Below are 235,514 nucleotides of genomic sequence, written 5' to 3'. Positions count from 1 at the left end.
TCTACTTCTGATCCAACTCTGCTATTGCACCTGGGAAGGCAGTGGAAAATGTCTCAAGTGCTTTGGCCTTATGCTAGCCAATACCCTGCCACTCATACTGGAGACCTGAATGGACTACCTGGCGCCTGATTTCAGCATGGTCCAGCTCTCACAGTTGTGACTATTTGAAAAGTAAACCAATGAAAGGAGGAACTGTCTGCATCTCCTCTCTCTCTTTCTCTCTCTCTCTCTCTCTGTGTGTGTGTGTGTGTGTGTGTGTGTGTGTGTGTGTGTGTGTGTCTGTAAGTTGCATTACAAGCAATTAAGCCTTAAAAAAGAAAAAAAGAAAAAGAACCAGATGGAAATATTCCAAAATGTTAGCAGTTTTTCCTGGAGAAAATGATTATGAGTGACATATGCAATATGTTCCATAGACCTAAGCAAGAGGTATTTTAGAGAGCCCCACATACCACAACCACACACACTTATTAAAGATTCCTGCTGAACAAGGATCTTTTTACTTGTTGAGCTTTAAACCTTTATTTAGTGGAGCATTAAGCCTTTGACTATCATGTAAATGAAAAATGTGTTGCTTTAAAAAAATGTAAAAAGGAAGAAAAAGGGAAGGAAGGGAAGAGGAGGGAAGGATGATTATATTCTTGGAATTATATTTGAGTTAGATAAAATCAATTCTTTTTATATTTAAAAACAAACCAAGTTCAGTGGACATGTGGGAACCTCTTCCACTGAGCCTGCAGGGCTTGGGGCTGGCCAGCACAGTCCCGGACACATGATACCCGAACTCAGGGCCCACAGTTCAAGCCCAGAGACAGGCACCTCCAGGTCTCCGTCACGCCCAGATTCCCTGTCTTTGGAGGACCGTGGGTTGTGAGAACTTGACTTTGGGAGGCCCAGACGCTGTGAAGGGAAGAGGGCCTGGTCACTCCTCCCCGTGCTGGGAAGCTTTTCTCCTGCTTCTCCTCTTGCTCTATTTCCTGATTTCACACCACCAAGCATCACATTCAGAAAAGTCACTTACGGTGAATTAGGAGCATTTTACAATATTAGTATTTCTGTTTACTCTTAAATTTTGCAAATCTGCCTCACAGCCATGTCATATCCCCAGTGCTTCGCGTTGATAACTGGGAGGGACACAGCCCACTTACCATGTGAATAGTGTTATCATAAAAATAAGTAAGATTAAAGTATCATTTAATAATAAGTAAAATATTGACATTGTTATCATTTCCATTTTAACTTTTAAAGTTAATGGACAATTTTGAACATTTATAAAGAAAAATTGGGGAAGTATAAAATCACTTTTTATTTGCTCTATTTCTTTTATATTCAACTACTTTTGGCATCAAAATTATATTTATTCAGCCTAATCAAGAAAGATAATTTTACTGGGTGCACAGTTCTTTTCTTCTTGAATGATAATTTTGACTTTGAAAGATAATTTTACTGGATCTGATGTTGTTTTCTTTGATAAACTTGTAGGGAATATTCTACTTCCCTGTGGCTTCACTGTTGCTTATGAAAAGCCCTCAGTAAGAGGAGACAGCAATCACCAGGGCATAGAACATAGAATGTGCGGTGTTTCTCCATGTCAGGGACTTTTTGGGGCTACAGTTATGTCAGTTCATCTTGATGTCTACACTGCGAAGTTGTTACTATCACGATTATTCATTTTATAGGCATGGAAACTGAGGCCGTCAACCAGAAAGCCTAGAAGTCGGGCAGACTAACTCCAGGGTCTGTACGCTTAACCATTTGACTCTCCCTTCATAGCTTTCTGATTTACTCTCTCCTTCTAATTTGTTTCCTTTGACTTTAGTTTTTCTGTTAGTTCATAATGTTTTGAGGAATAGAACTTTCTGTTTACACTACCTGAGATTTGTGTGAAATCCCACACTTCATGTAAGCTGCTATTCCACAGTTCTGGAAGGTTCTCTGATGCTATCCCTTTGGACGCAGGCTTTTCTCCTGCCTCTCTCACTAGGATCCAGCAGATGTGCCAGAGAGCACCTGACTCATCCCTCCTTCTTTCCGTATTTCTCATCACCTGATATGCATGACGACAGGCTTCTTGAGGGCTTCCTGCTTAAGAGTCTCCTTCATTTCTTCCAACCCCTTTGTGTATCTAATTTAAATCTTTTCAGTTTTGTGTGGTTATTTTACAAGTTGGCTTGGTACTTTTTATAGTCTATTTTTTTTTATTGATTTATTATTTGAAAGGGAACAGGAGGCCCAGAAAGAAATCCTTAATCTGCTGGATTATCCCCACCCCCAAAACTTGGCTGGAACAGCTGGGGCTCAGCCAGCCCAAAACCAGGAGCCTAGAACACCCTTAAGGTCTCTCATGTAGCTCTGGGGGCATAAATACATGGGTCATTATCCCCTGATTTCCCAAGTGCTTTAGAAAGGAGCTGGATCGTAAGTGGAGTAGCTAGTATTTGAATCAGCACTCGTATGAGATGCCCATAGCACCTTGGCCCACTGCACCACAGCACCAGGCCCATGCTTCTCCTAGCATTCTGACAGTCCTTATTTCTCTAAATATTTTTCAAGCTTGCATGTGAGCGTGGCATTTCATGGAACAGCAACCTTTTAAGACCTACGATTGAGGTACATTTGTTCCCGATACACACTGAACTCATGTGGCCTCTGAGGTTCCTTCACATGTTGTTTTTTTCTTTCCATGTGTTATTTATTTATTTATTTATTTTTAATTAATTTATTTGAAAGGTAGATAAAGGGAAGAGGGAAACAGAAAGGAGCAAATCTTCCATCTGCTGGTTTAATTCCTAAGTGGCTGCCATGATAAGGTCTTGGCCATACCAAAGCCAGGAGCCCCGAGCTTCATGTGAGACCTCATGTGGGTGAAGGGCCCGAGGACTTGGCCTGCCTTGTGCCACCTCCCCGGGCGCCTCAGCAGGTCACAGGATCAGTTGGCCTGCCTTGTGCCACCTCCCTGGGTGCCTCAGCAGGTCACAGGATCAGTAGCAGAGCAGCTGGCATTTTGATTTTGGATATTGTGGCAGCACAAATGGCAGCTTATCCCATCAAGCCCAGTGATCTATTTGTCTTACAATTAAAAAGTCTTCCAGAAAGATCTGAAATAGGCAAATGAGCATCTCTATGAAGAATCATCAGATATTGTTATTCATACCATATCTATAGGAAAAATAGCAACACACAAAAGTTCCAACTTGATCTAAGACTACAGAACAAGACAGAGTCAAGGGTTCTCATAGAGATTAAGGAGAAATAATTTGGGCTTGGCACAATAGCTCAATAGGCTAATCCTCAACCTCCAAATACCAGCATTCCCTATGGGTGCCAGTTCATGTCCCAGCTGCTCCACTTACGAACCAGCTCCCTTCTTGTGACCTGGGAAAGCAGAGGAGAATGGCCCAATTCCTTGGGATAATGCACCCATGCGGGAGGCCCAAAAGAAGCTTTTGGCTCCTGGCTTTGGATCAGTTCAGCTGTGGCCATTGTGGCCATGTGGGAAGTGACCCAGTGGATGGAAGAGCTTTCCCCCTCTCTCTTCTTCTCACCATAAATCTGCTTTTCCAGCAAAAATAAATTAATATTTTTTAAAAAGAAATAACCTTATAATTTGCTCACATTTGTTGTTTCTGCTGGTAGTACTCTGTATTTCAGAGGCCCAGGGACAATACCTTTTGAAAGTGAGACTCTTTGAACTAGTCAGAGATTTTTCTGCAGAAGCTGTATCATATCACTGCAGTGAGTACAGTAGGATTAAGTATGTGGGTGCACGCACTTGCATGTGTGTCTGGAAGCTTTGGTGTCTATCTATTTTAAGGATCCCAGACATGTCTCCTTTTCTCCTTAGCACTTATAGCGCTGGCCAGAAGTTGACAGATGGGTAAACATGAATTTTCAGTTGCAAATATAGCATTCATTTAGCAAAAATGTTGTAAGCATTTGGACTACGAAGCAACTAAAACATGTTTCCCTTGAGAAATAGGCAATGTACTGATAGAGCCTATGTTAACAATTATGTTACAATTGATGATAGCTACGGAAATATGATGAGTAGAGGGAAGAACTGGAGTAGAGTGATAAGGGGACAGGTGAAGATGTCATGTCATGTCATGTCCAAAAGCAAATTGGTCCAAATTGGGGACAGGAAGAGTAACTTGGATCGAATGATTGAAAGAACATACCATGCATATTCTAAAAATGTAGATTGTTCCATGTGACTGAGGCGCAGAGGAAAATGGAAGGCAATCAAATAAAGAGCGCTTCTTATGGAAAGCAGTAGAGACAAAAAATGTTTAATTTTTGATGGGAGATGATGAGAGAACCAGTTCTGAGAAGAGGGTTTAGGGAAGGAAGCAGATGCAGATGTCAGAAAAGTCAACCAACACCATGGCATGTGACTCTTACCAACAGAGCAATGCTGCAGAATCTCCTGTGCTGTGGATGTTAATTAGACCAACCCTTCCACACGTTACCACGTTATCCTGTGTTGCTGATGCTGTTTGGAATGTGTCAAAATTTGTCCCAGGTTCTTTGTATGAGTCTAAAAGATGGCCAAATACCATCAGAGAACCCATTTTAAAGTTGCCTTCAGCATCTCCCATAAACACCCCATGAGAACCCTAGAGTCAGTAGAGAGGGGAGCTCCTGGCCCCACTCTCCTTAAAGGATGCCAATGCCTATTATGTCTTCACCAAACACATCATCTCCCCCAAAGGAACAGCTTTGTCCTCTCATTTCATGAGCATACTATGCCTCTACCACATAGTCACTCTAACACAGAGGTTCAATAACTAAGCAGGCTATAAAGTGCTTGGAATCTATAATTGGATTTCCAAAAATCTTATTATGTCCCATAATACCTCACCTAGGACCTTCTAACAGTGGTCATTTCTATCTGTCAATAAAATAACCAACACACACTAACTTGTTTCTAAAGAATTTTGCAAGTTCATGAAATTGATTGTACACATAATCATTTTTCCTCATGTGCATGGAAATTTTGCATTTCAAAATCCTGGACTTTTTTTTTTCGCTTGCAGTAGGAGTCTCACGCACAGTCTATAAATCTTGCTGTTAAGACATTTTCCTTCATTATCCTAAATTTATCTTAATTTCAATCCAATTAAAAACTGTTTACTAGAGTTTTCCCCTCATATAATTGAGCACAGTATAGTTGATTTTTGACTGTAAACTTACATCTGTGAATAATTCCTACATGCCACAGTATATGGGAGATCCTGCAGCAGAATGGAAATCATTTATTTCCAAATTGCTCCCATTTCTCTTATGACTTGCTTGCAAAGGTTTATTAAAATCAAGTCCAGCAGGTATGACAAGAGGCTGACCTTGTTGCCCAAGTGCGTTTTGCATGCTGCTTGTGAAAAAGACTCCTAAGGCATTCACATAGCTCACATGTTCATGTGTCTCTGAAGTTATGTCCCCCCTTGGTTGTCAAGCAAAAGGTATTGGCATTAGAGTGTTGCATCTAAAAGTACGAGGCCCACAGGTCAGCTGCTGGGAGCCACACTCCACCTCTACATCTCCTTAGTTGGGAATTTAAAAACTATTTTTTAAACTTCAGTGAAAAGTTGGGATGGGTGGGCATGAGTAAGGAAGATGGATTGGTTTCCCATCCACTCTGGGGGTTCACTCCCAAAAAGCCACCAATAGCCAGGGCTTGGCTAGGCTGAAGCCAGAAGCCTGGAAAACAACCACCGGACCTATCAAGGGCTACTTTCCAAGATCTACTAAAGCAAGAACTGGGAATCAGAAGCAAAACTGGGATTCAAATCCAACCACTCTTTTGGAGATCTTAAATAGTAAGCCAAATACCCTCCCCTAACTCTAGACTCTGAGCAAATTATTTAATTCTCTATTTCGTTCATCTCATCAGTAAAGTAGAATAATAACAGTGTCTACTTTATCATATTAACAGGGCATTAAATGAGGCGATGCTCATAAGGAACATAATAACTATTAATAATTATTAATGCAATCAGTATTTTGGCTATTTTTAATTCTTGACCCTAAGAGCAGCCAATTTCCAGGCAATAGCTAAAGTTTGCACATCATTGGTAAAAGCTAAACAGTGCCATCTGCAAAAGTTATAACAGCAAGCATGATACTATCTGTTTACTCTGGTCCTTTTAGTGGCCAAGTGCCCCTGGCCAGCTAGTCAAATTCATTGCTCATACAGTTACCTTTTAGCAGTTTTTAAATCAGTTAATTGTGTTAGTTCATCTCCATAGTTATGGGTTTTCTATAAATAATGTGTCAGTTGGATCCAATGCATCCATCTGGTATTGAATGTCCACTTTTTGGAAAGTTCTGGGTCAAAATGTGTAGAAGATACAAAATGAGTATTGATATTAAATAGCTATGAAGTGCCTTTCATGTAGTAATGAAGCTATAAGGGAAAACACAGTTTCTGCTCTCAAGGACCAATTGATACAAAGGAAAAAAAAGAAGAAAATTAGCAGGTATTGGGGTGAAGCAGCTTAAGCTACCCCAGGGCCAGACTCCTGTGTTCCAGAGAGAAGGCTCAAGTCCGGCTACTGCATGGTTCTCATCTGAGTTCTTAACAATGCACCTGGCAGGAAGTGGAAGATGGTCCATGTATGTGGTCCTGTGCCACCTGTGTGGGAGATCTAGGGAAAATGCCTGGCTCCTGGCTACAGCCTGACCCAGCCCTGGCTCCTGTAGGCATTTGGGGTGTGAGCTGGTGAATGGAAGCCCTTTTCCCTTCCCCTGAGTCACTCTGCCTTTCAAGTAAATAAGTAACACTTTAAAATACAGAAGAGCACATTCCCCCCAAAAGTGCTATGATTGGGAAAAACAAAATGCCAAGGAACAGCAGAGCACATTGAGGTGCTCAAGGAAAATGTGAAGTACAAAATGAGTAAGAACCCTACAGAAAAGTGGATGGGGCAGTAGCAAAGAACAGCCTAGGGAGAAAGTAGCTGGTGTTAGAGGAGTCTAGAGTGCAGAGTTTAGTGCCAAAGGGAATGTAAAGGAGAGGTGCTGATAGAACCATGCATGCCAATGGTGAAGAATTTAGATTTGCGTTTTAAATCAGTGGTAAGACACCAAAGACTCACAGCAGAGGAATGGATGGATTATCGGAAACAGGCATCAGAGAGGGATCTGGCTGGCAGGGAGGGGAAGGAGTGAACACGCAAGGGCAGGTCTTTGGCAAGACTTGAATCTGGAAGACCAGTGAGGTGTTTTGTCTTGGCAGAAGGCGGCGCTTAAGAGGCTCTGGACTCAGAAAGGGTTGTGGAAATAACTAGAAGTGAGTTAGGGTTGAGATGTTGAGAAAATAGAATCAGGGAGAACCTGTGATGATGAGATGTCGCAGGTCAGGGAGAAGACTCGGAGTTCCTCTGAAACAACATAGAGGACCCAAAGATACGCAGCAAGGCCCCCGATTCCTGGTGAGTGGAAGGGAAGGAGGAGATTCTGATCTCTGCCATAACAGAAAGGCAGAATTCCAGGAGAAACTTAGGCGAACAACCCCCCAAGCAAGGAGGGGTTCCAGAATGTTGTCAGCTGCATTTGGATTCGCAAGGACGGCCAGTCTAAAGAACTGAAGGATAGTTCCAGCCCAGTGACCGCGTGCCTCGGGCCAGAAAAGAATCACGGGAAATCTCACCTCGCTGTGTTCATCAGGACCTGGAATTCCTGGCTGGAGGCGTCTGTAGCTCCGTGTAACATTTCTGGAGCTACAAATATTTAAGGTCACGTCCAGGCCTTCGTCAGTTTGGGAATCGCAGCTCTGAAAGTGTTTCTTAGCAAAGGCCTTGTCAAAGTTATCAAAACCAAATCACTCTCACTACCCAGCCCCCTTCGAATTTCTTTCTTCAAAAAAAGGAGAAGAATTGAGATTCTGATATAATTCTTCAGGGATGTGCATACCTAGTTTTGCTCCGGAGAGGATTTGGATGTGACTTTAGACCTCGGAGGAGCAAGCCCTGTCTCCAGCTGCACTCTGAGTGCTGGCTCCGTCAGGCCTACTAACCTTGGCCCTGCAGTCAGAACTTTCAGCCACACAGCGAAGGCTCGGAGAGGAATTAGCCTGCCTTTTAAATTGCCAGCCCAGCACATGTGGGATACATCTTTAACCACAAAATATGTTTTCTTTCGGGCTTTTCCTCAGTTGTAACAACTCAAATTTAATAAGGACTGAGGAAGCCTATAAATCAAACATAATAAAATATTAAATTATGCACCTTACTCTAAGTGGGATACATGTATGTTATCATTGAAAAGCGTGGATCTGGGTATTCTGTAAATTCTGATTTCTTAGGCAGTCTGGGAGTAGAAAAAAGCAAAGCTGCTGCATTAGTTTTCAATTTACAGAACATGATGTTAGTGATTACATGAACTTAATCTAATATTACTTCCCATATTTAAAAACAGAATGGGAACCTTGTGTTTGGATTGTTGTTGGCTTTAAAAATATAAATGTGAACATATATGTGTGTGTGTGTGTGTGTGTACACATAAAGAAATAAGGGCCCGGCTGGCTGTAATCGGCCACGTTATTGGTACAGCTGCACATTCTGTGTCTCGAGGGATTAGAAGCCCAGCCTGAAATCTCATTTAATTACAGAGCACTGACTACCATGGACCTCTCGCATCTGGACCCAGGAATAATAGAGAGCATTTTCTCTGAATGGTTTGTAGTTTTCAGGATAGAAACACATGGAGTTCAATTTCCAACATTTGGTTAAAAACACAAAGCAAAAGTTTGCAGATGGTTAGCTCAGCCTATTAAATAATCTGACTGAAGTTCCCTAACTCTCTTTGGAGGCTTAAAAACTGCAGTTCCTTTGCCTTTGGATGTAGAGGCGCAGGAGCACAGAATTGCTTAGTTCATTTGTAAATGAATACAACAATAATCTCTACCTAGCAGGTTATCCTGGGGATGTAACCAGATCATGTAAATGAAGGGATATCACCAAATGTCAGAGACTGTCACACACTCTGTGGAAAAGGAAACGCAATGGCCCCTAACTGGGCCTGAGAATGAAAGGGCTACAGTATTTGAAAGGTAGTGAATCAGCTGAGAGGTATGGGGGTGGGGAGGACCCCACCAGCCCTGCAGGCTGAGCCATGGCACAGTTTGAACTTCCGCCTAAAAGTTGTAGGAAGCCACTGGGGGATATTAAGCAGGGAAGGGATGAGTTTTGAATTGGATTTCTAAAAACAATATCACGTTGGCTTCTATGTAGAATATGGATGGTGGGGAAGGGGATGGTGCGGTGAAGAGTGGCCAGAGCTGTAGAGACACTGTTTCTGAGGCCACCTCAATGGCTGAGATGACAAGATGACGGCTGTACTTTGGTGATTGTCTGAAAGCTGAAAAGCATCCAAATCACGGCTGTAGAAGAGACCTGTTGTTAAAGGGAGACCTGCCAGATAGAACTGTAAATAGGGGGCTAAAAGCAAGGCAACACTAGGAAAGAGCTTGGACCCAAATGGTCACCTAGAGGTTATAAACAGAACAGAGGCCATAACTGAGCTCTGGAACATCTCAACTTATGAGATGCAAAGGAGAACCCAGTGAGTGGCAGAGGGATGTCCGGTAAGTGCGCTCTGACCACCAAGAGTCAGGGAGCAACAGTTAAGAAGGAAACACAGAGAGGCCAGGGAGTCCGGCACAGAATGAACGTGATGATAGCTACCCAGAAGAGCTGCTTAGATACAGCAAAGGGGAAATCTACACCATGCCAAGGGGACTAAAGCCTGATCAGAGTGGCCTGGGAAAGAATGTAGGGAACACTTCTAAACAACTCTTCTTCAAAGTTTGACTAAGAAAGATCAGACAAATGAAACAGGAGTCAGCAGCTATTAGCTGCCACTTTTTGTCCCCTTCCTGTGTCCTAGGCACTATCCCTCAAGATAAAGATGAGTCAAACCAAAGGAATTCTTCACCATTAGAACTGTTTTCAAAAGCAGCAAAAGGGCAGCCTCTAGCTGAAATGAATATTCAATGTTAAATTCCTTTACATGTAATATAGTTTTCATTCTTTGATTTTATGACATAATAATTAATTAATCATATAAGCAAATTTTGATTCATGACATCAACAAATTAAACATATCTTGGAATAGTACTAGATCCTATTTCACACTGTAATTTTGCTTCTATATGCATAGGTAATTAGTATCTGATTTTCTTCACTGGTTTAGGGTTTTAAGTTGTAGCTAATATTTTATAATAACTTGAGAAGTTTTCCGTCTTTGTCAGTACCCTGTAATCGTGGCCGTCAAATGACTTACCCGTTAGAACTCTCAGGGCGTGAGTACTGGCTCTAGGAAAATACTATCGTTCAGGCCTCACTCCTAGAGATTCTGATTCTGAAGGGCTGGGACTCATCACACAGCCATTTGGAGAACTGAGTTAAATTTAAAAGATAGCTCCACAAGTAATTCTGATGAATTTCTAAATTTGAGAGACACTGTTCTAGAGTCAATTAAATAACCCAAAAGATTTAGAGTGAAAGCTAACCAGCATCTTGTCAATATTCTCTAGTGGGCAGCTGCCCCACTTCTCACATGCCAATCTGTCCAACAAATCTTCCTAATTTGAATGTTGAGCTTTGCCACCTGCTGCCACTGTACCTGTTGAGATGGCCTCCCTCAGGCCATCAGTGTGCTGAAGGACATGTTCATGCTGAGCCAACCTCCCGTCCCCGGGGACCCCCTCCTGGTGTCCTTTTCGGGATGCCTGGTCCTCAGAACCTCTTCCCGTTCATCCCCGAAGGTTCACTGTGGTTTACTTTTCAGATTCTTCAGTTTGAGCACCTCTAATTTCAAAGTCCTAAACCCCAAACATTCCAAAATGTGAAAAATGCTGAGTGTGACAAGATAGTCAAAAAGTTTCAAATTTCAGAGCTGCAGTAAGTCCCATGCAAGTCCTCCAACAATCCGAAAATCTCTGACAAATGAAAAGCATTTCGAAGAAGGGATACTCAACCGTAGCTGCCTTTGTTGCTCCTGATGTGTGAGCAGGCCCTCTATGACAACCAGTGGAGAGGTGGGCGGTGGGGGCTTCCTCCAGCCCCTCGGGCACCGGAAGTCATTACCGCACATCTTATGTCCTGGTCTGCTTTTAAATGACAGAATTCAGGGTATAACGTAAATCTCGTGTTCTTGATTTTATTTGTTTCATCTTTATGCATTTTTTTATTGTACTGTTTTGTTTCTATTGGCTAGTTGTTCCCTCAGACCCTCTTAATTTAGGAATACTGTTGTAATTTTCCAATTTAAAAGTATTAATTTTTCCTTTCTTTAAGGCCACAAGCAAGTGTTTTCTATTAAACTCTTACCTAAAAAAGGGATAGCCTGGCTTCCTCCAGGGCAGGGCATTAGTCTTTTCCATTTCTTCTTTCTCCAATAAGAGAAGCTCTTTGGAGCTTGTGTTCAATCCTGGTTTCCTCACCGACACTGGGGAGTTTTACTGTGCTTTTACTCCTCTCCCTTGCCTTTGGCGGTCTGCGTAGGTTCCACACAGACTAGCAATCCTTTGTTTAGGTCCAGACCACAGCACACATGTGGCCCTGTAGGCTACCCTCCCATAGTACCGGGCCAAGTTCTCCTAGTTCTTCTTTTAAATTTGAGATCTGCATTCTGATTAATTCTATCTTAGTTGGAGTCTCTTCACCAATACTTTCCTCAGACTTAACAGAAGGATAACATCAGTCATTCTTCGTAAATTTGCAGAAAACTAATGAGCAAAGAGAATCACACCTATGTGAGCGCATGCTGCAAGGTCTAGCTGAAGTTCAAGGACAAACAAAATGCATGATGTGTTAGAGATTAGATCGGTGGCCCCTTTGGGGAAAAGCGTGAGTGCCACTCGGGTGCTGGAAATTTCTGTAGCTTGGCATAGGTGGTGGTTGCAGGTGTTTATTTACATGCAAAACTCATCTAGTCACAAGGCCGAGTATTTACAGTGTACAGATGTGAAAGGCTGTCTCAGTAAAAAGAAAACTGGCTAAGAAAGGGTTGAAAGGTTTAGAAAAGAAGAAAAAGTGAAAGAGCATCAGTGCAAAACAACTGTGAAAGGTAAGTTGAGTGAAATGACCAGGGACAAATGTATTTAACGCCATTGACAATTTTCTAATACTTCACAACACAGACATAAAAAAGTTCTCAAGTCATTCCACAATATGGAGAAGTGCCTTTATGTTTCCGGCCAGCAACTGGCTAAAAAAAGAAGCCCTAAGTACCCATGCTCTAAATACAACTACAGAGAGAGATAGCAGGACCCGCTCAGAGCAGCTGAAGTAGCCCTCTTCAGCCACACCTGCCTTCTACTTTGGGTGCCAGAAGGAAAGAAAAGCTAAAAAGGTAGCTGAGCCTTCCCTGTACCTTCCCAGGGGCCTTTCCGCTGCAGGTTAAGCTTAATCTGAGAGGAGGGACACATTCAGAATACACATAGTTGACATCTACCCTGTAATGAATCCAGTTATTAGGATCCATAACACCTAATTATAATTTCTACCAGGGTCAGGCAGTTAGTCTTGGTGCTTTAAATGCCTGTGTCTCATTTCAGAGTGCCTAAGTCCAATTCCCAGCTCTGCTACCAATTCCAGCTTCCTGGTTCAAATACTTGGATCCCTGCCATTTACACGAAAGGCCTGGATTGAGGCTTCAGCTCTTTGCTTCAGCACCAGCCCAACCCTCTTCTTAGCAGGTGTTGGGGCGAGGTGGCCTGGGTTCAGCGTTCTTTCTCTCTTTCTCTCTCCCGTTCAAATAATTAAGTAATTTTTTAAAATGTTTGTATTAAATAGTGATTAGCATGCAAACAAGTAAAAAATCGTGAATGCTGTTTAAAAAATAATAATCTATTATAAAAAAGTTAGAAATCAACTGGAAAGCGTGACATAACCAGGTGCCTTCTGCTACCTTAGCATGTGTGCACGTGGATTTTAAGAAAGAGATTTGTGATTACTCCGCTGGTTGATTTTGCTGCAATTTCATTACAAGAAAAGCATGTGCAGCAACTCGTTTACATTTCTTTACTGAGAGTCCACTTCCAATTTTTCTGACCTTTGGACAAATGAAATGTGTGAAGCTTTCACTGCACCTGTGAGAGCAGGGAGTCTGTTTGCATTTCCAGTCACCTCCGCCTTGCTGGGGCTCTACACTAAGCGGCATGGGGAGGAGAGCTAGTGAAGCCGCAGCAGGCCTGGGTGTGAAATCAGCCCATGTAGGAACAGATCTCTTTGTAAAGCTGAACAGGACTGATAAGGATAATAGACTGCCCTACCGAATGGAAGCTGTAAGAGCGCAGCTACTGGGCCTCACATAGATCCGGGGACCCACCTAACAGTTGCACCATCCTAGCAGTTAGGGAAGAAGCAAGAACTAAGTAATGTGCTACAGACAAACTGATCCCATACATAAATGAATGTGTGTGTGTGTCTGTGTGTGTCTGTGTCTGTGTCTGTATGTTGATGTGTATGCTGGAAGGAAAAAGGAACCAATAACAACCCAAACACTTATGTTATGGGTCTAGTTTCTGTGATATGTTCTAGAACTGCCTAGCAGTCCTTCTGGAAACGTGTCGTATATTTCACCTGTATACTTACAGTGAGAACAGTGGGACACCAGAGACATGTGAATGTGTTTTCCATTAATGCCAAATAGCAAGTTTTGCTAAAATTGTATAAATACTTCCATGTAATGATCAACACCAATGTAATTTCCTAAACAAGTTTACTCAGATAAAACATAAAATGTTCAAGGCAAGTCTCCTAACCTTGACTTGGGATTTTCAGCCCATCCAGCATCTTCAGAACCCGGCAGCATATTCTGCTTCTGGGTCACACCTGGGCAATGCCAGCCTCTCCATCGTGTACCTTTTGGTTCTAATCTCCGTGCCCTGGTGGGCAAAAAGAGCGTGCAAGGAATGTCTTGCTTGTATTCATGAAGTGAATACGATGGTGAGAAAAGCTGATAGCCATGCTCTGAGTAACTCATCAAAAGAATTGTGTGTGTGTATGTGTGTGCATATGAGACACAGAGAGAGAGAGAAGAGACTTGCTCTGGGACAAAAAGAGTAAGTGGCCTTGCTAAGGAATAACTGATATGGGGCAGGCCTGTGGCCCAGCAAGTTAAGCTACATCCTGCAATGCCTTTCTCCCATAGCTGAGCGCCTGGTCCAGCACCTTGGCCTCTGATCCAGCCTCCTGCTAACACACACAGGAAAGCAGCAGGTGATGGCTCAGTACTCGGGCTGTGCCATCCGTGCAGAAAACCTGAATGAAGTTCCTGGCTACAGGCTTTGGCATTTGGAGGATAACCAATAGATGGAAGGTTTCTCTCTCTCTTTCTCTCTCTCTTTCCCTCTCTTTCCCTTTATCCCTGCCTCATCCCTCTCTCCCTTTCCTTTCCTTTCAAGTAGATGAAAATAAAGGAACACTAAAAAAAAGAATAGATGAAAAACTGTGACTTCACAGTAAAGCCAGACCTGCATGCGCTTTAACATCTTGATTTTCACAAAGCACAGTGTCTTCGGTTACACAGGGAAAGCAAGCTGTCATTCTGGGAGAGGGATTCTAGTGCTGCCTGAGCTAACATGGGAGCAGGTGGATCCTACAGCGTGGCTTTCCCTATCCTCGTGGCCTGCAGACACGGGCTGCTGGCATGAGGCGCCAGCTTCTAAGTGAATCATCTTCCTTGGTCCTGGTGGGGAATTACGAGAGGCACAGCATACGATCAACTTTCCATTTAGTTTTGAGAATGGATGCCGTGTTACTGAAAATTATAATATTATAAATGAGAAACACGGTCTTGCAGATACAGTTGTTTTCTCATCGTTTATTTTTAAGACCACTTTCCTCTTTAGTTCTCTTTTCTGGATTGAATCTGAGGAAAGCAAAGGGCAGATCTGTCAGCAATGCACGATCCCAAAGGCTGTCCCAGCCATGGGTGGGCTCCATGTGAAACACAGCCACCCAACGCTCTGGGGAAAGAGCAAAGAAATAGGTAGAGCAGTTAGCTGGTAAATGACATGCAATAAAGATTTTCTGCTCTTCCAGGGAGAATTACTGCATGCTCCCCCATTGCATTTGAACGTGAATTTCGTCTTTTACAGCTTGATTTGCAGGAAACTTTGTGTCACCGGGGTATACCTGAAACAAGAGTGTCTCCAACACTAGTTTTAGAACTGAACCACACAGACCCCTTAACTGACAGATTTGCATTTCAAGGCCTTTTGGAAAATACCGATCCCACGCTGAAAAACCTGTATGCGCAGCAATTAGGAAAAAATCAAACCTATGGACATCATCTGCTAATTATAATGAGGAGGCCTGAGGGAGAATCTTCCAGGCACCCACTAATCCAGACAGATTTATCTGCATTTGAATGAGTGATGTCAGACCCCTCTACAGCTGTGACCCGTTGGGGTCGTCGGCCAATCAAAGCTACAGTGTGCAGCTGGACAGGCTCGCTTGTTCTCCGAGATCTTATCAGGCTTGACTCTCTTCCCATTAGAACTCTCCTTTCTCACTTTCAGTCTCAATTTTCCTCTATTCACAAATACCTAGAATAGAAAGGAGCTTAAAGGTCTTCTAATCCACTGATTTTTCAAAGTTGTTTTGTTTTAATCAAGCAATCCTTCCTTCCAATTAAGGCTTACCCAGGAACCTGAGATGCAAAACAGAGCCCCTTGGCCATGCTGTGGTTGTGGAGGGAAGGGCAGCCAGCGGGCCAGCCACCTGTCATGCTGGGCTCTGCGTTGGAATCCCATTCCCTCTGTGTACACACGAGGAATTTGGAACCCGAGTTCAGTTTCCCCGGAGGGACATCTTATCAGCATGTGGTGTAGCGGTGGTCACTACCTGTTCTGGTAATGAGTTGGCACCCCTGCCCTCTCCCCTCAAATGCCTCACAAGGCTATCTCCTATTGGTGCTGGCCAAATTCAGCCACAAGACAAAAGAACAAGCTCTGGTCCTACCCAGGCCAAGAATGATGTAGTGCTCACGTCGCTGGCCCACCATGAGTCAAAGGGCAGGCCATGAACCCAGGTTTCCTGGCTCCCAGCCTGCTGCTCTTTCTCCTGCAGCACGGGGACCTTCCTGTCAACTGTGGTTTTTCTCCCGTCTCTTCCCCTATTGAGCTTTGTCTGGATACTCAGGCCCCTCTCTAATGCACTTCAGCTCTGGGAGGCTGCTCTCCCTAAACCATCATCACTGCTCCCAGTGGGGAAGCCATGGGCGCCACTCAAGAACAAAGGTTAATGTAGACAAAGGCAAGATCTCTCCCAGCACTTTGCCCTGCTTCCCGTGAGCACAACTTTGTCTCTGCACCTGATGGCCAACGAGGCTTCTCAATGTGTTGGGATTTTCTGTTCACTAACCCAGATGAAATGATGTGTGTTCCTCACTCCACATTGAATTGCTGAACTTTGGACCACATGTATGCTGCAGAAATGTCTACAGAGCCACAATTCCAGTAGGTCATTGCTTGGCTGCCCACTTAGGTATGGAGCCAGAACCCTGAACCTGCTGCTTTCTCCTTTGTTAGTGAGGTTGTAACTTCCTAAAGGAGACCTGGCTGTTTGAAGCCCTGGTTTCCTCATCCATAGGCAGGGAAGAAAAGTTCATTTGTAGGAACCCTTGTGTGGGTAAAAGATAAGGATGACTGTTGAGTCCTCAACACCCCCGGCTGATAAAGGGATTGCAGACACTGTTGTTACCATCAGCACCACTTCCTCGCCTTTCTAGAATTTGTTGCAGTTAATTTCCCAAAGGTAAGTGTCCTAAAATTGTCACATGGTGGTGGCTGGCCACCCTCCCAGTTCTAGATCCCTTGCTCATTGTGTCCCGTTAGCTGCCAAGCTGACCCAGCGATGCCAGCCCTTTTGGGAGAACGCTGGACTCCCTTGTTTCCTGGCTAAGAGGGTGAGTAGCTGTCCCCATAGCTGTGTGAAGGAGCTTATTTCCAGCTGATAGAGGAGTCTGCAAGTACCCAGACCTCTCCAAACAGGTTTTTTACTAGCAGCCTATCAACCCTCCAGAGGGAACTAGCATTTCTGAGAGAGCCAGCATCGTGTCTTTACTGACAGTTTGAGATGTGTGGTTGAAATCATTTTTGACAAGAAAAAAACAGGCTTAAGTACATCGGAATCATGGGCCGTCCACAGTGACCAATTTTCAAACTTCAATATCCAGCCTAGCGCTTAATTATGACATGCAGAAAAGAATCTTTGCCGAAGTTTGATGTAAATTTTTGTCTTTTGCACTCGGTACTAAAAAACCAGTTGAACAATTTAAAAAAAAAAAACACAGCTATTAAGTCAAATTAAAGCAAACACATTGTTCTGTGATATTTCCAAGTTTCTTCAGAGTACAGTTTGCTTTGCCGAATCAATTAGTTTTTGCAGCAATATATCTGTGGGGCATCTGTCAGATGCTTGTTCAATGTCTATCCTTCTGGTTACTTTTCAATGATACATAGTTAAGTGTATATATGCAAAAGGAATGCTTTCTTGAGAATAGATAAAATCCAGTAAATCATAATAAATTCAATATTAAATTCCACATTGGGATTCTTTAAGTAGACCAATTCAACAGCCCCTCCTGGTAGGAATCTTTTGCTTGTTTCACAGGAACTTTTGCCCAAAGATGGAGAAGTGCAGATACCCTAACAACGTTTTGTTGCTCTTTTTATTTGCAATGAAACAATAATTATTCAATTAATCTTGTCAGCAAGTGGAGGCTGGTTTCATTTCAGTTGTTTACTAATTACCATTGGGTAGATCTTTAGATCCTTGAAAATATTGTCCAATTGCAACAAACTACTAATGAATCAAGGCTTGCTTAATTGCGGAATAAGAGCAATTAACGTGTCAGCAGCTAATTCCCACAGTCCCTTGGGAAATACTGCATTTAGGGATTCCTAGTACAGGAGCTATTGACCCCTAAACCTTCTCCTTTTCTGTCACTGCTGTGTAATGGACAGTCACTTATTTTGTCAGGCTAATGAGGGAGGTAATGAAGTAGCCTATGGCTTTAGCCTGGCACTCTGTCTCCTGCTAATTTTAGAAAGTTTAAAAATAGATGAATGAGTCTATTTTGGACATCATGAAAAGAGGAAGCCCAAGGTGGGACTTCACAGACCCCCCTGGAGGGCTTGCTCCCCACCCCCCAATGCTGTCTGGAGTTCATTAGCTCCTAGGGCCTTCTCTGCCAAGGAATAGCTGGTTGTGAGTGTTTCAAGTTATAAACCTGTTCTGCCAGAGAATATGATTTAATGGATCAAGGGAGGATGGCTCTAAAATATGTTCTTTTGTTTCTGTCTTTATAATGGAAATTGTCTTAGAAAGCAGTGTAATTGGTTAGTGGATGTGCATCTGTGTCGGGGGAAAGGAATGAGTGAGATAGGTGGGAGTTATTTATCGTAAAGATCTTGGAAAAAGCGCTTGGCAAGCTTGCCCAAGAGGACTAATTCAAGCGAGAATCAGCTGATTGCGCTCATCTTGGACCTGCCGTTTTCGGTGTAAATTCAGCTCAGAACATCCTCTTCACATCCAGACCTTGACTTAATCTGAAAACACTGAGTTACTTCACTGCACCAACTTGCTGTTTGCTGTCTCCCCAGTGCTACGGGTGTCTGGGGCAGGAAAGCACGAGCCTTGCATCTTGGAGCCAGACCATCTACCACAAGGCATAGCTCCCAGGCTCACTTCTCTCACCTTCCCCTTTCTCCTTGGAAGCGCCCTGACTGCTCCCTGAAACCTAAGCCGTGAGAGCAACTGCATGGGTGGCTGATATCAGAGAATGTGACTTCTCTCACAGACAGGAGAGCCTCCTAAAGGACCAAGACCCAGGCTTAGAAAGTTCTTTCTGGTTAAATAGTTGTATCCCTCGATTGCATCCTGTGGAAATACGCCTGGAGAAAGCAAAAGGCTGAGAGAGAGTGTGCTTCTGCTGGAGGCTTCCCGCTCGCTCTGCATGCCCAGTTTCTCCTTCCAAACAGCACAAGGATTCTGATTAAGTTGCGTTAAAGGGGTGACAAGGCTTAGGCAGAAATACAGGAGTGTCCACAAGAATTCCCTCCATCGGAGCACCAAACAGTTCTTAATTGATGTTACAAAGTAGTTTGATGACTCATAAAGAAGTTAAGAATACAATAAGAAACTAATTAAACTTCATTAATTAAAAGCAATATAATGAATCATTGCATTGTTAACAAAAAATGTTTTAGACTATGTTTATTTATTTATTTGAAAGGCAGAGTTGTAAAGAAAGAGACAGAATGATAGAGATTGTCTATTCACTGGTTTACTCCCCAAATGGCTGCAATGATAGGGCTGGATGAGGCTTGCAGCTCTGTGTCATGTGTGCCATACATGTGGCAGGGGCCCCATTACTTGCGACATCTTCCACTGCCTTCAAGGTGTATCAGCTTGGAGCTGGATTGGGAGTGGAGCAGCCAGGACTTGAACTAGCACTAATATGGGGGAAACTGGTGTTACAGTCAGAAGCTAAACCCAATGTACCACACTACCAACCTGCAACAACAAATCCACAAAGGAAATTCAGCATGTTGACTGAAATTTTTGAGACTAACTGGATTTCTGAAAACATACAAATTTGAAAACATTTTAAAGTACCAGATCAAATTTTACAGGGACCATGCGAATTCTAGGACATGTGCAGCCACTGGAGTGTCTCACACACACGTATGTATTTCATTCTTCAAATTGTGTAGTTGTTTTTATTTTCTGTCTCAATAGGCACATGTTCTTCCAACATGCTCTAGTCTCAGCTTATTGATGAACAAGGAAAGCAGAAGGAACACAGACAGCAGGTTCCCCCAGGTTTGCCTTTCCTGGTATGTCATCGTTTAAGCACACCAGGGAAGTGATGCACCAGGAGAGATGGGTTTCTGGTCATTTGCATTTCTTTGAATGCAGTGCCTTGCTTTCTCTGCTTGAAGCAGTCTTTGGTTTGAATAGAAAGTGTGATCTTTTGGGGCTGTTAGTGTGCCCCCCATGACTTCTCTCGAGCCTGGGGTGTAACTTAGCTACCTGGTGCTGATTTTGAATCTTGCTGAACTCCCACACATCATGGATCCATCAGGTGCCCCAGGAGCATTGGGAATGCTGTTCCGGAGGGGCTGCTGGAAGAGTCTCCATGTCCCCTCTGCTCAAAAGCAGCTTTGTAGCTACATGTCCGTCTAAGATAAAATGAGTAAATGTGTCCGAACACACAGTGGAGCAACCAGTGTGGGCTCACTTTTGAGCTGGGGCAAAGATCGCATCCACACGAAGCCAGCCTTGGATTTGAGAGCGAGAGCTGAGGGGTTAGCAGCACGAAGGAGAGGACCAGGTGATGGGACACCCCGACCCTATCTGGAGTTGTTGCTTTTCCTGTTGCCAGGAGGTGAGAGTAGGAGGCACAAATGGACCTTGTACAGACAGAACACCACACTGTATGTGACTGCTGAGAAGAGCATCACGGGTTATTGATTCTCCAGCTAATACAAAATAATAATTCTTAAGTTGCTACTTAAAGTTTTATAGATCCAGTTTGGCCTTTGTGCTAAATTAACTTCTAATGAGCACAGAAAGTAAGTGTTTTTATATAATTTTTGTGGCCATCTGGCAATAGCTATTCTGGTTACATGGAAGTTTATTATAATTCTTCAACTGATTTTAGTCCAAGTGGTATATGTAGGGTTCGTATCATAAACAGCTCTAAAACTCTTTAAACTCATTGCATTTATGCCCATTGTAGAATGTGGCAGTTCTTTGACGTAGGCTAGATAGAGTGTCTGCAGGGGTGTGTGGCGCAGGCCTGATCTTGCAGGGATCTCTATGGTAGTGTGTGCACCCGCTTGCCAGCACCACCTCATCACTTCAGCTTCTTAGAAAAGTCGAAACATTCCATCCAAGTGAAATCAGAACATACACACAAACCCAGCATGACCAGGAGCTCCACTAGACCAGTGGTTATCTCTGTCCACAAAGGAACTGTGGTTTGTCTTGTATCGACCTCTCTGCAGCTCACGCTGAGTTTTAACATCTCTAAACTACAACTGTGGAGTCATTTTTCCCCAAGCTGCTCCTTTCTTGTTCTCCAGTCTAGAAACCCACACTTGCTGAATCCTCCAGCACCCCTTCACCTGTCCCTTGGAAGCTTGGCTGGTTCTCACAGTCTGAGTCTCTCTCATCTTGCCGCTTAACCACCTCTGGCCAGGCTATTGCTGTCCCTTGCCTGACTCTGCTGTGGCCTCAAAGCTGGTCTCCCTTATTCGATCTTGCCCCTTCTGATAGCCCATCTACTACAAAACAGTCATTGTGAGCTTCATATTATGTAGGTGTGTCAAACCATGCCACTGACAGACTGAAACATCCTCAGAGCTTCTTGTAGCTTGCGAGTTCATTGACCCAATATGTAAGGCTCTACTCAGCGTAGAAGGAATAAACCTCCTCAATCTGACTCAGAAAATTAGGAAATCTTGGCTTATGGCTGGTTTAGGCATGACTGGAGCCAGTAGCTCAAGGTACATCATTTGATCTCTATGTATCTATTTGTGTGTGATATTGCATGCTTTATATGCCTATAATGTAGGACATGTGTCTATATGTGTATCATATGTGTATGGATATATAAATCCATTCATATTTCTTTAGCTTATTTCCCTCAGTGCTATGTATGCACTTCTCAACTCTGGCAGGAAACATAACCATGGTCACACCCAAACTCCAACTCTTTATCCAAAGGAAAAGATAGCCCCCTCTCCTTATGTCTTTCAGTCAATCTACTTCATTCACTTCTGTCCACTAGGCTACATTATCATGAAGCACATTCCAGATGACCTATTCTAACCTGTGGTCAGCAAGACTGGCACGGTAATGGAGAAATCATAAAAAATGTGGAATGGGTGAGATACGGACTGCCTGAGAGATGTTGGCAGACAAAAATGTCTCCGTATCTTTTACAAATGCATTTCAGGTTCCCCTAACATAGCGCCCTCACCTGGATGACCTGGGTTTTGCACTTATCCCTTGCTGTGTGTGCCCATTTCTCTCAGCTGCCTGGTAAACTGTAGACCAGAGGGTCACGTTCAAAGTCCTCCTGGTATCCTCCCACCCTCACTAACTTTGTGAAATTCTCAATTGAGAGAACAGTGAACAGGTGTTCTAGCACAAGAGGTGCCTCACAAAGAAATGGATGCATGATTATTTCATTTTCCAAAATCACACAGCTACTGCATTCCAGACCAAAATTAGAGCTATGTCTTGCCCTTGATCGATTCTTCAAAAACTGTATGGTTTTCTCGTCATGCAAGATGTTCATAAAGAAAAGTTGCGACGCTCTGAGCAAAAGTCATCGTCTGGGAATTATCGTTGAACAAAACCAGACAATTATCTGCTGAATAAGTAATAAAGAGGCCCTCTGAACACTCTGCTCAAGTCGGTTGTTGCCACTGGAGTCGTGATAACTCAGGGAGGGTTTCTATTTTTAAGTTCTTTCCACAATCCTTCTAATAGTTTGTGCTTCCAGGAAACATTTACTCAACATAAATATACTTAAATAGAGACTGAGGAGATGTTGTTTTCTTCCTTCGGTGGCTGCAGAAGGAAAGTAAACAGGACACAGCTTCGACCCTTAAGGAGGTGCGATCTGTAACGCCACACACGACCCGTCAACAGTAGGCCGATCAGCTCGCTCCTCTGCTAAAAAGTCTCCTCGTGCTCCCTTCTCCTTCGCGGTGATCTCCACCGTCCGAGGCGCTTGCCCAGCGGCCTCTGCGGCTTTGACTTCTCCCTCTGCTCCAGCAATCCCAGATTTCTGGTGCAAGTCCTCGAAAATCTGTCTCTCTTCTAAAATGTCTTTCCCTCGAATGCTCACAGTTCAGTTGCTCCCTTTGTTCAGCTCTGCTTAAGTGCCTTCCTGTGCGGAAATCCACAAGGGCACCGCTGCCCGGGCTCCGCAGCACACTGCACCTGCTGTCGCTTTCAGACCCATGCACCTACCTTCATTTCTCTTGAGTATTTTCTACAGATTACACTCTTGGTTTTTGATTGTTTGTTTTTTCTTTGTTTTATTTCTTTTCCCCATCAAACACGCAAACAGGAGTTTATTCTCATCCTCATATTCAATAAGTAAATTGCTTAATGAATGAACGAGTTCATCTCATAAATACTTTGTGCTTCGGCCCCTGCCACCCATGTGGGAGACCTGGGTGGAGTCGCAGGCTCCAGACCATAACCCGGCCCACTGCTGGCTGCCATGGGCATTTGGGGAAGTGAACTGGCAAAGAAGAATCTCAATTTCTATCTCCATCTCTATGTCTTCCTTTCAAGAAAAAGAAAACAAACTTGTTGAAGGCTTGACCGCTCTCACCCATTTTTAGATAGTGTCTACTGCTGTGTTCTTTCTGAAGTCACAGACTCTCCACAGAGACCACGCGTGTAGTGTATAAAGTGTACTTCTCACATGTCGCCTGCACTGGCTGATAACAGGTCTCCAAGCAGAAAGACTCCCAGCACCGACCTGGGGGTTTGCACTTCCGGAGAGCTGATAAATGTCTCCTGCATTAGCATCATTGTAAAAGTTTTAGAATTCAAATGTGTGCCACAGGATTCCTACTTCTATATGCTAATAAAATTGAAAGCACTAATTTCTTTATATTTTTCCAAAGTTTGACACATACCTAGTTTGATATTTAGCATATGAATTCTGCAAAAGATTTTTTAAAGAGCAACTCCACGCTGCAATGAGAATTTATCAAACCCAAAAAGAAGAGTAATTTTGCAGTCTCTTTTTAAAAATATAAAGTAGATGTTCATGTTGAGATCTTGAAAATTACACTAATGTACCGTTCAAACTTTAAATGTCAGTACATAAAACTCAGTTTTCTAGCACAAAAGTAAATTAAAGATTAAAAAGTTTTGCTCTCTGGCATTGGCTTTCTTGAGGATAAATTTAGAACTAGAAGAACATTAGTCTGTAGAAACTTCTGAACTAATAAGACTAATAAGACTCTATCATCTGCTTTGCGAAGCGAGACACTGCCCATGTCCATGAGAATATAAGTAAACACATAAAACATGTGTAGATGTGGGGGGGGCTGGAGGAGAAATAAATAAATTCATGAGGAAATACTAGATTATTGCCCTTTGAGTATAAGTGATAGGTGAGGGAGTCTTTGTGAGATTTACAATAGTAGAAAAAATGTTTCTCAGCCATTTTCCTTCCCTTTGTGACTTTTCATAGCCTCCAGCATCACACCTCTGTGTTTTGCCCTGGAGATCACCTGGGTTGCACGTGGCTAGCAGCATAACCAGGCAGGCAATCAATGCAGTGGAGTTGAGGTCATCTGAGGAGCACCCAGCTAGGAAGGTGGAGCTCCGAGAGCAAAGCCAGGGACTGACCTCGAGTCCGTTCTTTCATCTTTCACCACTCATGACTCTTAAAGTCTTTCTGGTCCAACATTCTGGAGAGCCAAGTAACATTTATTTCCAACCGTTGTTACTGTTCAATACTTTTAAATAAATCACAGTTTAAATACATATATATGTAAATATATATATTTCAGAGTTTTGAAAGGTTGAAGATAAGTGTATGTTATTAAAAGGACCACACAATGTGAGCATTCAGGGTAGAGGGTCCTGTAGATGGCCTTGTGTGGCCTCATTTCACAGATAAGAAAACTCTGTGGATCTAGGGATCTAGGCTCAAGATGTGACTGCATTCACAGATTTGCAGGCCAGGAATGGGTATTTATGGTGGCAAATAGGGTGCCAGCTAACATGGCTGCATCCTAAACTGCAGTACCAGGAATCGAGTCCCACTTTCACTCTATTCCGCTTTTCTGATAAGGCGTGCCCAGATGGGCAATTGGTCAAGCAGTCCCCATGACAACCACACAACATTGAGCTGACTCTGGACTCAGCCCGGCCACACCCTAGCTCTGTAGCAGGCATTTGGGGAGTGAACCAGCAGGTGGAAGATCTTCTCTGTTTATTTCTTTCAAATACATTAAATGGATAATTTTTAAAAAGAAATAAGAATGCCATTCTAAATCATTGTTATCCTGCTGACATTGGCTGGTGCTTGCATTCTCCACTATGGTTCTTAAGTTTTAGTCTATTTTCTCACAGTTTTGCTTTTATATTCCCATGGCTTGAGTTCAAGCTAGTTTAAATTTCTGCAAAACATTGCATTCACTGGTTAAGTTTATCAAACAGTGCTATCTAAGTAGTATATTTGTATTTCATCCAAGCATAAAAAGTATATAGCTCATTAGAATTCAAGTCTGATAGCATAAAATGAAGGAAAAGAAACTAAGATGAGATTACGGGAAAATTGTTGCTTATCTGAACAATTTTGATGTCAAATTCTTCTTCAAGGCTATGCTTTATAAAGGAACATAAATTAATCTCTTAAATTATATCCTATTAACAAGAAAATCTGCAATAGTAGTCATTCAGAAAATATTTATCAAGCCCTATTAATAGCAAAATGTTGCAGGAAACCCCAAGAAAAGGCACAGGTCAATGAATGCCTTTCACGGAAGGAGTTTAAGGAGTATTGGTAGTAACCCAGGCCCTGCGCTCAGTCTCCTATATGAATCTCTCCTTGTATCTTATTGACAATACGGGTTACACACTATCATACGGATGTGAATTATAATTGAAATTCTGCATTACAGTTCATGGCATAGTGCCTAGTGCATGCTAGGTTCTCATAGAGCATTCATCTTCTCTCTGTCTACTTTTTATTTCCCAATAAACACCATCAATTCCCCTTCTAGACAATAGATAGCAGATAACAAGGGATTCCAGAATTGAATGAATGATGCAAATAAAAAATCTGCTGATTGAACATGAGATATGCACCCCAGATCCAAGGTTAGACACAGAGGATGGTCTAAAGCTCCCCTCAAGTTAGAATGGACAAAGTGCCCGTCTGGGACAGATGGAGACTGGCCACACAGAGGAGCTGCATGGAAGTCAGCAGAGAGCCTCTATCATGAAGGACTGGACCAGAAGGGCTCTTCTAAGCTCCGTGAAGGCGCATGTTGTAAGAAGAGGCCTGGGTCCAAGGAACATGCTAAAGGGCGCATGGGCAGAGGCACAAATGAAAACTCACAGCCTGTCTTATGATGCCCCAGCCTCAGACCTTCAGATCACAGTTCCTGGAACCACAGAAGCCTCTAACAGACTTCCCAATGAGGTGGGAAGGAAGTTGCTAGAACAGGCACCATCCCAAAACTTGCCCCAAAGCTGAATCTAATCAAACCCCAATGTTTTGTTGGAGTTTGAAAAATCCTGGCTTAGCATTTTAGAAACAATATTGATTGCCCTTTTATCTTCCTTTTTCAGCCAGAGATAGAAGTTCTGAAAGCTCATTACAAACTCTGGATATGTTTTTATTATTATTATTATTATTTATTTTTTCACTATATCCTTTGCCTGGCCAAAACCAGAAAGTGCTGGAACAGCACGAGCTCATTCTCTTGAGATACTCAGATCAAAGTCACTTAGGACTACCCTGGCGAAGCTTCTGAATGTTTCCATTCTTATCCAAACCCAACCTTCAATCCCTTACAATTTATTCCTGTGTATCCAGTTTTTCAAGTATTCCAAGGCATTTCTTTTCAGCATGCGTATTGGCCTTCCCAGGATAGTAAGCATTAGTGTGCTGGCAAAAGTTACATTTTCAAGTATAGGCCTCCAAATCACCATCATCCAACAAAGAGAGCAAGGACTTCTGGCAGCTGTCCACTCTGTATGTTCCAAACAGAGGAAAAGTATAGGAAGACAAGTGTCACATATCTGCTGCAGAGAAATATGCTTTTCACCAGTGCCACTCACATCACTAAATCTTCCTCCCTCATAAGAATAGAATTCAATTTGGCTTAGCAAAATTTTAAGGCAGCTCATGTAAACCAGCGAACAATTTTTTTTTAATTTTTAATTTTATTATTATTTTTTAATTTTATGGTACAGTTACATAGGCTCTGGGATTTCCGTATCCCCTTCCCACATTCCCACCCCCTTGACTGATTTTCCCCATATTATTACAATAGTATAATCCTTAATAAGCAGTCGTATGAGCATCAGTCTGTTATTTAAGTGTGTCCTGACATTGACCAGCTAACAAATTGACAGGGAAATTCATCTTCTTCCTTTCTATTAAGGAAGATGTTGGAAGTAGACATCCTTTGGGGCATGGAGGCCATCCCAACTTCTCTTATCAGATAACTTTTTATGTTTGTAGGGTAATCCACAATCTCCATGTTTTCCACAGAGTTCACCCTTGTTCTAAATGACTCTGATCCATGGACATGGCAGCTTTTAAGAGTATAATGCACTGCAAGCCACAATCTCATTCTTGTCTTTAGTTTAAAGAACAATTGTTCTCCTTTTTTGTAGATTTTCCCCTCATGCCCCCTCCATGGTAACTTCATCTTGATTTTTTTCATGCAATGCAACGGGAAGCTAGAGTTTGTCCTACCAAAAATATGAACCGCCAAAGAACATGTCCACATTTTCAACAGGATGATTTTATGGTATTGCTCCATAAAATTCACAAAACTGTTGACAGTATCAGACATACAGGCCTCCTGGCCTGCACCATGCTCTCCCCTTGGACATGATTTGGGTACATGGGTGTGTCCCAAGCTAGTCCAGATTCCGTATTTGAAGCCATGCTCTTAAACATAATCTTTTTCTAAGTCCAAATGAAAAACATTTTCATGATCAGATGGATCAACTTGTAAGGTCAGCGTGGCTATCTGTTTCTGATGTTTCCAAAATACGCAAGTGAATCTTCAGCCTTATAAACCTCCACCTGCTTCTTCTTTTCATGTAATTTGCCTTTGTTCAGTTATTTTGCACCACCCCTGGAGTGTTTTCAAATATATCTCAAACCCCTCAGCAACCCCATTTCAGCTAGCTGATTGACTTCAGAGAACTCTAATGCTGGCCAGGCATTTTGCTACAACCCCATTTAGACTCAGCAGGAGGAGCAGATTTAAAAGGCAGATTACGTTTTTAGCTTTTTAAAAACTGCTTTATTAGAGAGGCTAAAAGCCACAGTGGTGGTGAGCTGAATTCTTTTGAAATACAAGCAACTTTAAGACATCTCGGGAGCAGTTCCTCACCCGTGGCGCTCCTCCCCTTGGGCTCTGATGATGGCCGGGACCAGCTGGCTCCAAGTATTTTTCTTAAGGGTCCTTGTAACTGCAACAACAGAATCCCTGAAAGTGTCAAAGAGTTTCATTTAAGAACAGCAGCTAACCGAGGCTCCCTGCCCTGAACTTGTGGCAGGCCATTTTGTGTGAAAGGGTTAGTTACACGCTGGCCGGCTGCTGAATTGGAGGGGTTGTCCAAGGGACAGTAAATAGGCAGAGAACTGTGGTGGGAATGCGAAGGCCACTTGCAGGGAGGCGCGAGTACTTCTGCCTGACTCCCACAGAATATGGAAGGATGGATGGATGCTTGGATGCATAGACGAAAGAATGAATGAATGAATGAAGTCTCTACTACTTCATAAGCCATCTTAAAACAAGGGCTACAGTTCATGAGCACATTTTCAGTTCACACATTTTTCACTTTGATTCTATGCCAGCAGTTGCTTGTAAAGTGGTTGAGGATCCGTGAAGAGACGTTGGGTGTACTGAGATTTCTGGAGTCAGTAAGACTCCTGAAGGAAGGTTCTGCTCATTAATCTTAAGATGAAATGAATACTCTCAGTTTTGGGGAATGTTTGTAGAAAAAGTACGTTAAGAAGCCGGGCTGGATCTTATTTTAAGGAGAGATGAAGCAAGATGAGAGTTATAATCCAGCACGCAGGGCATATATGCTGCCTCCCACTCACTTCTGAGCCCAAACAGAACATGAGCAAGACATCAAAACATGACTCTAAGCCCAAACACAACCTTAGACTCTTTAGGCTATTACAATCCTGAATTCAACATCCCTAAAGATGTACAGGACCCCACACTAATTCCCTGGGGCAAGACAGGTGGTAAAAGGGAGCCTGGCCAGAAGAATGGGACTGCTAAGTTGGTTCTCGCCTCCAGACAATGCCCTCCCACCCCCAGGAATCTGGGACCAGTGTCAGTAGATTTTTTTTTTTTTTCAAAAAAAGTAAGTAAAAATCCAGTTTTTACTTGGGTTCTTTTGATTTTTAAATACTGGATCCATGAAGAGAGAGGGGGGAATGGATGCCCTGTAGGCCAAATAAAATACATATGCAGAACAAAAGCAAATGTCTGGGGGTTATGTAGCTTCCAGGCTTAGGGGGATTGAAGAAAGATTCCAATTTGCTCTTATTTTGCCCAAACTACCTTGCTACCATCTGCAGCTTAAAAACAAAAGAGAACTATCACACCAGGGCTTGAAGAGGGCATGTGACAAATTGCAGAAAATTATAGCCAACATTCTGTGGTTGCTGATATTCCCCGAGTTACACACTAGCAGAGACCTAGGAAGAAAGAAAAGCAGAAAGAAAAGCAGCAAACTTCAAAGTTTCCAGGCCGAGCCTGGGGCCTTTGCAGGCAGCTCGCTCTGCTCAGAGCCCCCCAGCCCAGCCCCTCTCTGTTGATTACAAAGCAGTTGCAGGGGTCAGCTGCTGACTTGCTCCTTGTCCCTCCTTGCCTATTTCAGTTTTCCATCCCTCTCTGTCTGGGTCTCCCTTTGGGCTGTTTACACACAATTTCCTCCTGGGTGGAACTTTGTTTTTCCTTTCCTTCTTTTGGGTCTGTTGTTTTTTCTTAAAATAGGAGGTCATTTCAGGCAGAAATGGTGTTTTTTGCCTCCTTGCTTCTTCCAAGGCTGGGACTGGGCCCTTTTGGAAAGCAGGAAATTTCCACTTTGTTTACAAGGAGGAGTAGGTTTTCTTTGGATGCGCCATGAATTTGCTGGGTAGGGAGTTTGGATTTCTTAGGATTATCAAAAAGGGGTCAGGGAACTCATCTTAAAGACTCTGCTTTGATGTCTTAAAAAACTGTGGTGCCCTCTGCTTTCCCCCCTTTTTCTCTCCAGCTCCTTCCCATTCTTCCGCTAAGCCTGCGCATCCCGTCTCCATCCCAGCGCTCCAGCTCTCTGCCTTGTCTTCCCAGAGTCTCTTCGCCTTCCTTGTCAGTCTGGGTCATTGGACCAACATCCAAGACTGGTTCCACCATGAGTCATGGTTTTATACTTTGGAATGGAAAAATAATTTTTCCCTTTCCACTTACAATTCATCCATGACCCACTGACATTCCCAAAAAAAGACAGACTCAATTGTCCACACTCTTCTCAACCCAGCCAACCACCCACTGTGCCACCCACCTACCTTCCCTACCCCACCCTCCATCCACAAGCCATCCCTGGCTTCATATCAATTCCACATCAGATAGTGTGGACCCACGCCCAGCTGGGGATGGATTGTCCCAAGCACAGGTCAGATTTAACCCTAAACATCAACACGGTCACCAAAAAGCATAAGAATAAAAACCAGCAAGGAACATTTTAGGATAGGATTGAAAGATCTGATATAAAGGATATGTTGACTTTTAAAACACTTTATTCAGGGCCACACCCAGTATGTGATTAATTTGAAGGACCATGTTCACTAATATTCTGTGTGTAATATTCTGAAAATCCAATCATATGGAATCCGGCCATCAGAGCCCTAATTCTGATTCCCCACTGAGGTTCTATTCCATAGATGTTCACTATTTAGCCCTGAAAAAAAAATGCAAATAGCAAGAAATAAAGGACGAGGTAAGGAGTGGCATTAGAGTTCAACCCAAGGCAGTAGAGGACAGTGTGGACATCAGGGCTGTGGAGGCAGGCAGACCTGGGGGGTCTCAGCACCCTGAGCAGGAGCTGACTGGCCTCAGGCAAGGTGCTCCCCACGTGTATTCTGCAACTCTCTCTTTTCTTTGAGAGATCATGGTGGGAACTGCTGTGAATTTACTAACATGTTAAGCACATCTTGCTCATCACAGCCAACTGCAGAATTCCAGCCTTTGGAGGGCACTGCCTTTACAGGTCTCAGGTCCACGCATCGCTGTTAGTATCCTTATTTTAACTGATAAGGAAATGAGCAACTCAGAGAAATTAAGCAATTTGTCTGAGGCAACCGAGCTTCCAGACAACCACACCGGATTTCCAGCTGAGTGAACGGGCATCCAGCCTGACTCCAGCCACCAAGTCATTTTTACCACTCTTCAAAAGTACAGAGCCATCACTACCCGAGGCCCTGTCTTCTTTAACTCAACTTTCTATGCTACCTATGACTTCACAAATGGGGTTGCATGCTAAGTAGACAGTCTTGAAATAGCAATTTTGTTCTCCATGAGATAATTCACAGAGTTGGTTACCCTCATTGCAGAGTAACTGATGTATTTTAAGAATAATTTTTTTGAGAATTAGAAGAGGAAGGGCTCTTATTTTAAATTAACCAATAGTTAGTTCTTACAACCTCTCATTCAACCTAGCATTCTGGTTAATGGATATTTTTTCATAGAGCAAAATAAATACATGTGGAAAAAACTAGAGTCAAACAACTTCAGGACCAAAGGTTACAAACAGCTCTAATTGGTTAAGTTCTAGAAAGTTGACATTTTTATACTAAGTTATTGGTGAAAGTCCAGGTGACATTTTCTTTATTGTCTTAAGAAATGAAATTTAAAGAATTGGAAGAAGTGGGAGAGTACAGACATCAGAGATGGAAATAGCCAACAGGACCAGGAGTTCGTCACAGTGATGTATTCTGGTAACCAAGAAACAACATCACAGGGTTTGTTTGCTACTTATAGCATTATGTTGTGCCCAAATATAGTTTGTGCTTTAGCTTCCATTTTATGTTGTCACAAAGGACCTCACTTGATTCACACAGAAAAGAAAAGCAGCATGTGATGAGATTGGCAGTAGAAATTGTATCTATCCGTGTTATGTGGGAAAAATTGAATCTTAGCAATCCAGTGACACAGCCTGGGGCCCACAGCCGCTGCCTTGCTGAGCAAACACTTAGCACTTCCTGTGAGTTCTGCTACATCAGTTCCCACCTGCACCTCGCTAAGATGGACTTGACAGTCGACTTGGAGCACAGTAGCTCTGCTCCTGCCAGCGGAAACCAGGAGTGCTTCTTGTGGGGAATGGTCGAAGACGAGAAGTGGAGATGCAGGGGGCTTCCTCCCAAACCACCCTGTGTGGAGTTGGGTACTAGAGGCACCAGCTGGAGAGGGGGCCATTGCAAAGGGCAAATGGCCCAATTTTCCCTCAGCTGCCTCTGCTCATCCCGCATCTTACTTTGCATTAAAACTGTTGGCTCTCAATTCCAATTGCAAGGGATGGAACCAGGAGCCCCTCTTAACACTCCTCTTTAGCTTTATTTTCTTGTTAGTTGAGTGGTATTAATAACCAGGCCAACTGTACAAGGCTTGTGTGGGAATTAAACAAGAGTCCAAGTAAAAGCTTAGCATGGGAAGCCCTTTGTGAAGGCCAGTTAGGATCATCACTATTGTGTCATACCCAAATACAAGTGGCAGAGCCAGGATGTGAATTCAACCAGGCAAGCTCCAGGGACCAATTGCTTAACCACAGTCCCATGTTGCCTTTGTGCTTGCTGGCCCATCTGCTTGGAACGCACTTCTCTAGACACCCGTCTGCATGGCTCCCTTCCTCTCCCCAGACAGGCCTCTGCTCAAATGACACTTCCTGTGAGTGACCTTTCCCAGCTGCCTGCTGCAAAGCCATGTTCCCTGTCCGCCTGTTCCTTGGAGCTGCTGCTGCTTTTTTTTTTTTTTTTTTTTTTGTAGCACCCCCACCAACCTAGTACAATATGAAACATTAACTTGATTATTCATGAATGTTTTTTCCTACTATTAGAAGCAAGCCACCAGACACCAGGAGCTTGTTTGGCTTGAAGTGGTAGCTTTTACACCTGGAACTCATTCAACTATTTGTAGCATAAATGTTTATATTAATGAGTAATAGTCATTAACAATATCTACCCACCTATCAAAGCACTGTCAACAGAGGAGCCAAAATCCGGATAAATCTAGTTTAAACTCTTTTTAAAAAAGATTTATTCATTTTTTATTGGAAAGGTAGATTTAGAGAGAGAGAGAGAGAGAAAGGCAAAGATCTTCCATCCACTGGTTCATTCCCCAAATGGCCTAAATGGCTAGAGCTGAGCCGATTTGGAGCTAGGAGCCATGAATTTCTTCTGGGTTTCCCACACAGATGCAGGGTTTCAAGGCTTTGGACCATCCTTTGTTGCTTTCCCTGGCAATAAGCAAGGAGCTAGATGAAATGTGGAGCAGCAGAGACACAAACTGGCACCCATAATGGTGCCTTGTAGGCGAACGATTAACCAGTTGAGCCATCGTAGCAATCCCTGATCTAGACTCCTAAAAGGGAATTTTCACTTTCACTAGGAAGTGGTCTGAAAAGTCCAATAGGAAGCTACTCAGCTATTGTGGTACAGTAGGTTGAGGTTGAATGGCTGACCTCAGAGCTCCGGGTACTCAACCTTGGTTTTAGCTTGTTAAGGTGATATAGTCTCCACCGAGTTGGTCTGTCTATTGTCTGAAATCTTCTTGAAGCTAACATTGCCAAATCATTAACAAAAAAATTCAGTAATCCATTTCAAAAGTTTAAATGCTCAACCTGTGAAACCAGACATCCCGTTCTTTTGAGAACAACATTCCCTAAAGGGCTGCAGTGATTGTGCACAGAATTCTCTGCGAAGCACATGTCTTCTGGATAGCTCCACTTGCAAAAGCCAACTGGGGAAACAGATGCTGTGTGATTGCTAAAAATTTTGGGAGATGGAAAAGCAAAGCAGGTACACAGGCTCCTTCAGCCCAAACTGCTGGACTGTGTCTCCAGGGTGAGTCATTAATCAATCCCATTAAGTTCTAAGTCTCTGCCAAGCTAAGAAAACACATCCCAACAGTGGTGAGTATTTCCTCCCCTTGCCATTTATCCCTAAATACGAAGAGTGGCTTCTAAAAACTTCAGTTTTCCTGAGATTAGCAGGTCTGCAAAATGTCCACTGCATTTGTCCAGAGAGCAAATGTGCCACATGTGATGAAGTGAGAGAACATGACTTGATTCTGACCACTCACACACAAAGCTATTTCCACAGCCCAGATAAAGCAATGCAGAACTCCACAAGATGACAAGATGAAAATAAAACAAATCATTTACAACATGATTTCCTGCTGAGCCGTGTTCTATGCTGTCCCATGGTGGGTAGCTGTTCACTAACACAGAACAGACCCGGGTCCTTGCACGGTAAATCCCTTTATATGACAAACGACACTGTGGGTGCATTGATGAAGGGGACTACTGGAAAATGGCTTCATCTAATGAAGACGTTGATAGTTACAGCCGAGGAAGATTATATTGTACTTCACCAGAAATGTTCACCTTGATCTGCTATGATGGGGGACAAGGACAGCCACTGAGACAGTGAAAATCACACTCAGATAAGAGATTCCTACGATACCCACTATGTCTTATCAAGAGGGCAACACAATTGAATCCAACTTACCGATTGCCTGGTGTGTTTCAGGGGGTGCCTTGTGGCTAGAGATCCATGTAAAAGTTGCATTCCTGCTGTTAGGAGGAGGCTGTTCGAATATGGTCCTTTTAAGAATCCAGCGGAGTAATTGGGACAATTTCTATAAAGCCCATTTCACAGGCCAAGAAGCAAAGGATCCAAGTGTTAAGTGATCTCCTTAAGTCTTACTACAAATGAACTCTGGAACTGGGAACTTGGCTTAAAATCATGGGCTCTTGATCACTGCCTCATCCTGCTTCTGACTCCATCTTTAGGCAGCTTCAAAAAGGCGGGGAGAGGGGGAGTGTTGTAGTGTAGCAGGCAAAGTAGTAGGTTCATGTCCCAGCCGCTCCCTTTTTATCCCCTGCTAGTGACTGGGAAAAGCAGTGAAAGATGGTCCAAGTGCTTGGGCCATCATTCATGAAGAGGACCCAAATGAAACTCTTGGCTTTGGCCTAGCTGAACCTTTAGGGACTGACCCAGTGGGTGGAAGAGCTGTGTGCTTTTTGTTACTATTTGAACGAATGTTTAAAAAAAGAAAAATAATATCTTCTTAGTTTTTGGTAACCACAAGCAAGTGCCTAAAATAAGCTGGCTTTGAAGGAGAGAGTGCAGCTCATGGTGTGGGTGGCTCATAGTCCGAGATCAGGCGGACTTCCTGCTCCAGCCTCTGGTTACTCTGATCTGGGCAGCAGTGTCCCCAACAGCACTGAGTGAGCACTTGACCGTGTCTCTCCTTGGTGCAGCAGCAGACTTCACTTCCCCAAGACTCCGCCACCAGACACTGCAGCTGGAGGCATTTCCACCTTCTTACCACCATTAACGTGAGAATCCGGGGACAAACAGTCCGTAACACATGGACCTCACTGGATACAAAGTTGGATCCAGACCATAGCACTGCCTTCAAACATCCTGGTAAAGCAGTCTGACGACTCCAAACTGTAGCCATGTCACTATATCATCGAAATCACTATCACTAAAGAAGTCACAGCCAAAGGACCATTGCATGATAATCTCAGTGCTCTTCGACGTCCATTACATTATTAGTTTCTTGTTTGTCTTAGAACTTAAAAACCAAAAATATCACAACACCCCCCAAAATCATTGTCTACTTTTACTCATAAAATGATATGAATACATGACCAAGATAACCAAATGTGCCTAGAAACTCTGCTGTCAGCCACTGGTTAGAACTCAGAGACAAAGGGCTGAGTCTCAGGTGCTCAGGAAGACCAGAGTCTTTAAGTTCTGGCTTCCCTTGGGTGGAAAGCTAGGCAGGGTTAACACATTGACTGTCTACATCTGACTGTGAGTGCCGTTCTCCCCACCCCCTCCTTTCCTGGCCTCATTTCAGTGGGGTTCTGTTGCTCTCTGGGTTCAAGTGCCCTTCCCTTATGTATGCAATCATCAGAATATCTTGTGTTTTTGTCATTGCCATCATAGAAGCAGCATAATCCTCCCTCTATTTATTCTGTAACAAAAATTTTATTGCAGATTATTATATTTATGTATAATTTGTTCAAACTTATAATTTAGTTATTTCTTTAACTAACAAAGTATTGAATTTGATGAACGGTATGATGAATGAATGAATGGGTTTTTTCTGTTTTTCAATTCGCCCCTATATCTTCTTCAGAGGATGTCACCTACTTTTGTTAGCAATCTTTTTAAATTTTTTCATCTCTGCAATCCATTGATAGTTGAGAGAGAAAAGGAGAAAGGAAGAGAGGAGAGGAAGGGAGGGGAAAGGAGAAGAGAGGAATGGAGAACAAGGCAGGGAACAGGCAAGGGGAGGGAAGGAGAGGGAGGAGGAGCGAGCTCAGGGAGAAGGGAGGAAAGGAAGGGAGAGTCTACATTGATGGGAATTGGAATCTGGAAGTGGAGATAGGAATTGAACCCAGGCAGTCGAATGAGGGGAAGAGTGTATACATCTTAACCACCAGGCTACACACCCACTACCTTTTTATTTATAGTAAGCATTTCTTTTTCCTTTTCTTTCTTTCTTTCTTTTTTTTGAGGTTTATTTATTAATTTGAAACTCAGAGCTACAGATAGTAATGGAGAAACAACTCTTCCATGTGTTGGTTCACTCCCCAAATGACCGCAATGGCCAGGCTAAGGTCAGGGGCCAGAAGTTTCTTCCAGTCTCCCACGTGGGTGTAGGGGCTCAAGGACCTGCACATCTTCCACTATTTTCCCAGACACATTAGCAAGAAGAGATCTGAAGTGGAGCAGCTGGGCTTGAACTGGTGTCCTTACGGGATGCCAGAATCACAGGTGCCAGCCTAATCCAACATGGTACAGCACTAGCCCCTATTTTAAACATTTCTTGAAGCCATCTAGGAACACACTGAGTCAGGAGGAAGTTGAATGACAAAGTGAAGTCACTCAAGGACTCACGGAGTCCCACTCCGCATTTGACCAATGTGAGGGCCACCCTGACAGCTTCGTGAAGCGGGCTCTCGGACCATGGCCCTGCATTCCCTTCACCCATCAGCATCTTTCCTACTGTGTTTTTAAAAATGTCAAGTTAATTTTAAAAGTCAAATGTAAATGAAACAGAATGATGTTGTGCTGTATGTTATGACACTGCTTGTTCCATATGTCCCTTTTGAGAGCTTAGTATTTATTCAAGAGCAACAGATTAAATATTTGTTCAGTTTCAGGCAATATCACACTTAGGAGGGCAGCATTAGAACTCTGGACATCAGCCAGAGAAAAACATTCAGCAGCTTGAATACAGAAGCTTTCAGCATGTAACGGAGGGGGAAAAACAAGACCAGAAAATTGCACTGAAATTGCACACTCAAGAAGCGCAGGGTTTTTTTTTTCAATTTTTACAAAGATCAAGATGGAAGTCTGAGCAATCGGGTTTTTATAAACTGAAAGAAAACTAAGGTTAATGTTCTTAAACACAATTCAAAAATAGTCTTGAAATAAATAATGCATCACAAAGCACATTCCACAATTCACATGTTTTCTTTCCACATTTTACCTTCTCCTTGTGCAACCTTACTGTGAGTTCTCTCTCCCTTTCCGCCACATGGTGAACAGTCTCCATTGAAACGAATGCTTAATACTTCAGTCCCCTGTTGAGCCTTTAACTTCTTCCCCAACCCTAGACATTTGTTTGGAAGTTGAATTGGCGACGAGGAGGCTTTGATAAACCTCCTCCAGCATTCACACCGAAAGCCCTGCGTGTACAGGGCCAAGGCCTTTGCCATTGTGTCGCGATGGAAAAGGGGCAGAGAGGGTAAGCTGGAACTGTTCGTGGGGGACAGGGACGGCCAAGGGCGGGGGAGGCCCAGACGCCAACTGGAAGCCTGTGCTCCTGCTGACCTTATTAGACTGCATGGTGATTTGGTTCTCTGGATTTGCCTTACCAGCCACATATTCTGTGTTCCCTCTGGCCAACCAGACACAGCTTAAAAAATATGCACAGGGAGGAATCCGGACTGACTTTTGTGTATCCGTGTCTTCATTTGTTTATATTCAAAGAAAGAATTGCAGACAGCTCACTTTGGGGATTTTCTAAAGGACTAAGGTTTTTAACAATGCAATTCCCTCCTTTTTCTTTCTGTCCTTTGAGTAGTCCTGTCAAGTACTGAAGTTAAATTATGTTTTTTACCGTCTTAGCTTATATAGTACAGGTGTTTGGTATTTTCCTGTTCTACTTTTTGCCATGAACGGCCTCCCGTTAGCATTCGTGGATTATTACAGATGCATTTGTTTTTGTCAAATCTCTTCTGTAACGTTAACCTGCATGAAGCAGTATTTCTTCAAGCTTCTGGGGTCACAGAAGGTCCTTCCTGGTTTATAGCTGTGCCACTCAGCTGAAAAGCAACAGTCCAACAGTGCAAGAGCCAAGTGTTGAAACCATCTGAACGCAGGGCTCTGCCTGTAGTGAGCGGGGCTTCGGAATACCCAGTATGTAGGATGGGGAACAGAAGTGGGGACGTTCCACTCCTATTCCAGCATCACATGAATGCATCAGGACTTGGCTCAGCCATGGCATGTGTTAATATTTGCTAATGAATTCTGGGGCGAGGAGTCACCTGGAAATGAGAGGGGAAATAATCTGGTTTCTGGCCGATAGAAATCTTCACAATTCCAGGGAACTTGGAGCTGACGCGCCGTTTTCCATGTGTAGCCCTGGAGAAGCCAGGGAGGGAGACAGACTATGAACGGCCATGCTCATTCCATAGCGATGCAGCTCAGACTCAGCAGTGTCTCCAGGTTCACAGTCCATCCCTGATCCAGCCTGCTTACCACCATTCACAACTGTGATTGAGAATTCTGTTTTCCCATTGACGGTTTCCCATGATTTTAGCTGCACATTAGTTTTGCAATGATCCAGGACAAGTCCGTGTGCTTGTGAGCTGCCTCCTCCTTTGCCGTGTGTCTGGCTCGCCGTGGAATGGTGGAATGGCCCCAGCAGTTCCTTCTCCCCACCGCTAAAGAGCTTGTTTGATTCTGCCAGATGGTACCCAATACAAAATGCGATTTCTCAAAGCACCTAACACACCGGGGCTCCCCATACCACATCTGGAAAGACGAGGCGCACCACCCTGCCTGGCTGGAGGTAAACCTTCCACAAGCCCAGGTGGCTTTTGCCCTGGGGTTCGCATGTTTCCTTTCTCCACTCGGCCAAAGTCCACATTCCTTTCCCTGTCACCACACACAGTTTGACCCCTGGCCAGGGTGGCAGCCTCCTCGGCCCCTTTGAGGTCACAGCCAGGGCTGCCGTGCAGACGCTCTGGCGGTGGGCATCTGGGGACAGGCAGTGCCCGAGTCTCCTCCAGCAGCCCCTGCCCCGTCCTCCACAATGGCCTTGTGTTCTCCTTGGCTCGCTGCGAGGAAGAGCTGTCCTGCTCGGCCCAGGCCTCCCACCAAGTGTGGGGCTTGAGGCCCTCAACCCAAACACGCTGGCGGTTGAGTGGCGGACATGATCCGACCGCTGCTGCCTCCTCCCCGGCCCCCCAGCCCCTGAGTCCAGCCAACGGTGTCAGGACCCCATCCCACAGAAGTCCGAGCTGTTTTGTTTCCCAGAACAGGAAAAACATGATTTTTTTTTTCCTCCTTGTGCTACTTGGAAAAGACATGAGGAATGAACTCTATGTAGGGAAATATTTTTGCAACCCTCCTTTCTTTTTCTTGTTGGGGGGAGGGGAAGGTGAGGATGGTCTTTGCCCAAGTGCCTGAGGACCTTTTTATTATGAAAACCTGGGATGAACCATTCAGAGGGAGGAGGAGGGCCTCGCCAACCACGCTGGAGTACAACAGCGCCGTCTGCTGGACACAGCACTGATTCTAGTGATGGAGGAGGCTGGGGCATGGCAAGACAGGCCACGGAAGGGGACCTGGCCCTTTTTAAACTCCGCCGCAGGGGGACTGTTCCCAAAACAAACGCCAGGCCTTCAGAGTCAGCCCTTAAAAAAAAATCTCACGATGCATTGCCCCCACACCCACATGGGCCCCCCACTCATCTGTCACTTTTAGGAGGCTGCTCTGCCCCCCCCCCCCAACACTTATTAAACACCCTCTCACTTCGACACCCACACATTCGTTCCTTTATTCATTCATTGACACCAGACCCTGTGCTAGGCTTTTGAGACTTCAGAAATGTGAAGCAGCATTCCTGAGCGATTCATCAGCCTAGGACTTCTGTGAAGCCTTGGTAGCAAGCCCTGCTCCCAGTGTCTCACTGTCAACTGCCTATCCACCCTTGACTTTTGCTACAAATCTCTGATTTCTTGTTTCCTACTCAGGGAGTAATTTTGGGATATTTGAGAATGCAAAGAAGTTAGCCAAGCACCTATATTCACCAGGAAACGACAATTCCTCCATCCCCATGTAAACTCAACCTCTTCGGTACTTCCTATGGCTGTTCAAGGACAATCTGATTTTAAGAACTTTGGGCAATGTGATGGATAGATCTGCTGAGGTCCAAGAGAGTTGGGGCGTTAGCCATATGACCTTAAGGCAATCGCTACAGTCCATGGTTGTCCTAATCTCTGCCAGTGGCCAGCTCTGGACATCAAGTTAGAACCCAAAGAAACGAAATTTCCCTGGGCATACTTTTTGGCATAAATACATCTCCTCTTTGCTTTCTGTTAGACATAAGTGTGTGGGTAGACTGTGCAGTGAGGATTTCAAAGCGAGGAGGTCACAGTAAGGTCATCAGAGGCACACACCAGGAAGGCTGACCTGCCGCCTCCAGTGGACTGTATGACGGTGGTACCCAGGCAGCCTGTGTGTCTGAAGCCTCACCCAGTGTCTGCCTTCCTGCCCTGCACACAGCTCAGAGCCTGCCTCCCTTCAGGACCACCAGGATTCATCTGTCACTCATGGAGCTGATCTGGATTTTTCTCTGAAATCACTTTTCCATGTGGCTTCTCAGAGGTACCCCGAGAGTGACATGAGCAGTCTGCCTGTGCTAGAGCCTACACATCCTCAATTGTGTACGCAGAGGATGCAAGGCAGAAAAAGACTGTGAACCGTCTTGGGGGAGCATTCACCATAAGTGAGATTTGGAAGAAAGGGTCACTTAATGAGATACCCCAGGAAACTCCCATAAGAGAAACAGAGCTAGATAGTGAAAGGGCCCATCACCACAGCTTCCCCAGGCAGGGCCTTCTCCTCTCCAAGGAGTCCGCTTGACCTGAACACCTGCTACAAAATCCCACCACTGTCCTGCACTGACCCAAGGCCTCAACTGGGGTGCTGGGCCCATGGCGCCTCCCTTTTGGATCCCACACGTTATGAAGTTGAGTCCATAGGCCTCCCGAGCTGAAGTGGAGTCTTCTTATTTTCCATCCACAATGCTGGAGCCTTGACAGGTGCACCTTCTCAGCTCTGCTGATACTAATATACATTAGTGTAGACCAGGACCTTCCTGCCATGCCGTGGATCAGAGCCTGTATCTCCTATAGAGGCGGACACTGTGCTCTGAGCCGCTTGCTCCTTCACTCTAGTGTCACAACCCTCACTCCATTCTCTGTTCCTATGGGCTCAGCCTTCCTGGAATCCCCTGAAGTGAGATGGGGCAGCATTGGCCTTCCTGTGGCCATCCCAATCGACTCCATCAAACCTTGCCTAGGTGTGCAAAGGGACCCAGATGTCAGTCACCCAGGACCAAGCCAAGGTTGGGGTGCGATTAGGGTTTAGCCGTGAGCTGCCTTTGCAAAGGCTCAAGCACAGGAAACGCGGCAGCTCAGCTTGTGGAGCTGGCAGGGCTGCAGCCCACAGGAAGCCTCCTCCCTAGGAGGCACTTGGGCTCACCTTGGAAGCCTTGATGCTCCTCTCCAACAAGGAACCCCTCAGAGCTCTTTGCTTAACTTAGTGATAGAGTTTGATGTTTATTTTCTGAAAGATTAAAACCCATGAGATATCTCAGTGGCCATTTCCAGTTTTTAAAAGTGGTAAATTTTTGTCTTTTGAAGACCTCCTCATGTCTACATTTGAAGTATCCACTCCTTTTCCTTTAACCTCTGAATGGCAGGTCTCGAACTACGGGACTACTGCCCTGGCATCGTGATACTGAGGCCCAAGACACCATCAAGAGCATTAGTCACATCAACAGGGCCAAGAGGACCGGAGCTTTCATCTTCATTTCTCATCAGAAACTCTGGAGAACAAGAAGTTGGGAGGGTTGCTATAGCCCAGGTACAGAAGGCCAGATAAGTGTTGGCCTTTCTCAAGGTGCATCTGCAGCCAAAAAATTTGTCCCTGGAATAGTACAGAGAAATGGAGTCGTTTCCAGGTGTCCAGGTTTTTGTTTTGTTTTGTTTTCTTTCCTACTCTCACAAAATGCTTTGACCTGGGTAAATTGAAAGAGAACAGAAATATATTTCTCAGTATTTTGGACTCTAGGAAGTCTAAGCCCAAGGCACCAGCCTTGATGTGTGGCAAGAGCCCACTCTGGGCTTCTAAGATGGCGTTTTCTTCACAGAGAGAAAAACAGTGAATGGAAAGGCTGGCGGTCTGGTACGATCAGGCCGTATATTTGTGTTCAAAAATTGTATGTGGCCCTTAAAAAATGTGCATTGACTATATCTTAATCCAGAACCCAAAAGTAAATTTTAAAATACAGTACCTTTTTGAAGTATCCTCAAATGGTGGAAAGAAAGAGCTCACCCCTAGGTCTAGCACAGTAGCTGAATGACTGAAGTCTTCGCTTTACACATGCTGGGATCCCATATGGGTGCCGGTTCTAATCCCAGCAGCCCCACTTCCCATCCAGCTCCCTGCTTGTTGCCTGTGACAGCAGTGGAGGACGGCCCACAGCATTGGGACCCTGAACCCACATGGGAGACCTGGAAGAGGCTCCGGGCTCCTGGCTTCGGATCAGTTTAGCTCCGGCCATTGCAGCCACTTGGGGAGTGAATCATGAGATGCAGGATCTTCCTTTCTGTCTATCCTCCTCTCTGTATATCTGACTTTCCAATAAAAATAAATAAATCTTAAAAGAAAAGAAAAAGCCCAACCCATCAAGCCCTTTTAGATACTCATCATCCTGGGGTTGTCATTGTGGTTCAGTTGGTTAAGCCACCAGCTATGACACCAGCATCCCATGTAAGTGCCAGCTGGAATCCCAGCTGCTCCACTTTGCATCCAGCTCACCTCGAATGCACCTGGGAAGGCAGTCCGGATAGGCCGTGTAATCTGGCTCTCACCTGCCATGGGAGACCAGTCCTGCTGGTTAAAGTCCTCACCTTGCACGCGCCAGGATCCCATAAGGGTGCTGGTTCTAATCCCGGCAGCCCCGCTTCCCATTCAGTTCCCTGCTTGTGGCCTGGAAAGCAATGGAAGACGGCCCAAAGCCTTGGGTCCTTGCATCTGTGTGGGAGACCCAGAAGAACTCCTGGCTTCTGGCTTCAGATTGGCTGAGCTCTGGCCATTGCCCTCACTTGGGGAGTGAACCACTGGATGGAAGATCTTCCTCTCTGTCTCTCCTCCTGTCTGTATAGCCACCTTTCTAATAAAAATAAATAAATCTTAAAAAAAAAAAAGATTTAAGCCTAGAGGTGGGAAGAGGGAAGAAGTGTGCTGGGAATGGAGAATGAGAATAAATCTTTCCCTAATACTAGTGCTTGAATCTCAAACCCTGAATCTCCAATAACAGGCAATTATTGCCGTTATCAGCGATCCCAGGTTGATAGGTTGTTTCAAATGAGCCATGGCCTCTAATTTTTTTTTTTAAGTGAGTTACTAAAATCTTGAAGTGGCATGACATCTCCCAGTCACAACGTGGCTTCGTCTATTATCTTCTCTATTTGCTCAGTAGAAAATGATGGGGAATTGGAATATTTGTGGGCAGCTGTTCGTGAATACTTTTATACACTTCCTTCGTCAAGAGTCCCAAATTTCAAATGAAACTGAAAGTCCAAGGTTTGTGTTTTTAATTTCCGCAAAGGATGCCAAGTTGTAAGGCCGCGGCAGGAGTGTTCTCAGCAGTGAGAACCAAGCAGCCACACATCTTGAGCAGAACTTGTGCTGGGGAAGAAGTCTCCATGGACGGTGCCTCTTAAGATGTGTCATGGAAGTATGTTTCCCTCGGGTCCGGGCTGTCTGTGTCCCAGGCTCTGCAATAGCTACTCTAGCTCTACGCTGACTCCTGCCTGCGACCTTCACTTTCCAGAGATCTGAGTGGGCTCCTTGTCTGTGTTGTCACTGTGAGTGACAGGTCAGCATTGTGCAGTGCAATAGATCAATGCACGGTGTAAAAATAATAGTACCTCCTCCTTAGCTGCTGAGTCAAGTCATCGCGATGACCTCAGACAACTTCATTTCATCCTTCAGGGACAGTCATTCTTGAGTTGATGGTAACTTAGGGGGTTAGGTTGTGGTATAATTGCTTCCCAGTTAACCGTTTTGCTGCTCCACATCAATGTTGCCTTCCTCTTGTCTGCATCCAATCATCATGTCGAAATAGTAGTCATGTGAGTATTTTAAAACTATGAGAGGGAAAGAATTATTCACAATAATCAGAGATAAGGAACCCTCATTCAACTGCTCCAACTCAATATTCATTCATATGGTTGTCTAACCACTTGTCTTCCATGTCTTTCTTGTCAGTTATTACTCCTTTTAGGACACGCCATCTGGGTTTAATCAACAGAAATGAAGATTTTAAATTCAATAAGCAAGAATTTGCAAAAGCCATTGCCATTCTGTTTTCTAGTACAGCTCAAGAACATTTCGATATTTCAGTACCAGGTAGCACATTTTAATAATGTAGCTTGTGCAAGCTTTCTGATGGACAAAATTAGAAATTCAAACATATCAATGTACTCAATAATCAACACATGAGTACGCTAGAGTGTGTGTACAGCAATGCCCATTACATTGTTTAAAAAATAAATATTACAAATACTGAGTGTCCATCAGTGAAACTTGATGACATTTTCAGGAAGTGAAATACAATGTAACTACTGAAAATAAAACTGAACTAGCTCTACAGATGGTATGAAGGTTCAAATATGAGGGAACTTCAAACAGGTCTGAAAAAATGAAATTAACAAGACTTTGTCTTGTTAGGAACTTCTCTGAAATGCTTGCATAGCCTTTTTTAGAATGGATATTTCCTATGAGCATTGTGAAGATCGCGTGTGTGTGTGTGTGTGTGTGTGTGTGTGTGTGTGTGTGTCTTTGTAAAGGATATATAGCTACATAAGCCGAAACCACATTTTTTTAGTGTGTGAACTCGCTTTTTGGTTTTAGTTTTGTATCTGATGCGCATAAGAATCACTAGGTAACTTTTCCTTACTGTAACCAACCACGAGGCAAGTCAGCTCCCAGAGGAGGTCTGTTTGTTTTGACCCAGGGTTGCCGAGGGTCAGAGTTCACAGTTTGGGCAGCGCTTACTGGTTTGGCTCCTGGTGATAACGTTTTTGGCAAAAGAGTCCCAGGGTGGCACAGGGCATGACAAGGCAAAAACCTGGGAGCACATGCCCGTGTCTGCCTCTGTGGCCCGTCTGGATGAACTCACCAGGGCTCAGTCTTGCAGTTGCCACCCTAATCAGGTTGAGTCTGTTTCTCCACACCTGTACCTTTAAATATTGCAGCTGAATTAAGTCTCCCACCTTTTTAAAAAAAGATATTTTTTTCTTCATTGGAAAGTCAGATATACAGAGAAAAGGAGAGACAGAGCAGATGATGCTCCATTTGTTGATTCACTCCCTGAGTGACCACAACAGCCAGAGCTGAGCCAATCCAGAGCCAGGAACCAGGAGCTTCCTCCAGGTCTCCCATGTGGGTACAGGTCCCAAAGTTTTGGGCCATCCTCGCCTGCTTGCCCAGGCCTCAAGCAGGGAGCTGGATGGGAAGTAGAACAGCCAGGACATCAACTGGTGACCATATGGGATCCCGGCACATACAGGGCGAGAACTTTAGCCACTGGGCTATCACGCCGGGCCGTCTCCCACCTTCTTAATATCATTAGCACCAGATGTCTCTTGCATGAGTCCAAGGGGACACATAATAAACTTCAGTGGGGAGTAAATGTTAGAGAAAACTTTCAAGAAAGAAGTCTAATGCCAACAGCAGTTCCACTTGCTGGTCAGGATGACAAAATTTATCCTTCTACATAGGTGTCACATGTTTTTCTCCAGTAAGCATGTAAAGCTTTCATAGTTAAGGCTACTTTCACTCTGAGGAAAAAGCAGCTCCTGGCTACGAAATACTATATTTTATCAAAGGGGTGTTTTTCTTCCCTCCGAGGACATTACTCTTGGTGTAGAAAAAATTTATGCCCAACTTACAGTCAAGTCATCTATAGGAAGCAGAGAAGGGATAGGGTGTTACAGGAATGAGGGAAGCCACCCTCCAGGCTCTGTGGAACCTGTGCATGGGCTCATCAAAGGAAGTGGAACTGCATGGCTTTCAGCTCGACTGTTAAGACCTTCTATTTTTAATGACTGGCAGCTTTTGTTTAATATTTGTTTGTTTGAAAGGCAGAGAGTCAAAGAGAGAAGGATGGGGCAGGGCAGGCGGTGCAAAATGAGAGAGAGAGAGAAAGAAAGAGAGAGAGATCTATGATCTATGAGCCTTTGGTTCATTCCCCAAATGGCTACATGCTAGTCAACGCTCAATTGTCAGGTTTATTCTCTTCACTGAGGCCCTCAACTCAGGTATTCTTTTTTAAATATATATTATATGTCGGAAAGGCAGATTTACAGAGAGGAAGAGAGACAGAAAGAGCTTCCATCCACTGGCTCATTCCCCAAATGGCCGCAGCAGCCACACCTGAGCCAATCTGAAGCCAGGAGCCAGTAGCTTCTTCCAGGTCTCCTACGTGGGTGCAAAGTCCCAAGGCTTTGGACCGTCCTCAACTGCTTTCCCAGGCCACAAGCAGGGAGCTGGATGGGAACTGGAGCATCTGGGACATGAACTGGCATCTGTATGGGGACAGGCATCTGCCTGGCTCAGGCAAGGCAAGGATTTAGCCAATGAGCCATCACATTGGGACCTGAGGTATTCATTTTAAAGATGAAGAGCTAAGTGTAACATTAGCAAATTCTCAAGTTTCTCAGGGAAAGTAGCAAATGGAAATGTGTGTTTAAGCTAGCACAGGTGATGCCCCTGAATAGCCACTGTGTTTAATGTTTTAACAGATTGTCATCTTAGTATTTAGTAGGTGGCAGGAGAGGACTCAACACTGCAGAATCTAAGTTTATATTGTTTTCCAATAAACTCACAGGGCCTAGTAGCATGGAATTTGGAAGGTAAAAAGGTGGTTTTGGAGCTCGTGGTATTTCTTTGGTAACACTGCAGACCAAGGTTTCCTCTGATGGTTATGGTGATCTACCCAGTTTCTAGAAGCTCTCAACCATACTTCCCTGTATAAGACAATTATAATAGGAAATCAAACCATCTTTGACTGTCCAGCACCCCAAGCATGCGTACGAGCTGCACGAGCATCCCTTGCTGAAGCTGTTGCTCAGTGACCTGCCCTTGGGGCAGGTGTTCAGCCTGACCATTGGCATCCCAGGTAAGAAGCCTGCATCCCATGTCCCAACTCCATCTCCTGACTTCAGCTTTAGTTGGGTCCCAGCCACCCACATGGGCGATGTGGACTGGGTGCCAGGTGTCAAGCTTTGGCCTCCTCCAAGCCTCAGCTACAGCAGGCAATTTGGGAAGTAAAGCAACAGATAAGATCTCCCTCTCTCTCATTCCTGCTGAAACTCTCGTTTTCTATCTGTATATGTGTATCTCCCTCCTCTCTGTCACTCCCTCCATCTCCAATAAAAAAGTAAAAGTTTAAAATAAATAAACAGATCCTCTTTCTGTTTACAAAGATATGGACGGTGCAGCTGCTGGTCAAGGTCACTCCGTGAGGCAGTGGCGAAGCTGGAAACACAGCCCAGACTTTCTGACTCCCTCGTCTGTCCCCTGACCGTCAGACCACAAGCCCTTGAGCTGGATGCAACGAGTTTGCCCGTCTCCCTGTTCCGAGTAAGCCCGGCAACAGAAGCTACTATTTCCCCATTTCCCTTTCCAGCATTCACATGTCATTTATTTCATCAGCAAATAGGCAGAATCATTGCTTTAAAAAATATATAAAAAACTTACTTTTCGTTAATTTGTGAAGGAAATGCTATCTTAATGCAGGGGAGGAAGAAAAACCGCTTTCCTCCCTATTGGGTCACATGGTGTGGCCCTGGCACGGAGACCAGCTCGCAAAGCCACACACGCAGCTTCCTTCGCCTTGTCGATGGCTGCTTGGCTTGCCAGCTGCCCCATGCGGCCTTCCTTGCACTGGGGTCGGGCGGCCCGTGGTTGCTGGCAGGGAACCTTCCATGGACAAGTCAGGCCTTGACGTGGCTGTTCCCTCCCCCGCTTCTTTGAATGCTCCCTGACCGCAAGAGAACCCAGCCCCTCTGCCAGCCGAACCCCACAGGCCACTTGAAAAGTCATCCGCGGTGACTCTCGGATGGGGCACAGCCCAGAGTGCCCCATACGTGAAAGGGGGCGCAGTGCACCGTCTACTGCCAAGGATGGGGAGGGGCAAGGCATGCGCACAGGGTTGAAGTGTGGGAATCGACACGTGTTTTCATCCTCTCGGGGCTGGCATCGCCTGATGGGTAAACCATCCCTTCTCTTCCCCCAGGAGCCCTAAAGTTGTTCCCCCCTGGCGTTTTATACCTGTCATGTTTGATCATGAATAATTCTTTCTCAAAATGAGCTAATTTGTTGGCTCCACGGGCCTGATGCCATTTTAGGACAAATTTCCAAGCCCTGGGTGGGGGTTTCCAGACAGCCGGTTCCGTCCCCTTTCTTTCTGTTGGCGGTAGCCCCACCGTCCCTGCTGTCAGCAGCTGTCTGCAGCTGGCCTGAATGGCAGCGGGGTCGGTGGGGCAGAGGGTCTGCACTAGCCAGGCTCTTCCCCCAGCCTCAATCAGGTGAGAGGTCCCCAAGGCCGACCCCTGCTCCTGTTAGAACAGCGTCCCAGACAAGTTGGAGTCCTGCCCTTGGCTCACAGGGTGCTGGCCCACGGAGAGACTCCCAGGGCTAAATCCTTCCTACTGAGATTTCATAGCAAAGTCCCTAACTGACATACAGAGTGGCCGCAAATCTGGCTTCCTACAATTCTTCAAACTGCAAAAAACCGAAACAAAACAAACCTAGCCTTACCCATCGCACACCGCCATCAGCGCGTGCTATAAATCCATGCTTCAGCTTGCTGCCTGAACACGCCAGTCACGTGCCGTGCCGTGTTCCCAGGAGAAGAGATGTTTGCTTCGTGTGACAGCACTGGATGTACTCCAGGGAGAGGGACAACATAATTCTGTTTACTATCCACTCCAAGTTCTAAAGAAGTAAACTTCATTAACTTTTCTGATAAAGCACAAAGACTCTGCTATTTGCCTTACCTGTAAAATTAAAAGAAGACAAAAAAAAAAAAAGAACTTTGATGTCCCCAAGAGGGCAGGGTTTTTTTTTTTTTTTTTTTTTTTTTTTTTTGAAGTTTCTGTGGCTGGGCCCCAGTGATCTGGGGGCTTGCTGCTGGCCTCTGCCCCCGGTAGAAACGCCCAGGCTGAGAGTGCTACAGGATGCCACGTCCATGCAGTCACCCGGCTGACAGCTTGACCGTCAGAGCAAACAGGTGCTCCAGCAAATGGTATTATTAGGCCTGATTGTATTTTTCATTCACAGAAAAACAAAATGATGACAGTATTCAACCAGAAAACAAGACTCAGAAAATACACCATGGCCTGTGGCAGGCCTGACTTCAAGTCCCAGCTGGGACTTCAGGCAGACAACTCAACTCTCCAGTGGGCCAGGCTGAGCCTGGATCCGGCAGAGGGGCTCCAGGCCCAGTCTGGGTTCTATCTTTCTTCGTTCTCTTTGTGCGCAGTGGGACTCTGCACCTAGGATAAAGGAACACTAGGAAACTATCAGGATAAATGATTTTTACGAAAGCCCTTTCAGGTAGAAGAAGCTCTTCTGGCCTTGCTGCTGAACCAACCCCCCCCCGCCCCCAGCTGGGCCTGGGAGCACTGACCTTGCTGTGCCATCTCGTGTGTGGTTGGGTCTGAAAGCGCAGGTGCAACCGTAGGCAGCACCCAGATACTACCCTGCTGTCTAAAGGGGCCACAGGCACTCCAGGAAGAGGAACGCTGGGGGCCCTTTGCACTTGCTCACACTCATTTGGAGAACACTGAATCTCCCGAGCTTGTCCACAGTTCTTTGCTGCTTGGTTTTGGAAGCGATGCAGAAAGATCTGAGCATACACAAACTGTAAACAGTTCCTCCCTAGGACTTCCTGGTTCCTCCATACCCCACCCAACCCCCAACAACGTGATGTTTATGACCGTATTCTGAACTGGGAAGGAAAGATCTGAGTAGCAAGGTGGGATGATTTGACATAATGGACAGACTCCAGAACAGAACTGCATCGGGAGGTTGGGTTTGAACAACAACAACAAAAGCAAACTTTGGGGTTTTTGGTTTGCTTGTTTTTCTATTCTGATAAATTATACATAACAGTCGTCATCATGTAAGCCACTCACATATAGCTCAATGATAATAAACGTATCCGAAGTCAGGACCGTCACTGGCTACAACCAACACTTCTCTGTGCTCATGAAGCATCAGCTCCCCTTCCCGCCCTGTGCCAGGCCCCGGCCATCTTCCTATTTACCTTCCCTGCGTTTTCCTGCTCTGAGCACCTCATCTAAGCTGGAATCCTGCAACATTGACCTTTGTGTGTGTCATTTCTTTCGCTAGCTTCTTGTGTCCAGTGTCCATCCATGGGGTAGCACATTATCAGAATGCCATTTCCAGAAGAGGCAAGCCTGACTGGAACCAGAATTCTGCTCTGTGTTCTGATGGACAGCTCTCATCCCTCTGCCTTGGGTTAAATGGAGGTCGAGGACTGCCCAGAGGTCCCTTTGATCTTCCCTGGCTCTGTTAACTCATGCTGCTCTGAACGCTTGGAATTCGGAAACCTCTCCCTGTTCCCTGAGGAGCCCGGAGAGATTCTTTGTGGGAAATTGATTTATATACTTTGTTTGTTTGTTTATTAACTATTTATTTCACTTTCAAATCTCCTGGTATTGTGACTGACACATTCCTGTCTTCCATACCAAAGTCCTTTAAAAATAATCTTGTATTGAGGTACTTACAATCAACCCAAAAGCATTTTTTTTTTGTCTGTCCTCCATGACCTACACATTGGTTGCAATTTTCCTTCAGTTAAATCAGAGCGAGTACAATGGGTGAACCATGGACATTTAACACGGTCTACCTTGTGACGCCTGCCCTGTCTGTCACCTTTGCTATGCAGTGTCTTGCAAGCCCGTGGGGCCACCTTTTCACAGCACATACTTCAAGCCCCATTCACCATCCTGAATTGAGATTCATAGCTCACGTAACCTATATACACCCATTAATGTTTTAAGTCAAGATAATATCTTAAGCATAGTGGCAATTAGAAAAAAAGAAAATGGCTCATAATAAAATCATATGCATTGCATATATAAATACTTGGGACCAGCTACATTGAGAGATGTAATGCAGTAGTCAAAAGCTGGCCTTCGGATGGAAAGTCACCTCTGAATTCAACAACTGTCCTTATAATCCAAGCTGCTTGTGCTGTATAGACAACTAAATCCTTTAAACAATGCTGGAGATTTTTAACACTTAGGTGGATTTCCCAAACAATGAACAAATTGGAGAAAAATTCTAAAGCAAACGAAAAGAAAATTTAGGTCTTGGATTTTTCTATCAAATGGAATCAGGGTTGTGGTTTGAATAATTATATACGGATTTCCCTAAACACAAGACATCCCAGTCAGACAAGGAGAAGCCATGTGGAGCAAAGAACAGCCCATCCTTTGCAGCATTGCCCTTACCTTGAACAAAGTGGACATCTCTGACACCTGCCCAGTGTGACAGTCAGTGTGACGATCAAAACGCAAACTCACAAATTTTTCAAAGCACAGTAGAGGAGAATCTAGCTGACCTCTTCTGTTTAGAGATGGGAAGTCATCAGTGCCTCTAGGAATTCTCAAATGTCTCAACCATGTCTCAACCGACCCCTTTGCCATGGAGGGAGCTGGAAAGAGACTGACCCGGGGTGAGTTGGGGAGGCTCCCTAGGGGTGGCTTTTCTTCTGTCCAAGCCCATGCCATGCGCCCTCAGTCAAGCCTCTGCTTCCCTCTGGAGATGCTCTGCCCACCACCTATACTTCTTACATATGAAAGGACATAACCAGGGTGTCTGAGGCAATCAAGAATTGAATGTGTGAATTGAGTCATTATTGCCTCAAAAAGGGTCAAGCTCCTCCTTCTGTCTCAGTTGTTCTTTTGAAATTCAGCCTTAATTGCAGCCTTCCAACCAAACCTGCAAGTCTTAGCCTACCTCCCCTAACTACTAAAACTTCCCTTTCTGTGCCTCCTGTTGCACCTGCAAGATTCTGCTCTCATGCAAGCTGGTCTGGACGCAGCGTGGTGGCTTCCTGCATGCTGTGCCTGTCACCTGAAATTCGAACCCTCTCAGTTCTCAGCCTCCCAGTCACTCTCCTGAGTGGCCAATCTCAGCACATTAAAAAAAAAAAAAAAAAACGATTTGTCAGGGCTTGAAATGTACCCGAGTGCCTGTTTGGAGTGCCAGATCTGCTTCTAGTTCCAACTTCCTGCTGACGGACACCCTGGGAAGCAGCAGGTGCTTGGGGCACTGCAACCCAACTGGGAGACTTGTGTTAAGCTTCAGGCTCCTGGCATCAGCCTGGACCAACACCCCCCCCCACACCCCCGCCAACTATGACGTGACTTTGAGCAGTGAACCGGTAACTGGAAGATGCTCTCTCTCTCTCTCTCTCTCTCTCTCTCTCTCTCTCGCTTAGTCTCTGTGTATCTTTGTATGCCTACTTTCCACATAAATATAAAATACAATTTAATTTTAACAAATTCTGCTTCCTCTATCTCTGTAAATCTGCCTTTCCAATAAAAATAAAGCTTTAAAAAAATGCTAGAAGAATAGGTTCCTTTTCTGTTTCTTTAGAACTAACCTTTTCCTTCCATTATCTGTCACTCGCTCTCTCTGTTCTGACCTTCAGGCTAGCCGTGTGAAGTGGGTCGGGGACGTGACATTTTATCAGGAAGGTAACTGAGGCATGGGGAGATTTGCTGATTTGCCTATCAGTTATTATTACACAGCTGATAACACACAAGTGAGGAAATTAATCCAGGGCTTTTGTTTGCTCATTTTCTTTTTCTTTTTTTTTTTTTCTTACTCTTAATTCAGTACATTTTTCGGTCGCCCATTTACTAACCCCATTAAATAAAAATCTCTTCAGCGAGCTAATTCCTCTAATTCCTATTTCCCCTTTCCACACGATTTTGAGATTTGGCATGTCTCTCAAAAGGCCTCCCTGCCTTTCCCTTTGTCAGTGCAGTTGGAAAACCCCTCATTTTCTAGTCTATCATCATGGCCCCAGTCTTGCCTCTGCCCTTCGGATGATTTGAGGTGCCCTTCCTCTGACCTCTACAGCATTGTTATTTTTCTTGGTCGTGCAAAAACCAACTCTGCCACATAAGGAGATGCTTGTATCCTGCACTCGGCCTCGCAGATACAAAGGTCTTTCCCATTCAGCTCGGAAGCATGCTCAGACGAGCAGCTAGTGCCTGTTCAGCAGTCACTCAGGATCCAGCTTCCCACGTGAGCCATCCCGAGCCGTCAGCCCCTTCCCAATCCCAGATCCTGGCACTTTCACAGCCTCCCTTGAATGCTGCCTCTCCCATCGTGTTAGAAGTCAGAGTTATCCCAAGAAATAAAACCAGTAGGAGATCATGCAACACCCCTCCAACACACACATACACACACATTCATTCACTCACAGATGAAAATAAATTGTCCCACACAATCACAGAGGCCAAAAAGTTTCAATGTCAAGCAAGTAAGCAGGTGCTGTGGTTCTACTCAAGTTCAAAGTCCTGAGGATCCAGAGAATGAATAGTCCACGTTGTACAAGTAGTCTAAGTCCATAATCGTCACACGGGAGATTGGATGGTGTGAGTTCCAGTGTGAATCTGAAGACTTGAAATGAGGAGGGCAGGGAGTATGAAGTCCTAGTCCAAGGGCAGGAAAGGACTGACGTCCAAACTCAAGTGGTCAGGTGGAATTACTCTGTGGATGGTCAGATATTTTTAGAAGTCCTATATGTTCCAGTTAAGAAACATATGGCTGCACATAATTTTAAAAATCCATATGCGAATGGGCTAAAAACAAAGAAATTCTTGTCTCTGACTTCCCAGGAGGTTGTGAGATCAGGCAGCTCCTTGCACTGAGGTGTAGGGCTGTGCAAGGATGCTCCTCATCCTCCTATGTGCTTCTCATCTGTCCATTCCACCCTGGCACTAGCCCCCTTGTGGCCGTGGAGGCCACAGTCCCAGGAATTCCCGGCAGGCCTGACAGTGTCCAAGGAGAGGAATTCCACTGCTGCTTCTCTTGCTGCTTTTCTTTCTATGCTGGCCACTGTCAAGGGGGTGGGATGATTACGGTTTGCATGAATTCATTAAGAAGTACCCTTTGTCAGGTCAGAAGGTGGGGACAAACTCCACTGTCAACTTGAGCCCAGCTAACACCTGTTGTATTGGAGAACACTGAAGGAAGTCAGGGTGGGCACTGTGCAGGAAGTAGCATGGGCAGTGCCCTGGGCCCCTGAGGGTGGCCTACAATGAGCTGGTGGAGCACAGAAGCACTTTCATGCTGCACTAGCTCCCCAGAGACTAAACTGATAACTAAAATAGTATAAGGCTCCTAAGTAAAAGTGCTGTTTTTGTTAATCCAGTTTTATATAAATCAAATGTTTTAGGCAAAGGGCTGTAAGAGACTCTTTCCCTAAGAGTTTTCTTGAAGTGAATGCATTAGAAGAAACAAATGCTAAGCATCAGCTTCCCCGAGCGAAAGTTTAGCTGTGCCAAGGCCGACAATGATGATCACTGGATTGGACTAGGGAAGGACTTTATGGAAAACTTGCGTTCAGGCTTGAAATGTGAGGTCGAGGTTGGAGAAGACGGTGGGAAGATGGAGCCCCCCACTATCTGTAACATCTGTAGAGGGTGAGTGCAGAACATGGCAAGACGAGGACAGTGCTGCTGTCTAGGGGAGCAGTCCATCAAGCTAGCCAATGAACCAAGCCAATTAGCACGGAGTCACCTGGCATCCCAAATGACAACAGTTCAGCAAATTTACAGGTCTCCATTGGTCCATTGGTTTTCTTCACAATTCTAAAATCAGGCAATACTTCATCCCATCGGATAGAATAGCTATCCTGATGGGCTGAGTAGAAGAGGTTGGTTTTATAGACAGGAAAGAGCCCCCCAAAAAGCTAATTAATCACTTCAAAGCCATTGTCAGGCAGGGACAAGGACATAGAATAATGAAAAAATAACTGGTGAATGTCAAGTTCCCCATCTTTGGTAAGGATTAAAGCAGAGAGAACATCATTATTATGCTGATTAAAGTTGGGGTCTGCTAATAAATTTGTTGTGGAACTTTAGCACGAGTGACACGTTTTTATTTTTAGTCTGAACTATTGGAGCTCAGTGCAAAAGCTTAGTCCCAAACTGTGCCCTCTTGTAATTTAATTTAATGAGCATACATTGTTATGATGAATAGAAAATTTGTGGATCCTATAAAATATGCCAGCATTCTAATAGGGGCTTTCTTTATGGTTTGCATGCATTACTATTACTAAAATAATATCATATGTAACTACTACCCTTCCAATGTAGGGGGAAAAAAGAGATTGGGAAGGCTTTTGGGAGAAGTGGATGATGCTGCTGAAATTTAAAAGATAAAAGGATAGTGCTCGCTTTGACAGCACATATACTAAAATTGGAATGTTACAGAGATGAACAGCAGGTAAAGGCGGCAAGAGGGAATGTAACGGAAAGAAGCAATGCCCATTGCACTGAAGTGTAGGAGGATTGAACTGGGTACCCAATGCCAGTATGAGCTGCATCTTTGAAGACCTTAGGGTTAGCTCGTATCCTAAAAGCAATGGGAAACATCAAAATATTTCAAATGAGGAACAGATCATGGCTTTAGAAAAGTCTCTCTGTCAGCTAGAAGAAAAGGAACTGAGTGGCAAGTGGGTGGAGGACAGAGAAATCAGTCACTCTTCCACTGCAGTTGGCCAGCAGAGCCCAGTGAGGTCCGTCCCTTAGAGTAGGACAGGCTACAGAGAGCTGGAGAAAGAACTTGAGCTTTTGTATGGCCTGGTAATGTCATTAAGATCCCTTATTTGTCAAAGCATTGCACAAGCCAATTTTTTTGAATCGCAAGGTTTAGGAATCAAAATATCACATGCATTGGGGATATTGTAATAGAACTTCCCCAAGAGCTTGGAAACCAACCTCCTGCAAAGTTCAGCACATTCCTCCAAGCTGCTCTCACATCCCTGTCTGGCTGATCCAGGCAGGAAAAGGGCCTGCCTGTTGCTAAGACAACCCCATCCAAGACCCTGCATGCAAGCAGTGCCCTCTGCAGTGTTTCCGGCTAAGCCCTCAGAGTTTGCCTGAAAAATCAAACTCCACAGCCGCCTGTTTCTCCACTCAGCTTTCCAGAAATCTCACTTGGAAATTCCCGTCAGCCATTTTACTTCTGTTATCAGCCTTGTCTTCTCCGAAAGGAAACATGGACTTCTTAGCCAAATCAGATTTTAGTCTCCAATATTTGCAGGCCTCTTTTGCTACCATTCTATTTGTTTGAAAAATCTGCCATGGGATGAAATAGAGTGGGAGTGAGGCAAGATGTGTCTGGATTAATATATGACAAGGAGACTAGGTGCTATGAGCCACGCAAGTACCAAATCCAAACTCATTTCCTTTTTAAAACATACAACACTATATATCAAATAGAGCAATATAGCACTCCTGGATTTTCCAAAGGCATTGGGCAAAGTTGCATGACAAGGAACAAGGTGAAGAAGTAGAAACTGGATATGGTTGTATGGTTAGACTAATTCAAATCTGACAATACCCAAAAGGTTTACATTTAGAACTGCACATATTTTGTAGAAAGAACTCCAAGTTTAATCCTGTCCTGTTCCTTAAATTCATAACTACTTAGATAAACGCATGCTATTAATATTGTAGATGCCTCAGTCCATCAGTTTGTTCAATAGATGTCTATTGAATCTAATTGAGAGGAAACTCTTGATCCTTTACATGACAAAATTGCAATTGTAAATGAGTTTATTAGACTGAAAGAAAATAAAATATGAATACAATAATATTGAAAAGAGATAAAAGAATTTTGTGTTCTTGGACCCAAATAATCAATGGTACAAGTGTAGGATTGGGAAAGCCCAATTTAACATGCTTTTAAAACGTTTGAGTACAAGCTAAATGTCAATTGATAGGCTGCTTTCCTCTCGGGGACTAAGATTATCATGGGGTAGAATGGGGGAGACCAGAGCCTGTTCATTTCTGCACTGTGCAGACAACTTCTGGAGACGGCTCCATGCTAGGAATTGCATTTAAGAGGTCCTAATCAACAGGCCACAATGTGGAAGAAATCTCCTCTCAGAAGGAACATTTGTGTGAAGTGCCTGGATTATTTTAAAACATTCACCAGCAGCAGGTTAATGCGGAGTTTCAAGACAGTTACCCTCACCCGTTGAAGTCTAGCCTGTACAAGCACGTTTCAAATTTTTCTTTCTTAAAAGTTTTACTTGCTTTAGAGAGAAAGAGAGCCTTTCATCTTCTGATTCGTTCTCACATGATCACAACAGCCACATCTGGGCCAGGCTGAAGCCAGCAGCTGAAAACTGCCCCTGGGATTGCTGCCTGGGTCAGGCGGCCAAGTACCTGAGCCATCTGCCACTGCCTTTCCAGGTGTGTTAGCAGGAGGCTGGATGGGAAGCTGAATCGCCAGACTCTGTGAAGAAACGCTGCTGTTGCAAGTGGCAGCTGAACTAGCTGTGCCACAAGCCTGGCTCTCTTGAGTGCTTATTGATAGCTCTTCAAAGGCTCAGCTTAAATAAACTAACTTAGATTAACTGGGCTCGTGAAAAAAAAAAAAAGCAGATTTTTGGCCCTGGGTAGGAACACATCCTCTACCAAATCAGATGGTTGACAAATCAGTGAGTGCCCCCCAAGTAATCCTGAAATGTAGGTGGCCTTTAGAGAAAATTGTAAGGTGAAGTCATTTGTTGGAGTTTTCAAAGTGTTCCCCGCTTTGAGGTCCCTTCCATCTCTGAGTCTGCTTGATTGGGGTCACAGTTATATGTCTGGAAGCAAAAGACAAACAGTATCGAACCACTGCCAGCCAGGTAGCCAGCAAGCAGGCTTTTATGGTCCAGTGAACTTAAGAAATATTAATTCAGTTGACTTGTACAAGCACTCTTAGGTTGCTATGTTTGTATCAGATATTTGCAGGTACTGAAGCGATAAGCTGTGGAAGCCACCCGTTTTCTTGGTTCCATGGTCCATTTGTTCAACTTCAAATCCAGTAGTGGCAGACCTGGTCCTTTACATACTGCCCCCTTTAGGATCCTCTGCTTTGTCCCCCTCTTCCACGCTTAAGGACATCTGTGACTCCGGTGACCCAAGATAATGTTCCATGTAGCAAGTTCAGCTGATTAGCAGCCTTAATTTCATTTCTAACCTTTGCTATTGTATTAGCCAGCTAGGCCTGCCATAACCAAGTACCATATGTTGGTTATCACAAGCAACAGCAGAAGGTATTTTCCCTCCATTCTGGAGGCTGTCAGCCCAAGTTCAAGGTGGCGACAGGGTTGGTTGCTGGTGTCATCTCTCTTCCTGGCTTGCAGATAGCACCTTCGTACTGTTTCCTCACATGGTCCTCCCCGTGGCTATCTGAGTGCACCTGATGCTTCTTTTTCTTCTTAGAGGGATAATGGTCCTGTTGGGTTAGACACCCCGCCCCCGCCCAAACATTCTGATTTCATGTAACCTCATTTACCTCCTTTAAGGACCCAAACGCAGCCACATTACTGTGAGGGCTTCAACCTAGGTATTTGGGAGAGAACAAAGTATTAAGCCACTGTCAACCAGCTGGCCAGCATGCATGCCTAGAGGGTCTAGAAAACTTTAGAACTGTTAACTCACTTGGATTTGCACTTGTCAGGTTCTCACTGTCCCTGAGTCACTCACTCCATTAGCCCCCCTGTGGCCTCTCGGGCACCAAGGTGAAGTCCAGTTTCAGAGACCACAAATAACTGATCTTAGTGAAAAACAAGAGCCTGTTGTTTAACTGTACAAAGAGACTTCAAAAAATTCATGCAAAGTGGAATCAAAAGTGGTACCAACACCAAATTTGACATCTATGTGTAGTTTCTTCATGATATGCATTTCTTAGGAATACTTTGAGGATCCTCTCATATGCATGGTTCTCAAAATTTTGCACCAATAAATCACTTTCTATTCCATTTTTTTCATGAACTTTTTGAAGTAGCCTGGTGTTATGACAGCGGGCCGTCATGGGAACTGCAATTTTTTTTTTCAGTCAGTTGATCACACTGGAGCTTCAGTTGGAGATGCAGTTCTTTGGTGGCGGGCCCTGCCATTCAGGATTGCTCCTGAAGGCCTGCTTGTTACCCTGTTTACCCAACGCCTCTCTCGGCTGATGAATGATGGCTGGTTACCTCAGAGGTCTGGGACGTGTGTTTGGCCCGCGCCCCATCTGGGCTGCCTGCTCTACTTGCTGCGTTTTGCAAAGCTGAGCTCAGCTGTGGGTTTGTTTGGCTCCAGGAGACTGGGGTGGGCTTTACACATTCCTCTGTCTCATGTGTCTGCAAACCTTCGGTTTGGCTCTACTGACGATGCTCTGGTGTAACACGAGCTTCTGAATGGTAACTCAAGTTTGGTAATAATAACACAGTAGAAACAGGGAGCAATGGGAGATTATTTACAGGGGCATCTATCTGAGTTAAGCCATGCTGCAACTTATCTGTTCCAGGGTAATAATCTTAGTTTGGACAGAATTAAATTGAAGACCTCAGCCTCACTGGCATTCCCACATCCACGTCTTCTCACTGTGAAGCGCTCCAGACATGGATTTCACTGATGTGTGTTCCCACAGATCTATGTTCTGTGGGTCTCTGCAAAGAATTCCTGATGTTTCTTGGGTTCCACCACTTAAGTAGCCAGCAGGAGACTCCCCATTCCTCTCTGATTTCTGAAGGCATGGATTTTTGTTTCTTCTGTTTAGTGTGGTATCTCTAGCCTAACTCAGGTACTCAAAAAAAAAATGTTTGGTGGGTTTAATAAATGGATGAATAAGTGCCTTGTGAATAATTATAACCACAAGCTTACTTCAGGGTTACTGAAAAGATTATTTGAGGGCTTAACTCCATGTGAGTGAACAAATTGGATTTACTAGTACCATACAGCATGGTTAATTTCAAGACTCTCCCTTCATGTAATGTCCAGTGAGAGATGGAAATAAGTCCTTCCACCATTCTACTAGAATGGCAGCAAGTGTGGGCTCTCCCTGGACCACTTCATACTGGACCGCGAGGTAAACTATCTATCTACATAGAAATCTAGCCCCAGTAACACCTGCTGAAACTTTCATTGTGCTGGTTCTGCGGTGCACAAGGACACTGGATGAAGCATCCTCTCTTTATGTTATAGGTTTGGTGCCTCTTTTTAAATCACATCCTGGGAAAACTGTTGATAAAACATAAAAAACTTTTAATTTTTATTGAGGGTTTATTTCATGTATATGTATACGATTCTTTTAAATAAAAAAGGGCAAGGATTGATAGGGGTGGTCCTTGTTTTGGGTCATCTTCTTTGTGACAGTATTGATATGCCACTGTTGGTTTGTCCTTCCTACAAAGGGCATCAAACTTCAAATCATTGGAAGGAATGTGTTTGTCTCCCCATTTTTTATTAACATTAGACTTTTTCCAAGCCAAAAATCACGCCTTTTTTTTCTTTGTAAATAGTGACTTTGACCAAAACGGAAACATTATGAGCACAGTAGTGAACAGGCACAAAGCAGAAAACAACGATGACTTATTTTTATAATGCATTGTGACATTTTTTAAAGGTTTGAGGAACTGCTAGGAATACAGTACTTTTAAAGATCTAGGGCTCTTTTCAGAAGCATTACTTAAAGGATAGTCAGCCTCTGTCTTTGAAAGACAAAGTCAAGAAAGAACATGTAAGCGAGCATAAACAAAGCCAGGAAATAGAAAGGAGCTTGGTTCTCCTCCCACGCCCGCGGAGAACCAAGCTTTTGGGTTGGTTAAAACTTCACGTGGTTTCTCCACCGGGCTGGAAGTCCCGGGCACAGCAGCTGTGCAAACACCCCGGCTTCTATGGAGATCCAGACCACCACAATGGCTGCCGGGGGAGGGGCTGGGAGCCAGCCCGTGGGATCTCGGGGCTGTGGCTGCTGGAAAGCGAATGGTCTCGGGATGTCCGGGATGTCCGGGGCCTCAGGCTGCGGATGGCCTGCCTGCTGCGTTGGCGGGTCTCTCACATCAGCAAGGTCCACGTTCAAGGCCTTCAATCCGGTTGAGCCTAAGGTCCCCTGCTGAGCTCCTGTCAACCAGCCAAACTGCTGATGCCGTGCTGAGTCCCGCAGAGCTGCTACCCCGGCCTCCCTAGACTGCCCCACACGATAATTTTGGCCCAACTCATTTCCTGCTACATTTCCTTTCCCCACTGCCATGTTGAAAAGTGTGATGAGGCATGAACAACAGTCCTGGGAGCCAAATCATACACTCCGTTTGAAAAGGTCGTTCTGCTACTCTTCAACAAAAAATAATTTTTCTTGTAATTTCAAATACTAGACTATAGACTAGCAAAAAGAGAGAGAGGGAGAGACTTAAAATGGAATGATGTGGACTATAGGGAGCATTCTGACCTTTAGGAGAGGTCAGAATGGCCTGGGAAGGGTCTGGCCTGGTGCTCTGTCTGGCCTGGTGCTCTGTCTCTGGCCGGTGCTCTGTCTCTGGCCTGGTGCTCTGTCTCAGAAGCATTCAGCCATCCTTGCAGTCATCTTCTTCCTGTGTCACAAAAGAAGGCAAATGAGGTTAGCTACAAACAAAAATCTGGTTATAGTAACCCTGTTCAGGTTTATTACTCTAACTAATAATTGCTTTGCATTACTAAGGGCAGTTAGGAACCAGTCTTCTGGTAACAGAATTGGGTGCAGCCTAATGTTATCAAATATCTGAAATTATTATGAATTTAGAATATTCCCGAGAGGTAATTCAGTTGGAAAACAAGTCTTTCCCTTCTTAAAGCACCGACACACGTACGCACGCCGAGTGTTCAAGCAAGGCCTGAAAAGAGAAAGATGAGTAAGGAAAAGCAAGCAAAGAAAAAGCAAGGCCGAATTGGAAAGCCAAATAAACTTCCATCCAAAGTGACGTGATTAGTGACGGAGCCGGAGAACAGTCTTCAAATGTCAAAGTAATGCAAGCACAGGACCATTTTCCAAGGCACCGTGTAACGTCAGGGTGTCTTTTCACTGTACGAACTGCGATATACACAAAACTAGTCTTTCTTCCTAGTCATAACAAAAATTATTTGAAACATATACAGAGTGAAGGAAAGAATTTTAGTTTTGAATGTTGAGAAGTAAAGGAGAAACAAGTGTTCCGAATGCTGGAGTGTGTGTGTGTGTGTGTGTGTGTGTGTGTGTGTGTGTGTGTGTGAGTGTGTGTGTGTGTGTATCCTGTGACTGCATAAGTAAAATTTTGCATTTTCCTTGTTACATTGAGAACCCCAAATAATCATTAAACTTATACTTCAGAAAAGAGACCATAAATGTTCACATTACTTGCACATATTTAATGGAGACCAAAGAATAAGAAGTTCAGCTGAAGCATTTTTGCCAGGAAAAGGCCTGAGTGAGTTTCATGATGGTTTGGGCAAAACAGAGCAGGGTATGTTCTGCGTGGATTAATGTTGTTTCAAAAATTATAGAATAGCCTTTCTTTATAGGCTAGATTTTAAATCTATTTTATGATCATGATAAGCTGCTTCAAGTTTTTCTCTGTGTGTTGTTAATTGAGCTAAATAATATCAGATTCATAAAATGCTCAAGGCGCACGATCCGTCATAGGGAGGCTGCGTAGCTTGACGTAGTCCCTGTCTTAGACCGATAATTGTCTGGGTCTATCTTACCCGTCATGGGCTACAACCGCGGTGGTTGTAAAGAGCAATGTCTCGACAAGGCAGTTATAAGAGTGACTACCCTCTCGCGTGCAATGGACAAGTCCTGCGAGGTGCAAGGGCTAGTCGGGTGCATCATGCTCGAACTCAGTGCAATGCCATAATGGCCTGAGGTGCAGGAGCCATGATGTCCATGCTCTTAACTAAACCCGTTGAAGCATGCTCAACCATACCATGGGGGAGTCACCATACTGCATGGCTAGTAGGGCTTGATGTATTGCCACACGATCTCGCTGAGCGCGGTGTCTCAGATGACACAGGCAAAAAAGGCATAAGGCACAGCCTGCACACAAGAGCAGAATCAGCACAACCACTCCCACCCATTCCTTAATATGGGAAGTGATGTTCCAAATCCAAGTGGCCAGGGTTTCAGCAACAACAGGATCCACCCGTGTAGAATTAATCTGGACAATGGCAATTCTCAACTCCGACTGTAAAATATCAAATTCTCTCGTCCAATTTCCTAAAAGATAAGAAGAAAGCTGGCAAGAAAGATTAGCAGCCGTTGAAACATTCTGAAAAGGAATGAAGTAACACATAAACCTTGACACTAAAATTCTCAGGAAATGCTTGAAAACAAAGCGTGTCCTGTAGGGGGAATAAAAAATTACTCACATTCTCCTTAATATCATCATAAGGGAGAAAAGGCAAATCCAAAGAAGAAAAAATCAAGGAAACACTCGGGCTGAGTGGGCGACCGGTAAGGGTCGTGGAAAAACACTCAAAACTCCTCATCGTGGCTCAGCAATCACGGTCCTCACAAGCGCCATACAGACCATTAGTTGCACCATCAGCTGTGTTTGCACTGGGCGGGGCACCATTGTCCTGTGGGATTGTAGGAGGAGTTTCTGATTGCGGGGTTGCATGAATCTTCCCCAAGTCAGATCCTCGTGCAAGCGCTCCAGCGGTTGCAGAAACGTCAGAAGGCGGTGATGGACAGGAACGAGTCAATCGAGCTGGAACCCAAACCGGAACTGGGGCGTCCTGTGGAAACACACAAATGGCTCCTCGAGCCTGCCTAATAACTGGGTCTGGGCCCTTCCATTTGGACTCCAGAACATCCTTCCACTTGACCCAAGATTGCTCTTGCGCCGTGTTAAGGGAATGACGATCTGCAGCACTAAGGCCTTGCTCATCCAGCTGTAAAAAATTGATGGTGAAGAGAGCCAGGGCTAGGAGTGGCCCGAGGGCTCTGACTGGCGAGGCCAAGTGATTCCCAGGTGGTTTTTTGTTTTTGTAACAATTCCTTAATAGAGCGATGAGCACGTTCGATTATCCCCTGACCTTGTGGATTATAAGGGATGCCAGTCACTAATTTGACGCCCATCTTCATGCAAAAATCACGAAATTTGGCTGAAGTATAGGCGGGACCATTATCAGTCTTAATACATTCAGGTTTACCCCATGCGGCCCATGCCTCCAAGCAGTGTTGGATTACCTGCGGGGCAGATGGCGTCACAGCAGGAGGAGCCATTAGTGAAATGGCTCCAGAGCCCCGAGGCCATGGGCCGCGCGTGGCCGGCGCAGTAGCACCGCCATTCTCTTTCTTCTCCTTTTCTGATCCTCCTCTGTCTCCTGCGGGTTTGCGTTCTAAGCGCCTATGCCGCCTATCCCGCTTGTACCCTTCCTCCGCGTCGGACGTCTCCGAATTTGATGAGGAAGATACTGCTTTCAATTTCACCTCTATTTTTTGCTTCAAACCGGTTCTCCTCTCCCGCTCTGTTTCTGAGAGACTATCCTGGGCAGACTGAAGGGCTTTGTCACTCTCTCTGACCGCTCCCTTAAGGAGGGCATAAACCGTCTGCAAAAATTTTACCAGAGAGAACCGTGCGCCCATGTCTATAACCAGAAGCGGTGGTTCCTATACCTCCGATTTATGCTCCTAGTCACCCGAAAACTTTCCTTCTCTCTCAATTAAAAAAAAAAAGATGACTTACCACTTGAAGCTGATGATCTAATGTAGCATCTTCTATGATGACATTGTCAGACTGTAACATTTTAAATGATTTTCATTTACTCTTTTTTTTTAAGGCAAAAGGTCAGAGATCTTCCATCCACAGGTTCAGTTTTTCAAATGGCTGCAATAGCCAGAGCTGGACCAAGCCAAAACCAGGAGCCTAGGGTTCCATTTGGGTCACCACCACTGGCGGTAGGGATGCAAGTGCTCCAGGCATCACCTGTTCTCCCACTTTAACAAGAAGCTATTGCAGGTGGAGCCGCCAGAACTCCAACCAGGTGCCCTGACATGGAAAGCGGGTGTTCCAATTGGCAACTTAGACCATTATCCTCAATGCCCACCCCATTATGTGGATGCATGCAGTGTTGTTGGAATTACATTGCACAGCCTGCATATTAACCTCACGGAAATTTTTAACCTGAATGTATTCACAAAAAAATGATGAAGCAAATTCAGATTATGAAATCTTCTCTAAAGCAATTGTCTCTGCTGCTTTAAAAGTGTAGGTGCCACAGAGGGAAAAAAGGCCAAACAGGAGACACTACTTGAAACAAATGAATTCAGACATGATAGTGTTATGTAATATGTCATCTCAGGGTGCAGTCCAAATCAGAAATAACCATAATAAAGGACATTTTGGAAGCAATTGGTTAAATCTGGATACAAGCACTGTTGTAAAAATATTTGGCTCAAATTTTAAATGTTTTGGGTGATTTTACAAAAGATTATTCTATTTTTAAGAAAAACATGCTGAAGTGTTTAGAGAATCATGATGTTTGCAGGCTGCTTAGATACATACTCATGTGTGTGCAGAGAAAATAGCAAATGTTGCAAAATGTTAACAACTAGTGGGTCTGGATGAATTGTCTAAGTTTTTACTGAATTTCAACTTTTCAGTAGATTTGAAATTGTTTAAGGATGTTAGTTTACTAAATATCTAGTTCTTTTCATAGAGGAGTCTAATTCTCTTCATAGAAGTCCGTATAGTAAGTGAAGAAGTGGTAGAATTTTGCCATCTCCAGTTTACAGTCTCTAAAGTGCTTGTCTGTTTAAGCACTGAGCAGCAACGGCCATAAAAGACATGATGGGATAAAATAAGCTGTCATTGGGGTGGGCATTTGGCATAACAACTGAGATGTTCTTTAAAACACCTGCATCCCATGCTTCTGCACCTGCGTTTCAGTCACAACTCCACTTTTAATTCTGACTTCCTGCTAATACATACTCGGGGAGACTGACTTGAAGTCCTCCCCACACATATGGGAGGTGTGCATCAAATTCTAGGCTTCTGGCTTCAGCCAGGATCAACCCCGGCTTTTGTGGCATTTACGAGTGAACCAGCATATGAATGATACTTCTCTCTCACTCTCTCTCTCTCCTTCCCTTCCTCTCCCCTGTCTACACTCTTTCCCTCCTCTCAAATTCTTAGAAGAAAATATTATATCTTCTATGTAGAACAGTCCTTGACTCATAGAATAAACTCCCTTTACTAATAGTTCTTTAACCTTAAAATAGGTTGCTGGAGTTTGGTTTCAGTGTTTACACATCACACCAGTCTTCATTCACTCCTCACCACCTCTCCCCTTTTTAATAAAATCTGTCAGATTCTAGAATCGATGCTATATTCATATGAAAGAAATAATTTGGAATAGTACTTATTAAAAGTGTTGTGGCTGCTTAAGTAATAAAGTCATCATCCTCCACATAATGGTTTGATAACCCTTCTGTGGAAGGCTGCTTTGGCTCCATTCCTTAGGTCTGGATATTTAGGATTTTCAGTATTATTTTGAAGTGTCCTTATGAATATATACTTATTATGCTCATATTCATACAAACTGGATGATTGCAGTGATACAAGGGGCATAAGGGAATAATTAAAAGGACTGTACCCAAGGAATTTTGGAGTGTTATTTTTAAAGTGAACTTGAACATGTAAATATACATTGATATGTAAGTGTTGGTTGCAATTTCTAGGTCAACTACTTTAAAAGTTTTTAAAAGAATGATTAATATGTCAATAAAGGAGAGAAACTAGAATTGTCACTTAACCCCAAGAGCAGAAAAAGAGTAGAACATAAGAATAAGTACAAAGAAATAGAAAACAGTAAATAAAGAAGATAGATCTTCATGCAGCTGTGCCAATAGTTTCTCTGAGTCTCAATAGCTTGGACCAATGAAAAGATTACATGTTGTCAGAATGGATCAAGAAACAAGACCCAATTCCAACTGTGTCCAAGAATCTTATGTTAAACATAAGGATACATCTCCAGTGCAAACAGAGCTCCTTACCATACTAACACCAATCAAAAGGAGTAAGAGTAGCTGGATGCATGTGAGACAGAACAAATTGCAGACCAAGAAATATTCTCAAAGATAAAGAGGGGAATTTTATGATGGCAAAAGAGTTAAGTCTCCTGAAAGATATAGCAATCCTTAAAACATTCACTAGCAGTATGGTATCAAAATACAAGTGCTTGAGGTAAAAATTGATAGACCTGCAAGGAGAAATAGACAAATCCACTGCTATATTTAGAGGCTTCAGCATCCTTCTATCAGAAATGCACAAATCCAGTAAGCAGAAAATCAAATCATAGTTGAACTCAACAGCTCCATCACTCAACTGGATACAATGGGGACATCTATAGATTACTTCATCCAATAATAGCAGAACTCACATTCTTCTCAAGTTCACATGGAGTGTTCAGCATCAAAGATGACATTCTGGGTCATTAACCACACCTTAACAAATTTACAGGAATGGAAATCATACAATATCTGCTCTTATACCACAATGGATTTAAACTGTAATCAATAACAAGAAGATAGCTGGGAAATTCCAGATTTCTTAGAAATTAACACAACATACTTCTAAATAATACATGAGTCAAGGAAGAAATCTCAAGAGAAATTTTAAAGTAACTTGAGTTAAATAACTGATAGCATAACTTATTAAAATTTTGAGATTTAATTAAAATTCTGAAATTAAAACCGTGCATAAAAGGAACTTTTTATATTAAATGAACATATTAGCAAATAAGAAAATCTAAATCATCTATGCTCCTCACACTAGTAAATTAGAAGAAAAGAACAAATTAACTCCTAAATAAATAGGAAAAAAAGAAGGAAGAATCAAGATTAGAGCACAAATCATTGATAATCAAGAAATTAATAAAGCAAATCAACAAAGCCAGAAACTAGTCTTAGAAGCCAGATAAGTAAAATCAGAACTGGTTTTTCTTTAATCCTTGGTTAATGAACTAAAACAAACAAACAAAAGCCAAAAAAACTGGTCCAGCATGATAGCCTAGTAGCTCAAAGTCCCCACCTTGCTCACCAGGATCCTATAGGGGCACCAGTTGTATCCCAGCTGCCCCACTTCCCATCCAGCTCCCTGCTTGTGGCCTGGGAAAGCAGTAGAGGAAAGCTCAAAGCTTTGGGTCCCTGCACCCTGGTGGGAGACCTGCAGGAAGTTCTGGCTCAGGATCAGCTCAGCTCTGGGCACTGCGGCCACTAGGGGAGTGAATCACCAGACAGAGGAACTTTCTGTCTTTCCTTCTCTCTTTACATCTGCCTTTCCAATAAAAAAGAAAAAATAAATTCAGAGGACAGAAATTGAACACCAGATCAGTAACTCTTCAGCAGAGATAGTCCTGCAGTACTGGCATTCCACTGGGCTCCAGTTCAAGTCCTGGCTACTCCATTTCCAGTCCAGCTCCCTGCCAACGCTCCTGGGAAAGCAGCTGAAGATGGCCGAAACGCTTGTGCCCCTGAGCCCCCATGGGAGATTCAGAATAAACTCCTGGCTCCTGGATATTCAGACCAACCCTTCTCTAGCCATTATGACCATATGGAGAGTAGACAGTGTCTTTCTCTCTCTTCATTCTGGCTTTTGAATAAATAAACAAATCTTTAAAACAAATAACCCTTTAGGTAAGCTACATAAAAAAACAGAAGATACAGACTCTCATGAATCAAAGAGCAGACATCAAGGGTCTACAAACAATGGATAATAAAGATATATATATAATATACACATACCTATAATTATATGTGTGTGATATAAATGTAAATATGTCACATATATAATTACATATGATATAAATATTATATGTTTATAGTATAAAATATCATATATAATATATGTTGTATTATTATTTATTTTACATTATATATTATATGTTATGCATGATACTATAATACATGATGTATTATATGTAAAATTGTGTAGATTAGATTATGTATAATATGTAATATTCTATAATGATATATGCAATATATAATATGACATATAACATAGTTATATAGCATATAATATATATACACTATATTGTATGGCATATATCATATATTACATATTATATATAGCATTATATATAATAAACACTGAGCTCACAAAACTTAAATGAACAAATTCCTTGAAAGATAAAATGTGATAAAACTTATACAAGTATATTTATCTAGCTAAATAAATTCAGTAAATAATTAATGAATCTTCAGAAAGTTTCTTCAAAACATAAAGTAACAGGCCCAGATGACTCCACTGGGGACTTTTGTCAAACATTTATTTAGGAAAGAAATTATACCAATTCTCTGCCGTAGCTCAGAAGATCAAAGCAGAAACATCGCTTCCAAACTTTGGGCTTGTTGATGACATTTTAGAGTCTTCAAAGCCATGTTCCATGAAAGAAATAATAAGCTGAATTTAATTAAAATGAATAATTTCTCTTCTACAAAAGCATTGTTAATAAAAACCAGGCTGCGAGAATATATTTACAAAATAGGCGTTGTTATGTAAAATATACAATGAATTCCTAAAACTCAGTAATAAGAATGCGAATAACCTATAAACAAATTTGCCGAAGATCTAGCACTTACCTCACCAAGGAGGATGTACAGACTGTAAATAATCTTATGAAAAGATGCTTCATTCAAATGTCAACATAGAAGTGCAGACAAAACTAATGAGCTGCTGCCCTCTGGTTAGATTGGCCCAGACTGAACCCAGAACATCACCTGACACTGGCGAGTTCTAATTCTTTGCTGACGGGAGTGAGAAATATTATAGCCAACTTGAAAGGTAGCTTGGCAGTTTCTCAGGAAACTAAGCATACTCTGATTTACAAGCAATCCATCCAGCGTGCTCCTTGTAGTTACTAAAAACGAAAGCTCATTTCCATCTGCTCATAGCTTTATGTGTGATTGTAAAGCCTAGGAAGCAACCAACATGTCCTTTTAGTAGGTGAATGAACAAATAAACGAGCACATTCAGACAATGGAATATCATTCCGTGCTAAAAAGAACCTAGCTATTAAGCCATAGAAAAACTTCAAGGAAACTTAAAAATACATCGCTAAGTCAAAGAGCTCAATCCAATCACCAGCTTGCTGTGTAGGTTCAAGTGTAAGATATTATGGAAGTAGCGAAACCGCGGGGATCATACAAGGTCAGCGGTTTTGCTGGGAGTTTAAGGGTGGCGGGATGGAGGATTCAGGGGTGGGAGGGCGGGCAGCAAAGCAACCCTGTATACCTTTGCAGTGGCGGATACATTCATTTATTTGACCAAAGCCAAAAGACTTTACAGAGTGTGCAACACCGAGATTGAGCCCCAGGGTAACCTGTGGACTTTGAGTGGTGATGTGTCAATTGGGATAGTTTCCAGCTGCAGCCTACGCACCGGTCTGCGGGGAGGTGCTGACAATGGGTGGGGTGTGCCGGTGTTGGGGCAGAGAGTCAATGGGCAGTCTCTGTACCCTGCTCTTAATTTCGCTATGAATCTAAAACTGCGGTAAAAGCTAGGCTGCTACATAAAACGAAATAACCTGTTAACGAGGCAACTGTTACTACTGAGCTGTATAGCTTTCTGGAGATAATGCATACACAGGTATATTTGCTTGTATGTTGCATACTGTAATGTGTATGCATTACACCTTGTCCTCCTGATAAAATGTTTTAGAAATTACTTCCCATTAGTAAGTAAGTCTTTCCAACATGGCCATCATGTGTTTTTGTATCACGCACATTAGTCTGTGTCCCACCTTATCGTATAGACATTTATAAGGGCTGCGTCCCACCTATCCTGAGTTTCAGCACTGTTGATATGATCATCTTTTTTTGCACACTTTTCCAGGAGGAGTTGTGTATTTTCATCAGTGAATAACAGCACCCATGTATAGAAATCATTGTATTTTCAGACATTATCTATGATGTATATCCTCAAATGAACATCTAATACAGTATCTAGTTGATTCACAGGAGAAATAAATATTAAATGAGCCCCACCCTTGTATGAAAATTCAGCTCCCATTTGTATTTTACCTCTTTCAAGTTCAACCAATTAATATTACTACAGAATGTTTTCTTATGTGATTTAATTAATTTTTAAGATCTCTAAAAATATCATAGCTTTTGGGGCCCAGTGCAGTGCCTAGTGGCTAAAGTCCTCGCCTTGAACGCGCTGGGATTCTATGTGGGCGCTGGTTCTAATCCTGGCAGCTCCACTTCCCATCCAGCTCCCTGCTTGTAGCCTGGGAAAGCAGTCACGGACGGCCCAAAGCCTTGGGACCCTGCACCCATGTGGGAGACCCGGAAATTCCTGGCTCCTGGCTTCAGATCGGCAAAAGCATCGGCCTTGCACTCAGTTGAGGAGTGAATCATCGGACGGAAGATCTTCCTTCCTGTCTCTCCTCCTCTCTGTATATCTGACTTTGTAATAAAAAATAAATTTAAAAAAATTATAGGATTTAAATAGAAGTAAATGACCTTTAAAACAAATAAAAATAAATATTGTCAGCAAGAATTTGTGAGCAAAAAAGAATCTGTTGAAAAACGATGCTTTTCAAATTTTCTTTTATTTGGTTCAAGATATCACATTACCTTATTGTACTTTCAAATGTTTTATGGATCCTTTGTGAAATACTGAAGGTTACTGAATGTATGACTTGTTTTTGCAAATCAAATGTTTCTTTAAAATTCAACAAATTTTCAATGAGGTTTAATTAGGCAGAGAAGTGGCTCAGAACTCATTTTTAAATATGCATAATTAGGGAACATCAAAGAGTATTGTTACATCCTAAACTGTAAACAACTCACTGTTAATGATTTAACAAATCCCAATACCATCCCATAGTTGAGAGCACTAAAGTGTATGTTAAGCAAATGATTTACTGAACGTCTCCCCAAAAGATAGTCACCAAATGTTGCCTCTAGCATTTCAAGGGTCAAAGTTCATGGAATTTTTAGGCTGGGAGAATCCTATGTATCTTGCATAAGAGTCCTCAGCAAATGAGGAAACTTGCTTGGCCAATGCCAATGCCATGTTTAGTGTCCAACAGATTGAACCAGAACACAGTTTTCCTGGCTCCCCCATTAGATCATTTTCCATGACAAGTTATTGTAGCTGTGTTAGTACATGGAGGTACTTCAAAAGGCTTGGAAGCTGGAACTAGCAAGGTAACATTGACTGGGCAGCATTGTGGTAGACCTATTAAGCCACTGGTTGGGTCACAGGCTTCCCGTACCACACGGCCCGACTTGAGTCTGGGCCACTCTGCCTGTCACCCAGCTTTGTATTCAGCTGCCGGGGAGAGAGAGTGAACAACGGCTCAGACCCTGAATTCCTGCCAAACATGTGGAACAGCCAAAGAAAAGGCACAGCTGCTGTTGGCGCTTGGCGGATGAGGCAAGTGCGTGGACAGACAGATGTAAGGCAAGCAGGTGCCATGTCAGTCAATCCCTCCCCTTCTCTGCCACTCTAGCTCAAACGACTGCGTTCTAAATATATTTATATAAATATATTTATATATATTTATATATTTATGTATTTAGAATATAAACAATTTAAATATATGTTTAAATTATATTTATGTATTTTTAAGGCATAATAAATTTGAAATTTTTACATAGACTTTGAAGACTGCTCCCCACCCTCCATACGCCACCAAAAAACAAATAAATAAACAAAATAACTTCTAGCATAGATCTAAGAAATTTGTGTTGGTAAATGAGCTGATTTGCTAGCTCCTTCAGCACTGTCAAAGACTTCAGACGTAGTGTAAAGGTCGGCCTAGATTCTAGTTCCAGTGTAATTCCACTGCTAACTTTAAGGTGTTTAACTGTGGGTAGTCATTTCTCTCTGGGACCCAGTTTCTTCATCAAGCAAAGAAGTGAAGTTGTTTTGTTTTTCTTGCAAGGTTCAGTCCAGTGGTAATGTTCTTTGTCTCCTGATTGCCTTGGGCAGGCAGCTAGCCCACCTCAGGCGTGGGGTGACACAGGAAGCTGTTCACGTTGGAGGTTAGGGTGACACAGGAAGCTGTTCACGTTGGAGGTTAGGGTGACACAGGAAGCTGTTCACGTTGGAGGTTAGGGTGATAGAGATTGAGGACAGTTACCGGTTCTTGCAGTGGCTACTTGTCTTTTAACAAAGGGGCAGCTCTGCTCTTGAGCCTGTCACCCACCCTGTCTGCATTCATATGCCAGCTAAGTGACTGCTTACTCTGAGTTGTAGGATGACAAAGTTACCTATTTGCCTCAATATGTGCATAACAAACTGTGACAAGCAGCATTGTCCCAATTAGCAATCCTGGAAGAGTCAGCCCAGATAGCTACAGAAGTTCAAATGGGCACTGTGATGATCATAGATTCAAGCTTCTCACTTTAGTGCGTTAGGAATAGGATTTTGATTGTATTGCATATGGGGTAATATAAATTCCACTTTTCTCCCTTATTTAAAATGGTATCATATTTATGTATAATATGTACATATACTCTGATATACTTTAGGTCATCTCTTGATTACTTGTAATACCTAGAACAATATAAATGTGATGTAAAAAGTTGCTACATTTCATCGTTCAGGAAATAATAGTAACAAAACCAGAAACAATCTGTGCCTATTCAGTAGAAATGCATTTAAAGTAAAAAGCATTTTCAAAAATACGATTATTGGAATCGATGGATACAGAGTCCATGTATATTAACAACTGACTGGATCTTAATACTTTAATGTTTTTTCCATTTTTTTCTTTTATACGTGACTACATACTGCAATGATGTGTTCTATTCCTGGGATAATCATTTTTTGGATTTCACTGTTTCACTTAGTATTATGCTATAACTATTTTATCATGTCATTAACTATTCTTAAAAAGCATAATTAGGAATGGTTATCTCGCATTACCTCATAGGAATTTATCAATACTCCAATCATCTTCTAAAGGTATTTAAGTAATTTACGATTTTTCTCAATTGTAGATAAAATGTGGCTAATACTTTTATAGAGTATGTGAAGGATGAACCTCAGATGGCTTTACATATGAAAAATACTTTTATGTAGTATACTTATTCTGAGTTTCTAATAAAAATGAATACAATTTATAAAAGCCATTGTAGACAAAGTGAAAGAAACGAATAAGAATATTGTGAAAGGACAGATGTATACAGCATGCATCTTTACTCCCAGGAGTAGAATTTCCATTATTATTTGTAATCATATTTATGCACTTTATTACTTTATTTTCTTCCTACATTTGTGACGTCATGATATGTGTCTGTATCAGAAAGCTAAGCCTGTAACGGTAAACTGAATGCATATGCCATTGTCATAACTTGGGAATGAATAATCAGAGGATGGCCCAGGAAGGCAGGGGGTAGGAAGGATGGTACCCGCTACATGTAAATCTATATCCAGGCAGAAAAATGAGTCATGATATATTAAAAAATAATAAAGTCAGTAACAATTAGTCAGCAGATGGCTTCAACAAAAGCGGCTTAACTCATTTTAACTTTCATTTCTTATTAAATTTTATATCTGATTCTTTAAGAATAGATTTTTCTTTAGTTTTTTGTCATTAAAATATGGTGAGATTTTTCTAATTCTCCCTGTTGCCTGTGGCTCAAAACACGCGTTGACCATTTGGCTTGCAACATAACTCTCTGTGCTGCCCACGTTCTCAGCTTAAAAAGGAATGGAATCACAAAAATGAAATAAAAGTTAAATAATAATTTATTTTTAAAATTGACATTTTAATCTTGAAACCTAAATTAACTCACACTAACTATTAGGCTACTAAAATCTAGTGATAGGAATGATGAAACTGCCTGGGAATTTACCTGACCCGCAAGTTAACCCGTCTCACGGATGCTGACGGAGAACCTGAGGCTCCTGGCTCAGGGACAGAGAGCAGTGTGTCACACAGAGCTCAAAGCCGGACTGCACCTTGCACAAAGTGACACCACAAGGACAAGGTGATGCTGTCACCTGCTAGCACTCTGTAATACAGGGAGGAACCCAATGTAATCTTCTCTCACGGACGGTCAGCATGCTGTCCCGCGTCCACGGGCCTCCAATGTCAAGCATTCTGATGAGAGCATCTGGAGCCAAGTTCATTAGCGCCTCTGTTCACAAGATGTTAAACATTATATAAAAAATACAAGAGCTAGCTGGAGGACTATCTCTAATGAAAGCGTACGTACTCTTATTAGGAATTAGAATATATTTATTTTATGTGTTGATCTGAGTACTGTTTTACTGGAGGCAGAAGGGGACATACTGTATTTTCTCTACGTGGTCTCTAGCTGCAGAGTTTAATGTCTGCTTGTGTAAGTTGCAAAGCAACCTGTCCTGTGGGGAGTTATCAGTGGGGCTGCGTGCTCCCATCTGGACACAAGAGCTGTCATGGCCACTTTCTTGAGCGTAGTCAAAGCTAATCACTTAGGCTCTTCCAGCACGATTACAAATATGCACGAGACCCCGCAGGGGCTCACTCTGTCCTTGTTGGGGATGGAATGGCAGAGTGCTCCACAACCCCCATGTGCTCCCCATAATAATCTCCATCCACTGTGTAAGGCTGAATATTGGGGGGAAAAATACATAAAAAGGAGGAACTCACCAAAAGGGAGATTTTCTCCCCAAGGGAAAGGTCTGCCTAATGCTGGCATGAATAAGTTATGAAAAGCTTTCACAACTGAAAGAGACATAATCATCATTCATGTAAAACAGATTTGTTTATTCTGTAAAGATTCATTTCAGTTGATTAATTATCAGTATCTGCTGATGGTGGAGGTAACAAGTCTGCTCTGATGAGAGAATTATCGAAGTACATGCTTAGAATATTTATCACTGAGCACATATTGTATAAACTTAGCATATTTATCATGCTCTTTTTGTATGGAATCTTTCTTCCTCCAAAGTAGATTGTGTTGTCTGTGCTGTAGAATTGTCCCTTCCGGATACGGAACTCCCGACATCTTTACAGTAAGTGTACTGTTCTTGCACGTAATTAAAAATAGCAGCATCCCGTCATTGAAAACACCCTCAATTTGCAAGTGGTTCTCGTGTTTTTCTCAGGTTTAGGCATAGCATAACTATCCTCTGAAAGACAAGAGAGAATCGATGTGAATGAATATTAAGCATTTAAATAAAAATTAAATATGACAAGTTGATTAAGCTTACAATGCCAGAGTCGATACCCTTCAATGTATTCTCTGCAATAACTTGCAAAGGAGTTTGTCCCTTCTGTTGACATGACAGTTAAGAACCACCATGCATTGCTTTTCTGCTCTATGCTAGACTCTAGCCTACATGCTTTATGCTTTATCATTTAATCTGCCTACTATCTTTGAGATGGATGTTATCATTATCTCCTTATCAAAACTTCAAAGAAAGTGAAGCATAGAGAGATTAAGTCTCTTGCCTAATATCCCAGGCTTATACCTGGTCAGGTTGGCATTCATGCTGCTGTCTGCTCCCTGCATCAGCTCTGAGTCAGCTCCTAACTACCCCTCTTCACAGGCAAGACCATTACCCTAGGACTCAGTAGACCTGAGGCCTGAGCCCAGCTCCCAGCATGTTGTTTCTGTGGTATGTCTACCCTCTCAGTCCTAGTTACCCTGCGTGTGTTCTATCTCATCCAGCGCTTCGGTTTCAACATCTGATTCTCAAGTCTTCACCTATTTCACTGGCTCTCCTCCTGAGCTCCAACTCACAATGTTTGTGGATTCACCTTCTGGCTGATTATAAATGAGGTCAGACTGGACACCATCCCTGCAAACTGCTCCCTTATTGATCTGAATCTCAGTGATTGTGGCCAGCAACTGCCTGGTTGCACAAGCACTGTAGACTCCACCTTGCATCTCTTTTCTCCGCCCGCACCGAGGCTGGCGATGCAAGTATGAAAGCGCCAACATCTCACGGGCTGGCTCCTGGCTACAACCCCAGGCTCATCTTTTTCCACTTTCTGTCATGCAACCTCTCTCTAATCAGTCTAAGTTCTGTTTCTCTCTCTCTCTCTCTTTCTTTCTCTCTTTTTCATTGACAGTTCAATCTTTTTTAGAAAATGAGTTGCTTATTTTATTTGAAAGAAAAAATAATGAGAGAGAGAGAGAGATCTTCCTTCTGATAATCAACTCCCCAAATGAGCCAAGCGAGGCTATGGCAAAGCCAGGAGCCGATAACTCCATCTGTTTCTGACTGCTGGGTGGCAGAGACACAAGTGCTGGAATAAGCATGTGTTGCTTTTCAGGGACATCAACAGGGAGCTGGATCGCAAACAGAGTGGCTGGGCCTCAAACCAGACACCCCAGCTCAGGATGCAGATAGCCCCAGTGGTGGCTTAAGTTGTGGCACCATAACACAGGTGCCTGATTCGTGTTTCTTAAACTCTTCTCTCAGTTTCTTAGCATGGCACTGTTCAAATTGTGTGCTTCCCACTCTGAGAAACACATTCCACCCTGGCTGCTGATGTCCACTCATCTCTGGAGTCTGAAGGTCCCCACCTCTTTCTGAGGGTCCCCACATCCCACTCAGCTGCACACGCTCTGTGCCGTCACTGGCCCTGTGCTCCCTATGGGACCGCTCACAGTCCTCTCCTCCCTTATTGCTGATGTCCGTCTCTCCTCCGTGGTAGGACGTAGAGCCTGGGGTCTGGGACTTTGCCCTTGATGACTATTGAACAGCAGGTCCTAGACATTTTTGTAGAATCAATATATAAAACAGAAACTATGGTACCCCACTCTGTCCAAACCTCAAAGTGCTTGGAGCCATTTGAAAAAATATTTTAAAATATATAAAATAATAAGTCAGTGTAAGTTTTTTGTTGTTATGACTAAACTTTGCTCTACTCCCAAATTTATGACAACAAAATAAAATTGAATTAAAGTGTCAAAGATCAAGTTGCATTAGAACCATATTGGAATAGTTTTCTAATTCAGTCAGGTCTGAGGTAAAATCAGAGCACTTGTATTATTATTAAATTCTTCAGATGGCTTCTAAGCGCAGTCAAATTTGGGGAATGATACCTTGGATCGTTTTTCTTGATCTGAAAGGTTATGGTCCTCATGAGTCAGTGAAGAGAAAAATACAGGTAATTTCCTAGTACAGATGAATCCTACAGAGAGAGTTCTGGCATAATTTTTCTAGAAGGCAGTCTATTAAAGCCCAATAATATAGTGAGAATTGACCAATCCTGCCAATGGGTCAAATTGTGAAAGTCAAAAACCAGTTACTAGGAAACAAAGCTTTCCCAGAAAAGTGAGTCATGAAAAAGAAACGATCACATCAAGAGGTGGTCAAGGGGCAAGGAGAGAGAGTGGGCATCAGGCGCCGTGGATCCCGCCACGGGACGCCACGGGAGGCCACTGGACGCCACGGGACACCATGGGACGCCACAGGACGCCACGGGAGGCCACCAGATGCCACGGGACGCCACGGGACGCCACGTCCCCCGCCGGGATGCCTAAGACCGAATCCTGCCTCCACTTTTGATCCAGCTTCCTCGTAATACGCACACCAAAAGGCAATGGTGATGGCTCAAGCACTTGGGTCCCTGCCACCCACCTGCCACAGACTAGGTTCCTGACTCCCATTGGGGAAGGCCCGGCCCTCAGTCAGTGACGGCCTTTAGAGAGTAACCCAGGGGGTGAAAGATACCATTCTCTGTCTCCGTCTCCTCTCTCTTGTTATTCTTCCTTTTGAGTAAAATTTAAGTAAAAATTAAAACACTAAAAAAAGAAGAGAAGGGATCTAGATGATGCCTCAGAGGAATGAGGCAGAGATGTACTGAGGAAAGGAAAAAGAGCTTGTGAGGTACAATTTCCCTAATTCTACGCTTTGGAACATCATTTGGGGTCCAGCACAGTAGCCTACTGGTTAAAGTCCTCGCCTTGAAGTCCTCACTGGAATCCCATGTGGACACCAGTTTGTGTCTTGGCAGCCAATCTTCCCATCCAGCTCCCTGCTTGTGGCCTGGGAAAACAGCAAAGGACAGCCCAAAACCTTGGGACCCTGCACCCAAGTGGGAGACCTAGAAGAGGCTCATGGCTCCTGACTTCAGACAGACTCAGCTCTGGCCATTGCAGCCACTTGGGAATGAATCAATGGATGGAAGATCTTCCTCTCTGTCTCTCCTCCTCTTTGTATATCTAACTTTCCAGTAAAAAGAAAGTTCATTTAAAAAAATTGTTTGGCTGGATGTTACCAGGAGTCCCTTGAGGAAAATATTTATAAAATAAGTGGAAGAGCTGAACATCTGTAAGCTGAAAATCTAAACATTTCCAAACTTGTGATCATGGCATTGACCCTCAGAGAGTTTGGGATTTTTGAGTATTTCACATTTTAGATTTTTGGTGAGGAATGCACAATTAACCATCAATGCAAACGCTCCAGCATAAGAACACCTCTGAATGTGGAGACATTTTTGGCCCCAAGCATTTTGAATAAGGGATATTCAGGCTGGCACTGAGATCGCTTTGACATCTGGGTGTATCACAGACTAAGACCTTTGCAGTAGAGCTAAAGCCTTGTAATATTATTTTAATCACATCTCCTAGACTGGCTCAAGGATGAATAAATTGCCTTCTGCTAGTTATAGGAATAAATTGAATTAAGCCTTAGTAACTATTCCCAGTAAAGAAGGAAATGAATGGAAAGTCATAAAAAGCTTCCTTGAAGGAGGATTTCTTGCATCCCCATCAGCAACAATAATAACACCACGAATCACAATCTGCTCCGTCTACGGACCTAGTGGACATGCTATGGTAGGTTAACCTGCTACTTGGGCTACCTACATTCCCTATCAGAGTACCTGGCTCCAGTTCTACCTACTCTGTGCTTCCAATCCAGCTTCCTGCTAATGTGCCTGGGAAGCAGTGAATGATTCCCACATGCCTGGGTTCCTGCCACCTCGGAGGGAGAAGCAGAGAGCCTGGCTCTTGGCTATATGACCCAGCCTAGCTGTGGCTGCTGTCATAGGCATTTGGGGAATAAAACAACAGACACCAGATTTTTCTCTGTGTGTCTTTTCCTTTCTCTCTGTCGCTTTCAAATAAATAGATAAAACAGACATTGTTAGCACTTATAAGAAAAGTACACTGCTTGTTTAGTTGTGCATTTTTCAGCACTTGGATGAATTGCCATTCATCACCTTTCAGTGATTGATATGATATTAATGACTTCAAAGCAGGTTCTGGTTTGATACCATTGATCTTCCACTTGACAAGCCTCGTTTGCTCTCAGTCCACAGTCTATCTCTCCACGCCTATCTTTGACTTTGTTATGGGACATACCACTTCCAGCATGTGTTGTCTTCATGTAGAGCTTTCCTGGTCTATTGCATTTCTTCCACTGAGCTCCAAGGAAGAGTTTCTTCATCACTAACCCCTGGAGCAGTGCTCGGCATTTAATAAGCCTTCAAGAACGATTTGTGAACATACTGAATGGAGAAATTGTAATCTAGAGTTAAAATTGGTCTTATTTAAAAGTCAGGAAGAGCCAGGCAAAAAAAGAGAGAAAAGTGATTTAAAAAAAAAAAATTCCTGTCCACAGGTCCACTCCCCGATGTCTGAAATGGACAGGTCTTGGCCAGACCAAAGCCAAGAGCCAGGAATCCAGTCCGGTTTCCCTACTGATGAAAGCAGCCAAGCTACTCGGGCCATCACCTGCTGCCTCTCAGGGTGTCTTCTAGCAGAAAATGGGCCTCAGGAATGGGGCTGGGATCTGAATCCAGACACTGCAATAGGAGATGCAGGCAACCCAAGCAACATCTTAGCCCCTAGGCCAAACATCCGTCACATCTCTGAACATTTAAGTCGGCGGTTTCCCCTGAGATGAAGTGATCTCACATTGATTAGTACGGCTGATAACTTGCAACTGCGCAATTGCCATCAGGCCTAGCAGCCTGGGAATTGTGGCTTCCACTGATACCACACCCCCTTGAGCCCATGTACATGTTCAATTGGAGGCTACTATTTGCTTTATTGCTGCTGAGTCTAGACATTTATCATGCTCCTGAAGCTTGTCAGTGACTCTCAGACAGCACAGGCTCAATGTGGCCACATGGAGCTCTCTGAAGCCCCATTGTTTATGGATCAATTTCTTTTCCATTTTCTCCCTCTTGTGATTTTCTCCATTTTTTCAGCATCAGAAAAATGCATTCAAAAGATTATAAACAGCAGTTGGTAATCAGTGCATAACGGCTCTCTGTGTATTATACAATCATTACGTGTACATTAGACATTTGGCATAATAGGAATACTGTCACCGTAATAAGGCCCTGCAAAGCCCCCAGTGCCTCCTGCTTTGAAAACGCACGGATCAATTTGTATCCCCCTCTGGATGGAGCAAAGTGTAAGAACAGCTTTGCTCTGTGACAAAGTTCAATAGATCTTTCTTATCAAATTCTGGAACGAAGCACTATACCTATAAATGTGTTAATACCAATTCCTCTTAGATGCCATTTAATAGCCTTCAATCTCCTCTTTATTGAGGCTGGATTCTGGATGCTTTTAAGCTAAATTTGAGCATGGCATTAAATCACATGTCCACATCTTATACCAGAGCTTTCATGAAAGATGTAGGATGCTGGGGATGGGATGTACCCTAGGAAAAACTAAGATGTGTTAGTGATGTGCAACATCGGGGAAGCCAAACCTAAGTCAAAAATAATGAATGATGCCTGAGGCTAAGGGAGAGAAAGGGCATGAGTGCAAAGAGCCATAAAGGACCCTTAGGAGAGACAGAAAGTCTCTAAGCCTGAGTTTGAGTAGTGGCTGTGTAGTGATGATTTGGCTAAACATCATTGACTTGCACACTCAGAAGACCTCCTTTCATGCCATGTGCACTAAACCTCAATCAAGCTATTTTTATAAAAGTAAACTGCAGACAACCTCACTATAACTTTGTTTTCCTGCATAAGTATATCCACAGAAGCCTTGATTGTCTTCTGATGCTAATTCACGAACTTGGTCTCCCACCAGCATTTCTCCTCGACGTTGTTGATACTAATATTATAAATCATGTGTATGATTGCCACTGTGGGAGAATACTTGGGGTGATTGATATTTTATATGGAGGTGTTTTCATCATCTCAAATGTTTGTTATGTTGGCTCACATTTCCCTGTGAATTCCTCACATTCTTTACTGTCCTTCAGGAGAGCTGGGAAATGCTAGGAGAGCAATGTATGGGAACATGGACCTGTAGGGGAGCTCATGTGCTTTATAAAATCACAGCACTTCCTCCCCAGGAGAGACAGGGACGGTGCAGTCAGCTCTCCTGGTTGCCTGCTGAGACCCAGGTAGGACCGCCACAGGCACGGGAGGCCACATCCAGTAGCTGGGGCTCCCAGCAGGCAACAGAGACCAACTCCAGACCCCTGCGAGAGAAATTCAGGCTGTTCAGCAGCGGGGAACTTCCAGTCCAAACAAGTGAATAAATACCACCTCCTCATAGAGAAAGCCAACATACACCAAGAAGTTTGCGGAAAATGGAATTAAAAAGTAAGTTTATTTCAGTACAACCCTCCCAAAACCACTTTGAAATTCATGTGTAGTTTTTACAGAAAACAACTTGCCATGAACGCTTTCATGTTCTACCATGTGAATCTTTCTTAGACATTCAGAAGGAAAAAAAAAACTGATTGAATGACACAAATTTCTGTTTCTCATAGAGGAGTCCAGAGGTAGGTGGCACAAGACAAGTGTAACGACTCTGTTCCAAGGACCCAGGTGCTTTCTGTCTCGTTGTTCAGCCTTTCCTTGAGCGGATGAAGGGTCCATCATAGACCCAAGATGGCGCTCCTCCCAGCCGCATTCCTTTGCTTTGTCCAGCACACCTGCTCATAGCTTGTTTCCCATGACCAAATCTGGGAAATGTAGGTTTCATTACAGGCAGCCGCAAAACCAGCTAAAAAGCAGAAATTCATTTACACGTGAGAGAAACAGAGATTGTGGGACATTAGGTAGCTATGATGTTTCTCCTTGAACAGACGACACTGAGGTTGCTACAGGCTAAAGAACATTCCCAAGACCCACAGGCATCACTGCTTGGTGCTGGAGTTGCTGTAGACTTTTGGCTAAGTTATTGCAGGTAGCTAAGAGCCAAAATGTGCATTTCCACAATCAGTTCCTTGCATGGGCATTTCAAAAAGTTCATGGAAACCGGAATTAAAGACAAGGTCACGTTGTTGCAAAAATGTTGGAAATCTATGCACAGAGACAAATTTCTCTTTTGGAGATCTGTTTGTTTGAAAGGAAGAGCAGCAGAGAAAGAGTGCTTCCCTCTTCTGGGTCATTCTGCAAAAGCCCACACCATCCAGCTATGGGCCAGGCTGAATTCTGCAGTTAGGAACTCCAACAAGGCTTCCCACCTTGGTGCGGGGGCCCAAGTACTCATGCTGTTTTCTGCTTTCCCAGGCACATTAGCAGGGAACTAGATTGGAAGCAGAGCCACCAGACTCAACCCAGCTCTACACTGAGAGATGCCAGCACGATAGATAGCAGCTTGCCCCGGTACAGCACAATGCCAGCCTGATAACTCATGTTATTGGTTCCTGGAAGCTGTTGTGACAAGTGAAGAAAAAGATACCACATGTGCCAGAATCTTTACTTGTGTGATAAGGATCCTTGGTGCCATGGAAGGATTGGATTCTGTAAAAGGCTACACCAGTGAGTAGATTACAAACGAGAGTTCCCCCACTCCATAGTCCCAGCTTCCAACAGGAACTTCTGCCTGATTTCTTCAAATTCAGGGAAAAAGAGAGTGGACCCAGCTGCTTCCACACTGTAATGATATGCTTTTTTTTTAAAATTTATTTATGCTACTTAAAAGTAAGAGTTACAAAGAGAAAGAGAGGGAAAAGCAGAGAGAGGGATCTTCTATCTGCTGGTCTGCCCCCTAAATGGCCACAATGGCCATAACTGACCTAGTCCAGGGCTAGGAGCCAGGAGCTTCTTCTGGGTTTCTCATGTGGGTGCAGGAGCCCAAGGCTTTGGGTTCTCCTCTGCTGCTTTCTCAGGCCATGTGGAGGGAGCTGGATTGGAAGTGGAGCAGCCAGGACTAGAACGTATGGGATGCCAGTACCACAGGTGGAGGATTAGCTTACAACACCACAGCACTTGCCCCATGATGTGCCATCGAAAGACCCGAAGAGTTGGGGGATTTGATTGTTCATCATTAGCCCCTCTTTCATCTGGTGAGAATTCAGAATCTAAGACTCAGGAATGTGTGTGTGTGTGTGTGTGTGTGAAAGAGAGAGAGAAGTTGCATGGTAGAGAAATAAGATGAAGCATTGCCACCGGTCAGTAAGGAGAACACCTGGCATGCGTAGGTAACATCACAGTCGAATCTGAGGGGATGGAAAGAAAACACTGGAAGTTGTTTTGAGAACAATCTAGTGGGAAATAATGAAGGGGAAGAAAAAGCAGGACACGGGCCAACAGAATTGCTCTACCAGATGTCACTGCCCCCTCCTGCCCACAGAGTCATCCTTTTGTCCTTACATGTCTCCCTTTTTGCGTTGCCCCCAAAACCGCATTTGTGTTTATTTGGAGAGCTGCCAGTGAACCCCCAAACCCTCTGTCTGGCTGGGATCCATCCTTTGGTGGAAAATAGAAAGAGGGAAACCCTAGCCAACAGAGGCTGGTTTTGGCAAATCATTTCAGCCCTGAGCAGAAATTACAGATTTGGGCCCGGGGGTGGTGAGGCGTGGGGCGATGTGGGAAGCGAGGCTCTTCAGAATAGCACAACTCAGCTCCCGTGGTTTGGGGTTAGGAAAAGGTGGGAACCATCTGGCTTCATGAAAAAATTGCCTCTGCATTCTGAGGAATGGAAATCAGAGGCTAATCATTTATTGAGCTATTATTTGGTTCCCGGCCCTGCCCTACGGTCTCTGTGTAGGTTTCTTCATTGAATTATTACAACTTCATGGCAAGGATTTATGTCTTCCATTTTGCCAACAACAACAGACAGTCCTGGGGGGCTCAGTGTCTACCCGTCAATCTCAGGACAAGATAGTAAAGCAGCAGGATTGCCTCTCCGGTCCTCTGCATGAGCCTTCTCCCAGGATGCGGCATTTCCTCACAGCCAGCTTGAGAGCTCAAGTGAGTCCAGCCAGAGCTGCTGCTCCATTTTATTTTAAGATTTATGTATCTATTCGAAAGAACAACAGACAAAGAGACCAAGACACAGAGAGACAACCAGAGATCTTCCATCGGCTGGCTCAGGTCGCAGATGCCAGCAAAAGCCACGGCTGGGGCAGAATGAATTCAGCCAGGGGGCAGGAACTCCATTGGGTTCCCCACAAGGGTTCAGGGGCTCTAGCACTAGGAGCCGTCTTCTGCTGCTTTCCCAGGCGCTTGAACAGGCAGCTGCACCTGCAGAGTGCCAGCACCAGCCCCCAGAGCCGCAGCTGGTAATCACTGTGTTGGACAGCCTTCTAAAATACTGATTTCTGAAACAATACTATTTGAGTTGCTTTCTAATTGGTTAGAAACAATCTTATAATTCATACAATTTCAGAAGCACACTCTACATTACCACTGTACTCTGTGACTGGGTTGCAGTCTCCTGTCAGGACCTTTCTTTGTATTTCGATGTCCCCAAATCTCCCAAGTTGCCTGTGCCCAGCAGAGTCTGAAGAACATGCCAGGGTCCTGGCACAGTGGCCTAGCAGCTAAAGTCCTCACCTTGAACATGCCAGGATCCCATATGGGCACCAGTTCTAATTCTGGCAGCCCTGCTTCCCATCCAGCTCCCTGCTTGGGGCCTGGGAAAGCAGTGGAGGACGGCCCAATGCTTGGGACTCTGCATCTGCATGGGAGACCCAGAAGAAGCTCCAGGCTCCTGGCTTTAGATTGGCTCAATTTTGGCTGTTGTAGCCACTTGGGGAATGAATCAATGGACCAGAGATCTTCCTCTCTGTCTCTCCTCTCTGTATATCTGCCTTTCTAATAAAAATAAGTAAATCTTGAAAAAAAAGAAAAGAAAAGAAAAGCAGTATTCTAAGGGCAGACATTAGCAGAAATCTTGGCTCTAGATTTGAAGAGCACAGGAAATTGGAGATTCGCAGTAATTTTCCTAAATGTGCAAAGTCCAGTGAGTTCCTAAATTGCAGTTGCATCATCCATCCTTAGTTATAATGCTGCCCTCTGTGCAGCAAGGTCCTGAATGACAAAAGAAGCATTGTGGCTTCCTTTGCATTTTCAAAAAGAAAAATGTTCTGCTCCTCTCTTTCAAACCTGCTCCCTCATCACTGGGTCACCAATTTTAATAGTATCATCCAGCTCTCAGATTCTAGCACTGTCATTACTCCATACCTTAAGATATATCTTAAATTGGTTCCCGGTGCAATAGCCTAGTGGCTAAATCCTTGTCTTACATCCACCAGGATCTCATATGGGTGCTGGTTTGTGTTGTAGCTGCTCCACTTCCCTTCCACCTCACTGCTTGTGGCCTGGTGAATCAGTCAAGAACGGCCCAAAGCCATGGGATCCTGCTTCCACATGGGAGACCTGCAGGAAACTCCTGGCTTCTAGTTTCGAATCAGTTCAGCTCCTGTCATTATGGCCACTTGGGGATTAAATCAGTGGACAGAAAACAGGTTGGCAAGTTATTTCACTTTAATCTGAACACTTCCTAGGCCTTGCTTGACATTAAGTTCTTAATTTGCGTGAACTATTTTACAAATAGTTTGGGAAATTTTAGTTTGAGAAGCTGAATTAAAACTTTAGGAAGGAAGGGGTGCATACTTGGCACTTGAATCATTAGAAAGATAGTAAATGAAGGTTTGTGTCACCCTGGATCAGTGCCATAGTTCTCAACACTTCCAGCCTGCTTAGACTTGTGTCCATCTGACCCGCAAGAACTGTTACCTATAACCACAACGAGGAAGAGAATATTGTTTGTTAGCCACGATGATAAGGATTTTATTTTCATTACCTCTCTTAACAGCACATTGAGCTAGCTGGTACCCTGTCTAGCATACAGGTGTGGAGACCAAAGGATTGAAGGGGTTACATGTTGTTCCTTAGCTCGCATAGCCAGTAAGCAGTGGAGCTGGCCCTCAAAGCAATGCTTCCAACTTTTCGTTTTTCTACGAGATTCTGGCCTCTAAGATGCCTTTCCTCCAGCCTGGATATAATGTGAGTTGTTAATCCTTGGAACAAACACAACTTGAAATTTTCTGAGAATTAATTAGTCTCAAAGATGGTCATTTCAGCTCAAGTCCTCCTTGGAGTGTGGGGTTCCTGGGGTGTCCAGGACGGCAATCTCCCTTTTACCCCACTCCCTTGATCTCCGTGTGCAGGCTGCTCCCAGCGCTCCATCCCTGGGTTCCTGTTCTGACTCTTTTCTCGCTTGATCCTTGTTGCTGCTCCAGTGTCTCATAGAATTACATGCTGTGAGTCTCAGCTTTAGTGCTCCTGCCCTCTGAACAAGGGTGCCCTAGTGTCAAATCATCACGTCTGTGCTGATGGAGATTCGGCACCTTAAACTTCACGTGTCCCCAAAAGTGAGCTGCTGATTGTCTCTACCTCAACTTGCCTGCTGGTGCCTCTGCGTTTGTTGTGTGTGTTGGTCTTCCTGCCCCCACCCCGGGAGCTCGTCATCTCACCTCTGCCCTGAACGCCCCACCCCCAAATCCCACCCCAGACATTCCGTTCTTCCTTTTTACTTCATTCTTTAATCATTTAACATCTGTTAACGTATTATAGTACCCCTACTATGGTTTGTTTGTTTTTTTTCAAAAAGATCTATTTAACAATTTGAAAGTCAGAGTTAGAGGCATTGAGACAGAGAACAGGGTAGTGAACTAGCAGATGGAAGATTTTCCTCTGTCTCTTTCTATCTCTCTTTCAAATAAAATGAAAATAAGAAAAAAAAAAATCACAGAACACACAGAGTAGCCTAAGGAATTCTAGAGCGTACTAGCAGACTGATTATTCCTTTATCAAGAAAGTTCATTTGGGGTGTGTGCGGAGTCCCTGATTTGAGTCCACTTCTCCACTTGGGATTCAAACTCCTGCTCATGTGTCCCCGGCAGGCACAGGATGCTGACGGAGTGCTGGGTCCTGGCCTTGCCCTCGTGGGAAGCCTGAGCTAAGTGCTGGCTTCCTGGGTTCAGCCTCGTCCAGCCCTGGCTGCTGTGGGCATTTGAGGTGTGAAGGAGCAGATAGGAGAGCCTTCGCTCTGCCTCAGTCTTTAAGATAAGTAACTGGCAATCCCAAAGAGCTGTCTGCTCAACTAGCCAGCTGAAGGAAGTTTGCATTTCCTTCCTCTTTGAGTAGGTGGGGAGTTATAATACAGAGAGAGGCAAATCATAATTTCTGATCATAAAAGTAATGCAATTATTATAGGAAATTTGGAAAATACAGTAAAATAAAATAGAATTAGCATGTAACTGAACCCCCCACAGACTGGTAACGGTTTAATATTTTTCTTTCCAGACACATTTAATCTCGGTGATATTTTATTTTCAAGTTTACTTATCCCCATGACAAGGAGTGGAACAAACAAATGAAGGAACTCGAAGCTGACTGTGGTTTTGTGCTTCCAGCAAAATGGCAAGCTCACAGTTTGCTAGCAGCCGCAAGCACTCCATGGAATCTCTGGGTGCGACTGTTTTCCTTTTCTAAGAAAGCATGCTATAATTTTGATATTTAGGTTACTCAAACTTTCATGGAAGGATCTCCCTCCTTTAAAGTGACCTCAGAATTCCAAAAAAGCTAAGTATTTGGAATTTGGGAAATTAGGGGTAGATTAATAAAATTGTGGTCAGCCTGGCTGGGCGGGGACCAACAGCGCAGAGCACAGCTCCCATCTAGCCTCCTGGGTGGGAGGCTTTGGGTGGGTCACCCTCTCGTTGCCATGGTTCCTCAGTTGCGGGAAATGGGTGCAGGTTACCGTGGGGCTCAGACACAGTAATGGATCCAGGCTTGTCAACCTGGAAAGGGAAGCAGTGCAAGTATAAAAAAATTGTAGCTGCAAAAAAAAAAAAAAAAAAGTTGTGATTGTCAACAGCAACAACAAAAAATAATCATTGTAAGAGTAGCACTTGACAGGGGAGCCATCTCAGGGACAGACATGTCATAGTGGCTGAGGGACAGGGTGTCATCGTGTCTAATCAGTCCCGTCAAGACCTCCTGTCCTTGCTCTGTAGCATTTTCTAATCAGGGCTGTCATATTTCTCAGCAGAACACGGGCTCTATTTACATGGAAAAACAGAGTGACAAGGGGAGAGGGAAGGAGAGAGAGAGAGAGAGAGATTCATCTGCCGGGTCACTCCCCAGATGACCTCGGCAGGATGAAGTCTGGTGCCAAGAACGCCATTGGGATTTCTCGTGTGAGTGGCAGGGGCCCAAGGACTTGAGTTGTCATTTGTTGCCTTCCCAGGAGCACTCACAGAGAGCTAGCTAAGAGAGCAGAGAAGCTGGGACTCAAACCTGCACTCTGATATGGAAAGTCAGTGTCTAAGTAGCAGCTTAGCCCACTGCACCACAGCACCTGCTCCTCTATAACTTGCAAAGAGGTCGTCTCCCCTCTCTCCCAGCTCCACTTGGTCTGCTGTCTGTTGCTGTACCATTACCCGGGACTAGGGAATGCTTAAAGAAAAGAAGTTGATTTTGCTCACAGTTCTGCAGGCTGCGAGTACAAGGTTGGGCCGATGCTTATGTTGAGGATCTTCTGTTAACCATTATCATAGGAAATCTCCCAGATTTTTGCAGGATTTGTCACAGATCTCCCGCACCCCACTGCAAAACATAAATAAATAAAAATAACTGGGTCTGCTTGCCCAATCACGAGCAAACTGAAGTGGTTGGCAGAAAGCAGTTCTTTGCAATGTGCAGAGCTCGGATTAGGAGAGACTACCCTACAGTGAGGCTGGGCATTGCACAGCTACTTCTTGGCCTTTTGGACTGCTCGGTCACAGGGTCTGATGTCTTCCTTATGTAATGGCAAAGGTGAGCTGAGGTGTGTCTGGGTCTGCGGGTAGATTGGATACCACTGTACTTGATGTGGGCCCATGAGTTGCTGGCAGCTCTCAGAACCCAACGCCCAGCGCGGAATGCTGACTGCTGGAGCGGCATTCTCTGTGACGGGGTTTTGTGGGGCTAGCGTCACCCTTATGCCCCTCCCTTATTTTAGCAGGTTGATCCTTAGCAAGGAGTTGATTTACCATCATCAAAGACAAAGGACTGCAAGCTGAGGCAAAGATACTGGGGCTTGTAAGAGTTTGCATTGAAGGTGTCAGGATATGGGACCTGGTTGCACTGCAACATCATGGAAAAGTTGAAAGGCAAGTGGGCACATGCAGAGGAGAAAAAAGATGGACGAGAGCCTTACATTTAGGAGCAAGCTCTCACAGGAACAGATCTAGGCCCTGGAGAATGAATCCAGTCCTTCAAGGAACACATCAATCCCTGCTAGCATCTCAGTCACTCCTTAAAGCACCTGCCTCCTAACACTGCCACAATGGCCATTTCAGAGCGAATAAAATGGGTTCAAATCACAGAAACCCCACTACTGCTCTGCAGGGTCATCTGACAGCCAAGCTAAGAGAACAAACACTTGGAAATATTCCCTCTGGCAAGTGTGGAAACAGACCCAACAGGATGCAGAGGTTGACAGAAGGTGCCTGCTGGCATGCGGGAGGTCAGCAAAAACCTCTCTGAGGACCTCAGGGAGGTGAGAAAGGACACCCAGGAGAGGAGCTGGGCCGCTCTAGGTAGGCGGGACAGCAGGTGCAGAAGCGTTGAGAAACTCCAAGCCATCCTAGAGGTAGGGCAAGGGGTGGTGAGGGGGGGGGTGGGGGATGGGTTGGATGGGTTGGGGGCAGGGGCCACTCCAGGTGGAGTGTCACAGAGAAGAGCTGGAATCAGCTTTCCCCTTCTGTCTTGATACACATTGATGGGAAGCTTCATTTCCACGTGCACCTGTTCTTGCACTCAGGGCTGACTTTACAGCCTCAGAACCGCACACCTGTCCTCCACTGCAGGATGTGCTCCTGCCTCTCTCACTAGCAGCTGATTCCTAATGGAGTCGGGCAGCAGCACCAGGAAGTCAGTTAAAGGCTGGTGGCCCTGAGGCTGCAGTCACATCTCCTCCAACTGACAAGTTCAGACAGGAGCTGTCTGGCCCAGTGTGTCCTTAATTGAAAAGCAAGAGCCAGCACTAATAGGCTGCTCTTAAATACTCCCAGTCTTTTATGCTCTCTACTTGAGTGTAAATTTTTAGCTTCAAACCTTGATGTTCTGCTCCTGGCACCCACTGCCTTCCTGATCCCGTCTTTGCAGGCTCCTGAGCTGGCACCTGAAGGTGCCCCTGCCGCATCGCAGCTCACGGGATTCTCAGAAGCAACTGCTCGATCTGGTCATTGTAGTATTTTTTATTTTACTGTATTCCCAGGCTACAACTGATGTATTCATTTCACTACTTGCAGCTATCCTTGGAAAATGGGTTACTTCAAGTGTGGATTTTTCAGATGAGATGATTCAGGTTCAGACAGGTGGATAACTGGCCCAAGGGAGCACAGCCCTGAAGGGCAGAGATGGGACTAGTACAGCTCTGCTCTCCTTTAAAGATTTATCTTAGTTACTTGGAAGGGAGGGAGAGAGAGAGAGAGAGAGATCTTTTATCCTGTGGTTCACACCTTCAAATGGCTGCAGTGGCTCCTGGCTGGGCCAGACTGAAGCCAGAAAGTTCATGTGTAGCTCCTGTTTGGGTGATGGCATGAATACCCAGGCCACCTTCTGCTGCCTTCCTGGGTACATTAGCAGGAGCCAACTCAAAAGTTAAGCAGCAAGAACCTGAACTTGTGCTCCAGTATGGGTTGCTGGTATGGCAGGAGGTGGCTGAACACACTGCACCACAACACCAACCCCTCCAGATCTGATTAGAAAGTAGACAGGATAGTTGCAAGGAGAATTCTAGTCAAATCTATATCTCCCCCTAGACCTCCTTATTTCTATATCATGTTTCAGTTGTAAAGAAAAATACAAAAGATGGAAACAATATTATGAAGAGTATTTTTAGAAAAACATAGGTCTCCTTAAGCCACTTTTGATAAGATTTTTTTCTTAAACTAGCAGCTGCTTTCTTAAAATAGGGACGGCATTTAGCTTAGTGGGCAAAATCCCAGGTTAGGACACCGGCGCCCCACACCGGAGTGCGGGATTTGGTACCTGGCTCCAGCTTTCTGCTAACGGGCACCCTGGGAGGCAGTCATGATGATCCAGTGACTGGGTGGGCTCCGGCCACCCACAGGGGAAACATTTAGTGGGGTCGGGGCAGGCATTTGGAAAATGAACCAACACATGGGAGGATGTGAGTAAGTGTGTGTGTGTGTGTCTTCAGAAATGTGGATGAGGGATGCAGAAGTTGAGATGAGAGTGATGTCATAGGAGAACTGAACCTTCTCATGTTGGTTGTAGAGGCAGAGATGGAGGGTGCTGAGCCAAGGATGTGGGTGGATTCCAGAGGCTGCACAGGGCAAGCAGCGCATCCCCCACCCCCAGGGCCTGTGGACTGCAGCCCAGCCCAGCTCTGCTCTCTGGAACCCCTGCAGGGCAGACCATCTCAACCCCCAAGTGCACTGGCCCGAAGTGATTCTTTACCCTGACTCATCTCCTCCATCTTCTTCATTTCTTCTTTACTCTGAAAATGTTGACATAGTTTTCTCCTTTGGATCTGCTAAGAAGCCAGGCCCTATATATTTCTAGCCTACCTCTAGGCCTCTCCTAGGGCAGGCTTGTGAGGGTGGCCTGACATGCGACAGTGGGATTCCACAAGCAGCAAATAACTGCCACAGAAGGGCTGGAGATGCAGAGGCTCCTTTGCACGGCCTGTACTTGAAGACTTGTTGTTTGCACACTGCTTGTTTGCTTGGTCTCACCATGTCCTTTATCAGCCTCTGCACGACCTCTGCAAAACTCAATCCGCATAAAGAATGCCTGCTACAATTCACAATCGCACGGCCCACCGTTTAGGCATCTGGCTGCATAGCTTTTCTGGCAACCTGATCTGGTGAGTAGCATAGTCTGGGGAACTTGTCAGTGCCGGGAATGGTGCCTTTTGTTTGACTGTTGTAAATGGGGTCAGATAAGATGAGAGCACACTGGTCAAAGGTCGGACGTGGTCCAGCAATGGGTGCTGGGGTGAAAGGTGAACCTCCCAAGCAGGCCACGTGGCTGACTCTCCTGAATGCCAAGGGCTTGGTCTCCTGCTCAGGCTGCGTGCCCTGCTAGCCATGAACCTTCCCCAAGGTTTGGTTTGGCTTTCTTCCCAGACAGCAAGGTTGGCATAAGATGTCATAAAACACAGGTAGCTTTGGAGTCTGATTTCATTTCCAGGGTCTGTCCAAAGAAAGTGCTACCAACTGAGTGGCTTCAAGGACCAGAGATTTGTTCTTTCACATTTCTGGAGGACAGACATCCCAACCCACAGTGCCAGCAAGGGCCCTGCTCCCCATGTTATTCTGTGGAAACCCTTTCTCGCCTCTAGCTGGTTTCCATGTGGATGGCATGCATTAGCTGGTAGGTACCCCCCCTCTTGTGTCTGTATCTGCTGTCTGATATGGGCCTCCCAGTAGGTCTCTGGATCTTATGACATGTCCTAGTCACATGGCATTAAGGAGTCACCCTCTTCCAAGGGTGACCCCGTCATAGCTATTAACATCTAAGGACCGTCACAACCTGGGATCCTGGGAGTCAGGACTTTACGGGGACAGAGTCCATGAGAGGACCATGAGAGGGCCTCTTCAGTTAAAATTTGATGTCATCTACTTTTTTTTTAAGATTTATTTTATTTTTATTACAAAGTCAGATATACAGAGAGGAGGAGAGACAGAGAGGAAGATCTTCCATCTGATGATTCATTCCCCAAGTAAGCACAACAGCCGGTGCTGTGCCGATTCAGAGCCAGGAGCCAGGAACTTCTTCCAGGTCTCCCACATGGGTGCAGGATCCCAAAGCATTGGGCCGTCCTCAACTGCTTTCCCAGGCCACAAGCAGGGAGCTGGATGGGAAGTAGAGCTGCCGGGATTAGAACTGGTGCCCATGTGGGATCCTGGCGCGTTCAAGGTGAGGACTTTAGCTGCTAGGCCACGCCGCCGGGCCTGATATCATCTACTTTTAAATGGAAGGAACAAGGATGGTGTGGGCACAGAGAGCAATGCCAGGTGTCGTCAAGGGGGCGGTAGGCCCAGGCAGCAGAGACACGAGGCACTTCTTACCATGTGTCATTCACAGATGCCATGGAAGCTAAGGGGCACCTTGGATGAGGTGCTTTTGAGGCATGTAACAGCCAAACTTTCTGCAAATCGCACCTGTCTTGGACAGATTAAAGAATGAGGAGGGAGGCTTAGCCACCCAAGGCTGACTCCAAGTGTAAATGGACAGGCACTGTTCTGATCTCCATTCATGGTGTTGTGGGGTGGGCACATGGAATGACAGCCCCGCACAGGGTGGTTCCACATCCTAGGCCTAGTCCCCGTGGTCTGTGGATGCTAGCTTCTGTGGCAGACACGCTGCTGAGGCCAGACAGGGCTCAGAGGCCAGGAGCTTGTCCTGGATTTTCTGCAGCCGCAGCCTGCTGAAAGCCAGGAGGCACAGGAGGTTACCAACAGGAGAGACCCTAGGGTGCTGGATGGAGAGCATGCTAGGTCCTCTGTCTGAAGATGGAGGTGGTTTCCTGAGCCTTTGGACATGGCAAGGCCACAGATTTCCCCCGAAAGCCTCTGAAAGGAAAAACAGACGTGCTAATAAATTGGTTTTAACCCCCCAGAAAACCAACTTTGGGCATCTAGTGCCCAGAATGGCAAGAGAATCAATTTCTATTGCTAACTTGTACGTTTCATAGTGATTTGTTCTGGAAGCCACAGGACTGTAATACTTGTACACAGTGTATAATTCACCATGTTTGCCTTTGAACTTGAAGAACATGCAGTAAAATGTCAACACTTCTTTGCAGAATGACTAGCAACTTTTTTTTGGTCATCACAATGGTTTCCTGAGTTTTTCAAGGAAAAGGATCCTGAAAAGTTAATGGAATATATTCAGTCATAGGAAGGAAATTCTGACACACATTCTGTGGGGATGAGTACTGAGGGATTACGTTCAGTGAAACAGGCCAACCACAAAAGCACAAATACTGCACAAATTCACTTACTGGAGGCACCTGCAGGGGTCAAAGTCACAGGGGCAGAAAACAGGATGCTGGGAGAGGAGGAAGCCAGCCATTCAAGTCTTGCAACAGACAGAGCTCTGGAGCTGGGTGGTACAACAGCGCAAATGCATTTAGCCCTAGTGAACTGTCTGCATGTTCGCAAGTGGTTAAGACAGTAAATTATGTTACCTGGCATTCACCACAGTCAAAATAGCTGATTGTCTCATCTAGACACAGCTTCTGGGGCACCCTTAAACATCAATGTGCACTAAATGTTGTGTTCTTACATATGCAAGGTTGACTTTGCATCCTGTACATTCCTGCTTACAGGTGCAGCCACCTCTCCACAAGAATTTGAGACCCAACTGCACTTCCCTGTTCATTGTTGTGTCTGCTGTCTTCATTCTTGCATCCTCTGTAAGTCTTTCTCCTCTGCCTAGAAACACACGAGTCTTCTGGGCCTTGTGGTTTGGGGAAGTAGGTTAGCCCATTGGCTGTGGCTGGAATGCTTCCCGATTCCCACGCCTGGTTGTATATGGCACACATGCCCATGCCTACACACACTTTTATATTACTGACTCAGTGCCTTTCCACAGGTCCTTGCACGGTCTCCCTCCCAACCACTGGCCATGTGCTTCCATTTCTGCGTTCATCCGGGCCTGGCTGGTCCCCAGTCTGCCATGCCCGGCTGTTCCTGTGGCTGAGTCTGGGTCCTTCCTCTGCTGCAGGTGAGTGTCTTCCCCCATTTGGGGCTGCTGTGACAGAACCTATGACTGGGTGAGTCCCAAAGCCCAGGAATGTTAACTGTCACAGCTCTGGAGGCTGGGGAATCCTGGATCAGACACCAGCCACCAGGGCCTTCCCCTCTTCCTTTCAGATGGCATTTGGAATGCTGTGTGCACACAGGACAGCAGGGCGGAAGAGCAAGAGAGGAAAGCTCACTCCCACAAACCCTTCTCAGCTGGGCACTAATACCCAAATACTTCCCCAGAGGCCCTGCCTCCTAGTGCTGTTGTAGGGGAGTGATGCTCAAAGAAGACCTGGTCCCTGCTGCCAGCCTCACAGCCCCAAGGTGCACACCCACAGCCAGACCCTCCCGTCTGCCGTTCCCACAGTGCCCTGACAGTGCCCACCTGCCGTCCATTCCTCCCCCCTAGGCCTGAAGCTCCTGAGGGCTGGAGCCAGAACAGCCTTTCCTGGGCAACCGTTGTCTTATTGCAGGGACAAACTGTGAGACCCTGGAGGTGAGACTTGCAGTGTGAACTGCAACTGACCTAGTCGTTCAGTGACACTCCCTTACTACATAGGACTAGCACAGAGCAGTCCCACAAATAAATACATCTCTACTACATGCGCCTTTGGGGGACTTAGTTTCCTAGATTTGACCTCAAAGCAGGCACGCCAGCAAAACTACCCTCTCCCCCCGGAGACCCACGTTTTTGCCTCAGAAGCTTTCTGCACCCACTGCGTGACAGGGCAGGGTCCCTCTCAACAGGACAGAGCAGGAGAACCGGGCCAGACGCGCGGCCAAGCTGCCCGGCCGCCCCTCCTGTGGGATCCCAGGTGGCAGCCTCAGCTGCCCTCCCCACGGCCACCTGCCCCCTCCGGAGAAGCCCCGCTGGAACTGCCCGCGTCCCTGCACGCTCCCTGGCCTCTGGGCAGAGGCCGCGGATCACGCACGCCCGGGCGGCCCCGGCCCGGCCCAGCCAATGGGCAGGCGGCGCCCGCATGACCCGCGCCGGCGGGAGGGCGTGGGGAAGCAGGCCGGGCGCGCACGCCGCTGGGCCCTGTCGCCGCCCCCGCCGCCGCTGCAGCCGCCGGGACTGGAAGTGAGCCGCCGGCCCCGAGTGCAACGAGCAGGTTAGCGGGTCCCGCAGCCGCTCCGGGGTGAAGCATGGCGGCCGCCAAGGTAAGCGCCGGCCCGCGGCCCGAGCGAGCGTGGAGCGCCCGGCTCACGTGCCCCGGCGGGGAAAGCGGGGTGGGCGCAGCGGCCGCCGGGTCCCCGTCCTCCCCGGTGGCACACGCGGCCACGCGGGCTCAGGCCCGACCTGGCGAGCAGAAACTTTGCCGGGGCTGGACACTCCCACTTGGGCGGCAGCGGAGTTGGTGCCTGGCGGGACCGGGCCGAGGCTGGGGGGCAGCAGCGGGCGCGCAGGGACCCCTGGGCCAGCCCAGTGCTCCGCTGCACTTGACCTCGGTGGTTGTTGACCCCGGTTTCTCCTTCCAGGGGGGCACAGCAGGCCGAAGCCTGATCCTATTACGTTCCGAGGGCTCCGCCCTCCCGCCGTGGGGAAGTCACCTTGACTTCCGTTTTGGAAACTGCTGGGAGACTTGGCCCCGTTGTGCCGGGAACGACCCGGGACCCTCCTCTTTCTCCAGTCTTCTCCTCCCTTCTTTCCCCTCCCCCCCTCCTCTGCCTCTCTCCATCTGACAACACTTAGGTACCAGCCTGGGAGCCTTTGAGAGGCATCTTTCTGGAAATGACAAAATAGATTGTCCCGGGCGCCTGTCACTCCTGTGAAACTTGCACTTAAAAGGAATCGCGTGTAATGGGAAGCATTCCCGCAGCCCGTGGAGGGGCCGCTCCGATGGCTGACCTTTCTCTCCTTCACCCTTTCTGGAAACCTGGACACCATTTCCGCGTTTCTGGCAGAATCCCATATTCAGTCCCAATCACTTGACTCATTGGCATTTATTGTTTTTAATTTTAAGTTCAGGAAGGCAGCCCTTTAATCAAGGCTATACAACTTCTGAGCTCATTTTAGGCGCAGTGAACTTAAATATACACTACGTCTCAAACATTTGTCCTTAATCAAAACTCGGTGATAACCCTCAGGAGGAAAACATAGCCAACACATCATATTCCTATTTATTCGAGCAAACTAATCACATTTGCAATGGAAATTGTAAGCAGACAAATATATTTGAATGTTGTTCAATGACTCAGGTTTCTCCCAGCTCTCCAGCCTGCGGGCTTCTTGGTGTTCCTGTGTGATGGGACAGCGATGGCCTCTGCTTTCCCTGTAACTGTTCTAGCTTCATCCCCAGGGGTGTGCTTCCGGTGGCTGTGCACTTGCGTGCGTGTGTTAGCGTATATGAATGTATGTCTATGTTATGTGCCTACACAAACTTCCTGGAAAAAATGGGCCTAGAAAAAGTGTGACTATTTTGTGCAAAAAATGGAAATCCATGCAGTTTTTCCATAATATATGCTTCTACCGTGTGTGTGTGTGTTTAAGATTTCTTTTTATTGGAAAGGCAGATTTACAGAGAGAAGGAGAGACAGAGATCTTCCAACCTCTGGTTCACTCCCCAGATGACCTCAGCGGCTGGAGATGAGCTGATCTGAAGCCAGGAGCCAGGAACTTGTTGCAGTTCTATGTGAGTGCAGGGTCCCTAGGCTTCAGGCCATCTTCCAGTGCTTTCCCAGGCATTTGCCAGGAGAGGGTTGGCCAATGGAGCCATCATGCCAGGCCCAACTTCTGCCTATTTTTAAATACCATTTATTTGTTTGAAAGGCAAAGTTATGGCATGGAGGCAGGGAATATGTGTTGGGGGGCGGTCTTCAATGTGCTGGTTCATGCCTCAGTGGATTCAACAGCCAGTGCTGGACTAGGTCCCATCCAGCAGCCTGTATTTCATCCCAGTTTCCACATGGCTGGCAGGGGCCCAAGCACTGAGACCGTCCTCTGCTGTTTGCCCAGGTGTACTCGCAAGGAGCTGGATCAGAAGTGGAGCAAAACCTTTTCCATAGTTTTTGAAGAATCCTTGTTCATGTGCATAAACGCGTGTATAGGTGAAGAAAACTCTTTTCAGCAGATTTTCTAGGAACACTACAATTAATTTTTGGAAGCAACATTATCAAATCTTGAACTGAGACACGAACTCTTGGCCAGTTGGGATGCCGGCCTTGTCAGTGGAACCTTTAGGCACTGCAGCCTCTTGGCACACTCGGAGTTTTCTGGGTGGATGTAGTTAGAACTGGCCATTTCCTTAAGCTTCTTTTGGTGTTCTTGATCTTCTCTGTCTTACACAGGAAGCACTAATTGTTTATGTCTCTCCTTTATGGAAAGATTGGGAATCTGGACGGTTAGTTGATTTGTCTATTTATTTATTATTTAGTTTTGCCATGAGAATTACTACCTCATGGCCCAGAAGGCATTTATGTCTTCATGAAGTGATATTGACTTAACACTCTTAGTGGTTTTGAGATAAACTCAGAGAAGCTTCCCCTCTCTCCTAGGAATGATACTTATGTTTCCTTTGTTAAATATGCTGCGCTATTTATGTTACCTTCCCCAAACTGCCATGGGAGGATAGCAGGGAAAATGAGCTTTCACAGGATGCTGTTCACACAGTTCCACAGCAGATGTGCCTCTCAGAGGTGCTGTCCCTTTTTGCATCACTGGTGAGGATCCTACATTAAAAATGAAGACAGTAGGGGCTGCAGTTGTGGTGTAGTGAGTTAGGCCACTGTCGGTGATGCCAGTCTCATGGGGACAACATATTGTATCCTGCCTGCTGCACTTCTGATCCATCTCCGTGCTGATGACCTAGGGGAAGAGGTGGAGGATGGCCACAGTGCTTGATGCCCTGCGTCCATGTGGGAAACCTCGAAGAAACTCCTGGCCCTGGCCTGGTTCGGTGATGCTGTTGCAGTCATTTGGGGAGTGAACCAGCAGATGGAAGATCTGTCTTTCTACTCGCCTCCTTCCTTCCTTCCTTCATTTCTTCCTCCCTTCTGTTCTGTCAGAGTTGCAAGGAAATGAATAAATCTTTAAAATGAGTACATTAAATTATATGTAACTGTTAAAAGTTACGGAATACCTACTTGTGTTCTAGGTGTGAGAGATGTTCAGATGTAAAATTAGATATGGACCAGTAATTTGGGAAAAATTAGCATATAGCCAAAACAAAATTTGGGACAAATTAAAGTATTAGTAATAAGAAAAACTTGGTTAGGAGTGTTCACACACCAGGTACGGGTTTTTTGCTCATTGGATTGAGTTGTTGTGGTCGTTGTGTGTCTTTTCTAATTTTGCCATGATACAAAGGAACGTTGGGCCTCGAAGAAAACCAGGCTGTGGGAAAGGCAGTGATCTCTGGTGGCAGTGCTGTCCTGGAAGGGCTCAGACTGGGTGTCTGGGGGCGTGGAGGAGGCCTGCAGTGGTGGAATCTCAGGAGTTGGCGGGGAGCAGGAAGGACCCATCAGTAGTTGTCAACAAGTAAGTGGAAGCAGGGGATGAGAGCAGGTGAGGAATGGCCGGCAGTAAGAAAACCCATCATGAGACATGTGACACCGCCAGCCTGCTTGTTAGATCCTGATTCAGTGCTAATGCTTGTCCTTGTTAACTCTTGCACTGCTGCCAGCAGCCTGTGGGCCACACACTGGATGACGCAACCACGTGGGAGACTCAGAAGGAGCTCCTGGCTCCTAGCTTCAGTTTGGCTCAGCTCCGGCCATTGTGGCCGTTTGGAGAATGAAGCAGTGGGTGGAGGATCTTTCTGCCTCTCGCTCTCTGTAAAGCTGATCTGCTTCTCATTTAACAAGTCGGAGTATTGAAGTCCAGGGAGATTGAATAATCTTACAGTTGTATAGCAAGAAAATTATTATGCAGTCCACAGAGTGGCTTCTCTTTCTTTCTTCCTTTTTGTTTTATTTTTTAAGAGTTATTTTATTGTTTGACTTACCCGGCTACACAGAGTGTGGGGGAGAGAGCTGTTTTACTCACTGATTCACTGCCCATGAGGACACAGTGGGCAGAGCTGGGTTAAGGCTGGGTCAGGCTGAAGCTAGGAGGCTGGAATTCCATCGAGGTCTTTCATGCATGTCAGGGGACCAAGCTCCTGGGCCATCCTCCACTTCTTTCCGAAGTGCATTAGCAGGGAGCTGGATCAGATATGGAGTGGGTGGATTTTGGACTGACGCCCTTGTTGGATGCCCGTGCTGCCCGAAGAGGCTGAAACCAGCAGCTCAATCCTTTGGGTCACCTCTCTAGCCCCCCAGCTTCTCCTCTGAAGAAACTGTACCTTGTCAGGCCTCCATACTCTGTACCTAGTCAGGCCCTCTGAGGAGTACCCCATTTCCGGAGCAGTGTGTTTGAGTTTCCATGCCACTCGTTGCACAGGTGACATTCCTACCCTTCTCGGGCCGGTAGTGTTTGTCGTTCATGCGCTTCAGTGTCGAGTGCATTTCTCATCTTCCAATCAGATTATCAAACCCTTCAGGGCAGGAGTGTCCTGTATGTTACAGGTAAGTGATCCATGGGTGTGCGGATCGTCGTGTCAGGAGTGCACATCACTGTGTTTACTGTTCTGCGGAATTGGGCAGTTCTCTGCACCATCATGTTTCTTTGTAAAACTTAGGATTCAGCTCCATGCTTTTCACGTCGCTGTTGTGAAGCCCCCTTGAGGTTTTGTTACTGAGAACATGCAGTCGGGGCTATTAGGAGTTTCCTCAGCTGGCTGTTCAGTGATGTCATGATAAAGTTTGCCAGTGTTGCCTCTGAGAGTCAAAGCTTGAGTTGTTTTGTCCCGTGCCAGATGGCGATTCTTGAAACAGCTCGTTTGCATGGCCTTGTTACAGTTTGCTTTTTAGAGTTTCTTAAATTATTGGGGCTGATGGGCCTTGGAGTTTATGATGTAGCAAATGCATCTTCATGGCTCCCTCCCCTGGCGTGGCCCTCTTGCTGGGGGAGGAACGTGGTCTGTGTCCCACCCGCATTCCTCTGAGACCCTTTGCTTTCCTGTTGCTTCTGGCCAGGGGCACGAGAGTGCTGCCATCACCTGGACCGGGCAGGATTTGAGTTCTGGGTTTTCCTGAGCTCCTGGTCCACTGGATTGTCCACTTCTTGCTCGGGCATAGTAGTAGGGAGCTGGATTGGAGGTGGAGCAGCTGGGACTTGAAGCTGTGTTGCAGATAGCAGCTTTACACACTATGCCACAGGTGGGATCTTGTACAACATCTTTTTAAAAGGAAGATTATTTTTTTTGTCTCATTTCTGAATCTACTCCCCTGTCCCCTGCTTCTGGGCATCTCTGGTTTCAGGAGAGAGATACAGTTGAGTGTGTGCTCCTATTTGCTGGTTTATTCCTCAAATGGCTGTGTCATGAAGGCCTGGTCAGGCCAAATTCAGGTACCTGGAACTCATAGCGGGTCTCCCACATGGCTGACAGAAACCTAGCCACTGTAACCATCACTTGATGTCTCCCAGATCATACCCAGGCACCTGCCACAGGATTCTGTGTTCCAGGCAGTGCTGGAGCCACTGTACCAGATGCTTGCTCCAAAGCCATTCCAGATTTTGCTTTTCTAGAACTGAATCTATCTTCCGGGTTATTTTTCACTCTTAGCCAGCAACATAGCCTCCTCCTGCTTCAGATTTCTGTACCGGTTCTAGGCGGTGAGGAACAGCGTTTGCCGCAGGAAACTGTGGACACAGAGCAAGGGGACTTGAACCTGTCACCTCTCTGGCCCAGGTGTGTCCTGCCTTCTTCATCTCCCTTCCCATCAACTGGGCTGCTCCACAGACATAGCTTCCATGCCGGGCTGTCACCTCCCTTTCCATTCCACCTGGAACCACCAAGGGAATCTTCTAAAATTGGCTCTGGTCGCCATGGTGATGGCAGTACTGTGCTCACAGGTACAGGGACGGAAATGTTAAAAAATGCATTCCCGTGTGTTAGTGACACCCACTGTTTGTCAGCTCCTATATCACGGGCTGGACTTCTAGAAGCTAGGAAGCCTCGGGCCTGGTGTCCAGTGGAGATTCTGATCTGTGGATAACAGAAAAGCCCCATCCTGGGGTTACCCCGCTGTAGCTGGGAAGGCGGTGACAGTCTGGCTTGTCAGACAGGAAGATCAAGACTCAGAAAGGTTATGCAAGCATTAACAACATTAATGCGTTAATAACAACAGCATTAGCTTATGCTTATCCAGCACCTGCAGAAGCTGACCACTGTTCGAAGGACTCTGTCTAGTAATCTTTACAGCAACTCCACTGTGTGCAAGCGTTGTTAGTATCTCCATTGCATATGGGGAGGAGAGAGGTAGTTTTAACTTGTCTAAGGTCACACAGCTAAGAAATGATTATTAGAACCTGGCCCCAGCACATGCCATTGGGTGGCATTGCCCTCCTTTTTAATTTTTTGAGATTGATTTATCTTAAAGATTGGTTTATTTAAGAGGAAGGGTGATGGCGTGAGACATCTTCCATCTGCAGGTTCACTCTTCCATTGGCTGCAGTGGCCCAGGGCTGGACCAGGCTCAAGTAAGGTGGCTGAAATTTCCTGCTCATCTTCATGTGGCTGACGGGCCCAAATACTCGGGCCATCACTTGCTGTCTTAGCAACTGCATTAGCAAGGTGCATGGATGTGGGAGCTGGCATTACATCAGAGTTTAGTCCACTGCAGCACTGTGGTGGCCTCTTATGTCTTGATTTGAAAGGCTGGGGGAGAGAGAGAGAGAGAGAGAGAGAGAGAGAGAGAGAGACTGACTGACTACAGGAGAGAGAAAGGGTGTCACACACACCAGCCAGGCCTGGATCAGGTGAACTCCTGCAGGGTCTCCAAGGTGGGTAGAGAGGCCCAAGCACTTTGATCATCTTCTGCTTTCCCAGGAACATTAGCAGTGAGTTGGATTGGAAGTGGAATAGCCGTGACTTGAACTGACACTCCTGATGTCCCAAGTGGTGGCTTAGCTTGCTGAACTGTCCATTGTCCCCTTTGGCTTGCCTTCCCATACAGTAGAGTTTCTCTTACCTACAGAATTAAACTTAAACTTTTAGCCAGCTTTAGCCTCCTTTGTCTTGACTGTATTTTTAATTGTTCTACCTTAGTTCTTTTCCAGTATTGCCTCATACCCTTTTCGGCACCTTCCCAGTGGTCTGTGAACCTGTCAGAGGCCAAGGGATTGGGACTCCTTGCCATAAAGATGCGGCAGTGACATAGTGGAAGCAAGGGACCACCTCTTGGGTCTCCTCACTGTTCTTTGATGGGGGACAGGTGTTTTTTTTTTTCTCCAGGTTCAGTTTTTGGAGGAGATCTGTCTGTGTTTCCCGAAGCCCAGCGAGGAAGCTGCAGAGTGCATCTATGTGTGTTGAGGGGCGGCGGGAGGGTCTCGGTGGGTTTGTGTTGGCAGGTGCAGACACGTACGAGCCGGCTAGTGGCTGTGCTTCAGGGCTTTGAACTGTGAGTTCTCCCTTCCCTCCTTCTCGAGTTGTTATCTCGTCGTCTGTTTGATGTGGACACTGGGTCGTCTTTTCTGTAGTTTCCCAGTTTGGGCTTTGCGAGTTGCCTCCCTCCAAGGTTTTCTGTGCTCAGGATTCTTGCTAAGGTGGTGGATCTAGAAGCTTGATCACATGAAAGCCTCACTCTTTGTTTCTGAGCTTGGCTAGAGTGCTTGATAAGGGAGGAGTGCCCCCCGCCAGGTTCCCAGGTCATGGTCTCGGGTACTCACATCAGGGGACACCTCATTTCTGCTTGTTTCCTCTGGGATTGTATTTGATCAGTGAGTTCGGACTTTGTCCTCTAGGTCTGCTAGTGTTCTGCGTAATGTTTTATTGTCGTTGGCTTAGTTTCAAAGTTAACAGTTGATCTTTGTGATGCCTTGAGTTAGAAATGGTATCCATTTTTGAAAACAATTTACTTTTTGTCTATTTGAAAGGCAGAGTTACAGAGAAAGTGACAGTCAGCCAAGCCAGAGTTCCCATTCGCTGGTTCACTTCCCAAGTGGCTGTCATGGCCAGGCTGAAGCGAGGAGCTTCTTCCAGGTCTCCCACATGAGTACAGGGGCCCAACTGCTTAGATATCTTCCTCTGCCTTCCCAGGCTCATTTCCAGAGAGCTGGATCAGAAGTGGAGCAGTCGGGACTCAAAGCAGAGCCTGAATGGGATGCTGGCATTGCAGTCACGCCACAACACTGACCCCAATTTTCATTCTTTAAATCTGTATACTTAGGTGTATGTATATTTGAGTATAGTATGTGTTTGTATGGATGCATGTGTATTGTGGGTCTGGATCATAACTGTTTCAAAAACAACTGTTCCAGATCAACTGGGTAATAATTAATGCATATAGAGTTTTTGTTTGGGACATTGGACAGGATGGTGGTGGTGATTATGCAACAGTGTTAGATCTTTGTACGCTTAAAGGTGGTTAAAGCAATGTGTTGTATCACAATCAAGATGAATTAATTGGAAATGGGTGGTGATGCATTGAAATAGGAGAAAGAAGCCATCAGCCTATACTGAGTGACTATTCTTGTCCCCTGAGTGGAGGTGGAAGACAGAGAAGAACAAAAGGTTTCTTGGCCGAGTGAAGCGGAAGATGGGCTCTGGTTTCAGAAAGAGAAAGAAGCGTTTGGCACCTGAGTGGGGCACAGATCATTCAATATTGCTAAAATGCTTTGGGAAAAGGTTTTGGGGTTTTCATCATCCCCAAGGTTCCCCATGTAAATGACCATGTTCTATAAAGGAGAGAAGGCATGCCCAGCTGGGCAGCCATCATTGCATGGGGCGAACCTGGCAGTCATAGCTAGGGATGTCATGTGGGTGGGAGAAGGGATGAGGCCTGGCCTGCACTGACTTGTGGCTGAATTTAACCACCAGGAAAGCAGGCAGATCCAGAAGACAGGACATCCCGTAAGTCTTCGCGCCTGGCCTCGCACCATCAGTGCTGGATCCTAGATGAGAGATCCTAGATGAGCCTGGATCCTAGATTAGAGAGGGAGTGAACGATGGACGGGCCCAGGCGGAGCGGCTCAGGCATGAGCCGTGTGTTCAGTGGTGAGCTCTCAGTCTCCTGGGGGTGCCATAAACAGGGACCACAGACTGGTTTGCATAGATGGTGGGAATTCATTTGTTTACAGATCTGGAGGCTAGCATCTGAGGTGGGAATCTGGGCAAGGATGGGTTCTGCTCTGCTCCTTACCACCAGTGGATGAGTAAGAAGGGCAAGGAAGGTTTCTGCTGCCTGGCTATGGTTCTTTGGAAGCTTTTTCTTTGCTAATAAACCACAGGCTCTTATCTCGCTGGCAAGTGACACTTTGGAAATAGTTGAGGAGATTTTTCAAGTGAGTATGTGCAGGACAGTGGTAGCTGTTGGCCAGTCCCAGTCCCAGGTGGATTTGACACTCTGACTTCAGAAACAGGCCTCTGGAGAGGCACTCTCCCTGTGGATTAATCCCTGCCACATCCCAGCAGGGCCAAGCTCAGTGTCCATGGCTTCCTGCTCACCCCAGCTGCTCCCGAGACAGTACTGGCCAGCAGGTGGCTGGAGGAGAGCGGGGACACACACAAGCCTCTTCATGCCATTTGCAGTGCCTGCTCGAGCATCTGGACCTTCATTTTATGGACAGTGGATGTTGACATTGATTCGTCCTGCCCTGTCCTGCTCCCATCTCCTTCCAGGTTCTCTGCGTGTGGTGGTTCAGGGACAGGGTCCTGTTGGCCAGCAGTAGCTTGAGCAGAGCCTGGCAACTTGACCTTTGCCCATCTCCATGGGCAGTTATTTGCCTTTTCAAAGTGTGTTGTTGCGGCATGCGAGAAAGACCACACTGGACCCAAGTGTAGGATGTTAGGAGGAGTCTTTGTGTCCCAAGCTTGATGACAAGCTCCCACTGCACTGCACGAGCCACAGTACTGAATGGTGAAAGTCAGGGATTTTCAAGCTCTCATCCTCCAATCAGACTGAGAGCCATGCAGTACAAAGTTTCAGGCAGGAAGGGAGTTACCAGAGCCCAAAGTTTCAGTTAACTAACCTACAGGAGACAGGAGGGGCCAGGTGGGGCCAGGTGCACAGAGCCTCCATAGTAATTTCTGTGCTGTCACTTGTGAATGATGAGGAATGCAGGAGGGGCAGGGTGCACTGTTTGCCCCTTCAGTTAACATGAATGGTGTGTGAGGAGGTAAGAAGGGCGGGGTGTAGGACCTCCTCTGTGCCCTGTCCGCTGTCAGCCTGACAAGCGGCACGTGCCATCAGTGGTGGCGCCCCGTTACAGTATGACACGTTTCTCTCTGCATTGTACAATGCTTGCCTGTTTCACACTCACTTTATTTTCCTGTTAAACACAGCTCTTTTCCTTTGGGACTCCTCAGTTGTATGTTATTGTTAAGACTGGATTCCCCACTTACTACTCCCTGAGACATCGCCCATTCATTCACCCATCGGTGGTTCTGGTCCTTTTGGAGTCCTCCTTATTCCCTCCTTCTCTGAAGATGGACTGCGGTCCATCTGCCAGTGTTTCGGTGTTGGATGAAAGGTGGGAAGCCCTTTGATTTTTGTGGTTGTTCAATCCTTGGAGTTCGTGAATCTTGATTCACCAGTGTGACCCTGTGCTGTTCAGTGTCAGGCTGCTACCCACACTGCTATTCAGCCCAAAGCTGCTGGCTCACAGACATGGAAGGAAATCCAATTAGCTCGGAAAACCCAGGGCGCCTTCCTGGCAGGATTCAGGTATCCGCTGCTGACTCGGTCAGCCAGGCTGCTCGGAAGAGGCAAAGGATCCAAGTCACTGGGAGGCAGGGTAGTGCTCGCTTCTGTCCAGGTTGTAGCATTTTCATTTAGCTTCTATACATTCGCTCATGCTCTCTCTCACTCGCTCTTCCTCTCCATCTCTCGCGTTGTTGGTTAGCCATAGAGTCAGGATCTCAGTGTCCATTGCCAAGCCCATGAAGTAGTTACCAATGACATTGATGAGGAAAGTCTAGGTGGAAATCCGAAAGGTTTCTCTTGAGCAAGAAGCATTTGTGGGTTGAGTTCAATGTTCCTGGCTATGGCAGGAGCCCAAGGTTTTTTGGGCATTTTGGGGGGTGAACAAGAGGGTGGGGTACCTTCTCTCTCTCTCCCCTCTCATTTTCTATGTCTTAAGAATAACATTCCTGGGCTGAGGGGTGAGGGAGGGGTCGTGGGGATGGGGAGGGGCTCTTGTCTACTTTCTCTCCTACCTTCAGGTTCCCGACTGAGCTGCTATTAGAGGAATTGTGAATGAGTGAGGCAGGCCTGGGTGGGGGGAGCCGCTTCCTGGATGGTCCTTTGGGTTAGGGCTTGCTCTTCTCTGTGCTCATGAAGTCAGCTGTATTCTCTCCGAAGCATCTCTCTGCTTGTTCTGCATTGCCCAGCGCCCTGCGAGCTCCTAGGTCGAGCCTTTCAGCACTTGGTAAATATGTCACAGACTTGGGTTCCTTTGTTCCCCATCAGGAGCAGACATCACAGTCTGCAGAACAGCACCAATTTTTTTTTTTTTATTAGGTTAAGGAGCATGAGTAATTTGACACTTGCTAATATGTAACAAATTGTATTGGGAGTGGTAATTACAGTTGCAGCTGGTTTCTAATTATACTGTAACCTTGATGCTTTAGAGAAAAAAAAACGAGACTGAAGTTCAGCATATTGTGCTGTGGAGTAATATTCCCCTGTGTCAGGCAGGTCTGTTGTTGTGAGCCATGGGCAGTGGTGAATGGCCATGCAGAGTCAGAGACTTGGTGTGGGCCAGTGACTTGGTGCGACAAGGGTGTCGCACACCCTCCGGTGTCACATGCTCAGGATGGCCGGAGTGCCCTCCCCTCCCTCTGGTGCTCACCTAAGCCTCTAGGTGCTTCCGCCTCCTCATTTGAAAGACTGAAGGCTGTTAGTGACGGTCCACCTGCCATTCACGTCAACATGAAATCAGACGTAAAGGGTTCAGCTCCCTCAGAGTGAAGAGCCCAGGGAGGTGAGCTGGTGGTTGTTAATTGCTGTAATTAATAATCAGTAGTCCAGTTCATAAGACCTACCTCTGCCACCCCAGTCCATTAGGCCCTGTCTCCAGGCTCTGATGTCACACACCTGGATGGATTGTCTTTCCAGTTTGTGTGGCGTTGTCTGCTGGGTGCCTTGGGCCTTATAGCCTTCCTGTAGATAAGTGTCTGGGCTGCGACAGTAAGTAAGCACTGCTTTCTCATTGAAAGCAGTGGTTGTCGAAGGGTGCTGGGGCAACCTCTCGCCAGGAGGGTGTTTCCTTCGTCACAGTTGCTGCTGGGACTCAGTGGGCAGAGGCTGAGGATGCTCTGGTCAGTGTCCTACAACGTCCGGCACTCGCCGTGCAGCAGGCTCACTGGTCCTGCAGCTGAGAATGATGCAAGGTTGGGTAGCACTGGTCTGAGGCAGCAGGGCCACCTGGGCTCTGACGCCTGAGACGTCATGCACCTTGGAGCAGATCAACCTGTGTGTGATGTGCAGGGACCTCAGCTATAGAGGAAAAGAGTTGCGCTTACTCCACAAGTTGTTTGAAAGGAAAGATTGTCCACGTGTGTGCACAGTGACTGAGGTGGATCAGTTGGGTGGTCCTGGAGCCAGGCTGAAGCTGGGTGCCTGGAGCTCCGCGCATGTCTCCCACAACTGACAGCACAGAAATTACTCTGGAGGCTCTGTGCACCTGGCCCCACCTGGCCCCTCCTGTCTCCTGTAGGTTAGTTAACTGAAACTTTGGGCTCTGGTAACTCCCTTCCTGCCTGAAACTTTGTACTGCATGGCTCTCAGTCTGATTGGAGGATGAGAGCTTGAAAATCCCTGACTTTCACCACTCAGTACTGTGGCTCCTGCAGTGAAGGAATGACAAGGGGTGGGCAGGGTCCCGAGCACTAGGGCCGTGACCTGATACGTCCAAGGACGCTCACTTTCAGGAAAGTGGAATGATGACAGAGGAATTCCAACTTGTATAGGCTCTGGTATGGGATGTGGGTGTCCCGGATGCAGCTTAGTTGTTGTGCCAAGTGCCAGTCCCCGAAATCATTGGGACACAGTGTTTTAACTAGATTTCTTTCTTTAATTATTTGAAACGAAGAGTGACAGAGAGGAAGAAGCACTGCAGTGGGGCGGGGGCGGGGGTCAGTGTCCACTTGCTTATTTGCCAAATGGCCGCAACAAGCTGAGCTCAGGAGCCTGGAACTTCATCCTCGTCTCCCCTTTGGGTAGCAGGGGCCCAAGAACTTGGACCATCTCCTGCTGCTTTCCAAGGGGCATTAGTGAGCAGAGGGCTGGGTTGGAGTAGATTAAATAGAACTCGAACTGGAGCTCCAATATGGAACGGCAGCCATTAGCAGCAGCAGCTTAATCCATTACCCTACAGCAGTGGCACCAGTGTTTTTCCTTTGAGCCTGTCACCTTTTGTTGCCTCTTTTCAAAAAGAAATAAAAAGATTTATTTTTATTGAGAAGGCAGATTTACAGAGAGAAGGAGGGACAGAGATAAGTTCGGCTATACTAGACCTCCTTGTCATTCCTTCTGTTAGAATTAAGTGGGCCAGCATTGTGGCATCATGATAAGCCATTGCCTGCAATGCTGGCATCCCATATAGGTGCTGGTTGGGGATCCGGCTTCTCTGTTTGTGGTCCAGCTCCAAGCCGATGGCCTGAGAAGGCAATGGAGGACAGTTTAAGCACCTTGGCCTCTGTCCACACATAGGAGACCGGAATGAAGTTCCTGGCATTGGCCCAGCCCAGCTCTAGCCATGATGGATGACGGCCATTTGGGGAGTGACCCAGTGGATGGGAAAATCTCTCTTTGTGTCCTTGTTTTTTGCTCTAACTCTGCCTTTCAAATAAAGAAAACTGTCAATGTAAATTAGAACTGTCACATCACCTTGTTTGCAGTTTGCTGTTTTTTTTCCCTAAAACCAGCTGATAGGAACCCTTCCTGCTGTTATCAGTAGGATTTCCAGGCTACTCTTTATTTATGCTCTTAGTTGTTGGATGTCCTGATGAGACAGGCTAGACTGTATCATTTTGCCACATTTTGTAGAAACTAGAAGACAGAAACACCGACTGGCTTGCCGGAGGTGACCAGGTGACTGTGATGCGAGTCCAGCTGAGGCTGCCTCTGGGAGGAGTTTATGATAGGAACGGGAACATGTCTGTTTCAGAAAGGACTCATCTGGCCCCATCAGCTTCTTTTTATCCTTTACTCTCCTGGCAGCATTTGCTGGGATGTTAGTTTGAGCTTAATGACAATAACAGCAAAAGCTAAAACTAGTGTGTTTGAGAAGCCGTCTTGGCATAATAGAGACCACTGTTGAAACAGAACCCACCGTTCATCTCTCGACTGTTCTCCTCTGCCTGTTAATATCAGCATTTTAATTTTGATGGCTTTCAAGTTGTTTAATGTTTGTCTACAACAGAGCCCAGTGCAAGCCAGCGTGCGTCACAGCCTGCTGAGTGGTTGGGCTAAACATCTCCAGCGCCCAGAAACGCCTTCTGCTTGGGTTACGCAGGGGTTACCCTCTGTGGTGTTGGAAGCTTTGTGTCAACTGTTGACTGATACGAACTTTTAGGGGCTGATTATGCAGAAATGTTGTGGTTTGGAGGATGCCTAGCATGGCTTCTTATCTGTAAGCTCAGTGCTATTTCAGCAACTTTTTTTTTCACTATCATGGCTCTTCATTTATTAGAAATTAGGGGAACTGTGCCGTAAGATTAGGTGAGTTGTTCAGTGCTTTCAATACAAGTTACATTCTGGAGTTTGATGAGACACCTCTTTCTTTATTCCCCTCAAGTTAATGCTAACTTGTGGTTTTCGGGAATTCCAAACTTTTCTTTTGCAATTGCTGATTGTGTCAGTCAAGGTTCACTTGTGGAGAACAGCATGGGCTCTGGTTGGTTTCGGCAGAGGTGGATTTATTGCAGGGTGTTAAATGGCTTTCCGCGCTTGTTGGGAAGGTGAAGAAACAGGCCTGAGGTTGTGTCCTCAGCACTGCCTTCCAGGGCCTCCCAGCCGAGCAGGCCACCAAGGGAGCACTGGCCTCCTGTGTGGTCACAGCACTGCTTGCCAGCTGGGAGTATTGCAGGACCACTGGGCCGCTGACCTGGGAGGGCAGGAAGTTGCTTCAGGGAAACTAGACGCTTCCAGTGTGCTTACTGACAAAAACAGCAGAAGTGTGGCCCCTGACTTTCTCTTGGAAGTCTTTCTCTTTCACATCTCACTCAATTTCACTTGATTTATGGCACCCTAGCCATCTAGCTGCAAAGGAGTCTGGGAAATGTAGTTTTACAGCCAGTCTCTGTAGCGCAGGAAGGTGGAGAAGGCTTTACGGTGTTGGCCAGAGTGTGGAGTGTGGTTCAGTGGGACGAGGGTCCATGTGCTGCACTCATTTCCTTGTTTCTCGGCCCCTCATTCTGCTTGTCATTGCATGTTTACATGCCATGTGCATGTGTGTGAGCACACACACACACAGTGACCTTCTTTTGATAGGTTGTGTGTCCTGGTCTTTAGCTCATATATAAAGCTATTGGCTACTTTATGAAAGTAAAGTTTTCAGGGAATGCCTGTGCTTGTCTTGGCTTTCAGATTTTTCAAGTTTGGGAGGGTGACCGGTGTAGTTAGTGAGGATGTGACCTCCCCGCCCCCCATTATAATCTGTTTTAAAATCTTGTTTATGCATTTAAAAGAATTGCTGAGAGAGATCCAGACCCTCTGTCTGCTGGCTCATCCCCATGTGGCCACAGCGCCCATTGCTGGGCCAGGTGGAAAGGCAGGAGCTTCGTTCAGGTCTTCCATGTGGGTGGTAGGAGCCTGGACAGCTCGGCCATCTCCTGCTGCTCCTTCCAGGCTGTGAGCAGGAAGTGAAATTAGAAGTAGAGCAGCTGGGGGCCCGGCGCGGTGGCGCAAGTGGTTAAGGTCCTCGCCTTGCACGCCCGGGATCCCATATGGGCGCCGGTTCTAGTCCCGGCAGCCCCGCTTCCCTTCCAGCTCCCTGCCTGTGGCCTGGGAAGGCAGTCGAGGACGGACCAAGGCTTTGGGACCCTGCACCCGCGTGGGAGACCCGGAGGAGGCTCCTGGCTTCGGACTGGCATAGTATCGGCCCGTTGCGCTCACTTGGGGAGTGAATCATCGGACGGAAGATCTTCCTCTCTGTCTCTCCTCTCTGTATATCCGCCTTTCCAATGGAAAAATAATAAAAATAAATCTTTAAAAAAAAAAATAAAGAAGTAGAGCAGCTGGGACTTGAACTCGCACCCATATCGGTTGCTGGCACGACAGGCAGTGCTGTTTTCTGTGATGCCAGCTCCTCGTTCTCATCTCAAAGCGGAAGCACACACCGCTCATACCACTTGGGCTTTGACAAGATTGGAAAAGCCTGCAGGTTTAAGTTGACAGTTAAGCAGAGGCCCCAAGTTCTAGTCAGCATGCTTGGATCGGACATTGTTTAAAGCTGTGGTCCGTTTTTAAAAAAACATGTTTATTTATTTTCAATGCATTTGTGAGGCAGTAGGATAAAGAGATCTTCCATGGGCCCAGCACCGTGGCCTAGCGGCTCAAGTCCTTGCCTTGAAAACACCGGGATCCCATATGGGCACCGGTTCTAATCCCAGAAGCCTTGCTTCCCATCCAGCTCCCTGCTTGTGACCTGGGAAAGCAGTCGAGGATGGCCCACAGCATTGGGACCCTGCACCCATGTGGGATACCTGGAAGAAGCTCCTGGCTTCAGATCAGCACAGCACCGGCTGTTGCAGTCACTTGGGGAGTGAATCAGTGGATAGAAGATCTTCCTCTGTGTCTCTCCTCTTCTCCGTATATCTGACTTTGCGATAAAAATAAAATAAATCTTTAAAATAAAGAGAGAGAGAGAGATCTCCCCCAGTTCATACCCCAATGTTCACAACTGTCAGGGCTGGGCTCTGGGCCAGCCAGGACCCCAGGACTGAGTGGATCGCCTGCGTGGGTGACAGCAACCCCATACCTGGCACCTCCCCGCAGCTTTTAGTTCTGAAGGTCTGGCTAGGGGCATGGTAGTGTGCAGTCTTAGAAGTTCCATGTCGATGCAGATGTGACGGGGTCCAGCAGCATGGGCTGAGAAGCTCTGGTCACACAGGAGCCCTGTCTCTTCTGTTTCCGCATTGGAGCCCCTGTTTGTTCCATGCTCTGCCGGAGCTGGGTGGCAGCTGAGCCCCCAGATGCTCAGGGCTTCCTGGAGCTCCCAGGTGACAGGCAAGCTTTGCTTTTCTCTGTGTTTCATTCTGGAGCCCTCACTTTGCATAGGCTGCCTCGCAGCTTCCCCGCTGGCCTGTGCGTGACGGGTGTCTTAGGAGCACACGTTTGTGCCCCTGCTGTTGCAGAGTGCTGGGCCTGCAGAGTGACTGCATTCCAGTTTACTCTCCCCAGATCAGAACGAGAATGAGTTTATTGTCCTGAAAGATAATCTTTATGATTCTTCTTGGCATGTCAGCGCCTACCCCTATTCTTTAATAAAACAAAACAAGACACAAATTAAAGTTAGGTCTTTGGCAGCTGGTTTTATTTCCATGCTATAGCTAACTAGCTGATTTTTTTTTTTTCCCACATGGCTTAGCTAGCTATGATTGGCTTGCCAGAAAGTCTTACATATTCAGAGATCTGTGGATTTCGCTCCTGTAGAACCTAGATCCACTGAATTAATTTGAAATTTCAATACTAAAGGATAATAGTGGGTTTTCTCTTCATGAAATAAATCTAAATACATGGAGTTTTTTGTTTGTTTGTTTGTTTCAACACCCTCCTTCTTCTCTGTTCCTTAAGTTTGGAATTGCTGTAGAATATTTTATGATACCATAGTAAAAATCTTCGCTGTGTTGTTATAACTTCATGGTTACCTGCCAAGAATCCCTTTCCTTCTTAATAATGATTTATTCAGTTTTCTTGAAAACCTGCTACATTTTTACAAACTCCTGATATCAACAGTTTGTTGGGATTTACCCACAGTATTAACCTATAGTGCTGGAATCTACCCAGCTCCCTGTTAAAGCACTGGGAAAGCAGTGGAGGATGGCCCAAGTGCTTGGGCTCCTGCACCTGTGTGGGAGAACGGAGTGGGAATCCCCCCCAGCCCCAGCCCGGGCTGCAGCCTCACTCCTAACCTTGACCCGGGCCCCAGTGAACCAGCAGATGGAAGATCTCTCTTCTATCTCTCTTTACTTCTCTCTTTCATTCCAAATAAATAAACAAAATCTTTTTAAAAAAAAATTGATCTACTCTTACAAATGCAAAATGATGAGAATGATGATGAAGAAGCAGTGGACATCGGGCGCGTGAACGCGGTCTGAATGCTGGTGGGCCTCGTCCAGCCTGAGAGATGACAGGGCGGCACACCGGCCTGGGGGAGTCTGTCCATACCTAAGCTGCCCCTTGGGATACACTGTTTTCAGGTCCATGTGCTGAGTCCAGGTTCTGACTCTGCTTCCCAGTCTAGCTCGCTGCTCATTGTACCCTGGGGAGAATCAGACAGTGGCCCAAGAAGCTGGGTCGCTGCTGCTGACAAAGCAAGCCCAGGTGGAGTTGTGGGCTCCTGGCTCCGGCAGGATATCGTGGGCACTGGGGAGTGAAGCAGAAACCACTGCAAGACGTCTGTCTTCTGCCTCTCTCCCTTCTCTCTGTTCCTTTCAAGTAATATAAAATAAGATGATCTTAAAGGAGGCAGTGAGCTAAGTAAGAATTCAGGGTACCATATGCTTTCATTTTGAGTGTTTATTTAAAAGGTAAAACAGCAAAGGTTTTAAAAAAGACACGAAGAAAGGTCTCCTGTCTGGTGGTTTCCTCCACAAATGCTGACAACAGCCATGGCTGCACCAGGCTGCAGCCAGGAGCCTGGAGCGCAGTCTGGATCTCCTTGATGGGCAAGCGGAGCCCTGAGTACTTGACCCATCGTCTGCTGCTGTGCAGGCTGTGCCCTTGCGGAAGCTGGCTTGGAAACCCATGCCCTCGGCTAAGGCAGGTGGGGCTCCCAGTAGCAGTAGCACCATACCACAGTGCCCACGCCATGGGTCTTTTAAGCCTGTGTTCTGCCTGGACTGTGGTGAGTCGTGGAGCTTGGCCACGGGGAGGACATTTCTCCAGCTGTTCTGCAAGCGCTGCTGGAGGCCACGGGTCCTTCGGTGTCATGCTGTCTTGCACAGCCTAGCCTGCCTTTCTCAGGGTGCTGCCCTCCCAGAGGGCACCTTCCCCCCAGCCGTTCATATCAGCAGTGTCAGGAATCTTCCGTGGGTTAGCAGCCTGCTTTTGGCTCCTTTCATAGGCGGCCAAGAACACTAGCTGATTCAGGGTTTAAGAAAAGACGACAAGTTCCAAGGATTAAAAGCAGCGCTGGTGCTTAGGGAGTCCCCAGCTGAAGTGAAATGAGCTATCAGTCTTACTTGGGGAAATGGGCTGACCAGCCAGCTGGGTCCAGAGGGCTTCTCACCTTCCAGGGGTTCATTAATAAAATCATTCCTGCCCGTGGCAAGCCAGGAAGCTCCGACTGCTGCCTCTCAAGAGACAGAGAATGCATTGTCAGGAGATCTCGCAGGAGCCTTGCAAACACACAGCAAGGATTTAGAACAATTTGCATAAGTCTCCCCCTGGAATGCAACATGGCTGGCATGTTTGGGGGGTTCCCAGAAGCCCTGCTTGGCCAGCTCCCGGGGTGACGCTGTGCCTGGGGAGCCTGCAGTCTGGACCATTTGTGCCAGCAGGATTGGGTGATGGGACACTGAATAAGCCCACTGTTGGTTCCACATAAGAGCTCTTTTGTGTCAGCCTGCGGTAGCCATGTTAAGCTTGGTCTTGCTTTTTCTCCCCAGCGATGTTTTCGGATTTTGTGGCTCAGAGAATGAAGCCCAGCACTGCTTCCCAGCTAACAGGTCCCGCTTTGCTCTTAGCAGGTCTCTAGGTCACGGAGGGTAGCAGTCATCCTTCGGTAGACTTCTGGTTCATTTGATCAGAAAGCTGGGGAGAGGAGAGGTTCGTGGAGGTGCCAGGCATCTGGGCGTGCACACTTGTTCATGGCGGGAGGCAGCGCCCTTCTGCCCATGCCCTTCTGCCTGTGCTGGGTTGGTGCCACCTTCTCTGACTTTTTTTTTTCCCCAAAAATACAGCCTCTCTTAGTTACAAAAACACATCGCCCTTGAATAACTAACATTTCCCTGTGGCAGGGAAGTGTCCTTAAAGAATTGCCCGGTGTTTGCAGATACATTTCATCTTTTCAATCTTGTTTCTCTCTTTTCTTTCCTAAACTATGATGAACGTGGCACCCTAGACACCAAGCACTTCGCTGTCCCTTGTATGGGGTGTGATCATCTAGAAGCCACTTAAGGAATCTCACTTAAAACCTGACAGCTGCACTGGAGCAGTTTGGTGCTTTTTAGTACAAAAATGGAATCTACTAATTTCTAACCTGGAGTTTATTTTCCTTCAGTCTATTAGCTTGATTTCTCCAGTGTGTTCTAACACTAACAATGTTTTTGTGTTTATTTATAGGTGGCTTTAACTAAGAGAGCCGAACCAGCTGAGCTCAGAACGATATTTTTGAAGGTCGGTATAATGGAATCTTATTTCTTGCTTCATTTGTGTTCTGTAGCTTTTAGAGATTATTTTCAAACAGCTCTTTATTCCATTGTTATGTTTGATTTTTTTTTAAAATCCCAGAATGCATATTTATTTAACACTTTGAAATCTTTTCCAGTTTTTCTCTAGAGGAACTAGTGGACAGGGATTTGTGGTGACAGTGTGCTGTGTGTTTTAAGCTGGTTCCTCTCCCAGAGCGAGGGGCCTTGCAAAGCGGCTGCTGCGTGATGCAGTCTTGACTTCCCCAGGATTCCCCTGTGTGCTTTGATGATCGTGCCTTCTAAGAAGGTGACAATTCTCTCTGCGCATCTTGGCCGTCCTGCGCACTGATGGGACTGCCCTGGCTCTCCTGGGCGAAAGAAGCTCAGCGTCATCACCACCCCCACCATCATCACCAGCATCATCCTCATGGATTCGTTCACAGCCAGGTTCCAGACCCTGATGTACTCTGAAACTGTTCAAATGAAACTAAAGAAAAGGCCTTTCGTAAAGATCATGAACATCAGACATGTGGGTGTTCGTGACGATCTCAATGTAAGGCGGTCGTGCTGGGTGGACAGAGGAGCAAGGCATTGCGTGAGAAGCTTGCGGGGCATGTGTTGGGTGGATGAGTTAGCTCCAAGAGCCTTACTCCGCATCAGTGGTGCAGCTGTTTAAAACAACGGAGCCCTGCTGCAGCTTGAATCTCGTGTCAGAGCACTGGTTCAAGTCTTGGGTGGCCAACTGTCAATTCTGCCCCTTTGCTAATGAGCCAGGAAAGTAGTGGAAGATGGCTAACATGCTTGGGCACCCAGCTGGGAGACCTAGATACATTTTCAGGTCCTTAGCTTCGGGCTGGTACAGTCCTGGCTGTTGCAGCAGTCTGCAAAGTGAACCACTAGGTGGAAGAACTGTATCTGCGTTTCTCCCTCCAGCACTCTGCCATTCAGATTGGAATTTGAGTACTGATTGAATACCTGGCCTTCAGGGTTTGTTGTGAACAGTGCTGTTGCTATTCTTGGAGTAGCTTGTCCCTTAGAGACAAAGCACTGGAGCCTTTACGGATGAGATTGCAATATCCGAGATTTGCTTTCGAGCAGTCCCGCTTGGAGCTGGTGTGGGCCTTGGCACATGCCTGTGCACAGGCTTTGACAAGCAGAGAAAGTAGGAGGCTGCGTGCAAGCCACGGTGCTGTGTCCCGCGTGTGTGCTCAGGCCATGTACGTTTAGTTATAAATGTGTATGAATTATAACAAAAATCCAGTGTTCAGGTGGGGGAAATGAGCGGGCATTATGACGATCACTGTGAAATTGAGAAACGGAATATTGATTTTGTCGCACTGTTTGTTCTGCTTTATATTTGTTTAAACTTTTTCATAGCATAAAGTCACAAGAAGGCTCCGTGAGACAAGGCTCATGAAAGTGCCCCATGCCTGAAATGCATCTGATGCAATCCGTGCTTGGAAGTCCATAGTTCAGACAGAGGGAATAAAATTCAGAAACAATGGTTAAAAATTGGGGATCGGTTTTTGCAGGGAGGAAGATATGATCAGTGCATCAAAGAGGTTTGGTTGGGCCCAGCGCGATAGCTTAGCAGTAAAAGTCCTCGCCTTGAATGCGCTGGGGTCCCATGTGGGCACCAGTTCCAATCCTGGTGGCCCTGCTTCCCATCCAGCTCCCTGCCTGTGGCCTGGGAAAGCAGTCAAGGACAGCCCAGGGCCTTGGAACCCTGCACCCGCGTAGGAGACCTGGAAGAAGTTCCTGGCTTTGGATGGACTCAGCTCCGGCCGTTACAGCTGCTTGGGGAGTGAACCATCGGATGGAAGATCTTCCTTTTTGTCTCACCTCCTCTCTGTATATCTGCCTTTCCAGTAAAAATAAATAAATCTTTAAAAAAAAGAAAGTAGAGTCCTCAAAGAATTTGCTTTTTTCTCAGAAGGAATAACGCAGTAGAGAGGTTGTGGGTGCGGGCAGATCTGAGCAATGGCAGCTTGGGGAACAGACGAGGGTTTCTTGATCATCTGGGTGACGCCCTGCTGCTGGCATGTTGGATGAAGCGTGTGAGGACTCCTGGGCATCCTTAGCGTGTGTGATTGATGTCGTCTCATGCCGTGCAGCTCCAAGATGCCCTTCTGAGGACAGTTTGCCCAGGAGCCCCCGACTGGGCTGCCCAGGAACCCAGAGGGTAACTCACTCACTGAAGGCAAAGTGGTTGCCCTGGCTGGGAGCTTTGCTCCAGTTCCCACACTGCAGTTTTGATCCAGTCAGAGAGGAAGTGCAGCGTCAGCTCCAGCAGAGACCCCGTCCACCATGCGTGGCCAGGAGAGCTTAGCTCGGAAGGCTGCTGTGTCCTCGCTCAGTGACAGGTGAGCTCGACAGAATCACCTTTGGATTCCGTGCGTAAGCCTGCACTGGGGCTCCAGTGGGAAAGTGGCCTTTTTTTCTTGGGATTCCTAAGACCTGGAGACCGAGTGGGGGTTCACTCTCAAAGGACGCAGGGATCAGGAGTTGCGGGAAGGATGTGGCCCTGGCAGAGGTTCTGCTGAGCTCGCCAGGCCTGGGCTGGGTGAGAGCGGCACAGGTCTGCCATGGCTCACACCGAGCATTGCTCCCCCATCTCCACCACCCCTGGCATCGCTGCGCAGGGCAGAAGGGGCCTGAGGTGCCGTTGGGGCTGCCAGGCCGGGCTCTTTAGTGAAGTGTGGGTTAGCAGTAAGTGACCTATGGAGTGTCTACTTCCCTGATTTTCTACAACCTTTCCCTGATTAGATTTCGATTTTCTTCCTAATGAGAGTTGTGTATGAAATAACCCAGTCGCCGGGGGAGGGGATGTCCTGATTGTTGGAGTCTTCGGCAGCGGTGGAGATCTGAGCATAGAGTGTCCCAGGCCAAGGGAAAGAGAGGGGAGGGGACCCTGCAGGACCCACATGGGCTTACTCCTGGCTCTCGAGGAGAAGTCACTTATTACCGGAAAACTGCAATTTTGGGGAGTGAGCATAAAGTGGGGCTACCAGTCGTAGCCCCTCGTGCCTGCATAGGTCTGGGAAGATAAGACAGCCGTACTGCTGAGGCTGCCAAGTACCCTCGATGGAGTCACTCAGTGACAACCTCCTGCAGAGGGCCACCTGCATTGCAGACGGCCATGTCTGGGTCACTAGGTGTTTGTCCGATGGAGACGGCTAGGAAGTTTTAGGGGCAGCTGAGGGCTGTTCCAGGCCAAGGGGATAGCGGGTGCAGGGCAGAGGTGTGAGATGGGCCAGGGATGTGGTGTAACCAGCTGTGACTTGGCAGCCTGGAGGATATGAGAGGCTCAGGCAACAGTGTTGGACTGCCAAGGAAGGTGGAACTTGGCATAATACCTGCCGGGCTAAGGCGTTGGAGTTCTGCTGTCTGGCTTGTTCTTGTAAACCATGGTAGATGCTGAAGCTGAAATCGCTGTAGTCAATTTGTTTCTAACCTAAGTGTTGCCAGGCGTGTTTTGTCTGCTTAATATTTCTGGTGTTGCTTCAGATGTTAATTTAAGCAGATGTGTGTTGAGTGCCTTTTGTTCTGAGTAAAACACCGTGAAGCTCTGCCAGGAATGTTGTGAGCAAGTGAAGCGGAAGCAGTGGCCCTGTCGCACAGGAGTTCCAGATTGTGTACAGGAGACCGTGTTGAGGGGCGGGTGGCAGGGCCAAGAGGCGACAAGTGGGCCTCTGTGCAGGGCCCAACCTGGTGGGGATGAGGCAGACCCCACAGCAGGTGGAAGGAGGGGGTGGCCTCCATGTGCATGTAAGAGAGGAAAGGACCACATCCCCGGGAGGCCTGGGATGGCGTGGCAGAAGACGGTCTGTGCTGGTGCTCTGGGAGTGCTTGTTAGACGGCACAGCTCTGCCCGGAAGTCAGCTGAGCAGCAGCCATGGGAGGCAGTGTGTGTCTGGGGCTGGGGGCGGTTGCTGGCATCTCCCTGAACAATGTGCAGCCACTGCAGGTTGGATTGGCACAGCAGGGCCAAAGCTTTAGGAGTCATCCCAGTTTGAGGTTCTGGGATGTGGAGCTTGTGGCTGCAGAAAAAATGGCTAACAGTCATACCTGAGACACTGGGAAGGAATGTAGGAGAGAGTTGGCAACTGAGTCTGACAACCAGGTGTGCATTTGGGGGACTTCTAGAAGCACATGGAAAACGGAAGCCAAAGAGGAAGTTGATTTGGGGATAACATTGGTTTTACATTTGTTTTATTTATATGAAAGGCAGAGTAACAGAGAGGGAGGGGCGATCAGAGAAATGAGAATGACTGTTAATGGGGTGGGGCTGGTTCGGGCTGAAGCCTGGAGCCAGGAAGTCTGTTTGGGTCTCCCACATGGGTGGCAAAGACTGTACCCAGTGCTTGGTCTGCCTTCCCCTGACTTCCCAGGCACGTTAGCAGGCACCTGGATCAGAAGTGGAGCAGCCAGATTCCAGCTGATGCTCTGAGATAGTGTCCCAAGCAGCTGTGGAACTTGCTAGACCACAGTGCTGACCCCTGGGGCAGAGAGTTTTTAAAAGCTATATGTGTGCAAAGTTCAGAGGGGCAAAGTTAGAGGAATGGGACAGGGGTGAGGTGGGGTGGGGTAGGGTTGGAGATGGGGGACCAGGTAGCTCAAGGGCAAGGCAGGAAGTGAAGTGGAACCAAAAGTATGGTATATGGTTGTTAAAATTTATTTAGGAAAACTTAGAAAAGCAAGTTAGTTCCATTTTTGTATACTATTTCTAGCAAGTAATTTATATTTGGAATATATTCTTTGTGTGTTTATTGGATTTGAAGAGGGAGAGAGATACACGGAGAGTGCAAGTTTCCATTTCCTGTTTCACTCCCTGAGTGCTCATAACTGCCAGGCCAGGTCCAAGTGCACAGGCCGGGATTCAGTCTGGGTTTCCCATGTGGCAGGGACCCAAGTACCCGAGTTAGCACTCCTGCATCCCGGGCTGGTGTTAACAGGAGGATGGAAGCAAGATCAGGAACTGGGTATTGAACCCAGGTCCTGCAAGGTGGGATGCAGGCATTGTGACTGACACCTTGGTCTCTGCACTGACCCCCTCCCACCCTGTATTCAGATTGAAAGTGACCTGCATTGCTTCCCTGCAACCAGGAAGTAAGGGAAAGTATGGTCAGACACAGTGACCGGTCAAGGGGAATTTGCCCTGCAGCCCTGACCTGTGTACGCTTTGTGGCAAAAAAAAGGCAGGCATGTGGAGGATCACTTCCATCCGGGCTTGCCCAGAGTTCCCAGGCCTCCAACGAGTGGGCAGCTGTTAGCAGGCCAGATGAGACCCCCACCTCCCAGGGCGCACACTGTGCTGATGCGTTCCTCGAGTGCCTTCTGTTACACAGGTTGTGTAAGGATTCCCCGAAGTTTTCTCATTTTGCAAGTATATACTTAACCATATCACAGCTCCCCAAGGGCTGTTGCTGCAGCTCACGTGTCCAGCCATCGCTTGGGACCCCCGCATCTCTTATGGGGGTGCCTGGGATTGTGTGCCAGGGGCTCCACTTCCAGTCCAGCTCTCATTAATGCATTCTGCGAGGTGTCAGATGAGGTCTCAAGAGCTTGGATTGCTGCCGACAACTCACATGGTCACCCAGATTGAGCTGTAGGCTCTTGGTTCTGGCTGTTGAGGGCATTTGAGGGGAGAGAAGCAGTTTATCTGCTTTCAGATAAATCAGAGTCAGTGAAGAGTTGCTGCGGAGGGAGGCCTCTGGCCACCTGTGTCAGGGACTGTCCGGAAGGCCTGCCCAGGGCCCTGAGCGGCGGCCCAGTCCGTTGCTCTGCGGTGACCCCGCATGCACAGCTCCCAGGAGAGCGGGCCTCTGTCTGCTTCCCAGTCCATGTTCTTGTTAAACTCTGTTTCTGTCTGTCATCTAAGCAGCCACTTGGAGAACACTCAACTTGCAGTGTGAATCATGTCAACCTTGCTATGAGCTGTTTTGCAAAGTGTGTGTTAGGGGTGGAAGGATTATGGGTTTTACTTATTCCATATTAGTGTGTTCTCCTACTTAAGGGCTGCTTTGTTTTTAAAACTACCACTTTAAAAAGGAAAGCTGACAAAAGATCCTCCATGACTTTTTTATTGTAAGCTATGGAGGCCTAGACCAAATGCGCATGTTACATGTGTAGCTCCTTCAGTCTCCACAAAGTTACAACAGCCCTGCCTGTGTCCCTGGGAGCCCAGAAGCTCCCCATTGCTGCCCTCCAGCCGCATCTACTCTCCCAGGGTAGCCAGCTACCTGCCTTCTCTCACTAAGTGTGAATGTGGTTTATTTTAACTCTGTATAGATGGCATCCCACAGTATGCATTGCTACGTCTGATTTACTCACTGCCGAAGATTCTTCTGTGTTGTGCTAGGTAGTTGAAAAGTTGTCCTCATTGCTTTGTTGTGTTCCGTGAGTGAAGGCAATACTACCACATACAATAACACACCGCAGTCCACTTACAGATCTCGCTGCTCGTTCTCCTTGGAAATATTTTTAGCATTTTTGGTAGCACCAATAATGTTGCTGTGGACATTGGGCCCCTTTTCTGCCGAATACACATGTATGAACAATCTCTGGCTTTGTGACTGCGTGTTTCCTCGTAGCTGATATTGAGCAGGCGTCTTTCCGGTTTATTCTGATACATCAGTGTGAGAAGGAGCAGATGGTCCGCATTTTCGCCAGCACTTGCTTTTCTTTCCCATGATCTTGAAATAGCAGTATGGCACTATAGTTTTCTTTTGCACTTTCATTGATATTTCTGTGAAAAAGGCAGTGATTCGAGAGTGTTTTCTCAAGGTGGGGACAAGTCAGAGAGGTATGACAGCTGAGAGAACTGGCAGCCCTCTCCCTCCTTGGGGAAGATGGTCAGCGGTGACTCCCCTGGAGCCATCACCAACCCTACTGGCAGTCTCGCTGCACCTCCTTACACCAGCTCGGGCTGACGGGAAGGTGCCTTCCACGTGTGCCTCCCGTGTTCCCATCGGCACGCCAGGGATGTTGGCTTCGTGACCTTGGCTTTCTGTGAATGGTTTCTGCAAGATATCAGTGCTATAGGGAAAAAACTTTCTTTTAAGAAGAAGGCAGGCAGGAAGGAGAGAGTGCTTGCAAGAGTAGAGTGATACAATGTTTGCAATAAGCTACATTCATTTCTGCACTGCTCACTGCACAGTTTCACTACATGCCAGGAATCTGTGAGTGTAGCAGAGACAAAGTGAGGGGAAAGTCCTGGCAGAGTTGTAGCAATCAGAGATGTGTGTGCACCCAAGAGGAGGAAAGGCTGGTCTGGAAACTTTGCTAAAGAGGAAAGGATGTGAACTGTGCTAGCACTGGCTGCCTGCTGCTGCCCCAGTTCCTTCTGGTTCCTGGGGAATGGCGCTGGAACTGGAGCCTTGCTGCCACGTCCTCCTGTGAGGAGTTGAGGCACCCAGCACAGCTGGCTGAGGGTGAGGCGAGGGGCACGGCTTCCATCGGGGCACAGGGTCACCAAGAGATGAAGAGGAAGAAAACTGTGTTAGGAGAATCCTTACCCAGGCCATACACACAAGTACCCATGTACCAGAACCGTAAAGGTACAAAGCTAAGAGAAACAGTGTGAATATTTAGTCTTGAGATCAGGGTGATCTTTTTTTATGCCAGGGAAAGTAATGGAAGAAACTGCAAAGGGGAAAAAAAAAAACAAAAACCCCTACAGTCTCAATTATATAAAAGCACCCAAATGAAAAAAAAAAATATTTGCAACTGATATGCTAGACAAAGCAGGGGAAAGGGCATGTCCGCACGCCGCTGATGGGAGTGGAAATTGGTACAATCCCCTCTGGAGAGTAGCATGATAGTAAGCACCAAGAGCCTCAAGTTCCTCTCCTTTGACTCAACAATTTATTTCCCTTTAAAACCGGCCTTTGAAAATTGTCAGGAATTTGTGCAAATGCTATATACAAGAATGGCTACCTTAACTTCATTTGAGATTTTTATCAAAAGCTGTGAATGATCTTAATGTTGACTAGCTGGGGAAAAGCTAATATTTATTCAATTTGAAGTGTGTATTCACCTGAAAGATGCTACAGGACCAAGAGAAGCAGATGTTCCTTCTTCTGGTTTACTCCCCAGATATCTGCAGGAGAGGCCAGACCAAAGCCAGGAGGCCACAGCTCGGTCTGCGTCTCCCTAGGGGACTCCCGGAGCAGGGAGCCGCAGCCCGGTGTTATCCAGGCTGGAATGCTTCATCCTAAAGACCTGGGAGAGCACCAGGCAGAGGCATCGTCATAAGTAATTTTTATTGATCATTTCTGAATAAGGGAATGTTCTAGAATGAAGAGGACGGCATTGAATAGCTACATCCGCAGACTCCCAATGGAAGCCACACAATGGGTAGTTTGCTTCCCAGCTTGCCTTGTTGTCCTTGCGTGTTCCACGAATGTCCTCCAAGCAGGAATGGGGCCTAAAGGGTTGGGTTGTGTTCCTCCATGACTTCTATTAAAAGGTGAGCTCAGGCATATGAACATTTTAATGAGTTTATTTAACCATTTAGTGATTTATGAATTGGGCAGCACCAGACTCAAGTGGTTGAGCACTACATCAATGGGAAGCTTTTACAGGAAACACTTTTATAAGGTGTTCACCGAAGCAAGACAGAGAAAATATACTTGGTTGGGTTAAAGTGGAAAGTCTCTAGTTAGAGGTTAGTTTGGTGGTTTCTTTTTTTCCTTTCTTTCTCTAAAATAAGCAAAATTTATTTATTTTCATTTTATTTGCAAGACAGTAAGAGTGAGAGAAAGAGAGCTAGAGAGAGAGGGCGCCAGAAGGAGCCGGAGGGAGCAGGGGCAGACGTCTACTGATTCACTCCCCACTGAGTGCGTAGGACAGCAAACCTGGGCCCGGGTGTAACAGGGAGCTGGCACTGCACCCAGCTCACCCGTGTGGGTGGCAGAGCCCACCTCCTGGAGCCGTCACCACTGCCTCCCCAGTGAGAAAGCATAAGCCCTGACACACGTCATGCCTTTTCTCTCTCTTGGAAGCGATGATGAGAATCGCCAGCTTGAAGAGCATGGATGATGGCGTCTGATTCTCGGGATATTTTCAGTGTTTTCACCTGTTGATCCCGTGATCTTGTATCTTTGAAAATCAAGTATGCAGAATATAATTTCTCTCTTTCTCTTTTAACAGTATGCAAGCATCGAAAAGAATGGTGACTTTTTCATGTCCCCCAGTGACTTTGTCACTAGATACTTGAACATTTTTGGAGAAAGTCAACCCAACCCGAAGACGGTGGAGCTTCTGAGTGGCGTGGTGGATCAGACCAAGGATGGGTATGTGGTCTTGAAGGAGCAATTGTGTGGTTCAAAGCTGCTTTCTTTTCTGAGAAAAATCATTAGATAGGCACCTTCACATCCCTTAAGGATATTTTCTCTGCCAGTTACCACTGATACATGATTTGGCAAGCACTAGTGTTAGTGTTTCTAGCAGTGGTCATTTCACAGGTGTACGTCTTTTCTAAAGCTCTCCATCAATACTCCCCACAAAACTCCCAGAAGCAATGAAGGATTTGAGGTTTTCAAGGCAGCTGCAAACTTTGTGAGGACATGTAAAATAGGTTTAATCAATGTACCTTTTCTATAATCTTCCCTCTCTTCAAATCATCCTTAAAATGTCACACATGATGAAAGGGTGTAGCTCTTGTAGAATTATGTGACAATTCCAGATCCCCAAGAAAGGCATTCTTGCAAAAGCTGGAGGAGAGACTGCACTGTATAGAAATAAACAGGACACTTATCAAAATGCCTTTCAATTCCCCCCCCCACCTTACCAGCTTTTTTCTGCTCAAGTTTTAAATATGGGTCTAATTAAGCTTTGTAAATTTGCACTTGGCTCTTGCTGTTCAGCACAGCATTTTATGCTGTGGTGTCATATTAATGCAGTGATCCATAGAAACCAGTCTTCTCTGTACGCTGGCAGCGTGGCCTTCCTGCCTTGCTGCCGGGCCACGGGTGCTTTCCCGGGGATCGCTCTCCAGCGGTGAGCGGCCTCGGTTGGCCTGTCTATATGCAGTCAGTGTCAGCGCCCTCCGACCACCATGAATGTTGTGTATCTTCCACCAGCATTTCCCTTTGCTTATTTCTGTACCTGCCATCCTTCCTGTGAAATGAAGGCCTAAAAAGCTGGCCAGCACGACGGGAGTGAGCAGCTTCCTGAGCCATGAGGTGCACCTTAGGGCTGCTGGCCCCTGCCTCCTCTCTCTGCTCCAGGGACAGATTTTTTCTTCTTTTCCTGTAAACCCATTACCTCTGTTTTCCGGCCCATCCCGAAGGAGGGATTCTTTGCTTAGTTGGAAAGTAGAAGGTGTGGGCTGGCCTTCAGTCCCTGACACGAGGCTCTGGGGTGTTGGGGGAGAGGCTGGGTGTATTCCTCGCCAGCCCCTTGCAGTAGAAGCCAGACAGAGCGCTGGTTTTTTCCGTGGGGATTTGGATTGCTTCATTGTGTCTGTAACAGGTCACAGTTCTGAACTTGGATGACTGGCCTCAGTATTCGAGGTAATTGTTTTTTTCCTCATTGGAACAGTTTTGAAGTCTAGAAAAAAAGGAAGTATTCACCATGGAAGAGCTGGAAGCGCCGCGCTCACAGCTCGGTGGCACTCTGTGACATTTACACTCTCTTTCTTCTGTCTCTTTTTTAAACACAAACACATTTCCTTTTCTGGCTCGACCTTTGAAGTGCAAGGTGCAGACATTGCAGTGTTGTGGCTTTTGCCCTCCATCACTGAGAATATTCTGCATAGCTGCCGTGCCTCTCCGCGTCACACTCCCGAGCTGGCTGCCGCCTGATACCCAGTCTGTATGCACTTCTCCTGGATCTCCCACCATCACCAACCTCCAGGGCCTCATGGGTTTTGCATATTTCTTTCCCCTGTTGTTAGGGCCAGAATCCAGTCACAGCTGTTGCTGTGCATTTAGTTGCTATATCTTAATCTGGAGCAGGTCCTTGTCTCGTTGCTTTTCACCGGACTGTTTCAGTGCTGACTGAAGGTCCCCCCTCTGGACTGCTCTATTGTTTGCCCCATGCTTGCACGCGGGTGGGTCTGAGGATGCAGGTCAGTGCTCCTGTGCTGCCCGGCGGATCTCCGTGGCAGGGGTGTGGTCCCAGCATCATCATGCTGATAAACTTTTCTCCGGAAAAGCAGTGTTTACACGATGTTTTCATAGTGCAGGTGGTCTCTATATGAGAATCTATGGATTTAAATTTAAAAAGCATACATTAGTTAATTCATTTATTTGAAAGGCAGAATTACAGAGGGAAGGAGGAAGAGAGGGAGGAGAAGAGATGTGCTGTCCGCTGGTTCAGCGCCCCCGGACGAGCACAGCAGCTGAGCCCCGTCTGGATCTCCCAGGTGGGCGGCACAGCCCCACCCTCGTGGGCCGTCTTCTTTCTCGGGCTGTCGCTTGCTGCTTTCTTCAGCACTCTCCCTGCTACCCCTGTGAACTCTCTGCTTGCTGTGCAATTTTTTTTTTTTTAGGTTTATTTATTTGAAAGGCAGATTTACAGAGAGAAGGAAAGAAGAGAGTTCTTCCATCTGCTGGTTCACTCCCTGAGGCCACAGCAGCCAGAGCTGAGCCCATCAGGAGCCAGGGACTTCGTTTGGTCTCCCACGTGGGTGCAGAGGCCCCATGACTTATGCCACCCTGTGGTTCCTTCCCGTGTTATAAGCAGAGAGCTAGATGGGAAGTGAAGCAGTCAGGACTTGGACCAGTTTGCATTTGGGATGGCAGCACCACAGGCAGAAGCTGAATATGCTGTGGCACAGCCCTGGTCCCATCAGTGTCTTTTTGATTTGATTTGATACAAATCACAGTGTAATGTGATTTGATACATTACACTCAGTTGCTGTGCACACAGCTTGTCCACCAAGGGCAGGGTGAATGTAGGTTCTGTAGGGGTTCCTGGGATTTCTGCCAAGGGGGTACTTTGCAGAGTCTGGGGAAAACTGGGGCTCTGGAGAGCCTGGCTGGCCACCTGTTAGAAAGCACATCCTGGCTGTGTGTGGTGGAAGATCACCGTGGGGCTCGGTGTCTCTTAGCTTATGTTGTGCATGTGAGTTAAGCACACATGGTCTCCCCACAGTAGTCACGGAGGATTGCTCCCAAGGCCCTGCAAATCCCAGCATTCCCGGATGCTCACATATCTGATAAATCGTGGCATATGTAAGACTTGCTCATGGGCCCAGCGCAGTAGCATAGTTTCTAAAGTCCTCACCTGCATGCACCAGGATCCCATATGGGTGCTAGCTCTAATCCCGGTGACCCCACTTCCCATCCAGCTCCCTTCTTGTGGCCTGGGAAAACAGCAAACGACAGCCCAAAACCTTGGGACCCTACACCCACGTGGGAGACCTGGAAGGAGCTCTTGGCTCCTGGCTTTGGGTTGGCTCAGCTCTGGCCATTGCAGCCGCCTGGGGAGTGAATCAGCGGACGGAAGATCTTCCTCTCTGTTTCTCCTCCTCTCTGCATATCTGACTTTGAAATAAAAAACAAAACAAAATAAAAAAACACAAACCACCTTGCTCATAATCCATGCACAGCCTCCTGTGTACTTTAACTCTTGTCTAGGTCATATTTTTTTTAAAAGATTTTTATTTTTATTATTTTTTTATTGGAAAGGCAGATATACAGAGAGGAGAGACAGAGAGGAAGATCTTCCGTCCGATGATTCACTCCCCAAGTGAGTGCAACGGCCGATACTATGCCGATCCGAAGCCAGGAGCCTCTTCTGGGTCTCCCACGTGGGTGCAGGGTCCCAAAGCTTTGGGCCATCCTCAACTGCTTTCCCGGGTCACAGGCAGGGAGCCGGAAGGGAAGCGGGGCTGCCGGGATAGAACCGGTGCCCATATGGGATCCCGGGCGTGCAAGGCGAGGACCTTAACCACTTGCGCCACTGCGCCGGGCCCAAGGTCATATTTTTAGATTTGTACATGTTTTGCTTTTTTTGAAAGGGGAGTCTACTGGTTTACTTGGCACATTACTGCGACAGCCAGGCCTGGCCAGTCTGGAACCAGAGCCTAGAAGTCAGTCTGGGTCTCCCAGGTGGATGACAGGAACCCCAGTGTTCTTGCCATCACTGCGCTCTCTCGGGGTGCACATTAGCAGGAAACTGGGATCATGAGCTGGGTACTTCAGTATGGAGTGCAGACCTACTTGTGGCTTTGCCAAGTGCCTCTCCCCCTGGATTACTTGCAAGACGTGACACCGTGTAAATGCTGTGCAAATAGTCATTGTACTCTGGGTTAGGGAGTCATGCTAATGAGAAATGCCTGCTCATGTTCAATATGGATGCAGCGTTTTCCAAATGATTTGGATGTGAGGTTGGTTAGATAGGCACATGTGGCTCGCATAGGGATGGAATCTGAGACGAGGGAGGGCCCATGGTTCATTTCAGGTGTGGGACTGCTTTGTATTCCATCAGAGAACAAAAGTCCACTCTTGTTTTTGCAGAGGGGGATGTCCTGATTTTTTAGCCGTGGGACCAAAGGTCCAACTACCTTCCGCCCCCAGCTTTTGTGTCAGATGCTAGCCAGGTCAGCCACATCCGCAGAGAACTGATCACTCTTCAGGGGACAGGGCCTCCGTCCTGGCACAGGTCCCCTGTGATACAGGAAGACTCACTAAGGGTTAACTCAAGACGGTTGTGTTGCCCACGTAACACGTGTGCTCACTGCCTCCCCCAGGTTTGCTAGTCCTTCTTCTTTGGCTCCCCAGCCTTTTAAATACTTTAGAAAGGTAAGGAGGATACAATAACGCCGACAGCGAAATCCCTTTTATATACCTGTTTTCACTTTGTGGGGCTGACTTGAAATCCAGGCCATGGCCACATGCTGGGAGGTAATGAGGTTTACAATTGGCGATGCTTAAAGAGTATTAGGGTAATGTATTTAAACATCAGCGGCTCACAGCCTGAGCCACACATCATCTGTCAGGTGTCCTCTGGAATGGCCCCCGAGGAAGGTCTTCTCTGGGCTAATGAGCAGAGTCTCCTGCATGACTGCTGTGGATACAATGTCCAGGTTCACCCGTGAAATTCAGAAATCAGAGAATTAGATAAGGCATCTCTTTAATTTAAACAACAACAACAAAAAGCTTGGTAATAATCAACAGCAGTCACCTGAGAAACTAAAATCTTCTTAGTCATCAGACTCCCAAATTAATCTACCACAACAAAAAGCCTCATTAAGAGTCCTCGTTGAATCAGTGCTATTTTTTTTTCTCTCCCTCAAGATGTCTGATTAACCCCCTTTCTCTCTGCATTACTTGCTTTGCGTTTGTATTTGATATCTGAAACCTTGCGGGGGTGGGGACAGTGTGGTGGCTAGACGATGTCTGTGAGGAGTGAATTAGAAAGAATGTTTAACGAGGTTTGTATTATGTCGCTGATGTGTTAGGAACACTTGAGGAATGTCAGGTGTCTGGATTTTCCATTTCTTTTTAATTCCAGAAAGGGTTGATTAATGAGGAGCTACTGATTTTGCATCTCATCCATATGTACCGATAGCCCTCCTCCCCCTCACCATCCCCCCCTTGCCTAAGTGCTTTTTTATTTTTTATCTTATTTTTTGATTTTTCATAAAAGCAAGTGAGAAACAGGGCTGTCTCCAGAGGGGCAGGAAGGGCAAGAAAGCGGCATTGCAGGTGGGTGACCTCGTGACATGTGCCGAGGGAGGGACTGGGCCGAGATTGGAGGAGTCTTGGGATGGTGGCCTCTGGGAAGAGGGCAGAAACAGCTGTCCTGGAGCGTGCCCCTGAGACCCCAGGAGGCCAGGACTGTGGCTGGCCACCCTGAGACAAGCCCTGCCCTTCGTACTGAGTTAGTGGATGTTTCTAAAAGCAGTGGTGGGTCAGTCCACCCGTGCTTGACCCCCGGGCAAGCTGTGAGGTCTCTCCTGCAGAAGCAGTGGCGTCGCCCCAGATCCTTGTGGCACCCTGACACTGGCCGAGCTGGGAGGGAGAGGAGGGCTTCTGGGCTGAGGAGGTCGGGAGGGCTCTGCCTGCCAGCACAGGGTTAGTGCCTTTAGGACCAAGGTTGACAGGAAGGCCCAGGAAGGTGCCATGTCCACATCTGCTGACTTGGCAGCTTCCAGAAGCTGGCAGAACATTTCTGAGGTGATACCTGACCAACTGTAGGTGTTTTATTCTGGCTTCCCTAGCTGGGCACGAGAGGCTGCAAGGCAACTGAGTGAGCACATATTCTCCACCACCGTTCATAGTCAGGATGGTAATGGCAAGCCGGCTCCAGAATGCCCCTGAAACAACAGGGAAGATGATTGATGTCCGTTAGACCTCGCCCTGAGGGCGTGCCCTGTTAAGATGCTAGTGTGACCTGCTGGGAAGCGCATGTGACTGTACTGTCTGGCCCAGACACAAGGTTGCAGAGTGGGCTTGCAGTCTCTTCATGCGACAGCTTTCTCCTGCTTTCTATTCTGAGAATTGGTAGTGATCTGGATGACTGTGGTTTTAAAACACAGTGTGAGGATGTGTCCCACCGTCTGAAAGATCTGCGCCGTTCAAGGATTATGTTCCAGTTGAGCGTTGGGTACATGGTGTTGGAAATGCAGGTCTGGCTCAAGGTGCGTGAAAGAACTGTGAATTCTTACGGTAACAGGGTCGGAGGAAGTTCACCGAAACTGTTGCTGAGTCCACGCTGCAATTCAGTCTTGAAGAAGCTGTTATTTCTTGGGACGTGGTGTTGTACCAGAAAAGAATATCCCCAGCTTCCCTACACAGATCATTAGACCGCTCCTTCCTTTCCTAAGATGGACCTGTGGGAGGCCGAAGCCCTTCATAGCCTTCAACCAAAGCAACATATTACAGCAGATTGGACGCACATGTCTTCCATTAAGTCAGACATTTAAGAGATTTGCAAATATGTAAAACTGCTTTTCTCATTAAATTTTTTTTTTTATATTTAAAAATGTTATTTTTCATGTAAATAGGTCATGCTACTGGGTACTAGATCTATTCACTTTTTAATGAATTAATAGATACCTCTGAATTTTCTCCATTTTAATTTCTGGTTCAGTAACTAGGGTAGATCTAAGCCATATAAACAAATGCTCTTTCAAGGGTCTTGAATAATTCATGAGCAGGAAAAGTTCCAGGCATGCTGAGCTAGGAGGCTGGGGGAAGGCAGAGGCCACGGCAAGATGTTGCGCAGACGTGGTGGTGGAACTTGGGGAGCGCATTTTCTTCCGCTTTTCTTCCTTTTCCCCCAGGAAACAAACGAGTGGGAGGGCGGGTTGAGTCAATGACAGTTTGTGGTATAATGTACTAGAGGGTCATCCAGGAGGCGGCTGGTGGGGCAGGGGACAGTAACTGTTGGGCGGGAACCACCCAAAGGGTTGTGGTCCTGGGGTTTGAAGCCAAGTGTTAGCTGATTTCACCCGTTCAAGTCCAAGCTTGGAGTAAGAAGTGTGGGGTGTAAATAGGGTTGAGTCTTAGCTTTTGGGGAATCCAGAGTAGAAGAGGACTGAGATGAGTGGGGCGGGCAAGCAGATGGTTATAGTGATTGTGGATTTAGCGTGGAGGAGGACCAAGGGCATTGAGGTGGGAGGTGGTGAGGGATGGGGCAAAGGGTAGGCTGACTTACCATTTAAGATAATAATGGGGCGTGTTTACACTGAGGGGGAGACCCCACAGAGGACGTGAGGAGGAGGCACCTGCTTCCCTGCTCCTAGACCTAGGATGCAGGCAACCCACTTACCTAGGAGAGGGCTGCTGGGGAAGCCTTGTTCTCCAGGGAAGCCATTGTGGCGGGGCAGAGGGTGCAGGAGGGTCTCTGTACCAGAACTCGCCATTGGGAGGGGCTGAGGAGATGTGGCCATCACTCACTGACCTGTTTAAACATGTCTTACCTTTTTCCACCAACTTGATTCTCCCTGCAGAATGAGCTTTTTAAAAAGATATATTTATTGTTTGAAAGGCAGAGATGCAAAGAGGAAAAGAGAGAGAGAGAGAGATCTTCACTTCGACTTGTTCACTCCACAAATGGTGGCTGGAGTTGGGGCAGGCTGCAGCCAGGAGCCAGGAGCTTCCTCCAGGGCTCCCACGTGGGTGCAGGAGCCCTGGCGCTTGGACCATTTTCTGTGTTCTCAGGCACATGACCAGGGAGCTGGGTCAGAACTGATGCAGCCGAGTCTTGAACTCGCACCCACACGGGATGCAGTACTACAGGCAGCAGCTTGCATATCTTTTTCTTTTTTAATAAAGAATTGATTTGGTCCTCTCCCCCCCCGCCCTCATTCTCTCTCTCTCTCTCCCCTCAGTCCTTCTCTCTCCTTTTCTCCCCTCCCTTTACGGGTGGTGCCTTCTGTTACTTTAGGGCGAAGCCCTCCTGAGTGCCAGTCCCTAGATCCCAGACATCGCTGCCCGCCCCGATTGGGGAGGAAATACCCTTGCTTTGTCATTTACCTGCCTCAGGTGTTCCCTTACAAACTTAAAAAGTGGACTCCACCACCAATGTTGGGAGATGGCGCGTCAGTTAATTTCCCATGGATTGCGGCTTGGTGGTTGTGGTCCCCAAGCTGTTCTCAAGCCCTGAAGAGAGTCTCAGGTTCCAGGGAAGGGTCTCACATGCACTAAGGGGAGATTTCAGTGGAAAAAGCCAGGCGTGGCAGACGATGGTTAGTAGGCAGGTGGCACTCAGCCAGGGCCATTTTGCACTCTGTAAGGAAGGGACACATGGGACAGGAGAGTGGCTTCCAGGACCTACCCAAGAGAGGCTTGATTCAGGAGAACTGTGAGCATAGCTGAATTTCACATTTATTGATGCAGTGAGCAAATATTGACACCACCCAAGTGTCAGGTGATGTCTTTAAACAAGATGGACTTTGTGTCCTCATCTGGCATCTGTGCTGGTGCATGGGTAAGAGGTCTTCCAAGGTCCAGGGCGCAGGTAGGCATTGTGCCACAGTAGTTAAGCCACCCTGGGGTGCCTGACCCCACCCCATGTTGGAGAGCCTGCACTGTGTCCCGGCTCCCTACTGGGGAGTCTTGTCATCTACCCCAGAGACCCACATGGAAGCAGTGGGCATTCGGGGAGTGAGCCACTGGATAGAAGTGCAGCGTCTTCCCCTTCTCTGCATCACTCCCCCTTTCAAACACACACATCTTTAAAAAAGCAAAGTTCCGAAGTTCACTGGAGGGGCAGGCCTTTTGTACAGTGATTAGGATGTTGCTTGACACGCCTGCTTTCCATGTTAAATGCCCTGATCATGTACACCCTAGGAGACAGCAGGTGACAGCTCAAATATTTGGGAACCCTGCCTTCCCCGTGGAAGACCTAAGCTGAGTTCTAGGCTCCTGACTTCAGCCTGGCCCAGGCCCTGCTGTTGTGGGGGAGTGAACCAAAGAATAGGGAGACCACTGCCTATCTCTGCCTTGAATAATACAAGGAAATGTTTAAAATATAAATTCACAGAACTCTGTATGGACTTCAAGGTTATTGGTTCAAGTGAAGCTTGGCTTTAGTTCATTTTTTCATGACATTTTTGATGCTCTTGTGTGATACAGAGTCAGGTGGCTGGAAGTTGGTTCAGAGGCTGCTGAAGCAGCACATGAAAGGTGATGCTGGGTTAGGGACTAAGAAGTGGTCGGTCCCTGAGCTCTGGGACCAATCCTGGTGGGTTGGGCGTGACGTACTGGAAGGGTGGCAGTCAGAGCAGCTGAGACACACGATGTTGTGAGAGGAGTAGGTTTGGCAGGGAAATTGTGACTTCGTGGAACATGTTCACATGGATATCTTAAATGTGTAATTGGATTGGTAGATGGCCAGATGTGAGCCTGAACTTCAGGGAGACGTCTGGGTAGGAGATGGGTCGGTCTCACTATGGTTGGGCCTCCCAACGAGCAAGTTCTAAGTTCTTTACAGGGGATTTGGTGGAGCAAAAGTGCTCTGAGAAGGGAAACTTGTATCTGTCCTGTACTCATGGTGACTTTTGTCCTTGTCACTATTCCCCAAGCAACAGGATGTTAACAGCTATTCACAGAGCATTTATGTTGAGTAGTCTGGAGATGGTTTAATGCATATGGGGCATATGGGGGAATCTGCATAGGTTATATGCCAACAGTATGCATTTTGCATAAGGAACTTGAACTTCTGTGGATTCTGATGTCCACCATGGTCCTGGATTCTAATTTATTGAATTTTATTAGAAAGTCAAATATACAAGAGAAACAGAGAGGAAGATCTTCCCTCCACTGATTCACTCCCCAGGTGGCTACAATGGCTGGAGCTGAGCTGATCTGAAGCCAGGAGCCAGGAACTTCTTCCAGGTCTCCCACTGGAGTGCAGAGTCCTAAGGCTTTGGACTATCCCTAACTGCTTTCTCAGGCCACAAGCAGGGAGCTGGATAGGAAGCAGAACTTCCAGACACAAACTGCTACCCATATGGGATCCCGTCGTGTGCAAGGTGAGGATTTTAGCCACTAGGCTACCATGCTGGGCCCAAGGGGTCCTGGATTCTAAGGAGTGACTCTATTTAGCTTGGCTTGACCCAGTTCTCAACATAAGCAGCTATTGCTGAAATAACTTTTAAGGCACAAGGAGTTGGGGGTGGATTTTTGTGGGGATTGGGAGTCTTTTTTTTTTTTTCTTTAAGATTTTTAAATTTTTATTAGAAAGGTTGGTCAGATTTGTGGAGCAGAGGAGAAACAGAAAGATTTTCCATCCTTAGGTTCAGTCCCGGAATGTCTGCAGTGGCTGGAGCTGTGCTGATCCAGAGCCGGGAGCTTCTTCTAGGTCTTCCGTGTGGCTACAGAGTCCCAAGGCTTTGGGTCGTCCTCCACTGCTTTCCTAGGCTGCAAGCAGGGAGGCACAGGGGTAGTGAAGCAGCCAGGACATGAACTGGCATCCATATAGGCTCCGGGTGCTTGCAAGATAAAGATTTAGCCATTGAATCATTGTGCTGGGCCCATGGTAGTCTTTTTAAAATGAAGTGCCATGAGCTCTTGTTTTTTTGTGTACTAGTTGAGTCTATTACATCAGCTATTTGCATTCATCCCATTCCTGGCCAATGGGAGGAGCCCTTTTATGTTGTTCTCTTTCTCCTTTTTGATACACTTCATCTTTGATAGCTCTCCTATAAAATGCGATGCTGCTTTGGTGTGTTTCCTGTTGCACACCTGGAGCCTCCCCCTCGGGACCCCCTTGGAATGGGCACTTAGTTTAGAGGCCATGGTCCAGGGTTAGGGGCTTCTGACTTCTGGTCTGGCATCACCTTGACGCGTGCACTTGCTCTTTTCATCAGGGTCTTTCAGTTTAATTTAAATACTGTAGTTTGCAATTCAGTGTTAAATTGACTAAACTTAATTCAAGTTATTCTTACTTCCATGATTTTTCTATTAATCTCCATTCTTTTAAAATCTCGGTTAATAGCAAATTTCATATAATTGCGTATTTGTAATGTGTAGGATTTATTCAAAATAATAGCGCTTACATTGCTGCTTAACAGTTGATACGAAATAGCAGTTTAGACTTCCTCTCGGCAGCCAGGATTATGGTATAGCTGGTGACACTGCCCCCTGCCATGCTGGCGTGCATTGTGAATGCCAGTTCGTATAGCCACTGGTCTGCCTCTGATGCAGACCCCTGCTAGGGGCCCAAGGAAAGCAGAACAGGACCCCTGTGTTTGGGCCGCTGCCACAGGTGCGGGAAACCCAGATGAAGCTCCTGGCTTCAGCCTGGCTCAGCCCTGGTGACTGTGGCCATCGAGGGCGAGAAGCAGCTGACGAGCAGTATGTGCCTCTCTTTCTGTAACTCTAATTTTCAAGCAAGTAAGTAAATACGTCTTAAACAGAGAAACAGCCTTCTCTTGAGGTCTGTGCACAAAGTGTGTGCTGTCGAAGGACTATTCTGACGTGTTTGAAATAGTTGCTTCTCAGTGCGGTTTCGCCACCAACTTGATATGTGGTTAGTTTCATTCGTTTCAGTTTGTTTTCAATTTTTAGGGATTGCTTTTTTTCTTTCTTTTTTCCTTGTAATTGAGTTTTTGAATATGTAAAACATATGTTTACAAAGTCAGACTTCAGCACAGCCACAGGAAGGTATGGCTCACAGGCGCCCACATCTTCACCCTGGCCCTCTCTGCTTTCTGCTGTCAGCGCTTGTACGAGGGAGGTTAGTGAGCTGGTGTGTGGATTCACTTCATGGTCCACTCCCCACGTGCGTCCCACGCAGCTCCACAGACTGTGCTCCTCTAAATGCGCAGTCTCAGGATGCACAGGTGTGTGGTGTAAACACCCATGGATGTGTGTTGTTGAGGGATGCAGATGCAGTGGGAACACACACACACCTCTCCAATCCTCCATCCCCCCCATTTAGTTGGAAGGCAGAGTTCCAGAAGGGGAGATCTTTAGTGCCGCTTTACTCCTCAAAAGTCTGCAGTGACCGGGGCTCGGCTAGGCTGAAGCTAGGAACCAGGAACCCTTTCCAGGTCTCCCGTGCGGGTGACAGAAACCCTGGCTCTCAGACAATGTTCTGCTGTCCTATTAAGCACATTAGTAGGGAGCTGGATCCAAAGTAGAGCAACTGGGACTTGGACCAGCACGCATATGGGATGCCAGCGTTGCAAGTAGAGGATTAACACCCTCCCATCCCACGCCCATGCCACAGCCCTGGCCCAGTATATGTATTAAAAGGACCTAAGAGATTCTGCTGTCTGCCACAGGCCTGCTGGAGGAGAGAACATAGCTCAGACAGAGAGCCGGTGGCGCAGTTCCCAGGCTGAGGACCCCGGTGACGGCGCGGTGCAAACTCCTGCAGAGGGACCAGCTTCTTGCAGTCTCCCTCTAGTATATCCAGTTTGGCCCTTCAGCTTACTCATCTCAGCAGAACATACCCTCAGAGCTCACATTTCATCTTGGATGCATGTGTGCATGGATGCAGTCGTGTGTGTGTATCAGCCCCTAGAGTATGTGTGTGTGTGCTCATGTGTGTGCACATGTGTAGTTTGAAATACACTCTGAATATGTTAGCAGGTCGTCCTCATTCATTTGTATGGCCACATCGAAGAATACCATGTCCGTGTTAGTTCATCTGCCCAATGCCTGTTAAAATGTATGTGCTTTGGATCGTAAGGATCTTCGCCCAGGCCCCCATGCAGGCTGCTGGGGAAGCGACCTGACCAACCCTAGGGAGGAAGTTAGCCTCCCCTTTTGCCCTGAACATCACTGGGCTTGCTCCTAGGTTCCCATGCCCCTTCCTGAGTGCCCCGTGGGCTGTCTGCTCCCTGTTACTCAGCTTCGTCACGCCTCCTTCTGCTGGGGCTGGTGCTGCGGCACAGTGGGTGAAGGCACTGTTTAATATGCCAGCATTCCATAGCCAAGTACAGCTGCTCTGCTTCCCATCTAGCTCCCTGCTGGTGGCACCTGGGAAGGCTGTGGAAGATGGCCCCAGTGTTTGGGCTGTTGTCGGCTGTGTGGGAGACCCAGCTGTGATTCCTGCCTGCCTTCCTGATGGCCTGGCCTAGACGTGGCCTTCTGTGACCATGTGTGAGAGTGCATGGATTATTCTGCCCACCTCTCTCTCTGGCTTTCCAATCAGCCAGCTTTAAGAATCTGAAGACACTGACATGGGGCATTAGCAAGGAGAATCAGCTGACTAAGCCACCCTCTTCATGTCTCCGTGTTTCTAGTTACCTTTTCCCCCCAATTTACCAGACTTACTATGTAAACACTGGGGAAAACCTCTCTGGAAGGGCCAGAGCATTGACTCAACATAAAATTAGTCTCGGCATCCTCTTTCTGTTGCCTTGTGATTCCCTGATTCAGGACTTTTTCTAGAATTTTTAAAAAAGCTTTTTTTTTTAATCTTAGGAATTAAAAGTCACCAACTTCCTGAAGGAACAACTGCATAAAAAAAACACTGATACTGCCTTTTCTGTAATAGTTGTAGCTAGAAAAAGCAATAGAATCTCAAATGTGTTGTAACTTAATTTTGCTTTCGGTAAAAATATCAGGTGCTCCCAACAGTTTCTAATTTTGGTCACTCTGCAGTTGCTGTTCCATTTCCGAATTGCCTGTGTTTTAAAAAGCCTGGATTTGTCAAAAGACCTTAGAGATAGAACTTGCTAATGAATGCGGAGACGGCTGGGGAAGCACAGTGGGTCAACTGGGAGAGAAATGTTTCTTCCCTTTGGCCAATTTTTCTACCGTTTATATAGATTCTTCCACTGAGAGCTATAAAATGCAAATCTAAATTGAACAGGCTCACATAGTCACAATAGTTCTTTTGATTATTTTAGCAAAAACCTACATTCGTGGGTGGTCTGTGTTATTAGATGAATTCATCATTCTTTGTTGCAAATCTTTGTATAACAACATAATTAAATATGAAGAATTTATATATTTTTTTGCCTTAACAGATCATGTGCCAATTCTAAACCAAATTATATTTAGGTAGTATAATTTTATCCTGTAGTGGGATTATGGGCGGGAATAGCATTCTTTTCATATGAGCTAAAATTTAGAAATGCTACTGAATCAGAATATTTAAACAGAAATCATGTTTTATATCAGTTCTCACTAATAAGGTTTCTTAGTTATTAGGAAACTTCTGCTGGCCACTGCATTTTCTTATTCATTGGTACTTTTCTTAACTACTGTTTTTATGTGAAAGGTGGAGAGAACATTATAAAGGTACCTCTCATCTCCTGGTTTCCTCTCCCAGTGCCCCCAACGACTGCGAGAATGCCAGGCTGACGCTGGGAGCCAGGAGCTACAGCCGGTTCTCCCACATGGGAGACAGGGACCAAGATACTTGAGCCGTCTCCTGCTGCCTCCCAAGGGGCAGTTGCTGGGGAGCTGCAACGGGGAAGGGGCGGTGGGAGGTGCAGCTGAACCCAGGCACTCCAGTTGGGAACAAGCTTCCCAAGTGGCCTCTTCACCATGGTACCAAACACCTGCCCTAGTACTGTGTGTACAACTTGATTTCAATTCTGAGCATTTCATTTAAGGAGCGTCTTATGTAATCATTCAGGGGGTGAATTCTCATGGAGGCCTCAGAGACGTGACAGCATCTCTTCTGATCCCTTCCATCTTGACAGCATTTTGCTTAAACACGGACGTATCCTTGTTATCGGTCAGTGTCTTCCAGTTTGCCTTGCAGAAATATCTATTCAAAGCAGATTCCTGGGATCACAATGGAACATACACTTGTTACTTTTTTTTTTCAACCACACTTCAACTGAGAACTGAACGTGTGGTTGAAGTTTTAGTCTCCTTGGTCACTGTGAGAGAAATGATAGAGCAGTGTGGCTGGAAGCCTAACACTGAGGCTAAATGGCTGAGTGTAGTGAGGGCCTGCTCCCTGTCCTGCCTTAGGAAGCAGGTGCACTGCCTCGTTCTCTGTACCGAGTTCACTCACTCCTGGCGTGACTTTCTCGGTAGCTACTCTCGGGCTGTTGGGCAGGCCTGGTGCTGCCATCATTGGTTCCTTCACTGCCAGTCACAGTTTGGTAGTCTTCCTCTTTCCTGTACTGGGCAAGGTAAGAATGTGTTCTGGAGTAGCAGTGACATTTGGTGACTCATCTTCCTTATATATGTTTCCCTTCCAAGTGGCATTGAGACCTGGAGCTTTGGCTCAACAGGGAAGCTGTCCCTGCCACCCCATATTGGAGTGCCCAGTCAGATCCCAGCTACTTTGCTTAGGATCCAGCCCAGGTTGTTGATGATGCCCTAAGTAGTTAGGTCCCTGCCACCTGAGTGGGAGACGTAGGTAGAATTCTGGGTTCCTGGCTTCAATCTGGCCCAGACCTGGCTGTTAGCATCAGTTTAGGGGAGTGAACCTACAAACAGAAGATCTCTCTCTCTTTTCCCTCCCCATCCCGTTGCCTCTGCCTCTTAAATGAATGAATAAATAAACCTTAAAAAAATAAAATTAACTTTGGGCATTTATAATGACGAAAGGGAAGATGGACTCTGTTACAGGCGGGAGATGGGGTTTGGGTGGAATCGGGGTATGTGTCAGCCCCATGACTTGGGAGTGATGATGGTCATGGGTGCTTGGGGGTTCCAACCGTGGCGACTGTGTTTATAGAGAAAGCAGTGTTTAATCTTAGACCTGGGTGCTCATTTGGGGTGACATGGAGCAGAGGGCTGGTAGAAATTATTTGGGGCGACTGCTGCTGTTCACGCTGGAAGTAACTTTAGATAATGCATAGCATGCCCCTTCTATTTATTATTGTGTCCCTTCATCTTTTGAATACTCTTCTTTAAATTTATCTTCTTACTGAATTTGAGTGCGTATTTCCCCCTCCCCTTTCAGAAAAGAAAGTAGAATGCTCTTTAGCCCGAGATGCCTAAATGGAATTATGTTACAATATTGAATACATTTTAAAATCTACCCCTGCTTTGTTTGTGTTCACAAGTTGGACCATATGGATGAAAAATGTTTACCTTGGAATCAACATTTGGGCATTTTTTTTTTCCTTTCATGGTCTTAAATTCAGAAAATCATAATCTACTTTAAGCTTATTATAAATGATGGAGCCCTTGTTTACATGGGTAAAATGATGACTCTTTCCAAGTAGGATAGTGAAGTTCATGTTAATGTTTGCTATTTAATGACATCTAATGATATTCAATGAAGGGTTATGCTAAACTGGAGAGAAAATGTGTTGCCCAGGCAACTGCCTCTGGCATACTCGCGATTCGGGCATATGGCTCTATAGTACACATTATTTCAGCATCTTTAAGCATAAAGAACCACACATGTAATTGACTGTGAAAAATTACTGCTCAGTTACTGTATTGTGTGGCCATAATAGAAGTAAATGAATACGTCATTGTTGTGGGAACAAGTCTGTTGGGAATCACTTGTAGACTCTGCTATTTAAGAAGCAAAAATACAATAAGAAGAAAATAGCTGGTTTAATTAACATGTAAAAATTGGGTTAATTTGAATTCAGCTGGCACAGCGGATACGAACATTGCCTTTTTGTGTGTGCGTGTGATATTCTGGCTCAAGCCCGTGTACTTTCGTTTCTTTTTGCCCACACCATGAATAATTTTATTTATTTTTTTTAATGATGAGGGCTGTTGCAGTCATTTCGTTTTCGCCTTGCAGAGTGCTTCTGTTACGATCACACGAAGAGAGGTTTTTGTGCACTCTACCCAAAATGCAAGAATCATAATTGAATGAAAGAAAATGCTAAAATATTCCCGAGTAATTGACGATGTTTTTCAAAAGAGAGGGGAGTCAGTATAATTTGATTTCGTGTATTTTAAAAAGAATTTTTTTTTCTGCGGCTTTATTTAGTTCTAGCTGAGTGACTAATAGGAAATACATCGTTGTCGGGTTCAAAAGAGTGACCCATTCGTTCTCGTCACTTGTAATGTCTGCTGAGATACTTGCTGTTTGTTTCAGATACCTTCTCAGTGCTTTAACGGTGCTTCGGAGATTCCCAAGATTCCATTGAGAAATGCAGTACAAATGATGAGTTGACTCTCTTGGTACTGTAAAATGCTGTTTGAACAAACACCAAACACAGGCATTGTGAGCATGTTTAGCTACTGTGCGCAAGAGATGTGCCTGCTGCTCATGCGCTCCTCTGTGGGGACACTTCCGTGTTCACAGCAAAGCAGCGGGGCAGCCTCTGTCCTTGCGTGCATCCCCCGGCCCTGCCCGCGTCGTGGCCAAGTCAGTGCTGCTCTAGGCTCAGCTCTAGGCTCATGCAGGTGCAAACAACTTGGCTGCCTGCTTGTTTTTTAGTTACTGTTTTCTCAACTGCAATTTTTCTACCCTTCTTCATTTTTCATTTTAATAAAATTGCAGCCCTCTCATCCAGCCTTAATTGGAACAAGGATTTTTCCTAATGTGCATTCTTTGACGACATTAACCCTCCAGCACAGTTTGCAGGATTTACAGTTGCTTTTTCCCTTTCCTCCAGTGGGTATTTTGATTTTTTGCTTTGTTTTTTGTCCCCATTTCCCAAGGCAATACTGAATGTGAAATAAGTTGCTCACGTTCTTTAAAACAACAACTCCCCACCCCCCCGCCCTTTAGCACACCTGGCCTTTCATTTAAAAAAAAAAGTCTTTGGCTAGAAATGAAAATGCTCATGATAGACTTAAAATGCCGAATATCTTGTGGTGCATGTTAGTAAATTCTGCTCTTGAACTATAAAACAGGAGTGATGCACTCTGACAAAATGGTTTCAGGGTTTTTGGAAATGATGTCCATTAGTACTTGAGAAGTAAAGGGCACGTAGAGATCGGTGCAGCAGGAGAATCTGGTGTCTCATGTTTGAAGTTTCAAAAAGCATGTGCTATCTCTTGCTAGTGATGCAGCCTCATTGGGGTGTCCGCTGCCCTTAGAACTTTTTTACAATGCAAGGATTAAAGGGTGGATGTGGGAGGAGGGGGCATGCCAGGGACAGGTTGGATAGTTAGAAGTCTCTACCAGGACTTCTGTAGGTGGAAGGCATATTCTTTTTTGAATTTTACTTTTGATGATATTTACATAGTTGAGAAGAATGAATGCCCATGTGGACCACTGATTAGGGTGGGAAGGGTGGGGGGATGGGGGAAAGTGGGTGAGACAGTTGTTCCCAGTTGTTTGTTTTTTTTTTCATCCTGTGTGTGGAGGAAAGGAGGAAAGGGAAAGGTCTGCTCCCAGCAGCTGGGCCAGACCAGGCTGAGGCCGGGAGCCTGGAACTCCATCCAGGTCTCCTACAGGGATGTCAGGAACCCAGGGACCTGAGTCCTTGCCTGCTGCCTCCCAGGGTGCGATAGCTGGGAGGTGAGTCAGAAGCTGGGGCGGGACTCGATCCCAGGCCCCTCTGGTAGGGTGCGTGGGTGTCCTAGCAGCAGCCTTGCCCGCTGCTGTGGTTTGCATCTGACCTGCAGCTGACGCGGCCACGGAGCTGGGGGTGGAAAAGGAACCGCGCAGGCTCAGCAGCCAGGCCTGAACTTGATTAAGCGTGTGTTCTTCGTTGCAACATATGCTAATACCAATTAAATGGGTAAGGCAAGGCTGAAGTACTGTTTATACGAAAATATAGATGTTTCTAGATAGCATGCAGGAAAGGACTAGAGCACTATGTAATTACTCTGATCGCCTTCTCGCCAGATTACCTGGAAAATCCCAAATGATCATGATGAACACTGATACGTTGTGATTTCACGGTTCATCCGTATACCTCCTACGTAGATGTGTAATGCTTGTATCTAACAGGATTACCAAATTACACACTTCTTTGCTATCGGTAACATGCCTGAGATGCCACAGCCAGTTGCCCTCATGGAAGCACACTGGCGGTGCCAGGACAGGGTCTGCTCCCACCCCGACCCCACACGCAAGTGCCTCTCCTTGTTTCCTGGGCCATGCCCAGAGAAGGAGGGGCCTCTCTTGCTGTATGTCAGGCTTGTGTCCAGATCCTGAAATTGCAGCAGATTGCCGCTCTTGCATGGTGGTCCCCTTTGTGTAGAAGTGAGTTCACAAGTGCTTCTTTCCTGGGGGGCTGCACCGCGCAGCACAGCATGGCCGCAGGTATGTGGAACAAGCGCAGCTCTGGGGCCTGCACAGCAGGCTGCTTCACACCCCAGAAAGCTGCAGTGTCCTGGGCTGGCTGGGGCTGCGCTAAGGCACTGGGGCTGGCTGGGGCTGAGCTAAGGCACTGGGGTCTTGATCTGGATCTCCCAGGTGTATGCTGGGCAGGTGCTTGGGCCTGCACTTGCTGCACTTGGGCCTGCACTTCCCAGCAAGCAGAGGCAGAACCTAACTCTGCCACGTCCTGGCATGTCCCTAAATCACTGGACACCGTATTTCCCAAAGGAAAATGCCACGTGTCACTGGACTCCATTCCTAGCTGTGAAGTAAGCCTTCTCTGCTTTAAAAGGAGGAAGCAGTTTTTATCTTTTGAGATGATTTATTAATTTGAAATGCGGAATTGCAAAGGGAGACACAACAGAGGCATAATAGATCTTCCTCCGTTGTTTCCCTCGCCAGATGGCCCAAGCCAGGAGCGAGGGAGTCTGCTGGCTTCCTGCCTGGGTGAGAGGAAACTCCTGCTGCCTGCTCAGGTGCCTTAGCTGGGAGCTGGGTGCGGGGCAGGTAGCCCCGTCGCAGGGCCAGTCCCTCAGCAAGTTTCTTTGAAAACTGCCTGGCCTGCATGTCCTGTCTTGACTTCCACGTTTACCTCCTGAGTTGTTCTAATCAAGTGCCATGTACACGGTTATGTCCATACCCACTTCCCGGAGAAAGACTCTGCTTTCAGGTGCCTACCTTGTCCCTGCAGGACCTCACCATGTGCAGTGACCTGTGTCCAGTAAGCCAGCCCCGACGGGTCCCTCCTGAGTCCCACTCGGGCTCCCTGAGCTTCTGGCGGACACTACACTGTGGTGTCCCTTGATGCCCTGGATCTAGCGGGATCAGAGTTGATCACATGCTCTCACACGTTCTCATCCCGCCCCTTGTCATCTTTGGTGATGGTCTTGCCATAGCCCTCGGGAACATCTGGCCCCGGCTTGTCCTCAGCCTCGGCACGCTGCTCCTCCCCCAGTGCCATCATCTCGGCTACACCTGCCCCGTCCAGCCTCCAGTCCATGTTCAGTCCTAGGGTGCCCACCATGGTTTAGGCCTATGTTTCCCTACCCTCTCGTCTCACCTTTCCTCTTTCCAATTCATCTCCCGCCTTGGATGAGACTGGCGTTTGTGAATCTGAAAGCCCTGAGTGGTTTCTGAATGCTCACACGTTGGTGCAATGTGGCTGGGCCCTTGAGGTCCCACTCAGGTGGCCTGCTCTACGTGCGGTCCTCATGATCTCCTGTGTGAGCTGACTTGCAGATGTAGCAGAATTCAAAACAGGATGTTCTGGAGTCTCTAACTCAAGAGTTCAGAAAAGCAAGGGGCAAGGTAATTTTGTAACTTAGGTGGTATATCTGGGATGATTATACCCCACAGTACTCGGCAAACGAAGAACTGAGGAGGCACCAGTAGGCCTGGCATCTAAATTGCTTGCTACAACTGCTGCAGGTTTGCCAGCTCATCAGACCTGAGAATTCTCGGCCTGGGGTGAGGCAGCGGGGTGGGGGGAGGTCAGGTAGGGTGGGGTGGGAGGGAAAGTATTCCTCTTGGGCCAGAAGCAAAAGCGAAAAGATGAATAGCATTGCCATTTTATTTAGCATAAAAACCCCATTCCTGAGCTCTCACCATCTGACTCAAGTTTGGAAGAGATAAATATGGGGTGTGTCAGGCTCTCATTTTCTACATGAATGACAAAACCCCTGCTGTGATGAGAAAGAGACCCGGCTCTTTGCAGTTGGAGGAGTTGACCCCTGTGTTCCCCTAAAAATGGGGAGGAGGGCCCAGTGTTCAGCCTTGGCAACCCCCGTTCTGTGTGCCAGCCCTGTGCCCCTCGGGGTGGAGGACAGGAAACTGTAAGGGCCGGAAGAAGCACGAGCAAGGAAAGCAGGGCCCAGGGGACAGGAGAAGTTGAGATACAGTGCTCTGGTCCTTCTGCTGATTTCGGGAAGGAATCAGAGACGTGTAGGGAGGACGTAGGAAACTTGACCGTCTTGGAGGAGTTGCAGGAGGCTGAGGGGAATGGGATCTGTAAATGCTCCCTTGACCAGAACTGAGGTGAGAAATCTCCAAAAGGAAACAAACCACAGGGTCTTCTGGGACTAGCGAATGAACAGACCACTTCTTAGGGCCCAGGTCTGTCATGAAGATCCTGTTTAGGGGCCAGGAGAGATGGAAGGTTGAGGACAGTCACAGCTGCCCTGAGGATGGGCAAAAGAAACCCTGGGACAAAAAGGGTTGGAGGGATGACCCATTGGAGGGTCTGTGTGAGTCCTCTAAAAGAGCTTTACTAGTGACCAGGAAGCATTCCAGCCCCGCCCTGGGAATCCCTTGCCCTGCTGGAGGCTGTCAAAGAGATGTCTGCCTGTGGCCATCCAATGTCCCCAGGGTACCTTACAGGGGGACCTGGCTGGCCAACTCAGGAGCACTGGTCCGATGGCCTGGGAAAACAAGAGGCGAGCTAGGCAGGATTTTAGAGTGTTGGAACTAAGGACCACTTTCTTTACGGCTGGCTCTCAGGACACTTTAGAAAATGGAAGATAGCAATTTGGGAACAAAAGTTGAGTGGAAATGGGACCAGAAGATATAAAAAAAGGAGGAAGGATTTGTAAGAAAACATCTGGGTGTCCGTTTTCCAGGTAGAATGGAGTTACTGTTGAGTGGCTTGTAGATGTAGCAAAACCTGTTAGACAAACAGGGTGTTGGGGAGTAGCGAACTATCAAGTGGAAATTGAAGTCCAGAGAGGGAAGGAGAAAGCAGCTCTGTAACTTGGTGCTCCGCCAGTGAGGGCCTAGGGGAGGCACCTGCTTGCTGTAACTGCTCCAAGCATGCCTACTCATCAGACCACAGGCAGGAGTTCGAGGTCTAGGGCAGGATGGCAGGGGGATGGGGGAAGCCGGTGGGGGGAGGGGGAGGAGAATGGAAGAGGCTCCCTCCAGTATTCCCCTAGATATTGCAATAGTCTCACTCTCCCTATTCCGAATCTATCCCCTCAGCATCTAGGTAGGCAAGGCATTTGCCTGCTCACCTCCCTCTTCCCACACCTGTCTGGTGGACAGCAGGAGACCCGGACTTTAGGCCAGTGGTTTCGCTTCTCTCATGTTCTGTGGATGAAAAGCCTGCATGTTGAAGAAGATGATCTTCATGCCCCATCCAGCACTAAAAGCTGCCCTTGCGATGCCTCAGCAGCGAAGCCTTTCCTAGCTCTTCCAGGTGGAAAAGCATCCCTTTGCACTTGGCAGCCTTTCTGTCCTGCAGAGTACACGCTCCACCCTGCAGTCCTGGGGGCTTCCTGTGCACGTGCCCAGCCCCGCCCTCCTACACCTGGAGTGGAAGCAAGAACGTTGGTCTCCTGATTGCAACCCTGCCCTGCTCTTGCTTTGTGGTACATCATCTCAAGTGAGAAAGACAGCAGTGGAGGACAAAGGGCCCTATTCCCGAGTGTTTGCGCATGCCAGGGAGGATGTGTGTGTCCTGGAGACAATGTATTGTGCGCCTCAAGAGCCTTCATTTCCTGTGAGGTGTTTTTGCAGTCACCAAACAGCTAGGCTAGCTGGGAAACACTTTGTGTAACAACCGTGCTCTTTCTAGAAGTCGACACAAGTAGCTAACTGTGCCACAAGTTGTTTGTAGGAAAACACCCATTGTCCAGCGTGTTAAGGTCATCACACGGTTGCAGTGTGTGCCGCTCAGCAGGGAGCACGGTGTTATGGCCCTGTTGACGTGGTGAAGCAGAGCCTCAGGCCTGCCTGGCTCCTCTTGAGTCACAGCCGTAGTCATGTGTGACGGTCCCCAGGAGTCCTCAGGTGCTGTTTTTTTCCAGGGTCATCTCTGATTCCTGGGTTGCTAGCTGGCCTTCACAGGCCCCTCCCATGCCTTCCACCTGCCCGCAGTTTCACTTGGACTGCCACCCGTAGTTTTCTTGCACCCACTTTACTGCCGAAGTGCCTTCCCATCCACAGGCATTGCTAAGCACCTGGATGCTCCTCACTTTGGAAGTTCAGCTCAAGCTCCCTTTGTGTTATAAAGCCGTGCTTGCTTTTCTCCTGTAATTCTGCCATCATAGCGCTCCTCGCTGTAGCACACACTTCTCCCGTGGGGTGTGATTTCTCAGCCGGCGCTCACGGCCTGAGCTGTCTGGAAGCAGCAGCTCGGGACCACGTCTCCTGTGTGGTCTGTTTCCTCTTTCCCATGATAGCCTGGCTCACTTGACACGTGATCAGTAGCTCTCGCTGTGAATGAATATCTGTGGCCCATTTGCACATGATGCTGGAAGGATGTTGAGGAGCACCAAAGCGGTTTTGTTTCACTGCTGGGACATCACTTGTTGATCTAAAGTATCTAAGCTTTAATTATGGAAGCCAATCACATGCCTATGGGAGATTGAGGTCTGAGGCCTGTGCCAACGACAGATGGTTTCAGCTTTGAATTTTTCCTTGCTGACGACGGCATTTTATCCTTTTCCTTCGGTGGGTGTCCCCTTTGTGTTTTTGTTTTGCACGGGCACCTGACTTCATGCTTTGTGTTTGTTTTGTGTTGCAGATTAATATCCTTTCAAGAATTTGTGGCGTTTGAGTCTGTCCTGTGTGCCCCGGATGCTTTGTTCATGGTGGCCTTTCAGCTGTTTGACAAGGCTGGCAAAGGAGAAGTTACATTCGGTAAGAGGCAGGGCTGTGTGCATGGCGCACAGGTGCACGGACATGTGGGCGCACCTGCTGGTGGCGGCTGCGAGCGGCTGGATAGAGACCCTGAATGTTTCTGATGATGTCAACATCACCTGTTAGCAGGGATGCCTGGGTGGCTAAGCACTCCATTCTGCTTCCTGTGGGGAAATAGCTCACTTGCTGGCCCTGGAGGTGTCTTGCTCTGACGGAGTTGTAAGGTCAGGAGGGTGTGATGCGAGCATTGTCACACAGCTGAGGGATGTAAGCGCCGTGTGCTCCCTCCGGTAATACATGAAGACGTGACTAACCTGTTTCCAGGGAGACTGTGCTTGAAAACAGGGCGCTGTGGCTTGGTACATCCCAAGCCCACGTTTGTCAATAAGTCTGCATGTCCAGCTCCACTTCTGAGGGACACCAGACAAAAATCAGCTGCACTGAAGGCCATGTTGCCTCATGTCGCCTGTCGGCGACACTGTGTCCTGTTTTCTCTGAGGTTTGGTTTACGCTGGCCGTGCTGTCCTGGCTGCACCACTCCCTGTAGTTGCTGCGAGGAAGAGATCTTGATGAGACCAATTTTGTTCTTTTGATAGCTAGCTCATTGCATCCTTCTATTTCCTTTGTCCTTCCATGTCCTTGTTTTTGCCACCTGTTCTTACATTGGTATTCACTGTAAGATTTGTGGGTATCAATGGGGAGGACAGGATGCTGCTGCAAGTGATAAACTCTACTTAGTAACTTGTGAACCTGTGTGGTAGAGGAAGAAAAAGCAAAACCTATGTCCTTCCAAAAGTTTTCACTTGCATTTACAATTAAAGCTTATTTTGCTTTACTTGAAATTGAGAGACAGCTTAAAGAGGAAGATGATCAAGATCGTTCTCTTATGCATTGGTTTGTTCCGCACACGTCCGCAGTGGCTAGCACCGAGGCAGGCAGAAGCCAGGAGCTGGATGCGCAGTGTGGGTCTCCCACTCAGGTGGCGGGGAGCCAAGTCATTGAGCCTGCCAGGGTGGCGCGTTAGGAGACAGGGCCGTGACTCAGAGCAGGCGTTCCAGTGTGGCAGGCAGGTGTCCTAAGCAGTGTCTTACTCCTCAGTTGTATTTTTAGCCCAAGTTAGATGATTGTGATATTTTTGCTTGCCTTTACATTTTTAAAGTATGCTTTATTGAAGTACAGGAAACACGTAGAGGAATACTCAGATCATCAGTGCGCATCTTGATGAGTTTTTACAAAGTGTGTAGACCCAGGTGCCGTTATCCGCATCAAGCTCATGTCATCTGGGCGCACTGGGGGTGGGTGATGTGAGGCAGGTCACATGGGTGGGGTGTGGAGGGTGGTCTGGTGCTGTGCGGGGCCCCGGAAGGGGTAGCTAATGGGGGAGGTGCCTTGGCCATCTTTGCAGGAGGTGGTGGAGGCCTGGGTGGCAATGCCGTCTGGGGGGGTTCACTGGTGCTGTTCCCAAGAGCGCATCCTTTGGCTTGGCCCCTCCCTGCAGAATGCTGAGTGGTCAGAGGGAAAGAAGTGGACCGCAGAGTCACTCCTGCTCCTGCTGTACTCCTGATGTGTGGCTTTGAAGGCCAGCAGCCCTGGTTTGGAGCTTATTAGTCTATACACTTGGTATATGACTCACAAGTTTACCCCTTGGAGCCCAGGGTGGCCATGCTGTTCTGATGGTCATCTCTCATATCTGGAGTGGCCTGGGAGGCGGGGATGCCATGGTGGAGACTGGTCAGCCGCCTACTTCCCCAGATTGCTACTCATGATGCCTCACTGCGCCCCCTGGTGGTCATTCTGCTTGGGCTCAGTGGGGTGAGCACGTCCTAAGCCAGGCAGGTGTCAGTCACCTGGAGGGTCCCCGTCTGTACCAGGCGCTAGGAGGATGTGATGTGTCTCATGAAGAAGCACAGAGCAGTAAGCAAGTGCACTAGCCTGCTGGACTTTATTGTGCCATGGGGAACGTAATCACAAGATCACAAGGACGAACAGTACCTGGATTAGAGCGCTCCATACCCTGGGGACATTGTCACGGTTACAGACATCCAAGCCACTTGTGAAAATGCAGGTGATGCAAGCAGTATTGTGAGTGGAAGGGAGCCTGCACGGCAGCCAAGTGGGTAGAGCGATGGCTCCACTCCAGGAGCAGGTGGGGCGTCAAGGGGCTCCATCACAGAGGGTCCACTTAAGAGAGGTGAGGAGATGGGCTGGCCTGGGGCATAGCAGCTTTAAGCCTCTGTGGTACAAGCTCCCATAAGGGTGTCAGTGTAAGTCCTGGCCGCTCCATTTACAATGCAAGTCCCTGTTAATGTACCTGAGAATGTAACGGAGCAGGGCCCAAGCGCTTGGGTCCCTGCACCCATGTGGGAGATCTGGAAGAAGCTCTTGTTCCTGTCTTTGAATTGGCTCAGCTCCAGCCATTACAGGCATTTGAGGAGTGAACCAGCCAATGGAGATATCTCTATCTCTTCCTTTCAAATAAAAGAATAAAGAAAATGAAACCATGCTTTCCCCCAGACTGTACTTCTCAAAAAGAAAGTACACTGGCCACTGGGGAAGTAAAGGAGGCGAGTGCCCCTGGGCGGAGCCCCGACCTCAGGGCTGGAACTGGAGGTGTTCACTGGCGGGAGGGGCTGTCAAGAGTCCCCGTGGCTTCTCCCGAGGGACAGGAGTAGGAGCAAGTGATGCCAGGAAGAGGCAGCTGCGTGTTGGCCGGAGAGGAGCTTAGCCAGGTCTGCAAGCGTGTGTCGTCGTTTTCAGCATGCGCAGTAGCTGTAGGCAGCGGGCTGGTGCTTGTGCCAGCAGAAGCTGGAGGCTGGGCTCTGCGGGCCTTGAGTGCTGTCTGAGTGCTTCCGGCAGGGAAGTTTCCGGATACTTTTATTTGCCCTGCTTCTTAAATGGTACTGGGGGAGCAAGGTGTGTCCTGTGGAGGTTTTAACAGAGAAAGAGAGAGAAAGAGAGAGTGGGTGCTATGGGGGGGCGGGTATGGTTGGGGGGGGAGATGTGTTTAATGAAACCATTCATCTAAAATCATTTGGACCCTGCTCCAGCAATCTTTTTTATCACGATCATTTAAGCCAGTGATTTGTGTTTCTTAGGGGTCCTTGGTTGTTACCCTTGCAGGTGATGGTAACAGCCTAGCTCAGTTGAGTAGAGGACATGAAACCTTTGTCTTGTCAAAACTGAAGCCCTGGAAGATTCAGTGTGTTCTGTTCACAGCAAGAACTCCTTTAGGTTAAATACTTACATGATAGAAACCATGAGCTGTTTCATTTATTAGAAAGGCAGGGTTATAGAGGGAGTCAGGGCAAGACAGACCTTCGTCTGCCGAGTCGCTCCCTAAGTGGCCACAGCAGTCTGGGCTGGCCAAAGCCGGGAGCCTGAACGCCCATCTGCCCGCCCAGCCAGGGCGCCATTTTCTGATGCTTTCCCAGGTACATTTGCAGGGGGCTGGGTTGGAAATGGAAGAGCCAGGGCTTGAACCAGAGATCCTACGGCATGCCGACCTCACAAACTATGGCTTGGCATGCGGTACCCCGGTACCAGCCCCCAAGTCTGAAGTTTGTATTCTATGACACCGTTGCATGTTTTTCCGTAACTTTTACTTCTTTGTTGTTTTCATTGCAAAAAAAAAAAAAGTGACATGTCTGTTTCATCATGCAGATCTTACTGAGAGTGATGACCCTGGCTGCCAGGGCTGGTGTACAGCTTTAAGTCAGTCTCAAAGATAGGAGCTCTCCCTCTGGGGACCCTGGATAAGTGTCAGAGTCTGTGAGTGGTCACAGTTGTTGGTGACACGGTCATATGTGGGTATTCCACAAGTTCAGATGAGGCAGCATGTGGTGCAGGGGGTTAAGCCTCTGCATGTGTTGCCAGCATCCCGTGTCAGGGAACCAGTTTGAGTCCCAGCTGCACCTTTCCACCCCAGCTGCCTGCTGCTGCACCTGGAGAGACAGTGAAAAATGGTCCAGATGCTTGGGTCCTGTCACCCATGTGGGACAGCAGGACAAAATTCCCGGTTTGGCCTGGTCCTCACCTGGTTATTGTGGATATTTGGAGCGTACACCAGCAGGTGGAAGATTTCTTCCTCTCTGTCTGTTACTCCTTCTTGTAAATAAATACATTTTTAACAACAACAACAAGTTTAGGAAAATGAAGATTGCATGCGTTTCAAAATGTTCTGTTCCAAGATAGTCATCTTTTAATAGTATTTTCTTGTGAATTTTTTTAAGTAGTCTTATATTTTGTCTTTTTGTCTAAATGTTCGTTTTTATTTTGGGGAGAAACAGTGCAGCTTTTAGTGAATCTCAGAGGAGTCGGTGATCTGCCAAAGGGAGGGGCAGCCGTATATAGAGGGGCAGCCGAGCCAGTGGGAATGTATCTACGTAAGATGATTCCAGTATTGTGATCAAAACCATTGATTGCCGAGCAGTGTGTGTGCCTTGTGGTGTGAGTGTTTGGATGCCTGCTGGTTTGGGTGCGTGAAGTAAACTATGCAACAGGTCACTGTACAGCCAGAGCCGAATTGGAGGAAACTCACCGAGAGCCATTATAGAAAGGAACTCATAAATCCCAAAGCATAGAAGGAGCCGTTGGGTTGGCTGGCTAACAAGGCATCTGGAAGAGAGCTGAAGCTGCGAATGAGGGCAGCGTGTGTGTGTCCTGGTCCCCGGAGACCTGCCTGGCCGCCACTGCAGCTGTGCGTGGCCTGGGGTCTAGTCTTGCCCTTTGACTTAACAACAACAGCTACACTAAGCTACAATAGCCTTTGTGCCCTTTGCTCGTCACTGTGCAAAGCTGCAGTGTCGTGACACCTCTTAATACGAGTAAATGCTGTGTGGAGTGGGTATTTGGAGCAGCGGGTAGAACGTACGACAGGACACACACAACCCTTTCCCAGAGCCGTGGTCTGAGCCGCAGCTCTGGGCTGAGTCCAGCTTCCTGCTGAAGTGCTTCCCGCAAGGCAGCAAGTCATGTCCCAGTACTTGTGTATCTTCTGCACACATGGGGACACATGGGTCGAGTTGCTAGCTCCTGACTTGAGCCTGGCCGGTCCTGGCACTTGCCAGCATTTGGGAAGTGATTCAGTGAATGGGAGATATAATTTCCCTCTGCCCCTCTTCTGTCTTCCAAGTAAAATGCGTAAGTAAATACCATTAAAAAATGTTATGGCCAGCGGGCTGGCCTGCGAAAGAATCAATAACGCCCAGAACGTTTAGTTTATTAAAAACTACCATCCAGCAAACCTCTTTGGATGGGATCTTCCTCCTGTGGGGGCCACACCCAACATGGCCCACAGAGAACTGTGGTAATCCCATCTTTTAAAAAAAGGTTTATTTATTTTTATTGGAAATGCAGATTTACAGAAAAGGAGAGACAGAAAAAGATCTTCCATCCACTGGCTGCAACAGCTGGAGCTGAGCCGATCCAAAGCCAGGAGCAAGGAGCTTCTTTTGGGTCTCCCACTAGGGTACAGGGTGCCAAGGCTTTGGCCCATCCTCCACTGCTTTCTCAGGCCACATGAAGGGAGCTAGATGGGAAGTGGGGTCGCCAGGATTAGGGCTAGTGCCCACAAGGGATCCTGGTGCATGCGAGGCAAGGACTAGCCACTAGGCTGTTGTGCTGGGCCCACTGTGGTAATTTCTAAGCGAGTAATTCCCAGTTCCAAGAGCTTCCTTCTCAGCTAGTCTGCCCTCTAATCCAGACGGCAGTGCTTGTAGAGAAACTTCCTGGTTCCCTGGTCAGACCGTGTCCAGGAATTCGTACTGTGATGGTTGTGGAACGGGTGTGCCCTATGTGGGTTGGATGGCAGGTGGGAATGCGGGGTCACCACCCAGTCCTGCCCCGAGGTGCAGGGTGGGGATAATGGGGAGTGTTAGAAATGTGGAAGGGAGCGCTTGTGGAGAACTCAGACCAAATGGCAGAGTTGAGCAGCAGGAGAATGTGAGCTGTGAGCAGCCCAACCGCATGGAGCGTCCCCATCTCTGCAGAGATGCAGGGACAGGAAGCAGCAGACATGGAGCAGGGTGCTGTTTGTGGAAAGGTTTTTCTTTGTTAATGTTGACTCCGATTAAGATGTTATTTCAATGAGAGAAACTTTTGGCTACAGTAGACTTTATTGGCAGTGGGAAGTGGGGGAGGCCCACGTCCACGGGCGCTATGCACACTCCCTTGCTCCCTGGTCACTTCCAAGAATTCCGAATAAAAGCAGTGTGAGTTTTGCAAGCCGATGATGTTGGTAGGAGCTGAGTGCTGGTCCTGAGTATCTTGTCAGAGATCCCAGAGACCGTTCAAAAGCTGTTCCAGTTCATTGGGTCAAAAATCCCCTATTTACGAAAAGCTAAATACGGATTTGCACGATTGACCATAATGGCTTCAATTTTGAAAGATAGTGGTATCAGAGAGCACTTCCAGTTGGTGGGATAATTTCAGAATCGTCCATGCTCAAATGGCTAAAACATTGTACTTTTTGCTACTTCATCACTCCACTTTAAAAATAGAAGGGGGGGGGGAAGAGGTAGGCCTGTTGAGAAGGTGGGAGAACGTCAATTGGAGAGTAAGCCGCAGCGTGGCACTCCTTAGTTAAGCACTGCCCGGAGGTTAACTGCTCCGTGGATTACTGCTGTGGGGGGAGACGCTGGCTGGGGAGCCGGGTCGGAGTGGGGGGGCCTCTTGCTTTTCTGTGCACCTGAGTGCCTGCATGCTCTGTGTTGTATGTTGTGTGTGTTGTGTGTGTGTCTCAGAGAACTTGTCAAGAGGGAAGAAGGCACGGAGAGCAGAGCTTCCAGTCCAGAGCCTTGCCTGGAAAGAGTTGACTATTTTAAACTGCACTGCTCATTTAAAAATAGTCAAATTACACCATTATTCTTTCAGTGTAAGATAGAGATAAAAATACAGTTTTTCTAAATTGGAAAATTTGCTGTAATCTTGCTGCTAATGACTGATTTCTTCCAACAGTTTCAAGGCAGTTTTCGCTCTGATAGGTTGATAAAGGAAACAAAATCAAGAGCACATTGGAAGTTCTCCGAGAAAATTACAGTTTAGGTGTATGTTGGGGGTGGATAGTTAGACATTTTAATTGAAATAAAACAGTTCTATACTAATATGGGATCACTGTGGGTGTACATTTGTAGTACACCTGCTCTCGCTGCCTTTAAGGAGGGTTAAATGTATGTTAATGCTTTCGCAAGAAAATTATTTTTGATAACATCCGTCTAAGGAAACTGGCTTGGGAAGTTAGTTTTTGAAACAAGAAAGATCTTACACTTGCACTTGGAGAGTGGATTGGGTCTCTGTGTACTGTGGACACATTTGAAAGCTTTGGACTTCGGGGTTGAGTTCTGCCGCAGTGATGCAGGTTAACACGACGGATGCTGAACGCAAGCTCAGGCGCCTGGAGAATGACCAGTCTGCTGTGTGCCTCCCAGTACTCCCAGTACCCCTCCAGCCGAGCTGCTTTTGAAGTCAGGAAAGACTGCTAAGGTTTATTCTCCCTGCCTGGGAATACGTTCTCCAGGGGCTGGATGGAAAGCTTCTCCGTTGGCCTCTCGGCTTTCTGCTCATTAATGCACGTGCTGGGTGATCAACAGGGCAGGTGTCTGCCCTGCTGTGGCTTCGGTCATTGCTGTGAGTCAGCAGGCGTGATGGTAACTTGAATTTCATGTTAACCTTGAGGATTCCTCTATAGGCTTTTAGAAGGGGGGGATTCTTATCAACAAAGCACAGAACAGATTCTCATTTGAAAATGTATTACCATAAAGGTTGCATGGGTTTCAAAACTTTATTACACTGAAATAAGCATCTCATTGCATCGTCCAACAAACTTCTTTGAAGCATGCTGGTAGTTTTGGTGTGTTTGTTACAGCAGTCAGCTGCCTGGCTGCAGCTCACATCTCCTGCTTAGAAATGTTCGAGCCTGGGGCTTGGGCCTGTTTTGAACATACTGTCCCGGAAAACGCAGTGGCTCCTTCAGTTGAGCATGGCTGGCCTAGTTCATGGCCCTCATGCGTGGATGCGGTAGCTGGCCGGAAGGACAGAGCAACCCGCGCGATAGGAAGCATTTCACAGTGTTCTGGCCTGAGGACACTCTGCCTTGCAGAAGCTGCTGTGACCTGCAGCCATGGCTGCCCCACGGCCCTAAGTTGAGACCTACAAGAGTTTTACATTTTTCTACCTTTTAATAGACACCAACATATGTGAATTGAGAATTAGATTTGGCTCAGGTTGACCACTTGTGTACGCTTGTTTCTTTGAAAGATTTTTACAGCCATTTCATGACACGTACAGAATAGTAATCAGAGAAGTTTCCAGGGAGTGACGGAGAACTCAATTTTAATGTGAAGCACTTGGTTGTACTTATTGTATTTCAATGGCACCATTTCTCCCCAGAACTTCCCCGAGCAAGTCTGAATTGTAGCCAGAATACTTCTTTCCTCTTCAGACCCTTCACTGTGATTAATATAAAAAGGTACTTGTCTAGAGGGTTTGCAACGCCAGCCTTGATATCGGGGCACATGGCGGTGGAGACGGGGCTGCCTCCACTTACTCCATTATGTTATTTAACTGGCGAATTCAACCATTTGTCTCTTGCTCCCTGCTTAAAAGACGATGGCCAGATAAGCCGCTGTTAACCGTATCAGCAGGGTGGAATGCTGTTTCCCTCAGAGCAAAAACCACAGCTTTGCGCGAGCACTCAGCGCCCACCGGACAGAGCGTGGTACCTGCTGCTCTTGGGCCGCCTCCACGAGGACTCTCCCAGGCCAAAGTGGCCTTTTCGTGTTTATTGTGCTAGTGGAATTTGTAGGATCCGCGAGTGAGACTTAGGGCTTAGCATTTGAAATAATACAGCCTGATGAATCTTTTTCTATTTTAATGGGAAACTCATTTTCATTGATTTACAGCTTCAAAAAGTGAATCTTTCAGAAATTAAAGTACATTAATTCAGTTATTCTGTATGGCAACAAAAATGTAGAAAAGTTAACATTTGCATAAGTGAAGACCTTGATGATTTCAGATTATAGTGTGCTGGAGGTTAAGGGATAAGAGCCCATAGAATGTACAAAAACAAATCCCGTCTAACCACTTAATGGCATGTGCAAGTAATTTGCCAATTAAATAGTTCTAGTGTCTAAAAGATCTTCAAAGTAAAGAGAGGAGGTTCTTAATCTTTCTTAATTTCATACTTTAAGAAACATAATAGAAAATTACTTACTTTTTGATCATTTTTCATTCAAGAGTCTAGTATATGTGCTCCGGGAGGGATGGGTTTCAAATCTTGGAGGAAAATTACTGCCTTTGGGGAAGTGTATCAGCCATGATGGTTCCAAAGCACACTGAGCCTGCTTCTCTTTCTGTCATTAGTAAATATTGGGTACACTGATGATCATTCTCATCCACAGCTTGAGGTTTGGAAGTGTCATCCTTTCTGCCAGTACCTAGTGGTGTAGCACATTGTAGTAGGTGCTCTTGGCGCCTTATTCCCAATGTAAAGATTTGGAGAGTCGGGCAAGAGTTTTACCCAGAGTTATGCTGAAGTGAGAGCCTAAGCTCTGACAGTGCCAGGGTTTTGTTTTTGTTTTTGTTTTTGTTTATATAAAGGACAAGTTTATTGAAAGGTAGGTTATCCATTGGCTCATCTTAGAATAGTCACAGTTTGTGCAACCCTTGCTACCTCTGAACAGTCCGTCACATACACTGTATGCCTTAGCAGTCACACCCTGCCCGCGTCCCTGTTTGCTTTAGTCCCTCTAGACCAAGGAACACATCGATCTGTGTGGATTGATGTGATCCGGACCTTTCATATGAATGCCGCCATGTTGTGTAAGACCTCTTTCTTTTAGCATAATATCCTCAAGGTGCACACAGGCTATAAGGACCGTGTGTTTTTTGTTGTTATATTTTTATTTTGAATTTTTGGATTTTGTGATACAATTTTGTATTAGACTGGGATTCCTCCCAAACCCCCCCCCCCCGCAAACAGATGTTCCCCATGTTGCTACAATAGTATAGTCCTTCATAAGAAGTCACAATTCCATCAGTCTCCCATGTAAGCGTGCCCCTGTGCCCCGACATTGCAGGCACAGACAGTGTCAGTCCAGCATCCCATTAGGATCATATATTTTGATCTCTTTCCTTGTTATAAATGCTACTCCAGTTGTAGGAATTTGTTAACCTTTTATTTATCTGTCATCTAATGATTACTTACTACAGGCTATTTCTACCTTTTGGTTATTGCTAATATTACTCCAGATGGTGATGTTCCTGTTTGTGTTTTTCTTTTCTCATAATTATGTGTGTTTGAGAATAGCCCTGCAAGGTCCCATGTTAACTGGTGAACTTTCTGAGAATCTGCTGGACTTTTTTTTTTTTTCAAGATTTATTTATTTTTATTGGATAGTCAGATATACAAAGAGGAGGAGGACCGAGAGGAAGATCTTCCTTCCACTGATTCACTCCCCAAGTGGCCACACTGGCTGGAGCAGAGCCAGTCTGAAGCCAGGAGCCAGGAGCCTCTTCTGGGCCTCCCACATGGATGCAGGGTCCCAAGGCTTTGGGCTGTCCTTTGCTGTTTTCCAAGGCCACAGGCAGGAAGCTGGATAGGAATTGGAGCAACCAGGACCTGAATCAGTGCCCATATAGGATGCTGGCTAATGCAAGGTGAGGACTTTAGCCACTAGGCTACCATGCCGGATCCATGCTGGGATGACTTCCAAAGAGTCTGTAGCATTTCAGACTCCTACCAGCAGTACGTTAGAATTCTACTGTCCTCACCTGTCACCAACACTCATCATAACCTTGTGCTGCTGTAGGTGTCCCACGGAGACGCCTGGGAGCGCCTGGTGGCTTGGATTTTCTGCTCCCTGGTGGCTAATGAAATTGGACATGGGTCTAACCCTTTTTTGTATCGTTTTGGAACAGTGTATGCCCAGGGTGTTTACTGTATAAGAACTGCATTCATTGTCTTTTTTAAATTGAGTTGTGAGGTTTCCTTGTGTATTTGGAGTTTCTGATGTGATTTGTAAAGATTTACCTTGAGTCCTTGGGCTGTCACTTTTCACTTCCAATACATATGAAAGTTTTTAATTTCAATAAAATGAAATTTGCCCATTTTTCTCCTTTGTTGCATTTGTGTTTGGTGTCATATCTAGAAAATTGCTTCTTAATCTAAGATTGCAAAGATTATGACTATATTGTTGGCTTTATTTCCTGAAAATTATGCCTGTGTTTTCTTGTGAAACTATTTACAGTTCTTACATTTACTTGTTAATTTGCTGTTATTCGCTTGTTTTTACGTGTGATGTGAAGTAAGGGTCCAGCTCCATTTACTTACGTGTGGATATCCAGTTGTCCTAAGCTCCGTTTGTTGAAAACAGTAAGTTGTTTCCTGTTTAGTTATCTTTTCACCTTTGTAGAAATTTAACCCTAAATGTTTGCGTTTATGTTTGGGGTCTCAGGTCCAACTTTCACCGGTGCTCATTCTGACTTGATTGCTAATTTGTATGTCAGCCCCCTGGCATACCACACCTGATGTCTTGCTAACTGTAATTATGGAAGGTTAGAAATCCAAGTTTTTTGTTCTTCAACATTGTTTTGGCTTTTTAGACCCCTGGGTTTTCGTGTGGACATTCGGATCAGCGTGTTAATTCCCGCAGAGTCCCGCCCAGAGTTGCGTCGTGATCGACAGGGACCAGCGGATCACTTTGGGAGAGTTGTCATCTTAAAGTGAATTTTGACAAGTTGTTGCCAATCTTAATAATATTTAACCTTCTAACCTGGGATGCTTTTCTGTTTACTTGGGTCTTAATAATTTCCTTGAAAGAATAACTAACTTCTCTGCAAGGCAGAGTCACAGAGAAGGGAAGATCCAAAGAGAGCTCTTCCAGCAGCTGGTTTACTACCCAGAAGGCCTCATTTTCCGGGCTTGATCCTGGAACTCCAGCCGGGTCTTCCCTGTGGAGGACAAGGACCCAGGCCCTTGGGCTATGCTTTGCTGCTTTCTCAGGCACACAGGAAGCTAGACAGGAAGTGGAGTATCTGGTTCTCAAACCCACACTCACATGGGATGCTGGTATCACAGATGGCAGCTTAACCTGCTTGGCCACATTTTGGCATTATTTTATACTTTTAGCATATTGATTTTGCACATTTTTTGTTGAATTCTCTCCTAAGCATTTTAATCTTTCGTAGGCTATCATAAATAAAATTATTTTCTTCATCTTGTTTTAGGGTAACTTCTTTCAAATATGTAGAAATAAACTTGATTTTCATGTACTGATCTCATGTCTTTCAGCCTTGCTGGACTTACTCACTAGCAGTGATGGTTGGCCAGTGGATGCTTTAGGACAATCCATGATCTGTGACACAGCTTTGAGATGCCCTGGGCAGCAGGTGGGAGACCTGGCTAGAGTGCTGTTCTCCTGACTTCAGCCTGGCCCAGACCTGGCTGTTAGGGCCAGAAGTGAGTCAGTGGCTGGAAGATCCACATACCCCTCTCTGTCTAGCTGTCTTATCCTGTCTATACTCTTGTCTTTCCAAAAAAGAAAAAAATACATGACAAGTGGGCAGGAGGATGCTATTTGTACCTTATGGAAAGAGAAGAGTATTAACCTGAATTGACATTTTAATTAAGGCCTCCCAAGGCGAGAAACGCCAGGAAACCACGATGATGACTGTGTTTATGGATGTTTCTGTGAGTGAATCTGCAGGAAGATGAAGAGCCCAAACATCTCAAAAAGTCAGATGCCCTAGAATGACTTTCTAGAGCAGAGTGAAATATTCAGACTTGTGAGCCTTTAAAATATTTTTGGAGAAAATGTGTTAGTTTTCCAGAGAATGGAGGCTTAATATTTTAGTTTCTGTTAAAGAATTTATTAGGTGTGAAAATGAATAGAAATATTGGTGGATATCCTCTACCAACAGCCTTCTTTCCATCTCTTACGTATCTTTGGTTTGTCCAGTGCAGATGGCTTGGCAGTCTGAGCAGATGTGAGCGCATGGTCCTTCCGCTAGTGGAAGTTGTGGCACCTGCTTCGCAGCTCTGGCCCTTTGCTCTCTTGTCCTCCTCTTTGCAAAATCTCACAGAAGCTCTTCTTCTCACTGCAAACATTTCCTCACATCCGCAAGCCCCGGAGGTTTACAGTAATGATCCTTGCTGCCGACAGGTGCTGTTAGTGTGTACAGTTGCCTGGTGCAGGGTCTGCCATGTACTATAGGGGCACATGTGGCTTTGTCCAAAGCCCGGCGACCAAACCCCTGATTTTCTTTCTTCATGCTGTAGCTGTTCATGGAGAAGCTCATTCCCAGCCCAACTTGCTACCTCTTCAGCAACTTTGAAGGCTCCTCCCTTGAACAGGAATTGCCTCTCGCTGTGAGCTGCTGTCTCCGGGCCGGGATTGTGTGCTGGAAGTATGGCTCCTGAGACTCAGAGAAGAGCAAATCTCCCACTGTCCTCCTTTTCCCAAAGGGTTGGTGCATAGCTCTTCAGTCCTGCTCTTTGGGAATGGATAGCTGCCTAGCCAAGGAATGGCGCTGCCAGCATAGCATGTCAGTTAGAACAGCCGAGAAGCCCATAGCGAGAGCCACATTCTGAGGGTTGCAGTGCCCAACACCAGGACCACTGTCTCATGAACCTTGATGTATCATCCCCTGGATCGTGCATTCCAGTGGTCACCGTGACCTTGTGGGTCTGCACATGACCTCTCTCATGACTTCTGTAGACCCATTCCTGCTGCACTCCTCTCTTCTTCTCACATTTTTTTTTTGCTTGTTTCAAAACAATTAAATATCTATGAATGAGTGATTGTAACCTTTGTGTAATTTGTTACCGTGGGTTGTTTTTTGTTTGTTTTTTAAGTGAGAACTGGACTCTTGCATTAGGAAAAACTGGGGTGCTACTTGAAATGCTGTTTTTAGCTCCTCCACAGACCTAAACCAGCCCAAGAGTGGGCTGGGGGCTTAGTAAGCAAGACTGCTGACTTGTGTGCACTTGGTCAAAGTTCAGGAATAATTGGCACAGGATGGGCATCTCAGGGTGGGCGACCTGAGCACCTGAAGGCTTGCTGCTACTGCTGAGTCTGCAGCGATGTATACACTGCCCTGCTTTGGACTCATTTAGACCCCAGTGTCTCCCCATCTGCCATTGCCCCACCGCTGGCACAGTACCAGCCACAGCAGGAGAATCCTACAAACGTTGGACCTGTGCTGTCAGGGGCTGACATCCTGTTTGGAAGTGAAAGAGACACAATGTAGGTACACGTTTATTGTACGCCTGTATCTGCATTCTCCACGGAGATGTCATTGTTGTATCTTTTTCAGTTAGTATATGTCTGTAGGATTGTCTGATTTGGGAGTTGAGAGCTCTCTTTAGGGTAACAGGTCCAGACTGTGGAGTGACCAGACTGAACCACTCCGGGCTGGCATGGACATCACTGAGACAAGCTCCAGAAATAGTGTGGGAAAAGCCCCAAGCATATGGAACTCGGGGGTCACAGCTTGTGATTCTACTGTGACGTCTGGTGATCAGCCAGTGGTAGTTACTTTCATTACAGGGACAGTAAGATTGTTGGTTAGCTCAAGCCCTTTTTAGGCAGAGTCACTGACTGATTTTTGAGTAAACACATATTTACAGCCATGTAGGTATCAATTGTACAGTGAGTTTCACGTACCAACTTCTATGCTATGTTGTCTGTGACCCTTTGAATTAAAACTTTGCTTTCACTAGGATGCTTGGAAAAAAGGAATCTTGCCATCGAGTATAAACCAGAAAGCGACCTGTGCTTACATAGTATGCTTCTAAAACATTCTAACAGTGAAAAATTTCATTTATGGTGCAAAAACCTGGTTGTTGTTTTAATTTTGGTGACATCTTTATCATTTAGGCATCACTTCTTAGTACTTAACTACTCGTCTAGATCGGATGATGGAAGCTCTGGGGGCGTTCTGTTAGCCCTGACTGCATGCAGTAGTAAGCGTTCAGGATTCAACAACCCTCAGTTTTGTGTTTGTCATTGAAGAAAACCCCTCTTGACCGTGACTTTCAGGTGCCTAACACTGGAGTCATTATAGTACCCCCTGACTGCTGGCGAGTTCCCGAGCAGTTCTAGCTGGGATGCTCCCTAGCATTCTAACTCAAGTCACAGGAGCCGCATGCATCAAGCAGAATCTCGATGCTTCATGCCTGTTGACCTGCTGGCAGACCCTTTGTGAGTCTCTGTTCTCCTACCCACCCCCTCTGAAATCCCAATTCCCGTTTGACTTTATTCCCCCAGGTCTTGCTGCTTTTTCCCCTGGAAACAGAGAAGACAAAATAGACTCAGAGAAATTGAGGGTTGCACTTTAAAACTTCCATTTTATTGTCCTTCTCAGGGCCAGCCTGAGGTGTTCTGCCACCTGTCATAAAATTTATGCCCAGCATAATTCTGGTTTTTATTGCCTCCTCTGGGCAAACACACACCCAGCCTTGAGCTACTGCTGATGGTGGCACTCAGCTTCTTCATGGCAAGACATAAAGGTCTCTGGAAACTTTAAAAGCATGGAATAAAAACCTTGTGGGTTTAATGGGGGTGGGAGTGGGGAATTTTGGGGGGAAAGCAGCAGAAACAAGTGCCAGAAGCTTTGGCAACCTTTCCTGAGCTAAAGAACTTTCTCCTTTTTTCTTTATTTTCAAGTGCTGATAGAAGCAAAAGAAAAGATATGCTAGGCCTGTGTTGTGGCATAGCCAGTTAAGCCATCGTGTGCGAGCATGACATCCCGTGTGGGTGCCCTTTAGCGTCTCCTCTGCTCCGCTTCCCATCCAGCTCCCTGCTAATGCAGGTGGGAAAGCAGCAGAGGCTGGCACGGCTGCTTGGAGCCCTGCACCCCTACAGGACACCTGGCTGGCATTCCCAAGTCTTGGTTTTGCTCTGGCCTAGACCCAGCTGTTACTGCCACTTGGGGAGTGAAGCAACGGGTAGAAGATCACTCTTCCTTGCTCTACTTCCCGAATAAATGAATCTTCACAAAGAATGTCAAAAATAGAAAAACTATCAAGATAGCACAGTTTGCTCATTAAAAAATGCTGGATATGTGCAGTGGTGTGAAAGCCAGGATAAAATTGATTCGTAGAAATTTGTGTTTCTGCCACCCTCCAAACACATGGGAGGGTGGGGATCAGATCCCAACTCAGAGCTCTAGGAAAGTGTGTTCATCCTGTTTTTGCCTCATCAGCCTTCCTGTTGTCTCATACTGGAGGATGAGAGGGAGTGATGTGCAGTTCCCAGGACTTTGGCAGGTGTGTCTTGAGATGGGATGTCTGCTCAGTCAGAGCCTGTGCGGCCAGGACGAGCAGGAACCGGTCTGCAGACTCACCTTCTGGGTGCCCTTGGCCCTGGGTGCAGATGGTAAACTGCTGGGCTTCACAGAGCTTAATTAGAGCCTGGGGTTGTTTAAAATGTGCCTCTGGTCTTTTATCTGATTTCTAAGTCTTCCCAAAGCTTTTTAATAAAATAGTAAAAGCCACATGGAAGAATGTCGTGTGACATGTGTGTCTGGATGAGTGTCCTGCTGTTAAAGAGCAAATGTAGCTGCCTGTTCCTGGAAAACAAAGCAAGTGAGATGGTAAGAAGAACCGTAGCTCACCACGTTGATTCCCAGCTGCCAAGAGAGAGAGAAAGAGAGAGAGAAAGAGAGAGGGAGGGAGAGAGAGAGTGTAGCAGGGGGTGGGGGCACATTTATGCAAGTCCTTGATTCTTTCTTCCTCTTACTTTTTTTACTTGGTGGGATGCTTTTGGTCTTGACAGATGTCCTGAAGATTCTTTTATTCTGCCATGATTTTATAATCTGGATGTGTTTAAAATTGAGTTACTTGCTCAATGGAAGAAACAGCAATATGCATTTGATAGATTTTAGAGAAATGACTGGCTATGTTTTAATCAACCTTTCTTTTCTCTCTTTAGAGGACATAAAACAAGTTTTTGGACAGACCACAATTCATCAACGTATTCCATTTAACTGGGATTCAGAATTTGTACAGCTGCATTTTGGAAAAGAAAGGAAAAGACACCTGAATTATGCGGAATTCACTCAATTTTTACTGGTGGGTCTACCTCTTAAAAAGCCACAAAGATTCATTAGGTAAAGCCTGGGGTCAGTTGTGTTTGCAAAGACGGTATCACCGACTTGAACTTGGAAGTACCTCAGGTGCTCTAACCCTGGGAAGGCTGTTCCATTTCGATATTGATTATGTTGAAACCATGGAATTAACGGGTTCATCACAGATCGTGTAGAGCCCCTTTATGTTCAAAAGGAGACCACTTTGAGGCCTCAAGGTCATTTAGATCAGGGTAGTGGTGGGCAGGGTGGAGGGTTTGACCTTGAACTTGATGATTGTTGACCTGGCTTCTTGGCTGTCTATGGATATTCCATTCCCTCCAGGAACAGGCACTCGTCATCCCATTGTGGTAGCAGTAGACTGCTGTCATCTGAGGCCTTTTGTAGACAGGCCGGGGTTCTCAGACACTGGTACAGCTGCAGACAGGGGAAAGCTGGCAGGACTTGTCGCCTAGGCCTGTGTTTAGAGATTGGAAACAAGAAGGAGTGGGGGACACAGCCAGGGCTGGTGGGTGACGCTTCTGCCCGCGCCCTGAGGTTGAGTTGCAGGGCCCAGGGTTCCCTGCTCTGTCTCTTTATCTATTCGCCACCCACTCTCTCCACCAGAGTGATCTTATCACGCATGCGTTGAGGACACCCGCAGGCACTTTAAAAGAAAGTGCCTGCAGTTTAGCTTTCCTCCTAGAGAATGTTCTAATTCTGATTTTGACATGTCACGGGCTTGTCAACATCATAATCATTTGGTCTCTGTGATAAGCCACTTGCTTTGGGAGTTTTGCGAATTTGTTTTGTTTTTCTAAAGGTTATAGTTTCTTAATTTTGTTTTATCCAATCTGATAATTTATAAGTCTTATTTAAAGGGGAAGGGCTTTGTTTAACCACTTTAAATTGTGGATCTGGAGGAGGAAATCGGAATTCACCTTGAGGTCTTTGGTCCTTGAAATGCCCTGAGTGGGTCCATGGGTGTCCTGAGGTCTTCTGTGTACTCAGATCATGCCAGGGTCTTCTAAGGGCTTCAGGCATAGTCCTACTACGGTGGAGGACAGCTGGGCACATCCTGATGCCCTGCACCTGGGCTCACTCAGGAAGCATTTGCTGGCACCTTTCCATCGGCGAGAGCGCGAATGCTAGTCAGTTCACTTCAACAGGTGCTTCTTGTTTTGACTTTAGTGATATTGTTGTGATTGATATATATAATTAGTCATGCATTTTAAATTTGCTTTTATTTTCTTGACCTTTGGGAAATTCAGAGTGAGATTTCTTTAACCTGCCTTTGTATTTAAAAAAAAAAAATGGTCCTGAGAATTCTTGATTTCACTGGTGTATAAACATAAGTCTGCTCAGGTGGCTCCGGTGGAGAGCCAAATGCATGCTTGGGTTTGTGCTGCTGTTTACACAGGACATGGGCACGCTGTAGGAGGCAGGATTCATTTTGATGAGGAATAATTACAATAATGCTATTGAGACAAATGCCTCAAATTGACTTCATGGAACACAGCCTAATTAACTTTTCGTCTTAATGGGATGTTAGCAATAGTAAGGCTGATCACATTTCCCCCTTGGAGCAAGTATCCATTACGCTGAATGTAGTTGGTCATGAGCCACTTGCAGCAGCTTCGCCTGGCCTTCCTGGAGACACCAGGAAAGCAGATCCAAGAAGGAGGTGGCTCACGGGTGACTGATGGGCTTCCAGCTGGGATGTATAGGGCTCTCACGTTAGTCTGACGCGGTTCTACGAAGGAGAATGGGAATATCCTTTGGTGGCCTGCAGCAGAGGATCTCAGGGCCAGAATGGAAGCATTCAGTGTCGCCCACAGTCCTGGCAGCTGGAGATCTTGGTGGGAGCCTGTGGCAGAGTAAATGTGAAGGAATCTGTGGTGTGTGTGTGTTGGGAGCACCAGACTTCCCATGGAGACTGATATATGCAGGTGCTGGACCGTTGGGTCATCTCCCATCACTTCCAGTGTCTTAGTTCCTTCTGTTGGTCCTTTTCTGAATGCCAGTAGAGCGTGAAATTTCATCTTCAGATCCCGTTTTCTGGGGCTCTCTTCTGGATGAAGGAGGTAGCTTCCTAAACGTAGGAGTGGCTTCAACCTGCTGTGTGAGTGGCTCTTGACTTTTCTCAGGTGTGCACCTGCCTCTCGGTTCTGAACACATGTGCTTGGCAGCTTGAGATATGGAGGCTCTGCCATGTGCATGTGTGTGTGGCCACCTGCTGCCTCTTGAGACAGCAGGGCAACCATCGGGTCAGCTGAGCTTGAGCACAAGGTAGAAACCATACTGCCAGCACCTCTGAGCATCCCTGCAGAGGAGCTTAAGTTGGTTCCAGTCAGTTGGGCGTTACCCAGGGCACATGTGTTCCTGTGTGTGGTTGCCTGCCATTCTTCACAAGTCATGGGTTTTTTTCCCCCTTCATGTATGAGCTGTTATAGGACGCCATCTGGCTCCGAGGCTCATGCTTGGCTCATGTGCACATCTGCTGGGTCCGTCCTAGATCCTCGCCTACTGAGGTGCAGCCATTGTGGCCATGCTTTGGTAGGTTATAAAATTCATACAGTCGTAATTAGTTGATCGAGATGGGCTTGCCTTATTTGTGCTTTGCATTGAGGTAATAGTGAGGATGAGATTAAGGTGGATTTTGCTATAATGAAGAGTTTTTGAACTGGAATCAGGGCTCCGAGCATGGAGACAATCCCGGCCTGGTGCCCACCAGAAGCCAAGAGGTTGCTGGAAGTTTTAATCCCCAGACCCCAAGTTCACCCCTTTTTCCCATTGGATTTTAACATTCCTGATCCTTATGAGCTGCTCAGCCATATTCTCAAGTTGTTAGTCAAGGTTAAAAGAACCTCTTGCATGATCGAGGCGTCCCTACTAGTGTGTGTTGAGTGGTGAAAGTGCAGGCCCAGGAATTTGGAGTGACGCTGTTACCGCAGCTGCATCCTCTGCCTCACGTCCCCAGCCCCAGCCTCCAGCAGGGCCCCGTGGCTTGCAGGTCACCCCCATCACCCTTCAGGCTGGTTTTACCTTTCTGGCTTTCTGCTCTCTGAGAAGGTGGATGGCCCAGGGAATACAATGCTGCTTTTGGTTGAAAGGTTTAAAGGTTGTTAAAACTCAAAGTTATAAATTAGGGAAAAGAGTAAATAACGGAAGATCCCTTCCACTATTGTGGAGAGTAATCGTAGCTTCCGATGGCCTTAGCAGTGGGTCTGGCAATTCCAAGGCAACTGTGTTCATTCACTTTCAATTGAATACACACTGTGGTCATTTTTCACTCCAGGGTGTTTTAACAGTTGGCTTCTTCCTCCTGAATGCGAGACCCTCATATGAAGAACCCCTTTTTGTTCGATGGATCATGATTTGCTCATTTGGTTGGTTTTGTGGAATACCTGTCACTGATGACAATGTCTGTAGCAAGGGTGCCACCGTATCTAAGGTGTCCCTCCCAGCCGTGGAAGGGGGCTTGGCATAACCCAGACTGGATGTGCTTCCCTGCCGAGGGCAGTGGCCTGCCCTCCCCGTTGGGAGAAGCTGAGGCTCAGCACTGAGGAACAGGCACCGAGTTTCAGTGAGGAGGCTTAGCTTGGTTTGGTGCTTGTGCGGAAGGCATGCCGGGGCCAGGCCTGGCATGAGGGGTGGCCTGAGAGCAGCAGCTTGTGTAGGCTCTGCGGAGCGAGGCAGAGGCCAGCTCTGTGGTTCTGAGAACTGGCTTTGGGCACGGGCCAGGTGACCAGAGAGGATGGCAAGGGATGGGAGAGATGCATCTGAGGGAACTTGGAAAGCCCCAGGGGAGCTGGCTGGCTAATTGGTTTAGTCTTGGAAGGAAGTTTACCTTGAAGAATTAGAAATGCCAGCTTTGCAGGTAAAGTGAGAAAAAAAAAGACAAAAAGTAAGCTTTGGACATAGAAGAGGGCCCAGGTTTGAACACAGGTTGAGAAGTGAATGGTGAGTTTGGTGGTGTGTGATTCTTCACAGATACCCATTTGGATATATTCTCTGAGCAGATAGAAATTCTGGGTCCGCTGATGGCAGATTCAGATGTGGGAGTTGTTTCTGGAGGGCTCAACGTGGAGCACTCTGCCTGGGCTGGGAGCTGGTAGACATTTCCACAAAGGGACAAGTCGCAGGAAGCTGAGCAAGGGTTGGAGCCTCAGAATGAGTTTCAGTAAGGACAGGACAGGTCAAAACCAGCAAGGTGTAACTGAGAAGACACTCAAATAGAATAAGAACTCTGTTACTAGGTAATTAAAATTTTTCTAATTTATACATTCTTGAATGTAAAGTGACTGCTAGGTACCTGCACATGTCCAGCTCTGCGGATTATTACCATCCGTCAATCCCACCGTTCCTCCATTCTCCTTGTTGTTTGGTTTGTACTAATTCATGAGGACAGCGCGTCTTTACACAGGTATACATCACTGCCTCACCAAGTCAATTTACCTAAACTGAAGTCCTTGAGAGCCACATCAGCAGTGCAGAAATGAGCTGTCACTCCTTAGGTTGTATGTCGTGAGACAGAAAACAAATGCATTCTTCAGAATGGTACCTGATGAGTTCTGATGGGAATCATTTTTGAAAAACCCCCTTTTTGTTCAAAAGGCAGAGAGATCGCTCAGTCTGCCATCTGATGGTTGAGTTTGCAGGTGTCCTTAGCAGCCAGCACTGGGCCCAGCTGAATCAGGAGCATGGAAGTCAGTCCGTGTCTCCCACGTGGGTAGCTGGGACCTGAGTACTGGGGGTATCGCTTGTTGCTTCACAGAGCATGCATCTTAGCAGGAAGCTGAGTCAGAGGTGGAGTTGTCTGGATTGGAACCAGCCCTGTGATACGGGGCGGCCCAGGCTACATCTTTACCACACAGGATGTGTTGTATCTTACCTTCTGAGGGTGGCCGCAGAGCCCTAGGGTTGTTTCTGCTGCTTTTAGATCAAATGAATCAAAACAAAGGGACTGCCACACTTTCTCCTGACAGCCTCCTGTCCAGCCCCATCCAGCCCTGTCCAGCCCCTTGCTGAGGAGTGGTAGTACACTACATGACCTTATCTGGGCATTCCTTTCATTATTGCCTTGGGAGGAAAGGCCAGCTGCCTCTTAGGAGGTGATGGGGCGGCACAGGACAGCCTCCCATAGGTGAGAGCCCATCCCCAGTGGTGAAAGTGCCAGGGCCAAGAAAGGAGCAGTGTTTTCAGAGAACAGCTGCTCAGTCCGTTGTCACAGCACGTGTTTGTCCCGGGACGCCATGGCCACTCCCCTTGTCGTCACTAAGGGATCAATGTTCCCGTGTGTGTTTCTTCCTTTGCTCATGTGTATCACTTAGGCTGACTTGGGCTGCATCTTTGAACCTGCTGTTCTTTCCGGTTGCCATAGTCCATGCATTCTTGGCTACAGGCACGGCATGGAAGTAGTCTGGCTTCTTTAGGTAGGAGATAGGAGACTGTACCACCTCAAGCCTCATTTCCTTGGCCAAGGGAAGTTCTGTCTCAGAAAGAAACAGTCGCTCATAAATAAACAGTTGGGTTTGTTAAGGCAAGGTTGTGATCCATGTTCCTTCAGCCCCCACTTGGAAATAAGTGGTTGTTTGTAGTAACTGAGAGACGTGAAGCGTTCTGCTTTCTTTGCTTTTAGGAAATCCAGCTGGAGCATGCCAAGCAGGCCTTCGTGCAGCGGGACAGTGCCAAGACTGGAAGAGTCACCGCCATCGACTTCCGGGACATCATGGTCACCATCCGCCCCCACGTCTTGACGCCTTTTGTAGAAGAATGTCTCGTCGCTGTAAGTTGTCACTTGCCCTGGTGGCATAGTTGTTCTACCTGGTTTAAGCTTAATAAATAAGGGATTGTAAGAAAAAGATTCTATAGTATACAGTTTCTTTTCCTATTAAGACACCAACATTTTATTGATGTGATCACATTGCTAGGTTTGCTAAGAGCTTGTGTTAACTTGTTTCACTGGATACGTTGATTTATTATCTGGATACGATGGCATGGCCAGCCATGGGTCTCGTAAGACCCTCCAGATCATCTGTTCTGGCCCTGCTAAGGCAACTGCAAAACTCAATAAATCCACAGTAGGCTAGTTTTTAGGTTAATCATTCTGTGTGATCCATGGTAATGTAAATATCTACATGGCCCATGGCAGAAGCCAGGTGCCCTACACTGACTCCTTGCCGCCCTCGAGGGTGGGGTCGGGGACCTCCATGAGTTCACCAGCTGTGCTTGCCCAGGTCCCAGTGTGTGCATGTAACTTGGTGTGTCCTCCGGTGCACTTTCTGTCCTCTCCATGTTTCTGAAAACACCCAGTGCAGCGTCCATGTTATATCAATAATTGCCACGCCAGCCGCTTCAGGCAGGCAGTGACAAGAGGATGAGGAGGAATGCCCACCTGTGTCTAGTGCAGATGTGAATATTTTCCTTCTGTGGTTGGCTGAATCCAGATGAGGCAGCTAATTGTATTACCTGGCTAAAGAAAGAAGGAAAATCTTGTTTGTGATGCGTTATCCATTTGCTGTGTGTTTTGAGATATATCCAGTGGTAGTCTTTATATATATATATATTCTGTGTTTAGTCTCTAAGGAAAAAAAAATAACATGTATTGCTTGTTCAGTCAGGTTGGCAGAACAGAAATTCGAAAGCATAGACACACTCATTCATGAGCCCCTCACGATATGCGTACGCATGCACATGGTGCAGCTTGCAGTGGCCCAGGGACAGCCAGAGCCCACTGTGGTCATGGGATGGGGCCTGTCCCCCTTGAGATGTCCAGCTGCTGCCCCTGCCTCCTGAGCCTCTCAGGGGTCCTGGAGCAGTGCGTGGTAGGGAGCCCCCCAGACTTTGTCATGGAGCCTCAGAACAACAGTGCATCATCACGAAAAATACAGATCTCAGGGGCCCTCCATCCACCCTCCATACGTGGTGAAATCTTGACGTCCAAGTTGTGAAGCTTCTAGAAGATTCTCGAGCTCACTGAGATCCGGTAACCATTGTCCAGAGGTTACTCTACTTTGTGGATCCCAGGGAAAAAGCTTGGCACGCGTTCCCCATCATGTCCCAGGCGGGAAGTTGGGGAGGCTAGCGGCTGTATGTGCCGCTCATGGCCCTGCCTCCTGCCCCCACCCTACCCCCACGTTACCCGCTTTCCACTCCACAAGAAGCTCTCCTGTCAGCTCTTTTAAATGATTACTAAATGAGATTTATGTGGTTGTTAGCTTATAAAGAAGTGCTTTCCTAGTAAAAACATTTTGCCTTGTTAGGGAAGGGCAGAATTTGAAACCACAGCTCTCCTAATAGACATTCTTTCTGTCTGCCTTGCCCCATGTGAAGAAATACGACTTCTTAAGAGTTCTGATTGTGAGCATGCTACCCAGCCTGCACCCTACCTAAGCAGATGACGCCTCATAATTTTATCACAATACACTTGTTTGCGACACGTCCCAAAGTCTGTACCTAAATGATTATTTATGGCTGGTTGAAAGTAACACAGCATGTCTTGCTATTAATGTTAGATTGACCACTTTGCATACTATGTGTTGAAATAATAGAGTTTTGCATGTATAAGCACACGTGTGTATAATACAGTTGGGTGCGTAAAAGCCTTGAAGATTTTGCTCATTAGATGAAATAAACCAACTTATAAAACATTTCCAATTGAAATTTGAACTCTGTAAATTGCTACTGGTGCTGTTACAATCCTACACATGTATTTACTTAGTTTTCTAGGAGTTGTGTATGGAAAGTTGTGCTCACAATTAGTTGCAGTTACTTCCAAAAATCATTTATAGTTTTGTTTTGAATGTGAAAGAAAATCCTTGTATACTTGTAGCCATTACTTCTGATACACGCAGTCTTGATTGTTTCCAATCTTACATTAGACACTTACTGTATGTGCGCTCCTGAATCCATCTGCATATCTTCTTTTATTTTTCATCTTCTTTCATTTTCAACTTAAGGCTGCAGGAGGTACCACATCGCATCAAGTTAGTTTCTCGTATTTTAATGGATTTAATTCGCTCCTTAACAACATGGAACTCATTAGAAAGATCTACAGCACGCTGGCCGGCCACAGAAAAGATGTGGAAGTGACTAAGGGTGAGCGAAAGTCGATCTGGCTCTTGCTTGTGAATATCTTAGGGTTTTATTAAAGGGGGGTTGTGCAGGCCACAGAGAGTTTACATTACAGATTTTTCTATCTCACTGAGACACATTAACCATATGGCCCGTGTGTATTCTCAGTTCTTTGATCAGACAAACAAAAGCTAACAAAACAGTCTTCGCCAAGTTTTAAATAAACTGAAAACAGCCTTTAAATGAAGAAAGCATGTAAAGCTTCTTAAGTGTTTTCAAATCTTGCAAGAACTTGAACTGAATTGGCAATGTCTAAAACCACCTTCAGAAGTACATGGGCATTGCTTAGGCATGTAAAAACCCTACTGCATTTGAGTAGTCTCCAGGATGGTCCCTCCATTACCTAACTGCCATCTGAGTGTACATCCCTGGAGCCTTCAGGTGGCACCAAGCGGGTAGACAGTCCCGGGAGGCGTATGCAGCCTGCCCCTCCCACGTGAGCCAACGACCACAGCGTTTCTTGTCCCATTCGGATTAACTTCAAATCTGCAACTGATAGTGATAGAGTTCTGTGTTGCTCAGTCATTTCCGTGCCTTATGTTAATGCTGAATTTGGTAGCAATTCCTTCTTGAATCTTTTTCCTTCTGTGTTTTCTTCCATACAGAGGAGTTTGTTCTGGCTGCACAGAAATTTGGTCAGGTTACACCCATGGAAGTGGACATCTTGTTTCAGTTAGCAGATTTATATGAGCCAAGGGGGTAAGTTGGCCCTCTTGCTTCCTTTTTTTTTTTTTTTTTTCTAAATTAGTTTTAATAAAAGGAGGTTAGGAGGTGGGAGAAGGAGGAGGGGAGCCATTGGGAGAGGGAGAAGTCAAATGAAGGCTCACACTGAAGTGTAACACGGGAGAAGGGGCAGTTCAGACTGTACGGGTAAAGCGGAGTAAACTGGCACCTGCCCTTTTGATTGTGTGTGTTTGTCCCTGCAGACGCGTGACCTTGGCAGACATCGAACGGATCGCCCCGCTGGAGGAGGGTATGCTCCCTTTCAACCTGGCAGAGGCCCAGAGGCAGGTGAGCCCCAAGGGGCAGGTGTGCCCCCTCCACAGCGCACTGCCCTCTCACAGCTGCCTTCTCAGCTCTCGGAGGTGACATCACCCCCTCCCCACTCAGTCCCGGTACATGGCAACGTCTGTTGCTTTCTGTGGGTGACAGGGTGGCCAGTTCCCTAATAGTGCCACAAAGGCCCACAACCAGTCGAGTTCCTGCACTGGGCACAGGGGTGCTTCAGCCACCCAGCCTCTCCTGCTGCGCCCCGCTCTGCCCAGCGGCTACACAAGATCACTCTGTTTAGTCTGGAGACCTCTAGAAGGATTTTCTCTGTGAAAGTGTTCATCAGTCCTGTGGAAACAATTCTAGGAATGCCATGTTTTATGTGCCGGTTCTCAGAAGCTGAACTGTTGGAGTGGGGGGACTGAGAGGCGTGGGGTGCGCTGTCCCCTCGCGTGGGCGGGCTAGGGGTGCCGCCCCTGGCGCCTCCCGGACACGCAGAAGTCTCGTCGTGCACACTGTGCCCACACTCGCAGACAGAGCGGCGTTTGCACAGAAAGCCCTCTTTTAAGGCAAAGCCATCTCTGAATCCTGCGAGACTTAACAGTCTTTGGCTTGAGGCTCTAGGGCTGTTCGGAGACGCCAGTGTGACCACAATGGGTTGAGGCGGGCTGCGTTTGTAGGACTGGGCAGGCATGGAGCCAGGACCGCCCCCCTACCTCGGCCCCCTCCTGCCCACCCACCCGAAGGCGACAGTGTGGGCGTGTGAACTGCGATGCACACGGCGTGGTGGGTGTGCGCTGGGTCAGAGCCCTCCTGCTCTGCAGACAGCCTGTGCTCCCTGTAATTTTAGCCTCAGTGTCCAAGTTTGTGATGGGTTCCCGAGCATCACGGCAGTGAGAGGGTTGGGGGGCTCGGTTTCGTGAGCCTGACATCAGGGGACCAGGCCCAGAGCAATTGGCAGCATCCCTGCTTGTTGTGCAGCAAGCTTTTCCCTGTGGCGACCACGACGCAGAAGCTCACTGGCCTGGTGGGCAGTGCTGAGGGAGAGCTGAGGCCTGTTGTCTCCCTTCAGAAGCCTCCAGGAGGCTCAGCGGAGTCTCGGATTTCATTTATCCTTCAGAGTATATTCCCTCGTTTTTGTTTTTTGTTGTTTTGGTTTTTGGTTTTTTGGCTTTTTTGTTTTGTTTTGATGTCAGGAGGCTTCTCAGTGATGCATGTTGGTATCTAGGTAAATAAGACAATGTTGCTCTTTGGGATACACCTGTTGAGATGCATGGACCACAGGGTTCCTCCTGTACAGGAGGTAGGGCTGAAAGTAACTTGTGGAATTTGTAGCATCTCAGTAGAGACCCGTTTGTATATAAACCTGCTTTCAGGTGCATGACTTTGGAGATTCCAAGTGATCTCCTTGGGTGAGAGCTGCGTCACCCACGCTGTTGGCAGCTCTAGAGGCTGGAGGCTGGAGGCTGGGACCAGGGCTGGGGTTCATTGCTCACTGATTTTAATTATCGTGGCTTTTGGAAAAACAGATTTCATAGTGTGTTTAACCATTCAACAGGTATTTATTAAGCAGTGACTCTTTGTCACCCTGGTTTGATAACTCTGCATGACCCAGAATTACAGTTGTATTTGTGCAACAGAGAAGGGGTAACGCTCTGAAACCTGCTGATATCAAAGACCCTGGGGACAGTAGGTCAAAAGGAAACACAGAAACAGCCAGCTGACCACAAGTTCCAATTGACAGAAAATGGCCGAGAAGGGAAGGATGAAAACCACCCAGTGTAACCACTGTCTGTCGCCACATTTGGATTATCTCTGAGTAGTGCAGGTGCCAGGGTGTTAGTGTTAATTCTACATGCACATATAAACACACACAAATAACCTCATAGAAGACAAAATCACACTGTAGGCCTTTAAAAAATGTCAGGGAATCTTCCAGAAATTTAAAAAGGTAAAGCAAATCTTGTAGGAAGTACTTGTACACTCAGCCTGCTCCTTTGGGCCCACCTCTCATTTTCTTAACCAGTTAGATTGTCAGGTTATGTTTCATTTTGTCTTAAGGCTGTAACCCTGTTTTTTCACTGGTACTCTATTACTGGACCTTGAGGTTATCTCCAGAATGTTTGGTACATTCCTGTAATTTGATCTCATTTAAGGCCTGGTGCAGTGGCCTCTTGCCTAAATCCTCACCTTACATGCCCAGGATCTCATATGGGTGCCAGTTCATGCCCTGGCTGCTCTGCTTGCCATCCAGCTCCCTGCTTGTGGCCTGGGAAAGCAATGGAGGATGGCCAAAAGCTTTGGGACCCTGCATGCACTTGGGAGACTCAGAAGAGGCTTCTGGCTCCTGGCTTTGGATTGGTTCAGCTCTAGCCATTGCAGCCGCTTGGGGAGTAACCTGTGAACAGAAGACCTTTTTCTCTGTCTCTCCTTCTCTCTGTATATCTGCCTTTCAAAAAAAGTAATAGATAAATCTTTAAAACAAATTGGTCTATATTTATATGTATGGTTATTTGCTAATATAACTTTTTAAAGCTCCATCTATTTTTATTTGAAAGGCAGATTCACAGAGAGAATGATCTTCCATCTGCTGGTTTACTCCCAAGTGACCACGTGACCAGATCTGGGCTGTTCAGAATCCAAAAGCCAAGAGATTTTTCTGGGTCTTCCCCATGGATCCAGGGTCCTAAGGACTTGGTCCATCTTCCGCTGCTTTCCCAGGCATGTTAACAGGATCAGAAGGGAAATAGCTGGGCCTCAAATTGGCATCTGTATGGGAAGCTGGCACCATGAATGGAGGCTTAACCTTCTATGCCACAGTACCATCCCCTGTAGCATAACTTTCTTTTAAAAAAATTATGATTTTGCTCATTGTTAGATAATTGTTTGAATTATTGGCAGAGAGAGAGAGAACAGGCAAGTTCCTCTCTGTTGGTCTGTTGCCCGAATGCCATAGCCAGGACGTGGCCAGGCTGAAGCTGGGAGCACAGAACTCAGGAGATCTCCCCCACAGGTGGTACGCACCCACGTTCTTCAGCCCTCACTTGCTGCCTTGTAGGGTGTGTGGTTAGTGGGAAGCTGGCGCCAGAAGCATCGTTGCCAGCATGTCCGTGTGGGGCGTGGGCATCTGAGCCGGGTTCTTCAGGAAGAGGCCAGGTGCCAGCTGCAAGCTGACTTTCATGAGTCGACGCACAGGGCCCGAGGTTGTGCATACAGTGAGGATTCCTGCAATTTCCCTTCGATTCTTGGTCTAGTGGCAAGCTGCGCAGGCCCTGTTGTGTTCAGCAAAACGAAACAAAACTCTACAGACCCAAGCCTGCGACAGGATGAGTGAAGCATGACGTCTCATTGATCTTGTGGTATTTGTCTTTGATCACCAGTGAGTTATGCACATGAAGAGAGGTCCAGCACGTTCTTTTTCATGATGAATGACTCTGAGTCTCAGTATTTACAGGAGTACAAATCTTTTCACTGAAAAGAAATTTAAGGGCATTTAGCCGGCTCTCATCTCTGGCATTTTCCTTTTGCCGTCGGTTTAGAGCTCAGCGAGTCGGTTCTGAATGATGTGTGCTTATTTCTCTTCTGTCCCACTCCCCACCTCCCGTGCCCCTGCTGCTGACACCTGTGCCTGCGGGCAGAAGGCCTCTGGGGACACCTCCCGTCCTGTGCTCCTGCAAGTCGCTGAGTCGGCCTACAGGTTTGGTCTGGGTTCTGTTGCTGGAGGTTAGTTGCGCATCAATGCACATTTATTATTCCTCTTCTTTCTCCTCTCCTTCTCCCTCTCGCAGTGCTCAAGGACATGTCCCAAGCCTGTGACTAGTCTGTGCCTATGAGGTGGGAAAGAAGACAGGGCTATTTTTATTTTGCATGTCTGCACAGGACCAGGGACTCCCACGTGGTGTTTTTCTCTTATCACAAGACAGGTTTTCTGAAGGCAGCTTGATGAGGTAAAACTGGAAGGATGTACCTAATGTAGGGCTGGGCCACGGGATCCTTGAATGAAAATCTGCAGCTTCCACTGAGAGTATAGAAAATATGTGCACATGAAATCTGTTAGTTTCCGATCTTTTCTGTGACTTTCACTCCCCACCGCCCGGCCCTCCAGCTGACCCTCACTCCCCCTGAAGTCCTGCCACTGATTGCTTCCTTCCAGCTGTTGGAGCCACTGCCGTGTATCCTATCGATCTCGTCAAAACCCGGATGCAGAATCAGCGGTCCACGGGCTCTTTTGTGGGCGAGCTTATGTACAAGAACAGCTTCGACTGCTTCAAGAAAGTGCTGCGCTATGAAGGCTTCTTTGGACTTTACCGAGGTCAGTGCCATGCTCCCAAGGCATGGGAGGTTAAGTCGTTGGAGGCTCAGTTCCCTTCCTTGGGGCCTGAGGTGAACTAGCAAGCCCTGGGGTGGTGGCGACACAGCACCAGCAGAAGTGTCCATGCGGGCAGACTGGGCAGGGGCGGTTGCCACCCGGTGAGCCAGAACAGCCCACAGCTTGCACAGTATTAATTTTTCTAGGCATTTTTGGAAGGCTCAGATGTTTGGGTTCCTGGCACAAACAGATATTGAGAGAGAAACCACTTTCCCACATCATACTGTTGCACTTGTTCTATTATTACTTGTTAATTGATAAATTAAATTCTGCCTTGAGCATGTATGTGTAGAGAAACAAACCAGGAATCCAGGGTTTGGTCTTGTTTGTGGCTCAGGCATCCTCTGCCGGGGTTGGTGCGCACACTCAAGCACAGGGGTCAACAGAATGCTTGGTCATGGCCTCATGCTCAGCTGAAGCTTCCCCTTGCCTTCCCCTGACTCGCAGAGCTGACTCACACCCCACCAGTCGCTCCACTCATGTGAGCTAGTCAAGTGAAGGGAACACTGGCTGAGATAGACCCACTGTCATGCACCTGTGGCCCGGGCAGGACGCACAGGACTTGATGTCCCAGCCTCACTTCTCCTGCTCGCCTGCTGCAGAGAGGGGAGGAAGTGCATGTTCACGCCCAGAAAAGCGCTGCCAGTACCGGGCAGTGATGCCGAGCCACGCTCCCTGCGGGGTGGGGGTCTTCCAGCTGGTTGGGGGTCTTCCTGCTGGGTAGGGGCCTGCTCCAGAAAGGAACGCAGCGCCTGGTGCTCTGCCGAGGCAAGCCAGGAGCTGTCAGCTACGTACACCTGTGCCTCTAGGCCTCTTCTGCCATCTGCCGACAATAGTCTTCCAATTAAGCTTCCACGTTAAACAAAAGACAAAAACCCCTTCTTGAAGCCTTTTGCCTTAGAAGCTAGGTGGTTTCAAACTCCAGAGAAGTTGCACTTTGCTGATTCTATTAGACAGGGAGATGACCCCATCAAAGGCCTTTTGATCTCTTTTTCTCTTCTTTCCCTTACCCCCTGCCTCTTCAGACAATTGGAAGGTCTTTGACCCCAGGTGATTGATGACCCTTGCAGGGTCACTGCCTTCTGTTTGAAATACAGCTCGCCCCTCCACCACCCCCACCTGGTGACAGCCACCTTGCAAATGAAACGGCTCCCAAGTCATACAAGGTTAATGTCACAGTTTCTGCTTCGCCATCAGTCAGGCAACCGGGAGCCACCCCATCCCCTGGGGTGGGCACGCTCGGAGTGGGCACAGGTGGGAACCCTGGCAGTGTTGATGTTAGACTGTCAAGGGTGCGTCTAGAACTGAGCGTCCTCCCTGGCACTGCTGAGTGCATCCAGCTTGCCGGTGTTGACTGGGCATGTGTTGTTTCTTGGGCACACTCCGGGTGGCTAAGCACAGCAGGCAGGTTTCCCTTCTTAGTTACATCTGGATTCCACGCTCTGTGATGGACGGCCTTTGATGCACAGCTGCTTCAAGCGCAGCGGAGGCCTGCGTGCCATGGGAGGAGGTTGCCTCGTGTTGGGCTTGCAGCGTTACATCTGTAAATGGGAGCAGCTTTTCGCTTCTCAGGGAGGAGGGCCCGGGAGTAAGCTGGTGTACTAAACAGGCAGAGGTACTGCTCCCAACAGGAAAGAGGCCACTCTCCAGGCCTGCCCTGACTCACAAAGGGTCTGTTTCCTCATGGGCTTTGGGTGCCCAAGGCAAAGGCCAGTGCTGTCCGTTCAAGGGGACCTAACAGACTGTAGTCGTACAGTTAGTTCTAGAACACAGCTGGCTCCATTTCTCCTGAGTTTCTTCTCTTTTCTAATGGACAAGCCTTGTTGATTGTTTTTAAAAGATTTATTTGAAAGTTAGAGAGCCAAGGAAAGAGAGAACCATTGAGCCATCTGCTATTTGGCCATCTGTTATGTGGCCATAACAGTCTGGGGCTGTACCTTGCTAAATCTGGGAGGCTGGAGTGTCCTCTGCGCCTCCCAGATGGGTACAGGGACCCAAGCATTTGGGCTGACCTCTGCTGTTAGTCCAAGTACATTTACAGGGAGCTCGTTGGAAAGTGGAGCAGCTGAGTCTTGAGCTGTTGTCTGTGTGCAGTGAGATGTCACAGGCAGCAGTTTTCTCTCTGTGTTACAATGCTGGCTCCTAATTTTTTTTTAACAAGTTACTTATTTTTATTGGGAAGTCAAATTTACAAAGAGCAGAGACAGAGAGAAGCATCTTCCATCCACTGGTTCACTCCCCAAGCAGCCACAGTTGCTGGAGCTGAGCTGATGCAAAGGCAGGAACTTCTTCTGGGACTCACACATGGGTGCAGGGTCCTAAGGCTTTGGGCCGTCCTCAACTGCTTTTCCAGGCCACAGGCAGGGAGCTGGATGGGAAACGGGGCTGCCAGGATACAAATGAGTACCCTATGGGACACCAGCACACGCAAGGCAAGGATTTAGCCAAGAGGCCATTTCACTAGGCCCTGGCTCTTAATTTTATTTTTAAAGATTTTGTTAGTTTGAGAAGAATACCATTAAAAGTTGAGCTTTGAAAAATATTGAGTTGCTACCATTAGTGGTTTCATCTAGCATTATCTCAGAAAACATTGGAGTACACCTCTGATTTGTGACCATGTTTCAAAGTATTGAGCAGGTTTTTTCCTCATTAACTTATCTTAACATGTAACGTATGTGTGTGTGTGTGTGTGTGTGAGAGAGAGAGAGAGAGAGAGAGAGAGCGCGAGAGGTGAAAAAGAGACCTCTTTGGAGTCGGTTAGGGAGCTTGGCTTCATATCACCATCTGCACCACTCCAGAGCCTCCTTCTAAGCTCACATGGTTGAAGTTCCTAACGAATGACCTGGCAGCTTGTTGGAGTGAATGAATGGCAGGGCATGACCAAGTGAGTCAGCCACTGGCCAGCTCTAGACCCACCCTGTGATTGGTTAATCCTCCATAATTAAATGCTCTTAACTGTCCAAGAATTGCTGACTTTTGCCTTTGAGCTCTGCTACCCTGGCCTCCCTCGGGTGCTTCAGGTAATGAGATGAGCATCCTGAGAGATGAGAAAGTGTTTTGGGAGGACCTTAGAAGCTGGGGTTTGCCAGACGTACATCTTAAAGAGAAAGGCTTTTATTTCCACTGGTGGGAAAATCCCTAAAAGAAAAAAAAAATCCCCAAAAGAGAAATGATGTCACTTTATGAATTAAACTTAATTTGGAGCTGTACTTAATCTTTGAGGTAATTGGCAAGGGAAATACTCTTGTCATCGGCCTATAGCATCAGGCTTGCAAAGTTCCGGCTGTGGCTGGCTCGGGCTGTGTGTGTGATGCAGAGCAGGCATCTTCCAGCCTGGACTGTTCTCAAGGTGACATCTAGAGGATGTTGCGGTGACGTGTCAGGAAGTCACAGGTAGCTGCCTGTACTGGAAGGCGGCTTTGCCAGGCAGCAGCCCGTGGCAGTCAGAGCAGTGTCCGTGAGTGCGGGACCGGGGCACAGCTCAGATTGTATACATGCACAGCGAGAGTTTGTCTTTGTGCCTAAACCTTGGTTAAAAATAAACTCTAAAATCCTAGCACGAAAGGGAGATGACTGAGCTTCCGTGAGTCTGTTCTGCCTTACTTCTACTTCCGGCAACACATCTCAGGACAAACCACAGTTAATCCTTGAACCGCATCAAGTTCCATTCGTGGCCACCAAGTGAGAGCAAAACAGGTTGGTTTAAGTTCAATTTTTTTGGCCAATTTCTGCACGCTTCCAATTAGGGTGTTAAACTGCGAAAAGATCAAAATACAAGATAATTGGTTATAAGAAACCAAGCAAGAACAAGCCACGGACTTGGATAGGGGCTGCTGTTTGGCAGAATGGCTAAGTGGTCGCTTAGACCCGCATCTCATGTCGGAGTGCCTGAGTGTCGTCCCAGGAACCCCACTTCTGACCTCACTGTTTATGCACACCCTTGGGGGCGGCAGGCCTGACCCTGCTGGAGTTCTGGGCTCCCAGCCCCAGCTCGTGGTGGCATTTGAAGAATGAACGCCTGAGTGGAAGACCTCCCCCTGTGTGCTTATGCACCCCTGCCTTTTAAATAAAAATGAAAATAAATGTATTTTTTTTAAAAGGGTGAGTTGGTACCTGTGCTGGGTTACCAGGTCCCCAGAAACCCACAGTGCAGATTGAGACCAAGGTGCCAGCCAGCACCCACGACAGGACAGAAGGCTGTTAGAGACCCGGGAGTGACAGACTGGAACAGTGTGAACTGAGAAAATCGGCAAAGCGGGCTAAAAGATGGAATCCCACGTGGCCCGGAAGAGAGGAGCTCATTGAGTGGATTAGTTCTGGCCCTCAAAGGCGATGCTGCATGCCCAGCCACTGCCATCGCTGAGGGAGGAGCGAGGAGAGCGGTTACAGCTCAGCAGGGCAGCATCAGAGGTGTAGACGCGAGGACAGACGGACAGGACCCTGCTGGATGTTGTCTGTGCCAGTGAAAGCCCCTGACAAGTTCGGATCCTGCCTCCAAGCTACCTTCGCTTCTGCAGAGCCTCGTGCGGAAAACGCAGGGAGTTGGGCTCATCCCAGAACACTGTCTGGAGGATTCCTGCTGTGCCATGAGCCACAGCTTTCCAAGGACGCCCTGAGCCGGAGCCCCGCTGGACTTGAATAGGGACGTGTTTGGCCCGGATGAACCTGACCTCTACTTTTTCCTCCCCTGCCCCCCCACCCTTCCCCAGCTCACTGACCAGCCTTGGGCTTTGAGAGGTAGAGTATGGATCTGACAGGTGAAAACTCCACATGCTTGCAGGTAGTGTGAGCCAGAAGCCAAGGGACTTGGGCCTGAAAAAGAGCTTGAGCCAGTGTGGGGAGGGGACATGGAGCCAGGGGCAAGGCTCACAGCTGTGAGAGCAGGGCACATGCAGTTGCCTGGCAGAGAGCTCAGCAGGTGAGCGGTGCCTGTTGCAGGCCTGGACATGATGTGGCACTGTGTGCTGCCACAGTATTGGCTCCCAAAAGAAAGGGTGTCCTGTGAACAAATTCCCCTGGACCAACTCTGATACTTAGCTGTGACCTGAAAGCCCGGAACTCCTGTTCTAGGTGTGACCGCCTGGCTAGGCTGGAGCTTGTGTGACACACGGCAGGAAGGACACCTTGGTTGTCTAATTCTCCCTTGTCGGAGTTCCCTCGGCCTCAAACCCTGCCAGTCTCATCGCACCTGGCCTTTCGCAACGGCGGCTGTGTTGGCTCTGGATGACCTGTTGGCACTCATTTCATTGTCACAGCTCCCCTGTCAAGATCAGGGCCCAACAGTTCTCTCCTCGTGCCTGCAAGCTACCATGTGTCCCCTGGGATTCCCCCGCGTGCCTCTTCAGGGCACCACCTTGCATGCAGCCCCGATGTTCAGTGCCCTCGCTGCTCTCCAGAACCCACCATACATGACCTGGAGACAGGCAAGCTTGAGGGAGAAATCTGCCACACTGTGGCCCTCTTCGTGTTGTATGAGAGAGCCAGGGTGTGCAGGGTGCAGGGCTTACACGAGCAAGGCCCATGCAAAATTGCATAACTGTCTGGGGCAAAAGAGTCGGGGTGAACCCTGATTCCCCAGGAGAGAAGCAGGGAAGGCTGGGTGCCAGGGACATGGAGGGCTGTTTGAGAGGAGGTAGACTGGACTCTGGGTGCTGCCACCTGGCACCACATGGGCAGGAGTGACCCACGACAGGTCTCCCACCTGTCCTTTCTGCATCCCAGTTTCCATGAAGGAAGAGGAAGAATAAATGGTAGTGACATTGATGATGTGGACAATGCTCACACTAAGCAACAGCAAAACCCGCTCCTGTAGCACCTGCTGTGTGCCTGGCACTGCCCTGAGGGGTTTGTGTGGATGAGATGTGCCTTCTCACCACACCCTCCCCCCCACCCCCGCCCATGAAGATGGGGCTGCAGAACCTCCCTGCTGGCAGCAGCAGACACTGAGGGATACAGAGGGTATGACTAGCCCACCATCGTACAGCTCGGCAGGGTGAGAAGCCGGCCGCAGCCTGGCCGCAGAGCCCGACGTGGGAGTACTCGGCTCTCCTGCCAGTGGGAAGAAACCACGCCGGAAGAAGCCGCTGACGAGCAGAGGTTAAAGCTTGTTTCAGCTCTCAGAAAAAAGTGTGAAACCTAAAGCAACATTTGTTTTCCAAAAACTTTCTGAGGTGTCTTGTCATCATAGCATCCTTGCTTTAGCAGCAAACCCCAGAATTTGGAGAGTGGTTACCCTAGATCACCAAGAGTCCATGCAGGTCTGTCTCCCTCAGTAGCCGCTGCCGTGAGCTGTTCATTCTGCCCATGAACTTGCTAGGACAGAGGTAGCTTGTGTAAAGTCAGCACCAAGGATGCTGTTTTTGTAGTCCCCTCCAACCTCTGGGACTCCGGAGTCACAGTCCCACAGAGTTCTCAACAGTAACAGTGTCAGCCTCACTTCTGGCACACTGCTCACGGGCACTGCTTCGGGGATGCTATGGACAGCTTGCACCTGCAGCCCCTGATGTGGGTGTGGTCCCACACCTCCAGCCATTCTCTGCATGACTGGGATCAGAAGGGATGGTGTGATTTATACCCCTGGCACTTGGAAGTTGAAGACAAAATATGGCACAAATAGCATACCCTGTAAATCTTTCCTCGCATTAGCAGCCCTCTGATCGAGTCGAGTTTGCCAGGGAAGCATTACCATATGTGCCGATGGAGCTGAATTCGAACGGGAAGGCTAGGATGCTAACCACACTGAGAAGTTTCCTTTGAGGCAATAGGAACACAGACCGCTGCTCTGATGGGTTAGCAACAGCACACACGTCCCTTCTGTGTGGCAAACCTGCTGGACACGGATCTCCAGGACTCAAGCAAACATCTGTGTTGTGGTGGAAGCCATATTTCCTGCTGAATTTCACAGGTGCTAGGCACATCTGCTTACATGGACTGACAGTCCTTCTAGGTAGTTCTGAGCCTTTGCCCTGCCTCTCCAAGTGCCCGGTAGAAGATGCCTCCCAGCACTCCCCCTCATGTGATGTCACGGTCCCCCACTTCAGGGTCCTGCCCAGAGAGCATTTGCCCAAGATCACTGGTGTTGAGACCCATGTTGGTAGGGATTCAGGTTATAACATACCCGTGTTTTGCAGTCCAGCAAGAGTGGTCCCCACAAGAATGGTTCTCGCCCATTAATCCCCAAATGGCAACATCTGGCCTAATTCTTTGGAATTGCTTTGCATTTTGTTTTGTTCTCTCTGGAGTTGAAGTTACTCACTTATTATAATGAAATTAGGGACCTCCAGTGGCACTACTTTCACCTAATAGTATTTCCACCTCGGGTCTCTATCCAAGACAGCTGTCCTTTACCTGCCTCTAAAACTTTTTTTTTTTCCTTCTTTCAGGTTTGTTTGCTTGTTTGTTTGAAAGGCAGAGTGGCAGATAGAGAAATCTTTCACCCATTGTTTCATTCTCCAAATGCCTGTAACAGCTGGGCCTGGACCAGACTTAAGCCAGGAACCGCAAACTCCATCTAGGCCTCCCTGTGAGTGGCCTGGGCGCAGGTTCTTGGCCTGTTATCGGCTGCTTTCCCAGGCACAGTGGCAAGAAACTGAATAAAAAATGGGATAGCCAGGACTCAGTAGATGCTGCTGATGTGGCAAGTGGTGGCTAACTGGCTATGCCACAGTACTGGGCCCAATTTTGTTCTATTTTATGTATTTGTGTATTTATTAAAGATTTGCTTATTTGTGTACAAGGTAGTTAGAGAAAGGGGAAGAGAAAGATCTTGAATCTGCTGCTTCGCTTCCCTTTAAAATCCATTCCTTTCATATCTAGAATTTGATCCATGCTTCTGCCTGTGATATGGAAGAGACACGGCCCAGTGCCCTAGGCCAGACCACCTGTGTTGAATTTGGCTTGGGCACCTTCTTTGAAGTCAGATTTAGTTTAACTTTTTAAAATTTATTGAAAGGCAGAGTTAGAGAAGGAGAGACAAAGGGAGAGATCTTTGATCCATGGGTTCACTCCCCAAATGGCCAGAAAGGCTGGGACTATGCCAGGCATAAACCCAGAACCTGAATCTGCCCGGGTCCCATTTGATGCTCAGCCCAGCCATCGGAGTCTTTCCCAGCTGCATTAGCAGGGAGCTAGGTCGAAAGTGGAACAGCTGGACTCCAGCCATTGCCCGTAAGGGAAGCTGGCACTGCAACCCTGAACAAGCTCTGTACACTGCCAGCCCCAGCTTTAGTTTCCTCATCAGTTGATAGAGCTGAAGGTAGCATTGCCTGAGTAAGGTGGTAGTGCGGATCAACTGTTCATTCACACACAAGTGTGGTGCCCACTGTGTATCGAATGATTGGCCACTGTTATCACCCACCCATTCACTCAGTCCTTGAGTCCCATCCGTCTCAGGTAACCTTGCCCCAACTCTGACTATGCCCTGACCTTGAAGTTATGAGCCTTGGCACACACTGCCTGCATCACACTCACTCCAGTGAACTCGGTCTCTTCTCCAGGGAGTCTCTGCTGAGTCAGGGAGTGTCACTCGTGCTCGTTCTTGCTTTGTTTCCCTCCGGGCAGACGGACCTGTGCTCCCTGGTTCTGTCTTGGTGCTCACATCATACTGTTCATCAGGTGCTGGGCTCCTCCCCTCATCCCCCGGGCTGAGGGTTCCTTAAGGGAAAGTCATTCATCTTGTATTCAGCCTACTTCCTGCCAGTCCATCGTAAGGTGTTTGGACAATGCTTGTTGAACAGATAAATATACATTGTCCTCTTTTTAGTCTTATATGCAGTTTTCTCTCTCCATCTCTCTCTCTTTGTGTGTGTGTGTACCTTGTATTTCTATATTTATGGAGGGAAAGCCAAAGCTCAATTTCTTGGAAGGCTGGCTGAAGTGATTGTATCTAGCACCGCAGTAATTTGACTCTGTGGGCTGTTCTTTATTAGTCATTTACAAAGACTGTCATGGGGTGGTTATGGAGACAAGAGATCATCATTTAAATCACAGTGCTTTCAGCACATCTGCCGTTTTGGTCTACAATTTAATGATGAGAAAAATGCATCTAGTGAGTAAGTATTTAGCTAAACATTTCGGTACTTGACCTGAATACAGTGAATGAAACAGAGAGCCAAATGTTGAGATACAGTTTCAACCTGTGGCCATGTTTGTTTGTTTTTGAAAAATAAATTTATTTGAAAGGCAGGGACAGAAAGAAAAATCAGTTTACTGATTCACTACTCGGATACCTGCCACTGCCAGGGATGGGCCAGGCCCAAGGCCCAAGGCAGGCACACAGCCCAGCCTGCATGTGGCTGGCTGAGAGCCAGCACTGGAGCCATCGCTGCTGCCCCCAGGGGGCTACACTGGCAGACAGCAGGAATCAGGAGCAGTTCCAAGACTCAAACCCAGGACCTCTGATGTATAGCAAGAGCATTCAAACTGCTAGGCTAAGTGCCTGCTCCTCAGGCCCGTGTGCCACCTCTAGAATTTAATGTTGCTCTTTCTGGGATACAGCTGTCCAGTTTCCAGCTGGTTGGGAGGCCGTGTATAGGAGGTGTGAGAGCGTGCTATGAGTGACAGTGCTGGTTTGTCCCAGCAAACTTCAGCCCGCTGAGATCGTGAGGAACATAGCCCCACCCAGGCACCTGCTGCTGCTGCTCAGAGTGGCTCCTTGAGAGAACCGAGGAGGGAGCCCCACCGGAGACCTAGGTCATGAGTGGCCATGGGGATCAGTGGTCAGGGAGGCTCTGCCTGTCCTGTGCTGTGGATCTTGTCTCTCCTGGGTTTCTACTCTCCACATTCTCTTCTTCTGCTAGCCCAGGCTTTCATGTGGCTTTTGCTTCCTCATGACATTACTGTACACAAGGTTTTCAGCCATCTGGTTTCCCTTCTCCACCCATAGCACCTTTTCATTCTGTGCTTCTGGGCCCCCAGGCCTCCAGCTGCTGTCAGTCATGCTCTGGGGGAGGATTCTGATTGGCCAGCTCCACTTTGGTCCTGCACTGTGTGGCTCAGGTTGCTAAACTCACTCCTGCATAGATTTGGGTGTCTTCCCAGGAAGTATGGCTGCCGAGGGAGGGGCTTGGCACCCTGGCAGCTGGCAGGACCCAGGCAGGAAAGGAGTCTGCCAGGGAGATGCACACACACGTTTACAGCTGTGGTGCACACACAGCCAGGCTCTGAGGAAGACTTTCAAGTGAGAGAACTTGGGTTCGAGCTCCGTCCTCACCTGTTAGTGGCTGGGTAACTTGCCATACAGCTTAGTGCCCTCTTGGTGGGTGTGGATGTGAGCAGTAAATAACACAATGCTTAAAATGGTACCTGGTGCACAATAAACAGCAGGTAGCTACTTTTTAAAAGAAGATGTAACATCAGTATTTTCCTTGTCTCTTTAGTTGAGTTTCTCCCCCATTTTTCCCAGAACATGAAGCCAGTCCACTGTGAGGATATGAACAGAGCAATAACATTGATCAATTTGGACATGTCCACATCGGGGCCAGGAGGGGACCCGGGTGGATTGTATGGTTGGGCTCTGGCTGGGTGGAGGCTGTGTTGGCTGGCACATGTCACTGTGAGGGCACACCCAGGCCAGGGGGACATGTTGGTGTGTCTGTGTGTGCTAGGAGCCCAGGTGAGGTTAGAGGCCCTGGGCACCTCAGGAGCTAACGCCTGTGGGTGGGCACACACGGCTCTCCACCTGCTGATCTCTGGCCCCCCAGGAGAGGCAGCAGGGAGGGGGCTGGGTAGAATAGACTAAAATTGCACTTCCCCCCCTGGAGTGGACTGAGACCCTGCCAGCGGCGTGGCATAGAGGACACAACTTCTACCCGCAGGATTAGCCTGGTGCGTGTCTCAGAAAAGGCATCTACCTTTGCTTGTTCTTCTGTTTCTTAGAGTAAAAACGGAATGAAAGCATTTCTGAGTTCTGCTCTAACTGCTCTCCTGAAATGGCCCCGTCCTGGCAAAGGCCCCATTATGCCAGTGTGCTGCACCTTGCCTAGCCACCCCCCATCATCCCAGGGGGTCCACCCTCATCTCCCCAGACCTGATGCCTTCCACCAGCCTCCAGGGCCCTGCTCACTCGTTCCTGTGAAAACCTGGGCAGCAGTATTCAGAGCCAGGTCTGCTTCTCCCCCAGTCTCCTCTACTGCTGGTCATGGAGTTTTACGCAAGGTGCTGTTGATGCCAAATGTGAGAGGGCAACTTTGCTTGGGCCTGATGTGGCCGCAAGAATTTAGTACTCAAACATTCCATCGCAAGTATTCTCATTAAAAGTAATAACAGAAAATTGCAGCAAAAATTGCCCCAGTTTTTAAGTGGTGATCCCCTCTGTAGAGCTGTTGATTTGCTTAGTTAATGCTAATGTATTGCATATATTTCTGCTCTCTGTTGATTTGTAGGTCTGTTGCCACAGTTATTGGGAGTCGCCCCAGAGAAGGCCATAAAACTTACAGTAAGTCTCTTGAGTTGGTGCCTCTGGTGAAGGGGTTTAGCACATACCCGGGAACCTTCCATGTGAACCAGCAGGTCTGTGTTTTCAGCGATGCTCACTGGTTTGGAGGCAGGGTCAGTCACTCACCATACTCAGCTTTTTGATCACTGCCAGCTTTACACCCAAAGTGTGTTGATGAATTTGAAGGTGTTTGATGACAGCTGCCCTTGTCAGTACCCCCATCATCATCCTCAGAGCCACAACAGCAGCAGCACAGCAAGCATGGCTGCCGTATTGGGCACTTGACATGTATCAGCATGCGTTGTCTTAATGGCGTATGCGGTAAGACCCACAGATTGTAGACAGAAGAGGAGTGAGCTCGTGCACAGAAGACTCGCGTTAGGATTTCCTGGCTCTGAGCAGGTATGCTTCCAGCTGCACCTGCCATGTGTAGAATGCTGTGTGTGGAATGTGCTTGCCAAAACCAGCTGATGAGGGACTTGGGTTCTGGTTGATGCTCCTCAGTTGTCTATTCTCCAGCCCCTGGCTCTCATCTGACAGATGGTTGGTGCTCAGTTTAACTATCTGTGCAATAGCAGAAGCACCACTGGAAGTGACACTTGGAGCCGTGGCTGGCCCAGGGAGCCCCCTTGCAGTAGGGTATCGTGCACCCTGAGACAGCTCATCTCTGCCCCGAGTCTGCCAGAATCAGAATGTTTATTCCTTAAAGTTGCTTGCAGCACATGTGATTCTGAGAATATATTTAATAAATGAATGCCATTAATGTTTCTTGAAAATCGCTGTGGAATTTTTAGATGCTGAATTTCAGGACCAGAATGGAAAATTGTGCTCAGTCAGATTTGTCTCAGTGATGCATATTTTTGTGAATCAAAGTTTGTTACACAAAGTTTTTGAGTCACAAGACGCATGTTCTCTCTCTCGTCCATATGAGTTGCTCTGTGTGCTTCTGTAACTACAGAACATGTTTAGGACCCCGCATGTCTTAGTTTTTTGCAGAAATACCAGAGGTGCACAGAGAGTTTGCACCTTTTCAGAATGGAATGTGTTTTACTTAGGATCTCGCTCAAATTATTTTAAGGTCTATTAATTTGTGCGGTTGATGATCGCTTCAGCAGATCGATGGGGCAGAATCGCAGCTATTGACAGATGCCTGTCTGTATGTGGTCAGTGACTTTGTGGATGTTTTTCTTCAAGGTGAATGATTTTGTGAGGGATAAATTCACGCGCAAAGATGGATCAGTGCCCCTGGCAGCAGAAATTCTCGCCGGCGGCTGCGTAAGTAGCTTTTGTCCATCCCGCCCTTGCTCCTCTGTGCCTGCCTGTCCGGGGCACACAGCTGGGGCTAAGGCAGCTGTTCAACCACAGATCCCGTGCCAGAGCCCAGTCTCCTAGGGCGCCTCGGCTCCTCCTGGCCACGCCCTGAGACGCAGGGGTAACGGTTTCCTGTCTTACTGCCTGTGAAGTTGTGCCTGTTCTTACCATTAGCCCGTGCGTGGGGCTCTGCAGCAGGAATTGGGGGAGTGGTAGGAATGCTCGGCCTTGGAAAAACCTGTGCTGACCTTTTCTGCCCTGCCTTTCTGGTATGTTCTGTCTTCTGGCTGCCCCGTGCAGGGTCAAGCTTTACCTTCTGCAGTTGGAAGGCGGTGTTGACAGTGCTTTGCTTTGCACATGGCACGTAGCAAGTGGCAGTGCGCTGGAAGTTCGCGTTCCTTCTGGAAGAAGAGCACTGGGGAGGAATGGCCGAGGGTGCTTTGCCTCGCCAGCAAGGCTCAGAATGGCAGCTCTGTAATGCGGCTGTTCGGCAGCTCAGCAAAGCACCGCGTCTCGTCTTCTCTCATGTACCTGTGTATTTGTGTGAATGCAAAGACTTAAATAAGTTAATTCCTTAAACAAAGACTGGTGCTATTTAAAGGTAAGGTTGAGTAAACAAATAGCCTTTGATTACTCATGCATTCTAATCCTGCCATATTTTTTCGTAGAAATATGATTGTTTTTATCAGAAAGATAAAGTTTATCAAGTTGTGCTTGTGTCCGTGACGTGGAATAGGGCCTCTGTGAATGTGGCAGGGGCCACTAGTTCTTAGGAGATGGCTGGAATTTGGCTGCTGCCCTGTCTTGCATTTGATCGCTGACCTGTCGGTGATGGACAGGTAGGATGCCTTGTTCTGTAACTTTAGCAGCCTACAGCGCAGAGCCAGCGGAACCTTTAAAAGGAAGACAGTCGCTAATAACAAGAGAATATTCTGAGTTGCCGAAAGCGCTTTCTCCAGAAGTGCTTTTTGATCACAGGAACCCTGCAGTTTCCCTGTGGGAAAGCCAGATTTTCTCACCTTGAAGTAGGCGCATGCACAGGCCGTGTCTCGCTCAGTCCTGGCGGCTGCTCAGGCTCAGGACAACAGCAAGGCATTGCACTAGGTCAGGTGGAGTTTGTGTTGTTGTTTTAAGATGGTTTCAGTCGCGCTAGGAAGATGTAATTAGGGATCTCTGGATGAATTTAAAACTATGGAATGCGTTCTGCAGTGCTCTTCGGGAGCCTAGTATCCGTGGTGGCACAGAGCCCAGAGGCTGATTAAGCCTTCTGCCGGCACATGCCCCCGGGGGTTGGCTAGATGGGTTGTGGCAGGCACCGCGGCGGTGCCTTCGGTAGGTGGTCTTGTTTTCGCGGCCGCCCATTTCAAGCGCCTTGCACAGGTTGGCATCAGAAGTGGTGCTTCGTTAGGGTAAAGAAGCAGAGCCCCCTTTCAAGCCCGGTCTAAACACAGGCTTAAAGTTGGAGCCGCCTAGGCTTTGCAGCAACTTAAGATCTCCGTGAGATGAGCTGGCCACCCTTCATCTCAAAGGCGGCAGAAGGTGCTGCCCCACACCTTCCCCCAGCGCCGCTTTCAAGACACAAGGGTTTGTTTTCAGCTAAGCACCTCAGGAGGAGGCCGTGAGCAGCCCCGGGCGGGTGACTCCTTCCATCTCCGGTGAGAGAGAGAGAATGTGTGTGTGTGATTGGAGCAGCAGTAGCACTTTGAAAGTGGTCTTCAGGCCCACAGCCCCATCTGCCCAGTAGGCAGTACAGACGGTCCCAGGTGAGCAACTCCTGTCTTAGTTCCCCCTCAGCATTTTCAGACATCGGCTCTGTTTATTTTTATTGGAAAATCAGATTTATGGAGAGAAGGAGATACAGAACGATCTTCCATCCATTCATTCAGTCCAGGAGCCAGGAGCCTCTTCTGGGTCTCCCAAGTGGGTGCAGGGTCCCAAGGCTTTGGGCCGTCCTCTACTGCTTTCCCAGGCCACAGGCAGGGAGCTGGATGGGAAGTGGAGCAGCTGGGACACAAACCAGCACCCATATGGCTCCCTGGCACGTGGAAGGCTAGGATTTTAGCCACTAGGCTATCGTGCCAGGCCTGGACGTTGCCGAGGAGCACTCCTGGCTTCATTATTGCTGAGAGTTAATGCTCACAGAAGCTGCTTGCTGCTTTCAACAAAGCTTTTTCTGTTTTTGTAATCTGTTTTGCTACTGCAAAAATACATAGGCAGATGGCTGTCCCATAAACTTGTAACTCCATAGGGCTTTTCCAAACATTGTGTGTGTGTGTGTGTGTGTGTGTGTGTATGTGTGTGTGTGTAAATGAAAATGTCAGTGACAGTGGAGGAAGAATCCATTGACACTACAAAGGAATCCAGTGTCTGCACTCCGCAGCAGGAAAGGAAGCAGCTCATTGACTGATGTAACAGTGTGAACTGGAGTTTATTTTTAAACTTACTTGTTTTCGCACTCAGATTAGTTTTGGTCCAGAACCCGTTACACATTTGGCTTTGATTTTCTGAGCCTTGCTTTAGGATTCGCAGTTGTCGGAGGTGACGTGGCCAGTACAGGTGAAGACTGAATGATGCCCAGCCTGGGATTCGCCAGCTGGGGGCCTGAGAAAATGCTCTGTGCTTTGTATACCCTCCATCCCGGGATTTTCTGCATCCTGAGTGAGTAGTAGTTGGGGTTCTGCCAGAACCCCAGACTCCTGGGTCTCCTATGTGAAACTTCAGCTGCCCTGGTGCCTGTTCCAGCTTTCCACCGTCTAGATGCAGCTGCTCAGCTCCTGCACAAGAAGTGTTGGGAGGAGAGTGAAGGCAGAGGAGGGAGGGGCTGCTGCACTTAGGTTCCCGTCCATCGTGGCGCAGGATTATGGGTTGACTCTCCCGTGCATCTGGTGCAGTGCAAGGTTGGCCCTGTGGAGTCTGTGGTCTTTAGCTTTTGAGCCTTGGATTTTAAGGAGGACACTGGGTAAGGAAATGCAAGTGGTACCATGGCTGGCTTCAAGGCAGTAATGTAGACATGATGATGGATTTATCTGGCATGGTCTGAACCTTTATGCTGGTAAACCTTTCAGTAAAATCCACAGAAGTACACAATAATGGTATAGTATAAGGGCGTTTGTGCTTTGAGCGTCAGTCTGCTGATACTGAGTCCAAGTCAAGCACGTGCTTGTGACACACCTGGTGTGTGGGGAGGGGCGGTTTGTGTGGGTGGGGAAAGTCATTGGTATTTCTGCATCGCTGGTTCTGAAGGCGATTGTGAGCATGTCGTTGCTGGGGACACTGATGGAAGAGTGGGCTTCCTTGCCGTCCCATGCACGTGTGCGGGAGCCTGGTGCTGTGGCCCGCCTATGGACTGTGTCCTGCCTGTGTGCCGTATGCATGGTTTGCATGTGCACGATGTTCATAAACCTCTTTATACAGCCATGTGTTGAATGCTGCCTGTTTTGAAAAGAACCTTTTGCTACTCATTTGCTTACATGCCATTGCGGTTCATTTCTGTTGTTGAATAACCCTGGGACAGTACAAGGGTACAGACACAGACTACTCGTGTGCAGCTTCTGGGAGCAGACGTGGGATGGGTGTTGTGCCACAGAGGGGTAAGCTGCTGCTTGGGTGCCTGGAATGCAATTTCTGAAACACTTCCCTTTTTTAAGATTTACTTTTTTATTTTTTTCATTGGAAATGCAGATATACAGAGAGAAAATTCTTGTGTCCACTGGTTTACTCCCTAAGTGGCTGTCATGGCCGGAGCTAAGTCAGGAGCCAGGAGTTTCTTCCGGGTTTCCCTTGAGGGTGCAGGGTCCCAAGGCTTTGGGCCATCCTCTACTACTTTCCCAGGCCACAAGCAGGGAGCCAGATGAGCAGTGGAGCCGCTGGAACACAAACTGGCACCTCTTTGGGATGCCAGCAGATACAAGGGAAGGATTTAGCCCCTAGGCCATTGCTCTGGACCCCTTTTGTTTATACCTCTTCCTGGTGAAGTAAACTCTTTGAAACAGCAGGTTTCATAGGTAATGGCATAAGTTATTTGGTCCCAGCTGCTCATGTTGAAAATTGAATCCTTGCTTCTTGGCTCTCCTGGCCTAGCCCTGTCTGTTGGGGTCAGTCAGGGAGTGAATGCACGGATAGCAGATCAGTAAACTCTCTCTTTCTCTCTCATCTTCTTTGTGTATACATACATGTATATGTTTCAATTTAAACATTTTAAATAAGAAAATAAGATGCAGACAGAATCCACTTTCAGTTTCCTGTCGCTGTGTGACAAACCACAGTGTGTTCTTCCCCCGACACCTGCACGTTTCCTCTGCCTGTCCCTCAACTGGAATGCTGAGGTAGCTGCAAGGTCCCAGTTGTCCTTGTACATGTGACAGTGAACAGGAAGCCCAGCTTCTCCACATGGGCTCACTCACACCTTGGTGTCTGACCCGCAGAGGGTAAGTTCTGAGAGCCATGGGCCAGGTGGGACTTTCACAGCCTGCCTTGGAAGCCATGGGGTACTCATGTAGCCCTGGTGTGTGTGCTGAGTCAGGGTACAGTCAGCAAGACTCTAAGCCATCTTGAATCTACCACGCTTGGCTTGTGTGGATGTGTGGCAATGATTCTGTGAGATCAGATCGATGGAATCATTGCAGCGCAGCTGAAGCACCGGTCTGCCTCCTCTCCCAGCATCCTCTTTCCAGCAGGTGCCACAGTTATTCTAGACTGTGAAAATGAATATCTCAGGCTTTTTCAGCTGGAGAGGAAGTTCATATCCATCAGTGACGTCACATGAAGGGAGATAGACTGGAGTGTGCTCAAGGCTTATTGCAGAGCTGTGCTAACTCAAGGGGGCTTGGTAAGTCTGCGCGTTTGCCATCTCGTTGCCAGCTTGTTTCCCCTGCTAGGTGGCAGAGTGTCCTTTTCCCTATACAGCTCATACTGCATCAGTCCCGGCACCTGTCTCCTGGTGGGCATGACATTAGTGGACTAGCGGACTTCATCACTGGCAGAGGTGTCATGGTGATCTGTTGCTGTGTGCCAGATCATCCTAAAACTGAGCGACTTCCAATGGCAAGTGATTATCATTCCTCACGGTTCTCTGGCCTGCCTAAACGTAGCTGAGAAGTTTCCTTGGGATTCTCTGTGGAGTCATAGCCATGCGCCAGGGCTGGACAAGGCCAGGGTGAAAGTCCTCATCTATGACTGGCTGTGCTGCTGCCACAGCTGTGGGCAGTTGGGACCATTGTCCAGAGCACCACCCGGGGCCTCTTGGGGCTTGACTTGGTTCTGAGAGAGTCCTGAGCAGCTGTACAGCCTCTCATGGGCTAACCCTGACTGTTGGGAATCACAGAAGCCATTCAGGCCAGCCTGGGTTTAAAAAGGGGGAAAGACAACTCATTAACAGGAATGACAGCAAGGCGGCATCGGCTTCCATGGCAGGAATGAGTCACCAAGTTGCGTGTGTTGTGGGATGGGAACATCGTCAAGGTCATTGCCTGGCCAGCCTTCTTTGTCAGTCCGTGTCTTCCCTGAGTGTCTGCTGCCAGCTCTTGAACCCGATCCTGTCCCCGGTTGCTTGGACTGTGGGATACCAAAGCTCACCAGCATAGCAACAAGCAGAGGAAGGGCTACCTTGGGAAGCATTCCCATGAAAGTGAAACCAGAGGCCCTTGAGAACTGAGGCAGCTCAGGGAACTGGCTCCTCTCTCTTTTCTCCACGTGGCCTCTTGGTTCCGTGCACCTTGATCTTGCAGCTTTCCACACGTCCTTCCGCCTGCTTGTCCATTTCATTCTGGGTTGCTTTCCTCAAGAACGCCCTGCATGTTCTCACTGGCCACCTGGCCCCTCCTGACACATGACCTTCTAACCCCCTTTGTCATCTCCTGCACCTGCATCAGCCCATTAGCTCATGTTGCCCAGGTTAGTTAGGTTTCTGATTCAATGACCAGCAGAAATTTGCTTGGCAAACCTCACCTTTGTGTGGCCCTTGGGAGTCACAGCCCTACCCGGATGTTAATGGCCCTGCTGGACAATGGCTTTTGGGTCAAGCATCCATCACATGCCAGCAGGGCTTTTTTTCATTTACTGTGTTACTGGTAGCCAAGTGTTGTTAGATGACCTTGAACAGTAGTGTAGCTACTTCATCATGAAATAGACCCAAAGCCACACTGTCGGGCCTGAGCTGGAAATCCTTTGAGATTTCAGACCCAGCTATCAAGTCAGGAAGCACGTTTCCTCGTGTCGTGAAGCAGAGGATCCCATGGTCAGGGCCGGGAAGGCCTCGAGTGGACTTCAGTTCTACTTCGTGATCTTTCTCTTCCCAAGCATTCCTGTGGAGACATGGTCACACAGTGTAGTGTTCCTAAGGCAGAATTTTCATTTCACTGTGCGAGTCTCTGCAGTGCTCTCCCTGTAAGTCAGGATGATGGGACTCGGGCCTCACTCCTCGGTGACACGGCAGGCAGGCAGTATTACACATTGTCATGAGACTCTGAAAAGAAGTTACTGTATTTTTATTGTTTACATCTTTAAAATCCATGTGTTGTTTAATAAAAATATGCCAGTTACACAATATTCAAATTATGTTATGATTGTTATTATTTGGAGTGTGTCCCTGGGGGAGTTAAGACCCCATTGCAGAGTTTGTACTCCCTACCCCAAGGCCTGCTGCCTCGAAGGACTGTCCTCTCTGTCCTGTTCACTCCCTGCTTTGCCATTTAAGCCCTCCCTTCGTGACTTTGGGCTCCCCCTCCTGCAGCGTACGGGCTTTGGGTAGGTACTGACCAAGCACGTGTGAGTACTGAGAATTGGATCAGGGTGTCACTGTCTCAACTCTGCCTAGCACTGGGGCTTGTGTTTAGGATACTTCTAGAAGCTATCTGTGAAGTGAAAAGTGCTCTGACTAGATGGTGTTGGAGATGAGGACAGAGTTGGGCTTGGACAAGAAGGGGAGTCCCTTGGTGTGCCATGTTACTGCTCACTCGGAGACCAAAAGCCGGCGAAGAGGCATTGAGCCAGGGGTTGGGGAGGTGGGGAGCAGGAACTGAGGAACTCTGAACCGTGCCTACATGTATGTATTTCCAGGGTGTTTTAAAAGTTTCATGGCCACTCAAAGAACCAACCTTGAAAAGGCTGTTTATTTGAATTTATTTTATGTGATAGAATGTCTAAGAATGAAGTGAAATAGACAACCCCCAATATATCCATAACCCTAAGAACAACATGGAAATAAACGCAGTGTGGAGTTAGGTCTAGTTATATTTATGATGGCTTATGTTTTAAGTAGAAAGGATTTTACTGGCTGGTTAATATGAAATTATCTTGTCAAAAAGCATGAAGGAATTTGAGAGAGCGAGAAAGAAGCTTAAAATCAGAGCTGATGAAGAGCGGGAAATGTTAACCATGGCAGCACCTGAACTTGGAGATTTGTGAGAGTCCAAGGAGGCCCAGCAGCAGTTTCCCCAGAACGCCTTGCAGAGTTAGGGTTAGTGGCCTGGAGCAGAGCTCTGCTGCCTGGACTAAGGACGGACATGAAGGAAATCCTGTTACCCAGGATTCCTGGTGTCAGGGCTCACAGGTGTATTTCCCCTACAGCTCCCCAAGGTGAGGGTACTGGGAGGTGATGCGTTCATGAGGGTGAGCTCGAACAAATGAAATTAGTGCCTTTATCGGAGACGCCCCAGCAAGCGTCCTGGTTCCTTCTGCCATGCCAGGGGGCCAGCAAGACGATATCATCTATAAGTCAGGAAGCCAGTGTTCCCTGGGCGCCAGGCCTGCTCTGGGGCAACCAGCCCCCGAAGCTGGTACCTGTCGGTGCCCAATCTGTGGTGCTTTGCTGCAGCAGTCTGAGCAGGTGGAGGCTGTTGGAGGTGGTACCGAAGGCCCAGCATTGCCCTCATCCTAGGGCCAAGTCCGACTTGAGGGGCAGACAGTGGACCAGTTTTCCCTTCCCCCTTTCCTCCCTTTCTAATTTTTGGACGTCTCTGACTAATGGAGTCAACACAATTCGAATATTGGGCCATCCATCTTCCTGTACTCTGAATAAGCAAGGGAGGTCTTTGCTACACTGTGAAAGTTTGAAGAAAGGTTGGGTCACAGCTTGCATACACTTAAGCTACTTTGGACACTGCAAGTCTGTAAGTCAAACGATTCTGGTAGTCGCAGTCAAAATAGACATGTGTAAAAGTCAGACCCCTAATGTTAACAGATCTGACAGGTCTGTGACTTTAATTGCTTTTTAATGTCAGTCAACTGGATTCCACTTTGGTTTCTTGGCCAGGCTTCGGTAGGTCTTTGAAAACCCTACAAGGTTGAAAATATGAGACTTAGTGTTTGTAAAATATATAAACAGAATAACTATTTTGTGCGTTACCATGTGGTTGAGAAATTAAGACTAGGGCATTTCAGTTTGGAATCTGTTGTAGAAACATTTTGGTGGTTAGAATCTATTTTCTTTCCAATCTATTTATTGATTTTTTTTTTCAACTCAAGAGCTCAATTTATATACCAAATCAAAGAACAATCCTGTATGGCTTAAGGCTTACAGATGTCTATCTAGTCAGGCAGTCTAACTTCCTGTCAGTGTCCTGGGAACCCCCCCACCAGAAACCCACAGACTGGCATCTGAAACAGAAGAGTTCCTTTCTCTCAGTTCCAGACACTGGAAGGCTGAGATCCAGGTGTTAGCTGAGGCCCCTCCCCTCTGCTCACAGCTGGTGCCACCTCCCCTCTGCATCCTCAGCGCCCATGGGAGTTGTCCATGTCCCAGTCTTCCATAACGGATACAGGGCCACCCTTGGGACATTTTCCATCATCGAAGAAAGGCCACCTGTCCAAGTGTGCCCTTCAGCAGTGTGCAGTTCGGAGGCATGCAAGTCAACCCCACAACACCAGCGTTTCAGAAAACGTCTTTTCTGACTTACAATGAGGACGCGTGTTGCTGGCTGCAGCAGGACGCGCTGGGCCAGCGTGCTCGCCAGCTCCCCCGTGCACTTGCTGAATGCTGCCCCTGGGCCCCGTTGGCTGCCGTGGAGCCATATGCTGTCTGCTGAGCCCTTTCTGTTGTCCATCTGCGAGCTTCATATGCAGTCTAATCGATGTGCTGCGTACCAGTTTTTCTCAAAATTTTTATTAAATATTGGGTTTGGAAGAGACTAAAAGGAAACTATGTTGAAAACTGGATTTTTTTTAATCCTTTATTTTTAATTTACTCATATATGAGATATTGTCATCACCTGCATATTCTTGATGATGTAACATAAATCATTAGGCAATTGCTACTGCAGACCTTTATTTATGGTCAAAATTTTGTTTGTATTCAAATAATCAAAATAATGTATTTAGGTTTTAGTTTTTAAAAAATCATATCTGATAACTTCGTATTAGCCTATTTTTTATACATGTAAGTACACATTTTAGAATGTCAGTGTGCAATTAGATATTCTTAGCACATGTCATTTGTGAAAAGCACTTTAGATCTAAGTACATTCAATTGAGCATAATTAAAATATCAAGATACATATTCTTCATATACATTTTGCCACTTAATTTTTTAAGTAGCTATGAGTATCTACCATGTGAATTCAAATTAAAGGAAGGTGATTAAATCACATTTAGATTTAATGCTTTTAGTTTAAAATACAGCAGGAATGACATTATGTTAAAAAAAATACACGGCCATGTTTTCTATGGACAACAAGTATGATGGATCTGATTTTTTCCCCTTAATATTTATTTACCATAACGTTCTCTGAGCAGTACCAAGACGACTTGTTGGCTGGGTTGTTTCAGGAGGCGTGTTATTAAGCATGCTTACTTAGCTTAGGAGTCCTTGGGTTTAGAGTCCCAGGCTCCAAGAAGGAATGTTGAGCTACACCGTTCAGGTTAGGACACAGTACGTGCAGCTGAGAGGGAATTGGATTTGGGAAAAAGAGGAACCAGGCCACCCTACCTGCTCCTTCAGCCACTAGGCCCAGGCCCGCCTGTGCTTCCAGCAATGGCAGGGGCGAGCAGACCACTTTGGCAAGTCCTCTGAAAGGCACATGTGCTAGGAAAATTCACTTGGGCCAAAAGTAAGTTTGAGTGAAGGCCTTGGTGTTCATCAGCCTTTTCATCACAGTCATCAAATGCTTGCGGGAGCCTCACTGTTGAGACAAAAGGTTTCCTTCAGCTGCAGTTGGAAAGTTTGAAATCAAAGAGGCAGTGGGCGTGTGCGTCTCTCTGGTCCCTTATGAAGTCACCCAGATCCAGCCCTGGACGTTCGGCCCTAGGGACCCCAGCCATTTGCGTCCAGAGGCCTCACCTGTAAATGGCATTACTCGGTTCAGCGTCTGTCCTCTCAGTACTGTTCTTTTTTTTTTTTTTTTAAAGATTTATTTTTATTATTTTTTTTATTGGAAAGGCAGATATACAGAGAGGAGAGACAGAGAGGAAGATCTTCTGCCCGATGGTTCACTCCCCAAGTGAGCGCAACGGCCGATACTATGCTGATCCAAAGCCAGGAGCCTCTTCCGGGTCTCCCACGCGGGTGCAGGGTCCCAAAGCTTTGGGCCGTCCTGGACTGCTTTCCCGGGCCACAGGCAGGGAGCTGGAAGGGAAGCGGGGCTGCCGGGATAGAACCGGCACCCATATTGGATCCCGGGCGTGCAAGGCGAGGACCTTAACCACTGCGCCACGGCTCCGGGCCCAGTACTGTTCTTTTAAGACTCCGGGGGCTGACACCTGAGGTCAAGGGGATGAAAGCCCAAGCCACTGTGGTCCTTGCTCCTGCAGTACTTAGGGAAGATGGGAGCCACGTGTGAGGATTCTGGGTCACATTGCCTTGCAAAATTTTATTGTTTTATTGAGATTTTGTAGTTGTATTTAAAAAAAAAAAAGATGTAGCTGTCTGCCTTCCCGCCATCAGCTTCCCTATGCAGACTCAGAAATGTCACCCGTGAAGCACATTATGATGTAACACAGAGGGAGGAATTGGCGGTACCAGGCTGTGAGCAAGAGAGGAAATGAAGCTTCCAGAATCATCTAGGCACCAGATGGAAGAAGCTGTGATAGAAACCACGTTTCAGGGGAATTCGAAGAAAAAACCTGTAATTTCACTTTGAGCCACGAGGACCATATCATGTGAAAAACTAGAGCACTTGGGAATAATGATGTTCATTTGAGAAGCTCGGAGCCTGGGCCGCATGCTGACATAGTTGTAGCTTCCAGTCCCATCTCCTTCCTGGTTTCTCTTAGCCCTCCCGGATGCAAAGGTGAATTAATGAGGATCACGGGCTTCAGGGCAGAATCACCACAGCCATGGCCACTGCGCAGAGCTGGGCCTTGGGTTTGTGTGGGGATGGAGCCGAGACATGGCTGCCTGGAACCCTCACGGCTGTGTTAGGGAAAGCGCACTCCCGTATACTGATGGTGTAAGCCCATTTGAATAAAATTGAAATTGCCACTGGTTACACACTTCTGATTCCAAAGCAGCCCACAAGGATGCATACTTGGCACAGGTGGGGCACTTTATCACCGACCAGCCTGCTTTCCTCATGATGTACTGAGATGGAAAATTTTGACGTGCCTGAAAATCAGTTGGTTATGTTGTTTCTGGAAAAGCGACTCTTCTCTGTGTTTCGTGCTATACGTGAGCGTCTGAGCCATCTCTGCTGTCTGCTCGACAAAGGCTCTCAAAGTCAAGGGCCTCCTAGCCCTGGGAGCACAGGACCCAGAGACACGAGTACCTTAAGAATACGGTCTCAGTTTCCCTGCATACAAATTGCCGTGGGTGTTTGTTGATTGTTTTTATTCTTCTGTTTTAGTCCACTGACTGTTTTTTTTTTTATTAGAAAGGCGGGGTTACAGAAGGAAAGAGAAAGAGAAATCCCTTCCATCCACTGGCTGTAAAGCTGGGCCAGGCAAAGCCAGGAGCCTCTGACTCCTTGTGAGTCTTCCCCATGGTGGCAGGATCCCTGATGCTGGGACCATCTTCCACTGAACGAGGCTTCAAGGCTTTTTCATAACAGGAAGACTGTGTTTGTGGCTTTGAGAAGTCCTTGGAAATCCCCAGCAGCCTGGATTCAGGCTGTCCCTTCCTCCATTTCCGCATCCCGAGGAGGGTGCGCCTAAGGCAGCCTCTGCCAGATTGACCAGGAGGGAGAAGCCCAACAGCTTGGAAGTGCTTCAAGGGGGGCCTGGCACGGTAGCCTAGTGTCTAAATACTTGCCTTGCATCTGCTGGGATTCCTTATGGGCACTGGTTCATGTCCCGGCTGTGCCACTTCCCATCCATCTCCCTGTTTGTCGCTTGGGAAAACAGTTGAGGATGGCCTAGTCTAAGGACCCTGCACCTGCATGGGAGACCCAGCAGAAGCTCCTGGCTCCTGGCTTCGGGTTGTCTCAGCTTCAGCTATTGCAGCCACCTGGGGAGTGAACCAGTGGATGGAAGATCTTTCTGTGTCTCTTTCTCTCTGTAAATCGGCCTTTCCAATAAACAAATAAATCTTTAAAAAAAAAAGAAATTCAGGAACGAAAACCTGCCTGACTGGACAGGTAGTAGCTGCGTCTGCAATGGGCATTAAGTGTTTCTCTTTCTGATACTTCCAGATCCTAGAGAGCCAGTGAGATTTCTGTAGCAAAGACTATGGCGGGAAACACACAGAGAAGTCAACGGTGCCACTGGCACAGTGAGCCAGTCCAGCGTGCAGAGCCTTCCTCTAGCTTGCCGCAGGCTCCAGAAAGTCCTGGGGAAGCGGTTTGTGACAGAATCTCACAAACAAAAAAGCCAGTATTTTCACACAGCCAGACCTCGCGGGTGATGAGGGACGCAGACACGGTACACAATAGGTGTCCCTGTCTGTTGTCTGCGGCTTCTGCTGCCTTTGATGTCTGCAGAGGAGGAGGGCGGCCGGCAGCACGCTGCCCACAGAGCACACGGCGGCGTGGCCAGACCCGCGTCGGACGATAAGCATCTAGTGCTGGTGCCTTGGAGTCTCACTTCCTCCCCACGTGACTCCCAAGGAGCAGTTTGATCCTCAGCTCCTGTTGGCACATCGGGCTGTGGCTGCGCTGTGAGGTTTCCCGGCATCACCGCCCTCTTCCCTCCCCATGCATGGGCTTCCCTCAACTCTCTGCCGGAAATGTGACTCTTCCTCATCACCGTCCTCTTCCTCCCTGCTGAGAACTCATTCTGTTCTCCTAAAAGATGCGTTGCAGTATATACCTCTACTCCCCAACGAAAGATGGACTCCCAGTGAAACTGTTCAATACGTCTTGACAATAGCATGCTGGACTTTGTACCATTGTCTGTATCTACCATGTCAGGGTACACTTAAATAGCAGAATGATGGACTTGTGACTGATTTTCTGTAGTAATAATATAGGGGACATCAGTGGGGGAAAGGAGGATGGAGACAGGACAATCTGCGCCTATGGTACTGTTTCCTAAACAGTAAAAAGTTAAAAAAACAAAAGAATGAGTGTGACTCCTTCCTGGGTGCAATGTGAATAACGTTTTTACCAGTGTTAATAAAGATGCATAAGACAACACTTGATTTCTAAAAAGTATATTACAAGAGGACAGTGTTGTAGGCAGCCAGTTTGGCACCACTCAGGACCCCCGAGACCCATGGCAGAGGGCCTGGGGTGAAGTCCTGCTTCTGGTCCAGCTCCTTGCCTCCATACACACTGCAAGGCAGCAGGGAGAGACTCAAGTTCTGGGGCCCCAGCTACCCACGTGGCAGACCCCAAGGGAATCCTTAGCCCCTGCTGTTGTGGGCATTTAAGGAGTGAAACCATCAGATGGGGTACCGCTCTTGCTAGCTGTCTCCGTTCCCTTCTCTCTCCTGCTCTGCTCTTCAGACATCTGTTTCAAGATCACATGTGGAACACGGGAAGCTGCCCTGTGAAAACCTGAGGAAGGCTGGGCCTGGAGGGCACTGCTTTGAGGCACCGGGCGCTGACTGGCACCCTAGGACTGTTGTTGGAAAATCCCCATTGTGCTGCTGCCCGTGGCGACACGTGGGCAGATGCTCAAGCAGGGAAGGTACAGGGCTGCCCGCTTCAGCATCTGCAGTGGGCAAGCCCCACGGGCCATCCCGACTGCAGCCAGATGGGAGAACGAGAGCAAAGCCAGCGTGCTGGCCACTGCGCGTCGCCGTGGGTTTGGCCACCATAGCGAGTGAAATAGAGTGACGGTTGCTGGGGTCTCCTCTGTCCCCTCCCACTGACAGCACCTTTGGAGGGAGGCCATGTCGCGCTTGTGGTCCATTTGTCACAAGGGCCGGTGGTGGCTGATGTTTCTCCTTTTCCCTTGGTAGCTGCAACCTCACCCCCTTCTGAGCTTTCGGATACCAGCTCACTGACCAACCCTGGCCCGGCAGTGTCTTTCTCAGCAATTCTTTGCATTTCACCTTTTTCTTCAGAGCAGAGAGGATGATTGGTTTGTTTTTCATTTTCATCAGGGGAGCTCTGGTCCTAAACACCCTGAGCACAGCCCTTTGGTTGGGTTATTTTTCACCCACTCTACCACCGAGTCCCCTAGGGCCAGAACGGGCTCAGAAGTTCCTGCCAAGGGATCATCAACGATGTGGAGCAAAGCCTGGCCAGCAGAGTGGCCGTGTGTGATGCCGGCCACCCTAGCGTCTGCGTGTGCCGCCCGCTACTCTACTTTGTGCCTGGGGGCTCTCGTGGAAGCCCAGTCAGGTTGCTTCTGCGGGGGTTGTCACCGTGGAGAAAGGAAAGTGCAGGTGTAAGGTCATTCCTCTGGGACAGTTGGCAGGACTGTCACCTGTTCTAACGTGCAGAAAGGAAATGACTATGAAGAATAAGTATTTCCAGATTGAACGAATCATGTTGGTCAAAACACAACACCTATTTCATTTAGTATGTAACTTCCCTTTTTTGTTTTTGTCAGCGTTTTTATGTAGCTCACAAGAAGTTCTATACAAGTAGTATCTTCTTCTTCATAGAAGTAGCTCATAGTTTATATTGAAAGAAAATAAACTATATGGTGGGGGGGGGAGAGGAAAATGTAGCCATTTCTAATCCTATCACCTCCAAAGCCTCATTTTAGTGTCTGTCTTCTCTGCAGAGGCTGTCTGGGTCAGAGAAAGTTGTGCCCTTTATATTTTCCACTGCGTGGGCTGTTGGAAGTATGGGCTCTTGGGACGTCGCAGGCTATGTAGAACATGTTTCCTCCATGTTTATATCGGCTGCCCCGCATCTCAGCACAGGGACACGCTCCCATTCATTTAGTCCATCACTCACCATGGGGTGTTGATGTTGTTTCTGATTCTTCCTTCCGGCTGTCACACGCAGTTGAGAGCTCTGCTGAAGGCTGGCTTTATTCAGTGCAGGCTGCTCCCTGAGGGTGCCAGGGAGAGGAGGAGGTGCCACGTGTCCGCTGATGTGACGTGGATTCCTATCGTGCCTGTTGCCATGGTGGGGCCCAGTGAAACTGTAAGGTGTCAGCACCCACGCCTGTGGCGACATCACTGTGGAACAAACATTGCCAACCAACTGTGCCGCCTACTAACCTGACTCTCAATGAATGATACAAAACTTCAGTGTATTTGTGACAAGGTGTACAAGTTGAAATACAGTAAGAATGAGTATGCTTGTTTATAATAAATGCAGGCTTAGCTTCAAAACAGCTGGCTTGGAAATTTCCACCAGAGTGCACTTTGAAGATTGCAATGGTGAAATAACTTTCCAAGTTGGGTCGTTAATTGAGCTAATGCGTATATTTTTTTCTCTTTCTATCTATCTGTCTTAAAAAAAAAAAAGAGCAGTTCTACTCACAGGCAATCTTTAAAGAATATTTTAAGGAGATGTAATTCTGCAGAGTGATGTTGGATAGTTAACCTTTTATTAAGGAAAAAAAATGTTTTTGTCTTCGTGCCCCTGATCTTCGGCAGTTTTTGGATCAGCTCGAGAGATGCGACACTCGGGGACCCCCGTGCTCCGTACCTTCAGGGTCTGCTCCGTGTCCGTCTCTGCACCCTGACTGCCTTGGTGCCTGCCCTTGGTTCCCTGTAGCAGGTGGCCTCTGGTGGGGCCAGCGGTCATCTGTGTCTCACATGTTTTCCCTCACACTAAGGAGGTAGGGATTCTTCTCCCAGAAATTCCAAAGCAGCAGCAGTCCTGTGATGCCAGCTCAGAGCATGCATTCATTTTGCTGGGCATGGCGAGGCCTGACACCGCCATGGTCCCTGCACTGAGATGACCGAGCTTAATGGGGGGCATTGCATCTGCCTTGATCATAAACTGTTCCTTTTAATTTTAAAAAAAAGATTATTTTATTTTTATTGGAAAGTCAGATATACAGAGAAGAAAAGAAACAGAGAGGAAGATCATCTGTCTGATGATTCACTTCCCAAGTGGCCACAATGGCTGGAGCTGAGCTGATCCAAAGCAAGGAGCCAGGAGCTTTTTCTGGAGCTCCCATGCCAGTACAGGGTTCCAAGACTTTGGGCTGTCCTTGACCACTTTTCCAGGCCAGAACCAGGGAGCTGGGTGGGTGGGAAGCGAGACCGCCAGGATTAGAACTGGCACCCAAATAGGATCACAGCCTGTGCAAGTTGAGAACTTTAGTCACTAGGCTATCATGGCAGGCCCAATACTAAACCCTTTCTCCTTCTCTTTAGGCAGGTGGCTCGCAGGTGATTTTCACAAATCCCTTAGAAATCGTCAAGATCCGCCTGCAAGTGGCTGGAGAAATCACCACGGGTCCCCGTGTGAGCGCGCTCTCTGTGCTGCGAGACCTGGGTTTCTTTGGCATCTACAAGGTAATCTTTTTTTTCTTTATCCCTAAGATCATTGATTTGATGAATTTCTTATCTGCTTTAACTAGTACCAATTCATCAGCATGAAAATAATTTTTTACACTAAATAATCTTTATGCTAATAGAAGGGGATGTCCCTCCGACATGCCAAAAAAAAGTGGCCCCTGGATTGACAAACCCAGGATGGCTCTGAAGGGAGCAGTCATTCAGCACAGTGCTTGGCCCCAGCATTGGTGACAGCTCCATTTGGGCATGCTGCTGGCACACACCGCAGCTCCTGGTGCCATTCTCCAGGAAGGATGGATGCTGGGACCCTGGAACATCATCTTTCAGGACGTGCACTGAGCTCCGTTCACGGAGAAGCCCAGACCAGGCCCAGGTTTCATCCTCTGAGCCCCAGCCATACTTTCTGAATCTATGCTTGGTCTTCACTGTTATAAATCTTAACCAGTTTTCACTTAGCAAATGACTGCAAAATCAAACTTTTAGAGAGTTCTTGAAATGTGTTACACTCCTACTCAAGGCTGAAATGGAATTATTAGAAACGTCTGCATCTAGTTCCAGCCTTGTGGCTGTGTCAAACTTAAGATGTTGTTTGTTTTTTAATGAGATGATTCCAAAAGTGACTCACTATGACAGTTTGGATAAGTGAACCTTCAAGGAAATAAGGGGAAAGTCAAATCTCTGTGTTTCATTTATTCATACAGAAATACACAAAATCAAATTAGGTTGGTAGTACTTTTCTTTCTATTTGCATGTATCAAGAAATAGTTTACTCACATTTTTTATGTAAATTTTATGTTAGCATCCTGATCCACTGTTTGGGGTCATTGATCTCCAGCTCATGGGACTACAATGCCTGCCTCAAGAGGAGACACATTTGTTCTGTGCTGTTCTGTCCTGTGAATTGCATCTCAGACTGTACCATTAAGACACTTGCTCTCTGCTTTTTCTGGTACCCACTTCATCCGAGTGAATGTAATTAGTCCCCATTTGTAGCCCCTTTCCATTTGGCTTTGTAGAATGAACTTCACTGCTGAGTTGGTGAGACCAATCCGCAGGAATTCTTTCTGACTGCAGGTGACCTTGGTGAGGCTTAGGGACTGTGGTTGTTTCGGGGGAACGTCTTACCGTCCCGGTTGGCCTGTTATAAGGTCTCGTGATCTGAGGCTTTCATCTCATGTGAGGTTAATATGTGGCGGAGAGAGGAGGGACCTTGCCTTAGTTATTTAGGTATGTGTGATGTATAGGAGTAACCAGGCAGATTTCCTTTTTTTTTTTTAAGATTTATTTATTTTTATTGGAAAGGCAGATATACAGAGAGCAAAAACAGATACAAAAACAGATTTTTCGTCCGACGGTTCATTCCCCAAGCAGTTGCAATGGCTGGAGCAGAGACAGTCTGAAGCCAGGAACCTCTTCCAGTTCTCCCACATGGGTGCAGGGTCTCGAAGCTTTGGGCCATCCTCCACTGCTTTCCCATGCGCCAAGCAGGGAGCTGGATGGGAAGTGGAGCTGCCGGGATTAGAACCGGCACCCATATAGGATGCTGGCACGTTCAAGGCGAGGACCTTAGCCATTACACTATCACACCGGACCCTACCAGGCAGATTTCTTAAAAAAAAATCTTCCTTCAGGTGCTCAGTCTGTGTCAGTGCAGGGAAAGACAGCATTCTCCAGCAGTTCTGTAAGAAACACTGTGGCCATGAAGTGTAGCCATCACCAGTCTGAATTGAAAGCATCTTCTTTTCTAAATTTCATGGTCCCTGCTGTCTATAACATTGTGCAGCAGGTTGCACTTTGACAGGGTGCCAGGCAGGCTTCTAGCCGGTTGCCCTGCCGAGGCAATGACTGTTCTCAAAATGCCCAATGCCCAGGTGGATCACAGGGCAGGCTTGCTTGCTGATGCAGAAGCAGAGCCTGTTGGCTTCAATGGCACCGACACAGACTGGCGCTCAGGACTTTCCATCTTCACGTTGCTTCGTGATCTTTAATGCTTCATGGAAGTTGCTGGCATTGTGGTCTACAGCTTGGGGAGGACAGGACTACCAGGCATGGCCTTGGAGCTGAAGGCCAGGCTCAGAAGTTTCTTGTTTTCACTTCTACACTAAAATTGCTTCCGTGCCACATGAGCTGAGAAGTCTGCTTGGTTATCAGTCTAGTCGTCCCGTGGAGTTCGGAGGCATTGATGCTACCTTGCAGGCTGTTTCCACTGGGTGGTTCATTATCAAATGACGTCACCCACGCCTTGAGCTTCTGGAGTCCCTAGCCAGAGGGTGATCTTCCTGCCAGCATCCACAGCACCCGTGTTGTCAGAGGCTTGGGTGGGGACCTCCTGCAAGGGAGCTGGGAATCCTTCCAGACCCCTGCTGTGTTCGGCCTTGGCGAGCCAGTTTCCATCCTCAGGAGGCTCTTTTGTCAAAGCCCCTCTCAACCTCCCCTGGTCAGAAACCATTTCAGCAGATTAAGACCCACCATTTTAGGAAATGGTGTCGTTTGATGTGTTTCTGTCTCATGCCTTTTAGCAATAAAGCTTTCCTATTTGGGGGAAGGAAATGCGAATGACCAAGAATGACCTAATACTACCTTGAAACCTCAGCAACTCCTCCAGGAGGGTCTTTACAAAGACTGTGGCCATCCTGCCTCTCCGGGGCCTGGTCCTTTGTTTGCTGTGGTTAACATGACAAAGCAGGCTCAAGAGGAGGTGCTTGGTTGGCTCTGTCTGTATGTTTAGGCCTGCGGAGCTTAAAGCAGACTCACCTAACCTAAATCAGACTCAGCTAAGTTAGCCCTCTTCCTTCTGAATTGACTTGCAAAATACCTAGGGATTCCCTGACTACTTGGTAAATGGCAATTAGAATACTTGCTTTAGAAGTACATTTGCAACTGAAAAAAGTAGATGAGATAAACATAGCACATTCCTGAAATTAGGGAGAGTTTAGAGCAAACCCCGTTGCTGTATAAACACAGCCTCCCCCCACTCCAGTGATAGTATTGGGGTAGATTAAATAAGACCTGTTTGAGCTTCAATTGTAGGTAAGAAAATAGATGTGCAACTTCGTGGTCCTCATGAATATTTGCTGTAGCACTTCCTCTGGGTAACCCTTTCATTTTGGCTTAAGCTTTTGGATTATAAAACAAGTTAAATAAATTTTGTTATGGAAAATGTGTCCTTTTCCACGCGAGGCTTCAGAACTTCAGCAAAGGGGCTTGTCTTAAACTTGCTGTTTAGCTCTGAATGGCAGGGCAGCTAACATGAGCCGAAGGATGCTGCGCCAGGGAGCCAGGGGACAGTGTATGACTCATCTAACACAAACGGGAAGCACTGCCAGGTAGGCCTCACCAAGCTAAGCTGCTGGGGACAGGTGTGCAGCTCTGCAGTGGCAAAGCAAGTGCTGGCCATGAATGTGGGCTCTGCCATCTCTCCCCCAGGCAGAGGTGTTTTTTTTTGTTTGTTTTGTTTTGTTTTGTTTGTCCCACCGTGTTTGACAGGGTATTCAAATAGATCTCTCGTTCGTGTTGGTTAATAGTGTGTATTCACCTGCCTCTCTGCCGTGCGTGTCAGCGAGTCCCGGGGGCTATTATCCACGAATTCAGGAAGCAGGTAATGATATGTCAGTGCGTGCCTGTCGGGTCTGCTAGTTATCTCAGAGGAATGGTGTTAGGTATTTTTTTTCTTTTAGTTCTAAAAGAAAAACAAGCTTATGTTACAAAACAAGATACAAATAGTTCCAAAGGGTCTATGAAAGAAAATGAAAGTCTTTCTCCTCTACCATTGTCCTCATCAAAGAATAGCCACAGCTTGAGTTATTTTTTTTTAAAATACATCTATATAAAAAGAAATCTTCCCACTCAGTATGTTTTAAGCACTGATTGATTGATTGACTTATTTGAGTGACAGAGGGTTGGGGGGTTGGGGAAGGAGAGAAAGAGAAGAAAACTCCATCCTGTGATTCACACTGAACTTGGTCGCTGTAGTCAGGACCAGGAGCTTCTTCCGGGTCTCCCATGTGGGTGCAGCAGCCCAAGCACCTGAGCCATCCTCTTCTGCCTTGTCAGGTATGTTGACAGGGAGCTGGAGCAGAAGTGGAGCACCTGGGCACAGGCCAGAATCCAAGCTCCATGCCAAGAGGTAGCTTAACCCGCTGTACCACAGTGTAGATCCCCCCACTCAGTCCATATTTACCTTTTCTGTCTCATGCGCACTTTCTCTCTTCTTTCTGTTACAAATATGTGTATATGTATGTTTACATATCATATTTATCACTAATGTCAGTCATTACCAATATCAGTATTATATGTATATATAGCAGATTGTTTCTAAATACATATATCTTAAAGATTTCTTCATTTAATAGCTAAGTACAGCTTTTTGGAAGGGATTTTCTCACTGTTTCCTTATTTGTATTTTGGTTATTTGTTGCTTGGCCACCTTTGGAGCCACGGCATGATGCACATCCCAGTGTGTGTGTGTAAATGGATGCGAAGCGTCATTTCCTGTCCATGTGTGCTTTTCTGTGTTAAGAGATTTCACCAGATTCCACCAATGTGCCAGTTCACCCTGTAACATACAAGCACTCACAGGAAAAGGAGTCCTTGATCTGTAAGCCTGCGTACTCCTGGCTCAAGGGAGGAAGCCATGCATCCTACTGTGGGGAACGCCTTGCTAGCTTTCTAACACAGAGGAGCTGGTCACAGTTATACAACGGCCCTTCCATTCTTTCCCTTCCAAGGTCACCCACACCTCCCCCAAAGCCTGTTCAAGTCTTTATTTATTTGAAAGTCAAGAGTTACAGAGAGAGGGTGAGAGATCTTCTACCTGCTGATTCACTCCCCCAGTTGGTTACAACACTTTGCTGAGCCATACTGAAGCTTCCTGCAGGCCTTCCACTTGAATAGTGGGGCCCAAGTACATGGACTGTCTTATCACTGCCCTTCTCAGGCACATGAGCAGGGAGCTAGATCGCAAGTGGACCAGCTGGGATTTGAACTGATGCCCATATGGGATGTAGTCATCACAGATCGTAGCTAAGCTTGCTATATGACATCCACCATAGTAACATGTTGAATTGTAAATCAGGCTAATTCTCTCTGCACATTTTTCTTAAGACTTGACCATGTGCCTAGCACTGCTGTAGCATTCAGGAGGTGGTTGTGGAAAGCCAAGCTCCAGCCCACTGTTTGATGCTGTGGGGATGTCAGCCTTGTAGGAGACAGAAATTTGAGTCAGGAGCTGCTGAGAGCCTCGTAGGAGGCAAGGCTAGGGCATAAAGAGGGCCCATGCCAGGGTTTGATGTATTGTCTTCTGATTGGTCATCTCCACCTGAATGAGTCTGCGGTGACTATTCTTGGTGGGAACTATTGGCGCCATCTAGGGACTTTCCGCCTGCCCCAGGTACTGCAGGCTAACAGAGGCGAGCCCAACTACTCAGCTGAACCTGTCCTGGCTGCCCTCCCTCTGCCACTGCTCCCTGCTGGCTAGGCTACCTTCCCAGACTCAGTGCACTGTCCCACCTGCTGTTCCATCTGCCTGAGGCTCTTCCCTGGAGACTCAGTTAAACCCCTGCCTCCTCACAGAGAAACTCTGCAAGCAGTGGGCTCTTTCTCCATCTCCAGCTACTATCTTAATGAATGTGTGTACACGCATACGTGTGGCTCCGTCTCCTTTATATAGAGCTCCTGTTGGTGGTAGGGCCTGGCCTTGCTCACCGCTGTTCACAGTAGTTGGTAACACATGAGTGGACACTGGATAAATATGTGTCAAGCAGATAAGTGCAGAATGAAATCCAGGGTGTCCAAACCATAAACAGGAATATCAGCAGAGGAAGTGAGTCTGTAGGCAACAGCCAACAAGGACCTTGGACTTGGAGCAGTCACATGTAAAGGACATGGCCAAGGGGAGGAGAGGAGAGCACGTACTAGATTCCGAGGCTTCCTCTCCCCAGGTGAGCTCTGCCCTGGATGCTGAAGATGCACAGATAAACCAGTCAGATCTGCTTACATGGCAGGTAGCTCGGCGGTAGGTCCTTGGACTATCATGCTGTGGGGCAGCAGTTGTAAGGAAGGTAGGTGTGATCCACAGCTTTGTGTTGGAGGGAAGATGACTTGGCTTCCATTGCGTGAATGCAAGGAGGGCATAGGCTAGAGGTGGTGGCGATACTGACCCTAGGCTGGGGCAGTGGAAATGGCAAGGAGGATGTAATTAAAGGATGTCTAGGGTTGGTTTCATGGAATTTAGGAAAAGTAGTAAAAAGTAGAAAGAAAAGGTAGATGAAGGATGTGTGGCTTGAGTACCTGCAAGGATGGGGGTGATGACCAAGGCTTTAGGACTCAGAATATTTGAGAACCTGTGAGGCACCTTCAAAAGCTGTCTGCTGTCCTGTATACTGAGGAGTAGAGGCCCGGAAGTCTTAGGGAATTCAGCCAGGTGGCCCAGGTGGGCAAGGGCAGGATAAAGAATGAGGCTAAGGGCTCGGTGGGATACCCTAGTGACTAAAGTTCTCACCTTGCCTGCACCGGGATCCCACATGGATCCCACATGGACACTGGTTCATGTCCCTGCTGCTCCACTTCTCATCCAGCTCCCTGCTTGTGGCCTGGGAAAGCAATGGAGGATGGCCCAGAGCCTTGGGATGCTATGCCCATGTGGGAGACCCAGAAGAAGCTCCTGGCTCCTGGCTCCTGGCTTTGGATTAGCTCAGCTCTGGCCATTGCAGTCACTTGGGGAGTGAACCAGTGGATGGAAGATCTTTTCTCTGTATCTCCTTCTCTCTGTGTATCCGCCTTTCCAATTTAAAAAAAAAAGGGGGGGGGGAGGCAAAGTTTCATGACCTCTGTTCTGCATGTTTCTGACTTGGTGGTTTTGATCAGAAGATGCTAAAACCTTGCAGAAGATGATCCTGTGGATGGTGTTTGAGTAAGTAAGCCCCCCAAGCTGCTAAAAAAAGCCAGTGAAGGCACTGAGAGATTGCCCACTGGTAGGTGGCACAGAGCAGTGGGGGTGGAGAAGACAGCAATCAGCAGAGAGCAGGGAAGGGCAGCATTATGGAAGCTGTGAAGGAAAGAGAACAGGTGAGCAGGATTGGGTGTGGCAGAGACCAACGAAGGAAGGCTAAGAAATGGTCTTTAAAGATGAAAATCAATGGTTGTCTTTGACACATCACTTCAGGTCTCCCGTGGGTAGCAAGGATGCAACTCCTGGGCCTTCACTTGCTGCCACCTAGAGTGCATACTGGAAGGAAGCTAGAATCAACAGCAGAGCCAGGACTCAAACTCTTAACTCTGTTACAGGATGGGTTTTGTCCCAAGCAGGGTCTACCCCACTGTGCCAATCACTGGCCCCATTGGGCAGGGAAATGGAAAGAGAGGTTGAGAGATTGTAGTTGAATTTTTACAGGGAGAATCATACCTGCGGTTGGACAGAGGAGAAGGAGTCCCTGAAGATGGAAGAGTTTGAAGCATGTAGAGATGCCCATAACAAATATGGTGGCAGGACCTGGAGGCAAGAGGAATGGAGTCCCAGCCTAGGGCTGGGTGTGCATTCCTCAGCCCGCTAGAGCTCTTACCCAGCTCTCGCTCAGCTGAGCCTGAACCTATTAAGTCACTGACTGCTCCTTCTGACCCAGGAGACTGATACTGTTTCTTCCCAAGTTCCAAGTTACAGTTAGGAAAAGCAAACTTGGCAAGTTTCAGCAATTCATCCAAGGTCACAAACCCCACAGGTGGGTAAATAGTGAGGCTGGGTGTCGGACTAGGCCCAATCCTGCCCCGTCACAGAAAGAAAGGTTGTGGTGAAGATGTGGATATACTGGAGTCTTTGTGCGTGACAATATGAAATGTTTCAGTCCTTGTGGCAAACTGTATGGAGACTCCTGAGAAACGGTAAAGCAGAGATGGCCAGGGATCCAGAAATCTCCTTGCCGGGTCCATGTGTCCTCTCTGAAGAACCTCCGAGAGGAAAGATCGAGAGACCGTGGCATTTCATATGGTGGAGTCATATTTGGACCATATAACAGGGAAGGAGATCTCGCTGATTTTAACCTGGAGGACACTGGGCTCGGTGAGGTGAAGCACCTGCTGCCAAGCGGATATTGCATGCTTCCGCTATGTGAGGCATCCAGCGTGTGTCCCGTTTCTGTATTGCAGTTGAGGACTGAGTCTTACCTTCAGCATGCTTGTGCCAGAAGTTAAAACACAGAAAACTGTGCCTTACTGAAAGCTTTTTGATTATTCCTATCAAAGCGATCTGCCGTCAAACATGTATGTCTGATGGTTTGTCTCACTCAAGGATGTTTAGGCATTGAAGGAACAAGTGTCAGCCACCTCAGAGGACCACAATGTTGTGGGTGTTTGAATAGTATTATAAATCACATAGCAGTGACATACTCTGCACATATTCATGCTCCAGCTGCTCCACTTCCCATTCACCCCCTGCTATGATCTAGGAAAGCAGCCGATGAAGGCCCAAAGCCTTGGAACCTGCATCCACGTGTGAAACCCAGAAGTTCCCAATTTTACAATTGGCCTTGGATTGGGTCAGCTCCAGGCACGGTAGTCAGCAGATGAATCAGCAGATGGAAGATTTTTCTGTTTCTCCTTTCCTCTGTGAGTCTGTGTTTAGAAAAAAAAAGATAAATCTTTTAAAACAACAGCAAGAAAGTAAATGTTAGATGACCTAATAGGTACAAGTATACAAGAAAACCAGGAGAGAGAAGAGCTGAGCATTTTCTGGAAGCCATGACAGCTGTTAGTCCACAGCTTCAAGAGGTGCAGCAGGATGGGGAATTGGGGCACAGCACAGTAAACTTACTTAGGACGTCCACACCCCATACCAGAGGCCACTGCTCATCCCAGCTGCTCCAGCTCTGCCGAGCCTCCTGCCGCTGCGTCCTGAGGGGCAGCAGGCGGCAGATGATGGCTCAAGGCCTTGAGTCTGTTCCATCCATGTGGGAGGCTCTGGTCTCTGACCTGGCCTGTCCCTGCTTATTGCAGGCAATTGGGGAATGAAACAAGAGATGGAAGATCTCTCTCTCCCCTCAACCCTGTGTATGTGTCTGCCTTTCAAGTAGATGGAAATAAATAAATATTAAAATAAAATAAAAAGAGGCACTTCTGTAACCAGAGTAGGTTTAGTCCACTCACCTAAGGGGCAAGGGTAGGGTCCAGCCAACACACCAGTTAGGGACAAGGGTTATGAAAAGCCAGAGGAAACTGAGTGTTGTCATCAGCGTGCAGGAAAAAAACCCTTCCAGCCTAGAATTCCTTACACTATAAAAAAGGTTTTCAGGAAGTGGGGTAAAACAAAAACTTTTTAGTTCAACAAAACTTGTCTTTAAGAAATCATGCCACAGGTAGAACCTTAACAAAGGAGATTCCACAATATACTTCAGGTAGAAGAAAAGTGATTCCAGGTGGAGACATACAGAGATGAAGATCAAAGAAAGTGGTAAATGTTTAGTCTAAGGAGTATTACCTTAACTTAAATGCCAATACATTTATAATAGTAATTATAGGCGCTTAATGTTTCTTAAGCTAGAATCAAAATGCATCATCATAAAATGGGATTTACTTTTAAAGTACGTGTTGTGTAGAGGAGGAGGTGCACATGGAAGCTTCCGGAGTCAACTCTTAGAATAGAAATAGATGTTCAGCTTCCTACCAGGTAATTGTAAAAGTAGGGGGGTACAGGATGGAGACATGAAAACTTGAGGGGTTGGAGCTGTAGTACCATGATAAAAACCACTGCATGCAGTCCAGGATCCCATATGGATGCTGGTTCGAGTCCCAGTTGCTTCATTTCCAATCCAGCTCCCCCATGATAACCTGAGAAAGCAGCAGAAGATGGCCCATGTGTTGGATACCTTCACCCACATGGGAGCCTGAACATGTGATAGCTCCTGGCTGTGGACCAGCCCAGCTCTTGTCTTTCTGGCCACTTGAAAAGCAAACCAGTAGATGGATGAGCTCACACATGCTCTCTCTTTCTCTCAGTAATTCTGCCTTTTAAACAAATTGGAGGAAGGAAGGAAACTAAAGGTGGAACATGCTTCACAGATGGACTTGTGAAGGGCAGTTTGGGGACCATGGTTCCACGATCTCTGTGCCACGGGCAGGATGTCCAGTCCATCCAAGTGGTGAGCATCACTGATGCAAAGCAGTGGACAGTGGCAGTCCCACAGAGAACTAGAGCTGGCACGAGAGGCATTTTCTACAAAATACCTGGAGCTGCCGTGGAAGCCCTAAAGTCCCCCATACTGCAGAAAGCAAGTAACAGGCATTGAAGGGGCTCCGAAAATCACCAACAGCAGGTCCCTGGTCACTTGACTTGGTGACAGTCACACCGTAGGTCTTCCTAGAGACGCTAAACCTCAAATCCCAGACACCTGGGGTCCAGCTCACCCCAGCAAGAAGAGATGCTGCCAGGCTGTGCATTGTAAGGGTTAACTCACATGGGGGAAGCGGAAAAGAATGTGAAGGGATCAAGACATGACATGCGGCCCATTGTTTGGTTCCAGGACCAAAATATACAATTATACATGCCAAATAAATTCTAACCCTGTAAGGTAGGAAAGAAGGGTGGCTGGGAAGACAGGTGCCAGAAGCATTAAATAACCTCCCAGACAAGGTGCACCAGTGTTGTCGTGAATGCTGCAGGTCTGGCACCCCCCCTCCCGCCAACCCCAGTGCTAGACAATGTGCATTCACTGCTGGAGTCTCTGTTAAGCCTCGTCTCCCAGACCTGCTGGCTCCTGGTGCCCAGCCCAAGTACAGAGGTGCCTTTGTGAGTGTAATTACCTCTCCTGGTATTAGAAATAGTCTGTTTAGAGCCATGTTTGCAGGTACAGCTAGAATAAGCAGGAATTAGCATGCAAAAAGGCCTGCCCTGCCCCTGACTTCCTTATCAGAGCCATCCCTCAAGACTGGCCTCTTCCTCCCCAGATTGATTTGGCAGGTGTGATAGCATCCCAGATGAAGAGCTTTCAAAGGAAGTCACTGGGGGTAGGGGTGTGTGTGTGTGACCTGTTGTGTCACATCACAAGGACAATTTTATGCCATGCAGAGCTGCCACAGGGAATCTGAGTGGATGATCCCGGCAACCTAAGGATTGATTAAAGCTGCCTCTGGCTTTCGGCACAGTGTCCGCCTCAAAGAGGCAGAGAAGCAAGATAAATTATCCTTTTGTGGTGGTGATGCTGTGGCCAGTGTCTCTAAGCCTGGCTAATTGGCCCATGTCAGTTGTGCACTGTTAGCTTCAAGTGCAGTGAGGCCTGACCCTCAAGAAGCTTGGCGCACCCTTAACTGGAATGATGATGGAGAGACTTTAAACCGCTACCAGATTGGAGGAGGGCAGGATTGGTCATTAAGCCAGATCTGAGTTTTGATTCAAGTTTATTTACATCTAAGTCAGCCTTGTGATGCTTATTATTGTTCCTGTTGGTGTGTTGCTGGACCTTTGATTTAAAAAAGAGAAGAAAAGATGATTTTCCTTCTTTGGAGAGAGATTTTAGGGAAGGGTAAGCAACTAGAGGCTTGTAGTTTATATTTATGTCTTTTCCTCCAAGCAGTTTTATTGAGGGCCAGCCTGTGAATGTCTGAGGGTGGGGCTGTCGGAATAAGGCAGGAAAGTGCAGGGATTTTCCTGTAGGGCAGGAACATCAGAGGTTGGTTTTAATGGCATACATTGTGTCATTTATCAATTTTCTAATGACCACAGTAATCATTTTTCTGTTGCTGATGCAGACACTTGGTGCTGCTGAGAGTGGCTGATCACTTCGTCAAACCTAGACCCAGGGCTAGGAGAACTTAGCCAAGCAGGTCCATGTTTTGATGTAGGGGCGTTCCTCCTGAGTGAAGGGTTTATCAAGGAATCTGGGGCAGAAACATTTGCAGCCTGGGAGCTTTGAAAGCCTTTCTCTCATCCTGCTTTTCTTTCATTGTGTGGGGGCAACAGGTCAGGGATTGCCTAAGGCAGCCATACAAATTGGCACCTGCCTTTGTGCCTAAAATCTGAAGGAAGTGCTGGGGAGAAGGCAGCCAGGGCCGCTGAAGAAGTCTGGTGGTTTTTCCAGCACCCTTTTGCAAAGGGAGCTCTGCTTGGGGACTGGCTTTGATGCCTGGGGTGTGGGAGAGGGCAGGGCCACTTCCTAATTCCCTTCAGAGTTGTGTGCTGCCAGGCAACACCTGAGCAGGTGCTAGGATGGGGAACAATGTGGCCGCCTGCGGGGAGAGACCAGAGACCAGCATGCTCTAGGCAGTCACACGTTTGGCCCTCCTGTTTATACTTCAGTAGCTCCTGTGTCTAGGGTGCCCACGGTTATCACTTCATAAAAATTACACCCAGGCAAGTAGAAGCTAGCCGAACAGGTGAGTGTTTCGATGCAGGACTAAAGAAAGGCATCCGTTGGTTTGTCCCTGAAGCTCCGGCTCTGTCTGTTCTTCCTCACCACCCCTTCCCCTGAAAAATGTGCCTTGGCACAAGTGTGTGTGTTTCACAGATGAGAAGGTTGAAAAACAACTTTCTCCAACGCAGTGACCAAGGGAAGAGCCACACCCAGCAATTCTTGCACGTCTGGAGATAGACTTGGTTTTGTACTGGCGTTGAGCTTGCTGGCAGGGCCGCCTGCCACCTGGCAGCAGGGATGCTGGCTGCCGCGCTGCTTCCTGGGAAGCCTAGGACCTTCCGCATATCCTGACAATCGCTCCAGCTCACGGAAATCATGTGACCATACCTCCCCAGTCACAATGCACGCCGCGCTTCCACCTTGTCCTTAGATGTGTTCTTGTGTTCTGTGTCTTTGTGTTCTGACCCAGCCGCTTACCCCTCCATCAGCCAGGATTATTTCCAGTGTGTCTCCAAATGCATCCCAGCTTCATCCTCACCCCTCTTCTTGCAGGGTGCGTCCTTCTTGTCATTGTAGGGCAGGAGGGAGAGGCTGGGGCAGTGCAGCACTCGGCCGCTCCTTCTTGGGCAAACCCCGCTGCTCACAGTCTTCCCTGATTGGGGATGCTTCTAAGTTCAGGTTTTCTCTTTCCAGGGCACTGACTGTATTGAAGTTACGCAGCTGAAAACTGGCTTTTCTGGGCACAGGTTTGAGGTGCAGTGGGTTAAGCCATTTTCAGCAATGCCAGGATCCTATGTGGGCTCTGGGCACCCTGGAGTTAACGGCCATCTGAGGATGGAGCCAAAAGAGGGCAGATCTCTCACCTTACCTCTCCCTGGCTTTCAAATAAGTCAGTCTTGGGAGGGAAGAAAAGACAGGCTTTTTTTCTTTCTCACCTATACACCCACACATAATCTCTGGCTAGTGCAAAATTGTTTACCATTCCTAGATTTTGTTATGCATTCAGAGATAACAGCTTTGTTTGAAAATCTGAAGGCTCGGTTCGGGTTTCTAATTTATTTTTCCAAGAAATGGGCTGATACCCTTTCAGAAACCTGGCAGCATGCCTGAGAGCCTCTCATGACCTGGTTTAATTGTGGCAGCCCCCAGCACCCCCATCCTTACCCCCACCCCATGGGAACTGGCCAAACAACACCAACTGGGAACGCGCCTTAGGTTCTAACTGACAGCCAGGGATTTTGCTGAGTGGTTGCTAAGTGAAATCACAGCACTGAATAGGCAAACATAAGAGCCCGAAAGAAATGCGTAAGAGAACTGAAAATGAGTGGATCAGGAGACAGGAGCCCGAGAATCCCCTGCCCATCTGTCCTCAGGGGGAAGGTGGCATCTGGGGTTGGAGTGATGAAAGAGGTGATATTCAAGAGGTTGCTGATCCTCGTTTAGCTAGCAGTTGTCAGAGAAGATGCGGAGTAATGGCTGGTGTGGATTGATGCGAGGAACAGGCTGTCCTTGGGAGGTATCCATCTTACAGGAAGAAGAAACGGAGCAGGTGACTCCTTAGGAAGCAAGCTCCTAAGGTGAGAATGTTGGTCCTGCTCTACAGGGCCACAAGAACGAAGGTGACAACAGAGTCCTTGGAGACGTGTGGGTGGACAGGTGAGCAGGAGCCACACGTCCACCATGAGTTTAAGGAGGACAGCAGGTGTTCCCGCAGCATCCGTGACATGCTGTCAGCCAGGGAGTGGTTCTCACTCCCAGAAAGGCCTCAAGACCTGTGCTGGCTCAGATCTGTGAACACTGAAAAGTGTGCACAATTGAAGTTTTTAAGACTTCTCTGCATTTTCTTTGATAAACACTTAATCATGTTTTATAATCAGGAAAAATATCGCTGTCCGAAAGCAAGACGAGCATAGATTGAGATTCAGCTGCACACACAGATCATGAAGTTAAACTACAGTTTAACTGTGTAGGAAGCGAAGTTTGTGGGAAGAACTGCAGCAGCCCAAAGACTTAGTCCAAGTGACGTCTTGAGCAAGTGAGCTGACTGTTTTTTGTGGTATTGCCGGAGTCGGGTGTGACTGTTTCCGTGGTCTTCATTCAAGTTGGTGATTTGGTGTCTAATTTGAGCATCTTCTGCAGAGTCCACATGAGGAGCAAAGCTAGCAGGCCTTACAAGGGAAGCTTGCACGCAGCGTGTTTACCTGTATGCAGCCAATGCCTGAGTTACTGCTTCATAAGGAACTAATTGTAGGGAAAGAATTGGCCACCATGGGCAGATACTGAAACTGTCCTGTCACTTCCTCCCTTAACAAAGCTGGCGGAGTTGGAGAAGACTGTTAGTTTCATGTTCCCTCTAAAATGTCCTATGACAAAGCCGTGGGCGTGACCCCCAGCAAGTGTCAGGTGGATAGGTCCACTGTCCTGGGTGTAGGTTTGTGCACAGGTCAGGTGAGGATCATGGGTATGGCAGCTGTGGTGACTGTCAGCTTCAGCAGTATTGGGATGGACAAGGTAGAGCAGCCAGGGCCATGAGGCAACCCCGAACTGCCTTGAATGCTGGTACACAGGGTGACCAGGGCAGCCTTAGCACATCCATGGGTGTTGCCCGAGGAGTAACTGGCACGAGAGGGTTTGGAGTCCAAGCCTGTCTTCTGGCTGGGGTGCTAGGCCCCGCTGGGCTGGGGTTGAGCAGGACTGCCTGCGAAGCTCCCTTGTTCTCAGGTTCAGCATGGGAGACAGCTGAGTTGTGGCAGAGCCATGAGATGTGGGGCTTTGTAACCCACGGTCTCTCTCTGAGTCAGCAGCGACATGCGGATGACATGCGGGTGGCAGACAAAGAGACCACCAAACCAGACTGCGGTGGGTGTTGAGCCCTGACACCCAGGAGCCATGCACCAGACACAAAACAGCCCAGGCTTGTTTTTTGGCCTTGCTGGACCTCAGGAAGTATCCCTGGGCATCGCGGGTGCTGTTGAATCTGGATGGGCCCGTTATTTTCTTTTGGGAATCTGTGCATTTGATGGAAACTTTTAGGTTTCACAAATACGTGAAGGGAACGGCATTAAATCATTAAGTGTTGAAAAGGGGTGATTTCCTTTCCACTCGGCTCACCCAGAGCACGGTATATGAGCTGTGGGTTTCATGATGGTATTTTATAGTATTTCTGGGCACTCATCAATTCTGCAAACCGCCACATGGCGTTATTTTGGCACCAGAAAGCTTTTGGTGAAGATTGTACTCTAGGAGGGGATTGTTCCACTCGTGGCTCTTCTGTGTGCTGGAATTCTGGTTGACTGTCTCAAGGCCATGGAGCAGGCGTTCTATCAATATTTCATAAATCCTGGGGATGTGACTAAAACTGGAGGAATTGTGAACCCCTTAAAAAGACACGTAAGGTTTTAGGTATGTGTGACTTTTTTTTTCTGGGACAGACTCCGGCGCCTGTATGGGATTCTCCAACAGAGAACCCAGACCCTTCCCTCTTTGTACATGTCAGTGTCGCTTGTATGAGCAGGGACCATCCTGAAGGCCATGGCCTGGCTCCCGTGGAGAGCAGCATAGACCCTCGTCACCACTGGGGATTGGAAAAGCTGTCACAGGCAGAGTTCCAAACATGTTTCCATCGAAACTTCAGCATCCAAATCAAGGAGAACCATCCTCCTCACCCCCTGCCCCATACACACACAGCCCTACACGCACTCCCTCCCACCATGCAACAAAACGAGTTTTATTTCCCAAAGCAAAATTTGCTGTTTGTCCCTTGCAGAATGTGGGTTTATTTTTCACTGTCTGCCTTCCAGCTTGTGAGTACAAATTGGGTCTGCTCCGGGAATATTTTGTTCTGAGGTGAGTTCCAAAGCAGCTCCCTCTCCTCCATGGGGTGTGTGTTTCATGTGGTTTTTCTTCCTCCGCACACATCCAGGGTGCCAAGGCCTGCTTTCTGCGGGACATTCCTTTCTCGGCCATCTACTTCCCCTGCTATGCGCATGTGAAGGCTTCCTTTGCAAACGAAGATGGGCAGGTCAGCCCAGGCAGCCTGCTGTTAGCCGGAGCCATAGCTGGTAAGTGTCCCCCAGGAGATGACATCCGGGCCCCACATCACCTCCATCCCGATCCCCACCTCTCCTCCACCCCCTGGAATGTTTTGCTACTGATTCTTGACTGAAGATTGCTCTGGGTCGTTCCAGAAAAGAAAGAGAAACTAAACTTAATTCTGGCTGATTAGATTATTGGATGGGTTTGATTTCTTGACCCTAGATAATCTCTTTTTATATTGCTTCCTTTGGGTATCATTGGCTCTCCAGTCAAAGCTATATTGTTGCATAATTTTCACTTCATAGCCTAAGAATGACAGACTGTCTAAACAAAATAGTGCCTGCAAGCGTGTTGAGGAGTGAAGCAGTGGTTCCTGGTATTTGGATGCAAAGGGGCCAGCTGGAGATGCTTGTCTCCTGGCAGCTGCATACAGCTAGAGACATGAAGCGGTAGGCGGCATGAACCACAGCACTCACTGTATTCTTTTTCACGACCTTGGTGAAAATCCCCCCTGAAAACACTGGACCCCCGTGTGTACTTTGGTGGCAGACACCCCAGGGCCCCCTGGGCTTGCTGCTTCCACATGCTTTTGAGGCAGGTGGTGTTCTCGTCTCCTAGGTGGCCAGAGGCTCTGAGCTGTTCACAGAGAGTGCCTGAGGTCAGCTTCCAGGGAGGAGCTGGTGGCTGTTTTGTGCCCAGTGTCCCCAGCCTGTGACCCAAGAACCCTTGGAGGCGGTGACTGCTGCGGCCCCCCTGCATGCCCAGGATCCTCTCCCTCTGTGGCCATGACACTGGTCCATGAGGCAGGATGGCTCTTTCCTGGCTGGGTAGGGATGTTGGATGTGTAACACTGGGATCCTAATTTCAAGAGCAGAATATAGAATTCCTGGTTGTGGTTCCAGCTTGGTCACTGAGTCACTGTGCCCTGTATCAATCCCACATGCAAGTTGAAATGAGAGAAGTTGGCAAACCAAAATGTTGGAATATGTTTTATTTCCAATGACTGAGTTAAGGTAGGGCTTAGTGTGGAGCATGAGGGCGCTGAAGTCACCGGAGCAGAGTGCTGGTGTGTGACTGGCCGGCTTCCTTCGGCAGAGGCACAGATGAGCATGGCCGAGAGAAGGACTTTGCCTGGGACCTGGGAAATATAATTCAGGAGTACCTTCAAAAGCTGGCTCGTGTATCGATGCAGAAGCATTAAACGTGTGCGATGCATCACTGGGCCTCCAGAAACAGACTAAGGAGACAAGTGCTCCTGACACAAATCTGTGAGTCATGTGGACAGAAGCCTGGAGATAAGTGAAAGTCCTGGAAACATGAAAGGCTAGTGGAGAAGTACAGTCAAGGCAATGCGCTGTGTCCACTCGGCCCTCTCCCTGCTCTCCTCCCACACCCCTCAAAATGTGAGAAAACATGTGCTAAAATTGTCGTGCTGACACTGGAAGGTGTTAGCACTGAGGATGCCAGAGCAGGCTGGGCATTGCCACAGCCCGAAACACTGGCCGCAAGAACTGCTGTAGGGACTTGATCCACGTCTTAGAAGTGTGTGGGAGCAGGAGGAGGCGTGGGGTTAGCCCTGGCTGGAGAGCCACTTGTCCCACTGGCACGCCCGTTGCATCTGAAGCTTCAGGAAATACCAGGTACCAGGTTTAGTGCTCAGAGCAGGATGCTAACGTGACAGATGGTGCCCTTAGTGAAGGCAGGTGTAAGAAACAGAAGGATGCAGAGGAAATTAAGCAAATCATTCCCAGGAGGAGTAGCACATGCAACTCCCACAGGAAACTCCATAGTTCAGCCGTGGAGCCTTGCCCGTGGACGACCCTCCACTCAGGAGATAGACCTATGTGCAAAGCAGACACACATGTGGCTGCGCCAGCCCTAGCCTCAGCCTGTCCTTTGACCTTGAGTGTCTGTGGAGAGGCAGAGATGCAGGATTAGCAAGGTGAGTGAGCAGAGACTCCCAGAGAGAAAGTCTGAGAGGAAGTGAGCAGAACCGTTATTAGAGTCCCTGGAGGAACATGACCACAACAGTCAGTATGGAGCTTTCTGGAAAAGCAGTGCAAGGCAGGATTGCCCGGCTAGAACACCAGAGATGATTCTGAATGCTGGAGTGGTTACGTTCGAGCACCATCTGGAAAACAAAGTCACGCGGGTGTGGAAAACAACTCTAGGACATGGAGCAAAGCTAGAGACCGGAGAGACACTGCGGGAGACAGACGTCCGTGTTACCGAGCAGCTCTGACGTCTAGTCGAGCACAGCCCCCGGGGAGAAGCAGCAAGGAGAGTGGACAGGGTGGCGCGGATGAGTAACCTAATCACATGTTGACTTTCTGTCTGCAGTTTTGGGGATGTCTTCAAAATGGCGAGGAGGGGATGTCTTAAGCCACGATTCTGTTTCCTGGGCAAGTGAGCATTCAGTGGGGAGGGCAGATCCAGGTCTCAGCATGTGAAGACTCGAAGGTTGGAGTAAGCACTGTGACATAGTGGCAGCTTAAGTCGCCGCCTGCAATACTGGCATCCCGTAAAGGCACTGGGTCATGTCCCAAGATGCTCCACTTCCAATCCAGCTTCCTCCTGACATGTGTTGGAAAGCAGTGAGAGGTGACCCCAGTTCATGGGCCTCTTCACCCACATGGGAGAGACCCAGAAGCTCCAGACTCGGGGAACAGTGTGGCCTAGGCCTGGCTGCTACAGCCATTTGAACCATAGGATAGAAGATCTTTGTCTCTCTCCCTGTGTCTCTCTGTAACTCTTCCTTTTAAAATAATAAAATGCAATTACATCTCTCTCTTTTTAAGATTTACTTTATTTTTATTGGAAAGTTAGATATACAGAGAGGAGGAGAAACAGAGAGGGAGATCTTCTGTCTGACGGTTCACTCCCCAGGCAGCCACAATGGCTGGAGCTGCACCCATCTGAAGCTAGGAGCCTGGAGCCTCTTCCAGCTCTCCCACGTGGATGTAGGGTCCCAAGGTTTTGGCCCATCCTCGACTGCTTTCCCAGGCCACAGCTTTCCCATGCTGGCCTTAGCCCAGCCCAGCCCCAGCTGTCAGAGACACCTAGGAAGACAGCCAGTGATGGGAGATTTGAAAGATTGATATTCTATCGCTCTCTCTCTTTCCCCTACACACAATTACTCTGCTTCTCATGTAAATAAATAAATATACCTGTTCCTTAAAATTTTTTTAAAAAATTAAGAAAAAGTGAGCTCCAAAGGAAAGTAACTAGAAGCAGAGAAAGTGGAAGTGTAATGCAGTCTAGCGTCAGGCAGTCAGGCAGTCAGGCGCGGCCTGTGTGCCGCAGGAAAACAGACCCTTGCTAGATGAGGTTGGCTTTGGTTTTGTTTCTAAGATATCATTTGTTTTTAGTGGAAAGGCAGATTTACAGAGAGAGGGAGAGACAAAGATCTTCCATACACTGGTTCACTCTGCAAGTGGCCACAGTGGCCAGAGATGAGCTGAGGCTTTGGGCCGTCCTCTGCTGCTTTCCCAGGCCAGTTAGGGAGCTGAATGGGAAGTGGAGCAGTCAGGACATAAGCTGGCACTCATATGGACTGCCTGCACTTGGAGGTGAAAGATTAGCCAACTGAGCCATTGTACCAGCCCCTGAATGAGTTTTAGAAGAAAATCTACTTATCCACAGTGTTGGGGAAACAGTGGCAGTGCGGGAAGGGAAACAGGTTGAACAGTGCACTGCAGGCAAATGCCAACCGTGGGCATGTGTGGGTGATGTGGTTCATTTCTGATCCTGGGACGGTCAGGGTGCACCAACTCCTAGAGGCCCAGAGGTACATGTTCACTGGCCATGACTGAAGCCCCCAGGCAGTGCAGTTGTACGGCCTGCGAAGCAGCTGATATGGTTGGGGAGCAGCATCCTTCCTGCTCTCCCACTTTCCCCAAGTTACGCTCCACTCCCTTTTCATAGCAGTGACCTGCTTATGAAAGCCACCAGAACAGAACTTGTCCCCACTTTGTTGCCGGTGTGTCTTGCCCAGCCTCACTCTGACACGCCTGCCAGCTGCTGCAAAGGAGGATTTTATTGTGTCTGAAGTCGTCTGGCTTGCTGTAGTCTGAACTCTTCCCCAATCAGGAGGTGAAGCCGAATCCGTGGTGTGAACACGGCGGGTTTCTGAGCATTCTTTCATGTTTCCCTCCATTATGTTGGAGGATAAATTCCTGTCTCCAAGTTAAAGTAATTCCAACATACTAGAAGGAACTTCGGTCTGACTGACCCAGTGCAGCTCTGGGAATAAAACGAGGGGTTCGTAGGCGATGCAATTGTAAAAACTGGTGAGTGCTCTTGAGGACCCGAGTGAAAACAGGAGAGGGGCCGCTGCTCTGGTAACGTAACTGTCAAAGCATGTAGTATGCACATACACACACACACACGCACATACACGTTAGAAGTCCAAGTCTCTCTGCTGGAAGGATGAGATGTCGCCGCGAGCCAGACCATGTCGGTTTGGACTGAAATTCTTACAGAATTATTAAGCCTTAAAAAAAGCAGACGAGATTTATGCATCTGTATCTGACCAGTTTGGTTTGGACTAGGTTCATGATGGAAAAGTAATAAAACCATAAGAGGCGGTGCTTTCTGAGCACAGTCTCACTTTTTAAAAATCTAAACACGGGCTGCCCCATTTTGGATAAAATGACAGGAGAAAAAATTTCCCTGACTGAGGGAGGGTTGTCAGTGTCATCATTCCTTTTGCATTGCTTATGGGCCAGTGTGAGTCCTGAGCCGTGTAATCAGGCACTTCCTGGAGATGAGGGTTATCGGTGGGGGTCTCCCCTTTCCTTCTCCCGCCGCTGCACCCCATGCACACTCACAGTGCTTGCCAGGCTATCTGCCGGATCTACCCCAAAAGGGTGGAGTTGGCAGGATAAGGGCGCCCGAAGGTGTGAGAGAAGTTGCCTGCCACAGCTGCTGGCAGCTGCAGAATACCACAAAGAGGAAGCACAAACCAAGCTTCACTTTGGACACATATACCCCCTAACTGGAACAGCCTCTGATTTCTACAGGAACCTGCCCTCCCTCGCTTCTCCTTCACCGGAAGGAGTACCACAGTCAGCAGTGCCTCCACTCCCTTGAGTGTTGAGATTCCAAGCCACCCGGGTTGCAGTTGGGTGACGGGGAGAGGGAAGGCACACAGGAGCGGCCAGCTCAGCCAGCCTGGGACCCTGGGCTCAGCCAGGGCAGCAATGGGAAGCTGCCAGTCTCCCACACGGGTTTCTCCACTCTGCCTACACGGGTGGATGACCAAGATGGTTATTTTTATGCAAGAATGTGACCAGTTAGCTTGTCTCCTGCAGGTATGCCAGCAGCCTCCTTAGTGACCCCTGCTGACGTCATCAAGACAAGGTTGCAGGTGGCTGCCCGGGCTGGCCAGACCACGTACAGCGGAGTGATAGACTGCTTTCGGAAGATCCTGCGTGAGGAAGGCCCCAAAGCTCTGTGGAAAGGAGCAGGCGGTATGGAGACCTTCTTAACTGACCCCTTTGGGGACCCAGCAGATTTTTTGTTTTTCCAAAATTCAATGACATCTGGTTATCTGCCTGTTTTTTCTTCCAAGCTCGTGTGTTCCGGTCATCACCCCAGTTCGGTGTCACATTGCTCACATACGAGTTGCTGCAACGGTGGTTCTACATCGACTTCGGAGGCGTGTAAGTACCCTGTTTGCTCTGCAGTGTCATCCCGGCTGCTGCCCCCGCCCAGTGGGTGAGTCCCCTGTGACGGCACGGGGGACACCCAGGGAAATCCCGACAGCCTCCTGGCAAGGCCGGTTCAAAGGGGAACACACTGGCAGCTGGGATTCAGCAGCTCCTCTGGGTTGCGGATGTTGACAGTTTTCGAATGTCAGTTTCACTAGGTTGTAGGGAGGGAGGAGCAGTAAGCCACAAACACCAGTTCTCACTGTATTTGCTGTTCTTGTAGGAAACCCATGGGATCTGAGCCCCTCCCCAAATCCAAGATCTCACTGCCCGCCCCGAGCCCCGATCATGTCGGGGGCTACAAGCTGGCAGTGGCCACCTTCGCGGGGATTGAGAGCAGGTTTGGACTTTACCTGCCTCTCTTCAAGCCGTCCGCATCTACCTCAGAGGTCGCCAGTGGAAGCCCCTAGGGGGGCCCAGGCCCGGATGTCACTGCAGATCCACCTGCCATCACGGGTCCAAGCAGGGCCTCATGTCCTTCCCATCCATCCACCTTTTGTTTAAATTCACTTCTGTGCTTTTTATAGAGTAAATTCCTTCGTTTTCTGTGTGTTCGCTAACCGGATCATTATGGAATTGCTCCTGATTGTTCCTTGGGTCCCTGCTCCCCACACATGTCTGCGTGTGTGTCATGTTTGCTGGGATTCGGTCAGTACTGACGTGATAGGGAGAGCAGCGAAGTCTGCACAGAGCGTAGGGCTGCCCAGGCAGGTCCTTGACCCCAAAGGGCTCTCGGAAAGCAGTTGTGACTCTCGGAGCAGAAACTGGTTGGAAACTGGGTGCACATTTATAAAAAACAAGAACACTGGAAGAAATGAAAAACGTATACATCAGAACCAGCCAGCCAGGCTGCACATTTTTAAACACGCACAAATTCCGTCTCTGGATTACATTATGAAGCTTTTATGTGAACCATGTTTTTTGTAATGAAAACCACATTGGAGATGTTTAGTAATCATATTGTGTTACTGGTACTGAGACTACTAGGGGAAAGTCCTCACACGTTAAGGAAGTGCTTCTGGCACCGGGTTGCCCAGGCGCATCCCCTCCTGGGTGTGCGGATGTGGGCTAACTTCTCACATGAGGCATGTGTGTGCCCATCACTGCCGATCTCAATAGACACTGAAGAGCGTGTGCCCTGTGGACCCCGCGTCGCTGCCCTGATCACCTCACCCCCAAACCTCATAATTGGCACTCAATTTCTTTTAGAAATCTACTTGATGTTGAATTATGTAAGACACATATATCCTAATATTAGTTTTATTTAATTTGTGGTGCCTTTCATAATGGTCAGAGGCTCGTGTATCTATAGAGGTGGAAATAAACTATTTTTAAAAGTATTGAGATGTTTACTCGTGTGTGCCATATGACTAGTGATGTCGGTAATTATCATTGTTGGAGTCTGTTGCATTTTTCTGAAAACTTCCATACTTATTCAAAAGTAACAGAGAAAGATCAAGATAATCCTCTGTTCCCTGATTCAATCCTCAAGTGCCAGGCTGAAGCCGGGGACCAGGAATCCCACACGGGTCTCCCATCAGATATACGGTCCTTGCTTGAACCAAGCATCTGCTGCCACCAGGTGTGGTGGCAGGAGGCTGGGTTGGAAGCGGAGTAGCTGGGACACAAACCAGCGTATGATGTGAGCACCCCGAGTTGGTGATCACAATGCATTTCTCTGTTTCTTTTGGGAGGGAGGGAGGATGGGAGGATGGTGGTATTCATCTTGGCATGGGCATAGGCTCTTGGCCTTTCAATGTACTTGTTTTCATGGGTCAGAATAAAAAACTACATGTGGTACCAGGTATGCCAGGAAGCTAGCAAACTGACATTTGGTTCAGTCATCCCCAGCACCTCTGGCAGTTTCCTGTGATGCTAAGAGCCATACAAGATAAATACCTGTATGTTCAACAAGATTCCAGTCAACAAGATTCAAAATGGGTCTTGGCGAGGTTGACTTGCTGTACAGCCACCAGTGGTGCTCAGAGTTGCCTGTTGGTGCTCAGAGCTGCATGAGATGGGCCATCTTGGCTGCTTTTGGACTTGACCAGAACTCATAGTAAGTCAGAAATCGGGGTCTCCACCAAGCCAAGGCAACAAAGGACCACACACATGCTTCCTTGGAACCCTGGGGCATTCATGCTCTGATGACAGGAGGGACCTTGGAGAAGGACTTGTTTTCTTCCAGTCCTGCAGGATGGGTGGCATGACTGGCCCTGTAATTGCTGTGTGGAACACGGCATGTAGCAGCTGCCCTGGGTGTCCCTTTGTCCAGAGGTGACAGCGT

At 47.1% G+C, this 235,514-nt stretch overlaps 1 protein-coding gene across 2 annotated transcripts; it reads left to right on the top strand.

Annotated features, from left to right (window-relative positions):
* The first annotated feature begins 97,351 nt into the window (after positions 1-97,351).
* Positions 97,352-234,560, top strand: SLC25A13 (solute carrier family 25 member 13). 2 transcript variants are annotated; one of them, XM_040964485.1, is made up of 18 exons: positions 97,352-97,501; positions 117,833-117,886; positions 127,054-127,196; positions 150,989-151,104; positions 168,033-168,172; positions 173,807-173,953; positions 176,127-176,265; positions 176,907-177,000; positions 177,228-177,312; positions 180,930-181,014; positions 181,445-181,603; positions 193,042-193,094; positions 194,289-194,369; positions 211,003-211,143; positions 227,404-227,542; positions 232,829-232,987; positions 233,089-233,179; positions 233,451-234,560. In XM_040964485.1, exons 1-18 carry the CDS (start codon positions 97,487-97,489, stop codon positions 233,635-233,637), a joined length of 2,028 nt encoding a protein of 675 aa, XP_040820419.1. In that variant the 5' UTR covers positions 97,352-97,486; the 3' UTR covers positions 233,638-234,560. The 2 variants fall into 2 exon arrangements, with proteins under 2 accessions (XP_040820419.1, XP_040820420.1); XM_040964486.1 differs by lacking the exons at positions 97,352-97,501; positions 117,833-117,886; positions 150,989-151,104 and having other exon boundaries at positions 127,123-127,196.
* Positions 234,561-235,514: the final 954 nt, after the last annotated feature.

The sequence above is a fragment of the Ochotona curzoniae genome, unplaced genomic scaffold (assembly GCF_017591425.1).
Source record: "Ochotona curzoniae isolate NIBS_2020 unplaced genomic scaffold, NIBS_Ocur_1.0 scaffold_3835, whole genome shotgun sequence".
Lineage (NCBI taxonomy): Eukaryota > Metazoa > Chordata > Mammalia > Lagomorpha > Ochotonidae > Ochotona > Ochotona curzoniae.
The sequence above is the reverse complement of the archived record's forward strand: the minus strand, read 5'-3'. Positions and strand labels throughout refer to the sequence as shown.

Excerpts from the sequence above, each read along its gene's own strand:
- SLC25A13 (XM_040964485.1), top strand. Across the intron at positions 177,001-177,227 it reads GATTTATATGAGCCAAGGGG|ACGCGTGACCTTGGCAGACA; the intron begins GTAAGTTGGCCC and ends TTGTCCCTGCAG. Across the intron at positions 193,095-194,288 it reads AGAAGGCCATAAAACTTACA|GTGAATGATTTTGTGAGGGA; the intron begins GTAAGTCTCTTG and ends TTTTTCTTCAAG.